At 44.6% G+C, this 288,358-nt stretch overlaps 1 protein-coding gene across 1 annotated transcript; it reads left to right on the top strand.

Moving 5' to 3' along the window:
- Window positions 1-130,422: 130,422 nt before the first annotated feature.
- On the top strand, window positions 130,423-262,040 carry LOC311136435 (protocadherin-1-like; the record flags this gene model as incomplete). Its single annotated transcript, XM_084170563.1, has 4 exons — window positions 130,423-131,229; window positions 131,755-133,941; window positions 218,120-218,339; window positions 261,670-262,040. The coding sequence occupies 4 exons, from the start codon at window positions 130,423-130,425 to the stop codon at window positions 262,038-262,040; spliced, it is 3,585 nt and encodes a 1,194-aa protein (XP_084026689.1).
- Between the last annotated feature and the right edge of the window lie 26,318 nt (window positions 262,041-288,358).

Genomic DNA, 288,358 nt, shown 5'->3' with positions numbered 1-288,358 from the left:
TCAAGTTTTGAAATCAGCAGAATTAGAGTATGATAGCTAACGAGATGGAGAAAACACCTGTCTCCGGATTACATCTTCAAACTAAGGGCAACCATGGCATCCGTGACAGGGAGACGCGTCCATCATGCATGATGTATACGGGTAATATAGTCTAGCTAGCTACATTTTCAGATATTACACGTTTCTAATTTTGACAGAAAGTGGTTTCATTTCAAGTTAAAGTGTACTGTTAGCTAGCTAGCTAACGTTAGCTGGCTTGCTCACTAGCTAACGTTACATGTATGCTCTTATTATTGGTATCTCAGAGCCATTTGCTTGCTAACATTGAACCTGGTTGGTTAGCTACCTGCAGATTCATGCAGGGTAGTAACGTCATGAGTTGGGATTATGTTTCATTGTTTAGCTAGCTTGTTAATGTTAGCTGCCTGGCTCGCTAGCTAACGTTACGTGTGTAAATTGACACGTTGTTTACCTAGCTATGTTCATTGTTTACCTAGCAAGCTAGCTACATGTCTTAACAAAAGACTCCAATATGCAAGTAACCATTTCGGGTGCATTCGTAAATTCAGTCTAAGTATGCCAGAGCGCAGAACAACTGATGAATTTACGAACGCACAACACCCGTTGAATATGGCCGGTTTCAGTAAACGTCGGCCAAAAAACGTAATTAAATTGTTGCCAGCAGCACAGTTACAGTCACCAACGCTCTGGATAACATGAAAACAGGCTAACCAGCTCTGCTAGGGTGAGTAAAATGGTCAGTGGGGTGCTGGTTAGGCTGTTTTCATGTTATCCAGAGGTAAATAATGAACCATAATCCCAATTTTATGTCTGGAAGTAGCTAGCAAACTAGCCAATGTTAGCCAGTTAGCTTGGGTGCTTGACTGCCGTTGTTAGGTCAGAACGCTCGGATCAACCCTACTCATCGGCCAGAGCGTCAAGTGTGCGAAACGAGATGGGTGGGGCTAAAGCTTAAGAGGGTGTGAACGATGCTGAATGGGTGTAGACAAAGAAGAGCTCTTCAGTAGGTACCAAAACATTCAAAGGCCATTTTCTCAAAAGTGAGATTACAAGTTTATCAACTTTCAAAGCAGAACTACTTTCCCATTGTTCTCTTAAATGCAGTGTATGATATACCATGTTGTAGCTCTGTGTCTCTGCTTTTATCCAATGTAAAAAACACAATTTGAAATGTTGCTACATAAGACCGTATCAAGGCGGTCGGTCACATATCCAGTGCGCCCAGCTGGGCCTTGGGGACAGTGTGTGTGGTAAACACCTAACCACCATCTAGGGGCGGACTTAGTGAATTTGGAGGCTTCAGGCAGAGGCCAGTCTGAGCCCCCCTCTCCTCCTCAAAAAGTTGAATGGGATTTATAGTAAAGACATATAATTGAACTGTAAAAATGTATTACTTTTTAACCCACAAGAGTCGAAGCCCTGTCTTTTCGGGATGTCTCATAGTCTGATAAACATCGCCCTAGCTCTGTCACCTTTCACCGCCGATGCGGAAGTGCAACTGGATTGAGAAGCATCCAATGCAAAAAAATACAGATATCTCTAGCTTACACTGACAGATTTTTATGGGGATTTTTGTATTATGCTAATAAGATTTCCACAGGGGCGCAGACATCAACTCTAGGGTGTTAAATGAATGTGCCATGAACACAACCAGTCATGTTTTCATCTGATTGTCAAACAAATCACATCAAAAAGTAGGTTCCCTTTGCACATTCATCCAAAATAATTCCAGCATCCAAACAGTGCACTGTGCACCCGCTTACTTCCTTCAATTTGGGCTTTGTGTAGCCCAAACCTTTCAGACGCTACAGACATTTTTGTGAGAAGACCGATTTTCGGGATGTCTCCTGATCTGACAAACACCACAGTAGCTCTGCCACCTACACCGCAGATGTGGATGGCCTACATCGGCAGGTGTGGTGGATTGAGACGCAGCCCAAACAGATATCTCTAGCTTAAACAGACAGATTTTTATGGATTTTTTTTGGGGGGGATTTCTTATGCCTCAACAGAGCATGCTTAATTTTTTATGCCCAGCTCATGAGGCCCATTCATGAAGTGAGGCTGTGTTTATACAGGACCTACCGCCCCCACCTAGGATCAACCAATCATGTCAATGCTGAGCTATACCGAGCCCTCCGCATTTTTAAAAAATTTGGGAGGCACACGCCGATGCGATACGGAGCTCGATTTGGCCTGCTCAAGCCTCCGGAGGCTCCGCAATTGTGTCAAACCCTCCGTACGGCGCCTCCGGATCGCATTCCCAGAGCAAGCATAAATTGGCTTTAATGGTAAGTCTGCCAGTGCCACCATCGCAGAGGATTCCATTTGAGGCGACGCTGCAGATAGGCCGCACGCGACTCTGTGGAGATGGTGGCGAGCAGAGTAGACTACAGTGCCTTGCAAAAGTATTCATCCCCCTTGGCGTTTTTCCTATTTGGTTGCATTTCAACCTGTAATTTAAATTGATTTTTATTTGGATTTCATGTAATGGACATACACAAAATAGTACAAATTGGTGAAGTGAAATGAAAAAAATAGTTATGCACGCTCAAGTTTTCTGTTTTTTTGTCTTAGTTCTTGTTAGTTTCACATTTTATTTTTATTTTGCATCTTCAAAGTGGTAGGCATGTTGTGTAAATCAAATGATACAAACCCCCCAAAAATCCATTTAAATTCCAGGTTGTAAGGCAACAAAATAGGAAAAATGCCAATGGGGGTGAATACTTTTGCAAGGCGCTGTATGAGATAGCAATATAAGCCCTGCCAGCTGAGAGCAGAGGGGAGTATGAGTCGCACAGATAGGGGAGTTTCAGGCACCCCTCCTCGTCCAATCAGATTAGGCTGGCCTGCAGAGCGATGATGTATTGAGTGTGTGGCAGGCCCTGACAGGCACGGCTCTCATCAGACAGACTGAGACGTAATTAGCGGGAGCACGGCGGTGATGCAGCTGTTTGTATGGGGAGGAGAAAGCTATACCGGGAGCACAGGGGCCCACACAGCCTTCTCAGAAACGGAGCGCGAAGAGCGAGCTGCTCCCACTACCTCAGAGCGTGTGTAGTAAATAGCCTTACTGAATCCAGAAAAAGGCAGACCACACACTTGCTTCAATGAAGGGTCTCCAACAGCAGCTCACATATGAGTAGCTCGCCAAGCATTTTTTTATTTAAACATAAAGCTCCCGGCTACTATCCAAACAAATCCACATTGACATTATCCCACCCCTGGTTAGCCACTATTGGCTTAAAAAGCCAAACATAACACAATATCTGCCAATTAATTTCCAGCAATGTTGCCCGTCTGTCTGTTTGGTGTGCATGTTTGTTTATCACTCCGTATGTAGCCAGTTAACTATGCTAATGTTAACCATCTTGTGGGTAGACAGAAAAAACCTTCTCAATTACCGTAAATGTTAACTGCAGAGTAGGCTTACCTGACAGAACTATACAGTATCATGATGATTTTATATCAATTTGGTGGTAATTGTTTTACAAACTCTGCCATGACGTGCTGCAGTAGTAGGCAACAGAACAGAAACATGCTAGACATACACATTCCTCTCTTGCTAGATGTGCAATTAAAGGGGAATTACACCAAAAAATGCACATTTGTTAGTTGTTTTTTTCAGACCTCAAAAATACACTGCTCAAAAAAATAAAGGGAACACTAAAATAACACATCCTATATCTTAATGAATGAAATAATCTTATTCAATACTTTTTTCTTTACATAGTTGAATATGCTGACAACAAAATCACACAAAAATGATCAATGGAAATCAAATTTATCAACCCATGGAGGTCTGGACGCGGTGTGAGGCATTTGTGTAGCCTGTGCGGAGAGGAGAGAACAGGGATAGGCAGAGGCATAGTTGACAGGCTGCAGCAAATGGCTACAATAATGCAGAGGAGATCGGAATGAAATGAACTAATCATCTGGGAAAGGAGAGAGCGGGGCCTCCCTCAGCACAACTCCCAAATATAACTCTCCCAACTTCCACCTCATAAACTATAATTGTTGTAAACTACAGCGGTTCAATGTTTCTAGGAATAGACTAACTCAGTTTATTCAGCTAGCTAACTAGGTACAGTATTCTTCCGTGAAAATCGTCCAGGGCACCTAGTCATAAGACGCCACAGCCAGCTAGCATGCCGGACTCCAACAACATGGTTTAGCACCAATACTCGGCCACAACAAACCACCAGTGTGTCAACACGCCAAGCAGATCGTTTGTGTCCGTGTCTAACGTTGTGGGTTAGTCCCGACAGCTTGAGCGAGTCCGTCGTCAACTTATTCAGCCAGTTAGTTAGCTAGAATAGTTAGCATACTAGCTAGCCATTGCTTTCAGACAAAGAAGAAACCCCTCCTTTCACGGCACGAACACACAGAGAGAGCAAAACTAAACTTAACTAGTCACCCATGTCCCGAATTCCTTGAACTACTCTAGCTACCAATATGTCAAAATAAAACACAAATGTAGGTTATGACTTACCCCTAGCAGCTACTGTTAGCTAGCCAAGTGCAAAGCTAGCCACTGAATTGACTCAGTCAGTTCGCGTCTGTTCGCTAGGTCGTTCCAGCTATTGTTTACTAGTTGCTATCCAGGTAGCAACAAGCTAGCTAAATTTCAAGCACAGTAGCCACTTACTACCTAACGTTAACGGTTCAGACAATGAGGTTAGAAAACAGCTGAATGGTAGGCAATTATTGTATGTAATTATTGTAGGCAGCCAGCTGGCGTAATTACAGGCACTCTTAGGCGTGAAACAACTATACCGTTGCTAATAGTTGCCAGTAGCTACCCGCAAGGTAGTGGGTTAGCCAGCTAGCTTCGTGCTTCACCAGGCTCAGCCCAATACAATACAATACTAACCTACAATAATTACATACAACGACCCACGATAACTACCTACAATACCTAACTACAATACCTAACTACAATCTAAATACATACTTTAAGCCTTACTCAACAAAGCCCAAACTATGTATAAAGCCAAGCTTACCCGACGCCAAGCCAAGCTTACCCGACGACCTCACCCGACAACCTCCTCCTAAATTAAAGGGAATAAATCATCTCAAACTGCAGCGTCAACAAGCTTCTCAATGTGCACTGAGCGTGGGAAATGCATTCTACAAATTATTATTATTGTTATTATTATTACTATAAAGACAGAAAAATTTAAAATCTTAATTACATAAAGGAATATTAGTGGGAATATAGCCATATTATAAACAAGAGAAAGGAGAATGTAGTATATATGAAAAGCCTAAAATTGAAAAATACATTGAGATGCAGCCACCCTTTTGTGGATGCTATTTCAAAAAAAGTATGTTATTTGTTAGTTTCTATTGTGCAATTATATATATTTTTGATTGGAGACAGAAAACATACCATAGTCCTCTATTACAAAAAGATAGAGGAAGATGTGTTTCCAATGACATCATTGGTGTGCATCATGTGATTTTGTCATTTAGCAGACGCTCTTATCCAGAGCGACTTACAGGAGCAATTGGGGTTAAGTGCCTTGCTCAAGGGCACATTGACAGATTTTTAACCTAGTCGGCTCGGGGATTAGAAACAGCGACCTTTCGGTTACTGGCACAACGCTCTTAACCACTAAGCTACCTGCCGCCCCAGGTTGATCAATTGTGAGTAGGCATTGCCTACTAATGGTCTACTAATTGGTTGCTGATGTCTTTGGAAACACTTATCTTTCTTATTCTTTATCTTTCTTTAGCATAGAAACACGCCATATTCACATATGCTGATGTTGGGGTGGTGCTGGAGATTCACAACGCTACATAGTCATAGGCCTACACTTCACTGCTGGAGGGAATACACAGCCGTCCTTGATTGTGTAAAATATTGAATTAAATGTGTGCGACCCTAGATATACAATGGTTTTCCATCAATATAATCAATGTAGGGAGGTAACGTGATATTATAAGGGAATCGCTTAAACCACACTTACCGGTAGGACTAGTTATCTCACGATCTAGCAGAGAAGTAGCCTATGCTTTAATAGTTGCCTAAACGTACAGTTAAAATATCCATCACCAATAAATGAATGAACTTCAGAGATAATAGGCTGTTTTTTTCTATGGATTTTGCTGCAAACAACATGCTTTTGTTAGCCTAACAAAAAGAGGTTTGGGATAGGCCTTCAATTCAAAGGTTTAACTTGTTATAGCCTACAGTTCACATTAACAGGAACAACCACATTTATTCAGCTTTGCACACTCTTGGCATTCTCTCAACCAGCTTCATGAGGAATGCTTTTACAACAGTCTTGAAGGAGTTCCCACATATGCTGAGCACTTATTGGCTGCTTTTCCTTCACTCTGCGGTCCGAATCATCCCGAACCATCTCAATTGGGTTGAGGTCGGGGGATTGTGGAAGCCAGGTCATCTGATGCGGCACTCCATCACTCTCCTTATCGGTAAAATAGCCCTTACACAGCCTGGAGGTGTGTTGGGTCATTGTCATGTTGAAAAACAAATGATAGTACCACTAAGCCCAAACCAGATGGTATGGCGTATTGCTGCAGAATGCTGTGGTACCCATGCTGGTAAAGTGTGCCTTGAATTCTAAATAAATCACTGACAGTGTCACCAGCAAAGCACCCCCACACCATAACACCTCCTCCTCCATGCTTTACGGTGGGAAATACACATGCGGAGATCATCCGTTCACCCACACCGTGTCTAACAAAGACACGGCGGTTAGAACCAAAAATCTCAAATTTGCTTGTGTTTCTTGGCCCAAGCAAGTATTTTCTTCGTATTGGTGACCTTTAGTAGTGGTTTATTTGCAGCAATTCGACCATGAAAGCCTGATTCACATAGTCTCCTCTGAACAGTTGATGTTGAGAGGTGTCTCTAACTTGAACTCTGTGAAGCAGTTACAGTGGGGAAAAAAAGTATTTAGTCAGCCACCAATTGTGCAAGTTCTCCCACTTAAAAAGATGAGAGAGGCCTGTCATTTTCATCATAGGTACATGTCAACTATGACAGACAAATTGAGGAAAAAAAATCCAGAAATCACATTGTAGGATTTTTTATGAATTTATTTGCAAATGATGGTGGAAAATAAGTATTTGGTCACCTACAAACAAGCAAGATTTCTGGCTTTCACAGACCTGTAACTTCTTTTTTAAGAGGCTCCTCTGTCCTCCAATCGTTACCTGTGTTAATGGCACCTGTTTGAACTTGTTATCAGTATAAAATACACCTGTCCACAACCTCAAACAGTCACACTCCAAACTCCACTATGGCCAAGACGAAAGAGCTGTCAAAGGACACCAGAAACTAAATTGTAGATCTGCACCAGGCTGGGAAGACTGAATCTGCAATAGGTAAGCAGCTTGGTTTGAAGAAATCAACTGTGGGAGCAATTATTAGGAAATGGAAGACATACAAGACCACTGATAATCTCCCTCGATCTGGGGCTCCACGCAAGATCTCACCCCGTGGGGTCAAAATGATCACAAGAACGGTGAGCAAAAATCCCAGAACCACACGGGGGGACCTAGTGAATGACCTGCAGAGAGCTGGGACCAAAGTAACAAAGCCTACCATCAGTAACACACTACGCCGCCAGGGACTCAAATCATGCAGTGCCAGACGTGTTCCCCTGCTTAAGCCAGTACATGTCCAGGCCCGTCTGAAGTTTGCTAGAGTGCATTTGGATGATCCAGAAGAGGATTGGGAGAATGTCATATGGTCAGATGAAACCAAAATATAACTTTTTGGTAAAAACTCAACTCGTCGTGTTTGGAGGACAAAGAATGCTGAGTTGCATCCAAAGAACACCATACCTACTGTGAAGCATGGGGGTGGAAACATCATGCTTTGGGACTGTTTTTCTGCAAAGGGACCAGGACGACTGATCCGTGTAAAGGAAAGAATGAATGGGGCCATGTATCGTGAGATTTTGAGTGAAAACCTCCTTCCATCAGCAAGGGCATTGAAGGTGAAATGTGGCTGGGTCTTTCAGCATGACAATGATCCCAAACACACCGCCCGGGCAACGAAGGAGTGGCTTCGTAAGAAGCATTTCAAGGTGCTGGAGTGGCCTAGCCAGTCTCCAGATCTCAACCCCATAGAAAATCATTGGAGGGAGTTGAAAGTCCGTGTTGCCCAGCGACAGCCCCAAAACATCACTGCTCCAGAGGAGATCTGCATGGAGGAATGGGCCAAAATACCAGCAACAGTGTGTGACAACCTTGTGAAGACTTACAGAAAACGTTTGACCTGTGTCATTGCCAACAAAGGGTATATAACAAAGTATTGAAAAACTTTCGTTATTGACCAAATACTTATTTTCCACCATAATTTGCAAATAAATTAATAAAAAATCCTACAATGTGATTTTCTGGATTTTTTTTCCTCATTTTGTCTGTCATAGTTGACGTGTACCTATGATGAAAATTACAGGCCTCTCTCATCTTTTTAAGTGGGAGAACTTGCAGAATTGGTGGCTGACTAAATACTTTTTTTCCCCACTGTATTTGGGCAGCAATTTCTGAGGCTGGTAACTCTAGTGAACGTATCCTCTGCAGCAGAGGTAACTCTGGGTCTTCCATTCCTGTGGCGGTCCTCATGAGAGCCAGTTTCATCACAGCGCTTGATGGTTTTTGCGACTGCACTTGAAGAAACTTTCAAAGTTCTTGAAATGTTCCGTATTGACTGACCTCCATTTCTTAAAGTAATGATGGACAGTCGTTTCTCTTTGCTTATTTGAGCTGTTCTTGCCATTATATGGACTTGGTCTTTTACCAAATAGGGCTATCTTCTGTATACCCCCCCTACCTTGTCACAACACAACTGATTTGTTCAAATGCATTAAGAAGGAAATAAATTCGTCAAATTAACTTTTAGGAAGGTACACCTGTTAATTGAAATGCATTGCAGGTGACTAGCTCTTGAAGCTGGTTGAGAGAATGCCAAGAGTGTGCAAAGCTGTCATCAAGGCAAAAGGTGGCTATTTGAAAAATCTCAAATCTCAAATATATTCTGATTTGTATAACACTTTTTTGGTTACTACATAATTCCATATGTGTTATTTCATAGTTTTGATGTCTTCACTATTATTGTACAATGTAAAAAATAGTAAAAATAAAGAAAAACCCTTGAATGAGTAGGTGTGTCCAAACTTTTGACTGGTAGTGTATATTACTTTAAATATATATATATATATATTTTTAAATATATTTTCCTTCTTTATTATTTTCCCCTAGCCCTACCACCAGTAAGAAGTTTAACTAATATCTAATGGTGGGGTCTTTGGTAAACAAAAGTGTTCTACTAAATATACTTTCCTGCAACCTGCCTCACCCAATGTGGAACGGATTCTATTATTTACTTACCTTTTATCTAGAATCTCCAGTTGAAACTAGCTAGCCAGCTAACTAGCTACCTGCTATTAGCCACCGTTATCAGTTTTCACCCAGAACATCGGATTTTCTGCCGGAATAACTGAATCATTGGACCTTAACACCGGAACGCAACCAGCTAGCCTCAACCGAATGGATGTTGCTGTTGGCTAATCACCACTGCCCCTGAAGCAAGCACCAGTTAGCCTTGAGCTAGCCTTGAGCCAGGCCCATATCCCGGCTATCTACCTCTCTGTCTACCGGACGGGAGTAGCCAGCTAACTAGCTACTTGCTATTAGCCACCGTTAGCGGGGTTTTTTCACCATTGTCCATGGCCTGCACTTCCTACCAGCCAGCTCTAGCCTGGACTATTATCGGCCAGTCTGCACAGCGCGTTATCGACCCAGAACATATAGGATTTTCTGCTGGAATCACTGAATCACTGGACCTTTAACACCGGATCATCGCAACTAGCTAGCTGCAACCGAATGGATGTTGTGGTTGGTTAAACGGCCTTGAGCTAGCCTCGAGTCAGGCCCATCTCCCGGCTATTTACCTCTCTATCAACCGGACGGGACCTCCTAGTGTCGACACGGAGCCCCGCCGATCCATCACGACTGGTCTGCCGACTTAATCGTCTGTGGTTTCAACAGGCTTCCCGTTGCGACGACCATGTAGATCCATCTGCTAGCCCCAGCCTGCTAGCACAAGCAATTCAACAGCCGTGCTTCGATCGCCTGTGCTGTAGCACCAATTCGAACTGCTCTCGGACTCACATTACTGTTCACTGGACCTTATGATCACTCAGCTGCACAGCTGATGCCTGCTGGACTGTTCCTTTACACAGTACCTTGTCCTGTTTTATCTGTTTAGCCTCAGCCAAAACTTTCATCGCCATTACCAGTTGTTGTCTTAGCTCTCTCGAATAACACCTGTGATTTCTTTATGCCTCTCTCCCATGTCAATATGCCTTGCCTATTGCTGTTCCAGTTAGTTATACAAGTATTATACAAGTTCACTGTAGAGCCCCAAGTCCCTCTCAAACTGCCTCAAATAGCTCCTTTATTCCACCCCCCATACACGCGGAGACCGGCTCAATCGGTGCCTCCAGTGATGCTGTCTCTTTCATTGTTACCCAACGCTTAGGTTTACCTCCACTGTACTCATATCCTTCCATATCCTTGTCTGTACATAATGCCCTGAATCTATTCTACAATGCCCGGAAATCTGCCCCCTTTATTCTCTGTACCCAACGCACTAGAAGACCAGTTCTTAAAGCCTTTAGCCGTATCCTTATTCTAGTCCTCCTCTGTTCCTCTGGTGATGTAAAGGTTAACCAAGGCCCTACAGCCCCCAGTATCACTTCTACTCCCCAGGCGCTATCATTTGTTGACTTCTGTAACCGTAAAAGCCTTGGCTTTTTGCATGTTAACATCAGAAGCCTCCTTCCTAAGTTTGAGTTATTCACTGCATTAGCACACTCCGCCAACCCTGATGTTCTAGCAGTGTCTGAATCCTGACTTAGGAAGGCCACCAAAAATTCAGAAATGTCCAACCCCAACAACAACATTTTCCGTCTAGATAGAACTGCCAAAGGGGGTGGAGTTGCAATCTACTGTAGAGATAGCCTGCAGAGCTCTATCATACTATCCAGGTCTGTGCCCAAACAGTTTGAGCTTCTACTTCTAAAAATCCACCTTTCCAGAAATAAGTCTCTCACTGTTGCCGCTTGCTAAATACCCCCCTCAGCCCCCAGCTGTGCCCTGGACACCTTATATGAATTGATTGCCCCCCATCTATCCTCAGAGTTCGTACTGCTTGATGACCTAAACTGGGATATGCTTAACACCCTGGCCATCCTACAATCCAAACTAGATGCCCTCAATCTCACACAAATTATCAAGGAACCTACCAGGTAGAACCCTAAATCCGCAAACATGGGCACCCTCATAGATATCATCCTGACTAACTTACCCTCAAAATACACCTCCGCTGTCTTCAACCAGGATCTCAGCGATCACTGCCTTATTGCCTGCGTCTCTAACGGGTCCGCGGTCAAACAACCACCCCTCATCACTGTCAACGCTCCCTAAAACACTTTAGCGAGCAGGACTTCCTAATTGACCTGGCCCAGGTATCCTGGATGGATATCGATCTCATTCCGTCAGTAGAGGATGCCTGGTTGTTCTTTAAAAGTGCTTTCCTCTCAATCTTAAATAAGCATGCCCCATTCAAAAAATGCAGAACTAAGAACAGATATAGCCCCTGGTTCTCCTCAGACTTGACTGCCCTTGACCAGCACAAAAACATCCTGTGGCGTACTGCATTAGCATCGAATAACCCCCGCGATATGCAAACAGAAATTTCCATCCTGTGGCACTAACTCCAAAAAGTTTTGGGACACTGTAAAGTCCATGGAGAATAAGAGCACCTCCTCCCAGCTGCCCACTGCACTGAGGCTAGGAAACACTATCACCACCGATAAATCTACAATAATAGAGAATTTCAACAAGCATTTTGCTACGGCTGGCCATGCTTTCCACCTGGCTACCACTACCCCGGCCACCAGCCCTGCACCCTCCGCTGCAACTTGCCCATGCCCGCCCCCGCTTCTCCTTCACACAAATTCAGACAGCTGATGTTCTGAAAGAGCTGCAAAATCTGGACCCCTACAAATCATCTGGGCTAGACAATCTGGACCCTTTCTTTCTAAAATTAACAGCCGAAATTGTCGCAACCCCCATTACTAGCCTGTTCAACCTCTCTTTCATAATGTCTGAGGTCCCCAGAGATTGGAAAGCTGCCGCGGTCATCCCCCTCTTCAACGGAGGTGACACTCTAGATCCAAACTGTTACAGACCTATATCCATCCTGCCCTGCCTTTCGAAAGTTTTTGAAAGCCAAGTTAACAAACAGATCACCGACCATTTCGAACCCCACCGTACCTTCTCCGCTATGCAATCCGGTTTCCGAGCTGGTCATGGGTGCACCTCAGCCACGCTCAAGGTCCTAAACAATATTATAACCGCGATCGATAATAGACAGTACTGTGCAGCTGACTTCATCGACCTGGCCAAGGCTTTTGACTCTGTCAACCACCGCATTGTTATTGGCAGACTAAATAGCCTGGTTCACCAACTACTTCTCAGATAGAGTTCAATGTGTCAAAGCAGAGGGCCTGTTGTCTGGACCTATGGCAGTCTCTATGGGGGTGCCACAGGGTTCAATTCTCGATCCAACTCTTTTCTCTGTGTATATCAATGATGTCGCTCTTGCTGCTGGTGACTCTCAGATCCACCTCTACGCAGACAACACCATTTTGTATACATCTGGCCCTTCATTGGACACAAACCTCCAAACGAGCTTCAATGCCATACAACACTCCTTCCGTAGCCTCCAACTGCTCTTAAACACTAGTAAAACTAAATGCATGCTCTTCAATCGAACGCTGCTGACACCCGCCCACCCGACTAGAATCACTACTCTCGGTGGGTCTGACCTAGAGTATGTGGACTACTACAAATACCTAGGTGTCTGGTTAGACTGTAAACTATCCTTCCAGACTCACATTAAGCATCTCCAATCCAAAGTTAAATCTAGAATCGGCTTCCTATTTCGCAACAAAGCCTCCTTCACTCATGCTGCCAAACATGCCCTCGTTAAACTGACTATCCTACCGATCCTTGATTTCGGCGCTGTCATTTACAAAATAGCCTCCAACACTCTACTCAGCAAATTGGATGTAGTCTATCACAGTGCCATCCGTTTTGTCACCAAAGCCCCATATACTACACACCACTGTGACCTGTACGCTCTTGTTGGCTGGTCCTCACTACATATTCGTTGCCAAACCCACTGGCTCCAGGTCACCTATAAATCACTACGAGGATAAATCCCTGCCTTATCTTAGCTCATTGGTCACCATAGCAACACCCACCCCTAGTATGCGCTCCAGCAGGTATATCTCACTGGTCATCCCCAAAGCCAACACATCCTTTGGCCGCCATTCCTTCCAGTTCTCTGCTGCCAATGACTGGAACAAACTGCAAAAATCTCTGAAGCTGGAGACTCTTATCTCCCTCACTAACTTGTCAAAGCACCTTACCGATCACTGCACCTGTACACAGCCCATCTGAAATTAGCCCACCCAACTACCTCATCCCCATATTGTTATTTATTTTGCTCATTTGCACCCCAGTAACTCTATTTGCACATCTATCATTCCAGTGTTAATACTAAATTGTAATTATTTTGCACTATGGCCTATTTATTGCCTTACCTCCATAACTTGCTACATTTGCACACACTCTCTTTATATTTTCTGTTGTATTTTTGACTTTATGTTTTGTTTACCCCATATGTAACTCTGTGTTGTTGTTGTTTTTATCGCACTGCTTTGCTTTATCTTGGCCAGGTCGCAGTTGTAAATGAGAACTTGTTCTCACCTGGGTTACCTGGTTAGATAAAGGTGAAATAAAAAATAAAAAACAATACATAGGGGCGTATTTATCAATAAGGGCATTGAAGCTGAGCAGAGATCTTCATGCCTTCTGCCAAACCTGGTCTAATATCGCAAAGAAGATTTGTACTGTCCCTTTGGGGATTTAGATAATGAAACAGTATTTTAGAGACAGCAGATTACTGGCGTGGAGCTGTTTTTACGCACCAATAATTTGTGTAATCTTTTGGTGATATCACCATTGCGCATGCCCTTGGTGACAGTCTGTTCATTAAAGCAAAAAGCTGTTTTGTGTGGTTCGTAGTGAGTCTCTCATAGAACGTCTGATCATTCAGTTGCCTGAGTACTTCAGTTTTATAGACAGTGTAGTCTTGTACAGCAACAGCGCCTCCCTTGTCCGCTGGGCGGATAACTATAGAGGTGTCATTCTGGAGAGTGAAGGTCTTGTTTCTCAGAGCGGGTAAAGTTATTCCTGACATAGGCATCAGTTGTCAGAGCACCTTACCGATCATTGCACCTGTACACAGCCCATCTGAAATTAGCCCACCCAACTACCTCATCACCATATTGTTATTTATTTTGCTCATTTGCACCCCAGTATCTCTGTTAATACTAAATTGTAATTATTTTGCACTATGGCCTATTTATTGCCTTACCTCCATAACTTGCTACATTTGCACACACTGTATATATATTTTCTGTTGTATTTTTGACTTTATGTTTTGTTTATGTGACGAGGTGTGAAAGAAGGAGTCAAGCGCAGGAGGTAAAATACCGAAGGGGGGGGGGGGGGGGATTGCCTCGGCGGAAGTCCTGACAGTTTACCCCATATGTAACTCTGTGTTGTTGGTTTTTATCGCACTGCTTTGCTTTATCTTGGCCAGGTCGCAGTTGTAAATGAGAACTTGCTCTCAACTGGCTTACCTGGTGAAATAAAGGTGAAATAAAAAAATAAAAAATAGAGGCCTTGGATATGTCTTTACGCACCAGTTTGTCGTATGTATCCACAGCTGGGTCAATAGGCCCAGGTGGAATGAAGGTAGATGGAGCCCTAAACACACTTTTTATGGGGACAGAAAAGTTTCATATGCAATGTGCAATGTGCCTTGGAGGTAGTTGTGTGTGCTGATATTCAGGCTGATTCAGTCCTATATGTATTCTTTTGTATATATTTTCTGTAAATAGTTCACTAAAGTTTATTGCACTGTACTGGCTGCCTACTTGTTTTCTTTCTCCAATCAAATCCCCAAAATGTGCACAATAGAGATAGTTAGAAGGGAAAGGTGTGTGAATTTCTCTTCTGCATGGCTGTCTCTGTTTATTGTCACACACCACTCAGGGTGGTGTTGCTGTGTGGCTGCATGGCTACTGACAGCTTTGATGTGAAGATGAATGGGTGACTGTGTGCAGGATGTTGAGTGATGTCGATCCCCAGTTAGGTGAGATACACAGTATCCATGGGAGAAGTGGCACATTAATCTGAGTGGTCAGAGACTACATCTGTTAACTGGACTGTTTGGGAGCCATTTTCTATTTACTAGTCACTTGAGGAGTCCAGGACAGCCCCACCTCTAAAGTATCTTTGGTTTGAACTTTGAGGTGTATCTTTTTGGCATTGTCTCTATGTCTATCTCATTACTTGGTACTAGTAAAATATCACAGCCCCTGCATCTCAAAAGTGAACATGTGGCCTTTACAGCGACACAATAACACTTGAGATGAGAGGATTTGGGTGTACAGGGATATACATCTATCAGTCAATCGATCATATAAACACAATAATATCTGAACGCAATAAAAAATGTGTATCTGTACGAGAGAAAAATGGAGACATGCCCACGTCTCTGTACTCAGTATGTGTCTCTTACTATGCAGCATTAAGGGCCAGCATTAGCTGCATCATCCAGCACTGAGGAGGCTGAGAGCAGCTCCTAATGAACATTTTGGGGATTAATAATGACTAGGTTATTAGTCTGCTGCTGTATTACTCATGCCTCTCTCATTAACAAGCCAGTCTTACACAATGAAGATCACAAGTTTAAACATACTGACTAGGGAGGGAGGGACAGAGGGAGGACAGCCATATCTGTCAGCCTGACACACAATCCACTTTTTATAAATGTTGCATGTGATGCTTTTTGGATGGAAAAAAGAGACCGTAATCAAGAAAATTGTCCTGGAGGCATTAAAACCACAAGGTAGACAACCATGTTAGTCTTCTTCTCAATGTGCCAACTGTAATATGGGATAGGATTGACATGCTGATGATTCTGACAGTGACAATTCCAATACTAATTCAATCCTTTATGGATCCCTGCTGCAAGCTTAGTCTGCAACACTGGCCTTCTCACTGGGCACACAGATCTCAACCCCATCATAGAAATTCACTAATGATTCCGGAAAACCAATCTTCCCAACGCCAGATTGGCTTATTAGCCTTATAAAATAATGGATCACAATTCTGATTCAAACTTATACACTGCACTACTGACATATAATAACCTGCATTGTCATCATACATAAATCATAATATATATATATATATACAGTGGGGAAAAAAAGTATTTAGTCAGCCACCAATTGTGAAGTTCTCCCACTTAAAAAGATGAGAGAGGCCTGTAATTTTCATCATAGGTACACGTCAACTATGACAGACAAAATGAGAAAAAAGAATCCTGAAAATCACATTGTAGGATTTTTAATGAATTTATTTGCAAATTATGGTGGAAAATAAGTATTTGGTCAATAACAAAAGTTTCTCAATACTTTGTTATATACCCTTTGTTGGCAATGACACAGGTCAAACGTTTTCTGTAAGTCTTCACAAGGTTTTCACACACTGTTGCTGGTATTTTGGCCCATTCCTCCATGCAGATCTCCTCTAGAGCAGTGATGTTTTGGGGCTGTCGCTGGGCAACACGGACTTTCAACTCCCTCCAAAGATTTTCTAGGGGTTGAGATCTGGAGACTGGCTAGGCCACTCCAGGACCTTGAAATGCTTCTTACAAAGCCACTCCTTCGTTGCCCGGGCGGCGTGTTTGGGATCATTGTCATGCTGAAAGACCCAGCCACGTTTCATCTTCAATGCCCTTGCTGATGGAAGGAGGTTTTCACTCAAAATCTCACGATACATGGCCCCATTCATTCTTTCCTTTACACGGATCAGTCGTCCTGGTCCCTTTGCAGAAAAACAGCCCCAAAGCATGATGTTTCCACCCCCATGCTTCACAGTAGGTATAGTGTTCTTTGGATGCAACTCAGCATTCTTTGTCCTCCAAACACGACGAGTTGAGTTTTTACCAAAAAGTTCTATTTTGGTTTCATCTGACCATATGACATTCTCCCAATCCTCTTCTGGATCATCCAAATGCACTCTAGCAAACTTCAGACGGGCCTGGACATGTACTGGCTTAAGCAGGGGGACACGTCACTGCAGCATTTGAGTCCCTGGCGGCGTAGTGTGTTACTGATGGTAGGCTTTGTTACTTTGGTCCCAGCTCTCTGCAGGTCATTCACTAGGTCCCCCCGTGTGGTTCTGGGATTTTTGCTCACCGTTTTTGTGATCATTTTGACCCCACGGGGTGAGATCTTGCGTGGAGCCCCAGATCGAGGGAGATTATCAGTGGTCTTGTATGTCTTCCATTTCCTAATAATTGCTCCCACAGTTGATTTCTTCAAACCAAGCTGCTTACCTATTGCAGATTCAGTCTTCCCAGCCTGGTGCAGGTCTACAATTTTGTTTCTGGTGTCCTTTGACAGCTCTTTGGTCTTGGCCATAGTGGAGTTTGGAGTGTGACTGTTTGAGGTTGTGGACAGGTGTCTTTTATACTGATAACAAGTTCAAACAGGTGCCATTAATACAGGTAACGAGTGGAGGACAGAGGAGCCTCTTAAAGAAGAAGTTACAGGTCTGTGAGAGCCAGAAATCTTGCTTGTTTGTAGGTGACCAAATACTTATTTTCCACCATAATTTGCAAATAAATTCATTAAAAATCCTACAATGTGATTTTCTGGATTTCTTTTTCTCAATTTGTCTGTCATAGTTGACGTGTACCTATGATGAAAATTACAGGCCTCTCTCATCTTTTTAAGTGGGAGAACTTGCACAATTGGTGGCTGACTAAATACTTTTTTTTCCCCACTGTATATATATATATATATATATATATATATATATATATATATATATATATATATATACAGTACCAGTCAAAGGTTTGGACACACCTACTCATTCAAAGGTTTCACCCCGATCCATCACTACCATTCGTAGTGGAGGTGGATGTGTCCGAGGTAGGGATAGGCGCTGTCCTATCTCAACGCTCGGGCACGCCACCCAAGCTCAGCCCCTGTGCCTTCTTCTCTAAGAAGCTCAGCCCGGCGGAGCAGAACTACGACGTTGGTGATCAGGAGCTGTTGGCTGTTGTCTGAGCCCTGACCGTGTGGAGGCATTGGCTCGAAGGGGCGAAACACCCTTTCCTCGTCTGGACGGACCACCGTAACCTAGAGTTTATCCGGGCAGCGAGGAGGCTGAATCCTTGCTAGGCCAGGTGGGCCCTATTCTTCACCTGGTTTGATTTCATGCCATCATACATCCCGGGTACGAAGAACGTGAAGGCAGACGCATTGTCACGGCTGTATGACACATAGGAGAGGCCCAGAGACAACACCCCCATACTCCCGGCCTCCTGCATTGTGGCGCCGGTAGTATGGGCGATGGACGCGGATATAGAGCAGGCGTTACGCAGAGAGCCATCTCCACCTCAGTGTCCAGCTGGGCTGCAGTACGTGTCTGCTCTTATCCGTGACCGTCTGATCTTCTGGGCACACATGTCACCCTTCTCTGGTCACTCAGGTATCGGTCGTACAGTGCGCTGCCTGACCGGAAAGTACTGGTGGCCTACCTTGGCTAAGGACATGAGGGTGTATGTCACCTCCTGCTCGGTGTGCGCCCAGAGTAAGGCATCTAGGCACCTCCCAGCGGGTAAGTTACAACCTTTCCAAGTTCCACAATGACCATGGTCTCACCTGAGTGTTGATTTCCTTACCAATCTTCCCCTCTCCCAAGGTAACACCACCATCCTGGTCATTGTGGACCGCTTTTCCAAGGCCTGCCGCCTCCTTCCTCTGCCCGGTCTCCCCACCCCTGTTTACACACGTCTTCCGGCACTACGGGGTACCAGAGGGTATAGTGTCTGACCGGGGTCCCCAGTTCACATCCAAGGCCTGGAAGGTGTTCATGGAACGTCTGGGGTTCTCGGTCAGCCTGACCTCTGGTTTCCACCCCGAGTCTAATGGGCAGGTGGAATGGGTGAATCAGGATGTGGGTAGGTTCGTGCTGTCCTACTGCCAGGACCGGCCGGGGGAGTGGTCGGTGTTCTTGCCATGGGCCGAATATGCCCAGAACTCTCTCCGTCACTCCTCCACTAAGCTAACACCATTCCAATGTGTTTTAGGTTACCAACCAGTTCCGGCACCGTGGCACCAGAGCCAGACCGAGGCTCCTGCGGTGGATGATTGGTTTCGGCGTGCGGAGGAGATATGGGACGCTGCCCACGTCCACCTCCAACGCGCCGTGCGTCGTCAGAAGGCCAACGCTGACCGCCACCGCAGTGAGGCCCCGGTCTTCGTACCGGGTGATCGGGTCTGGCTCTCGACCTGGAATCTGCCCCTCCGCCTGCCCTGCCGGAAGCTGAGCCCGCGGTTTGTGGGGCCGTTCAAAGTCCTGAGGAGAATCAACGAGGTTACCTATAGGTTATTACTCCCCCATGATTACCGTATTAACCCCTCGTTTTATGTGTCTCTCCTCAGGCCGGTGGTGGCTGGTCCGCTCCAGGAGTCTGAGGTGCGGGAGGTCCTTCCGCCTCCTCTGGACATCGAGGGGGCCCAGGCGTACTCCGTCCGTTCCATCCTGGATTTGAGGCGTCGGGTGGGGGGCCTTCAGTACCTCGTGGAGTGGGAGGGGTACGGTCCGGAGGAACGGTGCTGGGTCCCGGTGAAGGATATCCTCGATCCCTCCCTGTTGCGGGATTTCCACCGTCGCCATCCGGCTCGCCCTGCTCCGCGTCCTCCTGGCCATCCCCGGGGTTGGCGCGCTGCTGGTACTGCGCGTCAAGGGGGGGGGGGGGTACTGTCACGACTTCCTCCGAAGCTGCCTCTCCTCCTTGTTCGGGCAGGCTCGTCGTCACCGGCCTTCTAGCCACTGCTGCTCCATTTCTCATCATTCCATTTGTCTTGACTTGTCAATTACACACACCTGGTTCATATTCCCCTCATTAGTATGTGTTTAAGTGTTCCCTCTGCCCCCTTGTCCTTGTAGGTGATTGTTCATTGTGAGGAGTAGTAGCTCGGTTGAGCTCAGTATTTTGTATTGCCGGGGTATTTTCCCCGTGTGCATGTTTGTTCCAGTGTGCCTGTTTTGCGCACTGGACTGGTTACACTGTATTACAGAATAAACTCTGTATACTGTGATTTACCCTCCTGCGCCTGACTCCTTCAAATCACGCATCACACATGATGCTTGAGGAGTCATATGTTTGACATCACATGCAGTTGTCATGGTGGAGCAGCACATGGATGTGTGTCAGAATGCTACATGGCTGGTAAATACAACTTCAATAGGAAATATGGTCGCTAACTACCGAGATGAAACTCACACCCTGGAAATCACACTCAGCGTACATACATTTTACCCTGGTGTTACTCTACATTAACCCAGTTGGGTGACACTATTAGCATACCACATCAGCAGGTCCGCCTCCTCAGTCTAAGGTTGAGGTGCTCTCTGAGAGAGAGACAGCTGAGAGGGAGTAGGGAGGGGCTGGGTCACACTGATCACAGCGTTGCGTCGAGCAGAACCACGCTGGAAATCAGCCTGTCACAGATTAATGGGACTGTGGCAATGCAGTTTACATTTCCATTTAATCTGTTGTCCTTTGTGACACGCGCCTGATATTCTGTCGTCTGTGATTTCTGCCAAGGCTGGGTAGAACCAGACCAAGTGCACAGTGCTGATTGTCAGCTCCACCGATGTTCCTCTAGTGGCCATATTTCACGTCCCTCAGGTTTGGGCCCGCCTCCTGCTACTCCCCTGCTGGGGAGATGTGCTGAGTCAGGATAGGGCCTGATGGATCATAGCAGCAGTTCCCAGGATTCCCAAAGTCGGAGGCGGATCATAAACAGGGCTTTGGAGGTATGTGTTACATCACATTCCAAGTCATCAGTGCTGGTCCATGGCGGGAGCTAACCCTCCCCAATAACCCAGCGGTGAATCTCTGTGATCTATAGAGAGGAATTCACTGGATAATAAATCAAAGCCAATGGCTGGATGTAAAATCAGAGTATTGTGATTTGTTTGCCAGTAAATTTGGGCTGACAGTAAACACTTAGCACCTACATAAAAGTGCATGGAAGTTCAAACTATATTACTGTCCTCATAACCCATGGGATAACAACAGATGCTGGGAAATATCCAACATCCTACAGTATGGGTCATAGATACAATTAGCAGCATCAACAACCTGGTTATTAACATACCCCAAAAAACAGGCAAACATACAGTCAATGATGAGTATAATTTATTTAGTAATCTCATTCAATTAATACATTAACAGTAGAGATCATACCTAAAAATGACAAACAATACTCTTCCATACTGTTTTTGTGTTGTCTGTTTCTGTGAAACTGAATGGAAGATATTGCACCATGCAGTATGTGTTGCTGCCGCCTTGCAGAGGTCACACCTTGCAGAGCTTTAGGTGACATTGGGTTACAGACGCCATTACAGTCAATGGCAATTGGAGACAGACATGTGTCCTTGTCCCTAAGTGGATCAATGGTCCTGGAAAGGACTGGCCCGACCACCCACAATGGGACAGGTGTCTGGATTTTCAACTCTTTGCCAGAGACACACTTTATCGAGAGTATACCCACGGGGCTCTGTTATCTGATGGAAGCATTCCAACAGCTTTGCACAAGCTAAAAGGCTTGGAGAAGTCAACCGTTTACCTCCGCCCAGAGGCTTGGGACGGCCGTTTTGTTTACTAAGGCTCAAAGGCTTGGAAAGGCCACATGTTTATGGACCAGAAAGGGCTTAAAGGTCACTGGCCCACAAAGCAAACTAACATCTGCAAAGTGACAGCGCTGCCGCTGATAGCTGCTTGGGGATTGGGCAAAAGGAAGGCTGCCATCAAATCAGTCCAGTCTGAGTCTGGATGGTGATATATTCCTGCATGGTTACCATGGAGATATACATTGACGTATCATTAGAACCCCAACCTGGAGCTACTCACAGATCATTCATTTGATTTGATATGACTATGCCGCAGCCCTCTCATTGCTCTACAATGATTTGATTACGTCTCTGCAAGGCAATACTATTAGGGTGTTATTAACCATAGCGGCAGGGAACAGTGACTATGATTAGGTACCTTAATATGAGCACAGTGCACATTCATGAAGAACAGCTATCGCATGTGTGCATCCCCACCGTGGTTTGAGACTCTCTCATTGAAATGTGTGGTTTCCCCCGATCAAAGAGACATCCAGACTGCCCTCTAAACCTGGTTGTTATGGCAACAGGTGTCACATGACCCAAAGTGAGACAAACTTAGGATGAGAGAGGATTGGCCCTCTGGAGGGAGTCAGTCCCCCTCTCATCATCTGACACGGTTACCTAGGAAACAAGGCAGTGAGACAGGAAGCGATGTAAGCACTTGTTTGTTTGGATAACAGCAACAAAGCTGCTTGGACTTCAGACATCTTGCTCTGTACTTGGGGGTGCTATTAAAGTGGTGGGTGTTGGTGTGTTGTGTGGCGGGCAAGATCAGGCTGATATCCCTCTACATTTACATTTTAGTCATTTAGCAGACGCTCTTATCCAGAGCGACTTACAGTTAAGTGAGTGCATATATTTTTCATGCTGGCCCCCTGTGGGAATCGAACCCACAACCCTGGCGTTGCAAGCACCATGCTCTACCAACTGAGCTACACGGATTTGTTTCTACATCCCAGCTGGATGAAGAAACAATAACCAACATCATAAATTATTCAGCTGTGCTTGTGAATACAGCTGGGTGTCCCACTCGCCCACTGCCTTCCTGTTATTCCACCTCCCAGTGCAAGGTCCCTATTGACATCCTCAACAATAAGTAATGTTGAACACACTCAGCACCATTATCTATGCATTTTTTAAAACATTTTAGTCATTTAGCAGACACTCTTATCCAGAGCGACTTACAGTTAGTGAGTGCACACATTTTTCATACTATGCATCATACAGTACATGCAATGAACGTGTAAACCCCCCAGCGTAAAACCCTCTGACTAATCGTAATTAAAAAGCGTCTAAGCCCACGTCATTTGGCCTTAGTTATATTTCTGTCTATGTTTGAGAGGGCTGTCATGTGGGCGTCAGTGTCTGTGAGGACTGAAGCCTGGGAGCAGGGCTGTGAACAGGGGCTGCTCTGTGTTTCCCCTGAGAGCCAAAGTGGAATTATTTAATATCAAACAGCGGGGTTAGGAGGTTAATAAGAGGGGATGTTAGATGCTCCCAGCGGCCCTACAGGACTAATATTTACTATTGATTTGGACGGCACCGAGAATGAGCCTGACAGCCTCTCAATATCATTGACAGGTTTTAGACTGATGGGGGTGGGAGTGGGCTTGCCCTGGGATATTTTACAGGTCCTGCTGCTTGTCAATCATTCAGACAGCCAGTCACTGTTGGAAGTCTGTGTCTTATTTAGCTCTTTTTGTGTGCAGTGTCTATGGATGTGATTAAACTGATGATTTGGGTTAATTGGGATGTTCTGGAGGATGATGTCTTTGCTCTCTGATTGGTGTCTTGGGTGTCATTATTTGGGATGTCTGTCTACTAGCAAATGCGGCTCCTTTGGTGAATGAGAATTTACATTGTGACTATACTGTCAGAATTATAAGAATATATTTACACTGCTTGACACCAGGCAGCGAGCTGGGTGCATGTAAACAAATCACGTCTTGCTGAGGAGCCCACCTGCTGATACTTTGTTAGGGGGCGGAGGGCTTCCAATATGCAGACGACACAATTTCATCTGATTGTTTGTGAGGATTAGCCCAACAGTAAATAGAGGACCTCATGCTGTCATCACCTCATTAGGCTTTATTTCCTCTTCAGTGGGATCAGGAGACCTGGGGAGATGCAGCCACCTCAAGGCATCAGGTAGAGATCAGATAGCGTACTAGCTCCATAACCAGTGACCCACTTATTTTAATTGCTTACCCACAAACACAAAGGAAAACATGATAAATAGTACGTAGCCTTGTTCCTGCACCCTGGTCTTAAGACCTAAATAAGAAGCATCTCTCCATTAACAAAAACTATGTGATCAAGGCATTTTCTCACATCAAAGCATGAAAGAGAATACATTAAGAGTATTAAACTACACTGTAAGTAAAAGTACAAAAGGCCAAAATCCAAGGAATAAATCAAACACTGCATGATACTTGACTAGGGTTGCAAAGCTACCGGTAATGTACCAAAGTTACTGGAATCTTCTGTAATTTGGGTAATTAACAGGTAATATATGTCAATCTATGGTAAAATTGGTAATTTATATTTGAATAACTTTTTAAAAAAAATTATTCATACTGTACATGTTTATACAGTAGTATTCATGTTTACTATCTGTGTCCATATTGTCCATGAGTTTCTAGTGAAGTAGCCTCGTACGAACCATCCTGATCTCGCAAGCTTACATTCTACACGGAGCGAAGCAGAATGTAAGCTAGCGAGATAAATATGGTTTGTACGAGGCTACGGGATAGACCATATGGTTCAAGAGAAAATAGCCTAACTAATGAAAAAGCATCTAATCAACAATTTCCAACTAACTCTGAAACTCTTCCAACTATTGACTTTTCTTTACAACTACCACCAGTTTGGTGCCACAACATTTACAACAAAGACATAATTGGACATAATAAAAATAAATAAAAGTGTAGGATATTTCATGCTGAAACCCTCATATTAAACAACAATGGTATTCACTAAGTTGATGGTTATATTTATGATTTACAACTTTTTCATTCTACTGTTATTTTATAATCAGCTTATTTGTTTATTTTATATTTTGTACATGTGATAAGGCCAAACAGAGGACCAGAGAAAATTACAGACCCCTGTGATAATCTGATGTACCCAAAAGGGCCAATAGATGTCTTGTGATAAATTACATAAAACCCTTAAGTTACCAAAAGTCTTGTTGTTTCCAGTAATATACCCTCCCTTTGCGATCCTATACTTGACCCATTATTCTTGTGATGGAACTCTGTCGTCAATGTACAGGTACAGTATGTTGTAATTCACTGATGCTGTATTCAGCCTAGTTGGGATCTGTGTGCGATGACATTTTTAAATTTCTGACATATTTCAGTAGTCTTGTACGCAAATCATAAATACAGAAATATGTAAACGATGGTCCAATGAAATAAACTAACCAACAGTGTTAAAATACCACACAACATGAAATATGTGTGCAAGATCCATCAAAGACAGTTAGGACATTTCTGTGAGAGATTGACATTCTCAACTTCCTGATGCTGTCCCTGTAGGCTCTACAGAGCAGGTTTTGGAAAGTGGCCTGTGACATTTAGACAGCTGGCCTGTTGGAGCCTTTTCTATGGTCCTTTAAGCATTTTTCATTAGTCTAATTTCCTTTTCATCTGACAGATTCTGAGAATGTTGTCAATAAAATGTTGAATATAAATTCCTCAAAATAACATTGCAAAAACTTGCGTCAAAAAGTAAATAACTGTCGGATAAATCTCTCTCCTAATGGTAAATAAAAAGCCCTCCATTACAACATATCCCTCATATGATTAAGGAACGCTATGACCGAGACTACTTGTAGGAAGTTGTGGTCCTCTGTAGCTCAGCTGGTAGAGCACGGCGCTTGTAACGCCAAGGTAGTGGGTTCGATCCCCGGGACCACCCATACACAAAAATGTATGCATGCATGACTGTAAGTCGCTTTGGATAAAAGCGTCTGCTAAATGGCATATTATTATTATTATTAAACATACAGTGGGGAAAAAAAGTATTTAGTCAGCCACCAATTGTGCATGTTCTCCCACTTAAAAAGATGAGAGAGGCCTGTAATTTTCATCATAGGTACACGTCAACTATGACAGACAAATTGAGAAAAAAAAATCCAGAAAATCACATTGTAGGATTTTTAATGAATTTATTTGCAAATTATGGTGGAAAATAAGTATTTGGTCACCTACAAACAAGCAAGATTTCTGGCTCTCACAGACCTGTAACTTCTTCTTTAAGAGGCTCCTCTGTCCTCCACTCATTGCCTGTATTAATGGCACCTGTTTGAACTTGTTATCAGTATAAAAGACACCTGTCCACAACCTCAAACAGTCACACTCCAAACTCCACTATGGCCAAGACCAAAGAGCTGTCAAAGGACACCAGAAACAAAATTGTAGACCTGCACCAGGCTGGGAAGACTGAATCTGCAATAGGTAAGCAGCTTGGTTTGAAGAAATCAACTGTGGGAGCAATTTTTAGGAAATGGAAGACATACAAGACCACTGATAATCTCCCTTGATCTGGGGCTCCACGCAAGATCTCACCCCGTGGGGTCAAAATGATCACAATAACGGTGAGCAAAAATCCCAGAACCACACGGGGGGACCTAGTGAATGACCTGCAGAGAGCTGGGACCAAAGTAACAAAGCCTACCATCAGTAACACACTACGCCGCCAGGGACTCAAATCCTGCAGTGCCAGACGTGTCCCCCTACTTAAGCCAGTACATGTCCAGGCCCGTCTGAAGTTTGCTAGAGTGCATTTGGATGATCCAGAAGAGGATTGGGAGAATGTCATATGGTCAGATGAAACCAAAATAGAACTTTTTGGTAAAAACTCTACTCGTCGTGTTTGGAGGACAAAGAATGCTGAGTTGCATCCAAAGAACACCATACCTACTGTGAAGCATGGGGGTGGAAACATCATGCTTTGGGGCTGTTTTTCTGCAAAGGGACCAGGACGACTGATCCGTGTAAAGGAAAGAATGAATGGGGCCATGTATCGTGAGATTTTGAGTGAAAACCTCCTTCCATCAGCAAGGGCATTGAAGATGAAACGTGGCTGGGTCTTTCAGCATGACAATGATCCCAAACACACCGCCTGGGCAACGAAGGAGTGGCTTCGTAAGAAGCATTTCAAGGTCCTGGAGTGGCCTAGCCAGTCTCCAGATCTCAACCCCATAGAAAATCTTTGGATGGAGTTGAAAGTCTGTGTTGCCCAGCGACAACCCCAAAACATCATTGCTCTAGAGGAGATCTGCATGGAGGAATGGGCCAAAATACCAGCAACAGTGTGTGAAAACCTTGTTAAGACTTACAGAAAACGTTTGACCTGTGTCATTGCCAACAAAGGGTATATAACAAAGTATTGAGAAACTTTTGTTATTGACCAAATACTTATTTTCCACCATAATTTGCAAATAAATTCATTAAAAATCCTACAATGTGATTTTCTGGAATTTTTTTCTCATTTTGTCTGTCATAGTTGACGTGTACCTATGACGAAAATTACAGGCCTCTCTCATCTTTTTAAGTGGGAGAACTTGCACAATTGGTGGCTGACTAAATACTTTTTTTCCCCACTGTATGCTCAGTGCTTACTGCCTACCACAGGTGGCTGGTGGCACCTTAATTGGGGAGAACGGGCTCACTGTAATGGCTGGAACAGAATTAATTGAATGGTATCAAACACATCAAATACATGTTTTCCATATGTTTTAATAGCATTCCATTCACTTCATTCCAGCCATTATTATGAGCTGTCCTCCCCTCATAATTGTCATGCTGTACATGTCGGCTACGATCACAAGGTTTTCCTGACAATGTAGCCATTCACGGCAGATCTGATGGAATTTATTTGAAGTACAGTTTTTAAATGAACTTCTGAAAGAATGCAATGGAACATCATCTTTATAATATATGTACTTTATCACCTGGTTTTATTGAACACTTTTCTTTGAGACTACAGAAGACTGTGGGAGGAAAATTATGATTTATTATTTGACATTTCCCCACATCTCCACTATAAACAAACAGCTACTGTAAAAGTGGGCGTTCTATCAAGCTTTGAGACCTTGATTCTTTTTAGAAAGACAGAAATTAATTCTGTCAACAAAAGACATTCAATACGTTGTATAATAGTTTTTCTTTGACTCAACTGTAAGTCCGTCTATTATAAAATCCCTATTGTGAAAATCTTTAGATGCCTTTTTAAGTATTGGAAAATAAACACCTTTTGAAAGATCTAAGGGAGTGATAGCAAAGAGGACAGATTAATATTTATTTGGGGTAATATCTGCATCTGATATATACATCATGAATGTTTCTAGCCTTAAAGGAAAACTCCACCCAAAAACTATATTTTGTTATTTGTTATAGTCCCAATATGTTTAGCTAAATGTTTTACATGTCAGCAATCAAGCAATCACGTTTTCAAGATATATAACTTGAAAAATACAGTATGATGCATTTTGCATCATATGATGCTGCGTTTTGCATTATACCGGCTGTATTTCTGTATTTTGAAAGTTAGATATCTAGAAATCGTGATTGCAAAAGAATGTGGGACTATAGTTTTTGGGTGGAATTTTCCTTTAAGGGTTAGGCAGGATGCAGCATGATTAATGAGTTGTATATTGGCATGTCTAGTGAAAGGTAGGACAAAAAGAGAGAATGGGAGGGAGTTAGAGAAAGCGCGAGAGAGAGAGCAAGAATGAGAGTGAGAGAGATTGAGAGCAGGAGAGAAGATGAGAGAGAGAGAGAGAGGGAGAGAGAGAGAGGGGGAGGGAGAGACTGAGAGAAAGACTCAGGAAGTTGTGTTCGTTCTGATTTATGAGCCACTGTGAGCACTACAATTCTGTTATGTCGTAGGCTGAGGCTATTCTATTCCATATAGTCCCATTTATCTATAGTGACACAAGGACAATGGCTCAGAGAAATCAGCTTCTTCTCAACAAGTTCAAAAATTAACAATCCTTCAGCATTCTGCTACATTTTCAAAGCAGGAACCTTCACGATTTGTAATACAGTATGTTTTAGCAGTATGAAGGTCCTGTCTTTGGAGAGCTGTGGAATGGAGGACACTGTATGGTATAGGATATGTCTTAAGAGTGCAGGTTTAAGTAGAAGATTATAATATAATAATATTTGATATCCATGACATCTAATGACCAGGTGAATCAAGATTATGAACTGTAGAAGATTCATCCCTCTTTCAGTGACGGTTCATTCTGATCTACTGTAGATCTTTAGGTCTATTTGTCAATGGTCAAATTTAAAATGTTATAATTGATAGTCTAGTCACTGTTGTATTTTTATCTGTATTATATCAAATCAAATCAAATCACATTTTATTGGTCGCATACACATGTTTAGCAGATGTTATTGCGAGTGTAGCGAAATGCTTGTGTTCCTAGCTCCAACAGGGTAGTAATATCTAACAATTCACAACAATACACACAAATCTAAAAGTAAAACAATGGAATTAAAAAATATGTAAATATTAGGACGAGCAATATCGGAGTCCAGAGTGTATACAGTATATGTATATATATATATGTGATGGAATGTATCGACATTATGGACTATACAGTATGTGTATAGAATATTTAGTATATCTGTAGAATATGTAGGATTGAATAGTATATATACAGCAATAGTTGAATAGGATGGCACTGACCAGAATACAATAATAGATATATATGAGTCAGTCATACTCTCTTACCACCAGGTCTATCATCATAACATCTAATATAAGAGTACAACGGGCCAGGCATCTCAAATATAATGACTTAAGACAGTGCATGTTTACAATGAATAGCCAATATCTTCGCTGATATGTAATGCTGTCTGAACAGATAATTGAAGCTGACACTTACACAGGCCTGCATGATAGCCTATAGATGTTTTCTGACATGTGTATGGAAAATAGGGCCAGTAAGTCCATTCCACCAGTACTTGCCACAGCAATGAAAACATCATCAGGAGCATGGTGATTACAGCTGTAGGCACATCATTTATCTCCAGGAGAGGAGGGCCATCCCCTCACTGCAGAGGAATAATGGCCAAACTTGTATCCTGGGCTGTAATCGATAAGACTGGAGGAGCCCCCCTTCCACCGTGGCCCAGGCACAGCACTGAACTCCCATTAGGGTCGTTCCATGTCATTTCAGCAAGGCATGACACCCCCATCACAGATTGTTCTGAAATAATTTCTGTAGTTAGAAACAGATACGATTAGCATTCCTTTAACATTATTTTGTTGAAACATAATTTGATCACTGAGAAATTAAGCTAATTCATTGCACCCAAATTGGCCATTTTAATTTATAGGATGCATATAATATCCAGTAAATATAGTACCTAACATCCGATTTGGACCAAACTTTTTTCGAACAATAAGTAATACGAGGAATCCAAAGAAATAGTCAAAAGCCACCCACGGACCCCCCACACCACACACCAATCCCACCCCAACAACGAGTATACAGTATCAGTTCTCTATGTCTGACAAGTAGTTGCGACTTGAAGTATTGTTTTCTCAGTGAATTTGGTGATATTTTTTCCCCCTGTTCAGATAAATAAGTAATTGACGTTTTTAGGTTCATGTCCTATCCTACATCTTGATATTACAAGGTTCTGACCACTAGATGGTGCTGCTCCTGCTAGTAGGTGTTAAAGGGATAGTTCACCAAAATTATAGAATTATATATTGGTTTCCTTACCCTGTAAGAAGTTTATGGACAAGGAATGACAGCAACCCATGCTTTTATTTTGTTTACCTGGCCATTGTTTCAAATTCTTTTGAGAATTTGTGCCATGAATCCAATGCAAGTCAATGGTACCTATATTCACATTTTCACGCTTCATATCCAATTAATCTACACTGAGTGAACAAAACATTAGGAACACCTGCTCTATCCATGACATCAAATGACCAGGTGAATCAAATCAAATCAAATTTGGTATGCCGAATACAACAGGTGTAGACCTTACAGTGAAATGCTTACTTACAAGCCCTTAACCAACAATGCAGTTTTCAGAAAAAAAGTGTTAAGTAAAAAATAAAAAATAAAAATAATTAAAAAGCAGCAGTAGGGAGAACATATACAAGGGGGCACCGGTACAGAGTAAATGTGCGGGGGCACCGGTTAGTCGAGGTAATTGAGGTAATATGTACATGTGGTTAGAGTTAAAGTCACTATGCATAGATAATAATTAGAGTAGCAGCAGCAAAATGCAAATAGTCCGGGTAGCCATAATTAGCTGTTCATTAGTCATATGGCTTGGGGGTAGAAGCTGTTAAGAAGCCTTTTGGACCTAGACTTGGCGCTCCGACCCCGCCTGCCGTTTATGACTAGGGTGGCTGGAGTCTTTGACAATTTTTAGGGATAATATCTGACATCGCCTGGTACTTCCCTCTGTAGTGCCTTGCGGTCGGAGGCTGAGCAGTTGCCATACCAGGCTCTCGAAGGTGCAGCTGTCTAACTTTTTGAGGATCTGAGGACCCATGCCAAATCTTTTCAGTCTCCTGAGGGGGAATAGGCTTTGTCATGCCCTCTTCACGACTGTCTTGGTGTGTTTGGACCATGATAGTTTGTTGGTATGTGGACAGGCCTCTTTTTTTTCCTGTAGTCCACAATCATCTCCTTTGTCTTGATCACGTTGAGGGAGAGGTTGTTATCCTGGTACCACACGGCCAGGTCTCTGACCTCCTCCCTACAGGCTGTCTCATCTTTGTCTGTGATCAGGCCTACCACCGTTGTGTCGTCGGCAAACTTAATAATGGTGTTGGAGTCGTGCCTGGCCATGCAGTCATGGGTGAACAGGGAGTACAGGAGGGGACTGAGCACGCACCCCTGAGGGGCCCCCGTGTTGAGGATCAGCGTGGCAGATGTGTTGTTACATACCCTTACCACTTGGGTGCGGCCTGTCAGGAAGTCCAGGATCCAGTTGAAGAGGGAGGTGTTTAGTCCCAGGGTCCTTAGCTTAGTGATGAGCTTTGAGGGCACTATGGTGTTGAACGCTGAGCTGTAGTCAATGAACAGCATTCTCATGTAGGTGTTCCTCTTGTCCAGGTGGGAAAGGGCAGTGTGGAGTGCAATAGAGATTGCATCATCTGTTGCGGCGGTATGCAAATTGAGTGGGTCTAGGATTTCTGGGATAATGGTTTTGATGTGAGCCATGACAAGCCTTTCAAAGCACTTCATGCCTACAGACGTGAGTGCTACTGGTCAGTAGTCATTTAGGGAGGTTATCTTAGTGTTCTTGGGCACAGGGACTATGGTGGTCTGCTTGAAACATGTTGGTGTTACAGACTCAGTCAGGGACATGTTGAAATTGTCAGTGAAGACACTTGCCAGTTGGTCAGCGCATGCTCGGAGTACACGTGCTGGTAATCCGTCTGGCCCTGGAGGGCGAGGGAGAGCTTTGTATGCATCTCTGTGTGTGGAGTAAAGGTGGTCTAGAGGTTCTACTGGTTGCACATTTAACATGCTGGTAGAAATAAGGTAGAATTGATTTAAGTTTCCTTGCATTAAAGTCCCCGGCCACTAGGAGCGCTGCCTCTGAATGAGCGTTTTCCTGTTTGCTTATGGCCTTATACAGCTCATTGACTGCAATCTTAGTGCCAGCATCAGTTTGTGTTGGTAAATAGACAGCTACGAAAAATATAGAAAAAAAAACTATCTTGGTAAATAGTGTGGTCAACAGCTTATCATGAGATACTCTATCTCAGGTGAGCAAAACCTCAAGACTTCCTTAGTATTAGATTTTATGCACCAACTGTTGCTTACAAATATACACAGACCGCCACCCCTTGTCATACAAGAGTCAGCCGTTCTATCCTGCCGATGTAGCGTATATCCCACCAGCTGTATGTTATCCATGTCGTCGTTCAGCCACGACTCGGTGAAACATAAGATATTACAGTTTTACATGTCCCGTTGGTAGGATATTCTTGATCTTAGGTCGCTCATTTTGTTTTCAAATAATTGTATGTTGGCTGATAGGATTGATGGAAGAGGCAGCTTACACGCTCGCCGTCGGATCCTTACAAGGCATCCCGACCTACGTCCACAATATCTCCATCTCTTTGGGCCTTGAAGGGTGTCTGTAGAATATCTTTCTCGTCCTAAAAAAATATTTGTCCAATACGAGGTGAGTAATCGCTGTCCTGATATCCAGAAGCTCTTTTTGGTCATAAGGACGGCGGCAGAAACATTATGTACAGAATAAATTACAAATAACGCGAAAAAACACACATAATAGCACAACTGGTTAGAGGGCCGTAAAACGGCAGCCATCTCCTCCGGCGCCATCTTGAATCCAAGTGAAAGCTACAGTTGAAGTCAGAAGTTTACATACACCTTAGCCAAATACATTTAAACTCAGTTTTTCACAATTCCTGACATTTCATCCAAGTAAAAATTCCCCGTCTTAGGTCAGTTAGGATCACACACTTTATTTTAAGAATGTGAAATGTCAGAAAAATTGTAGAGAGAATGATTTTTTTCAGCTTTTATCTATTTCATCACATTCCCAGTGGGTCAGAAGTTGTTCTATAGGATTGAGGTCACGGCTTTGTGATGGCCTCTCCAATACCTTGACTTTGTTGTCCTTAAGCCATTTTGCCACAACTTTAGAAGTATGCTTGGGGTCATTGTCCATTTGGAAGACCCATTTGCGATCAAGCTTTAACTTCCTGACTGATGTCGTGAGATGTTGCTTCAACATATCCACATAATTTTCCTTCCTCATGATGCCATCTATTTTGTGAATTGCACCAGTCCCTCCTGCAGCAAAGCACCCCCACAGCATGATGCTGCCACCCCTGTGCTAAACGGTTGGGATGGTGTTCTTCGGCTTGCAAGACTTCCCCTTTTTCCTCCAAACATAATGATGGTCATTATGGCCAAACAGTTCTATTTTTGTTTCATCAGACCAGAGGACATTTCTCCAAAAAGTACGATCTTTGTCCCCATGTGCAGTTGCAAACCGTAGTCTGGCTTTTTTATGGCAGTTTTGAAGCAGTGGCTTCTTCCTTGCTGAGCTGACTTTTAAGTTATGTCGATATAGGACTCGTTTTGCTGTGGATATAGATATTTTTGTACCTGTTTCCTCCAGCATCTTCACAAGGTCCTTTGCTCTTGTTCTGGGATTGATTTGCATTTTTCGCACCAAAGTACATTAATCTCTAGGAGACAGAACACGTCTCCTTGCTGAGCGGTATGACGGCTGCGTGGTCCCATGGTGTTTATACTTGCGTACTATTGTTTGTACAGATGAACGTGGTACCTTCAGGCGTTTGGAAATTGCTCCCAAGGATGAACCAGACTTGTGGAGGTCTACAATTTTTTTTCTGAGGTCTTGGCTGATTTCTTTTCATTTTCCCATGATGTCAAGCAAAGAGGCCCTGAGTTTGAAGGTCGGCCTTGAAATACATCCGCAGGTACACCTCCAATTGACTCAAATGATGTCAATTAGCCTATCAGAAGCTTCTAAAGCCATGACATAATTTTCTGGAATTTTCCAAGCTCTTTAAAGGCACAGTCAACTTAGTGTATGTAAACTTCTGACCCACTGGAATTGTGATGCAGTGAATTATAAGTGAAATAATCTGTCTGTAAACAATTGTTGGAAAAATTACTTGTGTCATGCACCAAGTAGATGTCCTAACCGACTTGCCAAAACTATAGTTTGTTATCAAGACATTTGTGGAGTGGTTGAAAAACACATTTCAATGACTCCAACCCAAGTGTATGTAAACTTCCGACTTCAATTGTATGATCCCTTATTGATGTCACTTGTTAAATCCACTTCAATCAGTGTAGATGAAAGGGAGGAGACAGGTTAAAGAAGGATTTTTCAGCCTTGAGACAATTGAGACATGGATTGTGTATGTGTGCCATTCAGAGGGTGAATGACGAAAGATTTAAGTGCCTTTGAACGGGGTATGGTAGTAGGCACTAACTCTCTTGCACCCACTCACACTGTCACGCCCTGGCTCTGGGGACTCTTATATGTTGAGCCAGGGTGTTAGTTTATATGTGTAGTGTCTATGTTTTGTTTACTATGTGTTCTTTTCTAGATCGTGTGTTTCTGTGTTGGCTGGGGTGGTTCCCAATCGGAGGCAGCTGTGTCTTGTTGTCTCTGATTGGGAACCATACTTAGGCAGCCTGTTGTGCACTTGTCATTTGTGGGATCTTGTTCCGTGTAGGTTTGCGTTTATGACCGAGGACTTCACGTTTCGTTTTGTTGTTTTGTTATTGTTAATAGTACTCAATAAAAGATGTACGCATTTCACGCTGCGCCTTGGTCCACTCATTATGACGATCGTGACAGAAGATCCCACCATAACAGGACCAAGCAGCGTGTCCAGGAGCAGACAGCCTGGACTTGGGAGGAGATATTGGACGGGCAGGGATCCTGGACTTGGGAGGAAATCCAGGCCGGAATGGATCGCCGTCCGTGGGAGGAGACGGTGGAGGCGCGCCATAGAGAGGAGCAGTGGCGCCAATCGTGCCGACGTCGGACACGCAAGAGGCAACCCCAATAAAAAAATTTGGGGGGGCACACGGCATGGACGACGGGGCTGCTGGAGGCAGCTACAGGGCGAGTTTGTGGATTAGGAGAGGAGGCCACCGGGTTTGGGGGGCTGGAAGGGAGGTTGGCGGAGCCTAGAGGTAGAGCAGAGCCAACTCCCCGTACTCAGGCTAGGCAGCGTGCGACTGGGCAGGTTCCGAGGTATGCGGAGCTGCGTACTGTGCCGCGAGTGGTCCGGCACAGTCCTGTACGTCCTGTGCTAGCACCACGCACGTGTCGTGCTAAGGTGGGCATGCAGCCAGGACGGAGTGTGCCGGCTCAACGCTCGTGGCCTCCAGTACCCCTCCTCGGTCCCGGATATCCTGCGCCACTGCCACGTGCTGTAGTGCCAGTACGAGTACACAGCCCTGTACGTCCTGTGCTGATGCCTCACACAGAGTGTGTAAAAATAGGCATTCAGCCAGGACGGGTTGTGTCAGCTTTTCGCTCCAGACCTCCAGTCCGTCTCCACAGCCCGGTCCGGTCTGTTCCTGTTTCCCGCACCAAGCCTGTGGTGCGCGTCGCCAGCCCGGCCCGGCCTGTTCCTGCTTCCCGCACCAAGCCTGTGGTGCGCGTCGCCAGCCCGGCCCGGCCTGTTCCTGCCCCTCGCTCCAAGCCTGTGGTGCGCGTCGCCAGCCCGACCCGGCCTGTTCCTGCCCCTCGCACCAAGCCTGTGGTGCGCGTCGCCAGCCCGGCCCGGCCTGTTCCTTACCCTCGCACCAAGCCTGTGGTGCGAGTCGCCAGCCCGGCCCGGCCTGTTCCTGCTCCCCGCACCAAGCCTGTGGTGCGCGTCGCCAGCCCGGCCCGGCCTGTTCCTGCCCCTCGCACCAAGCCTGTGGTGCGTGTCGCCAGCCCGGCCCGGCCTGTTCCAGCCCCTCGCACCAAGCCTGTGATGCGCGTCGCCAGCCCGGCCCGGCCTGTTCCTGCTCCCTGCACCAAGCCTGTGGTGCGCGTCGCCAGCCCGGTCCGGCCTGTTCCTGCTCCCCGCACCAAGCCTGTGGTGCGCGTCGCCAGCCCGGCCCGGCCTGTTCCTGCCCCTCGCACCAAGCCTGTGGTGCGCAACGCCAGCCCGGCCCGGCCTGTTCCTGCTCCCCGCACCAAGCCAGTGGTGCGCGTCGCCAGCCCGGTCCGGCCGGTCCCTGCTCCCCGCACCAAGCCTGTGGTGCGCGTCGTCAGTCCGGCACAGCCCGTGCCTGTTTCACCGGTGCCTGGTCAGGTACCGGTCAGCTGCTCCACACCGGAGCCTAAGCAATCCGCTCCACCGATGTCCAGTCCAGCTCCAGCCAGCGGGGCCAGACCACACCAGGGGCGCTACGGGGGGGTAGTTAGAGGGTGGTGGTCACGCCCGGAGCCGGATCCGCCTCCGAGGCGGAATGCCCACCCGGCCCCTCCCCTGTTGGGTTTAGTTGGCACGGTCACAGTCCGCGCCTTTGGGGGGGGGGGGTACTGTCACGCCCTGGCTCTGGGGACTCTTATATGTTGAGCCAGGGTGTTAGTTTATATGTGTAGTGTCTATGTTTTGTTTTCTATGTGTTCTTTTCTAGATCGTGTGTTTCTGTGTTGGCCGGGGTGGTTCCCAATCGGAGGCAGCTGTGTCTTGTTGTCTCTGATTGGGAACCATACTTAGGCAGTCTGTTGTGCACTTGTCATTTGTGGGATTTTGTTCCATGTAGGTTTGCGTTTATGACCGAGGACTTCACGTTTCGTTTTGTTGTTTTGTTATTGTTAATAGTACTCAATAAAAGATGTACGCATTTCACGCTGCGCCTTGGTCCACTCATTACGACGATCGTGACACACACATACTTACACTGACACCCCAACACACACACACAAACACACACAAACACACAAACACACACTTTCACACTCCCCACATACGCTGCTGCTAGTCACTTTACCCCTACCTATATGTACAGTACATACAGTGCTGTGAAAAAGTATTTGCCACCTTTCTAATTTTCTCTAACTTTTCATATTTTCTATACTGAATGTTATCAGATCTTCAACCAAAACCTAATATTAGATCAAGGGAACGTGAATTTACAGCAAAAACTTATTTTATTTATTTAGTTAACAAAGTTATGAAACACCCAATTCCCCTGTGTGAAAGAGTAATTGCCCCCTTACACTCAATAACTGGTTTTGCCGCCTTTAGCTGCAATGTCTCCAACCAAACGCTTCCTGTAGTTGTTGATCAGTCGCTGTGGAGGAATTTTGGCCCACTCTTCCATACAGAACTGCTTTAACTCAATGACATTTCAAATCAAATCAAACCAAATTGTATTGATCACATACATATATTTAGCAGATGTTAATGTGAGCAAAATGCATTTGTGGGTCCTGCCATATCTCAATTGGGATTAGGTCTGGACTTTGACTAGGCCATTACAAAACTTCAAAATTGTTGCTTTTGAACCATTTTTATGTAGACTTGATTGTGTGTTTTGGATCATTGTCTCGCTGCATGACCCAGCTGCGCTTCAGCTTCAGCTCACAGATGGATAGCCTGACATTATCCTGTAGAATTCTCTGATACAGAGCAGAATTCTTGGTTCCTTCTATTAAGGCAAGTCGACCAGGTCCTGAGGCAGCAAAGCATCCCCAAACCATCACACTACCACCACCATGCTTAACAGTTGGTAGAAGGTTCTTACACTGGAATGCAGTGTTTTCGCCAGGCATTATGGGACCCATGTCGTCCAAAAAGATCTGTCCATAGAACATTCTTTCAAGAGTCTTGATTATCATCCAGGTGCTTTCAGGTGCTTTTGGCAAACTTGAGTCAACTTTTTGGATAAGATGGGTACCATTATGTCTGTTTTTCTGGTGCATGAATGATTGTAGAGGATGTCTTCATTGATCACACTTTTGATTACACATGGGTTAGATATTATGGAAATTATAGATTTTCTGTCAATTTTGTTGGGAAATGTATTGCCTCAAGTGAAAACTGTGTAATCTACTGTAATTTACAGTACTGTAGCATATTTCTTTCAGCACTCCCAGGGGCGATTTGAAGCACGTACAGTATCTTGCATTGTTTGCTGTTGGATTAACTGGTAGTTAAAACGACTAAATTGAAAATATATTATTATGTTGTGTTTTGGTGATTAAACCAATGTTCTCATTACATTTCACAATAAACTTATATTTTGAATCAATGGTTGTGTGGTGAGAGATGTTTACAGTACAAATGAATGCACAATGACAGGTTTTGAATCAAAGACTTGCTGTGTGACCCATTTGGAGTTTTGTACTAAGAGTTGTGAAAATGTACCACATACTTGTGAAAATAGTAACAAAGCGATAAAAGAAAACCTGTATTTTATTTAACTCATTGTTAGAAATAAAATTTGGTCCAAATCAAATGTTAGGTACTATATTTATTTCATATTATATGAATACTATAAATTAAAATGGCCAATTAGGGTGCAATAAATTAGCTTCATTTCTCAGAGATCAAAATATATTTAAACAAAATAATGCGGAAAGAATACTAATCTTATCTGTTTCTAACAACAATTTGACCACAATCTGAGATGGTGGGTGTCGAAATCCTCTTTCTTGTGCTTTTTGAGGTGGAACGACCCATTAGCTTTGACCTGGATGGAGAGGGTCTCCCTGCTGTCCTCATCCTAACAGCCTTTATTAACCCTCAAATAGGCAAGCCACTGACTCGCCTTGTAAATATTGATTTACTGTGTTTGATTAGTAATGTACCAATTGTTCATACACAGTATATAAAATAAACACATTTCTTTGAGAAAATCAAGAAAGCGGTCTGGGAACAGATGCATAATTCATGTTTGTTTTGAATTGGCCTCAAGAAACTGGCACACCCTAAATAATGCATGACTTTGCGTCTTTGCTAATCGGGTTTGCACTCAAAGTTATGTGCTTTCATCCATTCCAAAAGGTAGATTCTAGCCAGGCATGGTTATTGTGCAGTATTGATTTCCCGAAAACCCCCATGTGCCAGAAAACATTAGTCAGCTCTGGCCAGGAGCCAATTGCTCTTCATAACTGAGGGCCCAGCGTGGTGCCGTTGGAGGGGGAAGGATATTTTAAATCTCATATATGCAGACTTTTTAAATTGGATTATTCCCATAATGAAGAGTAATAGCTGGACCAGAGAGATCAATAATGTTGAAGATATACAACCATTGCCAATAATGAGAAATCTGCATTTGGAATTACAATTAGACTTCTCCATGCCAAAAGAGATGGGTAAAACCCCAATTAGATTTCTACAATCCTGAATGGCATGAACCATTCACCTCAAACTATCCGTATTTAGAATATCCCCTGGTTACTGGACCTTGAAGGTAAATTGCAAAGAACAAATAATATCATTAATTCCATGCGTGCAATGTAAATGATGGAGCTGAAATAAATTGCTTTAATGGATACTTAAACAAACCCGGGAATTAAGATGATGTGTTAGTTTTAAAACATGTTGTCAAGATAAACATAGTACAATTCTCTGATATTGACACCATATAGCTAAAGCTATAATTATTTGAATACATACAGGATTACACATAAGTAAAATGCATCCTAATCAATATTGTAGTAATGATGTGGAAAGAGCAACCTTAAACGAAAGAGGTAGAATGGGATTTTCCCAAGTAATGCTTTATCAACTCAAGACCCATATTTAGCTGTCTATCATTTCCTCATGTTTACTGTGTGTTCAAACAGTCAACATTGAATTTGTGTTATTCAATTTCAGTTTATTAAACCATTTCCAGGAGTCAGGTGCATTTTTGAAAGCCATGACACACAAACACAGGATTTATTTTGTTTTTATGTCAAAGCAGTGATCATTGTGTCTGTCATATTCACAAACAGAGACAGATAAGTCAGTGGAGCACATTTCCAAGGGCTCATAACCACAATTATAAACACATTGGAGCAGAGTTGGTTCATTTTCTATTTTCATCATTTCAGAGCTGAGTTTAATCATATACAAGGAAATAATGAGTCTACCTAATCAAGGACTTCCGCTACTCGCTCAACAATGATCATACAGTCAGACCCACTGCCATGTTGTATGATTTATGACAAGACATGATGGATATTAATGGATTTGGTAATTGGTGCATATGTATATGAAATTGGCTGTCTGGCTCTGACAAACCTTCTCCAGAGACTGCCCAACAGAGTAGAGCATAAATAGAATGGATGTTTTTAATGTTTGGTTCAAAAGACACGCAGTGGATCCTGGGCATCAAAAAAAGAAAGGTAATGTCATGGCCACTCTCAAAGGAGTTTAGCTCTTGAGAAAGAAATGGGTTTTCTGGTCAGTAGTTATTGGGAACTATGTTTAGTAACTTGAGAAGAACATTGTATTTACAGGGCTACTCTAAGGTGAATAAACCTGCAAACTTGGCATATGAGAAAGTGCTAACCTTGAAGAGACTTTGTGTTAATATTGGACTCTAGCCTGGTCTCAGATCGGTATGTACTTAAGCCAACTCCTCTGGCTAATGCCAAAGAAGATAGTTGGCTAGTCGTAGTCAGAAGTTGGTTAAAGCACTTACAGGTTCTATTCTACTAGTAAATATTAACTCTTTACTCCACAATGATATGCTTTTATGAGCTTACATTTTTCTTGAATATTGTGGCCAGATAACAGGACTGTTGGGATAAATTCCCACCAATGCTGGCTTCTTCATTCTGTGTTCGCTTCATGGCTTTTCAATCATTTCAATTGCACAATGCTATTCTGCAACATTTGGAAAATAATGTAGCAGTTGAGAATACAGAACTGTGCAACAAAGGAAAAGGTAATTGTATGCACAGCAACCCTTCCATAGCTTTAATGCTCTTAGTACACCAACATCAATGAAGAAGTGCATTTCTGAGCCAAATACTGCTAATATCCCCTAGATGCATAGGCTTGAGCTAAGGTGCTGTTGGGCAGGCAGTGTCTTCCTTGGGCTCCACACAGACAGTCACAGGAAGATAAAGGCTCAGTGTTCTGCCTGAGTGGACTCCTCTCCTCTAGGCCTCCACATCTGCCCCTAGGCTCACAGTTTCTCATTAAAGGCAGACAAAGAGGACATGTTTTTCAGTGTTTGATGGGTGCCAGACGGCCGACATGAGAGCAGAAACATACTGTCATCAGCAGCCTTCACACAAAAGGCAATGGGGCTGAACGAGAGAGAGAGAGAGAGAGAGAGAGAGAGAGAGAGAGAGAGAGAGAGAGAGAGAGAGAGAGAGAGAGAGAGGAGAGAGAGAGAGAGAGAGAGAGAGGAGAGAGAGAGAGAGAGAGAGAGAGAGAGAGAGAGAGAGAGAGAGAGAGAGAGAGAGGCATGAAAGCAAAAATAATGTGTGGCTTATCACAGCTCTGAATGTAAGGACCAAAAGGCTCCTTCACAGCTTCTACCCCCAAGCATTAGACTGCTGAACAGTTACTCAAATGGCTACCCGGACTATTTGACTCTTTTGCACAGGCTCGATGTACACTATCTGGACTCCAACCACACACTCACACATACTACACTGACACTCCAGCACACGCACACACACATGGACACACAAAACATACCCACACACACATGCATATTGACCACACACACACACATACATTCACACACGCTGCTGCTACTCTATGTTTACTATCTATGCATAGTCACTTTACCCCTACCTACAGTGGCTTGCGAAAGTATTCACCCCCCTTGGCATTTTTTCTTTTTTTTTGCCTTACAACCTGGAATTAAAATGGATTTTTTGGGGGTTTGTATCATTTGATTTACACAACATGCCCACCACTTTGAAGATGCAAAATATTTTTTATGATGAAACAAACAAGATATAAGACAAAAAAACAGAAAACTTGAGTGTGCATAACTATTCACACACCCCAAAGTCAATACTTTGTAGAGCCACCTTTTGCAACAATTACAGCTACAAGTCTCTTGGGGTATGTCTCTATAAGCTTGGCACATCTACCCACTGGGATTTTTGCCCATTCTTCAAGGCAAAACTGCTCCAGCTCCATCAAGTTGGATGGGTTCCGCTGGTGTACAGCAATCTTTAAGTCATACCACAGATTCTCAATTGGATTGAGGTCTGGGCTTTGACTAGGCCATTCCAAGACTTTTAAATGTTTCCCCACTCGAGTGTTACTTTAGCAGTATGCTTAGGGTCATTGTCCTGCTGGAAGGTAAACCTCCGTCTCAATCTCAAATCTCTGGAAGACTGAAACAGGTTTCCCTCAAGAATTTCCCTGTATTTAGCACCATCCATCATTCCTTCAATTCTGGCCAGTTTCCCAGTCCCTGCCGATGAAAACATCCCCACAGCATGATGTTGCCACCACCATGCTTCACTGTGGGGATGGTGTTCTCGGGGTGATGAGAGGTGTTGGGTTTGCGCCAGACATAGCGTTTTCCTTGATGGCCAAAAAGCTCAGATTTAGTCTCATCTGACCAGAGTTCCTTCTTCCATATGTTTGGGGAGTCTTATTTTATTCTTTAAGCAATGGCTTTTTACTGGCCACTCTTCCGTAAAGCCCAGCTCTGTGGAGTGTACGGCTTAAAGTGATCCTATGGACAGATAATCCAATCTCCGTGAGTATTGGTGGGCGGCCCTCTCTTGGCAGGTTTGTTGTGGTGCCATATTCTTTCCATTTTTTAATAATGGATTTAATGGTGCTCCGTGGGATGTTCAAAGTTTCTTATATTTTTTTATAACCCAAGTCTGATCTGTACTTCTCCACAACTTTGTCCCTGACCTGTTTGGAGAGCTCCTTTGTCTTCATGGTGCCACTTGCTTGGTGGTGCCCCTTGCTTAGTGGTGTTGCAGACACTGGGGCCTTTCAGAACAGGTGTACAGTGTGGAAAAAAAGTATTTAGTCAGCCACCAATTGTGCAAGTTCTCCCACTTAAAAAGATGAGAGAGGCCTGTAATTTTCATCATAGGTACACGTCAACTATGACAGACAAAATGAGGAAAAAAAATACAGAAAATCTAATTGTAGGATTTTTTATGAATTTATTTGCAAATTATGGTGGAAAATAAGTATTTGGTCAATAACAAAAGTTTCTCAATACTTTGTTATATACCCTTTGTTGGCAATGACACAGGTCAAATGTTTTCTGTAAGTCTTCACAAGGTTTTCACACACTGTTGCTGGTATTTTGGCCCATTCCTCCATGCAGATCTCCTCTAGAGCAATGATGTTTTGGGGCTGTCGCTGGGCAACACAGACTTTCAACTCCCTCCAAAGATGTTCTATGGGGTTGAGATCTGGAGACTGGCTAGGCCACTCCAGGACCTTGAAATGCTTCTTACGAAGCCACTCCTTCGTTGCCCGGGCGGTGTGTTTGGGATCATTGTCATGCTGAAAGACCCAGCCACGTTTCATCTTCAATGCCCTTGCTGATGGAAGGAGGTTTTCACTCAAAATCTCACGATACATGGCCCCATTCATTCTTTCCTTTACACGGATCAGTCGTCCTGGTCCCTTTGCAGAAAAACAGCCCCAAAGCATGATGTTTCCACCCCCATGCTTCACAGTAGGTATGGTGTTCTTTGGATGCAACTCAGCATTCTTTGTCCTCCAAACACGACGAGTTGAGTTTTTACCAAAAAGTTCTATTTTGGTTTCATCTGACCATATGACATTCTCCCAATCCTCTTCTGGATGATCATCTGGATCATCAGCATTCCTCCTCCTCCTTCAAGGGAGATTGACAGTTATTTTGTGTTTCTTCCATTTGCGAATAATCGCACCAACTGTTGTCACCTTCTCACCAAGCTGCTTGGCGATGGTCTTGTAGCCCATTCCAGCCTTGTGTAGGTCTACAATCTTGTCCCCCCCCACCCTTTACTCCACCCCCCCCCAAAAAAATTACATTGTAAAGTGGTTATCCCACTGGCTATAAGGTGAATGCACCTATTTGTAAGTCGCTCTGGATAAGAGCGTCTGCTAAATGACGTAAATGTAAAATGTAAATGTCTTCCATTTCCTAATAATTGCTCCCAAAGTTGATTTCTTCAAACCAAGCTGCTTACCTATTGCAGATTCAGTCTTCCCAGCCTGGTGCATGTCTACAATTTTGTTTCTGGTGTCCTTTGACAGCTCTTTGGTCTTGGCCATAGTTGAGTTTGGAGTGTGACTGTTTGAGGTTGTGGACAGGTGTCTTTTATACTGATAACAAGTTCAAACAGGTGCCATTAATACAGGTAACGAGTGGAGGACAGAGGAGGCTCTTAAAGAATAAGTTACAGGTCTGTGAGAGCCAGAAATCTTGCTTGTTTGTAGGTGACCAAATACTTATTTTCCACCATAATTTGCAAATAAATTCATAAAAAATCCTACAATGTGATTTTCTGGATTTTTTTTTCTCAATTTGTCTGTCATAGTTGACGTGTACCTATGATGGAAATTACAGGCCATTCGCTTCTTTTTAAGTGGGAGAACTTGCACAATTGATGGCTGACAAAATACTTTTTTCCCCCACTGTATATATACTGAGATCATGTGACAGATCATGTGACACTTAGATTGCACACAGGTGGACTTTATTTAACTGATTATGTGACTTCTGAATGTAATTGGTTGCACCAGATCTTATTTAGGGGATTCAGTGAGGGAAAAAAGTATTTGATCCCCTGCTGATTTTGTACGTTTGCCCACTGACAAAGACATGATCAGTCTATAATTATAATGGTAGTTTTATTTGAACAGTGAGAGACAGAATAACAACAACAAAATCCAGAAAAACACATGTCAAAAATTTTATAAATTGATTTGTATTTTAATGAGGGACATAAGTCTTTGACCCCTCTGCAAAACATGACTTAGTACTTTGTGGCAAAACCCTTGTTGGCAATCACAGAGGTCAGACGTTTCTTGTAGTTGGCCACCAAGTTTGCACACATCTCAGGAAGGATTTTGTCCCACTCCTCTTTGCAGATCTTCTCCAAGTCATTAAGGTTTCGAGCCTGACGTTTGGCAACACGAACCTTCAGCTCCCTCCACAGATTTTCTATGTGATTAAGGTCTGGAGACTGGCTAGGCCACTCCAGGACCTTAATGTGCTTCTTCTTGAGCCACTCCTTTGTTGCCTTGGCCGTGTGTTTTGGGTCATTGTGATGCTGTAATACCCATCCACGACCCATTTTCAATGCCCTGGCTAAGGGAAGGAGGTTCTCACCCAAGATTTGATGGTACATGGCCCCGTCCATCGTCCCTTTGATGCTATAAAGTTGTCCTGTCCCCTTAGCAGAAAAACACCCCCAAAGCATAATGTTTCCACCTCCATGTTTGATGGTGGGGATGGTGTTCTTGGGGTCATAGGCAGCATTCCTCCTCCTCCAAACACGGCGAGTTGAGTTGATGCCAAAGAGCTCGATTTTGGTCTCATCTGACCACAACACTTTCACCCAGTTCTCCTCTGAATCATTCAGATGTTCATTGGCAAACTTCAGACGGGCCTGTATATGTGCTTTCTTGAGGAGGAGGACCTTGCGGGCGCTGCAGGATTTCAGTCCTTCACGGCGTAGTGTGTTACCAATTGTTTTCTTGCTGACTATGGTCCCAGCTGCCTTGAGATCATTGACAAGATCCTCCCGTGTAGTTCTGGGCTGATTCCTCACCGTTGTCATGATCATTGCAACTCCACGAGGTGAGATCTTGCATGGAGCCCCAGTTCAAGGGAGATTGACAGTTATTTTGTGTTTCTTCCATTTGCGAATAATCGCACCAACTGTTGTCACCTTCTCACCAAGCTGCTTGGCGATGGTCTTGTAGCCCATTCCAGCCTTGTGTAGGTCTACAATCTTGTCCCTGACATCCTTGGATAGCTCTTTGGTCTTGGCCATGGTGGAGAGTTTGGAATCAGATCGATTGATTGCTTCTGTGGACAGGTGTCTTTTATACAGGTAACAAACTGAGATTAGGAGCACTCCCTTTAAGAGTGTGCTCCTAATCTCAGCTCGTTACCTGTATAAAAGACACCTGGGAGCCAGAAATGTTTCTGATAGAGATGGGGTCAAATACTTCTTCCCCTCATTAAAATGCAAATGAATTTATAACATTTTTGACATGCGTTTTTCTGGATTTTTTTGTTGTTATTCTGTCTCTCACTGTTCAAATAAACCTACCATTAAAAATTATAGACTCATCATTTCTTTGTCAGTGGGCAAACGTACAAAATCAGCAGGGGATCAAATACTTTTTTCCCTCACTGTACCTCGACTAACCCATACCCCTGCACATTGACTCAGTACCGGTAACCCTTGTATATAGCATCATTATTGTTATTTTATTGTGTTACTATTTTTCCCTGAGTTTATTTAGCACATTTTTCTTACTTCCTTTTTTAAAACTCTGCATTGGTGGTTAAGGGATCATAAGTAAGCATTTCACGGTAAGGTCTACACCTGCTGTATTCGGCGCATGTGACAAATAAAATGTGATTCGATTCGAAAACTGAAATCAAACACTAATATACGTAGGCTACGGCACACACGCTGCACACACAAATCAAATCACACACAGACACACCCACAATGCCAATTAATCAAAGGAATGTCAATTAATCATGCACACCTTTGTTGTGAAAAACAGCAAGATTTAAAGTGTTCCTACTGGTTTCCTCACATTTTCAAGTCTTTTTTCCCTGGTGTTGTTTCAGAGTCACACAGAGAGAGACTGAACCAACATGAGGGGCAATGCTCCATTGGAGTTTATGGACCATGGCATAGAATATTACCCTTTTATAGTTACTACCAACCCAACTGTGCAGTGCTGGCTCAGATATTTAATTTCCACATTGCCCTTTTTAGCAAGGTTCCAGCAACTACGGTGGACTCGTAACCAGCTCAACACAGTTTAGCTTGGCTCGGCTCGGGTTAGTGGTGTGAACAGAGTATATCTCCATCTTAAAATTACAATGAATTGATTGTAATGGTTTACAAATACACATGGATAGGAAGTGACCCTAATCTGTGTGTGTATTGATTCTGTCTTCTTCAGTCCCACTGACTACTGAATCACTATCAGACACTGAGTTTGTTCTTGGATGGAATGAGTTTTGCCTCGGGCTAAACTAAAGCTAAAATCAGTTAGACACTTCTTTCGTCTTTGTAAGATTTAGAATGTGTCGTTTCCTCTTCTCTGGGTACTTTCAGGAATTATATTCTTATTCTCGTATGATCAAGTCTTTAAGTTGAAAAAGAAAAAAGGAAGCATTTAGAGCACTTGAGTGAATTAATTCTCCATATTATCTACATACAGTGGGGAGAACAAGTATTTGATACACTGCCGATTTTGCAGGTTTTCCTACTTACAAAGCATGTAGAGGTCTGTAATTTTTATAATAGGTACACTTCAACTGTGAGGGACGGAATCTAATACAAAAATCCAGAAAATCACATTGTATGATTTTTAAGTAATTAATTTGCATTTTATTGCATGACATAAGTATTTGATCACCTACCAACCAGTAAGAATTCCGGCTCTCACAGACCTGTTAGTTTTTCTTTAAGAAGCCCTGTTCTCCACTCATTACCTGTATTAACTGCACCTGTTTGAACTCATTACCTGTATAAAAGACACCTGTCCACACACTCAATCAAACAGACTCCAACCTCTCCACAATGGCCAAGACCAGAGAGCTGTGTAAGGACATCAGGGATAAAATTGAAGACCTGCACAAGGCTGGGATGGGCTACAGGACAATAGGCAAGCAGCTTTGTGAGAAGGCAACAACTGTTGGCGCAATTATTAGAAAATGGAAGAAGTTCAAGATGATGGTCAATCACCCTTGGTCTGGGGCTCCATGCAAGATCTCACCTCATGGGGCATCAATGATCATGAGGAAGGTGAGGGATCAGCCCAGAACTACACGGCAGGACCTGGTCAATGACCTGAAGAGAGCTGGGACCACAGTCTCAAAGAAAACCATTAGTAACACACTACGCCGTCATGGATTAAAATCCTGCAGCGCACGCAAGGTCCCCCTTCTCAAGCCAGCGCATGTCCAGGCCCGTCTGAAGTTTGCCAATGACCATCTGGATGATCCAGAGGAGGAATGGGAGAAGGTCATGTGGACTGATGAGACAAAAATAGAGCTTTTTGGTCTAAACTCCACTCGCCGTGTTTGGAGGAAGAAGAAGGATGAGTACAACCCCAAGAACACCATCCCAACCGTGAAGCATGGAGGTGGAAACATCATTCTTTGGGGATGCTTTTCTGCAAAGGGGACAGGACGACTGCAATGTATTGAGGGGAGGATGGATGGGGCCATGTATCGCAAGATCTTGGCCAACAACCTCCTTCCCTCAGTAAGAGCATTGAAGATGGGTCGTGGCTGGGTCTTCCAGCATGACAACGACCCGAAACCCACAGCCAGGGCAACTAAGGAGTGGCTCCGTAAGAAGCATCTCAAGGTCCTGGAGTGGCCTAGCCAGTCTCCATACCTGAACCCAATAGAAAATCTTTGGAGGGAGCTGAAAGTCCGTTTTGCTCAGCGACAGCCCCGAAACCTGAAGGATCTGGAGGTCTGTATGGAGGAGTGGGCCAAAATCCCTGCTGCAGTGTGTGCAAACCTGGTCAAGACCTACAGGAAACGTATGATCTCTGTAATTGCAAACGAAGGTTTCTGTACCAAATATTAAGTTCTGCTTTTCTGATGTATCAAATACTTATGTCATGCAATAAAATGCAAATGAATTACTTAAAAATCATACAATGTAATTTTCTGGATTTTTGTTTTAGGTTCTGTCTCTCACAGTTGAAGTGTACCTATGATAAAAAATTACAGACCTCTATATGCTATGTAAGTAGGAAAACCTGCAAAATCGGCAGTGTATCAAATACTGGTTATCCCCACTGTATATATTCAAATGTTATTTGTCAAAAACACAGTTTACAGCAGGTATAAATGGTGTTGCAAAGTGCTTACTTGCACACAGCATGTGTCCCTATCTGAGTCCACTGTATAAGTTCAAAACAGAGAACATACCCATGTATCTAACTAACACTTGATGTGTTATTATAATGTAAAATACCTAGGTTTAGTACCCATCTACAGTATGTATTCTAGGCAGTCTCCATCATAGGGATTTAAACTAATGTGAAAGCATGCCGACACACGATGGGCCTTGATCTCAGCTCCTCCTGGGACCCTCTCATCTGGAGCCAGTCAGGATAGTATCAGGTGGTTATCAAGGCCAAGAAGTCCCACACTAACAGAATAAGCAAAACCCGCCTGTGAGCCAAGTCTAATTAAAAACAGGAGGCCAGATGTTTTGCCTCCACTGTGTCTTTTCCCAAATGCATCCCTTTGGCAGCTGAAGCTTCCCTGCCAAGCTGAGACACATTTTGAAGTTCATTAAAGCAATATTAAATGCTTTTACTCTCGGCAAACATATATTTGGACGCTTCCAATTTTGTCTAGGACATAGTGCTCATGTTTCAAATAGAGCAGGTAATAAAACAGGTCTAGACCGTATCCCTTGACGAGATGGGATGATAATTATTCACCATGGGAAAAAATGTCATGCCTAGTGTCAACCAACAGGTGTGTTTTTCAAAGGATATTGATTGCGTGGGTTGGCTGACAAAATTGGGAGAAAAGCTTAATATTATTAAACATAATTCTAGGTTAGATATCAATTTCACAAATGTCCTTTCATTCAGGCAATGAATAAATAGCAGCATAGTTGGAGAGTTATGATCGGAAATTGCAAGTGATGGTTGAACCCATTACCAGAAATCCAACTCTCAAACTAAGTTCCAAAACATTTCAGTTTCAGAACAATACGAATCCACTAATCCTAGGATCAAGGTGAAGAAGTGTGGGATCCCATTTCTTCTGCCCAATGTGACAGATGAGCATATTTGAGGTTGTGTAATACATGCCACCTGCCATCCCCCACCCTCCTGTGAAAAGATCATTCATTACCCCATCCTCTCGCTAGGGACGTGGAAGGTAAACACTTACTTAAAGAGCATAAATGTTTGCCAAGATATCCAGAGTTATTTCATTCATTCATTCACTCATTAATCCGGTATTATCAAAAGTACCATTACGGTATTGCATTAAGTTCACTTCCAAAGCAAGACTCCATACTTAAATGTGTCATTTAAATACTGTATGAGACATTTACAATATCTTATGTTCTTTCATAATGCATTATAACTATTATATTATTAAGCACTATCTGTCTCGCCCAACAAAAATGCCATTATAGTGCACACAGGGTAAAACCGCCATGCCATCCTGTCTGGCGGATCCTCTGTGACCATGTCCTCCTCAGTGATACAGTATATATCCTATTGACTAGTTCCTGTTGAACTAGTTTTTGACAGTTATTAGTCTCTGGCAGAGTTCTAGTGTCCTTCCTGCTCTCAGTTTCATGAACATATTGCCATCTTTGTGCCTGGAACCCTGGCTGAGGCTGGTGGGAGTGTAATACATTGGAGACCTCCGCACTCTGCAGTTTACTGTCTTAATTAGAGGCAGAGTTAGTGTCTCTATAACACAGCTCTTCTTTCTTAAAAAATATATTTTTCATCTCTTTCTCGCTATCTCTCTCCCAGAGGCGGAGGCCGGGCAGTGATGTTAGGGCAGGGCTGTTTCCGTGCTAATGAGCTGTCAGAGATATGAAGCTGGGGGCTCTATTTTCCTTCCACATATCTCTCCTTTCCAAATAAGGGCTAGAGGTCCAGAGAGAGCTTCTCTGGCAGCAGCGTCTGTGTAGCCAGTGCTCCCTGGGGACTCTGGTGTCACAGATGCAGTGTAAAACTCAGCGAGTGGAGAGGCTCTACCTGACTGCAGGCTGGGGGACTGGCGTAATTAGGGTCTTGGGGGCTCTGAGGCGCTCAGATGGCACTGGTCTGAAGGATTGATTTAATTCACCAGGCACTAATGAGAAAAATAAATGCTCAACTCTCTACTGTTTTGGGTGTGTGCTCTGTTTGTTTCCCTCTGATTGCTGTGTGACGTTAATACCCTCTTTCATCATGCATTTCAACTGGCCACAAAGCAGCTCGCTGTCTTTGACCAGTAATGTGCCCCACTATTGAGCTTCTTCTCCATTGTTTTCCCTCTAGTCAAATACATTTTCTAAAAGCAGCAGTAGATGTAAGTTATAATTCGCCTTCGGAGGCTTTTATTTCTCACGCACTCCACTCACTAACACACTCACTCACTCACACTCACACTCACACACACACACACAAACACACACACACACACACACACACACACACACACACACACACACACACACACACACACACACACACACACACATTTTAATATTGCTTTATTGATCTGTAAAGCACTATGTGTCCCAGAATACATGTCTGATATGCATTTAAGATGTCTGATCCTCTGGCACTGGTCTTTGGTTGTGAGAGACTAATGCATAGTTGCAATGTTATTGGATCATTGTTTTTCTATTTAAATGTGTCTCATTTAGACAACGTATGGTGTTTCTATCTTTGTCACCTTTTATTTGTTTATTTGTTAAGTACTTTGGATGCATCCTCTGTAAGAAATGTGCTATATAAGTAAAGTTTGATTTGATTACTCTCTCTCTCTCTCTCTCTCTCTCTCTCTCTCTCTCTCTCTCTCTCTCTCTCTCTCTCTCTCTCTCTCTCTCTCTCTCTCTCTCTCTCTCTCTCTCTCTCTCTCTCTCTCTCTCTCTCTCTCTCTCTCTCTCTCTCTCTCTCTCTCTCTCTCTCTCTCTCTCTCTCACACACACACACACACACACACACACACACACACACACACACACACACACACACACACACACACACACACACCTCATTGCTGCCTGTGCCGTATTACATGTTGTTGTATGAGGTTTATCTGCTGTCCTTGGTGCTGAATGAAGAGTAGTGAAGAGTAGCTGTCCATGGTGCTGAACTAACTGCTTGTACTGACCAAGGGGTGTTCATTATGTTCTGTTTGCTTCTTGCAATCCATAATGCTCACAGTAATGTTACAGCCATAGTGGTGCACTACAGAAACATATCAATGCATCCATTGTGCATCGACATAGCATAGTACAATCTCTCTCGGATGCGCAGGAGAATATGGCTGCCGTTTTACAGCCCTCTAACCAATTGTACTATTGTGTGTTTTTTCGCGTTATTTGTAATTTATTATGAACATAATGTTTATGCCAACGTCTCTTATGACCAAAAAGAGCTTCTGGATATCAGGACAGCGTTAACTCACCTTGTATTGGACAAAGATTTTTTCTTCAACGAGTCGGACGCGAAGGACATTCTACAGACACCCGACAAGGCCCAAATCCCTGTCATTCGCATGAGAAAGAGACAGAGATATCATGGACGTAGGTCGGGGTGCCTTGTAAGGATCCAACGGCGAGCGAGTAAGCTGCCGCTCCCATCAATCCTATCAGCCAATGTTCAATCATTTGAAAAAACTAATTGAACGACCTAAGATTAAGGTTATCCTACCAACGGGACATTAAAAACTGTAATATTTTATGTTTCAAAACATACAGCTGGCGGGATATACGCTACATCGGCAGGATAGAACGGCTGACACCGATAAGACAAGGGGTGGCGGTCTATGTATATTTGTAAACAACAGCTGTTGCATAAAATCTAATACTAAGGAAGTCTCAAGGTTTTGCTTGCCTGAGGTAGAGTATCTCATGCTGTAGACCACACTATTTACCAAGAGTTTTCATCTATATTTTTCGTAGCTGTCTTTTTACCACCACAAACTGATGCTGGCACTAAGATTGCACTTAATGAGCTGTATAAGGCCATAAATAAACAGGAAAACGCTCATCCAGAGGCAGCGCTCCTAGTGGCAGGGGACTTTAATGCAGGGAAACTTAAATCCGTTCTACCTAATTTCTACCAGCATGTTAAACTTGGAACCAGAGGGAAAAAAACTCTAGACCACCTTTACTCCACACACAAAGATGCATACAAAGCTCTCCCTGTCACGGTTTCGGCCGAGGCTGCCTCTCTTCCTTGCTCGGGCAGGCTTCGGCGTTCGTCGTCTCCGGAATACTAGCTGCCACCGTTGCATGTTTCTATGTTCGTTTGCTTTTGTCTGATTGTTGTTACACCTGTTATCGTTTAGTGTAATTAGTGTCCTATAAGTTCTCGTTGTGTTTGTCTAGTGTTGTGTGTGATTGTTTTCACTGTCGTGCGCTTAGCTTTTGTATGTACAGTTTGCTCGGTTCAGCTGCTCTCCATTCTGTGTTTTTGGAGTATTTTGTCGCACGTATTTTGTGCGCCTGCTTTATTTCGCCTGTGTGCGGAGTTTCTCGCCTCAGGGCGTTTGTTTTCGTGCTGTGTTTTGTTGCCAACCAACTAAAGTCTTTTGGACTTACTTTGTGCGTCCTGCGCCTGATTCCACCACCACACCCACCTACAGCTACACTGACAGAATAACACCATACTCGATGGAGTCAGCAGGAGCCGCAGCAGCACAGGCGACGTTGGAGGACAGGATCCGCGAACAAAATGACCAGATCCTGCGGATGGGGTCCGCACTGCAGGAGGTGATCACCACCATCCGAGGCTGGGAGACCCGAGGGACTCCTCCACCGCCATCCTCCCTGCCCGCACCATCGGCGGGCTCTCATTGATCACTACAGATGTCTTTTGGACTTACTTTGTGCGTCCTGCACCTGATTCCACCACCACACCCACCTACAGCTACACTGACACTCCCTCGCCCTCCATTTGGCAAATTTGGCAAATCTGACCATAATTCTATCCTCCTGATTCCTGCTTATAAGCAAAAACTAAAGCAGGAAGCACCAGTGACTCGGTTCATAAGGAAGTGGTCAGATGACGCAGATGCTAAGCTACAAGACTGTTTTGCTAGCACAGACTGGAATATGTTCCGGGATTCTTCCAATAGCAATGAGGAGTACACCACATCAGTCACTGGCTTCATCAATAAGTACATTGATGACGTCGTCCCCACAGTGACCGTACGTACATACCCCAACCAGAAGCCATGGATTACAGGCAACATCCGCACTGAGCTAAAGGGTAGAGCTGTCGCTTTCAAGGAGCGGGACTCTAACCCGGACGCTTATAAGAAATCCCGCTATGCCCTCCGATTAACCATCAAGCAGGCAAAGAGTCAATACAGGACTAAGATTGAATCATTCTACACTATTACAGACTACAAAGGGAAGCACAGCCGCGAGCTGCCCAGTGACACGAGCCTACCAGATGAGCTAAATCACTTATATGCTCTCTTCGAGGCAAGCAACACTGAAGCATGCATGAGAGCATCAGCTGTTCCAGATGACTATTTGATCACGCTCTCCGTAGCCGATGTGAGTAAGACTTTTAAGCAGGTCAACATTCACAAGGCCGAGGGCCAGACAGTTTTCACTGACATTTTCAACATGTCCCTGACTGAGTCTGTAATACCAACATGTTTCAAGCAGACCACCATAGTCCCTGTGCCTAAGAACACTAAGATAACCTGCCTAAATGACTACCAACCCGTAGCACTCACGTCTGTAGCCATGAAGTGCTTTGAAAGGCTGGTCATGGCTCACATCAACACCATTATCCCAGAAACCCTACACCTACTCCAATTTGCATACCGCCCCAACAGATCCACAGATGATGCAATCTCTATTGCACTCCACACTGCCCTTTCCCACCTGGACAAGAGGAACACCTACGTGAGAATGCTATTAATTGACTACAGCTCAGCGTTCAACACCATAGTGCCCTCAAAACTCATCACAAAGCTAAGGATACTGGGACTAAACAACTCCCTCTGCAACTGGATCCTGGACTTCCTGAAGGGCCGCCCCCAGGTGGTAAGGGTAGGTAACAACACGTCCGCCACGCTGATCCTCAACATGGGGGCCCCTCAGGGGTGCGTGCTCAGTCCCCTCCTGTACTCCCTGTTCACCCATGACTGCATGGCCAGGCACGACTCCAACACCATCATTAAGTTTGCCAACGGCACAACAGTGGTAGGCCTGATCACCGACAACGATGAGACAGCCTATAGGGAGGAGGTCAGAGACCTGGCCATGTGGTGCCAGGATAACAACCTCTGCCTCAACGTGATCAAGACAAAGGAGATGATTGTGGACTACAGGGAAAAAAAGAGGACTGAGCACGGCCCCATTCTCATCGACGGGGCAGTAGTGGAACAGGTTGAGAGCTTCAAGTTCCTTGGTGTCCACATCACCAAGGAAACTGTCATGGTCCAAACACACCAAGACTGTGAAGAGGGCACGACAAAGCCTATTCCCCCTCAGGAGGCATGGGTTCTCAGATCCTCAAACAGTTCTACAGCTGCACCATCGAGAGCATCCTGACTGGTTGCATCACCGCCTGGTATGGCAACTGCTCGGCCTCCGACCGCAAGTCACTACAGAGGGTAGTGCATATGGCCCAGTACATCACTGGGGCCAAGCTTCCTGCCATCCAGGACCTCTATACCAGGCGGTGTCAGGCCCTATAAATTATCAACGACTCCAGCCACCCAAGTCATAGACTGTTCTCTCTGCTACCGCACGGCAAGCGGTACCGGAGAGCCAAGTCTAGGTCCAAAAGGTTTCTTAACAGCTTCTATCCCCAAGCCATAAGACTCCTGAACAGCTAATCATAGCTACCCGGACTATTTGCATTGCCCCCCCACCACATCCCACCCCCACCCTCTCTTTTACGCTGCTGCTACTATGTTTATTATCTATGCATTGTCACTTTAACTCTACCCATATGTACATATTACCTCAATTACCTCGACTAACCGGTGCCCTCGCACATTGACTCTGTACCGGTACCCCCTGTATATAGCCTCCCTACTGTTATTTTATTTTACTGCTGCTCTTTAATAATTTGCTTCTTTTTTTTTTTTTTACTTATCCATTTTTTACTTAACACTTTTTTCTTTTCTTAAAACTTGCATTGTTGGTTAAGGGCTTGTAAGTAAGCATTTCACTGTAAGGGCTACACCTGTTGTATTCAGCGCATGTGGCAAATAACATTTGATTGGATTTGATTTAATCTAACTTCGGTGAAAGAGACTTCAACTTCTGTATTTTTTCATGAACTACAGTGAAGCCAACTGAGTTAATTTAAATAGCTAATATTGTCTATTGTCCCTGAATTTGTTAAGATCACAACGCTAAGACATTTGTCATTTTGTTCCCCTGCTCTTACTTATGAACTGAAAATGGCAACTGTAATTAAAGGTCCCGAACAGTGAAAATCATGTTTTTCATCAAATTGGATGATATTTGGATGAAACTAGGTCATAGTAGGTTGACCCAAGTATGATAAATGACTGTAGCTGGTGAATTGACAAAGTTGAACATAAAATTACTGGTCCCCTCCCCCATGTCAAACGGAGGCAGGCATTACTTCTGGCTTTATGCAATGTCACGTAAAGCCAAACATTTTATACACCAATGATAGCGTCTTATAATCTTAACTAATTTAAATATGAAACGCCTTAAAACCGTCATCAAATGAGCGCATCATACGGCTTTGTTTACGAACCGTAAGACAGTTCAAGCAGAACGATACTGGTAAATAACCCTTTTTCATCTGTTGTGACTTTAGCTATCAAGTTACACTGAACACAAATATAAACGCATCATGTAAAGTGTTCGTCCCATGTTTCATGAGCTGAAATAAAAGATCCCCGAAACTTTACATACGCACAAAAAGCTTATTTCTCTCATATTTTGTGCACAAATTTGTTTACATCCTTGTTAGTGAGAATTTCTCCTTTGCCAAGATAATCCATCCACCTGACAGGTGTGGCATATCAAGAAGCTGATTAAACACCATGATCATTACACAGGTGCACCTTGTACTGGTGACAATAAAAGGCCACTCTAAAATGTGCAGTTTTGTCACACAACACAATGCCACAGATGTCTCAGTGAGCGTGCAATTGGTATGCTGACTGTAGGAATGTCGACCAGAGCTGTTGCCATGAAATGGAATGTTAATTTCTCTACCATAAGCTACCTCCAACGTTGTTTTAGAGAATTTGGCAGTACGTCCAACCGGCCTCACAACCGCACACCACGTATAACCACGCCAGCCCAGGACCACATCTGGCTTCTTCATCTGAGGGATGGTCTGAGACCAGCCACTTGACAGCTGATGAAATTGTGGGTTTGCACAACCAAAACTGTCAGAAACGGTCTCAGGGAAGCTCATCTGAGTGCTCGTCGTCCTCACCAGGGTTTTGACCTGACTGCAGTTCGACGTCGTAACCGACTTCAGTGGCCAAATGCTCAACTCGATGGCCACTGGCATGCTGAAGAAGTGTGCTCTTCACGGATGAATCCCGGTTTCAACTGTACCGGGCAGATAGCAGACAGCAGTATGGCGTCGCGTGGGCTAGCGGTTTGCTGATGTCAACATTGTGAACAGAGTGCCCCATGGTGGTGGTGTGGTTATGGTATGGGCAGGCATAAGTTACGGACAACAAACACAATTACCTTTTATCGATGGCAATTTGAATGCACAGAGATACCGTGACGAGATCCTGAGGCCCATTGCCGTGCCATTGATCCGCCGCCATCACCTCATATTTCAGCATGATAATGCACTGCCCCATTTCGCAAGGATCTATACACAATTCCTGGAAGCTGAAAATGTCCCTGTACTTCCATGGCCTGTATACTCACCAGACATGTCACCCATTGAGCATGTTTGGGATGCTCTGGATCGATGTGTACTACAGTGTGTTCCAGTTCCTGACAATATCCAGCAACTTTGCACAGCAATTGAAGAGGAGTGGGACAACACTCAACAGGCCTTAATCAACAGCCTGATCAACTCTATACTAAGGAGATGTGTTGCACTGCATGAGGTAAATGGTGGTCACACCAGATACTGACTGGTTTACTTTTTTTTAAAGGTATCTGTGACCAACAGATGCATATCTCTATTCCCAGTCATGTGAAATCCATAGATTAGGGCCTAATTAATTTATTTCAATTGACTGGTTTCCTTATATGATCTGTAACTCAGTAAAATCGTTGAAATTGTTGTGACAGGATGCCATAGTGTCAATTTGACATTACACTATTTTCTGAAGAGTGAAGATATCGACAGCAGTGGTTGCTTTTCATTTCGGATGGACAGGCTGCACCGGAAATGTTGATCATGTCACGCGTGTTCAGTGCACATTTCGAGCGAAGTTGCTTTATCAATTCGGGGACATCATTTGATGGGTCTTTCCAGGAAGCTAAACCTGAAGACGGATGCTGTACTATCATTATCAGTGGATCTTGCAAGCACTGACCATAATGTAAGTTTTAGTTTGAGTCTGACATGGTGGTTGTGGCTGCTTCGACTTGTGAAAAGTATATTTTCTGTAACACACCTGATAGTCACTATGGTTTTTGTTCTTCATCCATAAGCTCCTACCATGAGTCTGAGAACTGCCAGCACACAGCAGACATGAAGGAATACTGTCCACAAAAGGAGTTGCAGTGAGTATAGTATTTGTAATTTACCCCTGAAAATCATATTTTGCTATTCCATTGTGTGGGTAATTGTTTTACAGTTGATGTAGCTTGTGTCATTGTGTCATTGTCTTTCCATTATCATCAAGCTGTAATGATAGACATTTTCCAAAATTCAACATCTACTTTCCAGGCAACAACCGCAGCAGGAATGCTGTGATATAAAATGAACTTTCCCAAGGCAAAGAAGGGGGGATATGCTGTGAAAACAGATCCAACAGTGGTCTGTATTCATGAATGCCAAGGGAAGCCAGGCTTCCCAAAAAAAATCTAAGAAGAAAATAAAACTAAAATAATGTATCTTTCGTCTCTGTGTTTCATAATTTTCCTTCAATTCGCAAGAGGCTGAATGTATATCACAGGAGAAAGCATCCGAGCGAGCGCAACAGCGCCCCTCTGTCTCTCTGTGTTTAGGCCATCAATCTGATGATCTCTAGTCCAAACGAGCATGACATTGTCGCCGCCCGTAGCATTGAAGGCAAGGGAAGCCAGCGAGCATTTGGCCTCCCTTGATAAAAAAAGTATAATAAATAAGCCAATCAGCGTTGAGCTAAACTGAGCGAACTCAAATGTGAATGGTCCTGGCGCACCAAAAAAAAAGTGTCAAGGGAAGCCAGCTTGGATTTGGCGTCACTCCTATCAAATCCTATTGAGAGCATACAGTGGGGGAAAAATGTATTTAGTCAGCCACCAATTGTGCAAGTTCTCCCACTTAAAAAGATGAGAGAGGCCTGTAATTTTCATCATAGGTACACGTCAACTATGACAGACAAAATGAGGAAAAAAATTCCAGAAAATCACATTGTAGGATTTTTTATGAATTTATTTGCAAATTATGGTGGAAAATAAGTATTTGGTCAATAACAAAAGTTTCTCAATACTTTGTTATATACCCTTTGTTGGCAATGACACAGGTCAAACGTTTTCTGTAAGTCGTCACAAGCTTTTCACACACTGTTGCTGGTATTTTGGCCCATTCCTCCATGCAGATCTCCTCTAGAGCAGTGATGTTTTAGGGCTGTCGCTGGGCAACACGGACTTTCAACTCCCTCCAAAGATTTTCTATGGGGTTGAGATCTGGAGACTGGCTAGGCCACTCCAGGACCTTGAAATGCTTCTTACGAAGCCACTCCTTCGTTGCCCGGGCGGTGTGTTTGGGATCATTGTCATGCTGAAAGACCCAGCCACGTTTCATCTTCAATGCCCTTGCTGATGGAAGGAGGTTTTCACTCAAAATCTCACGATACATGGCCCCATTCATTCTTTCCTTTACACGGATCAGTCGTCCTGGTCCCTTTGCAGAAAAACAGCCCCAAAGCATGATGTTTCCACCCCCATGCTTCACAGTAGGTATGGTGTTCTTTGGATGCAACTCAGCATTCTTTGTCCTCCAAACACGACGAGTAGAGTTTTTACCAAAAAGTTCTATTTTGGTTTCATCTGACCATATGACATTCTCCCAATCCTCTTCTGAATCATCCAAATGCACTCTAGCAAACTTCAGACGGGCCTGGACATGTACTGGCTTAAGCAGGGGGACACGTCTGGCACTGCAGGATTTAAGTCCCTGGCGGCGTAGTGTGTTACTGATGGTAGGCTTTGTTACTTTGGTCCCAACTCTCTGCTGGTCATTCACTAGGTCCCCCCCGTGTGGTTCTGGGATTTTTGCTCACCGTTCTTGTGATCATTTTGACCCCACGGGGTGAGATCTTGCGTGGAGCCCCAGATCGAGGGAGATTATCAGTGGTCTTGTATGTCTTCCATTTCCTAATAATTGCTCCCACAGTTGATTTCTTTAAACCAAGCTGCTTACCTATTGCAGATTCAGTCTTCCCAGCCTGGTGCAGGTCTACAATTTTGTTTCTGGTGTCCTTTGACAGCTCTTTGGTCTTGGCCATAGTGGAGTTTGGAGTGTGACTGTTTGAGGTTGTGGACAGGTGTCTTTTATACTGATAACAAGTTCAAACAGGTGCCATTAATACAGGTAACGAGTGGAGGACAGAGGAGCCTCTTAAAGAAGAAGTTACAGGTCTGTGAGAGCCAGAAATCTTGCTTGTTTGTAGGTGACCAAATACTTATTTTCCACCATAATTTGCAAATAAATTCATTAAAAATCCTACAATGTGATTTTCTGGAATTTTATTCCTCAATTTGTCTGTCATAGTTGACGTGTACCTATGATGAAAATTACAGGCCTCTCTCATCTTTTTAAGTGGGAGAACTTGCACAATTGGTGGCTGACTACATACTTTTTTCCCCCACTGTATGTCATTGACATAAAAACTTGAATTGTTGCATCTCGTTGTGTTGTTGTCCTCCGGTGGCTAGCTAGCCAGCTAGATAAAATTGTCCCTTTCCTAAATTAGACATGGATGGTGATAGGGATTGGGACTTGTGGTTTTACTTAATTCTTCACACTGGCCAATGATTATAACGGCGATTCTTGAAATGTTGAAGTTGAAATGATGCTGGACCATGCTGTAGGTCATGTAACTGACTGTTACTGTACATGCAATATGCTTTGTGGACTTCACTGGACAGAGGTTGCTATCCGGTTTTGGGATAAAACAAAGGTGTGGTTGAATTTATTCTGCCACTGTGTCTTCTTATTGTCTCGGCCTTTAGGCCTATATATCACGGTCACAAGGCATATGATTTAACAGGTTATAGAGCAAACAATGCAATTATCACACCACATAGGTTATAATATGGCTTCCCCAGTGATTTTATCCACGCACCGCTATTGAGATTTAACACAAATCATAGTTATTCATTTCAAATCAATTGAGAATTCACTAATCACTACCCATTTGACAAATATTTGCCTTTACAAAAACATCACAGGCTACGTAGACAGGCTCCTGGATCTCCTCTTCAACGAGGTCACCCTTGATCCAACGACGTATGTGGGGAAGCTGTGCCAGCTGTCCATCCCAGGACCCCTGTCTACCCTGAAAAGGAGGAGGCCATAGCTGGATCAGTCTCCCACTTCAATTTTAGGTATGACTGAAGCCAAGTGGGTGACTGAAGCGGGGTACATGGGTCCCCCTCATCTCCCGCTCCCCTCCCCATCGATCTCTGTAGTTGGTTGCTTTTCCTAAAGCACAAGTAATTCACTTTTACGTGATATTATATCACATTTTGTTACTTTGTATAGTTTTTTTCAAGCATTCGGACAGGAGATGAGTGTAACAAATTGTACTTATCAATGGGGTCCTGCACTCTGTAGGGCGGCCAGGTTGCCTATATTAGGCTTATGGCTCTAATTAATATTTCTTATGTCTCACATTTATTTCTCATGAGTGCTCACGTTGATCAATATTTGGCTATGCTGGCCTATTGTAAATAATCAAATAAATGTCTGATCAACACATACAATTCTGAACATATTGTCATTTATAATGCTAACGCAGAGGCACCAATAAATTGTCCAGTACACTTATTGTATGCTGTTTTTATGTACTGTACATTCCCTTATGTCTAAGCTTATAACGTGACTCAGGCTTTACTAATTCTTGTGAAGAAGTGTATCAGTGAACTGTATTCGGTAATTAGTTACAAAACAATAGAATGCAATTGTGTATTGCTGCTGTTTGTCTGATATCCAACATTCCATGATTGGCTCTGTTGACCATGAGAGCATTTTGCAGAGAAAATGGGGTGAGGCATACTATTTAGGCTCGGAATGACATGTGGCCAATTGTTTACCTTGTTACCTGGCAACAACCACAAGGGTGTTTTAAAGAGCCGTCAGTCAAGGCGAGCCTGTTCTTCCAGGCTTCCTGATAGAGATGAGAGAAAAGGTACAATTTCTTCAATTCTGAACATTTTAATAGCGTAAAAATATTATGGGTGATTTTGGTCATTCAAAGGCTATTGTTACTTGGAAAATAGGATGACTGTGAGGGACCTTTAAGAGTTTAATTGGTTTCTGTTCTAATTATCTGGTGCGTTCCATGTTGTTATTTCAATAGCTAATTTACAGATAATCCTGGGTTTGGTTGGGGAAAAGAGAGGGTAGCTGACTTAAGGAAAGAGAAGCTAATTACCAGTATTGTGGTGCTAGAGTCTAACCCCCATCCCACACATCATTCCTCCTAGCCCCCCTATCGGCCTGTCTCACAGCCCTCTCTCAGTACGCTTAACCCCCCTTTTCCCACCCCTACCTCCACCCCATTTCACTGCATTGTTTTCCCAGCTAGGCACTGAATGTGACTCATCAGACAGGCTTTTACTGCTCAGTGCTGTGGTCCAGAGTCAGGACCTCACATCAGCTCTTCACAAAGGAACCCAACACACTCTGTTTGAGCTCTCTATCGCTCTCAGAAACAGAAAGTAAAACAGCAATACAATTATTTGAGGGGGGAAAAGATAGGTATCTTTGTTGCCTCTCCTAGTATTTCTGCAGAAGCCGAGCGAGGTGCTGACTGTGGTGTCTTCGCACTTTAATTAGACTGTGTGATTTCCCTGTCAGGGCTATAAAGTCCCAGACCACTGTTATTCTACCCACAAGCAAGCATACAATTCCATCTCTCATCCGCCATTCAGCAAATCAGATCATGACTCCGTACTCCTGCTTCCTGTTTACAAGCAGAAGCTCAAACAGGAAGTAACCGTGACTCGCTCCGTTGAGAAATGGTCATCAGAATCAGAGATTATGCTACAGGACTGCTTTGCCTGTGCTGATTGGAATATGTTTAGAGACTCTGCCTATAACCACCTCCGTCACCGGCTTTATTAGGAAATGCATCGGCGACGTCATCCCCACAGTGAAGTCCCGCTATGACCTCCGCAGAGTCATCAAACGAACAAAAGGACAATATAGGACTAAGGTGGAATCATATTACACAGCATTCGACTCCCGCCGCATGTGGCAGAGGCTACAGTCCATTACGGATTACAAAGGAAGCCATGACCTGCCCAACAATGCTTCTCTACCAGACGAACTCAATGCATTTTATGCACGCTTCGACTATAACAACATCGTGCCGGGTGTGAGGGCCGCCACCGAACCAGAGGACTGGGTGATCTCGCTCTCCGAGGCCGACGTGAGTAAGGTCATTAATTAGGTCAACACCCGCAAGGCGGGAATATGCCCAACAGTATTCCAGTGCGCATTCTCAGAGAATGTGCAGAACAGCTGGCAGGCATATTCACTATAATTTTCAACCTCTCTGTGTCCCAACCTGTAATCCCCACATGTTTAAAGATGACCACCATCATTCCTGTTCCCAAGAACTCTAAGGCTTCCTGCCACAGTGACTACAGCCCTGTAGCACTCACAGCTGTAATCATGAAGTGCTTTGAGAGGCTGGTTATGGCACACATTAACTCCACCATCCCAAACACTCTAGACCCACTCCAATTTGCATACCGCCCCAACAGATCCATAGATAACACAATCTCAATTGCACTCCAAACTGCCCTCACCGACCTAGATAAGAGGAATACCTATGTGAGAAGGCTGTTTACAGACTACAGCTCAGCATTCAACACCATTGTCCCCTCCAAGCTCATCACCAAGCTTAGGACCCTGGGACTGAACACCTCCCTCTGCAAATGGATCCTGGACTTCCTGACGGGCAGGGTAGGCAACATCACCTCCGCAACGCTGACCCTCAACATGGGGGCCCCACAGGGGTGTGTGCTTATGTTACGCCCCTGAAAAAGGGGAGAAATAATCACGAAAGTGACGCAGTTGTTTCCTCACTGAAAACTTTAGTGTAATCTTTTTACAAAAATACCACATTTTACAGAACAACAGATCTACAGGAACCAGAGTTTTGTAGGGTACAAAGCTTATTCAAGTCACAACAGCATAAACTGTAATTCACTAAAACATATACAAATGTTTCAATATAACTGTCAAACACAAAGTAGCTTTAGCTCAGTAACCCATAACTACATTTATCAACCATGTCAACAAAGTATTCGAAACACATTATACAAATAACCCCAAAATATATAATTAACAACGCACATGTTCATTCACAATTAGCATAAAATGGCAGCTACTCTCAGTACGAAGCTATTTCGCTGCAACCAAGCAGGTTTCACTCACACACGCACCTAGTACTCCCTTCAACTTAACTCTAACTTACTCAAGATGTTACTAACACATACCTTAAACTCTCTTGACATGTTAGCAAGTTATTACATTCAAATTAACTCATTTTATATCAATAACGTACCTGAAAAAGGGGAGAAATAATCACGAAAGTGACGCAGTTATATTTCCTCACTGAAAACTTTAGTGTAATGAGAAAAAGACCGCGATTTCCCCAGAAAGTTGGGTGGAGACCAGAGCAATCGATCTCAGGCTCATAGATTAAAAGCATTTAGTAGATCACAGATTAACACTTTTACCCTTAAATTAGGCACCACAAAATAAAGTAGTCAATATAACGTTTACACATTCCTCTTACAATATTTACCCTTTTACACTTGACGGATTTTAACACATTTATGAATTTTATCAATCTCTATGAACTAGTACTGGATGCATGATCTTTTTAACCTTAGATATTTTAAGATCCTTACATACCATGAACTTACTAATACTTTTTAGTATATAACAGGCTATGAATATGTCCTTTAACCTGTCACACTCTCCCCGACAAAATAAATGTTGTCCCAACATTACCAACATTGTCTTCTTAAACAGTCTATAAGCACTGGACGTAGAAAATCCTCTTCTGTAAGCTAGTACTTGAGCAGAGGTCAAAGTTCACAGTTCAAATAGAACCAAGAAGTTATATTCACAGTCCATATCTGTTGACCAGCTGTATAAACAGTCCATAAGCAGTCTTTTCTCATACCATTGTCAACAGTCCATCAGTTTTAATGATCTAAATGCATAGTCTGCTAATTGTCTCGTGACAGTCTGTGAAATCAGTCAGTAGTCCATGGTCAAACATGTCAACTCTGTCTGTGGCCTCAAGTTTGCTGAAGTCCATACATGTAGGGTGGCTGAAGGTAATATCCCTGTAGTGATGGCAGCCATGGAACCAGTCCTGGTGCAGGGTAGACAGGGAACAACTGTGGCTGTGGCTGGATACTGTAGCAGGAAGGGATACCAAGCTGATCATAGGTGATACGTCTTGGAGGGTGTCTCTTTCTTTGTGGCAGCTGGTAGGCTGGTTCCTCAGGTTCAGCAGCAGCAGTTAATGAAGGAAAGGCACTTAGTGGACGATCATCAGGCACATTTTCAGCAGGCAAGTTCATCTCCTCAGCAGGCAGTTCTTTAACTGTTGTTTTCTCCTCCAGCTGATTTTCAACAAGAGGCTGTGCTGGTAGCGTATCAGGAACTGGCACCGCAACTGTCTGTTTCACTGGTGGGGGCCTGTTTTCCGACTCTCTCGCTGGTTCAGCATACCTCTCAGGTACTGTAGGAGATGTGGGGACCTGTAGCGGCTCATGATGAAGGTCATATTCATCCCCGCTGTCTTCATCAGAATCTAGAGGCTGTGATCCAGGCTGATGTCTCTTTTTCTTACTTTTGTCATCTTTAGTCATTTCTGGTTGTCTCTCAAAAGGTAAGTAGTCACAGGACATGAGCAGGTTTCTGTGCAGGACCCTGGAGCGTCCCCTACCCTTTTCTGGTCTCAACTCATAAATCGGCAGGTCTGAACCCATTTGTCTCACTACTGTGTGAATTTGATCTTCCCAATAGTTACGGAGTTTGCCTGGTCCTCCTCTTGGTGTCAGGTTTTTAATCAGAACTCGCTCGCCAGGCTGTAGCACTGAACTCCTAACTTTAGTGTCATAGTACTTCTTACTTCTTTCAGCAGCTTTCTGAGCATTTTCATTTGCAATGGCGTATGCTTCTTCCATTCCTCGTTTCCAGTTCTCCACGTAGTCTCGCTGGTTACTGGAACCTGCCTCTGTGCACAATCCAAAGAACATATCAACTGGAAGCCTGGGTGATCTCCCAAACAGAAGATAAAATGGTGAATAGCCAGTCACTTCGCAACGGGTGCAGTTATAGGCATAAACCAGTTTGTTTAGAGACTCCTTCCAGTTTGACTTTTGTGTCTCAGTTAGTGTCTTTAGCATTTGCAACAATGTTCTGTTCATTCGTTCCACTTGACCGTTCCCCATCGGGTGGTAGGGTGTTGTTCTGGACCCCGCCATGCCACTGAGTTTCTTTAACTGATGGAACAACTGATTTTCGAATTCTCCCCCTTGGTCATGGTGGATGCGGGAGGGGAACCCAAACTTCAGGGCAAAGTCATTGAAGATGAGATTTGCAGCAGTTTTTCCTGACTTTGATGTGGTGGCGTAGGCTTGAGTGAAACGTGTAAAATGATCAACAATATCGAGGATGTACTCATATCCCCCTTTGCATCTGTCGAGATGGAGGAAATCTATACATACCAGTTCAAATGGCTGTGTTGTCACAATGTTTGTCAGAGGAGCTCTTGTTTCATGGCCTGGCTTTTTCTGCTTGACACAGCTACAAGTTTTAGTCACATAGTGCTCGATGTCAGATTGCATATAAGGCCAGAAGAAGCGGTCACGTACTAGTGATACAGTGCGGTCAGTACCTTGGTGTCCCATGTTATTGTGCAACTCTTCCATCACTTTACCTTTGTACTGCTCTGGTAGAACTAACTGCTTGCGGGCTGTAGTGATTCTGTAAAGAATACCATCATTGTCGATTGTCAATTTGTCCCATTCTCTGAATAGGCATTTTGTCTTTGGACTGAATTCCTTTTGCTCTTTAACTGGCGGTTTGGAACCAGACAGCTTGAAATCGAGCACAGGACGGATGACCGGATCAGACTCTTGTGCCTCTCTTATCCCCTCTTTTGGGATCGAGCTGATTGTTGCTGTAGTTGTCTCACCTTCAGCTGATACTGACATAGATGCAGCTGAAATTGACCAAGGCACAAAAGGCTCTTTCTGTACCTCTACTGCTTGTATCGTGGCGGCAATGGTGTCTGGTGGAAGCTCCTCAGAACATTCTCTCATCAGTGACTCTACATCCAGTGGCATCCTCGACAAAACATCTGCATCACTGTTCTCTCTGCCTGGCCTGTACTTTATTGTAAAGTGGAAATCAGCCAATTCTGCAACCCACCTGGAAGTGGTTGCGTTCAGTTTTGCAGTAGACAGAATGTAGCTGAGCGGGTTGTTATCACTGTATACAGTGAAGGTCGGAGCATAGTACAAATAATCATGGAACTTATCAGTGATTGCCCATTTTAGAGCTAGAAATTCTAGCTTGCCAGAGTGGTAGTGATAGTTCTTCTCAGCTGCTGTTAAGGTTCGAGAGCCATAAGCAATGACCCTAAGCTTCCCATCTTGCTCTTGATAAAGAACTGCTCCCAAGCCTTGGTGTGACGCATCAGTGTGTACAACAAATGGCTGAGTGAAGTCAGGGAAACCTAAGACTGGTGGGTGAAGCAGACACTCAATCAGCTGTTCAAGTGCCTGTTGATGCTGGTCAGTCCACAGGATTGGCTTGTTTGAGGGCACCACATGACTTACTTTCTTTGTTTTTGCTTTCCGTGGGTGGTCAGGTAATTTCTCTGAATCTGCTTTCAGGAGGTCATACAGACAGCTGGCCCTCCTAGAAAAGTCTTTGATGTACTGTCTGTAGTAAGTGAGTAAACCAAGCATTTTTCTGAGCTGGCCCACAGTCTGTGGTCTGATCTCTTTCAATGCTCTTACTGCTTCAAAATCGGCTGGGTCAACTTTGCTGCCGTCTGCAGACACTATTCTGCCCAAATAACGGACCTGGGGTTTAAAGAGATCACACTTACTTGGCTTGAGTTTGATGCCATACTCTCTGAGACGCTGCAAAACCTTTTGCACATCATTCACATGGCTGTCGAAAGTTTTACTGAAAACTAGCGTGTCGTCCAGATAAGGAATGCAGATGTTGTCCCGGAGCCCTTCCAAACATTCCTCCATACAACGCTGAAAAGCTGCAGGAGCGTTCATGAGGCCGAATGGCATACGTATCCACTCATAGAGTCCCCATGGGGTCACAAATGCTGTCAGTGATCTGCTTTCTTCAGAGATGAACCCTTGGTGATATGCTTTTCCCTGATCTAAAAGAGAGAACCAGGAATTACCACCTAAACTGTCCATGATGTCCTGGACCCGAGGGATGGGCTGGCGGTCGGGATGTGTCTTTCTGTTCAGGTCTCTGTAATCTATACACAACCGGAGGGTCCCGTCCTTCTTCCTAACGCAAACGACAGGTGAAGAATATGAAGAGTTTGACTTCCTAGCCCAACCCTGGGCTATGAGGTCATGAAGGTAACCCTTCATCTCCTGATACATTGGCCTGGGCACTGACATGTATGTGCGCTTGACTGGTTCAGAGTCCTTTAGAGAAATAGTCATTTTCAATCGTTCAATGCAGCCAATGTCATTGTCTGATCTGGAGAAGGAGTGACACTCCTCTCTAAGCATTTTCCTAACAACCTCTCTCTGTTCTTCGGTTAGGTGACTTAAACCTACTGGTGGATCCCACTGTTCAGTAGCAGTACATGGGGTTTGAACACTGGTGTGATTCACTGTGGCTGGGGTGACAGCTTTTTCAAAGACTTGGGCAGGTAACACAGTCATAATGGTTTGTACTGTACCGATTATGGTGCGTCCTAGCAGGGCAATGTCGTGGTCAGTGGGGTTAGAGACATCAAGCATGACAACTGGAAAAACACCTTTCTTAACTCTGACTAGTGTGTCAAAGAACTCAAGTTCATCTGGCCACTGCGGGTTCAGGTCTGGCTGGAAAAGCATTGTCATGTCGTCTTTGAAAGGCTGGGAAGCTACACGGCACTCAATCTGAATGCTACTGTGTTTTGGTACAGCAACCTTCTCTTTCTTGGTTTTCACTGCGTATTCATCTGTCTGTTCTGCGCTAACAGCCTGTATAAAAGCCCTCACCTTATTTCTTTTGAGGCTTGGGAAAGCTTTTTTCACTGTACTGTACCGTTTAGTCTTTTCGGTCATTGTCAGGATGTGCTCAATAACATTGAAACCTATGATGGGATGAGATAGGTGACAGCCTTTCATTACCAGCACTGGGATGATCAGTTCCTTCGTTTGGTCAGTTTCAGAGGCTAGCCGAAAAGTTGTTTCAATCCATCCCAGGTAGGGCATTTCAGTCCCATTTGCTGCCGTCAATCTTAGATCATCAGGTGAGTCCAGAATTTCTGAAACATCCCTCAGCCTTGCGTTTGGGAGAGATTCCGCTTTCCATCGTTCATCAATGACCGATACCTGAGAGCCTGTGTCCCATAGAGCTTGGAGGTGGTGGCGATTCAGGTGACACTCAACAAGGCACTGTCTACCGACTAGCGAGGTGACCTTATGGGGGTGGCAACCTTGAGCTAGGGATGGTAAAGAGTGGGCATTTTCTTCTGTACAGGAAAGCTTTTCACAGGTAGAGTCAATTTTCAGGTGAGTGCATTTTTCCTTATGTTTAGTCCAATGTTGGTTTTGACATCCTTTGGAACAGTACAGTGTCTCTTTACATGATGAACATTGTTTCAGGTTCTCAAATGAATCTTCTCTGGCACAATTTGCACATTTCTGGGACTTTTTGGTAGCTACGGTTAACACTTGTCCCTCAGCGGTAACCCTTCCCCGTTTAAAGGGGCCTCTTTGGATGGTCTGACTCCCCGGATTTTACATCCAGCTTGGAAATGTTCTCCACTCCCACATCGGAAGCAGTGTGTGCAGCGTGCATCTGTTCTGGCCTGCTGGCAGACAAAACACCTCCTTGGAGCTTGAGCAGAGCGGTTGGTATACAGGTTAGGTGCATATTGATACTGCGCAGGGTCAGGTGCTTGGGGCTGACTGTAGTTGCTGTAATACTGCTGCTGGGAAACAGGTGGCTGGGGGTCCCTATCTGGCCTCCTAACTGGAAGCGGGGCATGGGCATAAGGCGATGACTGAAACATAGGCTGCTGTAATGTCTCCTTAATCTGAGCAATCTCTGCACTGAGACCTTTTAGGGAAGCTACACCTGTCTTAAGTTCAGCTAACTCTGTTAACAGTTCTGCGGGTATCTTAGCCTTTGCTTCCTTCACAGGACACTTTGCAGATGGCGTATCTTCTAACTGGACTACACTTACAGTTGTAGCAGGCTGTGGGGCATTAAAACGCTTTTTGTTTCGTCTTTCTATCTCATTAGCACAAGCAATGTTAAGCTTCTCTAGCAAAACCTCATCTGATGTTTCGCTATCAAGCAGGAGAGGCTGCATGTCTATCCTGATACTGTCACTCTGGAGACCTGTAAGGACTGTGTGTAAACACATGCGCTGGACTAGAGCAGGGTCATACTTAAGCCCTGATTCTGACTCCTGGGACGCAAATAGTACTTTCTGCCTCAAATCTAAGACGCGCATCAGGAAGCTTTGAGGGGTCTCCTTGCTATGCTGTGCTTCTGAAGCTAGCTGTTTGTAAAGCTCTGTTGCACTCTTCTCTTGGAAGTGGGAACGCAGGATGCATCTAAGTGTGGGAAGAGTTAGCTGGGGTTTACCTTCCAAGTAGCTGCGTAGCTGTGAGCCTGGAGAAATAGCCCTGATTACTGCGTCTACTATTTCTACCTCAGGATAGCCTCTGTTAAGTCCATTCTCAATCTGATGGGCAAGGCTGGAAAAAGTCAGTTTATCTTTCTGGCCCGGTTCACCTATCTGCCCAGAAATGTTTAACTCTTTGCGCCAGTATGAGCCGGGCTGTGCACTGGGTGAGAGCTGCATGCTCCTCTGAAGATGGGCAGGGGGTTGGGGCTGGCGCAGAGAATCACTGGCTTTGTCTGCAGTACTCTGCTCAGTTCCCACCCCTTGTTGTGGGGTTACAGTTCTCAGTCCCTCTATTCTGTGATGTGTTCTGGCTGTTTCAATATCATGGTCAGTTTGCCCTGTCTTGCTATCTATGCCACTGATCATCTCCGTCATTTTGTCTTTAAGTAACAATAATTCCGACATGCCGCCATCTTCTAACTCTGCAACTTCCTCTCTTTCAAGGAACATCATAATGTGAGTCATCAGTGATATGCGGGATTTGTCTTGAACAACTCTTCTCTGTTCGCCTGATATGTCAAGGAAATCACATACGTCTAGTAACTTGTCTTTAGTCAGGGTGTGCAATTCTCCTACTACCTCTTCCTGTAGTTCTTCCAAGGCGGTTGTCATGTTGACAGGACAGGAGGAACCTTTACTGTGCAGGAGTTGACTCTGAATTAGATGGTCCTTACTGTCTCTGATGGTCTCTCAACGGCCTCAGTTGACACGTACTTAACCCCCAACTTCCAGCTCCCCTCGAACAGCAACACTTTCCTCACTGCAGCCTGCCTGGGTTGTTATGTAGGGATTTAGCTGGCTCGGAATTCAGCGACCAGGATGTGGAAGCCGGACATCTGAGCAGCAATCTCAGCGGAGCCTCCAAAATGTTACGCCCCTGAAAAAGGGGAGAAATAATCACGAAAGTGACGCAGTTGTTTCCTCACTGAAAACTTTAGTGTAATCTTTTTACAAAAATACCACATTTTACAGAACAACAGATCTACAGGAACCAGAGTTTTGTAGGGTACAAAGCTTATTCAAGTCACAACAGCATAAACTGTAATTCACTAAAACATATACAAATGTTTCAATATAACTGTCAAACACAAAGTAGCTTTAGCTCAGTAACCCATAACTACATTTATCAACCATGTCAACAAAGTATTCGAAACACATTATACAAATAACCCCAAAATATATTATTAACAACGCACATGTTCATTCACAATTAGCATAAAATGGCAGCTACTCTCAGTACGAAGCTATTTCGCTGCAACCAAGCAGGTTTCACTCACACACGCACCTAGTACTCCCTTCAACTTAACTCTAACTTACTCAAGATGTTACTAACACATACCTTAAACTCTCTTGACATGTTAGCAAGTTATTACATTCAAATTAACTCGTTTTATATCAATAACGTACCTGAAAAAGGGGAGAAATAATCACGAAAGTGACGCAGTTATATTTCCTCACTGAAAACTTTAGTGTAATGAGAAAAAGACCGTGATTTCCCCAGAAAGTTGGGTGGAGACCAGAGCAATCGATCTCAGGCTCATAGATTAAGAGCATTTAGTAGATCACAGATTGACACTTTTACCCTTAAATTAGGCACCACAAAATAAAGTAGTCAATATAACGTTTACACATTCCTCTTACAATATTTACCCTTTTACACTTGACGGATTTTAACACATTTATGAATTTTATCAATCTCTATGAACTAGTACTGGATGCATGATCTTTTTAACCTTAGATATTTTAAGATCCTTACATACCATGAACTTACTAATACTTTTTAGTATATAACAGGCTATGAATATGTCCTTTAACCTGTCACACTTAGTCCCCTCCTGGACTCCCTGTTCACCCATGACTGCGTGGCCAAGCACGACTCCAACACCATCATCAAGTTTGCTGACGACACGACGGTGGTAGGCCTGATTACCGGCAACGATGAGACAGCCTACAGGGAAGAGGTCAGTGACCTGGCAGAGTGATGCTGGAACAACAACCTCTCCCTCAACGTCAGTAAGACCAAGTAGCTGATCGTGCACTACATGAAACGTGGGGGGGAGCATGCCCCCATCCACATCGACAGGGCTGCAGTGGAGCTGGTCAAGAGCTTCCTTGGTGTCCAAATCACTAAGAACTTAAAATGGTCCACACACACAAACACACAGTCGTGAAGAAGGCACGACAGTGCCTCTTCCCCCTCAGAAGGTTGAAAAGATTTAACATGGGCACTCAAATCCTCAAAAGGTTCTACAGCTGTATCATTGAGAGCATCATGACTGGCTGCATCCCTGCTTGGTATGGCAATAGCACCGTCATCGATCGCATGGCGCAACAGAGGGTGGTGCGGACAGCCCAGTACGTCACCGGGACAGAGCTCCCTGCCGTACAGGACCTCTATACAGTGAGGGAAAAAAGTATTTGATCCCCTGCTGATTTTGTATATTTGCCCACTGACAAAGAAATGATATGTCTATAATTTTAATGGTAGGTTTATTTGAACAGTGAGAGACAGAATAACAACAACAAAATCCAGAAAAACGCATGTCAAAAATGTTATAAATTGATATGCATTTTAATGAGGGAAATAAGTATTTGACCCCCTCTCAATCAGAAAGATTTCTGGCTCCCAGGTGTCTTTTATACAGGTAACGAGCTGAGATTAGGAGCACACTCTTAAAGGGAGTCCTCCTAATCTCAGCTTGTTACCTGTATAAAAGACAACTGTCCACAGAAGCAATCAATCAATCAGATTCCAAACTCTCCACCATGGCCAAGACCAAAGAGCTCTCCAAGGATGTCAGGGACATGATTGTAGACCTACACAAGGCTGGAATGGGCTACAAGACCATCGCCAGGCAGCTTGGTGAGAAGGTGACAACAGTTGGTGTGATTATTCGCAAATGGAAGAAACACAAAATAACTGTCAATCTCCCTCGGCCTGGAGCTCCATGCAAGATCTCACCTCATGGAGTTGCAATGATCATGAGAACGGTGAGGAATCAGCCCAGAACTACACGGGAGGATCTTGTCAATGATCTCAAGGCAGCTGGGACCATAGTCACCAAGAAAACAATTGGTAACACACTACGCCGTGAAGGACTGAAATCCTGCAGCGCCCGCCAGGTCCCCCTGCTCAAGAAAGCACATATACAGGCCTGTCTGAAGTTTGCCAATGAACATCTGAATGATTCAGAGGAGAACTGGGTGAAGATAGCCCTATTATGGCAAGAACAGCTCAAATAAGCAAAGAGAAACGACTGTCCATCATTACTTTAAGACATGAAGGTCAGTCAAACCGGGAAATTCAAGAACTTTTAAAGTTTCTTCAAGTGCCCAATTGAGATGGTTTGGGATGAGTTGGACCGCAGAGTGAAAGAAAAGCAGCCAACAAGTGCTCAGCATATGTGGGAACTCCTTCAAGACCATTGGAAAAGCATTCCAGGTGAAGCTGGTTGAGAGAATGCCTAGAGTGTGCATAGCTGTCATCAAGGCAAAGGGTGGCTACTTTGAAGAATCTCAAATATAAAATATATTTTGATTTGTTTAACATTTTTTGGATACTACATGATTCCATATGTGACCAACCACCTTGATTCGGCCTTATGTAGCAAAATTTGAAATTGTGTTTTTTACATTGGATAAAAGCAGAGACACAGAGCTACAACATGGTATATCATACTCTGCATTTGAGGAACAATGGGATAGTAATTCTGCTTTGAAAGTTGATAAACTTGTAACCCCACTTTTGAGAAAATGGCCTTTGATTGTTTTGGTACCTACTGGAGAGCTCATCTTTGTCTACACCCATTCCCCATCGTTCACACCCTCATAAGCTTTAGCCCCACCCATCTCTTTAAGGGTTAATTCGAGCATTCTGTCCTAACAATAGCAGTCAAGCACCCAAGCTAACTGGCTAATGTTGGCTAGCTTGCTAGCTACTTCCAGATACAAATGAGAGAACAGCTCACTGACCATTTTACTCGCCCTAGTAGAACTGGTTAGGCTGTTTTTATGTCATTCAGTGTGTTGGTGACTGCAACTGTGCTGCTGGCAACAATTTACGTTTTTTTTTGCCAACGTTCACTGACACCGGCCATATTCAACGTGTGTTGAGCGTTCGTAAATTCGTTGGTTATTCTGCGCTTTGACACACTCAGATGAGAGTGCTCTGAAATCGGAGTAGATAGCCAGAGCGAATTTACCAGCTATGTCTATCAACAGTTGTCGGACTGACATTCTATTGAAAGGGATACTTAAGTTAAGACATGTTGCTCGCTAGCTAGTTAAACAATGAACCATAATCCCAACTCATTATGTTACTACCCTGCATGAATCTGCAGGTAGCTAACCATCCAGGTTCAATGTTAGCTAGCTAACATTAGGCTATAACTAGCAAAGCAAATGGCTCTGAGATACGAATAATAAATTCATACACGTAATGTTAGCTAGCGAGCCAGTCAGCTAATGTTAGCTAGCTATCTATCAGTACACTTTAACTTGAAATGAAAACAACTTTCAGTCAAAATTAGAAACATGTAATATTTGAAAATGTAGCTAGCTAGATTATCTTACCCGTATACATCATGGTTGGACGCTTCTCCCTGTCACGGATGCCATTGTTGCCCTTAGTTTGAAGATGTAATCCGGAGACAGGTGTTTTCTCGATCTCTTTAGCTATCATACTTTATTTCCACTGAATTTAAAACTCTGTCCTCCAGAAAGTGGAGAGCAACACTTATGCAGTTCTACTAAGCAATATATATATATATTTTAAAGCATTGTTAGAAAGGATTACCTACACATACTGACCAACTCAAATTGACAGAAGCGTGCTATATGGCAGACCAATCCGAACTCATCTCTCTGCATGTCCAGCCCACTCATTATCTCAGCCAATCATGGCTAGCGGGAAGGTTGCTGTCTTTTTCTGTGGCTAAACCAACTAGGCTCATAATTTAACCATTTTATTCGTATTTACAGATGGCATACACATGTATCTGAAGATATTTCTGCTCAAAAATATAATTTTGATTTTTTTTTAAGGTTTACGTTCAAATGGCTCTCCTGTGAAGTAGTGAACCGCGACATATACCTAGTTACCTGAAACGAGTCACATATGAGTTTTTTCATAGTTTTGATGTCTTCACTATTATTCTACAATGTAGAAAATAGTAAAAATAAATAAAAAGCCTTGAATGAGTAGGTGTGTCCAAACTTTTGACTGATACTGTACATTCATACTGACTCTACACACACGCACGCCCACTCACATACAATCATCATATACGCTGCTGCTGCTCTGTTTATCATATAACCTGATGCCTAGTCACCCTACCCTTATACATATCTACCTTTATCACTCCAGTATCCCTGCACATTGTAAATATGGTACTGGAACTGACTGACCCTGTTTATAGTATGCTTACTTACTTTGTCATGTTTTTCTTAATTCTTATTTTTATTTCTACCTTATGTTATTTTTAGTAATGGCTTTTTAAAAATCCAAATGCAACTTAAACAACGAATACTGTAATTCGGTCCTGATTTGATGCCTTCTCTGATAGAAGAAATGGCTCTTTGATAGTCTGTGCTCTCATGTGAGTATGATTGTTGGGATTATAGAGGCCTATACTGTATATGTCATATGCAAAGTACACTTTGTAGCCTGGGAGACATGCAGTCTTTTTTCATTGTGCCAGATATCTTGGTAAATAAAATAATGTTCAACCCACCTATTAATCATGTAAGGAACTTTGATGATAAACATATTTGTCGTTTTCTGATGAAAACCTTGTAACTCCATTTTTTATTATTTTTATTTACATTTATTGAAAGCAGTAACTCCCCTCAATGTACTCAACATTATTTCAAAATAGCTTCTGAAGTTTCATAAGTGTATGTTCGTTAATGGGAAAATATGATCTTTCTTTCTGTTTTGGAGATTTTCATCAGACAGCGATGATATATGCGTTTCTCTCTCTCTTTCATGCACATGCATGCATGCAGGCACACACAACTAACACAAACTAACACATACTGTATGTGCACACACATGCATACATGATACACCAACTCACACACCCACACATTGTCATACATTTAATTAAATGGCTCTTTTGCAGCAGAGATTAATTTAATGATGTGTTCTTGTTTATTATAGGCGACTAATGGGCTCTCATCCCACACACTTTAAATTAGATTAAACTGTTGGTTATACTTTCAAATGGATTCCGTGGTCAGTGTGGCTCTAATGATGTGTTTTACAGCTCTCCAGAGTGCCACAATATTTTGACAAAAGGCTGCATCCTTCCTCACCTCTAAGTTAGACTATTCATTCCCATGGATACAGTCAGTCTTTCACATATTGGTTAACAGTGAGTGTTGGCCAACAACCTAAAAAGAGCCAAACCCCAAAAAGGGCAGTCCTACATCAAACCTTACACAGGCAGCCTAGTCACCCTACCCTTATACATATCTACCTTTATCACTCCAGTATCCCTGCACATTGTAAATATGGTACTGGAACTGACTGACCCTGTTTATAGTATGCTTACTTACTTTGTCATGTTTTTCTTGATTCTTATTTTTATTTCTACCTTATGTTATTTTTAGTAATGGCTTTTTAAAAATCCAAATGCAACTTAAACAATGAATACTGTAATTCGGTCCTGATTTGATGCCTTCTCTGATAGAAGAAATGGCTCTTTGATAGTCTGTGCTCTCATGTGAGTATGATTGTTGGGATTATAGAGGCCTATACTGTATATGTCATATGCAAAGTACACTTTGTAGCCTGGGAGACATGCAGTCTTTTTTCATTGTGCCAGATATCTTGGTAAAGAAAATAATGTTCAACCCACCTATTAATCATGTAAGGAACTTTGATGATAAACATATTTGTCGTTTTCTGATGAAAACCTTGTAACTCCATTTTTTATTATTTTTATTTACATTTATTGAAAGCAGTAACTCCCCTCAATGTACTCAACATTATTTCAAAATAGCTTCTGAAGTTTCATAAGTGTATGTTCGTTAATGGGAAAATATGATATTTCTTTCTGTTTTGGAGATTTTCATCAGACAGCGATGATATATGCGTTTCTCTCTCTCTTTCATGCACATGCATGCATGCAGGCACACACAACTAACACAAACTAACACATACTGTATGTGCACACACATGCACACATGATACACCAACTCACACACCCACACATTGTCATACATTTAATTAAATGGCTCTTTTGCAGCAGAGATTAATTTAATGATGTGTTCTTGTTTATTATAGGCGACTAATGGGCTCTCATCCCACACACTTTAAATTAGATTAAACTGTTGGTTATACTTTCAAATGGATTCCGTGGTCAGTGTGGCTCTAATGATGTGTTTTACAGCTCTCCAGAGTGCCACAGTATTTTGACAAAAGGCTGCGTCCTTCCTCACCTCTAAGTGAGACTATTCATTCCCATGGATACAGTCAGTCTTTCACATATTGGTTAACAGTGAGTGTTGGCCAACAACCTAAAAAGAGCCAAACCCCAAAAAGGGCAGTCCTACATCAAACCTTACACAGGCAGCACAAACATACAGATAAGGAAAGGTACACCTTTTCATCACGGAAATTGGGGAGTCCTGACATTGCGATCACGAAAATGGACAGAAAATACATAACATTTTCCTGCTGCTCAGGCTGCATTGGAAATCTAATTCATTTCTCCACCCTGTCCCTGGATGACCAGCTCACCAGCCTGACAAGAGTGATGGATGGCACTTGATATTTATTTTCCCTCATGTTATGCAATCTTATACTCCTTTGAATTATTTATATTTTTTTGCCTATGCACATTCTGTAAACCTAATAGTTGCACCACAAGAACAGAAACATAGTTATCATTACAGTCAGTATAACCAATCTAAACAGAGACTAGCTAGGTAGATGTTGTACGTAACTTGATTAATGGCTGGGAACCAAACTCATATATTTTTTGTGGTCAGGTGAGTGACGATAAATGGCTCTACATATTTCATTGACATTGATTTTGGTTGGAAAGAGAGACAGAGAGAGGGAAGCAAACAGACAGGCAGACAAACAGACAGACACACATGGGCAGGCAGACAGACAGATAGACAGACACACCCACCCACCCACATACTCCTAGTGGGAGACAGGTCATATTTTTCTGCTGGTGGAGTTTAACAGCAACCCCTGGCTGGCTGTTGGTGGGTGCTGTGTTTATGCTGACCAAACACATTTCACCCTAGCCTGGAGAGGCAATCAGCAGCGAGGTTGACAGCGTCGATTGATTACTAGACCTGGGTGGTACTTGGGTGTATATCATTTGTGTGTATTGTGTTTACTTACTTAAGTGTGTGAGACTCTAATCAAAGCCATTCTACTGCGACACAATGCAGATGCTGCTCAACTGAATGTCCTGCCTGATTTTATGCTCAGAGATAACACATGATCATTATTCTGACAAAACATTGACAGAACTGAAATGACTGGAGTGGAAACTTGATTGAATCTTGATATCAGTTACTTGTCATATCAATATAATTATTTCATTCATTGTGCTCAGCTAACAAACATAAACCTTATGACTTCTGAGGGAAACAAAAGCAAATTAATTTCAGTTTAACGCAAAGCAGAATCCAATTCCAAACAATACAACTTTTGATTTATTTATTAAAAATGTGATACTGTAAAATCAAATCAAATCAAATCGTATTTGTCACATACACATGTTTAGCAGATGTTGTAGCGGCTGTAGCGAAATGCTTGTGCTTCTAACTCCGACAGTGCAGTAATATCTAACAAGTAATATCTAACAATTTCACAACATATACCTAATACACACAAAACTAGTAATGAATGGAATTTAAGAAAATATACATATATGGACAAACAATGACAGAGCGGCATGGACTAAGATACAGTAGAATATTATAGAATAGAATGCAGTATATACATATGAGATGAGTAGTGCAAGATATGTAAACATTATTAAAGTGACTAGTGTTCCATTTCTTAAAGTGGCCAGTGATTTCAATAGGCAGCAGCAGCCTATAATGTGCTAGTGATGGCTATTTAACAGTCTGATGGCATTGAGATAAAAGCTGTTTTTCATTCTCTCGGTCCCAGCTTTGATGCACCTGTACTGACCTTGCCTTCTGGATGATAGCGGGGTGTACAGGCAGTGGCTCGGATGGTTGATGTCCTTGATGATCTTTTTGGCCTTGCTGCGACATCGGGTGCTGTATGTGTCTTGGAGGGCGGGTAGTTTGCCCCCGATAATGCGTTCGGCAGACCGCACCACCCTCTGGAGAGCCATGCGGTTGCGGGCGGTGCAGTTGCTGTACCAGGTGGTGATACAGCCCGACAGGATGCTCTCAATTGTGCATCTGTAAAAGTTTGTGAGGGTTTTCTTCAGCCTCCTGAGGTTGAAGAGGCTCTGTTGCGCCTTCTTCACCACACTGTCTGCGTGGGTGGACCATTTCAGTTTGTCGGTGATGTGTACGCCAAGGAACTCCACTGTGGTCCCATCGATGTGGATAGGGGGGTGCACCCTCTGCTGTTTCCTGAAGTCCACGATCATCTCCTTTGTTTTGTTGACGTTGAGTGAGAGGTTATTTTCCTGGCACCACACTCCCAGAGCCCTCACCCTGTAGGCGGTAATCAAGTTGTTAATCAAGCCTATTACTGTTGTGTCGTTTGCAAACTTGATGATTGAGTTGGGGGGGTGCTTGGCCAAGCAGTCATGGGTGAACAGGGAGTACAGGAGGGGGCTGAGCATGCACCCTTGTGGGGCCCCAGTGTTGAGGATCAGCGAATGAGAGAATGAAAGGCCCGCCCATGTGTCCAGGCTCTGTAGAGGCTCTGGAAAGAGCTGCCTGTGTGTGAATGTTGGGGTCTGGGGTGTATCTGCATGTGGGTGAGGGTGTGTGAGAGCATGGTGAAAGGATATGTTGGGATAGTGTTAAACATACTGTATATACACATTCACACTTGTCTAGCACTGTGTTTGAGTGTGTGAAGGATTAGTGCTACTAGCGTACTAACTCAGAATTCTAAGTAGATTGTATTCCAAGGATCTAAATGTCATTACTTGGCTTTGCTGCTGTATAGGTCCACTCTTGCTTGGTTAGATGTGTACCAGCCATTGATTCAACCTTTAAGTCTTGTGATATTCAAATACATATAGGCCTAGTTATGAAATGCAAGCATGAGATTATGCATAGTGCAGGCGTATGTATAGAAATGAGGTACACTGAGTGTCATGAGTGTTAACAAGGATGTTACTGGAAACTCATTTCTGTGAATTTTACGTAGCATTGTTCCTGTGTCTTCATGCAGATTGATGTTATGGTGAAATTAAAGTTTAAAAAATAGCAGATATCAGTGGGGCCATGGCTGGGCGGTGGGAGACTGGGGCTGTTTGGACTGGTGTTGCTGTGAGGGATGTGGATGTGAAGTGGGCAAGCAGAGATGTCAGGGCAGCTGAGGTGTTAGGCATGTACTGGGTGGATGAAATGTCAGGGAAGTGGCATCTAATGGGTCTTTTGACCTTAAGGTTGTGACATTTTCTCATGATGTTTGGGTGTGGAGGTGTTGTAAAGGTTTCGGATGACGTTAGTGTGTGTAGAAGTGTTGATGAAGGTCCATTATTAAGGGGTGGATGGTGGCTGGTTGAGGCTGTTCCAATTATTGGTATTCTTCACAGGGAGGATTTGCTCAGAAATCCTGTAAATAACAACAACAGCAACACAGAACCTCTACGGGATCGGTGTCCCCTATACGGGACGGTTGAGCTAACATGCGCTAATGTGATTAGCATGACTATTGTAAGTAACAGCAAACTTTCCAGGACATAGACATGTCTTATATGGGCAGAAAGCTTACATTCTTGTTAATCTAACTGCACTGTCCAATTTACAGTAGCTATTACAGTGAAAAAATACCATGCTATTGTTTGAGGAGAGTGCACAACAACAAAAAACGTATCACGGCAACTGGTTTGATACATTCACCTCTGAAGGTAAATAATGTACTTACATTCAGTAATCTTGCTCTGATTTGTCATCCTAAGGGTCCCAGAGATAAAATGTAGCATAGTTTTGTTTGATAAAATCCATTTTTATATTAAAATGTAGGAACTGGGTTCTACAGTTTGAACCCCTGGTGTCTCTGGCTCCACAAAAGTTAGTGTATAAGCTAATGATCCATCATGTATGACATTCCTGGGCGTGTGTAAACTTACATTTTGTATTACCATATCATTTTTGTATGTTCTCTATAGTTATGTACTTGAAAATGTATCAATTGACCAACTCAGCACATTTGGGCAGACTTGATACAAAATAGTCCAGTACTGCAACACTTCACTGGATCAATCTGAAACTTTGCACACATGCTGCTGTCATCTAGTGGCCAAAATCTAAATTGCGAAAATTGAAAAAAATGGTCCAATCCTTAATTAGGCTAGCATGGACACAAATATGTGGCAAAACTATGGTCGAAGGCACAACATATCATCACGCTATTGTGATAATCGGATGCAAAGCATTTGCTGGTATCCCAATAATTTTTAGGCTACTGCGAATGTAGTCCATGCATAAATAAGTCTATGCATAAAATGGAAAAATAGCCTTGCTTTTAAGCCAAATCCTGTCTTAATTAGCTGTAGCTCGCTACTGTTTCTCTGCTTGAGGGTGTCCTGTTGTTATCAAAGCATGGAATTATTTATTCACACAAAACTAACACCTCTGTTTATTTTTAAGCTCCTCACTGAGAGACGCTAATTATCAAAGGATAAACTCTCCTTGCCTCAAAATGGGGATAAACAGTGAACCTATTATTTAGTGATGGATGGAATTAATTATTTTCTGGTAAGGTCATTAGACCTTGTAAACAAGTGAGAACAGGCTTTGATGTGCTACACTTCATGAAATATATTTTGTTTAAAAAGGTAATGCAGTTACACAATCTTTGGTTATAAATGTTGAATGAGTTTTATATATTTAGTTTTAAAAGATGGGCCTAATGTAGCTCCCCTGTTATTCTGTTTCTCCATAGAAAACATTTAATTTCTCTGTCTTTTTTTTCTCCAAAACTTTAAAGTTGTCGTAATGATTCCTGATCCTTCCTTAATGATTTAGTCATGATCTGATCATATGTTGTACAATAATCTGGCTTTGAAGAGATCACAGCGTCAGCAGCAAACTGTTACTGTCACATGAACTGTCTGCTGGCTGTGACGATGTTTGATGGGAGATACATTATTACACAATTATTCACATTTCTGAGCGACAAAGACAGCTCACTTCACTTGCATGTGAGGTGTAATTTTGTGCCTGCTTTACATTATCCGAGATGGAGCCATAAATCTCTTGTCAATGAATATGGGAATTATAAATGCTGTGTTACACTTCATGGGTATGAGAGTAAGTTAGGGAGAGGCTGGTGGAGAGGATGATTGATATGTCTTTGAGAGTGAGAGCGAGTTAGGGAGACACCGGCAGAGAAAGACAGTGATTAAGATACTCTTTGAGTGTGAGAGCAAGTGGTTGAAAGTGACACAGAGTGAAAGTTATTGAAATAGAGTTAGAGTGTTGTTCCTAATGACTGAAAGAAAAGTCACGTGAGAGAGACAGTGTGCAAGAATGAGAGAGAGAGTATAGCTGCACCCCAAACCTAATCCCCACAATTGGCCCTATCACCAGACCCAGTACAGGTAGCACACTACCTCTTCTAGCCGCTCTGACTGTAAACCACGGGTAGCTAATCCTTAAAGGAGAGATACGATATAATTAATGCTGTTTAATTACACATGCTAATCATTTTATTGGATGGATTCATGGACCTGAGCACATTTGAAAGCTGTGTGCCCTGCACATTAATGATCCATGCTTCATAAAAGTGCATTTGAGAGTAAAATAACTGTGCTGTTGAATTTCTGCCTGAATATTCATTCTCCTCGTGCAGTACTGAACCAAACATAGAAATACATGTACTGTATGATGATCTAAATAGCACTGCACTGCCTATTCAGATTAGAAATGATGCAAGAAGAGTGCACTCATCTGAATGAAAATGGTTTACAATTTACTTTGTAGAAGAAGGTGGTTCCATTTGACAGTGGTTAATGGTCTTTAATATGATAAGACACTGGCATAGTTATGTCAGATCACTTGTGAATCGATAATCTGTCTTTACCTCTTGTGCATCACGAGAAGAATGTTCTGTCATTTAGCCAGGCAACACCAATCAACCATGTGCTTGACAATAAACAGGGAGTCCAAGTGGAAAATATGAATGTGGTTGTTGATGCGATACAGCCCATTGATTAAGACAGAGACATACATCTCAGCAGTCAGACAGCTCAATCTAGAACTCTCTTCTCACCTCCCTCGCATTTCCCCAATGGCACCCTCTCAGAACCACATCAAAAATAAGCCATCAACAACACACAATTCATTACAGGCCTAGAAACTACATGCACCCTTAGTCTAGAGTAGACCGCAACACAGCAACAGATATGTGATCTACAGTACCATAACATCGAAATGCATTTGCTTATGAACTCAATCTTTAATTTCCAATGTTCTTCAATTACTAGTAATGGAAGTATGCCCTGTATGATGAAATGAGAGCAGTTCTGTTTGCAGCATGTGTCTCTACAGGCTGGTGCTTATTGTGGAGTCTGAGAAGTAAATAGCACGGAGAGGATAAATAGGCCTATATGTTGACATATCTTATGCAGAAACGTGGTCTTTTTCCCCAAATAGACCATATCAGAATATCTGTTGGCTGAAAATGAAAGCAGGTTATGTTGCTTTATTGTGCATCCAAAAACATCTCTCACTGACAGAGAAGCTTTAGGCTGCCAAGAGGAGGCATTTGGGAAATGACACAGAGAAGGCAAAACATCTGGCCTCTAAATTTGTATTAGAGCTGGCTCACATATGGGATTTTTTTTCTCCCATTCAGGTACTCTGGGATTTCTTGTCCTTGAGGACCACCTGACAACAATGCATTAAAGTACCTGTTAATGTGTGCTTGTGTGTTTGAATATTTTGTGTAAAACTGCTTGACTCCTTTGCAAGAGTATCATTATGAAACATTAATAAACTGTAATACCTGACATATTTGTGTTAAGTCATAAAAAATGCAATTCCCATCCAGCAAAAGCCTGTCAACATTTTTCTCACCGACAGTAGTTTACTGATCAATTCTAAGCCTTCTTTGCAATTTCAACCAACTAATATGGTGTGAGTAGTCATTTCCAATTTCCTCAGACACAACAAATGTCTCAAGGACGCTGCATAGGGCTCATCGGATGATAAGATCACAACAGCAAGCTGGTTTGGTAGAAGACAGGGCTGGGAAACGCCAACACATAGCCCAAGCACGGAGAACAAGTATATGGCAAAGATGCACAATTGATTTTGTTTCACTTAGCCCTGTCTTGTAAGAGACTATGACTGGTGTGTCTGTATCAGCACTGACATCATCTGGACCCAAGTCAAGCTAACTTGCAACTTCCAAAAGTCTAATCAAATCCAAGTGCCAGGATATACTGCCAAGTGCCATGATACAGGGTTCTCCCTCACTGTGTGCAATTGGTTCAACACCTATTGTAACTATATGCTTCACAAGTGACAGAGAAGTGGAATTAGGCTTTTGAAAGGGCTTTGTTGAGATTGGGTGAGGATGATGGCACTAATTGTGGGTTTCAGAGCTCTCCTCAGTAAACCCTTGGACTGCAAACAAATCAGCACTCCTTTGTTACAGGTGTTTTAGTTTTTTTTTTTTTGTCATTTAGCAGACACTCTTATCCAGAGCAACTTACAGTTAGTGAGTGCATACATTATTGTTTTTATTTTTCATACTGCCCCCCCGTGGGAATTGAACCCACAACCCTGGCATTGCAAATGCCATGCTCTACCAACTGAGCTACATCCCTGCCGGCCATTCCCTCCCCTACCCTGGACGAATTGTGCGCCGCCCCATGGGTCTCCCGGTCGCGGCCGGCTACGACAGAGCCTAGATTCGAACCAAGATCTCTAGTGGCACAGCTAGCACTGCGATGCAGTGCCTTAGACCACTGCGCCACTCTGCGTTTAGAGGTTGAACTTTTATCACATTGTGCTGGTTTGTCATCTTATTAGTGGGACGGTATTTCACCTGCGCTGTCCCAGGTGCTATTTAAGAGTGGCTGGCCCAGTGCTCCAGTTGTCTTGAGCGATGTGGAGGGTCAACACATTGAGTTGGCTCTCCCTATTTGAGTTCTAAAAAAACGTTCCTTTGTCTGATCTTCCCTGTTTTCGTTTTTGCTAAACTTTTTGGTTTGCTTCCTGTCTTTAAGTTTGGTGTGGGTTATTATTTTGTTTGCCTCTTAGTGAACAAATTTAGTGGGTGCTCATGGTGGGTGTCTTTTAGGTCCCAATTGTTGCTAGTCAACTTTCAGTGGACATCCCCATGAGTGTCTTTCAGAACCCCTCCTAAAACCCCACCTGTTTTGTTTTGGTTGTTGTCAGTGACTCTTTGTTAGTTCCCACTTCTGTTTGAGAGACATTTATGGTTTTCTTGCTGGGGAATGTAACACCTTTGACTGACAGTCTTTTGTAATCCACTGCTGGGGTCCCAGACCACCTATTGGGATATTTTGCAGGTGTATGTTGTACAGTTAGAGTTTCAAATGGCCGCTCCCAAGGTCATGTTGCTTTGGTAATACTGGCAATTGGAATCACCCTTAGCAGGTGTTGTTGTTACTGTCTCCAACGTACAGTGCATTCAGAAAGTATTCACACCCCTTGACCTTTTCCACATTTTGTCACGTTACAGCCTTATTCTAAAATTGATTTAAAAAATCAAAAATCCCCTCATCAATCTACACACAATACCTCATAATGACAAAGCAAAAACAAGTTTTAGAATTTTTTGCAAATGTATTAAATATAAAAAACTGAAATATCACATTTACATAAGTATTCAGACCCTTTACTCAGTACTTTGTTGTTGAAGCACCTTTGGCAGCAATTACAGCCTCGAGTCTTCTTGGGTATGACGCTACAAGCTTGGCACACCTGTATTTGGGGAGTTTCTCCCATTCTTCTCTGCAGATCCTCTCAAGCTCTGTCAGATTGGATGGGGAGCGTCGCTGCACAGCTATTTTTCAAGTCTGTCCAGAGATGTTTGATAGGGTTCAAGTCCGGGCTCTGTCTGGGCCACTCAAGGACATTCAGAGACTTGTCCCGAAGCCACTCCTGCATTGTCTTGGCTGTGTGCTTAGGGTCGTTGTCCTGTTGGAAGGTGAACCTTCGCTCCAGTCTGAAGTCCTGAGCACTCTGGAGCAGGTTTTCATCAAGGATCTCTCTGTACTTTGCTCCGTTCATCTTTCCATCGATCCTGCTGCTGAAAAACATCTCCACAGCATGATGCTGCCACCACCATGCTTCACCGTAGGGATGGTGCCAGGTTTCCTCCAGACCTGACGCTTGGCATTCAGGCCAAAGGGTTCAATCCTGGTTTCATCAGACCAGAGAATCTTGTTTCTTTTGGCAAACTCCAAGCGGGCTGTCATGTGCCATTTACTGAGGAGTGGCTTCCGTCTGGCCACTCTACCATAAAGGCCTGATTGGTGGAGTGCTGCAGAGATGGTTGTCCTTCTGGAAGGTTCTCCCATCTCCACAGAGGAACTCTGGAGCTCTGACAGAGTGACCATCGGGTTCTTGGTCAACTCCCTTACCAAGGCTCTTCTCCCCCGATTGCTCAGTTTGGTCGGGCGGCCAGCTCTACAAAGAGTCTTGGTGGTTCCAAACTTCTTCCATTTAAGAATGGATGAGGCCACTGTGTTCTTGGGGACCTTCAATGCTGCAGACATTTGTGGTACCCTTCCCCAGATCTGTGCCTTGACACAATCCTGTCTCGGAGCTCTACGGACAATTCCTTCGACCTCATGGCTTGGTTTTTGCTCTGACATGCACTGTCAACTGTGGGACCTTCTATAGATAGGTGTGTGCCTTTCCAAATCATGTTCACAGGTGGACTCCAATCAAGTTGGAAACAGGATGCACCTGAGCTCAATTTCAAGTCTCATAGCAAAGGGTCTGAATACTTATGTAAATAAGGTATTCTTTATTTATTCTTTCTTTACATTTGCAAAAAAATATGTAGAAACCTGTTTTCACTTTGTCATTATGGGGTATTGTGTGTAGATAGATTTTTATTTATTTAATCAATTTCAAAATAAGGCTGTAACGTAACAAAATGTCGAAAAAGGGAAGGGGTCTGAATACTTTCCGAATGCACTGTAACTGTTCGATAGTTATAGCTCAATTAGTTTTGATCCATTCCAGTGTCCATTTAGTCGTTGAGGCATGATAACGTGTTTTGTTTTAAGGTGATTTTCAACGGTGCTGCAGCGAGAGGTGTCACTCAGTGCCGTTCTGAAGCAAACACCTACATAGAGGGGGAATGAGGAACTTTTCATGTTTAATTAATAATGCTAATGAAACTTAATTAGCGCAGCTTATGAACCATGCATTCAGATGAGAGATGAGCTTTATCCTTAAATAACAAGCCTCCTGTGCTGGATTTTGTGTCCTATTACATTCTAATTAGACTGCATTAGGGATGTTACTTTAACAAGTGAAGATCATTTAAATCTTCTGCACATTGGAGGGGCCTAAGACCTGTGTTTGTGCATGCATGTGTACAGTATTTCTCTGTGCATGTGTGTGTAGATGTGTGTGTGTGGTCGTGTTTATGTATTACGTGTCAGTAGTGTTTCAGGGAGCTGATTCACGCTACCTCTCACAATTTTGACACTAACTTGGCAAAATATAGGCTATTGTTATATGCATAGAATATTTTCAATGACTTCCCATGTCTTTAGACCAGTTTACAATGTACGGCAGCCTATTGATGAAGTCAACAAAAACAACAATAGAAGCATATACAGTGTGGAGAACAAGTATTTGATACACTGCCGATTTTGCAGGTTTTCCTACTTACAAAGCATGTAGAGGTCTGTAATTTTTTATCATAGGTACACTTCAACTGTGAGAGACGGAATCTAAAACAAAAATCCAGAAAATCACATTGTATGATTTTTAAGTAATTCATTTGCATTTTATTGCATGACATAAGTATTTGATCACCTACCAACCAGTAAGAATTCCGACTCTCACAGACTTGTTAGTTTTTCTTTAAAAAGCCCTCCTGTTCTCCACTCATTACCTGTATTAACTGCACCTGTTTGAACTCGTTACCTGTATAAAAGACACCTGTCCACACACTCAATCAAACAGACTCCAACCTCTCCACAATGGCCAAGACCAAAGAGCTGTGTAAGGACATCAGGGATAAAATTGTAGACCTGCACAAGGCTGGGATGGGCTACAGGACAATAGGCAAGCAGTTTGGTGAGAAGGCAACAACTGTTGGCGCAATTATTAGAAAATGGAAGAAGTTCAAGATGACGGTCAATCCCCCTCGGTCTGGGGCTCCATGCAAGATCTCACCTCGTGGGGCATCAATGATCATGAGGAAGGTGAGGGATCAGCCCAGAACTACACGGCAGGACCTGGTCAATGTCCTGAAGAGAGCTGGGATCACAGTCTCAAAGAAAACCATTAGTAACACACTACGCCGTCATGGATCAAAATCCTGCAGCTCACGCAAGGTCCCCCTGCTCAAGCCAGCGCATGTCCAGGCCCGTCTGAAGTTTGCCAATGACCATCTGGATGATCCAGAGGAGGAATGGGAGAAGGTCATGTGGTCTGATGAGACAAAAATATAGCTTTTTGGTCTAAACTCCACTCGCCGTGTTTGGAGGAAGAAGAAGGATGAGTACAACCCCAAGAACACCATCCCTACCATGAAGCATGGAGGTGGAAACATCATTCTTTGGGGATGCTTTTCTGCAAAGGGGACAGGACGACTGCACCGTATTGAGGGGAGGATGGATAGGGCCATGTATCGCGAGATCTTGGCCAACAACCTCCTTCCCTCAGTAAGAGCATTGAAGATGGGTCGTGGCTGGGTCTTCCAGCAGGACAACGACCCGAAAACACACAGCCAGGGCAACTAAGGAGTGGCTCCGTAAGAAGCATCTCAAGGTCCTGGAGTGGCCTAGCCAGTCTCCAGACCTGAACCCAATAGAACATCTTTGGAGGGAGCTGAAAGTCCGTATTGCTCAGCGACAGCCCCGAAACCTGAAGGATCTGGAGAAGGTCTGTATGGAGGAGTGGGCCAAAATCCCTGCTGCAGTGTGTGCAAACCTGGTCAAGACCTACAGGAAACGTATGATCTCTGTAATTGCAAACAAAGGTTTCTGTACCAAATATTAAGTTCTGCTTTTCTGATGTATGAAATACTTATGTCATGCAATAAAATGCAAATTAATTACTTAAAAATCATACAATGTGATTTTCTGGATTTTTGAAATTACAGACTTCTACATGCTTTGTAAGTAGGAAAACCTGCAAAATCGGCAGTGTATCAAATACTTGTTCTCCCCACTGTATAGTCGTGGTCAAAAGTTTTGAGAATGACACAAGTATTAGTCTTCACAAAGTTCGCTGCTTCAGTGTTATGAGATATTTTTGTCAGATGTTACTATGGAATAGTATGAAGTATAATGACAAGCATTCCATAAGTGTCAAAGGCTTTTATTGATAATTACATTAAGTTTATGCAAAGAGTCAATATTTACAGTGTTGACCCTTCTTTTCAAGACCTCTGCAATCCGCCCTGGTATGCTGTCAATTAACTTCTGGGCCACATCGTGACTGATGGCAGCCCATTATTGCATAATCAATGCTTGGAGTTTGTCCGAAATTGTGGGTTTTTGTTTGTCCACCCGCCTCTTGAGGATCGACCACAAGTTCTCAATGGGATTAAGATCTGGGGAGTATCCTGCCCATGGACCCTAAAATGTCTATGTTTTGTTTCCCGAGCCACTTAGTTATCACTTTTACCTTATGGCAAGGTGCTCCATCATGCTGGAAAAGGCATTGGTCGTCACCAAACTGTTCTTGGATGGTTAGGAGAAGTTGCTCTTGGAGGATGTGTTGGTACCATTCTTTATTCATGGCTGTGTTCTTAGGCAAAATTGTGAGTGAGCCCACTCCCTTGGCTGAGAAGCAACCTACACATGAATGGTCTCAGGATGCTTTACTGTTGGCATGACACAGGACTGATGGTAGCTTTCATCTGGTCTTCTCCGGACAAGGTGTTTTCCAGATGCCCCAAACAATCGGAAAGGGGATTCATCAGAGAAAATGACTTTACCCCAGTCCTCAGCAGTCCAATCCCTGTACCTTTTGCAGAATATCAGTCTGTCCCTGATGTTTTTCCTGGAGAGAAGTGGCTTCTTTGCTGCCCTTCTTGACACCAGGCCATCCTCCAAAAGTCTTCGCCTCACTGTGCGTGCAGATGCACTCACACCTGCCTGCTGCCATTCCTGAGCAAGCTCTGCACTGGTGGTGCCCCAATCCCGCAGCTGAATCAACTTTAGGAGATGGTCCTGGCGCTTGCTGGACTTTCTTGGGCGCCCTGACGCCTTCTTCACAACAATTGAACCTCTCTCCTTGAAGTTCTTGATGATCCGATAAATGGTTGATTTAGGTGCAATCTTACTAGCAGCAATATCCTTGCCTGTGAAGCCCTTTTTGTGCAAAGCAATGATGACGGCACCTGTTTCCTTGCAGGTAACCATGGTTAACAGAGGAAGAACAATGATTGCAAGTACCACCCTCCTTTTTAAGCTTCCAGTCTGTTATTCTAACTCAATCAGCATGACAGCGTGATCTCCAGCCTTGTCCATTGGCAACACTCTCACCTGTGTTAACGAGATAATCACTGACATGATGGCAGCTGGTCCTTTTGTGGCAGGGCTGAAATGCAGTGGAAATGTTTTTTGGGGATTAAGTTCATTTTCATGGCAAAGAGGGACTTTGCAATTAATTGCAATTAATCTTATCACCCTTCATGACATTCTGGAGTATATGCAAATTGCCATCATCAAAACTGAGGCAGCAGACTTTGTGAAAATTAGTATTTGTGTCATTCTCAAAACTTTTGACCACGACTGTGTACTGTATGAGAATCATTACCAACCAGCATAAATTGCATTTGCTTAGCCTTTTTTTACTCACCTAAGCTTGTGCAAGTGGAATCATCTGCAAAATTATTTTAAAAAGATGGTTTTGTTTCACACTCCAATTAGTATTTTCATTAGCGAGCTAGGTCATGAGAGAGCTCTTTCAATGTGTGAATAAGAGAAAAGCTGTCTTGAACTCAAGTGAATTGGAAAACTGCTAAAACTGACCCGGAGGGCATTTTATGCCATTTGTGCTCCAACACTGCATAAATACTGTGTCTATAGTGTACTCTACTGTTGATATAGTTTATCTTTCTAGATGCAACTGCTACTAATGCCATCATCAGTGTAATTATGGCACATTGTCACACATGAGAAACTTTCTTTCTTAATCTACCTAGAAATTATCATTGATAGTCACTGACATTTTCTAAGCATCACTTCCTAAGCATCTGTTGTACATAATATTTATCTTTATAGAACCTTTATCAAATGCTATTATTTATGCTTTGAGATTCTATGAACAGCACTATAGAAATGTAATTCATTATTATTATGATGATGATGATGATGATTATTATCATTATGTATTATACTTATTTAAAATGTGCATTCTATTTTACTGAGCCATTTAATTTATATTCATATTCTTATATTATATTATTTCTCATTGCTGTTGCATTGTCGAGAAGGAACCTGCAAGCAAGCATTTTGTTGGACGGTGTATACCATGTGTATCCTGTACATACAACAAATAAAATGAGACATTTTATAATCTGTTTGTAGACCTACTGCAGAAGGTGGTAGACTGTCATATTGAGTGTGTCATTGTCTCTAGGTTCCTAAAAGCGCAGCGACAGCCCAGCTCATCCGTGGAAAATGCCATTACGCCCCGCAGGGAAGGTCTTGTGATCGGCTTCCACTCTGTGATCCTGCCCCCAAGGCCTGATTCTATCTCAACATAAAGCCATTAGCCAGATCTGCATCACAAGATGTTCATTGCCAGAGGCCATTTACTTCTCTAAAATGATTGCAAATTAGCCCTGGTTTAAGAAGATAGGAAATACTGGCTTTATTACAAATATATGACAAACTCCATAGCTGATGTGCTATCAATAAGAGGACTTTACATAATATTAGTGTATAAGTGTGTGTGGGTCATTGAGTGTGTACGTGTGTGCATGTGTTTGTGAGTGTGTGTGTGCATACGTGTGTGCGTTCGTGTGTGTGTGTGTGTGTGTGTGTGTGTGTGTGTGTGTGTGTGTTTCTGTGTGTGGGTGGATGGGTCGGTGGGTGAATTGGTGTATGTGTGCGCTCTCTGTTACATGGACTGTCAGTTTGGCAGACGCCTGCAGGGGTTGGTGTGTTGCCATGGTGACATGAGGAAGGCATGAAAGAGCATCAATGTTTGCCCAACAGGACCCGTTTCAATTGGACTGAAGTAATGAGAGCCTTCTCATCACAACTTCTTTGTTAATAATAATCCTCAGCTCAGAGAAACTGCAAGCTTGAAAAACAAGAGGTGGGCACAATAAAGTACAATGGAATGTACCTTTGCTGAAGAAGTAATACTAATTGGTTTGGTTTCCCAAAAGCATAATCGTTAGAACTATGGGATCATATGGACCAGGATAACACATTGGTATTCTGTTGCTGAACTATTCAATACATCTTTATATTACTGGTGGACTTGTATATTTGGAAAAGAAAAGGAAAGCCGCACACTCTAGGAGCTCAGATGCAATAATTTAAGATCCTAATAACCAACATTTCGACAGACAAGCTGTCTTCATCAGGGTATATCAGGGACTTGTATATTTGCCTGTAATTATACCCTGAAATATATCCGCTCTTTGACATTTATTTTGATCATAATGTAATTTCAATGTTTAACATTCAACATTTACAGGGAGAAGCTATCATGTATGACAAATTCAATGTGGTTTACCGATACTCTAACAGTGATAATATGAGTGAAAGGTTACGAGTGATTGTGACCTTTTCTGATTTGCATTTAATCAATATCGCAAATCAACAGTGGTGATTTGTTAACCATTTCCAGACAATCTTTTTAATCAAATCTGCATCAAAGGGTAACTAGGCAACAGCCACAGCATGATATGACCACTTGGGTAGGAGTCTGCAAGTGAGCTTCATATTCAGGTTTGATTAGGATGACAGGATAAAAGCGACACTTTCTTTTCTACCCTGTCTTATTTTTTCTCTGACAGGTCTCAGCTCTCTTTTCACAGCTTGCACTTTTCTTTCTCAACCTAACACTTACCCAGCATGGCACTGTAAATGGGTAACCATGGCACTCGGTCTGGGGGCCGCAATTCCACATACTTTTTCATAGGTGTTTTAACTATGGAAAAGGTACGTTATCACAATGGAGCTTCACTTAAGATTACTCTGAAGTCCTACCAAAGCATTATTCTTCAAATTTTTAGTTGTGTATTCATAAAGATGGTGATGAGAACATTTTCTAGAGTTTATCATATGGCTCCTCTGTACCTCCTAATCAAGATGATATCTAGGCGTTAAACATGGCTTTTCAGGACCTGATAAGAATGCCCATCGTCTACAGGGCTTGGGTAAGGAGCAGGCACAGAGGCAGAAGATTAGTCAGGGTTATTTCTATCAAGTCTTCCAAGATGATATATGAGTAAAGGCTTTATGGTCTGGTATAGATAAGATATGAATACTTCCAAAATCTTTTTGGCTGTCTTGTGGATGTCTCTTAGTGGATGTGACATCTTCGTCAAGGAAGCATTTATACTTTATAACGCTTATATGGACATTTACATTTAGCCAAAATGTGATTGGCGGCTAAAACTCGTTTTTAGAAAGCCAGTAGCCAGGTGCAGATCTGTGAGGATAGTGCTTCGGCAAAGATCCTTGTGTGAGCAGCTGGAGTTGCATCATTTCCTCAGCGCGAACCCTTGTGGCTACGCAGATGCACACACAGCACCCCTCCTTTCCCCACCTCCATCCCCAAGCCATGTGTGTCTGGACTGGGGGTAGCGAGGGAAGCCATGTGTGTCTGGACTGGGGGTAGCGAGGGAAGCCATGTGTGTCTGGACTGGGGGTAGCGAGGGAAGCCATGTGTGTCTGGACTGGGGGTAGCGAGGGAAGCCATGTGTGTCTGGACTGGGGGTAGCGAGGGAAGCCATGTGTGTCTGGACTGGGGGTAGCAAGGGAAGGCATGTGTGTCTGGACTGGGCGTAGCGAGGGAAGCCATGTGTGTCTGGACTGGGGGTAGCGAGGGCCTAGCACATCTGGCCTTCATCTCCATCAGCTGCCATGTTTATGGGAAGGTGAGAATAAGGACATTATCTCATATGATGTGACTACATTCATCAGAACTACTGGAGTGGAATTTCATAGCATGCCTTTAACGCTATACAGTGGAAATAAAGGTATGTGCTCTGGCATTGACCTGTAAGTGTAAGGATGACTTAAATTTTTCTGACAGGTGATTTGTGAGGTAAATAGTCGTTTTAAAATAGGAGTGATCTTGTTCAGATTGATATTAATACCCACACCCCCTCTCCTTCCAGTTGGTGAAAGGTGGGTGTATGGGGTACAGACTTTAGCAGTAGGTAATACACTGACATCCCACTCCAGACTGTTCGCATTATGAGATCAAAGGGGTATTGCTCATATAAACACAGAGCAAACAACATCAAAGCAGTAGCTTCCATGTACTTTACCCCGTTATCGCCAAGCATGCATTACCCCTCTTTGCTGTGTTTACCACCTCTATTTCACACACAAATATCTGGGTCTGCTATCCCAATCTTTCCAACAACACAATGAGTGTAATGTAAGTGAAAGGTAATTGGTCTGAAATTAGACATAGCAACAACAACAAAAAATCCTCATAGGCAGAATCAACATACATACTGGTGTACAAGCTATAGTATGAACATACTGGGATATTCACCTACATTACAATTTAAGGTAATCCAGGCATGTTATTGTGTATTTTGTTGCAGTAATATGGCATTTGGATTTTGTTCTCCCTCCTGAGATTAAAAGTGAAACATAGCAATTCATAATTCATAGTGGTATTGTCACGGTCGTCGAGGAGTGAAGGAGACCAAGGCGCAGCGAGTGAAAAGAACATGTTGACTTTATTTACTTAAAGCAACCAAAAACAACAAATCAAAGCGACGAATGTGAAGTCCAATAGTGACAAAGACTAAACAGGAACAATAACCCACAATGCCCACAAGAAAACATACAGAATAAATATGGCTCCCAATCAGAGATAACGAGCCGACAGCTGACACTCGTTACCTCCGATTGGGAGTCAATGACCAAACCTAGAAATACACACAACAGAACTACCAACATAGAAATACACCCAAAACACAACCAACCGAATACACCCTTACAACCAACCCCACAACAAATACCCAACAAAACAAAATACACCCTGGCTCAAATCCAAAAGTCCCGGAGCCAGAGTGTTACAGTACCCCCCCCTAAAGGTGCGCACTCCGGGCGCACCAGCATACAGTCTCAGGGAGGGTCTGGGTGGGCGTCTGTCCACGGTGGCGGTTCTGGCCCTGGTCGTGGTCCCCACCCCACCTTAGTCACCACCCGCTTCCCTAGCCTCCTCCACATGACCACCCCCCAATTAAACCCCACTGGATTAAGGGGCGGCACCGGACTAAGGGGCAGCACCGGACTAAGGGACAGTACCTGACTAAGGGACAGTACCTGACTAGCGGGTTCTGGCGGATCCTGGCTGGACGGCTCTGGCGGATCCTGGCTGGACGGCTCTGGCGGATCCTGGCTGGCGGAAGGCTCTGGCTGATCCCGGCTGGAAGGCTCTGGCGGATCCCGGCTGGACGGCTCTGGCGGATCCCGGCTGGACGGCTCTGGCGGATCCTGGCTGGCGGAAGGCTCTGGCTGATCCTGTCTGGCGGAAGGCTCTGGCTGATCCTGTCTGGCGGAAGGCTCTGGCTGATCCTGTCTGGCGGAAGGCTCTGGCTGATCCTGTCTGGCGGAAGGCTCTGGCTGATCCTGTCTGGCGGAAGGCTCTGGCTGATCCTGTCTGGCGGAAGGCTCTGGCTGATCCTGTCTGGCGGAAGGCTCTGGCTGCTCCTGTCTGGCGGAGAGCTCTAGCGGCTCCGGTCTGGCGGACGGCTCTGAAGGCTCATGGCAGACGGGCGGCTTTGCAGGCTCAGTACAGACGGGCAGTTCCTGCGGCGCTTGGCAGACGGACAGTTCAGACGGCGTTGGGCAGACGGGCAGTTCAGACGGCGTTGGGCAGACGGACAGTTCAGGCCCCGTTGGGCAGACGGGCAGTTCAGACGGCGTTGGGCAGACGGACAGTTCAGGCCCCGTTGGGCAGACGGCAGACTCTGGCTGTCTGAGGCGCATCGTAGGCCTGGTGCGTGGTGCCGGAACAGGAGGTACCGGGCTGAGGACACGCATCTCAGGGCTAGTGCGGGGAGAAGCAACAGGGCATGCTGGACCCTGGGGACGCACCGTAGGCCTGATGCGTGGTGCCGGAACTGGAGGTACCGGGCTGAGGACACGCATCTCAGGGCTAGTGCGGAGAGAAGCAACAGGGCATGCTGGACCCTGGGGACGCACCGTAGGCCTGATGCGTGGTGCCGGAACTGGAGGTACCGGGCTGAGGACACGCCTCTCAGGGCTAGTGCGGGGAGCAGGAACAGGGCATGCTGGACCCTGGGGACGCACCGTAGGCCTGATGTGTGGTGCCGGAACTGGAGGTACCGGGCTGAGGACACGCATCTCAGGGCTAGTGCGGGAAGCAGGAACAGGGCATACTGGACCCTGGGGACGCACCGTAGGCCTGATGCGTGGTGCCGGAACTGGAGGTACCGGGCTGAGGACACGCATCTCAGGGCTAGTGCGGGAAGCAGGAACAGGACGCACAGGACTCGGGGAACACACAGGAGGCTTAGTGCGTGGTGTAGGCACTGGTGGTACTGGACTGGAGACAGGAGGTGGTGCCGGAAATACCGGACCGTGCAGGCGTACTGGCTCCCTTGAGCACTGAGCCTGACCAACCTTACCTGGTTGTATGCTCCCCGTCGCCTGACCAGTACAGGGAGGTGGAATAACCCGCACCGGGCTATGTAGGCGAACCGGGGACACCATGCGTAAGGCTGGTGCCATGTAAGCCGGCCCGAGGAGACGCACTGGTGACCGGATGCGTGGGGCCGGCCTCATGACATCTGGCTCAATGCTCAGTCTAGCCCGGCCGATACGTGAAGCCGGAATGTACCGAACCGGGCTATGCCTGCGTACAGGAGACACCATGCGCTCTACTGCGTAACACGGTGTCTGCCCGTACTCTCGCTCTCCACGGTCAGTCCAGGGAGTAGGCGCAGGTCTCCTACCTGACTTCGCCACACTCCCTTCTAGCCCCCCCCCAAGAAATTTTTGGGTAGTACTCTCGGGCTTCCAGCCTTGCCTCCGTGCTGCCTCCTCATATCGCCGCCTCTCGGCTTTAGCTGCCTCCCGCTCTTCACGAGGACGGCGATATTCTCCCGGTTGATCCCAAGGCCCCTCACCATCCAGAATCTCCTCCCATGTCCATGAATCCTTTATGGGAGTCCATAAATCCTGTGTAGGTAGGTCCTGTTGCCGCTTGACACGCTGCTTGGTCTTTTTGTGGTGGGTTTTTCTGTCACGGTCGTCGAGGAGTGAAGGAGACCAAGGCGCAGCGAGTGAAAAGAACATGTTGACTTTATTTACTTAAAGCAACCAAAAACAACAAATCAAAGCGACGAATGTGAAGTCCAATAGTGACAAAGACTAAACAGGAACAATAACCCACAATGCCCACAAGAAAACATACAGAATAAATATGGCTCCCAATCAGAGATAACGAGCCGACAGCTGACACTCGTTACCTCCGATTGGGAGTCAATGACCAAACCTAGAAATACACACAACAGAACTACCAACATAGAAATACACCCAAAACACAACCAACCGAATACACCCTTACAACCAACCCCACAACAAATACCCAACAAAACAAAATACACCCTGGCTCAAATCCAAAAGTCCCGGAGCCAGAGTGTTACAGGTATGTGGTAGCTGAAAAGCGCTCTGCCGGCCTAGGGGTGATAATACAGGAGCAGGCTGACATTATGCTATTTTGGAATCTGTCAGTCATAAGGTGTGGTATATGTCAGAGACAGGGATGTGTGTGAAGATGATAGACCCCTGCTGATACTGAAATACACATACAGTGGGGAAAAAAATAATTTAGTCAGCCACCAATTGTGCAAGTTCTCCTACTTAAAAAGATGAGAGAGGCCTGTAATTTTCATCATAGGTACACGTCAACTATGACAGACAAAATGAGAAAAAAAAATCCAGAAAATCACATTGTTGGAATTTTTATGAATTTATTTGCAAATTATGGTGGAAAATAAGTATTTGGTCAATAACAAAAGTTTCTCAATACTTTGTTACATTTTACATTTACGTCATTTAGCAGACGCTCTTATCCAGAGCGACTTACAAATTGGTGCATTCACCCTATAGCCCTTTACAAATATTTTTTATTTTTTATTTCTTTTAACATAAAAAAAATAAAAAATAAAAATTTTTATTTTTTATTTTTTAGTGGGGGGGGGGGGGGGGGGCGTGGTAGAAGGATTACTTTATCCTATCCCAGGTATTCCTTAAAGAGGTGGGGTTTCAAATGTCTCCGGAAGGTGGTGAGTGACTCCGCTGTCCTGGCGTCGTGAGGGAGCTTGTTCCACCATTGGGGTGCCAGAGCAGCGAACAGTTTTGACTGGGCTGAGCGGGAACTATGCTTCCGCAGAGGAAGGGGAGCCAGCAGGCCAGAGGTGGATGAACGCAGTGCCCTCGTTTGGGTGTAGGGACTGATCAGAGCCTGAAGGTACGGAGGTGCCGTTCCCCTCACAGCTCCATAGGCAAGCACCATGGTCTTGTAACAGATGCGAGCTTCAACTGGAAGCCAGTGGAGTGTGCGGAGGAGCGGGGTGACGTGAGAGAACTTGGGAAGGTTGAACACCAGACGGGATGAGTTGTAGGGGTTTAATGGCACAGGCAAGGAGCCCAGCCAACAGCGAGTTGCAGTAATCCAGACGGGAGATGACAAGTGCCTGGATTAGGACCTGTGCCGCCTCCTGTGTAAGGCAGGGTCGTACTCTCCGAATGTTGTAGAGCATGAACCTGCAGGATCGGGTCACCGCCTTGATGTTAGCGGAGAACGACAGGGTGTTGTCCAGGGTCACACCAAGGCTCTTCGCACTCTGGGAGGAGGACACAACGGAGTTGTCAACCGTGATGGCGAGATCATGGAACGGGCAGTCCTTCCCCGGGAGGAAGAGCAGCTCCGTCTTGCCAAGGTTCAGCTTGAGGTGGTGATCCGTCATCCATACTGATATGTCTGCCAGACATGCAGAGATGCGATTCGCCACCTGGTTATCAGAAGGGGGAAAGGAGAAGATTAGTTGTGTATCGTCAGCGTAGCAATGATAGGAGAGGCCATGTGAGGATATGACAGAGCCAAGTGACTTGGTGTATTGCGAGAATAGGAGAGGGCCTAGAACTGAGCCCTGGGGGACACCAGTGGTGAGAGCACGTGGTGCGGAGACAGCTTCTCGCCACGCCACTTGGTAGGAGCGACCGGTCAGGTAAGACGCAATCCAAGAGTGAGCCGCGCCGGAGATGCCCAGCTCGGATAAGGGTGGAGAGGAGGATCTGATGGTTCACAGTATCAAAGGCAGCAGACAGGTCTAGAAGGACAAGAGCAGAGGAGAGAGAGTTAGCTTTAGCAGTGCGGAGAGCCTCCGTGACACAGAGAAGAGCAGTCTCAGTTGAATGACCAGTCCTGAAACCTGACTGGTTTGGATCAAGAAGGTCATTCTGAGAGAGATAGCAAGAGAGTTGGCTAAAGACGGCACGCTCAATAGTTTTGGAAAGAAAAGAAAGAAGGGATACTGGTCTGTAGTTGTTGACATCAGAGGGATCGAGTGTTGGTTTTTTGAGAAGGGGTGCAACTCTCGCTCTCTTGAAGACGGAAGGGACATAGCCAGCGGTCAAGGATGAGTTGATCAGCGAGGTGAGGTAGGGGAGAAGGTCACCGGAGATGGTCTGGAGAAGAGAGGAGGGGATGGGGTCAAGCGGGCAGGTTGTTGGGCGGCCTGCAGTCACAAGTCGCGAGATTTTATCTGGAGAGAGAGGGGAGAAAGAAGTCAAAGCATAGGGTAGGGCAGTGTGAGCAGGACCAGCAGTGTCATTAGACTTAACAAACGAGGATCGGATGTTGTCAACCTTCTTTTCAAAGTGGTTGACGAAGTCATCCACAGAGAGGGAGGGGGGGGGGGGGGGGGGGGATTCAGCAGGGAGGAGAATGTGGCAAAGAGCTTCCTAGGGTTAGAGGCAGATGCTTGGAATTTAGAGTGGTAGAAAGTGGCCTTAGCAGCAGAAACAGATGAAGAAAATGTAGAAAGGAGGGAGTGAAAAGATGCCAGGTCCGCAGGGAGTCTAGTTTTCTTCCATATCCGCTCAGCTGCCCGGAGCTCTGTTCTGTGAGCTCGCAATGAGTCATCAAGCCACGGAGCTGGAGGGGAGGACCGAGCCGGCCGGGAGGATAGGGGACACAGAGAGTCAAAGGATGCAGAAAGGGAGGAGAGGAGGGTTGAGGAGGCAGAATCAAAGAGATAGGATGGAAGAGGAGAGAGTAGTGGGAGAGAGAGAGCGAAGGTTGCGGCGGCGCATTACCATCTGTGTAGGGGCAGAGTGAGTAGTGTTGGAGGAGAGCGAGAGAGAAAAGGATACAAAGTAGTGGTCGGAGACATGGAGGGGAGTTGCAGTGAGATTAGTAGAAGAGCAGCATCTAGTAAAGATGAGGTCAAGCGTATTGCCTGCCTTGTGAGTAGGGGGGGACGATGAGAGGGTGAGGTCAAAAGAGGAGAGGAGTGGAAAGAAGGAGGCAAGGAGAAATGAGTCAAATGTAGACGTAGGGAGGTTGAAATCCCCCAAAACTGTGAGGGGTGAGCCATCCTCAGGAAAGGAGCTTATCAAGGCGTCAAGCTCATTGATGAACTCTCCAAGGGAACCTGGAGGGCGATAGATGACAAGGATATTAAGCTTAAATGGGCTAGTGACTGTGACAGCATGGAATTCAAATGAGGAGATAGACAGATGGGTTAGGGGAAATTTGAGAATGTCCACTTGGGAGAGATGAGGATTCCTGTGCCACCACCCCTCTGACCAGATGCTCTCGGGTTACATACCCTTTGTTGGCAATGACACAGGTCAAACGTTTTCTGTAAGTCTTCACAAGGTTTTCACACACTGTTGCTGGTATTTTGGCACATTCCTCCATGCAGATCTCCTCTAGAGCAGTGATGTTTTAGGGCTGTCGCTGGGCAACACGGACTTTCAACTCCCTCCAAATATTTTCTATGGGGTTGAGATCTGGAGACTGGCTAGGCCACTCCAGGACCTTGAAATGCTTCTTACGAAGCCACTCCTTCGTTGCCCGGGCAGTGTGTTTGGGATCATTGTCATGCTGAAAGACCCAGCCACGTTTCATCTTCAATGCCCTTGCTGATGGAAGGAGGTTTTCACTCAAAATCTCATGATACATGGCCCCATTCATTCTTTCCTTTACACGGATCAGTTGTCCTGGTCCCTTTGCAGAAAAACAGCCCCAAAGCATGATGTTTCCACCCCCATGCTTCACAGTAGGTATGGTGTTCTTTGGATGCAACTCAGCATTCTTTGTCCTCCAAACACGACGAGTTGAGTTTTTACCAAAAAGTTCTATTTTGGTTTCATCTGACCATATGACATTCTCCCAATCCTCTTCTGGATCATCCAAATGCACTACTTCAGATGGGCCTGGACATGTACTGGCTTAAGCAGGGGGACACGTCTGGCACTGCAGGATTTGAGTCCCTGGCGGCGTAGTGTGTTACTGATGGTAGGCTTTGTTACTTTGGTCCCAGCTCTCTGCAGGTCATTCACTAGGTCCCCCCGTGTGGTTCTGGGATTTTTGCTCACCGTTCTTGTGATAATTTTGACCCCACGGGGTGAGATCTTGCGTGGAGCCCCAGATCGAGGGAGATTATCAGTGGTCTTGTATGTCTTCCATTTCCTAATAATTGCTCCCACAGTTGATCTCTTCAAACCAAGCTGCTTACCTATTGCAGATTCAGTCTTCCCAGCCTGGTGCAGGTCTACAATTTTGTTTCTGGTGTCCTTTGACAGCTCTTTGGTCTTGGCCATAGTGGAGTTTGGAGTGTGACTGTTTGAGGTTGTGGACAGGTGTATTTTATACTGATAACAAGTTCAAACAGGTGCCATTAATACAGGTAACGAGTGGAGGACAGAGGAGCCTCTTAAAGAAGAAGTTACAGGTCTGTGAGAGCCAGAAATCTTGCTTGTTTGTAGGTGACCACGCCGTGCTCAGCTGGTAGAGCACGGCGCTTGTAACGCCAAGGTAGTGGGTTTGATCCCCGGGACCACCCATACACAAAAAAAAATTTATGCACGCATGACTGTAAGTCGCTTTGGATAAGAGCGTCTGCTAATTGGCATATTATATTATTATTATTATTATAATTTGCTAATAAATTCATAAAAAATCCTACAATGTGATTTTCTGGATTTTTTTTCCTCAATTTGTCTGTCATAGTTGACGTGTACCTATGATGGAAATTACAGGCCTCTCTCATCTTTTTAAGTGGGTGAACTTGCACAATTGGTGGCTGACTAAATACTTTTTTTCCCCACTGTGGGTAAGATATTCATTGTTAAGAGTTTCATCTGTGCCTAGCGTATGGTATTTTTGTAGTGCATGGAGCCTAATAGTTGTTACAGTAACTTACTTGTAAAACACAACAAGAGGAAATAATACAGTTATCTGTTTCTCTGCAGTTAGCCTGTTATTTATCATTAAAAACAGGGTGAGCCTTGAATGCTGATTGGCTGAAAGCCGTGGTACATCAGACCATATACCATGTGTATGACAAAACATTCCTTTTTAGTGTTTGAATTACGTTGTAAACCAATTTATAATAGCAATAAGGCACCTCTGGGGTTTGTGGTATATGGCCAATATACCACGGCTAAGAGCTGTATCCAGGCACACCGCAATGCGTCGTGCATAAGAATAGCCCTTAGCCGTGGTATATTGGCCATATACCACACCTCCTCAGGCATTATTTCTTAAATATATAATTACCAACCAGCACCCGAGGATGATACATGCTGCATAAATGAATGGGGTGTCCAAGGGTCAGGATTAATCCAAGGCAAAAAATAAGCTTAGTAAAACTGATATCCAGAATTAGAAGACTGTTATGAAATACACTGTATTTAGTCATCCATTCAAATCTGTGCTATTGATTTAAGGTTTCTGCTGGCAAACCATTTTAAAAGGAGGACCAAAACATAATTTGCTGTTTCTTTTTTCTGTGTTTGTGCAGTGTTTGGTATATGAGAGTAAACTACTGCGGACAATACAGCCCCACTTGTTCACTATCAGTCATGTTCCTCTTTCCGCTGCGCATCCATTGCTGTGGGGATCATAGAGATCTAATCCCTCTTAATAGCCTAGTGGCAGATAGCCTGAGAGCTAAAAAACTAACGTATGTGAGACGAATAAACAAAGAGCTCAACATGGAAGGGGAGAACTACAATTACAATACATTATTGCTCAACGCTAACCCCAAGAGGCAGTTATGCATGAATTATGTAGGCTATAGTGTGCAACACAGAGGCTACCTTTATTACTAAGAACTACAGACATAATGAAAGTTGGTGAGACCTGAGAAGAATAGCAAGAGATGAGAGAGGGAGAGAGAAAGGTGGAGAGGGGAATCTGTGAAGGGGTTATGTTTAATGCAGGGTCTCTGAAAACCCACTGATCACAATGTGGCTGTTGCTTTTTGTGTCTCTGAATACCTTGTGTTATGTCATACTGTATGTACATGTTGATGTTTTGACCATTCTTTTTGATCCAAAAGGCTTCAGAGACAACTCCTTCTCAGAAGCCTCAGGACTTCCTTTTCTCTCTCTACCTCTCCCCCCTCTCTCTCTCTCTCTCTCTCTCTTTCTCTCTCTTTCAATTTCTAATCAACATTTAACTCTGTTTAGTAAAAAGTGGTCTAATGGTCTTAAATGGTCTAATGCCCCTCCCATAGCCTTTTCATGTCCCATTTATCTGACTATCGAAAGTGGAATTTCACTCAGTCTTTATAGGTGTCTTCGATTGGTCAAAGATCTCCTCCTACTCTCCATCAACACAGTCCTATTAACAAGCCCCCCCCCCCCATTCATGTTCAAACTCCTTCCAACAGCAAGTGTACCTTACCTAGGCTATTATTCATCAATTCTGATGTTCATCCCACATTCTCCACATTGTCCTGTTCTTGGCTGAGGAAATGCCCAGTGCTCATTAAAGCTTAATACAATTTTAATTACTAAATCAGAGGTGGCGTAGAGGAGTGGCACATGATTTGACCCATTCCACCTTTCTATTGCCTATTTAGTGTTTGTTCCACAGCCCTACACCACACTGGTCCCACCGCGACAAGGCCAAATCCTGTTTCAGATATTACAGGAAAAAGCCCATACACATCTGTCTCCCTGCTAGACTAACACACTCTCATTGAGTCTGTTGGTGCCTCCTTCTCTACTCTTGCTTCCCACCCCTGTCTTCTCCCATCCTTCCTCCATTCTTCATCCCATTGTCTTTTATTCACTGCCAAGCTTCTCTCACCAAGGCTCTGTGGTTGTCTTTAGAAAAGGGAGGCATGTGTTTGTATGCGCGCAAGAGCATGTGAGGTAATTAGTGGGTAAATCATTCAAGCTGTCAATCAGGTATTTCCCTGCCAAGACCCCCCCCCCCCCCACCCCACCCCCGGCCTAAGCGTGATGTCACGGCCTAAGCGTGATATGACCACAGAATCTCTAGTACTAAACAGATAATGAATGTGTCATATGAGGAAAGGAAATCAATAGAACATTCACACATTCCATTTGTTTTCTCACGACAACACAGGAGTATGATTACTAGGAGTAACTCTTACATTGATAATTAACCTGATATTGTCTTGCATGTCCATAAGCATGATTGGCATGCAATACATTTAATCAGTGTGCTTGGTGCTGACAGCATGCTCATGTAATGATGCTATTGATTTTGACAGACCTGTGGTTGGCTGCTTCAGATCTAACGAAATCTCTTGTAAATCAACTCGTACATTTGCACAAAAATGAAAGACAAGAACTTCAATAAATAATGATTTAATACCTCATTTATAAATAGGCAACATCCAACTGATTGTTGAGTCAATAAGATAGTTATGGAGGATAGCTACGTTAATGTTACTTCTCCTTTGCCAAACACACAATCATATCAAGCAGCTGAAAAGACAGCAAACTATGTGCATTTTCATTTGTTTTACCTTTGTTTCTATTGCCAATCTTTGGATATATGCATTATAATGATCCTGATAAATGAATTTGCCTGGATAAGAGAAATGATCCTGATAAATGTAAAATAAATGAATTTGCCTAGACGCATTTTTCAGGGGGAGATTAAGTTTATAAATGCCTGGCTGGGCTGCGGGACAGTGGATGCCCATTGAGACTTGAAATGTAATTATGGGCATTATGGTGTCATGCGTTAATTATCATGAATAAATAATGGCTATCAACCAATCAGCATCCAGGATCCAAACGTACCATTTTATAATCATTCTAAGAAACATCCACTGTTTGTGTTGCCTATTCTTATTCAGTTGGATTACAATAATATTTTTTTTTTCTAATTGATCTGCCTCATTGATAGAGTGCTGAAACACACTATACACTGTAGTATCTGAACATTTATAACTTTGGCTGAGGTTTTCATATTGTTGGTTAAATGGACTTTACTCTGCTTTGCTGAAACATCTGGAAAGTAGAGTAACAGAGTGGACATTGGGATATGTGGAGGCCAGGGATTGGTCTATTCAAAACACGGCATTTTATGTTACATAGGATATATACCATGTTTGAACAAAGGGACGAGGAGAATAATCATTTTGAGATTGGGTTAGTTGTTCTCCAGATTCTGCAGAAATCTGTAAATTGATGCTGAAATCCTTTGATATAATAAACCTTTATAATCAAAGTACAGTGTCAGCGGATTCCTTATCAACACAGCATTACAGCATCGTTGTTCGGCCACCACAACACAATAAAGCTTGTCGTAATCCAAACACAATGAGAGCACATTGAAAAATAGTTTGTGTCGGATGTCTGTCTCTCTGCCAAAATAAATGAGCATTACAGACTGGCATGTGTGCTATGTGTGATAAAGTGTATCATTTTCAGTGATAATCAACTAATGCCCTCTCCCTCTTCCTTTTCAACCTTGTTTGCTTACCCAAGCTGTTCGACACACTGCTTGGAGCATAACTACACGCCTGTTTGGACATGACACAACCTTATGACACTAGTCCCGAGATAAGCAGAAACACCAATAACACCCGCCTCTACCAGCTCCTAACATTCATTCTGTACCTTGACACAACACAACCCCTGCATGCCATCTGCAGAGCCTGTATAGATTATCTCCCTATAACCATTTAGCAAGAATCAAGGATAGTCTTTCTTCACATTTGAACTGAACAGGCATTAAAGCACAGATTTGTGAAGGCTATTCATTGGCTCACATAGCGCTGGAGAATGTGCTGGTGGAATGCTGAGGGCAAACTCATTTGGAGAATCACCATTTATGTCATTTACGTGCGGTGAGACCTTCAAGGCATGTCAAAGACATGTTTCTTAGATCCCAGGCCTCCACACAGACAAGGTTATGAATGTTTAAAAATATCTTGAATTAAACAACAATCTTGGGTTCACACCATTCACACACGCATTCACACCAATCATACGTTCAGTCCCAGAGATATAGTCCATGTTGATGGAGGTCCTTAAGATGGCCACCACTGCCACTCGTCGGTCGTGCATCTACTTTTGCTTTGTTCATTCGCCGGTAGTTGTTTGGCAGTCGTTCCTCGTCGTTCCATTGTCATCAAGCGTCTGTGGAACCCAGTCCATGATCCGGTAAAATACAGGCGACAGAGAGGGGAGAGGAAAACATGCATGAGCAGAGAGACATTCTGAACAGACGTATTCAACCAAACTCATACATGTATGGACCCCCTCTGGTTGCAGAGTCATCGGCGGTTGAGTGGGACGTGGTCCCGGTGACGGTACCGGTTTCCCAAAAGCATCGTAAGGCAAAGTTCATTGTTAGAACCTTTGTAGGAGCATTGTTAAATCTCTGAGCTGTTTCCCTAAATCATTATTATTAACATTGCACTTGAAAACACTCGTAATCTAACGCCTGCCTCAGATCACTTGTAGAACAGCTAAGTGCGTCATTAGATGCTTTTTTGCCCTCCCACATCACTTTCTACACAGAAGATCTCTGCTAAACATAGAATCACATGGTTTGTCCGTCTCTCTGTGACGCCATAACTTCAGCAAGAAGTTGATCACAATACAAAGTTGCCAATGTCTTTGCAATTGATACAAACAAGCAACGTATAAAAATATGCTTCAAATGAAAACCGAGATGACTGCATTAAAACATAAACCGTAGGCTATAGGCCTAGCTATTTCAATCATACTGAAATATGTTTCATGTTCAATCAATTGAATTCTATTTTGCTACTTGTAAGCTACTGTCTGTAATGTGTCTCAATATATTTCATGATGTGTAGTCTAATGTGCACAATGATCTGCCAAATTGGTTATTTTGTGCATTTTTATTGGGTAAGTATTAGAATAAGCCGCCTCAATATTTGTAGCCGTAGGTGGTAATGTCTCTCTAGGAGCTGAATTGTCATCAGTATTGTGAAATAATTGTAATGTTAGGTAAGATTTGAATGGAGAAAGCTGTTACATCTTCTGCCGTTGTAGGAAAGATGCATCGTTAAAACACTCGTAAGCCTACATTTAATCGCTATCGGGAAACCAGGCCCTGGTCTCCAATTGGGGGAAAAACAAGGGAGGGCAACACGTGACACATGCTCTCTGTTTCTGTTCTAATGTGTTGCTCTCTTCCCTTCCTTTGGGCCTTCTCTCATAATATGCAGATATGGGGACATCAGGAGAGCCGTGTGGAGAATCAAACATCACTGTAGTATTTCAAGTGGCTAATCAAGAGATCAAACCAGTCACTGTCTCATCCGTCATCCTGTCAGACCCAATTCTGCCTGGACCGTCAGCTATGGTTTCTATTTCTGCACTCATCTCTCTCCCTCTCCTTTTGTCAGTCCAAAACAATATCTTCATTTCAGTTGTGATCACTAATGCCAAGAAAGATTGCACAAATTGATGTTGACTGACTAGAATGAGCAAAAAGTGCACTTTCAAATGGTACCCTGTCCCACAGTCAGTGGTGTAAAGTACTTAAGTAAAAATACTTAAGTACTACTTACGTAGTTTTTTGGGGTATCTGTACTATACTTTACTATTTATATTTATATTTACTTTTACCTCACTACATTCCTAAAGAAAATTATATACTTTCTACTCCATACATTTTCCCAGACACCCAAAAGTACTCGTTACATTTTGAATGCTTAGCAGGACAGGAAAACATTCTAATTCACACACTTATCAAGAGAACATCCCTGGTCATCCCTACTGCCTCTGATCTGGCAGACTCACTAAACACATGCTTCGTTTGTAAATTATGACTGAGTGCTGGAACGTGCCCCTGGCTACCCATACATAAATAAAAAACAAGAAAATGGTGCGTCTGGTTTGCTTAATATAAGGAATTTGAAATTATGTATACTTTTACTTTTACTTTTGATACTTAAGTATATTTTAGCAATTACATTTACTTTTGATACTTAAGTATATTTAAAAACAAATACTTTTAGACTTTTACTCAAGTAGACTTTTACTGGGTGACTTTCACATTTACTTGAGTCATTTTCTATTAAGGTATCTTTACTTTTACTCAAGTATGACAATTGGGTACTTTTTTCCACCACTGCCCACAGTCTAGGTTTGAGAGAGAGGAAACAAATAAACATTATTAGGTAACTATGATGTTCAAGTTCAGATTGTATTTGTCACATGCACAAGTACAGTGAAATGCTTAACTTGTAAGCAAGCCCTACCCAACACTGCAGTATTCAATATCAACTAATAAGAAGAAACAACAACAACAAAGAGGAAGCTATATGCAGGGTCAGTGCCAGTACCAAATGTATAATGTGCAAGGATACTGGAGTAGTGAGGTAGATATGTACATGTAGGCAGGGATTGGGAGAAAGTGACTTGTAACAGGATAAATAATAATACTAATAGTAAACAGTATGGCAGTAGCATAAGTGGTGGGTGGGTGTTTGCGTGGTGGTGAGTGTGTGTGTGTGTGTGTGTTTGCGTGTGTGCGTGCATGTGTGTATGTGTGTGTGTGTGTGTAAGAGTGTCAGTGTAGGTGTGATAGGCGCATATACGGTACAGGTAAACAGGGCTGAAAAGTGACTCATAGCAGGAATATCTCCCGAGTGGCGCAGTGGTCTAAGGCTGTGCCACTAGAGATCCTGGTTCGAATCCAGGCTCTGTTGTAGCCGGCCGCGATCGAGAGACCCATGGGGTGGCGCACAATTGGCCCAGCGTCGTCCAGGGTAGGGGAGGGAATGGCCGGCAGGGATGTAGCTCAGTTGGTAGAGCATGGTGTTTGCAACGCCAGGGTTGTGGGTTCGATTCCCACGGGGGGCCAGTATGAAAAAAATAATGTATGTACTCACTAACTGTAAGTCGCTCTGGATAAGAGCGTCTACTAAATGACTAAAATGTAATATAGACATGTAAACAGGAGTAATAGTGACCAGTAGCAGGATAAATAGATAGATACTAATGGCAATCAATGAACAGCAGTGTAGTGGTAGTAATAAATCTAATCAATAATCATTTTAGCAGCAGTGTAGGTGTTAGCCATTTAACAGTCTTATGGCCAGGGATTGAAACTTTTTAGGACTCTGTTGGTCTGAGCCTTGATTCACTGGTACCGCCTTCCGGACGGGAGTATAGAGAACAGTCCATCTCTCGGGTGGCTGGAGTCTTTGTCAATTTTCTGGCCTTTCTTAGACACAGCCTGGCATGTACATCCTGGATGGTTGGGAGCTCACCCCCAGTGATGTGCTGGGCCGTCCAACCCACCCTCTGTAGGGCCTTCCGGTCGAGGGCGGTGCAGTTGCCATACCAGACGGTAATACAACCAGTCAAGATGCTCTCAATGGTGCAGCTGCAAATGTTCTTAAGGATCTGATGGGCCATACCAAATCGTTTCCTGAGGGAGAAGAGGCACTGTCGTACTTTCTTCACGACTGTTTTGGTGTGAGAGGACCATGTTAAGTCCTCAGTGATGTGGACACTGAGGAACTTCATGCTCTTGATCATCTCCACTGGAGCCCTGTTGATGTTGATGGGGGTGTAGTTACCATTTTACAATGTAATGTCTGAATCAATAGCAGAAAGTTGTAGCAAACTGTACAATGAAACACAAACACAAACTATTGAATTCCCTTCAAATTGTTAGTGAATTATACATTTTAAACAAATTGACCAAGCTCTTTTGCATGAAATAGCCCTTTGTGAAAAATTGCAAGAGACCATCAAACATTTTTCATGAAGAAATCAATTCTCCTGTTCGAGTGCAAAGGTAGATTGTGTGCTGAAATGTCAAACACATCTCCTCTCTCTGAACAAAGGCATAATCAAACAGCTTTGTTTGTGATTCACAAAATACTACAACGTCTTCCCTCCTCTCTTCCTCATGCACACGTGTACTTGCACGCACACGCAAGCATATAAAGTATTTTTCCCTTAAAAGCTGAACTCCAGGTGATTGACAGCAAGGTCGGCTGCCATTACCACAACTTGTACTGCGAATTAGTCACCAGCGTCACACAATCAGGAAACAAAAGCTTCCTGATTCTAAGAAAGTGTCTTGCGGTGGAGTAGGTCATTTGTACTCAGACATTATCACTACCCACAATGAATCTGTTCAGTTGCTGCTCTAACCCAAAGAGATCGCCACGTCTTGAAAAATGAACACCTGGCCGATGTGTGGGAATCATACATGGGGATGGTATATTTTACGGTAACTCTAGGAGCTCAAAATCTTGTGAACGTCTTGGGGCTTGTAATCATTGAGCATTGTCACCAAATGATTGTAAATAAATGTCCACCTACTTTGAGAGGTCTTTGGAAGAAGAATGTCCAAGGAAGTGTATGTGAAATGTTGCTGCTGTGTTGGAAACACACTTAAACTTAGCCCTTATTCATCACTCCAATTCCATTGCATTACATTTAGCCATTGCCATTGGACGTCCCCTTTAGCCTTATGGGGAAAATGCACCCAAAGCTCCAACACTGTCCAAATGCACATATGCCTGGAACACGTTACAGTTTTGGAAACATTTGGAACTTAAATTTCATATATAATAATAATAGTTTAGGAAAGTTGCACCCGGCTGTATTTTCAAGAACCCGGCCTCCAACCTGGTCTACTCTTCCTCCCCTCCATTTTCCACTTCAAACGTCTCCAATGGAGCGTAACTGCGGATAAAGTTTTGTACCTCAGCTGGGGGCTGTGTTTTTTTTTATTCTGACAGGTGCAACCAGGATGCAACTTTTCTAAACTGCGTACAGTAAGTGTTTAATTTGTGTTTGAAAAATTATTTCTCCCTGATGTGAAAGGTTTCCAAAACTGTATCGCAAGTGAGGATTATTAACGTTTCTAAATGTTAAAACAGAGCGTTGGGATTGTAGTGGTCCATACGTTCAATTGAGAACTCAAGGGCTGGGTATACCTAGCCTGACAACTCCCACCAAATTCTTCCGCTGCTCTGTCTTTCGCTACATACTTTAGTCTGAGACTGCCATGAAGTCGTTTGTGGTGATGATGGGCACGAGGGGCATTGTACGAAACAAAGTAATCAGCGATTGGATCATCTGTAATCAATCAGTGTATCAAAGCCAATGACACATTTTCAAACCACCACTTTACCCATGTGTGTTCTGGCTCTGGCCCAACGCATCGGTTTCTGGACCAATCAGACGGCCCCGAATGTGTTCACATTCGGTGACGGATCGGGGAGGTACTTAGATCCAGACTCATTGCGGAGAAGAAACTAATGTCCATGGGTGAGGCGTAGCGTTTGGCCGAAGCAAAGAGTCTGGGTAGCCAAGCAAGGGTATACCCCCCCTTGGGTTCTCAAGCGCTAACTTAAACTCAGAGGTGCAGAAGAGGTGGGTTGTTGTATTTTCTAAATGAAATGATTATTATGACTAACTGGACACAACAGTGGTCATCATAAACACCTTCATTAGGAATACAAAACACCCTCATAAACAGGTGGACACACATGACTGCATGGCAACTATTTTACATTGGGAAAGTGAGAGATCACCAGGCAGGACCTATCATGTCCACCCACAGGTGTTCCTGCTCATTAACATAACCTATATGTGCCTTCCTTCTTCACCACAAGCCAAAGTTTGGAGGCTTGGAGTCAGACATGCAAATGTTTTAAGAATAAGAGTCAGAGACATTGTTTAAGACCTGCATTTTGGCAACATGTCACTTCTGACCCCTCCGCTGTGTGTGGGTGGAAGCTCCACCGTGATTGGCTGCGGGCCGCTATGCGTTTGAGTGGCAGCCCCTAATGAGTACCCTGGAGAGGTAACCCAACAGCGGTTTGTTTGCAGCTAATGAGAGACTGGAGTAGGAGTGTCGATCAGAGATGTGAACTCTGTTAAAGGCTGCTTTTACCAGGGGTGGAAAGATGGGAAATAATGTTTCCTCAGAGTAAGATGTTCGGGACTCTCCTTTGTGTCAGAGCATTGTGTTTGACTCATTGTTCCTGGGCCCCTGCTTATGCTCAGCAGCTATGATCACTGGTGTCAGTGGGAAGGAAGGAGTGCTGGGGGAGGACAGGGAGGCTGGGCCGTGGAGAGGGACATGGTGTTCCCAATTGAGTAATGATATAACTAAACCCACCTGCATCTTCTAATTGATAACTCACAGTATTAGGAGTTTGTGAGGTGCAGCACTGCAATGCCTTGGTGAAGAACCTGTTGCAAATTCTCTGTTCACAGAGGCCACTAATGTGCTACCCCCTTCTTCATCAAATTGGGACTAAGAGACACATGACTGGGCTATAGATATACGGCCCCAACTAATCATCACATCAAATAAAGATTGCATGTATAGGGTAGCCTGCCTATTTACTATTATTTTAGACAAGATGACAGCATGGCATATTAATTCAGTTTCTCCCTATAAACTAGTCACCTGAGGGTGGCGCCAAAAGAGCAAAAAGCGCCCCTCACGCTTTTCTCTGTTGAATTGGATTCCATTACACTCAAACTAATGCCAAAAGCTGATAAATTGAATATATCAACAAGTAAATAATCACATATCAACAAGTAAATAATCACATATGTGAGTAGATGTTTTTAGAAGTTTGTGAAAAACATTTATCATGAGGTTATTGACGCATAAAATCACACCTGGAAACTATCCATCTAGAAACGCCATTCTGGAGATGGAATATAACAAATAACGTATGAGCTTAAGTAGCCTAAAATAATTATTAATTTCAGCCACCCTCTGTTTTAACATATAGCGTATTGTGGAAGTTCCAACATTGTGCTTTCGGTAGTTGATCAAATCCCAGTGTAAGTCTCAAGTCATTGTCCAGTGTTCAGCCTGTAGCATAAAGTGATGTGGATGAGAAGGTGCTGAGGCTGAGACAGAGAGCAGAGTTCCGTGGCTGGAGCCCCACCTCCTCCCACGCTCTGGTGTGCGGTCTAGAGAGCAGAGCAAGTACTGAAAAATTACCCTAACTTGCTTTCTCATAGCAAACGTGCTTCGTTTAGGCTACTCTGCGCTGCGACATATTCCGTTTTGAGATTAAGACAAATTAGTGACATTTTAACCCGTTTTAAAATAACGTTGAATCTGTATTTCGCAATGATTGAGAAACTTGCACCATATGGATACATCAAAGATGAGCGCATATCTTCGTTAAGGTGCAGTTGCAACATTATTTTAGAGTACAGAAAAGCAATTGAACGTCGAGGCCAGAATCCTACAGAGTTAATTACTATTGATTATTATCTGTAAAAACGAAATAAATATCTTATAGCTTGATTTGTGGTATTTTTCTCGGTCAGAAAAATAGCGTTTTTTTTTTTACCAGCGGTTACATTGATGGCTGCAGAATGACATGGGAATGGATTCCTCGAATTTAAGTGGAAAGTTATCTATGGTCCTAATGGATTTTCTCTCAACTGGGGATTTTTTCGTCTTTGTGATACAGTATTTGAAATCATTCATTGAGACTGAGGTTTGAGGGTTAGATACCTGCCTCTGGGACGACAGAAGGAAAAACATAAACGCTAAACCCAGGCAAGATTTGTGTTACGGGCGAAAGACCACAGGGCAAGCGCATCATAAGAAGTCTTTGGCAAAGGTAAATATATTGGCATAAAACCGGAATGTCTTTCAAGAGAAATGCATGTGCAGTATGTCATGTTTAGGCTGAAAGTCAGCCCGTTTCTCAGCCGTTCTTTCTCTATTTCTAAATGGGAAATTATGTCTGACGATATGATCCTTAATTGTTGTAGGCATAATTGCTAATAAATTTGATTTTAGGTCAGCATCTCATGATTTTGCAATAACGATTTTGTGTGACGGTGTTATATCCAAGTACCAAATAACCAGATGCTGTTAATCCACCTAGTTCAATACAGTATAGGCTACAGTCAGTAACTAAATACCCTAGTGTACATTTTTACACATTAAAATATTGATTATGCAAACCACTCCCCATTAGTTCGTTTTCCGAGAATCCGATTAAGCAGGTGCAAGAGCTTGAATCAGACACTTGTTTGACTAAATGCCCTTAAACGTATGGAGTCGTCACTCTATCCCCCCCCCCCTCACTTCCCGCAGAGATGCTCCTATCGACCAGCTCTCTGCAAACACTGACCAGACATACAGACTATATTCGTTTAGCATCGCCTATCAAGATTACGCTCCCACATATTAAGTCATTTTGACAATGAATGATTTGTTATACATGACTCAAGACGCAGCTCTTCAGTGCGTCATTACATTTTTCAGAGACTGGAAGCATTTAATTAGTGATCCATATCTATGCTCTGTCCATACTGTACCTTCATAGGGGCTACCCCTCCCACAAATATTGACCAACAATACAGAGTATGGGTTGCTTCTCTTGGTGATTAGCTAATACATTATTGTTGTCTTGTCAGTAGGCATATGTTATGCAGTCTATAGGCTGGCTACTCAAATCAATATGAAGTGTATAGACCAGCTCTTCTGGAGTTAGTTTTTAGTCTGAGAATCTAAGGCTGCATTTACACAGGCAGCCCAATTCTGATCTTCCACTAATTGGTCTTAGATCTTTTCACATCAATATCTTTTTCAGATCTGACTGGTCAAAAAAACAGTTAGTGAGAAAATAAACATCAGAATTGGGCTGCCTGTCAGCTGCATTTAGACAGGCAGCCCAATTCTGATATTTATTTTCACTAATTGGTCTTTCGACCAATCAGATCAGCTCTGAAAAAGATCAATCAAACTTTATTGGTCGTGTACACAGATTTGCAGATGTTACCGCAGGTGCAGCGAAATGCTTGTGTTTCTAGCTCCAACAGTGCAGTAATACCTAGCAATATAGAACAACATCAAATCAAATCAAATGTTATTTGCCACATGCGCCGAATACAACATTTACATTTACATTTACGTCATTTAGCAGACGCTCTTATCCAGAGCGACTTACAAATTGGTGCATTCACCTTATAGCCAGTGGGATTTTTTTTTTTTTTTGTGTGTCTATTTTATTATTTATTTTATTTTATATTTTTTATTATTATTATTATTTTTATTTTTTATTATTATTTTTTTTGGGGGAGGGGGGTGGGTTGGGGTAAGGGGGGGATAGAAGGATTACTTTATCCTATCCCAGGTATTCCTTAAAGAGGTGGGGTTTCAAATGTCTCCGGAAGGTGGTGAGTGACTCCGCTGTCCTGGCGTCGTGAGGGAGCTTGTTCCACCATTGGGGTGCCAGATAGGCGAACAGTTTTGACTGGGCTGAGCGGGAACTATGCTTCCGCAGAGGTAGGGGAGCCAGCAGGCCAGAGGTGGATGAACGCAATGCCCTCGTTTGGGTGTAGGGACTGATCAGAGCCTGAAGGTACGGAGGTGCCGTTCCCCTCACAGCTCCGTAGGCAAGCAACATGGTCTTGTATTAGATGCGAGCTTCAACTGGAAGCCAGTGGAGTGTGTGGAGGAGCGGGGTGACGTGAGAGAACTTGAAGGTTGAACACCAGACGGGCTGCGGCATTCTGGATGAGTTGTAGGGGTTTAATGGCACAGGCAGGGAGCCCAGCCAACAGCGAGTTGCAGTAATCCAGACGGGAGATGACAAGTGCCTGGATTAGGACCTGTGCCGGTTCCTGTGTAAGGCAGGGTCGTACTCTCCGAATGTTGTAGAGCATGAACCTACAGGATCGGGTCACCGCCTTGATGTTAGCGGAGAACGACAGGGTGTTGTCCAGGGTCACGCCAAGGCTCTTCGCACTCTGGGAGGAGGACACAACGGAGTTGTCAACCGTGATGGCGAGATCATGGAACAGGCAGTCCTTCCCCGGGAGGAAGAGCAGCTCCGTCTTGCCAAGGTTCAGCTTGAGGTGGTGATCCGTCATCCATACTGATATGTCTGCCAGACATGCAGAGATGCGATTCGCCACCTGGTTATCAGAAGGGGGAAAGGAGAAGATTAGTTGTGTGCCGTCAGCGTAGCAATGATAGGAGAGGCCATGTGAGGATATGACAGAGCCAAGTGACTTGGTGTATAGCGAGAATAGGAGAGGGCCTAGAACTGAGCCCTGGGGGACACCAGTGGTGAGAACACGTGGTGCGGAGACAGCTTCTCGCCACGCCACTTGGTAGGAGCGACCGGTCAGGTAGGACGCAATCCAAGAGTGAGCCGCGCCGGAGATGCCCAGCTCGGAGAGGGTGGAGAGGAGGATCTGATGGTTCACAGTATCAAAGGCAGCAGACAGGTCTAGAAGGACAAGAGCAGAGGAGAGAGAGTTAGCTTTAGCAGTGCGGAGAGCCTCCGTGACACAGAGAAGAGCAGTCTCAGTTGAATGACCAGTCTTGAAACCTGACTGGTTTGGATCAAGAAGGTCATTCTGAGAGAGATAGCAAGAGAGTTGGCTAAAGACGGCACGCTCAATAGTTTTGGAGAGAAAAGAAAGAAGGGATACTGGTCTGTAGTTGTTGACATCAGAGGGATCGAGTGTTGGTTTTTTGAGAAGGGGTGCAACTCTCGCTCTCTTGAAGACGGAAGGGACATAGCCAGCGGTCAAGGAGTAGACAATACCGTGAAATGCTTACTTACAGCCCTTAACCAACAATGCATTTATTTCTTAATAAAAAAGTAAAATGAAACAACAACAACAAAAAAGTGTTGAGAAAAAAAGAGCAGAAGTAAAATAACATAAAAGTAGGGAGGCTATATACGGGGGGTACCGGTGCAGGGGGGTACCGGTGCAGAGTCAATGTGCGGGGGCACCGGCTAGTTGAGGTAGTTGAGGTAATATGTACATGTGGGTAGAGTTAAAGTGACTATGCATTAATAATTAATAGAGTAGCAGCAGCGTAAAAAGATGGGGTGGGGGTGCAAATAGTCCGGGTAGCCATGATTAACTGTTCAGGAGTCTTATGGCTTGGGGGTAGAAGCTGTTGAGAAGCCTTTTGGACCTAGATGTACCGCTTGCCGTGCGGTAGCAGAGAGAACAGTCTATGACTAGGGTGGCTGGAGTCTTTGACAATTTTTAGGGCCTTCCTCTGACACCGCCTGGTATAGAGGTCCTGGATGGCAGGAAGCTTGGCCCCAGTGATGTACTGGGCCATACGCACTACCCTCTGTAGTGCCTTGCGGTCGGAGGCCGAGCAGTTGGTTAGTCAGGATGCTCTCGATGGTGCAGCTGTAGAACTTTGAGGATCTGAAGACCCATGCCAAATCTTTTCAGTCTCCTGAGGGGGAATAGGCTTTGTTGTGCCCTCTTCACGACTGTCTTGGTGTGTTTGGACCGTGATAGTTCATTGGTGATGTGGACACCAAGGAACTTGAAGCTCTCAACCTGTTCCACTACAGCCCCGTCGATGAGAATGGGGGCGTGTTCAGTCCTCTTTTTGTTCCTGTAGTCCACAATCATCTACTTTGTCTTGGTCACGTTGAGGGGGAGGTTGTTATCCTGGCACCACATGGCCAGGTCTCTGACCTCCTCCCTATAGGCTGTCTCATCGTTGTCGGTGATCAGGCCTACCACTGTTGAGTCGTTAGCAAACTTAATGATGGTGTTGGAGTCGTGCCTGGCCATGCAGTCATGGGTGAACAGGGAGTACAGGAGGGGACTGAGCACGCACCCCTGAGGGGCCCCCGTGTTGAGGATCAGTGTGGCGGACGTGTTGTTACCTACCCTTACCATCTGGGGGCGGCCCGTCAGTTGCAGAGGGAGGTGTTTAGTCCCAGGATCCTTAGCTTAGTGATGAGCTTTGAGGGCACTATGGTGTTGAACGCTGAGCTGTAGTCAATGAATAGCATTCTCACGTAGGTGTTCCACTTGTCCAGGTGGGAAAGGGCAGTGTGGAGTGCAATAGAGATTGCATCATCTGTGGATCTGTTGGGGCGGTATGCAAATTGGAGTGGGTGTAGGGTTTCTGGGATAATGGTGTTGATGTGAGCCATGGTGTTGATGTGAGCCAATATGCTTAACACCCCGGCCATCCTACAATCCAAACTAGATGCCCTCAATCTCACACAAATTATCAAAGAACGTACCAGGTACAACCATAAATCCGTAAACATGGGTACCCTCATAGATATCATCCTGACTAACTTACCCTCTAAATACACCTCCGCTGTCTTCAACCAGGATCTCAGCGATCACTGCCTTATTGCCTGCGTCCGTAACGGGTCCGCGGTCAAACGACCACCCCTCATCACTATCAAACGCTCCCTAAAACACTTTAGCGAGCAGGCCTTCCTAATTGACCTGGCCCAGGTATCCTGGATGGATATAGATCTCATTCCGTAAGTAGAGGATGCCTGGTTGTTCTTTAAAAGTAATTTCCTCTCTATCTTAAATAAACATGCCCCATTCAAAAAATACAGAACTAAGAACAGATATAGCCCCTGGTTCTCCTCAGACTTGACTGCCCTTGACCAGCACAAAAACATCCTGTGGCGTACTGCATTAGCATCAAATAGCCCCCGCGATATGCAACTTTTCAGGGAAGTTAGGAACCAATATACACAAGCAGTTAGGAAAGCAAAGGCTAACTTTTTCAAACAGAAATGTAGCACTAACTTGAAGTTAGTGCTACACATCCTGTAGCACTAACTTCAAAAAGTTTTGGGACACTGTAAAGTCCATGGAGAATAAGAGCACTTCCTCCCAGCTGCCCACTGCATTGAGGCTAGGAAACACTATCACCACCGATAAATCTACAATAATCGAGAATTTCAACAAGCATTTTGCTACGGCTGGCCATGCGTTCCACCTGGCTAACACTACCCCGGCCACCAGCTCTGCACCCTCCGCTGCAACAATCAGACAGCTGATGTTCTGAAAAAGCTGCACAATCTGGACCCTTACTAGCCTGATCAACCTCTCTTTCGTAACGTCTGAGATCCCCAGAGATTGGAAAGCTGCCGCGGTCATCCCCCTCTTCAAAGGGGGTGACACTCTAGATCCAAACTGTTACAGACCTATATCCATCCTGCCCTGCCTTTCGAAAGATTTTGAAAGCCAAGTTAACAAACAGATCACCGACCATTTCGAATCTCACCGTACCTTTTCCGCTATGCAATCCGGTTTCCGAGCTGGTCATGGGTGCACTTCAGCCACGCTCAAGGTCCTAAATGATATTATAACCGCAATCGATAATAGACAGTACTGTGCAGCCGTCTTCATCAACCTGGGCAAGGCTTTCGACTCTGTCAACCACCGCATTCTTATTGGCAGACTAAATAGCCTTGGTTTCTCAAATGACTGCCTCTCCTGGTTCACCAACTACTTCTCAGATAGAGTTAAATGTGTCAAAACGGAGGGCCTGTTGTCTGGACCTATGGCAGTCTCTATGGGGGTGCCACAGGGTTCAATTCTTGGGCCGACTCTTTTCTCTGTGTATATCAATGATGTCGCTCTTGCTGCTGGTGACTCTCAGAGCCACCTCTACGCAGACGACACCATTTTGTATACATCTGGCCCTTCATTGGACACTGTGTTAACAAACCTCCAAACGACCTTCAATGCCATACAACACTCCTTCAGTAGCCTCCAACTGCTCTTAAACACTAGTAAAACTAAATGCATGCTCTTCAATCGAACGCTGCTGGCACCCGCCCACCCGACTAGAATCACTACTCTCGACGGGTCTGACCTAGAGTATGTGGACAACTACAAATACCTAGGTGTCTGGTTAGACTGTAAACTCTCCTTCCAGACTCACATTAAGAATCTCCAATCCAAAGTTAAATCCAGAATCCGCTTCCTATTTTGCAACAAAGCCTCCTTCACTCATGCTGCCAAACATGCCCTCGTAAAACTGACTATCCTACCGATCCTTGACTTCGGCGATGTCATTTACAAAATAGCCTCCAACACTCTACTCAGCAAATTGGATGTAGTCTATCACAGTGACATCCGTTTTGTCTCCAAAGCCCCATACACTACCCACCACTGTGACCTGTACGCTCTTGTTGGCTGGTCCTCATTACATGTTCGTCGTCAAACCCACTGGCTCCAGGCCATCTATAAATCACTGCTAGGCAAATCCCCGCCTTATCTTAGCTCATTGGTCACCATAGCAACACCCACCCGTAGTATGCGCTCCAGCAGGTATATCTCACTGGTCATCCCCAAAGCCAACACCTCCTTTGGCCGCCATTCCTTCCAGTTCTCTACTGCCAATGACTGGAACGAATTGCAAAAATCTCTGAAGCTGGAGACTATTATCTCCCTCACTAACTTTAAGCATCAGTTGTCAGAGCACCTTACCAATCACTGCACCTGTACACAGCCCATCTGAAATTAGCCCACCCAACTACCTCATCCCTATATTGTTATTTATTTTGCTCATTTGCACCCCAGTATCTCTATTTGCACATAATCTCTTGCACATCTATCAATCCAGTGTTAATACTAATTGTAATTATTTTGCACTATAGCCTATTTATTGCCTTACCTCCATAACTTGCTACATTTGCACACACTGTATATATATTTTCTGTTGTATTTTTTTACTTTATGTTTTGTTTTACCCCATATGTAACTCTGTGTTGTTGTTTTTATTGCACTGCTTTGCTTTATCTTGGCCAGCTCGCAGTTGTAAATGAGAACTTGTTCTCAACTGGCTTACCTGGTTAAATAAAGGTTAAAACATTTTTTTATAAAAAATGACCAGCCTTTCAAAGCACTACATGGCTACAGACGTCAGTGCTATGGGTCGGTAGTCATTTAGGCAGGTTATCTTAGTGTTCTTAGGCACGGGGACTATGGTGGTCTGCTTGAAACATGTTGGTATTACAGACTCAGTTAGGGACATGTTGAAAATGTCGGTGAAGACACTTGCCAGTTGGTCAGAACATGCTCGGAGTACACGTCCTGGTAATCCGTCCGGCCCTGCGGCCTTGTGAATGTTGACCTGCTTAAAAGTCTTACTCATATCGGCTACGGAGAGTGTGATCACATAGTCATCCGGAACAGCTGGTGCTCTCATGCATGCTTCAGTGTTGCTTGCCTCGAAGCGAGCATAGAAGTGGTTTAGCTCGTCTGTTACACTTGTGTCACTGGGCAGCTCGCGGCTGTGCTTCCCTTTGTAGTCTTTAATAATTTTCAAGCCCTGCCACATCCGAAGAGCGTCAGAGCCGGTGTAGTAGGATTCAATCTTAGTCCTGTATTGACTCTTTGCCTGTTTGATGGTTCGTCGGAGGGCATAGCAGGATTTCTTATAAGCGTCCGGGTTAGAGTCCCGCTCCTTGAAGGCGGCAGCTCTACCCTTTAGCTCAGTGTGGATGTTGCCTGTAATCCATGGCTTCTGGTTGGGGTATGTACGTACGGTCATTGTGAGGACGACGTCATCGATGCACTTATTGATGAAGCCAGTGACTGATGTGGTGTACTCCTCAATGATATCTGAATAATCCCGGAACATGTTCCAGTCTGTGCTAGCAAAACAGTCCTGTAGCTTAGCATCTGCGTCATCTGACCACTTTTTTATTAACCGAGTCACTTTTGCTTCCTGCTTTAGTTTTTCCTTATAAGAAGGAATCAGGAGGATAGAGTTATGGTCAGATTTTCCAAATGGAGGTCCGGAATATAAAAATGTGAGTGGAATATATATATATATATATATATATATATATATACAGTTGAAGTCTGAAGTTTACATACACCTTAGCCAAATAGAGTTAAACTCAGTTTTTCACAATTCCTGACATTTAATCCTAGTAAAAAAATCCCTGTTTTAGGTCAGTTAGGATCACCACTTTATTTTAAGAATGTGAAATGTCAGAATAATAGTAGAGATAATGATTTTTTTCAGCTTTTATTTATGTCATCACATTCCCAGTGGGTCAGAAGTTTACATACACTCAATTAGTATTTGGTAGCATTGCCTTTAAATTGTTTAACTTGGGTCAAACATTTTGGGTAGCCTTCCACAAGCTTCCCACAATAAGTTGGGTGCATTTTGGCCCATTCCTCCTGACAGAGCTGGTGTAACTGAGTCAGGTTTGTAGGCCTCCTTGCTCGCACACGCTTTTTCAGTTCTGCCCACAAATTTCCTATAGGATTGAGGTCAGGGCTTTGTGATGGCCACTCCAATACCTTGACTTTGTTGTCCTTAAGCCATTTTGCCACAACTTTGGAAGTATGCTTGGGGTCATTGTCCATTTGGAAGACCCATTTGCGACCAAGCTTTAACTTCCTGACTGATGTCTTGAGATGTTTCTTCAATATTGCCACATAATTTTCCTTCCTCATGATGCCATCTATTTTGTGAAGTGCACCTGTCCCTCCTGCAGCAAAGCACCCCCACAGCATGATGCTGCCACCCCCGTGCTTCACGGTTGGGATGGTGTTCTTCGGCTTGCAAGTGTCCCCCTTTTTCCTCCAAACATAATGATGGTCATTATGGCCAAACAGTTCTATTTTTGTTTCATCAGACCAGAGAACATTTCTCCAAAAACTACGATTTTTGTCCCCATGTGCAGTTGCAAAGCATTGTCTGGCTTTTTTATGGCGGTTTTGGAGCAGTGGCTTCTTCCTTGCTAGCGGCCTTTCAGGTTATGTCAATATAGGACTCCTTTTACTGTGGATATAGATACTTTGGTACCTGTTTCCTCCAGCATCTTCACAAGGTCCTTTGCTGTTGTTCTGGGATTGATTTGCACTTTTCGCACCAAAGTACGTTCATCTCTAGGATACAGAACGCGTCTCCTTCCTGAGCGGTATGACAGCTGCATGGTCCGATGGTATTTATACTTGCTTACTATTGTTTGTACAGATGAACGTGGTACCTTCAGGCATTTGGAAATTGCTCCCAAGGATGAACCAGACTTGTGGAGGTCTGCAATTTCTCTTCTGAGGTCTTTGCTTATTTATTTTGATTTTCCCATGATGTTAAGCAAAGAGGCACTGAGTTTGAAGGTAGGCCTTGAAACACATCCACAGGTACACCTCCAATTGACTCAAATGATGTCAAATAGCCTATCAGAAGCTTCTAAAGCCATGACATCATTTTCTGGAATTTTCCAAGATGTTTAAAGGCACAGTCAACTTAGTGTATGTAAACTTCTGACCCACTGGAATTGTGATACAGTGAATTATAAGTGAAATAATCTGTCTGTAAACAATTGTTGGAAAAATTACTTGTGTCATGCAAAAAGTAGATGTCTTAACCGACTTGCCAAAACTGTAGTTTGTTAACAAGAAATTTGTGGAGTGTTTTAATGACTCCAACCTAAGTGTATGTAAACTTCCGACTTCAACTGTATATTTATATACATTCAGGCCAAAGAGTTCAATCTTTGTTTCATCAGACCAGAGAATCTTGTTTCTCATGGTCTGAGAGTCTTTAGGTGCCTTTTGACAAACTCCAAGCGGGCTGTCATGTGCCTTTTACTAAGGAGTTGCTTCTGTCTGGCCACTCTACCATAAAGGCCTGATTGGTTGAGTGCTGCAGAGATGATTGTCCTTCTGGAAGTTTTTCCCATCTCCACAGACGAACTCTAGAGATATGTCAGAGTGACCATCGGGTTATTGGTCACCTCCCTGACCAAGACCCTTCTCCCCCGATTGCTCAGTTTGGTGGTTCCAAACTTCTTCCATTTAAGAATGATGGAGGCCACTGTGTTCTTGGGGACCTTCAATGCTGCAGACATTTTTTGGTAACCTTCCCCAGATCTGTGCCTCAACACAATCCTGTCTCGCAGCTCTACGGACAATTCCTTCAACCTCCTGGCTTGGTTTTTGCTCTGACATGCACTGTCAACTGTCGGACCATATATAGACAGGTGTGTGCCTTTCCAAATCCTGTCCAATCAATGGAATTGACCACTGGTGGACTCCAATCAAGTTGTAGAAACATCTCAAGGATGATCAATGAAAACAGAATGCACCTGAGCTCAATTTCGAGTCTCATAGCAAGGGATCTGGATACTTATGTAAATAAGGTATTTCTGTTTTATAAAATTTGATACATTTGCAAACATTTCCAAAAAACTGTTTTCGCTTTGTCATTATGGGGTATTGTGTTTAGATTGCTGAGGATTTTTCTTTATTTAATGCATTTTAGAATAAGGCTGTAACGTAACAAAATGTGGAAAAAGTCGAGGGGTCTGAATACTTTCTGAAGGCACTGTATTTATATGTCATACAGTATGTCTTAAAACGCTTTGCGGGACGAAGGCCTACCATATGTAAACAAACTAAATTTGACATGCTTATTCATGATTTAACTCAATCTTTTAATGATTGATTTCCTAAAATCTTTGAGCTACACATTCCTCAAATTCAGCACTGTGTGTTTGTGGTAGTAATTTAAACCCTACTATTTCTAAGGTAACAGGGTGGTTTAAAGAGAAATGTGTTGCCATATGGCATAAAGCCAAAGAATGAAAACCATTAGTTCCATAGCAATATTGTCTTACTGTACTGTATATTTGGAATGGAATCATTGTGAAGCAGAGGAATGATGCGTCAGTTAATGATGCATAGCTGGTGAGGCTCATCCCATAACCTGTTGATGATCATGATCTGTCAGTGAACAGGCTGTGGGGGAAGAGAAAAGGTCACCGCCACACGGAAGACAGATATCACCAGAATGGCTTGTACAAGCTGTTGATAAAAAATGCTCATGCTGCAGCTGATAATGAAAATAGCTGACAAACATCAGGACTTGATTATTTGTATTTCTATAATTTTTCATTGCCTGCCAAAGGTTATGGCATTTTGATGAATGGAGAGACATGATTTCAGGACACAACTCAACACACAGAATCCCTGGGCTGCAATTCTTACCCAGTAATGGCTATTGCTATGGTTGAAATTATTTAATTCAAATATTTTGTCTCACTCAATATGATAGAAATCCACTTTGATACAGTTTCTGAACTCTGGGATTATATTTTATTAATGTTTACTTTTAAAACAGCTGGAACTGCATGAGTAATTTAATATCACAATTGCATGATCATTTTTTATTTATTTTCTTTGGTGAATATAGCACAAGCCATTGCCCTCATTACCCGCTCTGGCTTTTCCAAAATTCCAGTGCTGTTGAACTCACCCTCTGTTGAGGAGATGCTCCCAATTTGCAGTGCTGCGGCCCTCAAAAGCACACTTTATTGCAGTCCAGGTTGAGTTGTAATTGTGTTTCTGCTCTTATCTGTTATATGAAAGCGTATAGATTCTTATCTGAAATGGAAACTAGGCTTAGACTATTCAGTGGAGTAGAGTCCACTCATAGGTATGAGCAAACTATGTTTGTTACTTGGTGTAGCCTATAGCCTCTCATCTGGAATTGAGGCTTCCATAGACTCTTATCTGACAATGAATGTGTGTAATCCAAGTTGCTACTGTCCACACACTCATACAGAATGCAATGTGTCTGTACCTGATCTGGAGTAGAGACTGTTGAAAGACTATTGTTGTAATTATCTCCTTGTAAGTGATGATGTGATCACTTCTAATGAGTGTTTGGAGAGTCTCTTATTTAAAGGTAAGTGTGGTTGGTGCTTTATTAAGGAGACATTAATTCACTGTATGGAGACTCCTGACACTTATTGGGAGTGGGTATTATAGGATTTAGCTTAATTTAGTGGGTGGTATTATTTATTTATTAGGATATATTTTAGCTTCTAGTATTTGGGATCTCTTGGGATCTGTTCTAGACAAGTCATCTGAGAAGCTTTTGAATTATTGTCACGTTAGTCAGTACAGTACTGTCATTCTGGATATTAGGCCTATTGTTGTTAGCAAATGGATGGCTGACTTTAGATGGAGGAAGATGAGGCTTGTTTATGATTAGCATTAGGTCTATCTACAAAAGGCATAGAGGCCATCTCATTTAGATCTTTCTAATACAGTAGCTCAGTTCACTGCAGCTCTCATCATGCTCCTTTGTAAAGTAAATGGACTGTGGGACGAACAGAGACAGATCCACAGTCCCCTCCCTGATTTAATCGTGGGGGACAACCATTTTTAAGGAGATATGGTAATGGTTCATAACTGTTGAACTTGATTAATGTCTTTCTCAGCGAGGGTGAGGGTGATAATGCACTTTAGATTGCCTAGCTGTCTTTGTGTCTTTAAATTTGTCTCCACATTGTCACCACATGGTCTATATCAGGCTTGAAAAGTAATATCTTCTCTGATCACCGCCGATTTCATTTATATGTTACATCTCAATAGACAACATGTTTAGTTTGTACATAGCTGTAGTCTAAGGTTTCAAAAACGGTGCTTTACATTGTACTTTCTATTCATGCTTTTACCTCACAAGCTATCATTCAATCCACATCGACTGGAGGCTGCCCTGCAAATGTAAAAAGGGACACATCAATAACTAAGCAATTAGCGCATCAATAACCTGCACTTCCAATCTTATTGGATTCAGAGGAATAGGATTTCTAATTGTATTTCTATACATGCTTGTGTTTTTCTGTTTAGTTTGAACACGTATTTGCTTTGCTCTGCTTTGGAACATTGTTACATGCAAGGAGGGGCAGAAAAATATTGACGTACAACCCAAAATATAATGTGCACACATGCTCTCTGACACACAGCTAAAACTGTCACGCAGAAAATAATTAGTCTAAAATCATTTGCAGCCCCAAAAAATAGTGAATTCTTTAGCTTGGGGAATATGCATCAAAGCAGAAGCTAAACTAGCGGGTAGTGATTAATGAGGAGGCATAGCAGGTTAGAAATAAAACATGAACATTACAGTGTGTAAATTAACCCATAACAGCAGAGTAGGATGGAGATCTCATCAGCTCTAAAGCAAAGCTGTACGTTGTGATAAGGTGTAGGCCAGGCCTGCAGATCTGCAACATGTTCCACATGAAGCCAAACAATGGTGTGCTGCAAACAATGGTGTGCTGCTGCCTCTGGGATACTCTGGGTGCTGCAGCTGGAGCTTTGGGTGGAAAACACCTCTCTAGTAACTCTCTAGTATTAGATCAGTCAGATTCTGAAGATTTCAGTCTCGTCTTTACATCATATCTTCAAGGTTTAGAAACATAATGTGTGGTTTGTTCAACGGTGTTGGATCTTTTCTGTGGTGTTGGGTTCACACGCTGCTTCTATACACATTTAATTATGTCTAGGTGGCTCTCTAACCTTGAACCATGGCACTCTACTATCTCTTTGAGGCTTGCGCATTGGATCTGCATTGTATTGTACAGCTGCCGTAATGCACACCGGGCCTCTTTAATTTTACTAACTTTCACTTCTGTCTAAGCTCTGGAAATCAAATATGTATTAAATATGTATTACACAAGTTTTCAATACTGGCGTTTGTCGTTTTTGATATCCTCAGCACTGTGCTGAAGATCTGTGTTAGTGAATGAAAACAGTATCAAACTGCTGCAAAAGCTACATTTTCAATTGGGTTTAATTCATGTGGCAAAAATGAAGGAGGGGAAATCATCCACAATGCTGAGCTGCTGTTACATGATTCCACATTTAGATGACTGACATTATCATCCCTAATGGTTAAATGGTTGCTTTGAAAATATGAGCTTGGGTGCTCATTGCTCTCAATATGTTCCCTGCACGGCACTAAGATGAGGAGAAAAGCTCCAACATCTGAACCATTGTGTTTCAAGAACTGAAAAAATAGGCATTTTAGAAAAGGTCCTGTTATATAAAAACTTTTGAGAGTCACACATTTTTACAGTGACAATGGTGCTTGGGAGAAAACATGTTGTACTGCATGTGTAACTATGGCTGTTGAATAACTATGTTGTTTCAGAGCACATTAAATATACCTGATAAACCTTAAGCCCAAGTCAAATTTTTCATTGCATCTTTAATGTTGTTGTTTTTTCTCTTTCTTTGCAGGCAAGTAATCTGGTGATGGACTTCATGGAACTGCACTTGGGAGCGGTTTTGTTGTGCGTCCTGGTGTTGGATTGCTGTGGTTGGGCTGAGGCTAGTATCCTGTACCGTGTCCAGGAGGAGCAGCCCCCCAGCACGCTGATAGGCAGCCTGGCATCAGACCAGGGCCTGCCAGACTCTGGTCACCTGTACAAGCTAGAGGTGGGTGCTCCATACCTGCGTGTGGATGGGAAGACAGGGGACATCTTCACCACAGAGATTCCCATAGACAGGGAGACACTGAGGGCCTGCCGCAGCATGGTCAGGGGCAAGCCCTGCTTCCTGGAGTTTGAAGTGTCCGTCACAGACCTGATCCACAACCAGAGCCCCAGGCTCATCGAGGGCCGCATCGAGGTCCAGGACATCAACGACAACACTCCGCAGTTCCCCTCCCCCGTGCTCACCATCTCTGTCCCAGAAAATACCCATATGGGGGCGCTGTTCTCCATCCCCCTGGCAACAGACAGGGACTCGGAGAGGAACAGGGTGGCCGACTACGCCCTCACCGCGGGGCCAGATGCAGCGACGCTCTTCGGCCTGCAAGTGGCGGAGGACAGGGGGGAGAAGATACCCCAACTCATCGTCCTGGGCAGTCTGGACCGGGAGCTCAAGGACTCGTACGACCTGAACATTAAGGCTGTGGACGGAGGTAACCCCCAGCGCTATAGCAGTGCCTTGCTGAGAGTGGTGGTCGCTGACGCTAACGACAATGCTCCGAAGTTTGACAAGGCCACGTATGAGGCTGAGGTGTCAGAAAACAGCCCTGTGGGACACTCTGTGTTGCAGGTAAAACATTTTAATCTTGCAGAGTGATCCATGTGTTTTGTACACTACTGTATATATTTTATACAACTCTTTCTATGAGAAAACATAGTGGTTTGTATATCCACAACTTTTAGGGTCCGACATGCAGTGCTGGGTTTCAAGGCTTTACCATGATGAAATGCCTGAATTTACAAGTTCTCAGAATGTCATCTTATTAAACTGTTGCCAAAAGCAGCAAAGCTTAGCCAATGTATTGAACGTTTTTTTAACAAGTACATTTTGGTCTTGAGTGGGTGTTTTGGTTTACAGTTTACATTTACATTCATTACAAGCATGTGTGTCTGAAGCTGGCACGGTGTGTTTTCATATTATGGCAAAATATTTTTAATATGCACATTTAGACTCTCTTGCTTATCTCCTGCCTGCTGTAATATAACTTAAATGACAAACCTAAAACCCCTTACCCATACCTCCATTTGCTAACATAATCCCTGAATTCTTACCCTGATCCCAACATCTAACCTAATCCCTTGTCTCTGATTGCAGGTGAAAGCCAATGACTCTGACATGGGCCCCAACGGAGAGATAGAATATACACTACACCAGGCATTAGACCCAGTGCCAAAACTCCTGCGAATTGATCATTCCACTGGCATCATCTATGTCAAAGGGCCCTTGGATCGGGAAGAAATCAGCGATTTGACATTCTACGTTGTTGCCAGGGACAAAGGTCCCCAACCCAAAAGCGCCAAGACCTTTGTGACCATCGAGGTGACTGACCAGAACGACAATTCCCCTGCTGTGGAGATCCGTGGGATCGGCCTGGTGACCCACAGTGACGGTGTGGCCAACATATCAGAGGACATGCCCGTGGGCACGGCGGTGGCCCTGGTCCAGGTGTCTGACAGGGACGAGGGAGAGAATGCAGTGGTCACCTGTGTGGTGGCGGGGGACGTGCCTTTCCAGCTGCGCCCGGCCAGTGACTCGTCCACTGACAACAAGAGAAAATACTTCCTGCAGACCACCACCCCACTGGACTATGAGAAGGTGAGGGAATACCGTGTGGAGATTGTGGCTGTTGACTCTGGCAATCCAGCACTCTCCAGTACTAACTCATTAAAGGTGCAGGTGACTGATGTTAATGACAACTTTCCAGTGTTTTCCCCGACCCTGTTTGAGGTTAACTTTGCAGAGGAGAACCAGCCAGGGGACAAGGTTGTGGATGTGGTTGCCATGGACCCTGACAGCGGCACTAATGCAGAGCTTGTTTATAGCATCGTAGCAGACACATCTACTAGAGGCCTGTTTGAGATTGACCCTGACTCAGGGGAGGTGAGGGCACGAAGCCCTCTGGACAGAGAACATAGAGCACGTTATGAGTTCAGGGTCACCGCGGCCGATAAAGGCTCCCCCAGTCACAGAGGAACAGCCACGGTCGTGGTCAAGGTGCTGGACCGCAATGACAACGACCCTAAGTTCATGCTGAGTAGCTACAGCTTCTCTGTTCTGGAGAACATGCCCCCACTCAGCGCTGTTGGTATGGTGACGGTGCTGGACATGGATCAGGGAGAGAATGCAAGAGTGCAGCTCTCTGTGGAGCCAGACGGAGGGAGGTTTGTGGTTCAGAACGGAACAGGAACCATCCTGTCCAGCATCTCCTTTGACCGGGAAAAGGAGAGCAGCTTCACCTTCCGTCTGAAGGCCGTGGATGGGGGAGAGCCTCCCAGGTCCTCCTATGTAGGCGTTACCATCAATGTCCTGGATGAAAACGACAATTATCCTGTTGTCACCAAGCCCTCCAACTCCTCCTTCAGACACCTGTCCCCTCTAGGTGCCCCAGACAGTCGTGTGGAGCTAGTGGAGGCTGAAGACCTGGACACTGGGCCCAATGCAGAGCTGGTCTTCAGCATTACTGGAGGAAACCCTTATGAACTCTTCAGCATATCCTCCACTACTGGGGAGATCACCCTGGCCAAGGAGCTTACCCAGAAACATGGTGGGCTCCATCGCCTGGTGGTGAGGGTGAGTGACAGAGGAAAGCCTGCACGCCACACTACTGCCCTGGTGCACATCTACGTCAACGAGACCATCACTAATGTCAGCCTGGTGGAGGCGCTGGTGGGACACAGTCTCTACACGCCTCTGGAGACAGACATCGCTGGTGACCCTGACTACGGCCTGGCCGCCCAGCGCAGTAACATCCTGTACGGCAGCCTGGCTGGAGTGGCGGGCGTTGTCATGGTGATTGTGGTGGTGGTGTTTATCCGCCACCGCATTCAGAGGGAGACGAAGAGTGGCTACCAGGCTGGCAAGAAGGAGACCAAGGACCTTTACACCCCCAAGCAGGGGCCCAAGAACAGCAAAGGCAAGAAGGGCAGGAAAGGAAAGCCCTCTAAGTCCACAAAGCCCTTGGGAGAGGAGGAAGAGGTCAGCCTCCAGAAGAGTATCAAGTTCAACCTGGATGAGGTCAACGACAGCCCCAGGATCCACCTGCCCCTGACATATCCCCCAGGCAGCCCTGACCTGGGCAGACACTACCGCTCCAACTCTCCCCTGCCCTCCATCCAGCTGCTGGCCCAGTCCCCCTCTGCCTCCCAGAAGCATCAGGCGGTACAGGACCTCCCTGCCACTAACACCTTCGTAGGGACCGGAGGAGACGACAACTCAACAGGCTCAGACCAGTACTCGGATTATAGCTACAAGGCCAGCCAGCCAAAGTACAACAGCAAACAGGTAAGAGTCAGAATTTCAAAAGCTAAAATAAATATCTTTTTTCATTGTCTCTGACAGTGGTAGGAGGTGGTGTGTTGTTAGTGGAACGGCTGTGATATTTAAGGCTATGGATGGGGGTCATTAAGCTTGGAAATGCCACCAGAAAAATTGACACACATAATCAATAATTCAAAAAGGATTTAGTAATTAGGATAACATACATTCACTTTGAGGGAGAAAGGGCACATGAGAGTAATAAGAAATAGCTTTTGGTCTCCTCTTTTAGGGAGGTGGAGACGAGTCTGCCTCTCCTGCCCCTTCTACCCCCTCTTCCCCTGGGTTCATTAAGCTAGCTGGTGAACAGAGGAGGTGAGGAAGAGGGTGAGGTCCATGACTGAGTGACTTACTCTTACACTTCTGCCTGACCTCGTGCCCTGCAGTCCATACAGGTCACATGTTCTTATCTTCACACTGCTCTCCACTCCGCCTGGCTTGGCTCTGACCCTTCTACCATTGCCATGGAAACATAAATATTAATTGGCTCAGAGAGGATTCGAATGCAAAAATAAATGAGGGACAGTATGTCTGTATGTCTATGTGCATACTGTATGTGTATGTGCTTGCGTGACTGATTGTGTGCCCATCCATGTGTCTGTGTGTGTGTCTCTACAAGTCTGTTAGCTTAACCTGCGTGGTACAGTATGTTCAAGAATTGATCCTATTCTTCAGGGGAAATGGGTGACTGGGTTCTTTATATGTGTGTGACACACTAGAGCCCAGTCAGTCACCACTGGTTGGCTAGTGGCTGGTGGGTAGTTTCAGCAGATGTTGTCTGACAGCTTGGCCGATTGCAAGCCCCTGTGGGTTAAGAGAGTCAGCAGAGAGACCAGCCACCCACAGTCACTACTGTGTCCGTGATGGACAGCATATGGGAGCAAAGTGACAATGGACTGCAGCCCGGCAGTGGGTTTGTTTGTTTGGGTCTATGTGTGTAAGTCTGTGTGTCGAGGTGGGTTTTGTGTTTGGGGTGTATTTGAGGATATAAATGTCTAGTCCAGCTACGCGCTACTGCTAGTCTCTGTGCTGTGTGCACCTGTGCATCAAGCTAGCCTCACAATCTCTGTGTTTGTGTTTCTCTGCCTGACTGTGTAGTGTTTTGAGACGTGTGTGAGTTGATTGACAGGTGGTGCAAAAACACGGACAGATGTTGAAACTCATGTGACATACCTCAGCAGATGTTACCTCATGTATGGCATCCCCATTCACATCAGGAAGAACAGATTTACCCAAATAAAGAATAAAGTCGCTGCCTAGTGGAGTGACAGATGTGGAGTTGAGAGCTTACTCTAGTCAACCAGGCTGCTCTCAACAGTGACTCACATTTTCAGAGGAGATGTACTCAGGCGTCTGAGCCGCTCAAAGATTTTGGCAGTGTTGAATGTAAACACACTGGTGCTGCCATTCTCTGTCAGCACATATTTATATCTCTGCCGGTTTCACCTCTTCTCTCTTTAACTCCTATAACTGAATGTAGGGAAAGCATGTTTGACATATAGGATGATATCTAAGAGTAAACAACCACTTAATTTTCCAGTGACGTGATCTGAAGCCTGGACAGAGCTGTGTGAGTGTAACCTATGTGTGTTTGTGTGAGTGATTTAGCAAGATGTTAAGGCGAGGTGGGATCTTACGGTTGGGTTGAGGGATACGCATCTATGGGTTTTCCCAACCCGCTCTCCCTCGCTCCGAATGTGTGAAATTACGTGATGGTTACCGGGGAGACCACTAGCTCACATTGAGCCCAGAGTGTTGATAATTAGCCCGGTCGGGCCAAAGATCTGACACCTTTTTTTCACATAACATTTTAATGATGTGTCCCTCCTCCTTAGGAGAGAATGAACCAGTGTGAGAGATACCAATTTGTAAGTCGCTCTGGATAAGAGCGTCTGCTAAATGACTTAAATGTAAATGTAAATATTAGCACACAGAGAAAGATCAAGGGAAAGGCCTTCCCAGTTCATTTGTAAGTGGGCGTGAGGAGCACTTGTGAAGCCATAAATCTGTACTTAAATTAAATCCACGCAATTAAAATGCCTTATTAGCCAGAGATAGCTAAATGTTGTCCCCCTGTGGGGCTCCGCCTTCATCTCAGCACTGCAGCGGGCAGCTCCCTAACTCCATCTCCAGCCAACCTGAAGGATTCTCACAGAGGATTCAGGGCTATCCTTAATTAACCCCACTTCATTATTCAACTGGCCATACACTGGGTGAACTCTAGGCATCCCTGTGAGCTAGGATTACCCCAGTTTGAGTTCGCTATATAAGAGGTGCATAGATGCATTTCAGGGGGCGAGGCCAGAAGCAGAATCTTCTTCTCTGCGGATGGTTTACAACGCCATCACACCTAATACTCTGTTTCTCACTTTCTCGCTTTCTGAGACCACAGAAACCCTCAGTTCAGAGCAAATCCATGCCATCTATGATGCAGTCTCTCACTCTCTCTTCTGCTCTCTCTCTCTCTCTGTTCCCCCTCTCCCTCCCTCCCTCCCTCCCTCCCTCCCTCCTCTCTCTCTCTCGATATATCCATCTGGATGGCACCCTTATCAGACAGTCACACACCCACACACAGACACACACAGTGCAGAGACATCTTCTACTATCTGATTCAAAACACTACCAGACATTTCCCACTAACATCCTCTGAAGCAGGAAACAATGTAGAATTAGGAGGAAGTATTTGGTAGCAGACCAAGACCCTCATTTACCCTGAGGGGAAAGACAGATCAATTGTCAGCAAATATTTTTTTAGTATAGACTGGAGAGAAATATCCCAGTGAGGGAAATTCACCCGCTAATGAGTAATTGTAATACACCTGGAGCAACAGCAAGCCTCCCACTGGGGTGATCGAGTCAACACAGTAAGGACAAGGAAGACAGCAGAGAAGCAAACAACTTCAATTAGCACACTGACTCTAATGAAATTGGGGGTCTTTGAACCGGGACACAGGGATTGATTTAATTGACATAGCATTCTTAGACAGAGTAGTCTAGGTTTGCCATCTGAGATTGGCTGGCCTGGCCTTGCATAAATGTGGATGACCTCTCGGAGATTGACTTGCCGGGGCTGGTTGGTCTCTGAGACCCTATGTTGGGTGTGAACGGTAAGAATGTAAAGTGAAATCACAGTGCACTCTGCACTGCCGCTGTGTTGAAGTGGGCAATTTACAGCTAACTTTCCCTGATTACCTTTTACGGGAGATTAAAGCTGGAGACTAAGTGAGGCTCCCAGGGCACATTCAAACCCACAGGCTAGCCAGAGCAAATGTACAGACAGATTGTCATGGTAACTAATATGTGGCACCTGTACACAGGAAAATGAAGATGATTATGATCTTGCTTATCTTCAAGCCCAATGTGCTCCCCTATAATATGACTCCCTTTTCCCCCTATCGATTTGATCAAATTACCTGGCAATGCTGACTTGCTGGTTGATGCAGTCGGAAAAATATTATAAACTGACACTCTCCCAGCATCTATCTGAACCTAATGGAAAGCTGAGCCTTTGGTTACCTATGTTCCATTCTCATTTCTCTGCAGACAGATGCTTTCTGTGGGCTGCCATGGTCAGATTCCTACTTTTATGTAAATATAAAAAGAGAAGCTCCTTTAGGTAAAACTCTGTGGAGGCTCAGCTCCCTGATGGCATTGCCTTTAGCTCAGATATTTTATCACCACACATTCCAGCCTCCTTACCTTCTGCCAGGCGGATTAGTGCTTTTATCAATAAGCAGCTTAGCGCCAAAGTGTCCCTCAATAATGTGCCACGGTATTTTCTCTGCTGCTGCTTTAACTTAGACTCCTCTCTCTTCCCCATATCCCTCTATCTTCCTCCCTCTCTCTCTCTCTCTCTCTCTCTCTCTCTCTCTCTCTCTCTCTCTCTCTCTCTCTCTCTCTCTCTCTCTCTCTCTCTCTCTCTCTCTCTCTCTCTCTCTCTCTCTCTCTCTCTCTCTCTCTCTCTCTCTCTCTCTCTCTCTCTCTCTCTCTCTCTCTCTCTCTCTCTCTCTCTCTCTCTCTCTCTCTCTCTCTTGCACTCTTTCTCCTCTCTCTTCCTCACTTTTTCTAACTCTATTGTTAACTCTCCTCTCGTCTGTAACTTGGAGCAGTATGAAATATGTGTGTATTGTGTAACTAAGCTAATTGTCAAAAGATAACTGTTTTCTTAAGGCCAGATAGCTATCATGTTTATTTAGTCAGAGAACGCGCTCCCATCTCTCCAGTGAGGGAATTGAAAAAGATAAAAACGCAGACTAGACTGTCTCTAACCAAGCATCGGGATGGTGCATGCTAATGGAAACGTACAGAACCTCCAGAATGTTTAACATTGCAGAGGTGTTTTATCCCCCGTATACATAGAGAGTGATGGAGAGGGAGAGAGGGAGAGAGGGGGGGGGGGGGGGGGGGTGAGACGAGGAGTGAATGAGTGAGAGGTGAAAAAAGGAAGTGAGTGGAGGGAAGGGTGTGTGTTTGTCTACAGGTCATATTAGGAACCCAGACAGAGCCCAGAAAAGTGGGGAGGAGAACAACAGACCCGTCAGACATGTAACCCCATTAGAGGTCCTGTATAGAGCACCATAAAATCCATTAAGACCCATTAGGAAAGTATACAGTCACACATACACCTTCAAGGCCACTCAGCCACAGAGGTGCCCAGTTACACAGATTCAATCAAGCTTATTTATTTAATTGTAGATTTAAATGTCATATTTTGCATAATACCCAAGTCAGCATAAGGCTATATATAATTGGAAATCTTTGCACCCAATATATTTGTATTCGCTCTGCTGTGGTACCTGATTACATGAGGCTCATTTTAATACATCATTATTAATATGATAATACCAATTTCTACAATGTTTCTATAAATTAGCTACGACATGGATTGTTGGCAGTAATTGTTGTGAAGTAGATTTTATTGGTAACCGTTATGCACATGACCGACTAGTTTTCTCATGTGTTTACAGTGTTTTTATCTCTGAAATTGATGACATATTCTTCATTAAGGCTGATTGGCTTTCCTGATGTCTGGGCTTGGCAGCAAGTTCTATTATATAAGGTTACTGTAGTAAAACGTCATGTAACCAAGAAAAAAAAGCCCAACATTAAAGATGAATGACATGAATAATGTAATATACTCTGACTTAAAAACAGAACAGAATGCATCAGAAATAGTGTATTGTGTGCTTGTCCTGAAGTTTACCCCACTAAACTGCACTCCACTAGCACCTCCACTAGCACCTCCTCTAGCACCTCCTCTCTGTACTCATTTCTGGGGGAACACTGTATGCAGCTGTGAGGGTTCTTGCCACTGCCTCTCGTGTGATTAGTGCAATGCTAATTAAGTTTGATGAGTTTGACCCAAATCTTTGAGAAGCAGACGTATTTAAGGCAGAGATTGGGAATTTCTAAATCCAAAATAGCTGATTCCCTGACTTGGCCGTAAATGATTGTTTCCTGGTGCATCGCTGTGGATAATGATCCACTTTTCAAAATCACCCAAAAGCCCAGCAAAAAAACACTCTGAAATAAGTTATTGCATAATTCCGTTTCCCCTGCTGACCAATGCTGGCAGACATGAGAAGTGATCATTATTTCTTTCTGTGTCTTCGCCAAACTAGGGACCAAAGATACTAGAACATTTCATAAATATTGAACCCTGCTGGCTCTTGGGTTGCTGCAAAAAATATGTTCACTGCTGTTTCATGTTGGCACTGAAAAAGAACATGACTTAATTGCATAAATCTTTGGATGACAGGGAAGAACTTAGCATCTATGACAATGGGAATTGTTCCGATGGCTCTGCCTGTTTGTATCAGAGTCATACACAACTTTGTTGAACTCAATATGTTCCAGCATGACAGATGAAAAGAAGCCTTGGGATAGATGAAGACAAAACCTTGCATTCTCAGCTTTAATGGCCTATGTGACCGAGCTTTTAATTGTGTTTCTTAGTCAAAAGTACAGTTTACTGTGCATGCTGAATAGTGCTCTGAGACATGTTAATGTACTTCAATCTCTTTAGGTTTGCAATGCATGATTGTGGCTCCGAATGTATTGGTTTAGCCTACGGTGAAAAATAATGATCAGCGCATGTTTTCTAAAGGTGTAGGCCAATTTTCCTCAGGCTAGGGCCTGTAGGGCATGCAGGTGCAATCAGGGTGCTCCAACTCAGTCTTGATTAACCTTCTGAAGATAACTGTCCGTTGCATAATTGGTATGCAGCAGAATTATGATTATATTGGGGAATGCTGATTTACTGTAGGTATGATAGATAGCTAGTGCCTGAAGTCTTTAACATTTCTCAATGTTAACAATTTTTCTCAATATTATGGTTTCATCTCAATATCATGTTTGGAAATCATTTTAATACTGTATGAAGTACTTTTTTGTGTTGTTAATGCATTTCTTCTCTCTACCAAATGGAGCTCCTTTCCAAACAATTACCTACTTGGAAGTTTGTGCTTTTGATTTTTCTCTGAAGAGATTCATGGGTCAGTGGGCCAAGGCCTACTGAGAGATGATAATGTTCACAGTGGTTTTACACTGTTATCTCCACAAAGGGCAAATGGAGAGGGAGAAAAACAGAGATGGAGTGGGGTTTGTGTGTGTGAGAGAGAGATGGATGAAGCACCAGTGATAATTATCTATCTAAAAACACTTGTCTGGATGACAAAGTGCTTTAAAAAAAGCAAGAAAATTTGATAAATAGTATGTGAGGCGATAAGGAGATAGGAGTGAATGGGAGAGAGAGGCATGAGATGGGTAATTTGCCTCAGTGTCTCTGTCTGTTGGTGGTAAAATACTCCTCCTCTCCCACTCTCTCACCGTAGGACCAGCTCTCCCACTCTCCCACTATTGGACCAGATCTTGGCTGCAGGAGACCACTATAGAGAACCAAACACATAACCTCTAATAATACACATACTATAAATCATAATACAAATATTACCCTAGTTGTTTAATTACTCAGCAGACATCATTATCCAGCGTGGCTGAATAACATATCTGCGTTTTACATATTACACAGTTGAGTGCACACCACAGACAATTCAGGTTAATTACCCTCGCGCAAGGATACACAGCGGTGTCCCCAACTGGGGACTGAACCTGCAGCCTCCAGGTCATAAGTCTGGTTGCCACATACACCATGCCAAATAGGTTTATTCTCTGCGTCGACAGAGAGGTTTTCACCGAGGACGCAGAATACACCATTCATTTCATGGAGGTGGTCGCAGTGGACTCACAGCCAATAAATTAGTTTGTCCAATTCTGCCTGCGATGCATCAGGAGTGCTATGTCAGCATCCACTCTGCTCCTGGACCAGGGATACATACAGGGAGGAGGGAAGGGGGGTCAGGGATGCACTGGGCAAACATAACCGCTGTATTTTTCCAGCATATTAGCTACTGCTTCACCAAAGCAAAACGTCCACTCATCCTCTCCACCCTCCGTCTTCTTTTCATTAGGGAGTGCAGGCTTTGTAAGAATGAATGAGATTACATGGACATACTTTTTACCTAACACTTAATATGATAATTTTGTAAATTACGTCTTCATATTTGTGTTCTAAATGAGATTTCAATAGCATTGACACCCATGCATTGCTTAGCGGTAAAGTATTTTATCCATGGAACGAGGCTAAACATACTTTCCATTCTGGATACATGCCTATATATTGAGTGTCGTTACAATACTGTGTCCATGCAAGCAGACAGAATACTGTGCTTACAAAATGCATTGTAGCTCAGGGTGGATCCTCATCTTCAGTTCTGGAATGAGGGGGCAAGTGTGGGGTGGAAGGGGGTTGGTTGGATGGATGGGGGGTGGAGGGTGGATGGAGTGTGGGGGGGGGGGGGTCCTGTCCTCGCTTTCATGAAGGAGAAGGAAACTGATCTGACAGTGACAAATGAACCATTTCCTATCCCCCAACTGCCAGCCTCATCCTTCTCAACCTCCTCCATCACCCTTATACTCTCTTTCCTCCCTCCCTCCCTGCCTCTTATATCCACCTGTCCTACATTTACTCCTTTCTTTCCACTTCTCTCTTGCTTTTACTCTCTTGCGTTTACTCTCTCGCTCCTGATTCTGCTCTTACTCTCTCTCTTTTGCTTTTAGCCTCCCTCTCTCTTCTAGCGTGCTCTCATTCTCCCTTCTCCTTCCTTGCTGTCTAAGCACAGGAAGCTTTTGCCATGGAAAAGGTATTTGTGCATGATATCATTTTGTATCAGCCATCCTGTAGCTCAGTTGGTGGAGCATGGCGCTTGCAACACCAGGGTTGTGGGTTCGATTCCCACGGGGGGCCAGTATGAAAAATGTATGCACTCACTAACGGTAAGTCGCTCACGATAAGAGCGTCTGCTAAATGACTAAAAATGTTTTAAAAAAATTAGACGTTTATTTCTGCACACAAAAAAAAACAAATTATTCCTGCGTGCTCTGCCTAATATTCAAGCTACTAATACAACATTTAAATCCCATAGATTGCCTAGGGCTGTATCAAAACTTGTATTGCATTTCAATAGTATGGTCACAGTCTAATGCTATTTAACTAAAGGCAGGATGAAGGTATATTTCATCTGTGATTATTGTTGAGCTTTAATCATCGTCCTGCTTCTCTAATAGACTTTCTTTGCTTGAGTGTTGAAATGGGATGCCAGGCAGAGAAGACAATTAATTGCTTGACTTCCTTTGCTGTTGTTGTTCTTTCAGCCCTGTTATTCTGTGTATTGGGCTGGGGCCTGGTAAGGGAGAGAGGAGCAGGGCCACCGTGATATGCTGTGGAGCTGTCTGTCTTAATCTTCCCAGATCCACCATGCCCATGCTAATACAGCAGCCCCAGTCTGCTGAAGACTACCCGTTGTTATGCAATTGTAAGAGGACTATAAAATCCAATACTTAATACTATCAACACAATAGAGTAGAGCAGTTATAGTACAGCCTGCACAAAGCCTACGCATTCTTGTTCATAAGTGGAATACAGCGCACAGGCAACTGATAGTTTATTATAATGCAAATTGTAGGGCCTGTACTGCAATAGTATGCACTTGTCACGGTTTCGGCCGAGGCTGCCTCTCTTCCTTGCTCGGGCAGGCTTCGGCATTCGTCGTCTCCGGAATACTAGCTGCCACCGTTGCATGTTTCTATGTTCGTTTGCTTTTGTCTGATTGTTGTTACACCTGTTATCGTTTAGTGTAATTAGTGTCCTATAAGTTCTCGTTGTGTTTGCCTAGTGTTGTGTGTTATTGTTTTACTGTCGTGCCGGTAGGCTGTATTTCTACTGTTTGCTCGGTTGAGCTATTTCTCCATATTGTTTGGAGTGTTTTGTCGCACCTGTTAGTGCGCCCGTTATTTTCGCCTACGTGCGGAGTTTTCGCCTCAGGGCATTTATTCGTGATTGTTTTTGTGTGCATCTACTAAAGTCTGTTGGACTAACGTTCTGCGTCCTGCGCCTGATTCCACCACCACACCCACCTACATCTACCTTGACAGAATAACACACCACAAGAATGGAATCAGCAGGAGCCGCAGCAGCACAGGCGACGCTGGAGGACCGGGTCCGCGAGCAGAATGACCAGATCCTGCGGATGGGGTCCGCACTGCAGGAGGTGATCACCACTATCCGAGGCTGGGAGACCCGAGGGACACCTCCACCACCATCCTCCCTGCCCGCACCATCGGCAAGTCAGCCCATTCCCGCTCCGGAACCCAGAGGAGTTCGACTCTCGCTCCCGAGGGCCTACGATGGGACCGCTGCCGGGTGTCAGGGATTCCTTCTCCAGGTGGAGCTTTACCTGGCCACCGTGCACCCGGCGCCCTCGGGACACGAGAGCGTGTCCGCCCTGATCTCCTGCCTTTCCGGTAAGGCGTTGGAATGTGCCAACGCAGAGTGGAGGAGAATCGACGCTACCACCATCACCTACGACGAGTTCTCCCGCCGCTTCAGGGCGGTGTTTGACCATCCCCCGGAGGGGAAAGCGGCGGGGGAGCGTCTGTTCTGCCTCCGGCAGGGGAAGAGGAGTGCCCAGGAGTTCGCCTTAGAATTCCGTACTCTAGCGGCGGATGCAGGGTGGAATGAGCGGGCCCTCATAGATCACTACCGATGTAGTCTACGTGAGGACGTCCGTAGGGAGCTGGCCTGTAGGGACACCAGCCTCTCGTTCGACCAGTTGGTCGACATGTCCATCAGGCTGGATACCCTGCTAGCTACCCGCGGACGTCCCGAGGGGGGTCCGTCCATTTTACCCTCCAGCGCCTCCGAGCCGTGCCCCATGGAGCTCGGGGGCGCTGGCGCTAGAGAGAGGAGGGGTCGGATGACGAGGGGGTCCATCTCCTGCACCAACTGTGGTTGGGGAGGACACACCGCGGCTAGGTGCTGGGGATGGCCTCCTAGGGGAGAAGACGACGGGTCCCGCACTGGGGAGTCCTTCCAGGTGAGTAGGCGCCCCACTCACCCAGAGCTCTCTGTTGCACACTTCTGTATGCCTGTGCGTTTTCCACAGGTAGCACCTCATTCCCAGCATAAGGCGCTGGTAGATTCAGGCGCGGCTGGGAATTTTGTTGATAAGAGATTTTGTTTAGCCTTAGGGATTCCCCTTCTCCCTGTTGACGTTCCCTTCCCCGTTCATGCCCTAGATAGCCGTCCGTTGGGTGCGGGCTTGATCAGGGAGGTCACGGCGCCACTTAGGATGTGTGCGCAGGGGGGTCATCAGGAGATGATCCAGCTATTTCTGATCGACTCGCCTGCGTATCCGGTGGTGCTGGGCATGCCCTGGTTGAGTACCCATAACCCATCTATTTCGTGGCAGGAGAGGGCTCTGATGGAGTGGTCTGCCCAGTGTGTGGGTCGATGTTTAGGCGTTTCCGTAGGGGCTACCTCGGTGGAGAGTCCAAACCAGGTGCCCGCATTGCACGTTCCCCCTGAGTATGGGGATTTGGCTATTGTGTTCAGTAAGTCGAGGGCGACGCAGTTGCCTCCCCATAGGCAGGGAGATTGTGCGATAGACCTCCAGGCAGGAGTTGCGCTCCCACTGAGCCATGTGTATCCTCTGTCTCAGGAGGAGAAGTGAGCTATGGAGACTTACATAGACGAATCTCTGAGACAAGGATACATACGGCCCTCCACTTCCCCTGCGTCCTCGAGTTTCTTTTTTGTGAAGAAAAAGGATGGGGGGTTACGCCCGTGCATTGACTACCGTGGACTCAATCAGATCACAGTGAAGTACAGTTATCCACTCCCGCTGATTGCGACCATGACGGAGTCATTGCACGGGGCGCGTACCATTCCCGCTCCGGAACCCAGAGGAGTTCGACTCTCGCTCCCGAGGGCCTACGATGGGACCGCTGCCGGGTGTCAGGGATTCCTTCTCCAGGTGGAGCTTTACCTGGCCACCGTGCACCCGGCGCCCTCGGGACACGAGAGCGTGTCCGCCCTGATCTCCTGCCTTTCCGGTAAGGCGTTGGAATGTGCCAACGCAGAGTGGAGGAGAATCGACGCTACCACCATCACCTACGACGAGTTCTCCCGCCTCTTCAGGGCGGTGTTTGACCATCCCCCGGAGGGGAAAGCGGCGGGGGAGCGTCTGTTCTGCCTCCGGCAGGGGAAGAGGAGTGCCCAGGAGTTCGCCTTAGAATTCCGTACTCTAGCGGCGGATGCAGGGTGGAATGAGCGGGCCCTCATAGATCACTACCGATGTAGTCTACGTGAGGACGTCCGTAGGGAGCTGGCCTGTAGGGACACCAGCCTCTCGTTCGACCAGTTGGTCGACATGTCCATCAGGCTGGATACCCTGCTAGCTACCCGCGGACGTCCCGAGGGGGGTCCGTCCATTTTACCCTCCAGCGCCTCCGAGCCGTGCCCCATGGAGCTCGGGGGCGCTGGCGCTAGAGAGAGGAGGGGTCGGATGACGAGGGGGTCCATCTCCTGCACCAACTGTGGTTGGGGAGGACACACCGCGGCTAGGTGCTGGGGATGGCCTCCTAGGGGAGAAGACGACGGGTCCTGCACTGGGGAGTCCTTCCAGGTGAGTAGGCGCCCCACTCACCCAGAGCTCTCTGTTGCACACTTCTGTATGCCTGTGCGTTTTCCACAGGTAGCACCTCATTCCCAGCATAAGGCGCTGGTAGATTCAGGCGCGGCTGGGAATTTTGTTGATAAGAGATTTTGTTTAGCCTTAGGGATTCCCCTTCTCCCTGTTGACGTTCCCTTCCCCGTTCATGCCCTAGATAGCCGTCCGTTGGGTGCGGGCTTGATCAGGGAGGTCACGGCGCCACTTAGGATGTGTGCGCAGGGGGGTCATCAGGAGATGATCCAGCTATTTCTGATCGACTCGCCTGCGTATCCGGTGGTGCTGGGCATGCCCTGGTTGAGTACCCATAACCCATCTATTTCGTGGCAGGAGAGGGCTCTGATGGAGTGGTCTGCCCAGTGTGTGGGTCGATGTTTAGGCGTTTCCGTAGGGGCTACCTCGGTGGAGAGTCCAAACCAGGTGCCCGCATTGCACGTTCCCCCTGAGTATGGGGATTTGGCTATTGTGTTCAGTAAGTCGAGGGCGACGCAGTTGCCTCCCCATAGGCAGGGAGATTGTGCGATAGACCTCCAGGCAGGAGTTGCGCTCCCACTGAGCCATGTGTATCCTCTGTCTCAGGAGGAGAAGTGAGCTATGGAGACTTACATAGACGAATCTCTGAGACAAGGATACATACGGCCCTCCACTTCCCCTGCGTCCTCGAGTTTCTTTTTTGTGAAGAAAAAGGATGGGGGGTTACGCCCGTGCATTGACTACCGTGGACTCAATCAGATCACAGTGAAGTACAGTTATCCACTCCCGCTGATTGCGACCATGACGGAGTCATTGCACGGGGCGCGTTTCTTCACTAAATTAGATCTCAGGAGCGCGTACAACTTGGTGTGCATTAGGGGGGGCGATGAATGGAAGACAGCCTTTAGTACCACCTCGGGCCATTACGAGTATCTTGTCATGCCATACGGGTTGATGAACGCTCCTTCAGTTTTCCAATCATTCGTGGATGAGATCTTCAGGGACATGCAGGGGCAGGGGGTGGTCGTGTACATAGATGACATTCTCGTGTACTCGCCTACCCGAGTCGAGCATGTGGCCCTGGTGCGCCGAGTGTTGCGGAGGCTGTTGGAGCACGACCTGTATGTCAAGGCAGAGAAGTGTCTGTTCTTCCAGGAGTCGGTCTCCTTTTTGGGTTATCAGTTGTCTGCGTCAGGGGTGAAGATGGAGGTAGACCGGGTGTCAGCCGTGCGTAATTGGCAAACGCCAACCACTGTGAAGGAGGTGCAGCAGTTTTTGGGGTTTGCGAATTACTACCGGAGGTTTATCCGGGGTTTTGGACAGGTGGCAGCTCCCATAACGTCTCTTTTGAAGGGGGGTCCGGTGCGTCTGCAGTGGTCAGCCGAGGCGGACAGGGCGTTTGGGAGGCTGAAGGACCTGTTTACCTCGGCCCCGGTGCTGGCGCATCCGGATCCCTCTTTGCCATTTCAGGTAGAGGTGGACGCGTCAGAGGCCGGTGTAGGAGCCGTGCTTTCGCAACGGTCCGGCGCGCCACCTAAACTCCGCCCCTGTGCTTTTTATTCCAAGAAGCTCAGTCCGGTGGAGCGAAACTATGACGTAGGGGACAGGGAGCTGTTAGCCGTGGTACAGGCCCTAAAGGTGTGGAGGCACTGGCTTGAGGGGGCTCAACACCCTTTCCTCATTTTGACGGACCACCGTAACCTGGAGTACATCAGGGCAGCGAGGAGGCTGAACCCTCGCCAGGCGAGGTGGAATATGTTTTTGACCCGGTTCACGTTTAAGATCACGTACATCCCTGGGTCACAGAACGGTAAGGCAGACGCACTGTCTCGGCGGTATGACACGGAGGAGAGGTCCGTGGAGCCCACTCCCATACTGCCGGAGTCTTGTCTGGTGGCACCGGTAGTGTGGGAGGTCGATGCTGAACTCGAGCGGGCGTTACGCACCGACCCTAGTCCACCTCAATGCCCGGAGGGTCGGAAGTACGTTCTGCTCGAGGTTCGGGATCGATTGATCTATTGGGCTCACACGTCACCCTCCTCTGGACACCCTGGTATCGGCCGGACAGTGCACTGTCTTAGTGCCAAGTACTGGTGGCCCACGTTGGCGAGGGATGTGAGGGTTTATGTTTCCTCCTGCTCGGTGTGCGCCCAGTGTAAGGCGCCTAGACATCTGCCTAGGGGTAAGTTACTACCCCTGCCCGTTCCACAATGACCATGGTCTCACCTCTCGGTGGATTTCTTCACTGACCTTCCTCCTTCACAGGGGAATACCACTATACTGGTCGTTGTGGACCGGTTTTCTAAGGCCTGTCGTTTGCTCCCTATGCCGGGCCTTCCTACTGCCCTGCAAACCGCCGAAGCACTATTCACCCATGTGTTCCGGCACTACGGGGTACCCGAGGATATTGTGTCTGATCGAGGTCCCCAATTTACCTCCAGAGTCTGGAGAGCTTTTATGGAGCGGTTGGGGGTCTCGGTGAGCCTCACCTCGGGTTATCACCCGGAGAGTAATGGGCAGGTGGAACGTGTGAACCAGGATGTGGGTAGGTTTCTTAGAACATACTGCCAGGACCGGCCGGAGGAGTGGGCCAGGTACGTTCCCTGGGCCGAAATGGCCCAGAATTCCCTACGCCATTCCTCCACTAACCTCTTTCCAATGTGTGTTGGGTTACCAGCCGGTTCTGGCACCTTGGCAGCAGAGCCAGATCGAGGCTCCTGCGGTGGATGAGTGGGTGCGGCGCTCGGAGGAGACATGGAACGCTGCACACGTCCACCTGCAGCGGGCCCTCCGTCGTCATAAGGCGAGCGCCGATCTCCACCGCAGTGAGGGACCGGTGTACGCACCTGGTGATCGAGTCTGGCTCTCTACCAGAAACCTGCCCCTCAGCCTGCCCTGTCGGAAACTGGGTCGGCGGTTTGTAGGGCCATTTAAAGTCCTGAGAAGGTTGAACGAGGTGTGTTACAAATTACAACTACCTGTTGAGTATAAAAGTATTAACCCCTCGTTCCATGTGTCTCTTCTCAGGCCGGTGGTAGCTGGCCCACTCCAAGAAATTGAGATCAGGGAGACTCCTCCGCCCCCTTTGGACATCGAGGGGGCACCGGCGTACTCCGTGCGGTCCATCTTGGATTCGAGACGTCGGATGGGGGGTCTCCAATATCTAGTGGAGTGGGAGGGGTACGGCCCGGAGGAACGGTGCTGGGTGCCGAGGAGAGACATTTTGGACCCGTCTCTCCTGACGGAATTCCATCGTGGGCACCCGACGCACCCTGCTCCGCGTCCTGCCGATCGTCCCCGAGGCCGGAGTCGGCGCACATCTGGAGCCGCGCATCAAGGGGGGGGTACTGTCACGGTTTCGGCCGAGGCTGCCTCTCTTCCTTGCTCGGGCAGGCTTCGGCGTTCGTCGTCTCCGGAATACTAGCTGCCACCGTTGCATGTTTCTATGTTCGTTTGCTTTTGTCTGATTGTTGTTACACCTGTTATCGTTTAGTGTAATTAGTGTCCTATAAGTTCTCGTTGTGTTTGTCTAGTGTTGTGTGTTATTGTTTTACTGTCGTGCCGGTAGGCTGTATTTCTACTGTTTGCTCGGTTGAGCTATTTCTCCATATTGTTTGGAGTGTTTTGTCGCACCTGTTAGTGTGCCCGTTATTTTCGCCTACGTGCGGAGTTTTCGCCTCAGGGCATTTATTCGTGATTGTTTTTGTGTGCATCTACTAAAGTCTGTTGGACTAACGTTCTGCGTCCTGCGCCTGATTCCACCACCACACCCACCTACATCTACCTTGACAGCACTGAAGTGTGAATATGAATGCAAATCTATCAGAATTGCCATAGAAAATATTACATATACAGTATAATGAAATCGGAAAAACAAAGTGTATATTTATAAATCAACATATGTGACCGACCGGCTCGATTCGGTCTTATGTACCAAAATTTGAAATTGTGTTTTTTACATTGGATAAAAGTAGAGACTCAGAGCTAGAAAATTGTATATCATAACACTACAGTTGAGGAACAATGGGAAAGTAATTCTGCTTTGAAAGTTGATAAACTTGGAACCTTACTTTTGAGAAAATGTCCCTTGAATGTTTCGGTACACCTACTGGAGAGCTCTTCTTTGTCTGCACCCATTCAGCATCATTCACACCTAAAGCCTTAGCCGCACCCTTCTCTTTAAGGATTCACATGTGAGGCCATGTACTAAACAACCAAAGATTTCAAGACTAAAGATTGGTTTATACTTTTCGCACCAAAGTACGTTCATCTCTAGGAGACGCGTTCTGTCTCCTAGAGATGAATGTACTTTGGTGCGAAAAGTGCAAATCAATCCCAGAACAACAGCAAAGGACCTTGTGAAGATGCTGAAGAAAACAGGTACAAAAATATATATATCCACAGTAAAACGAGTCCTGTATCGACATAACCTGAAAGGCCGCTCAGCAAGGAAGAAGCCACTGCTCCAAAACCGCCACAAAAAAGCCAGACTACGGTTTGCAACTGCACATGGGGACAAAGATCATACTTTTTGGAGAAATGTCCTCTGGTCTGATGAAACAAAAATAGAACTGTTTGGCCATAATGACCATCGTTATGTTTGGAGGAAAAAGGGGAAGTCTTGCAAGCCGAAGAACACCATCCCAACCGTGAAGCATAGGGGGTGGCATCATCATGCTGTGGGGGTGCTTTGCTGCAGGAGGGACTGGTGCACTTCACAAAATAGATGGCATCATGAGGAAGGAAAATTTTGTGGATATATTGAAGCAACATCTCAAGAGATCAGTCAGGAAGTTAAAGCTTGGTCGCAAATGTGTATTCCAAATGGACAATGACCCCAAGCATACTTCCAAAGTTGTGGCAAAATGGCTAAAGGACAACAAAGTCAAGGTATTGGAGTGGCCATCACAAAGTCCTGACCTCAATCCTATAGAAAATGTGTGGGCAGAACTGAACAAGCGTGTGCGAGCAAGGAGGCCTACAAACCTGACTCAGTTACACCAGCTAAAAATGAAGTGGTGATCCTAACTGACTTAAGACAGGGAATGTTTACTAGGATTAAATGTCAGGAATTGTGAAAAACTGAGTTTAAATGTATTTGGCTAAGGTGTAAGTAAAATTTTGACTTCAACTGTATATACAGTGGCTTGCGAAAGTATTCACCCTCATTGACATTTTTCCTATTTTGTTGCCTTACATCCTGTTGCCTTACAATTCTTTTTTTGGGGGGTTTGTATCATTTGATTTACACAACATGCCCAACACTTTGTATATGCAAAATATTATTTATTGTGAAACAAACAAGAAATTAGACAAATAAACAGAAAACTTGAGCGTGTATAACTATTCACCCCCCCAAAGTCAATACTTTGTAGAGCCACCGTTGCTAAATGCTATTTGTTCAGTATAAAAACACAATTTCTACCATATCAACCTCACTCAAACATTGTGGTGGTGTTATGGGGTATCCAGGGTACATTCAAGTGTCCTTTCAACCTCTCCAAAGTGTCAGAATGTGGTAATTGCACTGTTTTTGCACACTGGATGTGCCTAAAAGTTATTGTTCACTACAAAAACTACATTTCTACAACACCAACCTCTCTCAAATATTATGGTGGTGTCAGGGGACATACAAAACAATATAAAAAGCCACAGATATACATAAAACATATATAAAAATATCTTATCAAACACAAACTTGGTTATACACGTGTCCTTCATTAAAAAAAGGTGCAAAAATTGAAATAAGCTGAACTATTTACAAATGGCATGTGTTCGATTTACATCCCAGGTGTAGATGATTAGATTTCACTTTCACCGTAGCTTGTGCATGTCGTGATAGTCTTTGAAGCAGTCCCTCTCTGCCAGGAAACAAAAACGAACTGGCATTTCGACAGAAGATCTGGCATTTCCCCCTTTTTCCCCCCTGTGTTTTGTGCAATGCTTGCAGTTCTATCTTTTGTCTTTTGGCATGTGTGTTGGATAGTGACGCTTACCTTGAGTGGGGGTTCTTGTGATGGTTGTGAGGTTGCTTTAGGCCCCCAATTCAGCCATTTCCAACACCAGCTGCTCTCGGAAGGCCAACTGCGAGAGAGTGGTTTGACCTTTTGCTTTGGCCATCTGCTTGTGGAGAATGAAAGCATTTACTGTAGCAATGTCCACAAAGTGGTAAAAAAAGTATTATAACACTTCCTGGTCTTGTGGAGGACCTGCTAGTAGCCTATCAGAGCATCAAATAGGTCGACCCCCCCCCCCCCCCACACCCCATACTGGCATTGTAGTTCTTCACAGAAACAGGAATGGGGACATCCTTCCTTTTTCACCCTCATTGAGACATGGTTGTTATTGAATGCCTTATGCTGTGTGGTGAGCATGGTTGCTTCCCTAGTGTCCTTCCATTTCACAAAAAGCAGCTTGTTAGTCCTGATCCAACGTATGGTCCCCATCTCCATTGTCTTTGTCATGTGGTTTACCTTGGTCTTGGGGAAACCGATTCTGTTAGGATGGATGGTGCCACAAGCCCCTATTTTCTTTTTCAAGAGGTCTATGAAAAGTGGATGTACAACCATCAGATGGGGTGATTGACATAGCAGTGGGGGTTGAAGCCCTTGACCTGCGGGGGACCAGCTTCCTGTTCGATATTCTTTGTTTTTACCCCCCTTGAGAAGCCATCTTTTATGATAAAGCGAGGAAATTAAAGCAATGAAATCTGTTTACAATGTAATGTAGTGTGCTCAGTGCGTCTCGTCTCTGAGCCAGGTAGCAATAGTTCGCATTACGCATAAAAGGTTCTAGGCCTTGCTTTATCCCACCCAGGTCAACTGCATATCTCTGGAAATCTTATCTCATTGGTTACAAGACTGTCAAGGTGCCATAGTAGCCAATCCCCTGTGTAATGGATGCCTTCATCGCGTAAGCAGGCCATGCCATATTTTTGATGCGCAAGGATATAGTCACTTGGTGGACATTCAATGTTGCCATTCAGTCATACATTATCCGATAACATTGGCAATAGGCTAGATTTGTTCCTACCAACCTAATAATTAATTTCATGCCCCCCATGTAGCTATAGCTCAAACACAGACCAAATCGAAGCTTACCTTGTAAAATGTAGTCTCCTGTAGCTCAGTTGGTAGAGCATGGCATTTTGCAACGCCAGGGTTGTGGGATCGTTTCCCACGGGGGACCAGTATGAAAAAAATGTATGCACTCACCAACTGTAAATCGCTCTGGATAAGAGCGTCTGCTAAATGACTAAAATGTAATGTTTGCTGTTGGGTGAAAACGTTGTGTAAAACAAACATTTTTACTCTCGGGGCTGGTAATCAATAACGGTAGGTCACAGGCAGACTAATAAGACATCCTCATGATCTGTGGAATCCCGGCTTTAGGTGTGTATATACATATTCTGTGTTTAGTTTGTTTATGCTTCACAATGCTAACCAGAACGTAGGTAGAAGCCATCTTGAAATGAGGTCCTTATACATTTGTATGCCCATATATGGTAGTAAGTCACACCAAAGATCATGTCAATAGCCAAGATACTCAGCTTTCCGCAGACACCCTGCTTTTGCAGATAGGGGCTACCATTCTCATACCAGACTGAATTGAATAAAACACATCTGGGGACCTTACATTTAAGAGGCTAATTACGTTGGTGACCAGTTTATAATAGCAATAAGGCACCTCGGGGGTTTGTGGTATATGGCCAATATACCACGGCTAAGGGCTGTATCCATGCACTCTGCGTTGCGCCGTGTGTAAGAACAGCCCTTAGCCGTGGTATATTGGCCATATACCACACCCCCTCAGGCCTTATTGCTTAAATATCTTTATATATTTATAGTATTTAAAAAAAGTATATATATTTATATATATATATATACACAGTGGGGAAAAACAAGTATTTAGTCAGCCACCAATTGTGCAAGTTCTCCCACTTAAAAAGATGAGAGAGGCCTGTAATTTTCATCATACTCAACTATGACAGACAAAATGAGAAAAAAAATTCCAGAAAATCACATTGTAGGATTTTTAATGAATTTATTTGCAAATTATGGTGGAAAATAAGTATTTGGTCAATAACAAAAGTTTCTCAATACTTTGTTATATACCCTTTGTTGGCAATGACACAGGTCAAACGTTTTCTGTAAGTCTTCACAATGTTTTCACACACTGTTGCTGGTATTTTGGCCCATTCCTCCATGCAGATCTCCTCTAAAGCAGTGATGTTTTGGGGCTGTCGATGGGCAACACAGACTTTCAACTCCCTCCAAAGATTTTCTATGGGGTTGAGATCTGGAGACTGGCTAGGCCACTCCAGGACCTTGAAATGCTTCTTACGAAGCCACTCCTTCGTTGCCCGGGCGGTGTGTTTGGGATCATTGTCATGCTGAAAGACCCAGCCACGTTTAATCTTCAATGCCCTTGCTGATGGAAGGAGGTTTTCACTCAAAATCTCACGATACATGGCCCCATTCATTCTTTCCTTTACACGGATCAGTCGTCCTGGTCCCTTTGCAGAAAAACAGCCCCAAAGCATGATGTTTCCACCCCCATGCTTCACAGTAGGTATGGTGTTCTTTGAATGCAACTCAGCATTCTTTGTCCTCCAAACACGACGAGTTGAGTTTTTACCAAAAAGTTCTATTTTGGTTTCATCTGACCATATGACATTTTACCAATCCTCTTCTGGATCATCCAAATGCACTCTAGCAAACTTCAGACGGGCCTGGACATGTACTGGCTTAAGCAGTGGGACACGTTTGCCACTGCAGGATTTGAGTCCCTGACGGCGTAGTGTGTTACTGATGGTAGGCTTTGTTACTTTGGTCCCAGCTCTCTGCAGGTCATTCACTAGGTCCCCCCGTGTGGTTCTGGGATTTTTGCTCACCGTTCTTGTGATCATTTTGACCCCACGGCGTGAGATCTTGCGTGGAGCCCCAGATCGAGGGAGATTATCAGTGGTCTTGTATGTCTTCCATTTCCTAATAATTGCTCCCACAGTTGATTTCTTCAAACCAAGCTGCTTACCTATTGCAGATTCAGTCTTCCCAGCCTGGTGCAGGTCTACAATTTTGTTTCTGATGTCCTTTGACAGCTCTTTGGTCTTGGCCATAGTGGAGTTTGGAGTGTGACTGTTTGAGGTTGTGGACAGGTGTCTTTTATACTGATAACAAGTTCAAACAGGTGCCATTAATACAGGTAACGAGTGGAGGACAGAGGAGCCTCTTAAAGAAGAAGTTACAGGTCTGTGAGAGCCAGAAATCGTGCTTGTTTGTAGGTGACCAAATACTTATTTTCCACCATAATTTGCAAATAAATTCATAAAAAATCCTACAATGTGATTTTCTGGAATTTTTTGTCTCAATTTGTCTGTCATAGTTGACGTGTACCTATGATGAAAATTACAGGCCTCTCTCATCTTTTTAAGTGCCCCCCCCCACTGTAATAGTGAAGACATCACAACTATGAAATAACACATATGGAATCATGTAGTTACCAAAAAAGTGTTAAACAAATGAAAATATATTTAATATTTGAGATTCTTCAAATAGCCACCCTTTGCCTTGATGACAGCTTCGCACACTCTTGGCATTCTCTCAACCAGCTTCACCTGGAATGCTTTTCCAACAGTCTTGAAGGAGTTCCCACATATGCTTTTCCTTCACTCTGCGGTCCAACTCATCCCAAACCATCTCAATTTGGTTGAGGTTGGGGGATTGTGGAGGCCAGGTCATCTGATGCAGCACTCCAGCACTCTCCTTTTTGGTAAATTAGCCCTTAAACAGCCTGGAGGTGTGGTGGGTCATTGTCCTGTTGAAAAGCAAATGTAGTCCCACTAAGCCCAAACCAGATGGGATGGCGTATCGCTGCAGAATGCTGTGGTAGCCATGCTGGTTAAGTGTGCCTTGAATTCTAAATCAATCACAGACAGTGTCACCAGCAAAGCACCCCCACACCATAACACCTCCTCTTCCATGTTTTATGGTGGGAAATACACATGCGGAGATCAGCTGTTCACCCACACCGCGTCTCACAAAGACACGGCAGTTGGAACCAAAAATCTCAAATTTGGACTCCAGACCAAAGGACAAATTTCCACCGGTCTAATGTCCATTGCTCGTGTTTCTTGGCCCAAGCAAGTCTCTTCTTCTTATTGGTGTCCTTTAGTAGTGGTTTCTTTGCAGCAATTCGACCACGAAGGCCTGATTTACACAGTCTCCTTTGAACAGTTGATTTTGAGATGTGTCTGTTACTTTAACTCTGTGAAGCATTTATTTGGGCCGCAATTTCATAGGCTGGTAACTCTAATGAACTTATCCTCTGCAGAGGTAACTCTGTGTCTTCCATTCCTGTGGTGGTCCTCATGAGAGTCAGTTTCATCATAGCGCTTGATGGTTTTTGCAACTGCACTTGAAGAAACTTTAAAAGTTCTTGAAATTGTCAGTATTGACTGACCTTCATGTCTTAAAGTATTGATGGACTGTCGTTTCTCTTTGCTTATTTGAGCTGTTCTTCCCATAATATGGATTTGGTCTTTTACCAAATAGGGCTATCTTCTGTGTACCCCCCTACCTTGTCACAACACAACTGATTGGCTGAAATGCATTAAGAAGAAAAACATTTCCACAAATTAACTTTTAACAAGGCACACCTGTTGATTGAAATGCATTCCAGGTTTTTACTACCTCATGAAGCTGGTTGAGAGAATGCCAAGAATGTCAAATCTGTCATCAAGGCAAAGTGTGGCTATTTGAAGAATCTCAAATCTCAAATATATTTTGATTTGTTTAACACTTTTTTGGTTAGTACATAATTCCATATGTGTTATTTCATAGTTTTGATGACTTCACTATTATTCTACAATGTAGAAAATAGTAAAAAATAAAGAAAACCCCTTGAATGAGTAGGTGTTCTAAAATACTTGACTAGTAGTGTATATATTTTTAAAGAAGCGTGGATCATCATTATTTGGACCGTATATATATTCATGAGCCAAATATTTTTATGGTCCAATAACATATTTAAAAAATCAATCTACCTTGCGGATCTGTTTGGACAATTTGCACATTCGGATCAAATTTAAAGTTAATTAATATCATCACCCCTTTTGACTTTCTTTGCCCATGGGAGAAGTATATTTCATTTTATTTGCCCCCTCTCTGATTGTCCAAGTGTGACCCCCTCCCCATGGGTTACCGCAGCTAGTGTTGCCAGCACTGCCGCTACCTGGGTGGGGGTCTCCACCGGAATTCCCACAGGCTTGGTACAAGGTTGTCAAGCTTAGAGAAATGCATTGTATATTATGCTCACCCACCCGGTGGCTTTGGCTTTGTTGGACCAACCCTGCCAGGCAGGCTCAGACTCTTCAGGGAGTGGTGCTGCTTTAGTGGGTCTTTGACCACGTTTATCGTTCTGTCTTGGCTGCGTATAGGCTACTTGCAGTAGGCCTATAATACAGATAAGGACTTCTCCTTAGTGTGTGGGTCGCTCAGGTGGGTGTCTAGGGTATAGAGTTGGGGACCGTTCCATCATGATAGGACAATAAATAAATAGACTATATTTGTAGTTTATTTTAAAATGTATATCCCATATCTGCACATAATTGAAAGTTCTCTCTGTCACAACTCCAGCTCGAAGACACACATGGGCTCTGGTATTTGCAACCATTTTCCTTTTTCACTCACTTAACTCACCACACTTTTCCAATAACAAAAAACAAACCCCATCTTCCATCACAATACTCCCGCACATACCCACATACTGTGCCTTCTATGTCCTCTGTCTGCTGTGTTTTTAACTCTAGCTAATTTTCCCCTGACATCGGACATCCCCTAAATTCGGACACTCTCTAGCGGTTGGAGGACTAAATCACCTCGATGGACTGGAAAATAATGGACTGGAAAATAACGGTGAGTTTTGTGACTAAATACACCCTTCTAGCTAGCTGAACGCCGATTTCGATTGCAAGTTAAGTTAGGTTATGAGAGTTTTCAAAAAAGTAATTATATACACATTTTGTGGGACACGCTGTATATTGTAAAATTCGACAGACCACACATTCTTTAATATTTAACTTTTTACCTATGAAATATAGCTAACGGATTCGCTAATGTTGCAAGCTTAGTGGCTAAATGTTGATAGAACTGCTTAGTAACCAAAAGTTTTAGATAATACATAGCACGAAAACAGCTGAATGTTGTCAAGCTTTACAGTATCAAAATCGGGCGTTTTGTACAATCTGCAAAAATTAATTTTGAACCATGAACTTTTTGACACCTATCACTGTTTGGCTATGTTTCATCTTACAACAGCTACATCAAGGCAGAATTTAGTCAAATGTTACAATGTATCCATCAATATTAAACTACAGTGCCTTGCAAAGTATTCATTCCCCTTGGCGTTCTTCCTATTTTTTTGCATTATAACCTGTAATTTAAATATATTTTTATTTGGATTTCATTTAATGGACATACAAAAAATTTAACAAATTGGTGAAGTGAAATGAAAAAAATAACTTGTTAAAAGGAAATCGAATAAAAAAATAACGGAAAAGTGGTGCGTGCATATGTATTCACCCCCTTTGCTATGAAGCCCCTAAATAAGATCTGGTGCAACCAATTACCTTCAGAAGTCACATGATCTGTCACATGATCTCAGTATATATACACCTGTTCTGAAAGGCCCCAGAGTCTGCAACACCACTAAGCAAGGGGCACCACCAAACAAGCGGCACCATGAATACCAAGGAGCTCTCCAAACAGGTCAGGGACAAAGTTGTGGAGAAGTACAGCTCTGGGTTGGGTTATAAACAATTATCCGAAACTTTGAACATCCCACAGAGCACCATTAAATCCATTATTAAAAAATTGAAAGAAAATGGCACCATAACAAACCTGGCAAGAGAGGGCCGCCCACCAAAACACACGGACCAGGCAAGGAGATCATTAATCAGAGAGGCAACAAAGACACCAAAGATAACCCTGAAGGAACTGCAAAGCTCCACAGCAGAGATTGGAGTATCTGTCCATAGGACCACTTTAAGCTTTACGGAAGAGTGGCCAGAAAAAAGCCATTGCTTAAAGAAAAAATAAGCAAACACGTTTGGTGTTTGCCAAAAGGCATGTGGGAGAATCCCCAAACATATGGAATAAGGTACTCTGGTCAGATCAGACTAAAATTGAGCTTTTTGGCCATCAAGTAAAACGTAATGTCTGGCGCAAACCCACACCTCTCATCACCCCGAGAACACCATCCCCACAGTGAAGCATGGTGGTGGCAGCATCATGCTGTGGGGATGTTTTTCATCAGCAGGGACTGGGAAAATGGTCAGAATTGAAGGAATGATGGATGGCGCTAAATATAGGGACTGGGACGGAGGTTCACCTTCCAGCAGGACAATGACCCTAAGCATACTGCTAAAGCAACACTTGAGTGGTTTAAGGGGAAACATTTAAATGTCTTGGAATGGCCTAGTCAAAGCCCAGACCTAAATCCAATTGAGAATCTGTGGTATGACTTAAAGATTGCTGTACACCAGCGGAACCCATCCAACTTGAAGGAGCTGGAGCAGTTTTGCCTTGAAGAATGGGCAAAAATCCCAGTGGCTAGATGTGCCAAGTTTATAGAGACATACCCCAAGAGACTTGCAGCTATAATTGCTGCAAAAGTTGGCTCAAGTTTTCTGTCTTTTTGTCTTATTTCTTGTTTGTTTCACAAGAAAAAATATTTTCCATCTTCAAAGTGGGAGGCATGTTGTGTAAATCAAATGATACAAACCCCCAGAAAATCCATTTTAATTTCAAGTTGTAAGGCAACAAAATAGGAAAAATTCCAAGCGGAATGAATACTTTCGCAAGCCATTGTTATTGGGACACAAATTTTCATTTCAGATAACATCAAACAGAAAATGTGTGTACACTTTCAGTTATTATTAAACCTTTCATTACATTTCAATGCCTTAGCTTTGAATTGTAAATGTTTATACATATTCAGATGGAGTTATCTTTCTAAAATGTGTATAGTATGCCACGTTATTTAGCTACATGTATTTCCCACCACAGCATGGAGAAATTCAAGAGGAAGCAGTGGAGTGAGGTGGACATGTTTCATGCCATGGAGGACTGCGTGGCAGGGATGGCTATCCGCCAGGCTGCCAAGGTTAGGCATCTTTTGTTTTTAAGAGATTGCCACATGTATGTGAATTTTATCTGGCGGACAGGCTGAGCGGCAGGGTGACCCATGGTTGTCGCAGTGGACCAACCACATTGCTTGTACCAGAGGATGAAGATTCTCTGGTGCAGTACTGTATCTACTGTGACAGCAATGGGTTCCCCTTCACCAGACAGAGGCTGATGAAATATGCCTACAAAATACGCAGGTATTTGGTGTTCTATGTGTATATGTATGTAGAATGCTGGACTGAGTGTTCTCAATGTGTGTGATGTGTATGGTGATACCAAAATAAACATTTTCATCCTGGATGGACAATTTTATATTCTATTCTATTCTAGGTTTCGGCACCCAGGGGAGACAATCCCACCACTGGGGAAGAGGTGGTGGGAAATGTTCAGGAGAAGGCACAAGAACCTGAGCATGAGCAGGCCGGACACCCTGGACAGGGGGAGAGCTGAGTGTGCTACACATCCGATGATGGACACCTTCTTCACATCTTATGAGATGCACTTGGAGGAGAGTGGGTTGAGTGAGAAACCCAGACAAATCTATAACTGCGATGAGTCTGGGTCTTGTAGCGACCAGAGCAGGCACAAAGTGCTGGCTCCTGGGGGCGCAAAACACATGTACCAGCAGGCTCCGGGGACCAAGGAGCACATCCCCGTGCTGACCTGCTTCAACACAGCTGGGGAGGACGTCCTATCATCTACCCCAAGTGTTTACCCGGAAGCCACTACACACTGGGAGGCCCCCCCAAGCCTTGTATGGATTGTCTAACAGTGGCTACATTGACGATGACCTGTTCAGGAAGTGGTTTCAGCTCTTCATTAAGCATGCAGTGAAGGAGAGCCCTCTCCTTCTCCTCTTTGATGGGCCGAAGAGCCACATGGACTCGGAGGTGCTGGAGACCTCAGCCATTTTGACCACTCCTACATGGTAAACAAATCAGAATTTGCCAGAGTATTCCGCTACCCGTACCAGCACTGCAAGGACATGTGCTATGTGGTGGAAGGGTTTAAGAAGTGTGGCCTCTTCCCTTTTGACCCTTCAGCCATTGAAGGGGCCGATTTAATGCCATCTCATTCCCTACCGGGTCCCACCACCGCCTCCCCTGGAACCAGCAGCACTGTGCCTTCCACCAGCACCTCCTCCCCAGCGACAACAGGAGGACCCTCAGCCCCTGCTCCAGTCCCAGCCCCTGCGCCTGTCCAAGCCCTAGAAGAGCACCCCCTAATAGAGGGGGGGCTAACAGCGAAGGACCTAGGGCACATCCTTACTGTCCTGAAGTATCGGCTAGACAGATACAGAAGACTCCCTGTGGTCGCCACATGGACTCACCGGGGAGGAATACAAGCGCCAGTGGCAGGAGAGGGGTGAGAAGGAGAGGGCTGAGACAGAGGCGAAAGTGCGTCGGGTAGCCCTCAGAACACAGAGGGCACAGGAGAGGGCTGCCATGGATGAGACCATCGACACTATCGCCTCTGCTGAACCCACCGCTGGAACCACTCCTCACAGCTGCATCACCACCGCCAGTGCCACCCAGTGTGCAACACCTGTAGGAGCCGCCGGAGTTGGCCACGCGGCTGCTCTCCCGCCACACCATCATCGGCCCCTCAACCCCACCATTACAAACACCAGCTCCTCCAAGCCATCGTCAGTGGTTTCATCCACCACCACCACAATGCACACCAGCCCCCCTGTCTGTCACCACCAACGCGGCCTCCTCAGGACCAACTGCCTCCTCCATCTCCCCTGGTCACACCACCACAGCAGCCTCGTCTGGTGTCCCTGCCCCCTGCAATTCGAATACAGCCACCTCCATAGGTAAACACATGTTAAAGTATGAAAAAAATTACTGTTATGTGTTTTATAAAACTGCAACGTTTAAAAAATGTTTTCTCTCTTTACATATCTACAGTCCATAGCACCAGCCCTCAATGCATGTCCACCTCCTCCAGAACTTCTGCAGCTTCCTCCAGATGTAAAAAAAGTTGAAAATGGTTTTCATGAAACATGCTCTGTCTAACACTACTTTTTCTCTGAATTGCAGCACAGAAAAGGAAGAGAAAAGCTCCACCTGCCACCTCTGTCACGCCACCCATGGCACCCCCCTCAGGTACTTCATAATCTGTTTGTTTTTCGCTCTCTACAGTTGTATCAACTACTATTGTTGCTGAGTACTTCTACATTTGCAAACCATGTTAATCAATTTGATTTGTTTTTTGTTTGTTTTTCAAATAAAAGAAGACACCACCTGCTGTGCTCGCCGTGGGGAGTGTGATCCGCCTGCAAGATCCCCGCAGGAGTGTGAGTCCGAGGTGCCATGGGTGTGCTATGACTTCTACCAGTACTGGTTCCACTGCAGGTGTGTGCAGTGGGATCCAGAGGTGGCGGTGGAGCTGGATTTTTATTGGGATTTTTGTAAAAATAGGGATGGAGGTTGAGATTTAGTTGTTTGTTTTGTTTGTTTGTTTTCAAATGAAATGATTTATTGAATGTCTAAAATATAATATATATATTTATTCAACCCATCTTGTGTATTTCTTCCTTTACTTTCCAAGTGCATCTCTGCAACACAAACTCCAACAGTGTTTTCGTGGTCCTCTGTAGCTCAGCTGGTAGAGCACAGCGCCTGTAACGCCAAGGTAGTGGGTTCGATCCCCGGGACCACCCATACACAAAAATGTATGCACACATGACTGTAAGTCGCTTTGGATAAAAGCGTCTGCTAAATGGCATATTATTATTTATTTTATTTTCATTTTTATGTCAAACGTTAATCACTGAAATTAACGTTTTATTTGATGTAAATTATTCATACTCATTTATATTTTAGTATTAAACTTATCTACTTTCTTAAAACACAAGATTCATCTGTAAAACAAATTATGAGTCATTATTTGGTTACAATACTGAAAAAGATGTTGGTGCAGAACCATTTTTAAGAGTACACAGGAGGGCGCACCGGGATACGCAATGAAAAGTTGACGGGCAAGTAAAATAAAATTTAACTGGAAGGCTAGCCAACTAGTCAACTATCTAGTAAACACTTTGGAGACGAGGTTGGTGTCTCTTTTGTGAACAAAACTAAACGGATATATCTTGTAATTGAACAATAGTAAGGTGGCCAATAACTGGGGACCGTATGCCGATAATACGGGATATAATTTTTAGCTAAACAGCTTATCAAAAAGCTTATAATAGTAGTATGTCCACTGAAATATCATGCTAATTGCTAACCCATTAGCTAACATTATCACGACACCAATAATCACAAAACATTGATGGCTTGATCACAGGATAACACTGTTGAAGGTAATATATTTCTTAAACGCTGTTGAATATGCCGATAATACGGGGTTCCACGCTACCATGTTGATTCCTACCTAATTTCGGGCTTTTGAGTACTTTTGTGTTCCAGTTCCTTATATTTGAAGATGTATTATTTCAATAATTGTCCTTTCTTCAAATGCAATCATTTATCTATTTATAAATACTATAAATAGAAAGATGAATACTAATTATTTTACAACATTCCATATCTTGAATGGTATAGTGTATTTGTAGTTTATTTCTTTATGAATTGTTGTATTTGATTGTTTTCCTGTTGTTTAGTACAAGCCCTACCATGGATTGTATTGGGTGTTCCATTATTCGACTAGTCTTGGTGTCTCAGAACAGTTGGTTATCAATGGACATTTATCATAGCTACAGTTGTAAATGTGTATATACAGGTATTATTATTATTGTTGACTCATTCACATCTTTTTTTTACCTGCACTGTTGGAGCTCAGAGCATAAGAATTTCACTCTACCCTGCGATTACATCTGCGACCGTGTGCATCTAATTTAATTTAATCATACAATCTAATCATACAACAGCATCATTGTCAAGTATGAGACATTTTAAAAACCATCTGATAAATGTACTGTCTGTCCATATACTCAGTCTAGGTTCTGTTCCTCATCCGTGTGTATCTGAGGCGATAACTAGATTCACTTACCATACACCTGACCCACTGACCCAGAAGATTCCGGAAAGGATGTGTGAACAAACCAACAGCAACTTATTTCCAGAAACAAGGCAGCATTATGAGAAAACTTCTCCCACTAAACACCAGATAATGGATACGGCTTCAATTAGCTTCAACCTATTGTATCAGTGGTGGCCCACATTCAGTTGATTCTGTCAATAAAGCCCAACAGCTACTCTGATAAAACCAGAAATCAGTAGAGCAGGGAGAAGGTTGTTATCTGTGTGTTATCAGAAATCATGTCCCCCTGATATCAATCAATCAGCTTAATCAAATGTTTGTCTAGAGATCTTTAACACACTCATTTGGCACAGAGAATAAGCGTTAATAGAAATATGCAGAGCAATGATCCCCCACATGGCAGCCTGTGGTTCCTTTGACGGGTTCTGAAGCATTTTATCTTATTGTTTGCCTCGCTTCTCCCTGTGATGAAAATGACTGTGCTGACAATGACTGTTAACATACAGTAGGTGATTTAATATTGATGTTGACCTTTATCCATGAAGGCAAATAGGAGATAAATTGACCAGGGTTATACACTAGCCCATTTGACTGCTTTTCTGACTGATATTGCCGTCATACTGTATCTGCTCAAAAAACAATTCTTGAGTAAAATAATATTTTTTTCTAGACTGTTTATTCTGTGCTCGTTGTATAACGCAAACTGTGTGTCGAAACCCAAATCTGACATATTAGCATGGCACACACAGATTTGGGTGTGTTTGAGGGAGCCTATGTATTTGACAGGGTGGGTCCCATAGTGTGGTTGACAAAGTGTGTGCATTTGATGAGGTTTCTGTGTGTGTTTGGGCACACAAAAACCTCATCAAATGGACTCACTCTGTCAACTACACTCTGGGATCCACCCTGTCAAACACATTCAAATCTGTGTGTGCCATGCTAATATGTCAGATTTGGGTTTTGACATTATATGTATGAGTGTGATAAGCCAGTGTGTTTGATTATTGCTCTTCATAAAGCCAGGTGTCTTTGATCAAAGTTCTCAATGAATTTGTCTAAGCTCTGTGTATTTAATCCTCACTCTGTATAAATGTCTTTAAGCTTATGTATAGGTCACATTACATTTTAGTCATCCTTATCCATAGCGACATACAGGAGCAATTAGGGTTAAGTGCCTTGCTCAAGGGCACATCAACTGATTTTTCACCATGTCGGCTCAGGGATTCAAACCAGCAACCTTTCGGTTACTGGCCCAACGGTCTTAACCGCTAGGCTACTTGCTGTCCCATCTCTGCCTATAGTGTATCTGTTATCATGACACTGTATGCGTAAGTTTTGGGTCAGCCTGTTAATTTTGTTCAGATTCTTTGTGTGTTTTTATTTGACAAAGCCCAATTTCCGACTGCCTGTGTGAGCACACAAACCAGTGAATCTGATAATGACTTTTGGTTTATTTCATTAACTTTGTTTTTTGATACAATATCTGCATCTGATAACAGCTCAGTGTGTGTCTAGGGCTCTGTGCGCATTTTATACAGCCTGCATATTTGACTATAGCTATTTGTGCACTGCTTGATTACGGTTCTGTGACTGTGCAATTTATTATTTCCAGCTGAGGGCTTGTTTGTGTCTCTCAGCCTTTGTGCTCTGCTGTTGGCCACAGTCACTGGCTCAGGAACAATTACCTATGGGGGACCCTGATGACATGAACATAATTCAATTAATTCTCCTTGATTTCACTGGTGATAACGCTTACCAGAAAGTAGTGTGGTTATATCTGCTTGGAAAGATACCTCCAGAGAGCCCCAGTGAATGCTATAACCTTTCCCTTTAAAGGGGAACTTCACCTCTAGCTCACCTGGGGCAGGGATAGCACAGAGCACTCAGAGACAGATAGGGGTATGTGTGGTATTACTTGATCAATAGAGAAGGAGAGTTTATATTTTGTTTGAGGGCATGTGTGTGTGAAAGGATTGACAAGAACCACCATGGAGAGTGGGAGGAAGGTGAAGAGAGACAAGCACAGACGTGGCCATGTGGAACTACTGTAGCTTTTCACCTGAGGGTTGGGGTCAGATAAAGGTAGAAGGATGGAAGTCAGAGGACAAGGAGAGGAGGCGAGAAAGCATTGTGAGTTGGAAGATGCAGAGGTGAATCCCTCGTGTCTGAAATGGAGAGAGTTGCTAGGATACAGGTGAAAAAGAGAGGGCGTGGTTTCTCAGTGCATTACAGAGATACTGTGTGAATGTAATGTCATGAAGACCAGGGTAAATGATTGCAGAGTACTTCAGCCTAAGATTGTATGGTAAATATGCCCAGAGTAAAGCAAGGGGTGTTTGGGGGATATAGCCTAGTGCTGTTGCATCATGGGAACTGAAACAGACAGCAGGTATCCAGGAGCTTTCCCTCTCTCACAGGTGAATTGAACCGGACACAGTAGAACACACTGGGATGGTGTCAAAAGGAAATGATCATTACACACAACCTTAGAAGCTCTGTGTATGCATCATTTAAAGGGAAGATGTATCAGTAATTGGCAGGGTTTAAACATCTTGAGCTGAGCTAATAGAACAGTCTCCTCTCTAATGGAAGTGTGTCAGACATGGTCTTCCACCCAGCAGGCAGTGAGTGACAGAGAGCCAGGGAGAGAGGAAGAGAGGGGGGGAAGGCTGTGAGGAGAGGGCGGAGAGAGAAACAGTGGAGAGAGAAAGGAGAATAAAGAAAATGCACTCTTATTATCCTCTTGTCTGGGCGGCAGGTAACCTAGTGATTAAGCGGGTCAGGCCAGTTATCGAAGGGGTGCTGGTTCGAATCCCTGAGCCGACTAGGTGAAGCATCTGTTGATGCGCAAGGTGCTTAATTGCTCCTGTAAGTCGCTGTGGATAAGAGCATCTGCTAAATGACTAAAATGTCTGTGTAGCTGAAGATGTCGTGATGAGCAGGACCTGGGTCATGTTGCTCTGCTGTTTAGCTACAGTGGTTTATTCCACTCCTTTCTTCAATATTCATCTTAAGGATAAACCCGTTGTTAAAAGCTCCAGAGCAGCCCAGAGTATTATTGGCTTTTCTGCTCTGATCTTAACCCCCTAAACTATTTCAGCAGTACCATTGGGTCTAGTATTTCATGCATCCTCCCATCTTCTATTCTGGTTCAGCAGTGTAACCTTACCTGCTTGCCTGCCTCACCCGAGCAGTCAAGTAATAACACTAGATGGGTACTGTGCATTTCCTGTGAGGATTAATTAACAAAGAATTGCTTTCAAGATACACCAAGCAGCGGGCTAGTGTCTCAAAGAAAATGTTATAGCGTAGCTACCCTGCAGTGCTTGACTTGGACTGAAATAGGTGTGGGTACTAATTTTGGGTGCTGGTACTGTTTATATTTAGGTGCAGGAGCTCAAGCAGTAGAAAATCTGAGGTACCGGTACTCAGCTCCGTTGAGCTCCAGCCCAAGTCAAGCACTGCCTATATGCATTTACTGTAGCAGCGGCGCACCGCCACTGCTATATTGTGGCCGCCCCCTCAAAAAATAATAAAACATAACCTGCCGCCCCAGCTGAAAAAAATCCTAGGGGAAACACTGACCCTTTTAGAGCATGGTGAGTTCAACCACTCAGCAACTTGGGAAGGCTGTTGATTGGAGTCACATGGAGAGTTAAAGGGAGATAGGAGTCGTTGTTGGACCCTTATTGAGGACGCTCCCATTACACCTCTAATGCAGGCTGGGACTGTCCAGTCCATTCATGAATCACTGGGGTGAGGAGGGAGGCGCAGGAGAAAATCACCAGCTTTCATAAATAAAGCAGGAAGCTGCTAGCTCTGCCACTGAGTCACCCAGCCCAGCACTACTCTGTCTCCCAGTTACCTGCTCTATATCCGCCAAATGCTGCTCAATGAAAAGAAATGCTCCCTTTATTTATGAAAGGATGGGGGAGTTAGTATAAGACAACGTTAAAGTACATACATTTAATTTCTTCCTATTGATTCGAGATGGTCACCTGGATTTGGGTTTAGATTATGATCAGAGATGTTAGGAATGGGATGGTTAGCTGGTGCAGGGAAATCTTTATTCGTAATGTCTATATTGGATTTTAGCACACCCTCCTGGGACACTCCAGACACCCTCACATCAAAATGCCACTAAAATGCCAGCAGCGAAATAGAGGCATTTTTCACAGACTCTACTAACGTTTGGAAAAAAAAGAATTGGCAGGATTCCTCGAGTGGTTCTTCATTATCTCCAGCAAATATCACAATTCTCTGCTGAGCCATTCTCTTCTCATCACATCAGTAGATCTGAGTAGGAATGTAAGCTAGCATTACAATGGCATCAAATCAAATTTAGATTAAATATAAATTATTTAAAACAAGCCGATTGTCTGTGCAGTTTTTTCCAGTATTGTCATCAATATAATGGATGTTGGAGCTGAAACTTTATTTCAAAACATGCTTTATATTTGATGAAGTGGTTCAAAGCAGAGCCACACTAGCTGACTTGAAATGTGTTCCTGTCTGTCTTTTCATTATTTATTTCCATCCTGACAAGTTAATGTCGGGTCCTTTGAAATGAACTCTTGCAGTGTGTCTTCTCTTATGTCTTTCTATGTGTTAATGGTGAAGGCATATGTCAGGCTCATACACAGAACACACTTCTAGAAATGTCACACTGACTGGTTTAATCCTTAAGTAGGATGCTTTTGGAAGAGTAGATTGTGGTCTATGAAAAAGTTTTGTAGATTTAATGAAAACAGGAGAAGCTAGTCAGTAAACTCAACCAACCTTTTCCTAGTGGATGTCTTCGCCCACACATTTATTGTGGGTGGTGAAGCACACCCTGCTGTGTAATAATTGAGGTTGGGAATTTCCAGGGATGTCATGGTACGCTATCATCACGACACTATATCATCACAATACTTAGGTGCCAATACGATATGTATTGCGATATGTATTGCAATTATCACGATTCTAGATGTATTGCGATTTGATACTGTGATTCTATTGCGATTTGATATTCCAAACATATTGCTTTGATGTTCCAAACATATTGCTCACCATATGGCTGCTGCAGAGACACAAGAGAGGGCATGAGTTTTGATCAGTTTTTGAAAAAAAATAGCTGAAAACATGTTGCTCACTATTTAAAAAGAAGATGGAGAACAAGCTATAGGATGAAAAATACCAGAGTTCTGGCGCAGGTACAGCCGACTAGCGTTACCGAACGCTACATATTTGAATACATTTTTTACAAATCGATATAGTATTGATATAATATTGTCTAAAATAATAGTGATTTTTCCCCCCCCATCACTAATAAGAATGTTCAATTTGTTGTGTTTCTCTACCAATAAAAGTGGGGTAAAGTCACATTTAATACCACTGATGTGGATTTTTCACATGATACTGGTATTGTATTGTACATGCACATCCTACTTCCCTATGTCATCACTAATTGGAGCCTAACTCGTTAGCTAAATGATACCTCTATAAAGAGCAGTAATAGATAATATAATAATAATAATATGCCATTTAGCAGACGCTTTTATCCAAAGCAACTTACAGTCATGCGTGCATACATATTTTTTTGTGTATGGGTAGCCCCGGGGATCGAACCCACTACCTTGGCATTACAAGCGCCGTGCTCTACCAGCTGAGCTACAGAGGACCACATAGATACAGAGGACCACATAGATAGTGTAATATTTTTTAATATGGCAACAATCCATACAATTAATACAGGACTGATATCACACATGGACCTTTGCACTAACTCACTCACACACACACACACACACACACACACACACACACACACACACACACACACACACACACACACACACACACACACACACACACACACACACACTTCCAGAAATCCATATCATCCGCACATATTGAGGCGACTTTGTGTCAGTTGAGTGGATTCCAAAGAGTCCCAGTGGGATATCCTAGCCTCTATTTCCATCCCCATAAAGATACAATGGCAGCCTAAATGACTGAGGATATTTATCAAGAATCCAAGCAGCCGTAGTTCACTTAAATTGGCCCTCGTTGTTCTATGGGTCTCAAAATGGTCCTGTTATTGAGAGTGAGTCCAGTGCAGGCCTATGTGAATCAGGCCCTATTAGTTTGCACTGACACCCTGCAGTCTGTGACTGACTGACATATAAAACACATCTATCTACATGGATGCAGTGGACAGTTTAGAAATCAGGTCCTGTCAATGTGCTGATGGACAGGGTCTAACACTATGGTCTTTATTTACGTGCTGCCTCTGCTCTGCAGTGGTGGGCATGATGCTCCTGGAAATGTGATTTTAAAGCCTTGTCTATCCGCTTTTTAGGATTTGCAGTATAGCGGATCACATCCATTTGAGTCTTGCCACGCTTAAGCTATCAGCAGCCCAATAACACCGAGAGCCCTCCCCTTCTCTCACTGACATCATTTAGAGCTGTGTAATACTCATTGGATACTTTTCAAACACCTAAATCCATCTGTTAAGTGTCTTACCGTCAAAACTTATGAACTGCTGGTTTAAGTTAATGAAATGTCCTCAGTGTAAAAAAAGATGAGACAGACGTTGCAACTCTGTCCTTGCAGCCTAACAGGCTATTTCACGGATTACCTGCTCACTCTGAAAATGATCAGGTAATTGAAGATAACACCAGTCCAGTCTCCACATAGTAGTGTGTCAATGCTAATATTAAGTTGCCATAATAATTGGGCTTCAGATTGTCAAGGCGCATTTAGGACTTCATAGAATCCCAGTAGTCTTTTCTAATGCACATGGGGAAATGGAGCCAAATGGACACTTGGGAGAATAGAGCTTTTATTCATCCATTATAATGTGGAAAACAGTTCATAGACACTGATGATGTTTGAATGGTGTGACACAGGGCCAAGATTATAGTTTCTGTGTTGTTGATATTGAAATGAAGGCTAAAGACACAGTCTTTTTGTTGCCTAATTCATGCGGCGACAGCAAGCATACAACACCCTGTTCAAAATTCAATAGCATAATGAAAGCATTGTAAATTTGAATAGAAGAGAACTTAGGCCCAGTATTTATAGGGAAACCAGGCTGTGGAGTACCCTTGGTAATTATAAAGCATTTCAATGCTGTTGATATACTAATAGGTGTCCATTTTATTAGGCTTTGATCCCATGGGCCACCTGCTCTCTCCATTCACTAGCCTGTGGTCAAAAGAGGCCTTATTTACTGCTGCTTTACAAATGGTTAAAAAAAAAGCAGCCTAATTGCCCAGGGCATAACTTAACATATGTATATGTGGCCGTTTTGATGGTGTCACGATCGTCGTAGTAATGAGTAGACCAAGGCGCAGCGTGAGAAACAAACATGACTTTAATTAGTTTAAGTTTCTAAACAAAACAAAACACGACTCGTGAAGTCCACGGTGACAATGACCGAACACGGAACAAAAACCCACAAACACAAAGTGAAACACAGACAGTTAAATATGGCTCCCAATCAGAGACAACCAGCCGACAGCTGACACTCGTTGCCTCTGATTGGGAGTCACACAGGCAAACATAGAAACAGACAACCTAGAACCCCCAACATAGACATATAACACATAGAATAAACACACCCTGGCTCAACAAATAGAGTCCCAGAGCCAGGGTGTGACAGTACCCCCCCCTAAAGGCGCGGACTGCGACCGCGCCTAAATACGAGCAAAACAGGGGAGGGCTGGGCGGGCATACCTCCTCGGCGGCGGTTCTGGCTCCGGCCTTGACCACCACCCTCCAGTACACCCCCATAGTGCCCCTGGTCCAGTCTGTCGACTTGCACCCCTGGCTTGGTGCGTGGAGGAGGAACGGGCCTTACCAGGCTGACTTCTCGCACCCCTGGCTTAGTGCGAGTGGCAGGAACAGGCCGGACCGGGCTGGCGACGCGCACCGTAGGTTTGGTGCGAGTGGCAGGAACAGGCCGGGTCGGGCTGGCGACGCGCACCGTAGACTTGGTGCGGGTGGCAGGAACAGGCCGGACCGGGCTGGCGACGCGCACCGTAGGTTTAGTGCGTGGAGCAGGGACAGGCCGGGCTGGGCTGTCGACGCACACCGTAGGCTTGGTGCGTGGAGCAGGGACAGGCCGGGCTGGGCTGTCGACGCACACCGTAGGCTTGGTGCGGGTGGCAGGAACAGGCCGGGCTGGGCTGTCGACGCACACCGTAGGCTTTGTGCGTGGAGCAGGGACAGGCCGGACCGGGCTGGCGACGCACACCATAGGCTTGGTGCGTGGAGCAGGGACAGGCCGGGCTGGGCTGTCGACGCACACCGTAGGCTTGGTGCGTGGAGCAGGGACAGGCCGGACCGGGCTGGCGACGCACACCGTAGGCTTGGTGCGTGGAGCAGGGACAGGCCGGACTGGGCTGGCGACGCACACCGTAGGCTTGGTGCGGGTGGCAGGACCAGGCCGGGCTGGGCTGTCGACGCACACCGTAGGCTTGGTGCGTGGAGCAGGGACAGGCCGGACCGGGCTGGCGACGCACACCGTAGGCTTGGTGCGTGGAGCAGGGACAGGCCGGGCTGGGCTGTCGACGCACACCGTAGGCTTGGTGCGTGGAGCAGGGACAGGCCGGACCGGGCTGGCGACGCACACCGTAGGCTTGGTGCGTGGAGCAGGGACAGGCCGAACCGGGCTGTGGAGACGGATAGGAGGCCTGGAGTGAATAGCGGCCACCACCCGTCCTGGCTGAATGCCTACCCTCACACACTCTGTGTGAGGCATCCGCACAGGACGTACAGGGCGGTGTACCCCTGGCATGGTGGCCTTCTGGATCCGCCCCCTTTTCTCCTCCGTCAGCCCCGTCGTCCATGCCGTGTGCCCCCCCCTAAAAATGTTCTGGGGTTGCCTCACGACCGTCCGACGACGACCCTGATCACGCCGTAGCTCCTCTCTACGGCGCGCCTCCACCGTCTCACTCCATGGCCGGCGATCCATCCCGGCCAGGATTTCCTCCCAGGTCCAGGACCCCTGCCCGTCCAAGATCTGCTCCCACGTCCAGGCTGCCTGCTCCTGGACACGCTGCTTGGTCTTGGTATGGTGGGTTTTTCTGTCACGATCGTCGTAGTAATGAGTAGACCAAGGCGCAGCGTGAGAAACAAACATGACTTTAATTAGTTAAAGTTTCTAAACAAAACAAAACACTCGTGAAGTCCACGGTGACAATGACCGAACACGGAACAAAAACCCACAAACACAAAGTGAAACACAGACAGTTAAATATGGCTCCCAATCAGAGACAACCAGCCGACAGCTGACACTCGTTGCCTCTGATTGGGAGTCACACAGGCAAACATAGAAACAGACAACCTAGAACCCCCAACATAGACATATAACACATAGAATAAACACACCCTGGCTCAACAAATAGAGTCCCAGAGCCAGGGTGTGACAGATGGATAGTGAAATTCCCTTTTGTCACGCCCTGACTCTGGGGACTCTTATTTGTTGAGTCAGGGTGTGATTTTCTATGTGGTGTATATCTATGTTTATGTTCTAGTATGTGTAGTTCTATGTTGGCCGGTGTGGTTCTCAATCAGAGGCAGCTGTCACTCGTTGTCTCTGATTGGGGTTCATACTTAGGCAGCCTATTGGCACTCGTTAAGTTGTGGGATCTTGTTCCGTGAGAGGTTTGTTTGTGTGTTACCTTTGGACGTCACGTTTCGTTGGTTTATTGTTTTGTCATTGTTTATTAATTTTAGAATAAACATGTATGCATATCACGCTGCGCCTTGGTCTGACCCGTCTATGAACGAACGTGACAGATCCCACCAAACGAGGACCAAGCAGCGTGTCCAGGAGCAGACAGCCTGGACATGGGAGGAGATCCTGGAAGGAAAGGGATCCTGGACATGGGAGGAGATTCAGGCCGGGATGGATCGCCGTCCTTGGGAGGAGACAGTGGAGGCCCGGTATAGAGAGGAGCAGCGGCAACGCAGAAGGCGCCGGCCGAGGAAGAAGCCCGAGAGACAGCCCCAAGAAAATGTTGGGGGGGGGGCTAAAAGGGTGGTTGGCGGAGCCTAGTGTTAGAGCAGAGCCAACTCCCCGTACTCACGCGAGGAGGCGTGTGACTGGGCAGGCTCCGTGTTATGCGGAGCTACGTACCAGTGTGCCGGCACAGTCCTGTACGTCCTGTGCTAGCACCACACATGTGCCGTGCGAAGATGGGCATCCAGCCAGGACGGAGTGTGCCGGCTCAATGCTCCTGGTCTCCAGTACGCCTCCTCGGTCCCGCATATCCTGCGCCAGTTCTACGTCCTGTATCGCCAGTGCGCGTGCACAGCCCTGTACGTCCTGTGCTAATGCCTCACACATACTGTGCGGAAGTAGGCATCCAGCCAGGACGGGTTGTGCCAGTTCTTCGCTTCAGACCTCCAGTCCGCCTCCACAGTCCGGTACGGCCCGTTTCTGCACCTCGCACCAAGCCAGTGGTGCGCGTCGCCAGCCCGGTCCGGCCTGTTCCTGCTCCTCGCACCATACCAGTGGTGCGTGTTCCCAGCCCGGCCCGGCCTGTTCCTGCTCCTCGCACCAAGCCAGTGGTGCGCGTTGCCAGCCCGGCCCGGCCTGTTCCTGCTCCTCGCACCAAGCCAGTGGTGCGCGTCGCCAGCCCGGCCCGGCCTGTTCCAGCTCCTCGCACCAGACCAGTGGTGAGTGTGTCCAGTACGGCACGGCCCGTGCCCGTTCCACCGGTGCCTGGTCCGGCACCAGTCAGCAGCTCCAGTCCGGAGCCAGAGCAGTCCGCTCCACCGGTGCCTGATCCAGCTCCGGTCAGCTGCTCCACTCCGGAGCCAGAGCAGTCCACTCCACCGGGGTCCAGTCCAGCTCCGGTCAGCGGATCCACTCCGGAGCCAGAGCAGTCCGCTTCACCGGGGTCCAGTCCAGATCCGGTCAGCTGCTCCACTCCGGAGCCAGAGCAGTCCACTCCACCGGGGTCTAGTCCAGCTCCGGTCAGCGGCTCCACTCCGGAGCCAGAGCAGTCCGCTCCACCGGTGCCTAATCCAGCTCCGGTCAGCGGCTCCAGTCCATACCCAGACGTCAGCCCCTCTCCAGATTCCTGGTCTCCCACACCAGGGTCCAGACAGGGCTTGGAGTATAGTGGGAGGAAGGAGAGGGGAAGCAGCGCGCCGAGGTCCAGACCAGACCAGGGGCGCAACAGGGAGGCGGAGAAAAGGTGGTTGTCACGCCCGGAGCCGGAATGCCCACCCGGCCCCTACCCTGTTAAGTAAAGGTTGTGCGGTCGGAGTCCACACCTTTGGGGGGGGGGGGGGGTACTGTCACGCCCTGACTCTGGGGACTCTTATTTGTTGAGTCAGGGTGTGATTTTCTATGTGGTGTACATCTATGTTTATGTTCTAGTATGTGTAGTTCTATGTTGGCCGATGTGGTTCCCAATCAGAGGTAGCTGTCACTCGTTGTCTCTGATTGGGGATCATACATAGGCAGCCTATTGGCACTCGTTAAGTTGTGGGATCTTTTTCCGTGAGAGGTTTGTTTGTGTGTTACCTTTGGACGTCACGTTTCGTTGGTTTATTGTTTTGTCATTGTTTATTAAGTTTAGAATAAACATGTATGCATATCACGCTGCGGCTTGGTCTGACCCGTCTATGAACGAACGTGACACCTTTCCAAGAACTGATTACAGATATACCGCTAGCGCAGGGTAGGCTATTCATAAAGGACATAGCTATAAATAACCACCATGCAGATAGGTTGTAGTATTACTACAATAAGGAGGTGTTGATCAATGCATGTGTTTATTGATTGTTATGTCTCTGGAGTCTACAAAGCCCTTCGCCACTGTCATACTGTTGTAAGGTTTGCTTTTCTAGCATGATATTATACAAGCTTACAAAAGCAAAGGTAATACATAAGTGAATCTAGTTTGGCATCGTGTTCTGTAACCACCCATACAGACTTCATAGATAATAAAGAAGCTGGTGAGGCTGGAGGGGGAGGCAGCAGCGACTGAGGAATCATGGGCTGTCAGAACCATGTCTGTCTAAGCTTTCGGAATCCAGGAAGCTAATGCTGTTTGATGTATTAACCATGAGGGAGGGGACAGTGTGTGTGTATGTGTGTCCATGTTCATACGTGTGTGTGTGTATGTGTGGGTGTGTGTGTGTGTGTGTGTGTGTGTGTGTGTGTGTGTGTATGTGTGTGCAGGTAAGGGGAGGGGAGCTGATACTGTTTGTAATACTGATGTATTAATCATGCATATGTGTGATTGAGAGGCTCAGTGTTGGGTTGGTTGGGCACTGCATCCATCTTCAATCAATGTCTCATTAGTCTCTTTGAGTAAACACTTACCATTGTTCAGGGTGAAATAAACAGGGCTTATTTGTGAGCAGCATAGAATGAGAGGTGTGGATGTGCGTGAGTGGGTACACACGTGCATGTGTGTGCACGTGGGTCCAGCACTTATCAGCTCGTCAGTTCTGTATTCATTTTATGGTTGAGTCACGGTAATCTCCTCTTATGCACTCTGGACATGCATTGGTAGTACCCAGCTCACTAATAACCATCAAGTCGCTAATGGCCTGGTACTCGAGGCTCTATTGTCCCTCCAACCACTCTGACATCAATGCAAATGCGATCGAAAATCACATCAAACACTTATCATCAAAACCGTATTGTGCTTTTAAAACTCACCTCACTGTAATTGATCAATTTGAAGAAAGAAGTTCAACAACAGGTTGAAACTGAATGGAAAGCATTGTCATTGTGGATGTTGTTTCAAAGCCTAACACAATGAAATGGACAGCACTTTCTAAGATGATGATTAATTCAAAATATCAATACGCATATTAGAGCTCATGCATAGACATAGGCTTATACAGTGGGGGAAAAAAGTATTTAGTCAGCCACCAATTGTGCAAGTTCTCCCACTTAAAAAGATGAGAGAGGCCTGTAATTTCCATCATAGGTACACGTCAACTATGACAGACAAATTGAGGAAAGAAAATCCAGAAAATCACATTGTAGGATTTTTAATGAATTTATTTGCAAATTATGGTGGAAAATAAGTATTTGGTCACCTACAAACAAGCAAGATTTCTGGCTCTCACAGACCTGTAACTTCTTCTTTAAGAGGCTCCTCTGTCCTCCACTCGTTACCTGTATTAATGGCACCTGTTTGAACTTGTTATCAGTATAAAAGACACCTGTCCACAACCTCAAACAGTCACACTCCAAACTCCACTATGGCCAAGACCAAAGAGCTGTCAAAGGACACCAGAAACAAAATTGTAGACCTGCACCAGGCTGGGAAGACTGAATCTGCAATAGGTAAGCAGCTTGGTTTGAAGAAATCAACTGTAGGAGCAATTATTAGGAAATGGAAGACATACAAGACCACTGATAATCTCCCTCGATCTGGGGCTCCACGCAAGATCTCACCCCGAGGGGTCCAAATGATCACAAGAACGGTGAGCAAAAATCCCAGAACCACACGGGGGGACCTAGTGAATGACCTGCAGAGAGCTGGGACCAAAGTAACAAAGCCTACCATCAGTAACACACTACGCCGCCAGGGACTCAAATCCTGCAGTGCCAGACGTGTCCCCCTGCTTAAGCCAGTACATGTCCAGGCCCGTCTGAAGTTTGCTAGAGTGCATTTGGATGATCCAGAAGAGGATTGGGAGAATGTCATATGGTCAGATGAAACCAAAATAGAACTTTTTGGTAAAAACTCAACTCGTCATGTTTGGAGGACAAAGAATGCTGAGTTGCATCCAAAGAACACATTACATTTACATTTTAGTAATTTAGCAGACGCTCTTATCCAGAGTGACTTACAGGAGCAATTAGGGTTAAGTGCCTTGCTCAAGGGCACATTAACGTCATTTAGCAGACGCTCTTAGCCAGAGCGACTCGCAAATTGGTGCGTTCACCCTATAGCCAGTGGGATAACCACTTTACAATTTGGGGGGGGGGGGTTAGAAGGAACACTTTATCCTATCCCAGGTAGTCCTTAAAGAGGTGGGGTTTCAAATGTCTCCGGAAGGTGGTGAGTGACTCCGCTGTCCTGGCGTCGTGAGGGAGCTTGTTCCACCATTGGGGTGCCAGAGCAGCGAACAGTTTTGACTGGGCTGAGCGGGAACTATGCTTCCGCAGAGGAAGGGGAGCCAGCAGGCCAGAGGTGGATGAACGCAATGCCCTCGTTTGGGTGTAGGGACTGATCAGAGCCTGAAGGTACAGAGGTGCCGTTCCCCTCACTGCTCCATAGGCAAGCACCATGGTCTTGTAGCGGATGCGAGCTTCAACTGGAAGCCAGTGGAGTGTGCGGAGGAGGGGGGTGACGTGAGAGAACTTGGGAAGGTTGAACACCAGACGGGCTGCGGCATTCTGGATGAGTTGTAGGGGTTTAATGGCACAGGCAGGGAGGCCAGCCAACAGCGAGTTGCAGTAGTCCAGACGGGAGATGACAAGTGCCTGGATTAGGACCTGTGCCGCTTCCTGTGTAAGGCAGGGTCGTACTCTCCGAATGTTGTAGAGCATGAACCTGCAAGAGCGGGTCACCGCCTTGATGTTGGCGGAGAACGACAGGGTGTTGTCCAGGGTCACGCCTAGGCTCTTCGCACTCTGGGAGGAGGACACAGCGGAGTTGTCAACCGTGATGGCGAGATCATGGAACGGGCAGTCCTTCCCCGGGAGGAAGAGCAGCTCCGTCTTGCCAGGGTTCAGCTTGAGGTGGTGATCCGTCATCCATACTGATATGTCTGCCAGACATGCAGAGATGCGATTCGCCACCTGGTTATCAGAAGGGGGAAAGGAGAAGATTAGTTGTGTATCGTCAGCGTAGCAATGATAGGAAAGGCCATGTGAGGATATGACAGAGCCAAGTGACTTGGTGTATAGGGAGAAAAGGAGAGGGCCTAGAACTGAGCCCTGGGGGACACCAGTGGTGAGAGCACGTGGTGCGGAGACAGCTTCTCGCCACGCCACTTGGTAGGAGCGACCGGTCAGGTAGGACGCAATCCAGGAGTGAGCCGCGCCGGAGATGCCCAGCTCGGAGAGGGTGGAGAGGATGATCTGATGGTTCACAGTATCAAAGGCAGCAGACAGGTCTAGAAGGACAAGAGCAGAGGAGAGAGAGTTAGCTTTAGCAGTGCGGAGAGTCTCAGTGACACAGAGAAGAGCAGTCTCAGTTGAATGACCAGTCCTGAAACCTGATTGGTTTGGATCAAGAAGGTCATTCTGAGAGAGATAGCAAGAGAGTTGGCTAAAGACGGCACGCTCAATAGTTTTGGAAAGAAAAGAAAGAAGGGATACTGGTCTGTAGTTGTTGACATCAGTGGGGTCGAGTGTTGGTTTTTTGAGAAGGGGAGCAACTCTCGCTCTCTTGAAGACGGAAGGGACATGGCCAGCGGTCAAGGATGAGTTGATCAGCGAGGTGAGGTAGGGGAGAAGGTCACCGGAGATGGTCTGGAGAAGGGAGGAGGGGATGGGGTCAAGCGGGCAGGTTGTTGGGCGGCCTGCAGTCACAAGTCGCAGGATTTTATCTGGAGAGAGAGGGGAGAAAGAAGTCAAAGCATAGGGTAGGGCAGTGTGAGCAGGACCAGCAGTGTCATTAGACTTAACAAACGAGGATCGGATGTCGTCAACCTTCTTTTCAAAGTGGTTGACGAAGTCATCTACAGAGAGAGAGGGGGGGGGGGGGGGGGGGAGGATTCAGGAGGGAGGAAAATGTGGCAAAGAGCTTCCTAGGGTTAGAGGCAGATGCTTGGAATTTAGAGTGGTAGAAGGTGGCCTTAGCAGCAGAAACAGATGAAGAAAATGTAGAGAGGAGGGAGTGAAAAGATGCCAGGTCGGCAGGGAGTTTAGTTTTCTTCCATTTCCGCTCCGCTGCCCGGAGCTCTGTTCTGTGAGCTCGCAATGAGTCATCAAGCCACGGAGCTGGAGGGGAGGACCGAGCCGGCCGGGAGGATAGGGGACACAGAGAGTCAAAGGATGCAGAAAGGGAGGAAAGGAGGGTTGAGGAGGCAGAATCAGGAGATTGGAGGGAGAAGGATTGAGCAGAGGGAAGAGATGATAGGATGGAAGAGGAGAGAGTAGTGGGAGAGAGAGAGCGAAGGTTGCGGCGGCGCATTACCATCTGTGTAGGGGCAGAGTGAGTAGTGTGGGAGGAGAGCGAGAGAGAAAAGGAAACAAAGTAGTGGTCAGAGACATGGAGGGGAGTTGCAGTGAGATTAGTAGAGGAGCAGCATCTAGTGAAGATGAGGTCAAGCGTATTGCCTGCCTTGTGAGTAGGGGGGGACGGTGAGAGGGTGAGGTCAAAAGAGGAGAGGAGTGGAAAGAAGGAGGCAGAGAGAAATGAGTCAAATGTGGACATAGGGAGGTTGAAATCCCCCAAAACTGTGAGGGGTGAGCCATCCTCAGGGAAGGAACTTATCAAGGCGTCAAGCTCATTGATGAACTCTCCAAGGGAACCTGGAGGGCGATAGATGACAAGGATATTAAGCTTAAATGGGCTAGTGACTGTGACAGCATGGAATTCAAATGAGGAGATAGACAGATGGGTTAGGGGAAAAATTGAGAATGTCCACTTGGGAGAGATGAGGATTCCTGTACCACCACCCCTCTGACCAGATGCTCTCGGGGTATGCGAGAACACATGGTCAGACGAGGAGAGAGCAGTAGGAGTAGCAGTGTTTTCAGTGGTGATCCATGTTTCCGTCAGCGCCAGGAAGTCGAGGGACTGGAGGTTGGCATAGGCTGGGATGAAGTCAGCTTTGTTGGCAGCAGAACGGCAGTTCCAGAGGCTGCCTGCGACCTGGAACTCCACGTGGGTGGTGCGTGCAGGGACCACCAGGTTAGAGAGGCAGCAGCCACGCGGTGTGGTGCGTTTGTGTAGCCTGTGCAGAGAGGAGAGAACAGGGATAGGCAGAGACATAGTTGACAGGCTGTAGCAAATGGCTACAAAAATGCAGAGGAGATCGGAATGAAATGAGCTAAGCATCTGGGAGCGGAGAGAGCAGGGCCTCCCTCACCAAAAACGTCTACCTCAGAAACTAAAATTGTTTCACTGAACCACCCGAACAAAAACTCTCCCAACTTCCGCCTTTAGAAATCAGAATTGTTGTGAACCACAGCGGTTCAATGTTTAAAGGAATAGACTCAACCCACTTTATTCAGCTAGCCAACTATGACACCATAGCTAACTAGCAAGCTAGCATCCAATAACAATAACACACCGTTTAGCACCAACACTTGGTCACAACAAACCACCAATAGTGTGATAACACACTAAACAGATCATTCGTATCTGTGTCAAGTTCCTTTCATGACGCAGCAATGATTAGACGTTGGCTAGCTAGGACAAGTATATTGTATTTAGCTACTACCGTACAGTTAGCTGGTCGTGTTGGGTAGCTAGCAATGGCAACTGTGTTGACTTTGTTTGAAGAACGGCTAGCTAGCTAGCTTCGTGCTACACCCGGCACACAATGGCTATTGTGTTGACTCTGACTCTGTTCGAAAAAACGGCTAGGTAGCTCGCTTCGTGCTACAGCCGGCACTGCCAAGACACAGTAACTACACACAACAACCCACGATGCCTAGCTATGACGCCGTAGCTAACTTGCAAGCTAGCATCCATTAACACACAATTTAGCATCAATACTTGGTTACAACAAACTGCCAAGAGTGTGTTAGCACACTAAACAGATAATTCAAGTCCGTGTCTAGTTCCTTTCATAACGCATAACGCAGCAAAAAATTAAACGTTGGCTAGCAGTACATTAACATTGGAACCAGCTCTCCAGCGTTGCTAATCGTTACCAGTAGCTACCCGCTAGCTAGCTAGCCTCGTGCTTCGATACTAACCTACAATTACCTACGGAAACCTACAATAACAACAATACTAACCTATAATAAATACAATACCTAACTACGGCTAACTACCTACCTACGATCTAATACATGGTTAAGCAAAAATTAAACGTTGGCTAGCACTACATTAACATTGGGACCAGCTCTCTAGCGTTGCTAATCGTTACCAGTAGCTACCCGCTAGCTAGCTAGCCTCGTGCTTCGATACTAACCTACAATTACCTACGGAAACCTACAAAAACAACAATACTAACCTATGATAAATACAATACCTAGCTACAGCTAACTACCTACCTACGATCTAATACATGGTTAAGCTTTACTCAACACCAAATGAGAAGATTACCTCCTGCTTACCTCCAGCTAGAGAAAAACACGACCTCTCCCGACAACGACCAGCTCCAGACACAGGACACCATACCTACTGTGAAGCATGGGAGTGGAAACATCATGCTTTGGGGCTGTTTTTCTGCAAAGGGACCAGGACGACTGATCAGTGTAAAGGAAAGAATGAATGGGGCCATGTATCGTGAGATTTGGAGTGAAAACCTCCTTCCATCTGCAAGGGCATTGAAGATGAAACGTGGCTGGGTCTTTCAGCATGACAATGATCCCAAACACACCGCCCAGGCAACGAAGGAGTAAGAAGTATTTCAAGGTCCTGGAGTGGCCTAGCCAGTCTCCAGATCTCAACCCCATAGAACATCTTTGGAGGGAGTTGAAAGTCCGTGTTGCCCAGCGACAGCCCCAAAACATCACTGCTCTAGAGGAGATCTGCATGGAGGAATGGGCCAAAATACCAGCAACAGTGTGTGAAAACATTGTGAAGACTTACAGAAAACGTTTGACCTGTGTCATTGCCAACAAAGGGTATATAACAAAGTATTGAGAAACGTTTGTTATTGAACAAATACTTATTTTCCACCATAATTTGAAAATAAATTCATTAAAAATCCTACAATGTGATTTTCTGGATTTTTTTTTCTCATTTTGTCTGTCATAGTTGACGTGTACCTATGATGAAAATTACAGGCCTCTCTCATCTTTTTAAGTGGGAGATCTTGCACAATTGTTGGCTGACTAAATACTTTTTTTCCCCACTGTATATGAGCCCGAAAAAAACCCTGAATTAAAATAATGATTGTGCCATTATACAATACATAGTCTACCGCATATTACGCACGGCAGAAAAACGAGTTACAAATCATTTAAGCTGTCTTTGGTACATAATTGGTCTAGTATACTCAAAAATTTAACATACGCCTTTGAGTGTGGACTGTATTATTATGCAGACTGGATGGACTGGTTATCTTATACGTACTATCCATGAGTCTGGGAGAGAAGTATAGGCCTAGGTGATGCTGTTGGTTCATTGATTGTGCAGGGTGGCTTATGGAGTTAGCCTACAATTACAGTGAATTTGTATTTGATTTTGAATAGTTTTTTATATTTTTATAATTAATAGGCTGACACATTACCTTTAGCTACAGAATTGTCACGACTTCCGTCGAGGCTGCCTCCCCTCCTTGTTCGGGCAGGCTTCGGCGTTCGTCATCACCGGCTTACTAGCCACTGCCCGCTCCATATATCATCATTCCATTTGTCTTGTCTTGTTAATTACACACACCTGGTTCTTATCCCCTCATTAGTCCGTGTATAAGTGTTCCCTCTACCCCCCTTGTCCGTGTGGGTGATTGTTATTTGTGAGAGTAGTGTAGCTCGGTGGAGCTACTCGCACTTTGTATTGCCGGGGTAGATATGTCCCCTGTGCCTGTATATTATTGGAGTATCCCGTACCGTGTATTGCCAGGGTAGATAGTTTCCCCTGTGCCTGTTTTCGTGTGTCGCTATACAGCGCTATTTGTGTACGACGGAATAAACTCTGATTTCGGTGATTACCCTCCTGCGCCTGACTCCTTCTATCACACTCATCACAAGAATATCTCACCACCGTGCGTTTCCATCTTCTCCTCTCTCTCCTTCATTCCTTTCTCGATTCGCAGAGAGAGGGGCTGTCAACAGTTTAATTAAATATGTTTTGTTTTGAAACAAAAAGGGAAAGGGGGATACTAGTCAGATGTACAACTGAATGCATTCAACTGAAATGTGTCTTCCGCATTTAACCCCTCTGAATCAGAGAGGTGCAGGGGGCTGCCTTTATCGACATCCACGTCATCGGCGCCCAGGGAACATTGGGTTAACTGCCTTGCTCAGGTTCAGAACGACAGATTTTTACCTTGTCAGCTCGGGGATTCGATCAAACATGTTCTATTGATGGACCCAAACAGATTTCACTTGGTTTCCCAAATTAAGCACTGGGTAGCTGCAGGAACAGGGTTGGAGAGCCCATGGCATACAGAGTTTGGGCGGAATATCACCTGTCGCGAAACGAGAGGCTGCATGCTCCTCAAGAGAGGCTGCATGCGCCCTGTTCCTGCCCATTTGATGATGGCCATTCTAAATCAAAACTCATTTTACTTATTAGTAAAGACAAGATTCAATTGAGAATAGTCTAATGGGTGAAAATATGATCACTTGATGAGAGAACAGTGTGTGCAGCCTGAGGCAAGGCACAGAGCACACACTTTTTTTTGCGACATTCCTTAAATCATCAACAGCCTATAGTTGCATCATGCAACCCATATATGTTTGGTTTCTTAAACTTTCTAAGGTTTGTATCATTCACAACTAAAGTTGCCAAATAACTCTAAATCTACCGTATAGTACTTGTTTCAAGTGATCACTTTTACGCTCAATACAGCCACTTCGAATGCGCACTCGTTCCGGAATGGGAAAAATATCCTCTCTATTTCATCAGCTAAGTTCAACTATATTCTTCTTACTATAAAATCATATAACAAAAAAATAATGGCATGGGGCTTATAAGCATATCTTGTCTGCTAAATGAACAATCCTACAGCCTATGGCATGGCGCATAGCCAGATAACAAAGACCAAACCCGGCGGGAGTACCGTTGAGGACAGTGGTGTCTCTCTATCACAGGTGAAGGATCTTTTAAATGAACAAAAAAAGTTCTGCAAGCAGTTGTTACAACAACAAGAACATAGATTCAAGTGTTGTGTCCAAATACTGGTGGAGTCAACTAAAGAACAATGGACAACCTGACCAGAGAGGTCCAGGACCTGAATAACAGTTTGCAGTTCTCCCAGGGTCAGCTTGATGAGTTTAAACAGGAGAACAGCAAGATGACAGCAATCTGTAAGTCATTGAGAGAGGACATCAGTTCTGTATGTGAATCTATGATAACAATGACGGAGAAATCAGATTATCTTAAGGGACAATCGAGGAACAACATTGTTGTGGACGGAATTGCAGAATCTCCACATGAGACCTGGATGGAATCTGAGGACAAAGTCAGGGAAATGATCTCGGAGGAACTGAAGATGGACCACAGGAAGATTGAGGTGGACCGCACGCACAGGACTGGAAAACCCACCACCTGCCCAGGTGACAGGCCCAGGCCGATAGTGGTCAAGTTCATGAGGTTCAAGGACAAGGTAGCTGTTATGGAAAGAGCCAAGAACTTGAGAGGAAAGTACATCTTCCTCAACGAGGACTATCCTGAAGCTGTGTGCCAGAAGAGGAAAGAACTTATCCAAGCCATGAAAGCTGCCAGAGCGTGTGGGGACATTGCTTACATCCGCTATGACAGGCTCATTGTCCACCCTCCCTCCCAAAGGTCTGGAAGGGATGAGAGAGCCAAGCCTATGGGTTCGTAGCTTCAACCCCGCAGTACACACACACACCAACTGATTAATGCTGAATGCATATTTTTTTATCTTGCTTTGTTTGCTGTTTTCCATATTATGTCTATGTCAGATAAGCTACCCAGGAAAGGATTGAAAATAGCCCATATTAATATATGTAGCCTTAGAAATAAGGTTCATGAAATCAATAACTTGCTAACATCAGATAACATTAATATATTTGCCATTTCTGAGACTCACTTAGATAATTAATTTGATGATACAGCAGTAGAAATACAAGGATATAACAATGCTTATGGGGGAGGTGTTGCTGTATATATTCAGAGCAATAATCATATGTCAAGTTTGATTGAAGTGTTGTGGTTGCAGGTTCACCTGGCACATCCAAAGCCTTTTAATTTGGGGTGTTGCTGTAGGCCACCAAGTGCTAACAGTCAGTATCTAAATAATATGTGTGAAATGCTTGATAGTGTTTGTGATGTAAACGGAGAGGTCTACTTCTTGGGGACCTGAATATTGACTGTTTTTCATCAAACTGTCTGCTCAAGAGGAAGCTTCTCACTGTAACTAGTGCTTGTCATCTGGTTCAGGTTATTAATCAACCTACCAGGGTGTTTACAAATACTACAGGAACAAGATCATCCACATGTATTGATCATATTTTTACTAATACTGTAGAACTTTGTTCTAAAGTTGTATCTGTACCTATTGGATGCAGTGACCACAATATATTATATTATTCCAGGAAAGCCAGAGTTCCAAAAGCTGGGCCTAAAATAGTGTATAAGAGATCATACAAAATATTTTGCTGTGACTCTTATGTGGATGATGTTAAAAATATTAGTTGGTCTGATGTGATTAATAAGGAGCATCCAGACACTGCACTTGATGAATTTATGAAATTGCTTCTTCCAATTATTGAGAAACATGCACCTGACTGTTAGAACTGTTAAGGCTCCATGGATTGATGGGTAAATGAAAAACTGTATGGTTGAAAGAGATGGGCAAAAGGAGTGGCTAATAGGTCTGGCTGCACATCCGACTGACTGATTTACTGCAAATTGAGATATTATGTGACTAAACACAACAAAACTAAGAAGAAACTGTATTATGAAGCCAAGATCAATGAATAAAGAATGATGGAAAAAACTTTGGAGTACTTTAAATGACATTTTGGGCAGAAAGACAACTTCAACTCCATCTTTCATCGAATCAGATGGTTTATTCATCACAAAACCATTTGATGTTGCCAATTATTTGAATGATTACTTAATTGGCAAAGTGGTTCTAACAGCAGACTTATCAGCTTGCTGCCAGCTCTTAGCAAACTGTTGGAAATATTGGTGTTTGACCAAAAACTATGCTGTTTCTCTGTAAACAAATTAACAACAGACTTTCAGCATGGGCACTCAACATGTACTGCACTGACACAAATTACTGATGATTGGTTGAAAGAAATTGATAAAAATAAGATTGTGGGAGCTGTACTGTTAGATTTCAGTGCAGCCTTTGATATTAATGACCATAACCTGTTGTTGAGAAAACATATGTGTTATGGCTTTTCAAGCCATATTGTGGTTTCAGAGCTATCTATCGAATATAACTCAGAGGGTTTTCTTTCATGGAAGCTTCTCTAATGTCAAACATGTAAAGTGTGGTGTACCGCAGGGCAGCTCTCTAGGTCCTCAATTTTTGCCAATGACCTGCCACTGGCATTAAACAAAGCATGTGTGTCCATGTATGCTGATGATTCAACCATATACGCATCAGCAACCACAGCTAATTAAGTCACTGAAACCCTTAACAAAGAGTTGCAGTCTGTTTTGAAATGGGTGGCCAGTAATAAACTGGTCCTGAACATCTCTAAAACTAAGATCATTGTATTTGGTACAAATCATTCCCTAAGTTCTAGACCTCAGCTGAATCTGGTAATGAATGGTGTGGCTGTTGAACAAGTTGAGGAGACTAAATTACTTGGTCTTACCTTAGATTGTAAACTGTCATGGTCAAAACATATAGATTCAATGGTTGTAAAGATGGGGAGAGGTCTGTCTGTAATAAAGAGATGCTCTGTTTTTTTGACACCACACTCCACAAAGCAAGTCCTGCTGGATCTAGTTTTATCTTGTCTTGATTAGTGTCCAGTCATATGGTCAAGTGCTGCAAAGAAAGACAAAGTCAAGCTGCAACTGGCCCAGAACAGAGAGGCTCATCTTGCTCTTCATTGTAATCCTAGGGCTAATATTAATACTATGCATGCCAGTCTTTCTTGGCTGAGAGTTGAGGAAAGACTGAGTCTGTGTTTATAAGAAACATTAATGTGTTGGAAATTACAAATTGTTTGTATAGTCAACTTACACACAGCACTGACACAAACACTTACCCCACTAAACATGCCACCAGGGGTCTTTTCACAGTCCTCAGGTCCACAACAAATTCAAGGAAACATACAGTATTATACAGAGCCATGAGTGAATGGAACTCCCTTCCATCTTATATAGCGCAAGTGAACAGCAAACCTGGTTTCAAAAAACAAATAAAGCAACACCTCACTGCACAACCTCCCCATTAGCTGCTGCCAAGGCAGCAGGTACTCTTCCTGGTGTCCAGCAAAATTAAGGCAGCTATAAAAAAATTACAACAGTACAATACATTCACAGTTTTCACAACATACTGTGTGCCCTCAGGCCCCTACTCCACCACTACCACATATCTACAATACGAAATCCATGTGTACGTGTGTGTATAGTGCATATGTTATCGTGTGTGTGTATGCATGTGTCTGTGCCTATGTTTATGTTGCTTCACAGTCCCGCTGTTCCATAAGGTGTATTTATATCTGTTTTTGAAATCTAATTTAACTGCTTGCATCAGTTACTTGAAGTGGAATAGAGTTCCATGTAGTCATGGCTCTATATAGTACTGTGCCAATCCCATAGTCTGTTCTGGACTTGGGGACTGTGAAGAGACCTCTTGTGGGGTATGCATGGGGTGTCCGAGCTGTGCGCCAGTAGTTCAAACAGACAGCTCGTGCATTCAACATGTCAATACCTCTCATAAATACAAGTAGTGATTAAGTCAATCTCTCCTCCACTTTGAGCCAGGAGAGATTGACATGAATATTATTAATGTTAGCTCTCTGTGTACATCCAAGGGCCAGCTGTGCTGCTCTGTTCTGAGCCAATTGCAATTTCCTAAGTCCCTTTTTGTGGCACCAGACCACACAACTGAACATTAGTCTAGGTGCGACAAAACTAGGGCCTGTAGGACCTGCCTTGTTGATAGTGCTGTTAAGAAGGTAGAGTTGCGCTTTATTATGGACAGACTTCTCCCCATCTTAGCTACTGTTGTATAAATATGTTTTGACCATGACAGTTTACAATCCAGGGTTACTCCAAGCAGTTTAGTCACCTCAACTTGCTCAATTTCCACATTATTTATTACAAGATTTAGTTGAGGTTTAGGGTTTAGTGAATGATTTGTCCCAAATAAAATGCTTTTCGTTTTAGAAATATTTAGGACTAACTTATTCCTTGCCACCCACTCTGAAACTAACTCCAGCTCTTTGTTAAATGTTGCAGTCATTTCAGTCGCTGTAGTAGCTGACGTGTATCGTGTTGAGTCATCCACATACATAGACACATTGGCTTTACTCAAAGCCAGTGGCATGTCGTTAGTAAAGATGGCAAAAATAAAGGGGCCTGGACAGCTGCCCTGGGGAATTCCTGATTCTACATAGATTATGTTGGAGAGGCTTCAATTAAAGAACACCCACTGTGTTCTGTTAGACAGTTAACTCTTTATCCACAAAATAGCAGAGGGTGTAAAGCCATAACACATACGTTTTTATAGCGGCAGACTATGATCGATAATGTCAAACGCTTCACTGAAATTTAACAAAACAGCCCCCACAATCTTTTTATTATCAATTTCTCTCAGCCAATCATCAATATTTTGTGTAAGTGCTGTGCTTGTTGAATGTCCTTCCCTATAAGCGTGCTGAAAGTCTTCTATCAATTTGTTTACTCTAAAATATCATTCTATCTGGTCAAACACAATTTTTTCCAAAAATTTACTAAGTGTTGGTAACAGGCTGATTGGTCGGCTATTTGAGCCAGTAAAGGGGGTTTTACTATTCTTAGGTAGCGGAATGAGTTTTGCTTCCCTCCAGGCCTGAGGTCACACGCTTTCTAGTAGGCTTAAATTGAAAACATGGCACATAGGAGTGGCAATATCGTCCAGTATTTTCCTCAGCAAATTTCCATCCAAGTTGTCAGACCCCGGTGGCTTGTCATTGTTGATAGCTGACACTCACTTTACAGAATTCAAAATTACAATGCTTGTCTTTCATAATTTGGTCAGATATACTTGGATGTCAGCGTTTGTTGCTGGCATGTCATGCATAAGTTAGCTAATCTTGCCAATGAAAAATCATTAAAGTAGTTGGCAATGTCCGTCGGTTTTGTGTTGAATGAGCCATCTGATTCTGATGGAGCTGAGTTTGCCTTTATTCCCAACATTTCATTTAAGGTGCTCTTTTTACTATTATTGTTTATGTCATTTATCTTTGTTTCATAGTGTAGTTTCTTCTTCTTTTTATTCAGTTTAGTCACATGATTTCTCAATTTGCAATACATTTGCCAATCAGTTGTGCAGCCAGACTTATTTGCCATTCATTTTGACTCATCCCTCTCAACCATACAATTTTTCAATTCCTCATATTCCCTCTGGGATTTAACAATTTTTACAGTCATTTTCATAATGGGTGCATGCTTATTAGTAACTGGAATACGCAATTTGATAAATGTGTCAAGTGCAGTGTCTGTTTGCTCCTCATTACACACCACGGACCAACAAATATTATTTACATCAACAACATAGGAATCACTACAAAACGTATTGTATGACATCATATACAATATATTAGGCCCAGCCTTTGGAACTTTGGTTTTCCTAAATATGGCTACTATATTGTGATCACTACATCCGATGGATCTGGATACTGTTTTCAAGCAAATTTCTGCGTCATTAGTAAAGATGTGATTAATACATGTTGATGATTTAATTCCTGTGCTTTTTGTAACTGCCCTGGTAGGTTGAATGATAACCTGAGCCAGGTTGCAGGCACTGGTTACAGTTTGAAGCTTTTTCTTGAGTGGGCTGCTTGATGAAGGCCAGTCAATAGTTAAATCACCCAGAAAATATACCTCTCTGTTGATATCACATACATTATCAAGCATTTCACACATGTTATCCAGATACTGACTGTTAGCACTTGGTGGTCTATAGCAGCTTCCCACAATAATGGGCTTTAGGTGAGGCAGATGAACCTGTAGCGATATTAACTCAACAGTATTTAACATGAGATCCTCTCTAATGTGGTTCTGAATGTGGTTCTGAATATAAACAGCAACACCTCCACCATTGGCATTTCTGTACTTTCTGTAAATGTTATAACCTTGTATTGCTACCACTGTATCATCAAAGGTATTATCTAAGTGAGTTTCAGAGATAGCCAGAATATGAATGTCATCTGTTACTAGCAAATTATTGATTTCATGAACCTTGTTTCTTAAGCTACATATGTTAACATGGGCTATTTTGAACACTTTTCTTCTGGGATGCTTACTTATTTTCATTGCTTTACTGGGAAGCTTAGCAGAGGTAGATATGCTCATATTATTTAGGTTAGTGCAGGGTGAGCTGTACACAGTGGACTTCCTCCTAGGGCCCACCACCTCAGTGCTAACAGTATAATTATGGGTCATAGGCACATTATTACTGCATACAATAGCTGTAGGATCAGCAGAGGTAGTCAGGGCAGTTAGAGGGACATAAATTAGGTTACTTAAATTGTGTCTACCAATGCCCCTGGTATAATGTACATTTGCTGAAGCGTTATGACAACTCAGCGTCACAATGGTAGGGATTAACTGAGCTGGGCTTGTATCATTCATAAGTCATTGTCTCAACGCAGCCTTATAATGCTGTGAAAGGATCCAGGAACCCAAATGATTTGGGTGGATCCCATCGTCCTTATAAAACTGGCTTCATCAAAAGTTAGGTATTTATATTTAATGAATATTGGTTATGTTTTAGTCAAACATAACAAACCGAGTGTTTCAAGCATACAGTGTTCAGCTGCTACTTGTTGTGTGTATGTACTGACATGTATGTGTAACTGATAGATGCACACACACACACACACACACACACACACACACACACACACACACACACACACACACACACAACACACACACACACACACACACACACACACACACACACACACACACACACACACACACACCACATAATGTTTTAAAATGTATGTAAATTGTAAAGTATTTTGTCTGTAATGTCTTTTTCGAAATGTGTCGGACCCCAGTAAGACTAGCTGTCACCATTGGCTTCGGCTAATGAGGATCCTATTAAATCAAATCAAATGATCCTCAAATAAAATAAAATTGTATTTGTCACATACAAGTGTTTAGCAGATGTTATTGCTGGTGTAGCGAAATGCTTGTGCTTCTAGCTCCGACAGTGCAGTAATATCTAACAGGTAATATCTTTCAATTTCACAACATATACCCAATACACACAAATCTAAGTAATGATCATTATATATTGGCGCCGGAGAAGATGGCTGCCGTTTTACAGCCCTCTAACCAATTGTACTATTATGTGTGTTTTTTCGCGTTATTTGTAATTTATTCTGTACATAATGTTTCTACCATAGTCTCTTATAACAAACAAGAGCTTCTGGATATCAGGACAGTGATTACTCACCTCGTATTGGACAAAGATTTTTGCTTCAACGAGTCGGACACGAAGGATATCCTACAGACACCCGACAAGGCCTAAATCCCCGTCATTCGCAGGAGAAAGAGACTGAGATATCGTGGACGTAGGTCGGGGTGCCTTGTAAGGATCCGACGGCGAGTGAGTAAACTGCCTCTTCCATCAATCCTATTAGCCAATGTTCAATCATTTGAAAATAAATTAGATTACCTAATATTACGGTTATCCTACCAATGGGACATTAAAAACTGTAATATCTTATGTTTCACTGAGTCGTTGCATTGCAGTGCTAGCTGTGCCACTAGAGATCCTGGTTCAAATCCAGGCTCTGTCATAGCCGGCCGCGACCGGGAGACCCATGGGGTGGCGCACAATTGGCCCAGTGTTGTCCAGGGTAAGGGAAGGAAATGGCCGGCAGGGATGTAGCTCAGTTGGTAGAGCATGGTGTTTGCAATGCCAGGGTTGTGGGTTCAATTCCCACGGGGGGCCATTGTGAAAAATAAAAAAATTATGTCTACAATCACTAACTGTAAGTCGCTCTGGATAAGAGCGTCTGCTAAATGACGTAAATGTAAAGCAGGAAGCACCAGTGACTCGGTTAATAAAAAAGTGGTCAGATGATGCTAAGCTACAGGACTGTTTTGCTAGCACAGACTGGAACATGTTCCGGGATTCTTCAGATAGCATTGAGGAGTACACCACATCAGTCACTGGCTTCATCAATAAGTGCATCGATGACGTCGTCCCCACAGTGACCGTACGTACATACCCCAACCAGAAGCCATGGATTACAGGCAACATCCACACTGAGCTAAAGGGTAGAGCTACCGCTTTCAAGGAGCGAGACTCTAACCCGGACGCTTATAAGAAATCCCGCTATGCCCTCCGACGAACCATCAAACAGGCAAAGAGTCAATACAGGACTAAGATTGAATCGTATTACACCGGCTCTGACGCTCATCAGATGTGGCAGGGCTTGAAAACTATTACAGACTACAAAGGGAAGCCGCGAGCTGCCCAGTGACACAAGCCTACCAGACGAGCTAAACCACTTCTATGCTCGCTTCGAGGCAAGCAATACTGAAGCATGCATGAGAGCACCAGCTGTTCCGGATGACTATCTGATCACGCTCTCGTAGCCGATGTGAGTAAGACTTTTAAGCAGGTCAACATTCACTAGGCCGCAGGGACAGACGGATTACCAGGACGTGTACTCCGAGCATGTGCTGACCAACGGGCAAGTGTCTTCACTGACATTTTCAACATGTCCCTGACTGAGTCTGTAATACCAACATGTTTCAAGCAGACCACCATAGTCCCCGTGCCCAAGGACACTAAGATAACCTGCCTAAATGACTACCGACCCGTAGCACTGACGTCTGTAGCCATGAAGTGCTTTGAAAGGCTGATCATGGCTCACATCAACACCATTATCCCAGAAACCCTAGACCCCACTCCAATTTGCATACTGCCCCAACAGATCCACAGATGATGCAATCTCTATTGCACTCCACACTGCCCTTTCCCACCTGAGCCTACGTGAGAATGCTATTCATTGACTACAGCTCAGCGTTCAACACCATAGTGCCCTTACACCTCATCACTAAGCTAAGGATTCTGGGACTAAACACCTCCCTCTGCAACTGGATCCTGGACTTCCTGACAGGCCGCCCCCAGGTGGTAAGGGTAGGTAACAACACATCTGCCATGCTGATCCTCAACAAGGGGGCCCCTCAGGGGTGCGTGCTCAGTCCCCTCCTGTACTCCCTGTTCACCCATGACTGCATGGCCAGGCACGACTCCAACACCATCATTAAGTTTGCCGACGACACAACAGTGGTAGGCCTGATCACCCACAATGATGAGACAGCCTATAGGGAGGAGGTCAGAGACCTGGCCGTGTGGTGACAGGATAACAACCTCTCCCTCAATGTGACCAAGACAAAGGAGATGATTTTGGACTACAGGAAAAAAAAGAGGACTGAGCACCCCCCATTCTCATCGACGGGGCTGTAGTGGAACAGGTTGAGAGCTTCAAGTTCCTTGGTGTCCACATAACCAACAAACTATCATGGTCCAAACACACCAAGACAGTCGTGAAGAGGGCACGATAAAGCCTATTCCCCCTCAGGAGACTGAAAATATTTGGCAAGGGTCTTCAGAATGTTCTACAGCTGCACCATCGAGAGCATCTTACTGGTTGCATCACCGCTTGGTATGGCATCTGCTCGGCCTCCGACCGCAAGACACTACAGAGGGTAGTGCGTACGGCCCAGTACATCACTGGGGCCAAGCTTCCTGCCATCCAGGACCTCTATACCAGGCGGTGTCAGAGGAAGGCCCTCAAAATTGTCAAAGACTCCAGCCACCCTAGTCATAGACTGTTCTCTCTGCTACTGCACAACAAACAGTACCGGAGCGCCATGTCTAGGTCCAAAAGGCTTCTCAACAGCTTCTACCCCCAAGCCATAAGACTCCTGAACAGTTAATCATGGCTACCCGGACTACTTGCACTGCCCCCCCACCCCCACCCCATCTTTTTACACTGCTGCTACTCTGTTAATTATTTATACGTAGTCACTTTAACTCTACATATTACCTCAACTACCTCAACTTTCCGGTGCCCCCGCACATTGACTCTGCACCGGTACCCCCCTTGTATATAGCCTCCCTACTGTGGTTTTATTTTACTTCTGCTCTTTTTTTCTCAACACTTTTTTGATGTTGTTGTTTTATTTTACTTTTTTATTTAAAAATAAATTCATTGTTGGTTAAGGGCTGTAAGTAAGCATTTCACGGTAATGTCTACACCTGTTGTATTCGGCGCATGTGGCAAATAAAAATGTATTTGATTTTATTTGAATGAATTAATAATATATACATATATGGACGGGCGATGTCAGAGCAGCATGGACTAAGATACAGTAGAATAGTATAGAATACAGTATATAAATGTACATATGAGATGAGTAATACAAGATATGTAAACATTATTAAAGTGGCTAGTGTTCCATTTCTTAAAGTGGCCAGTGATTTCTAGTCTATGTCTATAGGCAGCAGCCTCTAATGTGCTAGTAATGGCTGTTTAACAGTCTGATGGCCTTGAGATGGAAGCTGTTTTTCAGTCTCTCGGTCCTAGCTTTGATGCACCTGTACTGACCTCACCTTCTGGATGATAGCGGGGTGAACAGGCAGTGGCTCGGGTGGTTGATGTCATTGATTATCTTTTTGGCCTTCCTGTGACATCGGGTGCTCTAGGTGTTCTAGTTTGCCCCCGGTAATGCGTTCAGCAGACTGCACCACCCTCTGGAGAGCCTTGCAATTGCGGGCGGTGCAGTTGCTGTACCAGGCGGTAATACAGCCCGACAGGATGCTCTCAATTTTGCATCTGTAAAAGTTTGTGAGGGTTGTAGGTGCCAAGCCAAATGTCTTTAGCCTCCTGAGGTTGAAGAGGTTCTGTTGCGCCTTCTTCACCACACTGTCTGCGTGGGTGATCCAGTTTGTCAGTGATGTGTACACCAAGGAACTTGAAGCTTTTCACCTCAATCAAGTTTACTACTGTTGTGTCGTCTGCAAACTTGATGATTGAGTTGGAGGCGTGCTTGGCCACACAGTCATGGGTGAACAGGGAGTACAGGAGGGGGCTGAGCACACACCCTTGTGGGGCCCCAGTGTTGAGGATCAGCGAAGTGGAGGTGTTGTTCCGTCAGGAAGTCCAGGACCCAGTTGCACAGGGCGGGGTTCAGACCCAGGGCCTTGAGCTTATGGAGGGTACTATGGTGTTCAATGCTGAGTTATAGTCAATGAACAGCATTCTTACATTGGTTTTCCTCTTGTCCAGATGGGATAGGGCAGTGTGCAGAGTGATGGCGATTGCATCGTCTGTGGATCTATTGGGGCGGTAAGCAAATTGAAGTGGGTCTAGGGTGGCAGGTAAGGTAGAGGTGATATGATCCTTGACTAGTCTCTCAAAGCACTTCATGATGACAGAGGTGAGTGCTACGGGCGATAGTCGTTTAGTTCAGTTACCTTTGCTTTCTTAGTTACAGGAACAATGGTGGCCATCTTGAAGTATGACTGGGATAGGGAGAGATTGAATATGCTCGTAAACACGCCAGCCAGTCGGTCTGCGCATGCTCTGAGGACACGGCTAGGGATGCCAACTGGGCGGGAAGCCTTGCAAGTGTTAATACGTTTAAATGTTTTACTCACGTCGGCCATGGAGAAGGAGAGCCCACAGTCCTTGGTAGCGGGCCGCATCAGTGGCACTGTGTTATCCTCAAAGCGGGCGAAGAAGTTGTTTAGCTTGTCTGGAAGCAAGACATCGGTCTCTGCGACGTGGCTGGTTTTCCTTTTGTAGTCTGTGATTGTCTGTAGACCCTGCCACATACGTCTCGTGTCTGAGCCGTTGAATTGCGACTCCACTTCGTCTCTATACTGATGTTTTGCTTGTTTGATTTCCTTGCGGAGTGAATAACTACACTGTTTGTATTGTGCCATATTCCTAGTCAACTTGCCATGGTTAAATTTACATTACGTCATTTAGCAGACGCTCTTATCCAGAGCGACTTACATTATTATATATATATATATAATTTTTTTTTTTCATACCCCCTGTGGGAATCGAACCCACAACCCTGGCGTTGCAAACGCCATGCTCTATCAACTGAGCTACATCCCTGCCGGCTATTCCCTCCCCTACCCTGGACGACGCTGGTCCAATTGCGCGCCGCCCCATGGGTCTCCCGGTCACGGCCAGCTACGACAGAGCCTGGATTCGAACCAGGATCTCTAGTGGCACAGCTAGCACTGCGATGCAGTGCCTTAGACCACTGCGCCACTCAGGAGACAGATGCAGTGGTTCGCGCGAACGCTGCCATCTATCCACGGTTTCTGTTTAGGGTAGGTTTTAATAGTCACAGTGGGTACGAGATCTCCTATACACTTCCTGATAAACTCAGTTACCGTATCAGTGTGTCCTCTAAATTATTTTCGCAAGCTACCCGGAACATATCCTTGTCCGTGTGATCAAAACAATCGTGAAGTGTGGATTCCGATTGGTCAGACCAGTGTTGGGATAGTCCTTAGCACGGGCACTTCCTGTTTGAGTTTCTGCCTATAGGAAGGGAGAAGCAAAATGTAGTTGTGGTCAGATTTGCCGAAAGGAGGGCGGGGGAGGTTCTTGTAAGCATCCCGGAAATTCGAATAACAGTGGTGTTTTAGCAGCGCGAGTACTACAGTCGATATATTGATAGAACTTCGGCGGCCTAGTCCTCAAATTTGCTTTGTTAAAATACCCAGCTACAATAAATGCAGCCTTAGGATATGTGGTTTCCAGTTTGCATAAAGTCCAGTGAAGTTCTTTGAGGGCCGTCATGGTATCGGCTTGAGGGGGGATATAAACGGCCGTGGCTATAATGGAGGAAAATTCTTTTGGGAGATAATATGGTCGGCATTTGATTGTGAGGTATTCGAGGTCGGGGGAAAAAAAGGATTTGAGTTCCTGTATGTTGCTACAATTACATCATGAGTCGTTAATCATGAAACGCACACCTCCGCCCTTCTGCTTCCCGGAGAGGTATTTATTCCTGTATGCGAGATGAACTGAGAACCCCTCTGGCTGGACCGATTTCTACAGAGTATCTCTGGAAAGAAATCCTTGCCCTGAGCTCGTCAACTTTGTTATCCAAAGACTGAACATTAGCGAGTAATATACTCAGAAGCGGTGGGTGGTGTGCGCACGTCGAAACAGCAGGCCGCCTCGAGTGCCTCTCCTCCACCGGCGATGTTTTGGGTCAGCCTCTGGAATCAGTTCAATTGCTCTGGGTTGAGCGAACAAAGGATCTGCTTCGGGGAAGTCGTATTCCTGGTCGTAATGCTGGTAGTTCTGGTGACTTACCGCCGCTCTGATATCCAATAGTTATTCCCGGCTGTATGTAATGACACAAAAGATTTCCTGAGCTAATAATGTAAAAAATAATACATAAAAAAACTAAATACCGCAAAGGCCGCCATCTCCGTTGGCTCCGTCATACCGTCTGAGATCTCAAAACGGTATTTTATATACCGTGTCCATAGAAGGTCTACACCCCCCTTGGATTTCTTCACATTTTATTGTGTTACAAAGTGTGATTAAAATGGATTGAATTGTAATTTTTTGTTAACGAGCTACACAAAATAATCAAATGTCAAAGTGGAAGACAAATTCTAACATTTTTAAAAGATTTACGAAAAATAAAACACTAATATACCTTCATTAGATAAGTATTCAACCCTCTGAGTCAATACATGTTAGAAACACCTTTGGTAGCGATTACAGCTTTGAGTCTTCTTGGGTAAGTCTCATAAGAGCTTTGCACACCTGTATTGTGCAATATTTGCCCTTTATTCTTTTGAAAATGTTTCAAGCTCTGTCAATGTTTTTGGGATCATGGCTTGCCAGAAATGTTCAAGTCTTGCCATAGACTATAAAGCAGATTTAAGTCAAAACTCAGGAACAGTCACTCTCTTCTTGGTAAACAACTCCACAGTCTTTGCTGATGATGATGCAGCCACCACCAGGCTTGAAAATAAGGAGGAAGTGTGTTCCTTTGCCGTGTTTTTTTGTAGTATTACCTTGGTGCCTTGTTGCATACATATGCATGTTTTGGAATATGTTTATTCTGTATATTTGTATTATTATTTTCACTCTGTCATTTATGTCATTATTGTGGGGTGACTACGATGTTGTTGATCCATCCTCAATTTTCTGTTGGCTCATGTAGCTGTTTTAAAATCACCATTGGCCTCATGGTGACATCCCTAAGCAGTTTCCTTCCATTCCTGCAGCTCAGTTCAGACGGATTTCATCTTTGATGTGTCTGGGTGGTTTAATACATCATCCATAGCATAATTATTAACTTGACCATTCTTAAAGATATATTATATGTCTGATTTGTTATTGTTACCCATCTACCTATCACTGCCCTTAGTTATGAGGCTTTCGAAAAGCTCCTTGGACTTTATAGTTGAATCTGTGCTTGAAATGCAATACTTGACAGAGGGATCGTACAGGTGTTGTATGTATGAGGGACAGAGGAAAGGGTAGTCATTGTCAACCCCTATTATTTCAGGCAGAGTGAGTCCATGTCACCTATTATGTGATTTTCTTAAGCCAAATTGTACTAATTGTACAAATGTGTAGAATTTTCTTTTCACTTTGACATTATGGAGTATTACAATTAAATCTATTTCAATCCCACTTTGTAACGCAACTAAATGTGAAAAAACACATGACCACCATCATTCCTGTTCCCAAGAACTCTAAGGCTTCATGCCACAATGACTACCGCCCTGTAGCACTCATATCTATAATCATGAAGTGCTTTGAGAGGCTGGTTATGGCACACATCAACTCCATCATCCCAGACATCCTAGATCCACTCCAATTTGCACACCGCCCCAACAGATCCATAGACGACGCAATCTCAATTGCACTCCACACTGCCCTCACTCACCTAGATAAGAAGAATACCTATGTGAGAATGCTGTTCATTAACTACATCTCAACGTTCAACATCATTGTCTCCTCCAAGCTCCTCACCAAGCTTAGGACCCTGGGACTGAACACCTCCCTCTGCAACTGGATCCTGGACTTCCTGATGGGCTGACCCCAGGTGGTGAGGGTAGGCAACATCACCTTCACAACGCTGACCCTCAACACGGGGGGCCCCACAGTGGTGTGTGCTTAGTCCCCTCCTGTACTCCCTGTTCACCAACGACTGCGTGGCCACGCACGACTCCAACACCATCATCAAGTTTGCTGACGACACGACGATGGTAAGCCTGACCTACAGGGAGGATGTCAGTGACCTGGCAGTGTGGCGCTGGAACAACAACCTCTCCCTCAATGTCAGTAAGACCAAGGAGGTGACCATGGACTACAGGAAACGTGGGGGCGAGCACGCCCCCATCCACATTGACGGGGCTGCAGTGGAGCGGGTCGAGAGCTTCAAGTTCCTTGGTGTCCAAATCACTAAGAACTTAAAATGGTCCATACACTCGCACACAGTCATGAAGAATGCACGACAGCGCCTCTTTCCCCTCAGGAGGTTAAAAAGGTTTGGCATGGGCCTTCACATCCTCGAAAAGTTATACAGCTGTTCCATTGAGAGCGTCTTGACTGGCTGCATCCCTTCTTGGTATGGCAATAGCACCACCCTCGATCGCATGGTGCTACTGAGGGTGGTGTGGACAGCCCAGTATATCACTGGGGCCGAGCTCCCTGCCATCCAGAAACTCTATATCAGGCGGTGTGAAAGAAAGGCCCGGAAAATCCTTAAAGACTCCAACCACCCAAGCCATAGACTGTTCTCTCTGCTTCCACATGGCAAAAGTGTGGTCCTCTGTAGCTCAGCTGGTAGAGCACGGCGCTTGTAACGCCAAGGTAGTGGGTTCGATCCCCGGGACCACCCATACACAAAAATGTATGCACGCATGACTGTAAGTCTCTTTGGATAAAAGTGTCTGCTAAATGGCATATTATTATTATTATAAAAGGTACCGGTGCATCAAGTCTGACACCAACAGGCTCCTGAACAGCTTCTATCCCCATGCCATAAGACTTCTAAATAGCTAACTAAACAAAATGGTTACACGGACTATCTGAGTTAACATCTGTATTTTATTCTTGCACACTCACAGAGCCCTATTCACTACACACACTGATACTCCAACACACATACAAACAGTCACTCCATCATTTGCTCACACACACATAATATGCACATACATTTATACTAACTCTACAGACACCCACTCACATACAATCATCAAATACGCTACTGCTACTCTGTTTATCATACACTATATATACAAAAGTATGTGGACACCCTTTCAAATTAGTGAATTTGGCTATTTCAGTAACACCTGTTGCTGACAGGTGTATAAAATCGAGCACACAGCCATGCGATCTCCATAGACAAACATTGGCAGTAGAATGGCCTTATTGAAGAGCTCAGTGACCTTCAACGTAGCACCGTCATAGGATGCCACCTTTCCAACAAGTCAGTTTGTCAAATTTCTGTCCTGCTAGACCTTCACCGGTCAACTGTAAGTGCTGTTATTGTGAAGTGGAAATGTCTAGGACAGGGGTGTCAAACGTCCGGCCCGCGGGCCGGATCAGGCCCGCAAACGGGTTTAATCCGGCCCGCGAGATGATTTTGTAAAGTATAAAAATGAGCTGCAATTTTTCAATAAAAGAAACTGCTGTTCCAATTGTGTCCACTGGATGGCGCAATAGCAATTGTGTTAAGCAAGCAAACTGTTTATACCGGGGCAGAGCAAATAGGTCAAGCAAGTGCAGCCAGTCCGGATGAGCTACTTTGTTTTGCCCGCGATATTTATTACGGCTTCTACTTTTAACATTATGTGCTTTGGCACCCTCATTGCCCCATTATGTCTCTGTCAAAAAGAGAAAAGTGGACGCAGAGTGCAGAGTGTTCCAAGAAAAATTGTCATCCTTCTATTTATTCACGGAATTGAATGGGAAAGCTGTATGTTTGGTGTGTTCACAGCATGTTGCAGTGCTGAAAGAATATAACCTTCGTCGCCACTATGTGAGTCTTCATGCCGACAAATATGACAACTTTCAAGGACAGCGGAGAAGAGAGAAGGTGAATGAACTGTTGGTGGGTCTGAAGAAACAGCAGTCTGTGTTTACTCACAGCCGAGACATCAGTGACGCTGCAGTGAAAGCTAGCTACCTCATTGCTAATGAAATCGCAGTGGCTTCAAAACCATTTAGTGAGGGTGAATTTGTAAAAAGATGCATGATGAAGGCAGCAGAGATTGTGTGCCCTGAAAAGCACCAGGCTTTTGCAAATATCAGCCTGACAAGAAACACAGTTGCAGACAGGATTTCCGATCTTTCAGTGGATTTGGACAGCCAGTTGAAGCAAAAAGTAAAGTCATTTATTGCGTTTTCGGTTGCAATTGATGAAAGCATGGACATTACAGATGTTGCACAACTGGCCATTTTCATCCGCGGAGTTGATGACACATTGACCGTCACCGAGGAGTTCGTGGAGTTGGTGCCGATGACAGATACAAAGACAGCAGCTGATATTTTCACTGCACTCGTCGGCGCGCTGGACAGGGTCGGAGTGGACTGGTCCCGCGCTGTCAGCCTGGCTACAGATGATGCGCCCTCAATTATCGGGAAAAAAGCAGGCGTTATGACAAAGTTCAGAGAGAAAGTGCAATCTGCAAATGGAGGACGTGATTTTTGGACTTTTCACTGTATTTTGCACCAGGAGGCTTTGTGTTGCAAGTCATTAAAGATGGATAACGTCATGAATAAAACAAAGCTGCGCTCAAGGCTCACGCACAAGCACTTGAATCACATCCTGAAGTTGGCTGCCACTCAGGATGTGACGCCTGATATTGATGCGCTGGTGAAAGCTAAAAGATGCCAGGTATCAGGAGTCAAATAAACTATGCAACCCCACTTAAAGTGCTGCATGAGACACCCTGATATAGTTCTGTGATCTGTGATATACTTCTGTGAATCACTGAGGCATTGTGTGTTTGTGTGTTGTTTGTCCTCAGAATTTCAAATAACTTGAGGTGTTTTATGATTAATAGTGATGTTGTGCTTTTGGACACACTGTCCTCAGTCTCCAGCTTTATGTTTATATGTTTTTATGTTGATGTGCTATTGTTTTTAATTGATTTTATTTTATTTGTATATTTAACCTATTCTTGACTCTGTGGTTCTTGCACTTGTTTGGGGAACAGGATTTCATTATTTGTATCTACATTTCTGCCTGAGAAATGACACCCTGATATAGTTCTGTGATCTGTGAAACAGTTATGTGAATCACTGAGGCATTGTGTGTTTGTGTGTTCTTTTTCTTTAGAATTTTCAAATAAACTTTAGGTGTTTTATGATTAATAGTGATGTTGTGCTTGTACTATTTTGGACACACTGTCCTCAGGCTCCAGCTTTATGTTTTATGTTGATAGTATTAAAACAAAGAAAACAATCTGAAGTTGTTGTTTTTAAGTTATATATACCATGATTTTACCGGTCCGGCCCACTTGGGAATAGATTTTCCTCCATGTGGCCCCTGTGCTAAAATGAGTTTGACACCCCTGGTCTAGGAGAAACAACGGCTCAGCTGCGAAGTGGTAGGCCACACAAGCTCACAGAAGGGATCGCTGAGTGCTGAAGCGCATAGCGCGTTCAAATCGCCTGTCCTCGGCTGTAACACGCACTACCGAGTTCCAAACTGCCTCTGGAAGCAATGTCAGCACAATAACTGTTCGTCGAGAGCTTCATGAAATGGGTTTCCATGGCCGAACAGCTGCACACAAGCCTAAGATCACCATGCGCAAAGCCAAGCGTCGGCTGGAGTGGTGTAAAGCTCGCCGCCATTGGACTCTGGAGCAGTGGAAACTCGTTCTCTGGAGTGATGAATCACGCTTCACCACCTGGCAGTCCGACGGATGAAATGGGTTTGGCGGATGCCAGGAGAACGTTACCTGCCCAAATGCATAGTGCCAACGGTAAAGTTTGGTTGAGGAGGAATAATGGTCTGGGGCTGTTTTTTATGGTTCGGGCTAGGCCTGTTAGTTCCAGGAAAGGGATATCTTAACGCTACAGCATACAATGACATTCTAGACGATTTTGTGCTTCCAACTTTGTGGCAACAGTTTGGGGAATGCCCTTTCCTGTTTCCGCATGACAATGCCCCCGTGCACAAAGCGAGGTCCATACAGAAATGGTTTGTCGAGATCGGTGTGGAAGAACTTGACTGGCCTGAACAGAGCCCTTACCTCATCCCCATCGAACACTTTTGGAATTAATTGGAACGCCGACTGTGAGCCAGCCCTAATCGCCCAACATCAGTGCCCGACCTCACTAAATCTCTTGTGGCTGAATTGAAGCAATAGTATAGTATGCTTACTTACTTTATCGTGTTCTTCTTATTTCTTATGTTTATATCTTGTGTGTTGTTGTTCTACCTTGTTATTTTTAGTATTACATTGTTATTGATTACTGCATTGTTGGGGTTAAAGCTCGCAAGAAAGGCATTTCACTGTACATATGACATTAAATCTTGGAACTTGAAACTATAGGCACTGTAATGTCCCCAGCGCAAGAACTGAGTCTGCTAAGAGTGTGTTAGCTTACCTGCCCCATCATCTTTGAACACTTTTCTGAAGGACCTGAAACTTTTTATTCCGATTGATGATTTTAAATCCCAGATTGGAGGGCTGCTGACCATGAATTGTACATATTTTTAAACCTGCTCTTTGGAGATCTCTTATGCGCTTTGCACTGTTTTAACTTCCATGCATTGTTATGTTTTATGTTGTTTTGTATCTCATATGTTTTTATATGTGTGCTGCTTTCTTGGCCTGTGCTCTCTTGTAAAAGAGATGTAAATCTCAATGTGACTTCTGTGGTTAAAAAACGGATTACAAAATATACACTGCTCAAAAAAATAAAGGGAACACTTAAACAACACAATGTAACTCCAAGTCAATCACACTTCTGTGAAATCAAACTGTCCACTTAGGAAGCAACACTGATTGACAATAAATTTCACATGCTGTTGTGCAAATGGAATAGACAACAGGTGGAAATTGTAGGCAATTAGCAAGACACCCCCAATAAAGAACTGGTTTTGCAGTTGGTGACCACAGACCACTTCTCAGTTCCTATGCTTCCTGGCTGATGTTTTGGTCACTTTTGAATGCTGGTGGTGCTTTCACTCTAGTGGTAGCATGAGACGGAGTCTACAACCCACACAAGTGGCTCAGATAGTGCAGCTCATCCAGGATGGCACATCAATGCGAGCTGTGGCAAGAAGGTTTGCTGTGTCTGTCAGTGTAGTGTCCAGAGCATGGAGGCGCTACCAGGAGACAGGCCAGTACATCAGGAGACGTGGAGGAGGCCATAGGAGGGCAACAACCCAGCAGCAGGACTGCTACCTCCGCCTTTGTGCAAGGAGGAGCAGGAGGAGCACTGCCAGAGCCCTGCAAAATGACCTCCAGCAGGCCACAAATGTGCATGTGTCTGCTCAAACGGTCAGAAACAGACTCCATGAGGGCCCGACGTCCACAGGTGGGGGTTGTGCTTACAGCCCAACACTGTGCAGGACGTTTGGCATTTGCCAGAGAACACCAAGATTGGCAAATTCGCCACTGGCGCCCTGTGCTCTTCACAGATGAAAGCAGGTTCACACTGAGCACATGTGACAGACGTGACAGAGTCTGGAGACGCCGTGGAGAACGTTCTGCTGCCTGCAACATCCTCCAGCATGACCGGTTTGGCGGTGGGTCAGTCATGGTGTGGGGTGGCATTTCTTTGGGGGGCTGCACAGCCCTCCATGTGCTCGCCAGAGGTAGCCTGACTGCCATTAGGTACCGAGATGAGATCCTCAGACCCCTTGTGAGACCATATGCTGGTGCGGTTGGCCCTGGGTTCCTCCTAATGCAAGACAATGCTAGACCTCATGTGGCTGGAGTGTGTCAGCAGTTCCTGCAAGAGGAAGGCATTGATGCTATGGACTGGCCCGCCCGTTCCCCAGACCTGAATCCAATTGTGCACATCTGGGACATCATGTCTCGCGCCATCCACCAACGCCACGTTGCACCACAGACTGTCCAGGAGTTGGCGGATGCTTTAGTCCAGGTCTGGGAGGAGATCCCTCAGGAGACCATCCGCCACCTCATCAGGAGCATGCCCAGGCATGGGGGGGGGGGGGGGGGTCACGTGGAAGCCACACACACTACTGAGCCTCATTTTGACTTGTTTTAAGGACATTACATTAAAGTTGGATCAGCCTGTAGTGTGGTTTTCCACTTTAATTTTGAGGGTGACTCCAAATCCAGACCTTCATGGGTTGATGGTCCTCTGTAGCTCAGCTGGTAGAGCACGGCGCTTGTAACGCCAAGGTAGTGTTTTCGATCCCCGGGACCACCCATACACAAAAATGTATGCACGCATGACTGTAAGTCGCTTTGGATAAAAGCGTCTGCTAAATGGCATATTATTATTATTGATACATTTGATTTCCATTGATCATTTTTGTGTGATTTTGTTGTCAGCACATTCAACTATGTAAAGAAAAAAGTATTTAATAATATTATTTCATTCATTCAGATCTAGGATGTGTTATTTTAGTGTTCCCTTTATTTTTTTGAGCAGTGTATAAATATAAATGACAAAAAGGGTAACCCTGCAGCTGGTGCACAGCAGTAGAAATTGAATTTTTTTTCTCCAAAACGCTATATCCACCAATTTTTCACATTTGTGTATTTTCATCAGAAAGGAATGCTGATGGCTAACTTTGTGTGTGAAAAATATGACTGTTCTCAGATTTTTACTTCATAGATGTATTAAAATGGCTTTTGATGCAAAACGCTATATATCCATTGTTTAGCTGGAGTGGAATGTTTGAATCATGTATTTAACATAGGAATTCAACTCATCATGAATCGAGTCTCATGCTATAGTGTTCAGTTAGAGTAAGGCCCTGTCCCAAATGACATGCTATTACTTACAGTTGAAGTCGGAGGTTTACATACACTTAGGTTGGAGTCATTAAAACTAGTTTTTCAACCACTCCACAAATTTCTTGTTAACAAACTATAGTTTTGTCAAGTCAGTTAGGATATCTACTTTGTGCATGACACAAGTAATTTTTCCAACAATTGTTTACAGACAGAATATTTCACTTATAGTTCACTGTATCACAATTCCAGTGCGTCAGAAAAAAAATTGTAGACCTCCACAAGTCTGGTTCATCCTTGGGAGCAATTTCCAAACGCCTGAAGGTACCACGTTCATCTGTACAAACAATAGTACGCAAGTATAAACACCATGGGATCAAGCAGCCATCATACCGCTCAGGAAGGAGACGCGTTCAGTCTCCTAGAGATTAATGTACTTTGGTGCAGAAAGTGCTAATCAATCCCAGAACAACAGCAAAGGACCTTGCGAAGATGCTGGAGGAAACAGGTACAAAAGTAACTGCACATGGGGACAAAGATCATAGTTTTTGGAGAAATGTCCTCTGGTCTAATGAAACAAAAATATAACTGTTTGGCCATAATGACCATCATTATGTTTGGAGGAAAAAGGGGTCCTTGCAAGCCGAAGAACACCATCCCAACCGTGTAGCACGGGGGTGGCAGCATCATGCTGTGGGGGTGCTTTGCTGCAGGAGGGACTTGGGCACTTCACAAAATAGATGGCATCATGAGGAAGGAAAATTATGTGGCTATATTGAAGCAACATCTCAAGACATCAGTCAGGAAGTTAAAGCTTGGTCGCAAATGGGTCTTCCAAATGGACAATGACCCCAAGCATACTTCCAAAGTTGTGGCAAAATGGCTTAAGGACAACAAAGTCAAGGTATTGGAGTGGCCATCACAAAGCCCTGACTTCAATCCTTTAGCAAACTTGTGGGCAGAACTGAAAAAGCGTGTGCGAGCAAGGAGGCCTACAAACCTGATTCAGTTACACGAGCTCTGTCCGGAGGAATGGGCCGAAATTCACCCAACTTATTGTGGGAAGCTTGTGGAAGGCTACCCGAAATGTTTGACCCAAGATCAACAATTTAAAGGCAATGCTACCGAATACTAATTGAGTGTATGTCAACTTCTGGGAATGTGATGAAAGAAATAAAAGCTGAAATAAATCATTCTTTCTACTATTATTCTGACATTTCACATTCTTAAAATAAAGTGGTGATCCTAACTGTCCTAAAACAGGGAATCTTTACTAGGATTAAATGTCAGGAATTGTGAAAAACTGAGTTTAAATGTATTTGGCTAAGGTGTATGTAAACTTCCGACTTCAACTGTATATAGTGCACTACTTTTGACCAGAGCCCCGATCTCATATTACTGTATTGATAAATGTTGTAATATATTTTTTAATGCTGACGTCACAAATATATCATTTGTACAATTCTTTAGAAAAATGTAATTATTTGTCACTTTTGACTGTGTAAAACCCTACCTGCAGTGCAAGTTTTTTCTTAGAGAGTGAGTTGGAAATATCTTGTTTTGGAACACAATGTGATTGTTTGTCTCTCTGAAATCAATCTAGTGATATGTTTCAAACAAATAGATGTCTGTCATTTAACAACCCCATGGCATGATCAGATGGTGAAAAAACACACCAATCTCTTTAATATGTTATTTAAACAAATAAAGCTAATTTACCAAACATTTCAGAAAATGGATATGAAACATTTTAGAATTAAACTCTTCAATTACAGTCAGCTATTGACAGCCAATTACTTGTGTTGTTTCTTTACCACCTACATCAGTAAAGGCAATGTTGCTCCCATTGTAATTACCATACATAACATAGAGGATGCTCTTTCTTCAAGTCTTAGCTAATTGTTTAAAGGCTTCAGTGTAAGGCACTCCCACGGTGTAACAGTACATCCATGTTGTAGCCTGTGGGTAACAGGGACATGTTTATAGTTTGACAATTTAATTCATTGTAGAGGAATTCTGTTAATGAGTGCAGTGATAACTTGTACCTCTAGAGTCCCTAATGCATCCAACTGTGTTCATTAAAAGTTAAAGAAAAACTTGACATGCTGGTTATATCAACTGCAACATGATACTGTATATGCATTGAACTTAAGTGGATAACAGTCTTTCCCCCATATAAAACATTATGCTTTGTCATGTGATGACTCCTGTACCCTACAGCCCTTACGGTGCCTTGCGAAAGTATTCACCCCCCTTGGCATTTTTCTGATTTTGTTGCCTTACAAACTGGAATTAAAATAGATTTTTTGGGGGGATTGTATCATTTGATTTACACAACATGCCTACCACTTTGAAGATGCAAAATATGTTTTATTGTAAAACAAACAAGAAATAATAAAAAAAAAAACGGAAAACTTGAGCGTGCATAACTATTCACCTCCCCCAAAGACAATACTTTGTAGAGCCACCTTTTGCAGCAATTACAATTGGGGTATGTCTCTATAAGCTTGGCACATCTAGCCACTGTGAGTTTTGCCCATTCTTCAAGGCAAAACTGCTCCAGCTCCTTCAAGTTGGATGGGTTCCGCTGGTGTACAGCAATCTTTAAGTCATACCACAGATTCTCAATTGGATTGAGGTCTGGGCTTTGACTAGGCCATTCCAAGACATTAAAATGTTTCCCCTTAAACCACTCGAGTGTTGCTTTAGCAGTATGCTTAGGGTCATTGTCCTGCTGGAAGGTGAACCTCCGTCCTAGTCTCAAATCTCTGGAAGACTGAAACAGATTTCCCTCAAGATTTTCCCTGTATATAGCGGCAAGCATCATTCCTTCAATTCTGACCAGTTTCCCAGTCCCTGCCAATGAAAAACATCCCCACAGCATGATGCTGCCACCACCATGCTTCACTGTGGGGATGGTGTTCTCTGAGTGATGAGAGGTGTTGGGTTTGCGCCGGACATAGCATTTTCCTTGATGGCCAAAAAGCTCAATTTTAGTTTAATCTGACCAGAGTACCTCCTTCCATATGTTTGGGGAGTCTCCCACATGCCTTTTGGCGAACACCAAATGCATTTGCTTATTTTTTTCTTTAAGCATTGGCTTTTTCTGGCCACTCTTCCATAAAGCCCAGCTCTGTGGAGTGTACGGCTTAAAGTGGTCCTATGGACAGATACTCCAATCTCCGCTGTGGAGCTCCTTCAGGGTTATCTTTGGTCTCTTTGTTGCCTCTCTGATTAATGCCCTCCTTGCCTGGTCCGTGAGTTTTGGTGGGCAGCCCTCTCTTGGCAGGTTTGTTGTGGGGCCATATTCTTTAAATTTTTTATTAATGGATTTAGTGGTGCTCCGTGGGATGTTCAAAGTTTCTGATATTTATAACCCAACCTTGATCTGTACTTCTCCACAACTTTGTCCCTGACCTGTTTGGAGAGCTCCTTGGTCTTCATGGTGCCGCTTGCTTGGTGGTGCCCCTTGCTTAGTGGTGTTGCAGACTTTGGGGCCTTTCAGAACAGGTGTATATATACTGAGATCATGTGACAGATCATGTGACACAGATTGCACACAGGTGGAATTTATTTAACTATTTATGTGACTTCTGAAGGTAATTGGTTGCACCAGATCTTATTTAGGGGCTTCAAAGCAAAAGGGGTGAATACATATGCACACACCACTTTTCCGTTATTTATTCTTTCAAATTTTCTGAAACAAGTTATTTTTTTCATTTCACTTCACCAATTTGGACTATTTTGTTTATGTCCATTACATGAAATCCAAATAAAAATCCATTTAAATAACAGGTTGTAATGCAACAAAATAGGAAAAACGCCAAGGGGGATGAACACTGTATACACCATAGACAGTATAACATGTGTTAACGTCTCAGAACCACTCTCATTCCCCACCCTGTCCTACTTGACCATACTTAACCACTCACTAAATCCACAGAGTGATGAAACTAACTTCTCAAGCATGCATCAGTCTGAACATCAAAGACTCAAGTCATTTCTGAAGCATCAGCAGTGTTTTTCTAACAGGAGATGACAGAATGGCCCACAGTACTTATAGGGTTCATCGTTCTTGTCCTCTGATGACCAACTTTGACATGATGAGCCATGAATATGTCAGATATGACTCAAATGAGCTGTGAAGGGACATTGGGATAGAATATGTATGCCAGATATTGTGTTTAAGGAATTCCACCATGGCCCAGTGTCATTAGTTCAGACATAATTTAATCAGATCTATCATCAATCTCATGCTGGATCTATTTCAACACTATCACATTTTTATCCTACAGCCTAGCCTGCACACTCTTATTAGTTATTGTGACCAACTCAAAACTACTCACTTTAACTTTTAAAACCCATAGCAATGCTCTCAGCAATCTTAAAAAAAAAAGACAATATAGGCTATTACTACATGGCTGTCCATTTAGTTTGCTTTTGTGGCTTCATGGCCAGACGATGTAAGTCTAGGCCTACAGTTGACATGTTTGTGTGGGTTTATTTAACTTTGTGCACATCTCTAGAGAAAAAAGCTTATGTAATTTATGTTTTAGAGAGATAGTAAAAATCATTTTTTAATTGCAAAGCCCTCATCAGAGCTTTACTGCACCCTGCAAACGCATGCACATGAGTGAGCACTTGTCCAAACTTTTCACCCCTACATGCATTCCCACTTAATTGGAAATACTGGATCAATGCATTCTGATTACAAGGCTTCACTGGATAGTTTGTTTCTCGCTTACAACAGTGCTTTTCAGCCTTAACCTGTGTTTTCCCTCACTGAACCTCTTCACCTCCTACCCCCCGCAGCCAGCCATGTCCCTATCGATCATTAATCAGCTTTTCATTCATCAAAGGAATACTGCGATATTCTGGCAATGCTATGCTACCGTACCTGTAGACTTCCATTCATTGTGCTAATGCTAGTTAGCATTGGCTCGTGAAACTACCACTAACTTCCTTTACAGTGCACGCAGAGACATAATTTATTTAAATCCATGAGGTCATCTGACTCTGGGTAAGTAAATTCCAGAGTCTTGCAGTATCCGTTTAAGTAGAGAAAGTTGCAGATTCATCAGGCTGGCATCTATCTGAGCCTGGCCTCTGTGCAGCATGCTGGATAAACACTGCTACAATATACTGTATGTACCACTGGATCATCTGGTCTTTTTGGTTTCTAGGCTTTGATACTTCTCAGGCTTTGATATCTTTGCTTTTTCACGACTACATTCTATCTAGCCTGCCCAGTCATGTGATTGAGTGGCCATAGAGAGACACAGCACATCTCGCTAGCTCAGAAATAATAATCTCTTGATCTGATGATTTTTGGTATGTCATTTTTCTGCCTCGTTGCACAGAGTTAGGGCACTGCTGAATCCCCTGGTCTGCTGAAATAGATCAATGGAGGGAACATGTCCCACTGCTTTGGCAGTGGCATGGTGCTTGTAGCCGGAGATGAAAAAGGCAGCTCCGGATCTAATTAAGCATGATTTTTTAATGTCATCAGTTCCTTGATTTGATAAGATGAAGGGACACGCGGAATGCCCGTCAAGTTGTTTCTAACGGATTACTTAGAGCGCAGGAATGAGATGCAGATGCATTTCCAAGATTCCCTGTCTTATTAAATGACTTGTCAATCAGAACTTCACATCTCCTATGCAGGCTAACAAATGAAGACGAGCGCCAAGGCTATGAGAAGCTATTAATAGAGTTACCGGAAAAAATACAAAGAAAAAAAAGACAATACCCGAGGAAGCCCAGAAGAAAAGTCTTAAGCATGCTTGAAGGCTTTGTCATCTCACTTCACAATCGCATTATGTTCCACTTTTAAGCAATTGGAGTCTCCATGCATGCCTCCCAGCCAGATGCTGCAGGAATAGAGATATTCACTCTGAAAAAGGGAACTTTGAGAGGGAATAAGGTACCCACTAGGGAGTGGATATTGAGGATTAATTTATCTGCTGTCTGGCTCTCTTATTCCCTGCCCTCTCTCTCTTTTTTTCCTCTCTCACTCGCTCTTTCTCCCTCTCCAACTCACTCTCCCCTCTCATCCCAACCCTTGCTCGTTCCCTATCTGGCTTGATATTTAGGCTGCCTCCCCTGATCTGTCACTCAGCAGATCAGGGGAGGCAGCCTGATCTGGGGGGGGGGGGGGGGGGGGGGGGTGTTCATGTTCTACATGGCGGTTTTCTACATTTCTCGTAACTTGAAATGGCTAAGGTATTGTAAATGATGACAATTACTGTCATTTTCTCATTATGTAGATTTCTGGAGCATTTTCTCTTCTTCTGTAAAAGCCTCCCTTGTTTGTCAATTCAGCCCTAAGTCTCTTAAAACAAAAGGATTGGAGATTGAATGAGACCCACTGCCTCTTTATTTGTACACGGTACAGTTTAATACAAAGACACGGAATGCCTCATATGCCCCAGGGATAGGCAGAGACAACAGGAGTGGGAGAGAGAGAGAGGAGTGAGCTCAGGAATAAGACACTCATTTCCACTAAGGTTGGAATGGAGTGTTCCAAATGGGTTGTGAAAGCAAACATATACAGTGCATAGTACTAGTATGTTTTCACCTTTTCAAGTTGCAGAGACCAATGCTGCCCTCTTTTATCATTCAGTGTTGAGGAATACATACGCTGATGATGGAAGTCTGACTTTTCCCATTGAATCACAGTTTGTGCCTTTCGGATGTTATGAAATGGGTTTTCTGCCCATCTTAAAGGAAACGGCAGATGTCTCAGTGGACTTGTGATATGAAAAATTCAATTTAAAAGGATGAGAGAAAGAATGGGGCACGGCCTATTTTCATTCCCCCACAACAAGATATATGAGAATGATGTTCTATTGTGAGGGGGAAATGATGCCAATCGTACTGTAGAGAAATTCTTTCATAATTAAATTCAATTTCCTCTAAATCCCAATAGCAAGCTACTCTGCCAAAGAGAGCATGAGTGACAGAGAGACGGAAACAGAAAGGGAGGGATACAGAGGAAGATGGAGGGAGAGAGAGCAGTGTGGAAAGAGATTGAGACTGAGACAAAGGAGAGACAGAGGGAGAGAGAGCGGTGTGGAAAGAGATTGAGACTGAGACAAAGGGGAGATGGAGGGAGGGAGAGCGGTGTGGAAAGAGATTGAGACTGAGACAAAGGGGAGATGGAGGGAAGGAGAGCGGTGTGGAAAGAGATTGAGACTGAGACAAAGGGGAGATGGAGGGAAGGAGAGCGGTGTGGAAAGAGATTGAGACTGAGACAAAGGGGAGATAGAGGGAGAGAGGCACATAGAGATGGAGGGAGGGTAGGATTTTTGCAGAGAAGCAGAGCGAATGGCATGGAGCATTGAAAAGATAGAAGAGAGAGAGAAAGAGGGGTCGATAGGGGTAATGGTCTAACTAGGGCAATCAGAGCAAAAGTACACATTTTAGAGTGAAGTGGCAGTAAATGGTATTGTAACGACTATCAATTAATGTAAGTAGAGCTTTTTTAGAGACAGGTGGTTTACCGATTTACCCTTTTTCTAACTGATCAAAGTCAGATGATTCACTGTAAAGCCAGTTCTAGCATGGGGGATGCCGCTTGGGATCTATTTTGGTTCACAGTATGCGTGTTAGAGGGTCAAAGATTTTTCTTGAAAGTTCATCTGGAGATTCATTATACTCATTTGACATAGATTTGCCAAGATCAATTAAATCATATTATAACAAGATTTAACACCTGTGTGTAACTATCCACATATTTGTAAAGTAAAACGTGTATCTTATATAATACTCATATAGGTTTATAGAAGTATATACAGTACCTTGTTCAACACAAACTCTGGCTCTGTATGTATTGTTAACTCTGACAGTTTGTTAGTGGCCCTGCATGTAAATCCTAGCAGCATTACCAGTTAGTTGCAGAGTGTTGTGAGTGCGCTGTGGCTCTGGCACTCTGGGCGTGTATGCGGGGATCAATGAGCCGCTTCCTCTGAATTCATGGAGAGCACAGGAAAAATGAGCTACACTAACAAATTTGACAATGAAGGAGTGCACCTCTGAAGAGATGCAGCAAGCATAAAATCATAGAAAGCGAAGCAGAAGCGAAAGAATTGCGTACGGATCTGTTTTTATTTTCGATTTCACTCCCGTCTCCTCTGTTACCACCCCAACCCCCTCTCGTTTTTTCTCTTTCTCTATCATATAGTGGTTTTTGTACTGTAGGTGCAATAGCTTGGAGGCAAGCAGTGTGGAACTGGAGTCTTCAAGTCCAGGCTTATCAATGAGACACAGCTACCAGAAAACTTGAGGACAAGAGGCAGAGGGAGAGGGGGAGGGAGGGGGACAAGGGCAGGAGGCAGGAACAAGAAGCACAGGGAGGAGGGAGGGGACAGGGGCAGGAGGCGTGGACAAGAGGGAGAGGAGGAGGGAGGGGGACAGGGGCAGGAGGCGGGGACAAGAGGGAGAGGGGGAGGGAGGAGGACGGCAGGAGTCGGGGACAAGAGGGAGAGGGGGAGGGAGGGGGACAGGGGCAGGAGGCGGGGGAAAAGAGGGAGAGGGGGAGGGAAGGGGACAGGGGCAGGAAGCGGGGACAAGAGGGAGAGGGGGGAGGGAGTGAGGGGACATGGGAAGGAGATGGGGACAAGAGGGAGATAGTATAATGGGTCCAACATGAGTTAGGATGGAGAACAGAGGATAAGGACAAAGGAAGGAAAAACATTTGTTTATGTAAAGGATGTATGGAAAGAGAGGGAGCAAGTAGATGGCTAGATTAACAAACTGTTACATATTGCCATTCGGTGAGATATCGTGTATTCATGCTCTGCACTGTCCCTGAGAATACCTTCCTCTCCATGGAAAACCCTTTCTATGCCCAGGAAATGCACTTAACAACGAGTGCAGCAGCCTTGAAATGTCATACTGTTGTCACAGTGCTGCCATGCATTACTGCAGCCAGCCTCAGCGAGTGTGAATGTAGCTGCCACATCTAGTGACGAATCTCACTGTTCATACCGTTTCATATGACAGGATGCAGGAGTAATGGTGTGAATGAACTCGCATACAAAAAAGCTCTCCCACCAGCCTCCCTGGCCCATGCTGAGCTGAGAATGTCTCTCCTTCCATTAGAGCAGCACTTCTTATCAGACCACACCTAATGTGAGAAGAACATACTGATCCCAGGCTGTTCCATCAGCCAGCTACTGGCTACAGGGCATCATTTACACTCTACTGGGCCAGGTCAAGCAACACCTCAGTCTGGGCCTCAAACTCTCTGATTCTGACAAATCCCATCTGTATGTTCTCTTGCACTCCTATCATGATCATTTCATGTGACAATGATCAGGTCCTGATCATTCTGACATCAATCAGATTTATCAGATATTCACATTTACATACAGTCCTCTCTGATTTTGCTTTAGCCCCACCCCCAGATCCAATTCTTTCAGAGTTTCCAGCCTCTAGTAATCTAGAATCTCCTCCAAGTCGCCTCTAGCCCTCAGCTTTGACCCCGACTGCCAGCCCAATGTCCCCTCTCCTGCTCAACCCCCCCTCTGTCTCCTCTCTGTACCCCTTCCAGCCCTCGTGGAGTAGTTGTGTTCTGACTAAAAAGGAATCTTATTTCCCATCTGCGTATCTCCAGCCACCCAGCCTACCATACATAGCCTACTCGGGGAAAATGCTGACTCTGGATCAATGCCTAGAGGAGCAGTTTAAGCAAGAATCCATATTTAAACAACTAAATGCACCCTTACATTTAAATAGTAATGTGTCTGCTTAGGATTCCCTTAATCACAGTTTGAGTTACCATTACCTCAGTCCGTTCTAGTAAAGCAATAACCGGCTTGAATGAAATATCACAATAAGAATGATAACCCACGTCCCAATAAAAGTCTGTATGCTAAGTACATTATATCCGAGTTGCAGGGTACGTGTAGGCCTTAACACAGATCAAACAATGCAATTTGCATTCTTCATGAGGCATGGTATTCTTTCTTACAGTAGATCAAGCAATTCCATTTGCAATTCTCCACAAAGGGTGATGTGCACATTTTTCACAGTAGATAAAATAATGTCACTTACATTTAGGTTGCACCAGAAGTGTGGTGTGCATGTTCTTATTACAGATCAAATAATGTAATTAAGGGAGGAAACACATGTTATGCCCTACGACACACACATTCAAACACACTCTCACAAACACATACTATACACATACACACACATACATAGAAAGATAGTTTTTATAAAGTGTCTGAGTATGTAGAAAGCATCTCGTTCAGTTAGGTTTAAATTGATGGCTAAGGCTAACTTAATTGTCCCGGGCAAATGTTTTCCGTGGACTTTTTGTATGGTCATGACCATTTGCACTGGGCCATGTGGGAGGAGGAAGTGTACATGCAGCATACGTGGGGCTGCACTTCAGAAGTACTGATTGTGAGTGAAAGAAAGACAGAATGAATGAAACAGAGGAGAGGAAGAGCAAATTAAGGGTTGATAGATAATAAATGATTGATAATAACAAAACCATCCTGACAGCATTAGTGGTCCGGTAGGCCTGATTAACAACCCAGTGTTGATAGCTCTAATGAACACTCTAAAAGCAGTCCTGAATGGTTCCTGTATATGTACTAAAAGGACTGGCCTATTGCTTCCAATCCCTGCTAAAATGGATCTGTTCTGCCTAAGAGAAGAGGGGAGGATGGAGAAGGGGAGAGTGGAGTACAGACCTGGGTTATTGATCTCCACCACTGACTCTCAGCAGCACAAAACAGGCAATAAGGCCTTTTCTGCTATATCAGTGGTTTCCTCAGTCTTACGAGGGGTGTTTGTGTGCCTGGGCGGGGTAGTGTGCTTGTGTGTGGGCAATGAGTAGTCATCTTTCCATTGTTGAATATGGCGACTGGCCATTTAGTAAACTGATCTTTGCAAGGGGGAAATTCCCCCTGCTCTCAACTTCAATACAGCTAATACAGTTGACGCTTTATTCAGGGTGTGGTCTTCTGTCCTCTATTAAGAAGGTTTCTGTTAGACTTTTATGTTGATGGAGATCTTTTCTGATTTCAGCTCCCCCATCGCAGAGTGACATTCTCCACAGCCAATCCGGTGCAGGATCTGCAGGATGCATCTCAGCACAGTTACTATGACAGCGGCCTGGAGGAGTCAGAGACGCCCAGTAGTAAGTCATCGTGTGGCCCCCGTATCGGGCCCCTGACCCTGCCTGAGGACCACTATGAGAGGACCACCCCAGATGGCAGCATCGGGGAAATGGAGCACCCTGAAAATGGTACGATCCTGTATTCTCTGTGAGTTTCAGTGTGTGTTGCATGTAATAGTAGTTGGTAGTCTGGTGTTTGTAAAGTGTTTCGTGTTTGTAAAGTGTTTTGTGTTTGTAAAGTGAGCGGTTTAGGGTTGTGACCTGAGGCAGGGATGTTTTTTGTTTGTGCTGTGCGTGTGTTTTTTTGATTGTTTGTTAGAGGGTGGCGATGTGCAGACAGTGTTAGTGACAATGATGTGTGTTGTGTTTGCAGAGTGTTGTATTGAAATGTTAGCTGTTGTTTTGGCTGCTGGGGCAGATAGACAGATAGATAGATAGATAGATAGATGTGTTGTTGAGTCAGCATTCAGTGTCTCTGTCTTTTCTCTCAGCAGCCCCTCTGCTCTCCTCTCTCAGAGCTCTAAGTCATTCCTAATGACCCTCTCACACAAGTGTGCTAATAAAAAAAAACGGACTAATGGAGCATCTGGGTAGACAACAGTGTTTGCCGTAAACATTTCCCCCTCCTTACGCCAAGCTTTCTCTCTGCAGCCAATTGTGGCTAGGTGTTCCAGATCTAGAGATATGCATTCCCTTTGCCATGTAGACAGTGCTCAAACCACAATCCTACATCCATATAAGCTGTGCACTATGTCTAATACACACAGATGTCTAGGTCCATGGAAAAACCTTTACCCATAGTAAAGAGCAATAACCCTAATAAGATCATCCATGCATGCGTAATAAGAACCGCAGGTCCTTAACCCATTCATGTCCATAACAGGATTAAAAATGCCCTTTGTTACACTTGTTCTCTGACCTTACAAATTGACAAATCTGAATAAATGTTTTAAAACAGCCAAAGCGTTTGTGTACAATGTGAGTTTTTGATATTGTATTATATTTAGTCTTTGGATGAATGGGGTTACTGTTTTTTACACATTTCATGAATCAAGGCATTTAAATACATGTTCAAATGATCAGAGCTTAATCATTTGTTATATATTGCCTAGACCAATATAGACTAAGTGTACAAAACATTAGGAACGCCTTCCTAATATTGAGTTGCACCCCCTTTTGCACTCAGAACAGCCTCAATTCGTCAGGGCATGTAGTCTACAAGGTGTCGAAAACGTTCCACAGGGATGCTGGCCCACATTGACTCCAATTCTTTCCACAGTTGTGTCAAGTTGGCTGGATGTTCTTTGGGTGGTGGACCATTCTTGATACCCACGGGAAACTGTTGAGCATGAAAAACCCAGCAGCATTGCAGTTCTTGACACAAAACAGTGTTTTGTACACTCAGTGTATATATAAAAAACTATATCTAAAGAAATCCACACACACACTCTCTCACACACATGCCTAGATTATACGCAGTATAAGCAAATCCAAGTCAATGTTCAGATCTTAATACTTTCTGGTCAGTGGAGGCTCCTCAAAGGAGGAAGGGGAGGACCATCCTCCTCAGTGAATTTCATAAAAATTGTAAAACATTAAAATGTTATATCCATTTTAGATAAAACTATACTAAATATGTCACCAAATAACTGATTAAAACACACTATTTTGCAAAGAAGGTCTACAGTAGCCTCAACAGCACTCTGTAGGGTAGCACCATGGTGTAGCCGGAGGACAGCTAGCATCCGTCCTCCTCTGGGTGCATTGACTTCAATACAAAACCTAGGAAACTCGTGGTTTTCACCCCCTTCCATAGACTTACACAGTAATTATGACAACTTCCGGAGGACGTCCTCCAGCCTATCAGAGCTCTTGCAGCATGAACTGACATGTTGTCCACCCAATCAAAGGTTCAGAGAATTAATCTAGTACTGAAAGCATAAGCAACAGCTAGATATCATGGCAGTGTATAAAATGTGGTGAGTAGTTGACTAGTTGAGAGAGAAAGACAATAGTTGAACAGTTCTGAACAAATTAATTTCTTCCAAAATGAAGGAGAAGCAAGAGAGAAATTGAGCGAGTGTCACGTACGTTGAGTACAGGATTGGACCAAGGTGCAGCGTGGTATGCGTACATATTCGTTTATTATATAAACACAGACAAAACAACAAAAGCCTCCCCGTTGCACCCCTGGTCCGGTCTGGACCTTGGCGCGATGTGTCCTCTCTCAGTCCTCCCACGATGCACCAAGCCCTGTCTGGACCCTGGTGTGGGAGGCCCCGACCCTGGAGAGGGGCTGACGTCTGGGCCTGGTCCGGCAATCCCCCAGCGATGCACCAAGCCCTGTCTGGACCCTGGTGTGGGAGGCCCCGACCCTGGAGAGGGGTTGACGTCTGGTTCTGGAGTGGAGCCGCTGACCGGAGCTGAACTGGACCCCAGTGGAGCGGACTGCTCTGGCTCTGGACTGGAGCAGCTGACCGGGGCTGGACTAGTCACCGGTAGAGCGGACTGCTCTGGCACTGGAGTGGAGCAGCTGACCGGAACTGGACTAGGCACCGGTGGAGCGGACTGCTCTGGCACCAGCCGTTCCGGGCTGGGGACACGCACCACTGGTCTGGTGCGAGGAACAGGCACGGGCTGCACCGGGCTGGGAACACGCACCACTGGTCTGGTGCGAGGAGCAGGCATGGGCCGCGCCGGACTGGAGACACACACCACTGGTTTGGTGCGAGGAACAGGCACGGGCCGCACCGGGCTGGGAACACGCACCACTGGTCTGGTGCGAGGAGCAGGCACGGGCCGAGCCGGACTGGAGACACGCACCACAGGTTTGGTGCGAGGAGCAGGCACGGGCCGTACCGGACAGGAGACACGCACCACTGGTCTGGTGCGAGGAGCAGGCACGGGTCGCGCCAGACTGGAGACACGCACCACTGGTTTGGTGCGAGGAACAGGCACGGGCCGTGCCGGACTGGAGACACGCACCACAGGTTTTTTGCGAGGAGCAGGCACGGGGCACACCGGGCTGGGGATACGCACCACTGGTTTGGTGCGGGGAGCAGGTACGGGGCATACAGGACTGGATACACGCACCACTGGTTTGGTGCGCGGAGCAGGTACGGGGCGTACCAGGCTGGCGACACACACCACTGGTTTGGTGCAAGGAGCAGGTACGGGCTGTACAGGACTGGAGACACACACCACTGGTTTGGTGCGGGGAGCAGGCACGGGCTTTACCGGTCTGTGAAGGCGCACTGGCGGCACAGTGCGTAAAGCCGGCGCATAGCCTGGTGCCTGCACGGTCACACGCTCCTCAAAGCGAGTGCGGGGAGTTGGATCTGCTAACCTCTGCTCTAAAGACTGAGCTCTCTGCTGCTGGAGGGTTAATTCCCCTATCAGCTTCTCTTGTTGCCTGGCCAGCTCCTCTCTCCGTGCAACCATTGACTCCTTCTCCCTAAGGGCCTCCTGCAGCGCCTCCTTTTGAAGGGAGCTCTCCTGCTCTATCTTCACGATCAGCCCCCGTAAGGTGGTTGTCTCTTCTGTCAGAGTGCTAATCTACAGGTCTCTCCAAGCCTCCTGCTGCTTAGCCAACCACCCCGTGTGCCCCCCAAAAAAATCTTCTTGGGGTTGCCTCTCGGGCTTCCTTAGCGGTCGGCACCGTTGGCGTCGCCATTGATCCTTTCCTACCTGGGCTTCTACCTTCGCCCAGGGTCCTTTACCAGCAAAAATCTCCTCCCAAGAACACAATATCTTCCCCACCTGTGTCCAGGGTGTTTGCTCCTCCTGGGCATGCTGCTTGGTCCATTGGTGGTGGGATCTTCTGTCACGTACGCTGAGTACAGGATTGGACCAAGGTGCAGCGTGGTATGCGTACATGTTCGTTTATTATATAAACACAGACAAAACAACAAAAGCAAGGTAACGTGAAATTATAAAGGCTAAACATCAAACAAGCCAAACACACAGAAACAGAAACAAGATCCCACCACTAAAGGTAGGCAAAGTGGCTGCCTAAGTATGATCCCCAATCAGAGACAACGATCGACAGCTGCCTCTGATTGGGAACCACACCCGGCCAACATAGATATACAAAACATAGAATGTACACCCTGACCAAACCAACAAGAAACAACAGGCATTAAAGGTCAGGGTGTGACAGCGAGAGAGCGATATCGTAATTTTTTTTTTCACTTTCAGTTTCACTTACTTAGCTAGCAAATGCAGCTAGCTAGTTTAGCCTACTGAAACACCCTGCTCAAACAGAGGGATGCTATGTTAGCTAGCTGGCTATGACTTTCCAACACAACACTGGAACTCTTCCAAGTCAAGGTAAACTTTTGGAATTACTCATTTATTGCCACCGGGGCCCGCCGGTGTAACTGGTTACTGACTGTACACTAATGTTACTGTATGATTGTAGAAGTGTACTAATAAGTTAGTTATATTAGCTATGCTGACTTTGACGTTACTTTAGCTAATATGACAACAATGTACAGTGAGGGAAAAAAATATTTGATCCCCTGCTGATTTTGTACGTTTGCCCACTGACAAAGAAATGATCAGTCTATCATTTTAATGGTAAGTTTACTTGAACAGTGAGAGACAGAATAACAACAAAAAAATCCAGAAAAACGCATGTCAAAAATGTTATAAAATGATTTGCATTTTAATGAGGGAAATAAGTATTTGACCCCTCTGCAAAACATGACTTCGTACTTGGTGGCAAAACCCCTTGTTGGAAATCACAGAGGTTTCTTGTAGTTGGCCACCAGGTTTGCACACATCTCAGGAGGGATTTTGTCCCACTCCTCTTTGCAGATCTTCTCCAAGTCATTAAGGTTTCGAGCCTGACGTTTGGCAACTCGAACGTTCAGCTCCCTCCACAGATTTTCTATGGGATTAAGGTCTGGAGACCAGAAAACTACCCCCAAAGCATAATGTTTCCACCTCCATGTTTGACGGTGGGGATGGTGTTCTTGGGGTCATAGGCAGCATTCCCCCCCTTCCAAACACGGCGAGTTGAGTTGATGCCAAAGAGCTCCATTTTGGTCTCATCTGACCACAACACTTTCACCCAGTTCTCCTCTGAATCATTCAAATATTCATTGGCAAACTTCAGACGGGCCAGTATATGTGCTTTCTTGAGCAGGGGGACCTTGCGGGCGCTGCAGGATTTCAGTCCTTCACGGCGTAGTATGTTACCAATTGTTTTCTTGGTGACTATGGTCCCAGCTGCCTTGAGATCATTGACAAGATCCTCCCGTGTAGTTCTGGGCTGATTCCTCACCGTTCTCATGATCATTGCAACTCCACGAGGTGAGATCTTGCATGGAGCCCCAGGCTGAGGGAGATTGACAGTTATTTTGTGTTTCTTCCATTTGCGAATAATCACACCAACTGTTGTCACCTTCTCACCAAGCTGCTTGGCGATGGTCTTGTAGCCCATTCCAGCCTTGTGTAGGTCTACAATCTTGTCCCTGACATCCTTGGAGAGCTCTTTGGTCTTGGCCATGGTGGAGAGTTTGGAATCTGATTGATTCATTCTGTGGACAGGTGTCTTTTATACAGGTAACAAGCTGAGATTAGGAGCACTCCCTTTAAGAGTGTGCTCCTAATCTCAGCTCGTTACCTGTATAAAAGACACCTGGGAGCCAGAAATCTTTCTGATTGAGAGGGGGTCAAATACTTATTTCCCTCATTAAAATGCAAATCAATTTCTAACATTTTTGATATGCGTTTTTCTGGATTTTTCTGTTGTTATTCTGTCTCTCACTGTTCAAATAAACCTACCATTAAAATTAAATACAGATAATTTCTTTGTCAGTGGGCAAACGTACAAAATCAGCAGGGGATCAAATACTTTTTTCCCTCACTGTAGGCTGTGTGCAGCGGTTTGGCTTGGAAAGGTTTTTTACGCCTATATCAGCTAGATGCAGGCAAGAGTGTGCAAGGCTGTATACCCTTCAATGTGTCTCTCGAACTGTGTGCACCTATGTTGTCCAGGTGGGAAAGGGCAGTGTGGAGTGCTATTGAAATGCTTTGAAAGGCTGGTTATGGCTCACGTCAACACCATCATTTCAGACACCCTGGATCCACTCCAATTTGAATACCGCCCCAACAGATCCACAGATGACGCAATCTCTATTGCACTCCACACGGCCCTTTCCCACCTGGATAAAAGGAACACCTATGTGAGAATTCTGTTCATTGACTACAGCTCAGTGTTCAACACCATAGTGCCCTCCAAATTCATCACTAAGCTAAAGACCCTGGGATTAAACACCTCCCTCTGCAACAGGATCCTGGACTTCCTGACGGGGCCCCCCCCAGGTGGTGAGGGTAGACAACAACACATCCGCCACGCTGACCCTCAGCACGGGAGCCCTCAGGGGTGGATGCTTAGTCCCCTCCTGTACTCCCTGTTCACCCATGACTGCGTGGCCGCGAACGACTCCAACACCATCATTAAGGTTGCCGATGACACGACGGTGGTAGGCCTGATCACAGACAACGATAAGACAGTCTAGAGGGAGGAGGTCAGAGACCTGACAGTGTGGTGCCTGGACAAAAACCTCTCCCTCAAGGTCAGCATGACAAAGGAGATGATCGTGGAGTTGATCGTGGACTCAGTCAGATCTCAAACATGTTCAAATCTTAATAATTGTCTGGACAAATATATATAAAAACAATATCTAAGGAAATCCACACACACTCACACACTCCTAGAGCATATTATACAGTATAAACAAATCCAGTGCAAGTCAATGGAGAGTGAGGCATGCTACAGCATTCTCCCTATTTCTCTCCCTCTCTCACAAGCACACGTGTGTACACGCATACCACAAACATACACACACGTGTGTGCATGGATGTCTCTTGGTAGGGTGGGGTGTGTAAAATGGGTCATCTTTGAGCATTGCTGTAGAATGCCTCATTCTCCATTGACTTGCATTGGATTTGCTTGTACTGTATAATATACTGTAGGAGTGTACGTGAGTGTGAGTGTGGGTGGAATTCTTTAGATATTGTTTTTTATATTGGGCCAGACAGTTATTAAGATTGGAACATGTTTCAGATCTGTGAAAGAGAAAGAGAGAAAAAGCTGTAAAATGACTAATTCTTCAGTCTCCATTGAATTTGCTAATACTGCATATACTCTAGGGATGTGTGAGTGAGCACGAGTGTGTGGACTTCTTTAGATATATGTACTGAACAAAAATATAAACGCAACAGGTGCAGTGTTTCATGAGCTGAAATAAAATACACACCAAAAACGTATTTCTCTCAAATTTAGTGCAAAACTTTTTTTACATCCCTGTTAGTGAGCATTTATCCTTTGCCAAGATAATCCATCCACCTGACAGGTGTGGCATATCAAGAAGCTGATTAAACAGCATGATCATTACACAGGTGCACCTTGTGCAGGGGACAATAAAATGCCACTCTAAAATGTGAAGTTTTGTCATACAACACAATTCCACAGATGTCTCAAGTTTTGAGGGAGTGTGCAATTGGCATGCTGACTGCAGGAATGTCCACCAGAGCTGTTGCCAGATAATTTTATGTTAATTTCTCTACCATAAGTATAGTTTTAGAAATTTGGCAGTACGTCCAACCGGCCTCACAACCACAGACCACATGTAACCATGCCAGCCCAGGACCTTCACATCCGGCTTCTTCACCTGCGGGATCGTCTGAAACCAGCCACCCGGACAGCTGATAAAACTGTGGGTTTGCACAACAGAAGAATTCCTGCACAAACTGTCAGAAACCGTCTCAGGGAAGCTCATCTGCATGCTCATCGTCTTACCCAGGGCCTTGACCTACCGGCAGTTAGGCGTCGTAACCAACTTCTGTGGGCAAATGCTCACCTTAGATGGCCACTCGCATGCTGGAGAACTGTGCTCTTCACGGATGAATCCCGGGTTTCAACTGTACCGGGCAGAAATCAGACGGCGTGTATGGCGTCGTGTGGGAGAAACGTGGGTGAATGGTTTGTTGATGTCAACGTTGTGAAGAGAGTGCCCCATGGTGGCTGTGAGGTTATGGTATGGGCAGGCATAAGCTATGGACAACAAACCTTTTTTTGTAGGCAATTTGAATGCAAAGAGATACCGTGACGAGATCCTGGGGCCTGTCGTCGTGCCATTCATCCGTCGCATTCACCTCATGTTTCAGCATGATAATGCACGACCCCATTTCGCAAGGATCTGTACCCAATTCCTGGAAGCTGAAAATATCCCAGTTCTTCCATGGCCTGCATATTCACCAGACATGTCACCCATTGAGCATGTTTGGGATGCTCTGGATCGAGGTGTATGTCAGCGTGTTTCAGTTCCCGCCAATATCCAGCAACTTCGAACAGCCATTGAAGAGGAGTGCGACAACATTCCACAGGCCACAGTCAACAGCCTGATTCACTCTGCGAAGGAGATGTGTCGTGCTGCATGAGGCAAATGGTGGTCACACCAGATACTGACTGGTTTTCTGATCCAAGCCCCTACCTTTTTTTATAAGGTATCTGTGACCAACAGATGCATATCTGTAATCCTAGTCATGTGAAATCCATAGATTAGGGCCTAATGAATATATTTCAGTTTACCAAATTTTTTAAAACTTGATTCAGTAACTCCATGTGTCCAAAGACTAAAATATAGTACTATACAGAAACTGAGGTAGGTCACACACAACAATAGAATAATACATTTGATATATTTGGGCTTTGAACAGTTCAAATAGCAATACTACAGTGATTTCGTATGTTTGCCCACTGACAAAGACATGATCAGTCTATAATTTTAATGGTAGGTTTACTTTCACAGTGAGAGACAGAATAACAACAAAAAAATCCAGAAAAACGCATGTCAGAAATGTTATAAATTGATTTGCATTTTAATGAGGGTAATAAGTATTTGACCCCTCTGCAAAACATGACCTAGTACTTGGTGGCAAAACCCTTGTTGGCAATCACAGAGGTCAGACGTTTCTTGTAGTTGGCCACCAGGTTTGCACACATCTCAGGAGGGATTTTGTCCCACTCCTCTTTGCAGATCTTCTCCAAGTCATTAAGGTTTCGAGGCTGACGTTTGGCAACTCGAACCTTCAGCTCCCTCCACAGATTTTCTATGGGATTAAGGTCTGGAGACTGGCTAGGCCACTCCAGGACCTTAATGTGCTTCTTCTTGAGCCACTCCTTTGTTGCCTTAGCCGTGTGTTTTGGATCATTGTCATGCTGGAATACCCATCCACGACCCATTTTCAATGCCCTGGCTGAGGGAAGGAGGTTCTCACCCAAGATTTGACGGTACATGGCCCCGTCCATCGTCCCTTTGATACGGTAAAGTTGTCCTGTCCCCTTAGCAGAAAACCACCCCCAAAGCATAATGTTTCCACCTCCATGTTTGACGTGGGGATGGTGTTCTTGGGGTCAAAGGCAGCATTCCTCCTCCTCCAAACACGGCGAGTACTTTCATCCAGTTCTCCTCTGAATTCAGATGTTCATTGGCAAACTTCAGACGGGCCTGTATATGTGATTTCTTGAGCAGGGGGACCTTGCGGGCGCTGCAGGATTTCAGTCCTTCACGGCGTAGTATGTTACCAATTGTTTTCTTGGTGACTATGGTCCCAGCTGCCTTGAGATCGTTGACAAGATCATCCCGTGTAGTTCTGGGCTGATTCCTCACCGTTCTCATGATCTTGCATGGAGTCCCAGAACGAGGGAGATTGACAGTTCTTTTGTGTTTCTTCCATTTGCGAATAATCGCACCAACTGTTGTCACCTTCTCACCAAGCTGCTTGGCGATGGTCTTGTACCCCATTCCAGCCTTGTGTAGGTCTACAATCTTGTCCCTGACATCCTTGGAGAGCTCTTTGGTCTTTGCCATGGTGGAGAGTTTGGAATCTGATTGATTGATTGCTTCTGTGGACAGGTGTCTTTTATACACTCCCTTTAAGAGTGTGCGCCTAATCTCAGCTCGTTACCTGTATAAAAGACACCTGGGAGCCAGAAATCTTTCTGATTGAGAGGGGGTCAAATTCTTATTTCCCTCATTAAAATGCAAATCAATTTATAACATTTCTGACATGCGTTTTTCTGGATTTTTTTGTTGTTATTCTGTCTCTCACTGTTCAAATAAACCTACCATTAAAATGATAGCCGGATCATTTCTTTGTCAGTGGGCAAACTTACAAAATCAGCAGGAGATCAAACACTTTTTTCCCCTCACTATATATGCTTTTAATTTTCTCAAAATCCCAACTTTGACACTGCCAGTATTATAAATAATGACAATCTTAAAATGTCAATGTGGCCTGTCTAGACACTTGTATTAACTATGTTGACTCCAAATGTCATGCTTTTACACCAAACAGAATTTGTTCTGTGGCTCGTTTTGATATTGTACTAAATATAGTACATTCCACGGAGGGCCGAGTGTCTGCGGGTTTTCGCTCCTCCCTTGTACTTGATTGATGAATTAAGGTCACTAATTAGTAAGGAACTCCCCTCACCTGGTTGTCTAGGTCTTAATTGAAAGGAAGAAAAAAAACTGCAGACACTATGCCCTCCATGGTATGAGTTTGAGACCCCTGTAGTACAAGTACATGAATGGGTTTTAAGTAACTCAGTGTAATGCATTGTTAGTCCTGTAACACAATACACTAAATCATCCACTGGATGCAAGCCCCAGACAGCAGAGCACTGCTTCAGCTATATTTGTGTTTACTGTTCCACAACATCTTCTCATTGGTTTCATCTCCAATATTTAGCCTTTTTACCCATTCCACTGGTTTTATCTCCAAATCAGTCTTTCTGTTTCCTTTTTTGGGGGGTAAATCATGGCTTCCTGTGGCTTCCTCCCAGAGCTTCAGTCTCCCCAAGTGGGGAGTGGCTGTCAGCCACACAGCAGCAGACAGAGGAGAGAAAGGAAATGTTAGGGAGATAAATATCAGCTCCACCCGGGAATGCTATGTGTTGGGGGAGAGAATGAGTGATGCGCTATCAGGTGGAGCCAGTCTCCTGTTCCGTTTGTGCAGCCACTGCCCTCACATATGATCTATTATGCATGCTTTAGTTTCTGGTTCTGTTGTTGTGTTTTATTCTTTCTCATGCAGCTTATTGGCTGAGCATTAAAACAAAACTCCCTTGTCACGGGTTCAGCCGAGGCTGCCCCTCCTCCTTGCTCGGAGTACTAACTGCTACCGATCCATGTATCTATGTTCGACTTGTTCTGTCTTTATTGGTTACACCTGTTTCCCATTATGTAGTGATGTCTTCCCTATTTATCCCTCTGTCTTACACTGTGTGTTGTGTGTGATTGTTTCATGTTTCGGCAGTCGTTAGTGTGCAGGTTTGTTCCCTCCCCGTGTGGAGGTTGTTGTTATTTATTTTACCTTCGAGTAAAGTACGTCTTCTGATCAGCTCTGTGAACTGCGCTTGACTTCGCCTACCGCATTTCACTGACGCCCTGACAGAATCACACACCCGTCTACATGGAGTCAGCAGGTACAGCGATGCCAGCCGGATCAATGGAGGAACGCGTACAACAACAAGCGGCCATGATCCAGGCTCTCGGCACCGCCATGGAACGTGTGGTTCACACTATGGAGCAATGGGAGAGAGGAGGTCTTCCTATACCACCTCCGATGACACCACCTACACCGATACCCATCGCTTCACCTCCTGGGTCCAGTGGGATTCGGCTCTCGCTCCCGAGGGCTTATGACGGTACAGCTGCCGGGTGTCAGGGTATTCTGCTCCAGGTAGAGATCTACCTGGCAACCATCCACCCGGCTCCCTTGAGATACGAGAGCGTGTCCGCCCTCATCTCCTGTCTGTCCGGTAAAGCGCTGGAGTGGGCCAACAGCGAGTGGGGGGGAATAGACGCCGCAACTGTCAGCTATGCAGAGTTCACCCGCCGCTTTAGGGCGGTATTCATTCATCCACCAGAGGGCAGAGCGGCGGGTGAGCGTCTATTCCACCTCAGACAGGGGAAGAGGAGCGCGCAGGAATTCGCACTGGACTTTCGGACTCGGGATGGAATTAGAGGGCCCTCATCGACCACTACCGCTGTAGCTTGAGGGAGGACGTACATCGGGAATTGGCCTGCAGGGACACCAACCTAAACCTGGACCAAATGGTGGACATGTCGATTCGACTGGATAACCTGTTGGCTACCCGCGGACGTCCGGATCAGGGGCCGTCCATTCCATCCCCCAGCACCTCCGACCCTACCCCTATGGAGCTCGGAGGTGCTGCTATGAGGGAGACCAGTAGAGGGGCCGTCCCCTGCACCAACTGTGGCCGCAGAGGACACACTGCTGGTCGGTGCTGGGGAGGGCCTCCAAGGAGTCGAGGCAGTAGGCAACGCACTGATGAGCCGTTTTAGGTGAGTAGGCACCCAACTCACCCAGAGCTCCCTGTTGCGCATATGTGTATGAATGTTGTGTTTCCCGAGTTTTCTTCTCATTCCCAGCATAAGGCGCTAGTAGATTTAGGCGCAGCTGGGAACTTTATTGATCGTCAGTTTACCCGTAAGTTAGGGATTCCTATTGTGCCAGTCGATGTGCCCTTCCCTATCCATGCCCTAGATAGCCGCCCTTTAGGGTCAGGGCTGATTAGGGAAGTCACAGCGCCTCTCAGGATGAAGACGCAGGAGGGAAATTAGGAAATAATTAGTTTGTATCTGATTGATTCTCCTAAATTTCCCGTGGTGTTGGGGCTTCCCTGGTTAGCTTCTCATGACCCCACTATTTCATGGCAACAGAGGGCTCTCAAGGGATGTTCTAATCAGTGCTTGGGGAGGTGTGTAGGTGTTTCCGTAGGGGCAACTACGGTGGAAAGTCCGAACCAGGTTCCCACCATGCACATTCCGCCTGAATATGCAGATTTGGCTCTCGCCTTCTGTAAGAAGAAGGTGACTCAATTACCACCCCATCGACAGGGGGATTGTGCGATAAACCTCCAGGTAGGCGCTGCGCTTCCCCGGAGTCACGTGTATCCTCTGTCACAGGAGGAGACGGCGGCTATGGAAACATATGTCACCGAATCTCTGAGACAGGGATACATTCGGCCGTCCACTTCCCCTGAGTCATCGAGTTTCTTTTTTACTCCCGTGCATTGACTACCGTGGTCTAAATCAGATCACAATAAAATATAGCTATCCATTACCTCTGATTGCTAGTATGACGGAGTCATTGCACGGGGCACACTTCTTCACTAAATTGGATCTCAGGAGCGCGTACAACCTCGTGCGTATCCGGGAGGGAGATGAGTGGAAGACAGCATTTAGTACCACCTCGGGGCACTATGAGTACCTCGTCATGCCATACAGTCTGATGAATGCTCCTTCAGTCTTCCAATCGCTTGTTGATGAGATTTTCCGGGACCTGCATGGACAGGGTGTAGTGGTGTATATAGATGACATTCTAATATACTCCGCTACACAAGCCGAGTATGTGTCCCTGGTGCGTCGGGTGCTTGGTAGACTGTTGGAGCATGACCTGTATGTGAAGGCGGAAAAATGTCTGTTCTTCCAAGAGTCCATCTCCTTCCTAGGACACCGCTTGTCCGCGTCAGGTGTGGAGATGGAGATTGACCGCGTTTCGGCCGTGCGTAATTGGCAGACTCCAACCACGGTGAAGGAGGTGCAGCGGTTCTTGGGTTTTGCCAATTACTACCGGAGGTTTATGATGTCGGGGACCGGGAGCTGTTAGCTGTGGTTTAAGCCCTGAAGGTGTGGAGGCATTGGCTTGAGGGGGCTAAACACCCTTTTCTCATTTTGACTGACCATCGTAACCTGGAGTACATCCGGGCGGCGAGGAGATTAAACCCTCGTCAGGCAAGATGGGCCATGTTCTTCACTCGATTTGTGTTTACTCTCACTTACAGACCAGGTTCCCAGAACGCTAAGGCAGACGCCCTGTCCCGACTTTATGACACAGAGGAGAGGTACATTGAGCCCACTCCCGTACTCCCGACGTCGTGTCTGGTGGCACCAGTGGTGTGGGAGGTTGATGCGGACATCGAGCGGGCGTTACGGACCGAGCCTACTCCCCCCCCAGTGTCCGGAGGGTTGGATGTACGTGCCGCTCGAGGTTCGTGATCAATTGATTTGTTGGGCTCACACGTCACCCTCCTCTGGTCATCCTGGCATCGGTCGGACAGTGCACTGTCTTAGTGGGAAGTACTGGTGGCCCACTCTAGCCAAGGACGTAAAGGTTTATGTTTCCTCCTGCTCGGTGTGCGCCCAGTGTAAGGCACCTAGACACCTGCCCAGAGGGAAATTACAAACCCTACCCGTTCCACAACGGCCGTGGTCCCACCTATCGGTGGACTTTGTGACGGACCTCCCCCCTCGCAGGGGAACACCACGATCCTGGTCGTTGTGGATCGGTTTTCGAAGGCCTGCCGTCTCATTCCTATGCCAGGTCTCCCTACAGCCCTACAAACTGCTGACGCCCTGTTTACACACGTCTTCTGGCACTACGGGGTACCTGAGGATATTGTGTCAGATCGGGGTCCCCAGTTCACCTCTAGAGTCTGGAGGGCGTTCATGGAACGTCTGGGGGTCTCGATTAGCCTTACCTCAGGTTTTCACCCCGAGAGTAATTGGCGGGCAGGCTTCGGCATTCGTTGTCACCGGAGTACTAGCTGCTACCGATCCATGTATCTATGTTCGACTTGTTCTGTCTTTATTGGTTACACCTGTTTCCCATTATGTAGTGATGTCTTCCCTATTTAACCCTCTGTCTTACACTGTGTGTTGTGTGTGATTGTTTCATGTTTCGGCAGTCGTTAGTGTGCAGGTTTGTTCCCTCCCTGTGTGGAGGTTGTTGTTATTTATTTTACCTTCGAGTAAAGTTCGTCTTCTGATCAGCTCTGTGTCCTGCGCTTGACTTCGCCTACCGCATTTCACTGACTCCCTGACATCCCTTTACAGAAAATAGGACTTTGTTAGGCAGGTCTGCTTTGTTGTTGGTTGCAGGAAGACAAGTTTGTGATCGGAGCTTGAGCGGTTAAAGAATGAAAGACAGAGAGATGAGGGAGATGTTGGATCCTGACAGGGAGCTGGGACTAAGTCATCTTTGATAAGGATGCAAAGTAGCAGCACGTAGGGACTGGGAGAATGGAAGATGAACCACTAACCATAGATAGACCTAATTAAAATGTGATTCTCACTTCAGGGAGATTACAGAGAAGGCCCACAGAAAATGATGGATGAGAAAGGAATGAAAAGAGACAGAGGGATTCCTCTCTCCCCAGCTCCACCTGAATGGTGGTGGGGAGTCTGTCTTTTTTCTCTTCTGTTAGAATGAAATTGAGTGACAGGGTGACAGGCTGTACCGATGCCGGGCTTCATTCGCGGCTCCCAAGATGATTGACAGGTGGAAAGCAGGGAGGTGAGCACTCTACGTGTCATTGCATTTAAAATGGATGAAAACCAATATGTGAATTCGAGACATTCAGCTTGAGCGTCGTTGGCCTGCAGACGACTGACGTGGATGTGGTTTACGATGCTGGGTGGCCTTTTGTTATGGGAAATCTGTGGAACAGCAGAAGGAAACTCTCGTTTATGATCCACTTCATGGCACAATTACATATAATCATGTAAACGATGATTATGGATGAAGACCATCATGAAAATGAAATACATTTGTGCAGCTGACTGAAGACAGGACAGCCAGGCATTCGTGCAGTGGAGTCCATTTCCACGGTAACATGGACTCTTTACAATGTGGTGAAACTTTGTTGTTCCTTGCTGAAACAAGCAAGGTGTTGTAGCAAATTAGTCTTTGGTTGCCTAGACAACACCCCCTCCCTGCAGCATCAGCACATGTAGTCAGGAGCGGAGGAATGATATGTATATACAGTGGGGGGGAAAAGTATTTAGTCAGCCACCAATTGTGCAAGTTCTCCCACTTAAAAAGATGAGAGAGGCCTGTAATTTTCATCATAGGTACACGTCAACTATGACAGACAAATTGAGAAAAAAAATCCAGAAAATCACATTGTAGGATTTTTTATGAATTTATTTGCAAATTATGGTGAAAAATAAGTATTTGGTCACCTACAAACAAGCAAGATTTCTGGCTCTCACAGACCTATAACTTATTCTTTAAGAGGCTCCTCTGTCCTCCACTCGTTACCTGTATTAATGGCACCTGTTTGAACTTGTTATCAGTATAAAAGACACCTGTCCACAACCTCAAACAGTCACACTCCAAACTCCACTATGGCCAAGACCAAAGAGCTTTCAAAGGACACCAAAAACAAAATTGTAGACCTGCACCAGGCTGGGAAGACTGAATCTGCAATAGGTAAGCAGCTTGGTTTGAAGAAATCAACTGTGGGAGCAATTATTAGGAAATGGAAGACATACAAGACCACTGATAATCTCCCTCGATCTGGGGCTCCACGCAAGATCTCACCCTGTGGGGTCAAAATGATCACAAGAACGGTGAGCAAAAATCCCAGAACCACACGGGGGGACCTAGTGAATGACCTGCAGAGAGCTGGGACCAAAGTAACAAAGCCTTTCGTAACATGCCCCCTTTGTTCATGTTGTTAGTATACCGTGAAGGTTGGATGAAGTTAGTCTTTTTGAAAAGAAACTGAAATAGTCCTTGAATTAACTTTTCTACCATACAAATCACAAATCTATTTGAGTGCCAACGTGCATCTCAAACAACTGTGGTAGACCTCTAAAACACCCTTCAATATCATAAAGCTTTCTTACAAATAATATCTCTCCTAATACAAAACATGCTCTCCATATGTGAAACAATTTTTTCCTAGGTTGCCCTGTCTTGTCTAGTCTAATTGACCTAAGGAACTATGTACGCTAGTTTCTTGTAGCTTTTTAATTGGCCACTATATTAATGCTGGTTATGTGAATGCATTGGGGTTGATACTGTGTAATGGAATGTGTTCTCTTACTCCGATGGAATAGGCCTGTGTAGTGTGGTGTGGGTGGGAGTGTGTGGTCTTTGACTCAGGCTCTGGATCACTGATAGAGACGGAAGCATCCACTCTTCTGGTGCTAAGACTCTTGTCTTCAGAGAGCAGGTTCAGACAGCGTTCGCAAGATATGTGATATTTGATTCATGCTACATGATCTGCAGCTATTGATTTCTCTAGTTCCTTTCTTTGTAGGCCTTAGCAGTAAGCCTCTGTATTTCCATGATTGACTCCGGGCTGTGGTGGAGTGCTCTACATTAGGTTTCTTTCTCCCATGTGCATTTTCCACTGTGGTGTATACACGTGCATGAACGCTGCTTTATTCATATGGCTTATTCACCCTCTTCACACTATAGCCAGTGTTTCCCTGGGGGGGGGGGGGGGGGGGTCTTCCTAGGGCATACATCTATTAATAGGGTTGCCTACACTTCCAGGATTACAAGCTATCTAGCTACTTACCTTGGAGCTTTCTCTGACGATCTGATATTGTAACGTGTCACTCTGATCTTGAAAGTGCGTCTCGGCAAAAACGAAATATATATTTTTACCTTTTTATACGGAGACGTGCTTTTAAGATCAGAATGACACGTTACAACATCAGATTGTGAGATCAACATCAGAATATAGGGGAAACACTGCTATAGCACATCTAAAACAAGCGTCTAAAACATTGGGAGTGAGTGTTTGAGTGTGCGTGTGCGAGTGCATACTTAGACTTCTGAATATTCTGACAGGTTTCCTAATCCTAAACAGTTTTCAAAGCCAGAGTTCAGAGAATATCAGAACTGATCTAACATTTTCTGAATGTGACTTTTCTCAGAAATCATTTGGCATATTAGACAGCTTAGACCTGTCAAACAAAATCAGTGATGAAAGTAAAAAAACGGCAACCAGCTAGTGACAGTATTCCATTTTCACTTCCTTCAACACTTAATTGAGTTGTTGAGATTTTGTTTCATATGATTTGTGAAGTGCCTCCAGTCTTTTTATGTCTTGATTATTAGAAGACTTGATCATCACAGCTTTTATTTGCTAATTTCCATCATCTCTAAACCAATGAGGCAGTAACCTAGACCAGTAACGAGCCCCAGCACAGCCTTGCCTCACATTACTAATATCCTCAAGTCTTTGACACTACACTGTCCCAATTACTTCCTCTCTGTCTGGGTCACTGAGGACCCTGAGTGGGCCCATTGTCCTCACTCGTAGATGATACACTCTGGGTCAGCGACTGCAAGAGTATACTCTGTGTAAGTGGTGTCCAGCAATATACTTAGTAAACTCATATACGCTGGGTCAGTGACAACAGTATTCCCAGTATTCCAGTCATGTTCTCCTCTCCCCCGGGTTGGTGATGACTCCCACTGGGATCATTGCTCAGCCTCCTGGCTGTGGTGGCGTGGGCTCTGGCACCGATAGGACCTCTGGTGTACACACACATGTACACACATATACATACACACACACACACACACAGTCACTCTGGGCGCCCCAGATGGAGGTATTTTCCATGTGGCTAGGTGCCCAGCATGGGGCCTCAGTGTGCTGTGTCTGCCTCTGTGCGGACTCACTGCACATATGGGCCAGGGAGAGGGAGAGATAAAATGGAATAAAATCGCATTTGCATAATAATGAGGATCTTTAGCGATGCTGTGTGATTTTCTTCCCTCAGATGTCTCAGATGATGTATGTAGCCTAATATTTATATTATTTTGAACTCCTGTAAGAGATTTTTACCTGTGGTTGTTTCAAAGCACTGAACCTACCTTATGCACAACAGCCTAGATGTACAGTAACTCATTAATAACCCCATGCAGTCTTTTTAATTTAATATTAAAATCAGCACTGTATGTCTAATAACACACTGTGTGTGTTTATTTCATGAAAATAACTCAAAATATACACTACCGGTCAAAAGTTTTAGAAAACCTACTCATTCAAGGGTTTTTCTTTATTTTTACTATTTTCTACATTGTAGAATAAATAACACATATGGAATCATGTAGTAACCAAAAAAAGTGTTAAACACATTTTTTATTTGAGATTCTTCAAATAGCCACCCTTTGCCTTGATGACAGCTTTAAATACTCATGGCATTCTGTTAACCAGCTTCACCTGTAATGTTTTTCCAACAGTCTTGAAGGAGTTCCCACGTATGCTTAGCACTTGTTGGCTGCTTTTCCTTCACTCTGCGGTCCAACTCATCCGAAACCATCTCAATTGGGTTGAAATCGGGGGATTGTGGAGGCCAGGTCATCTGATGCAGCACTCCATCATGCTCCTTCTTGGTAAAATAGCCCTTACACAACCTGGAGGTGTGTTGGGTCATTGTCCTGTTGAAAAACAAATGATAGTCCCACTAAGCGCAAAGCAGATGGGATGGCGTATCACTGCAGAATGCTGTGGTAGCCATGCTGGTTAAGTGTGCCTTGAATTCTAAATAAATAACAGACAGTGTCACCAGCAAAGCACCCCCACACCATAACACCTTCTCCTCCATGCTTTACGGTAGGAAATACACAAGCAGAGATCATACATTCACCCACACCGTGTCTCACAAAGCCATGGCGGATGAAACCAAACATCTCCAATTTGGACTCCAGACCAAAGGACACATTTCCACCAGTCTAATGTCGATTGCTCGTGTTTTTTGGCCCAAGCAAGTCTCTTCTTCTTATTGGTGTCCTTTAGTAGTGGTTTCTTGGCAGCAATTCGACCATGAAGGCCTGAGTCACACAGTCTCCTCTGAACAGTTGATATTGAGATGTGTCTGTTACTTGAACTCTGTGAAGCATTTATTTGGGATGCAATTTCTGAGGCTAGTAACTCTAATGAACTTATCCTCTGCAGCAGAGGTAATTCTGGGTCTTCCATTCCTGTGGCGGTCCTCATGAGAGCCAGTTTCATCACAACTCTTGATGGTTTTTGCGCTTGCACTTGAAGAAACTTTCAAAGTTCTTGAAATATTCCGTATTGACTTACCTTCATGTCTTAAAGTAATGATGGACTGTCATTTCTCTTTGCTTATTTGAGCTGTTCTTGCCATAATATGGACTTGGTCTTTTATCAAATAGGGCTATCTTCTGTATACCCCCCCTACCTTGTCACAACAACTGATTGGCTCAAACGTGTTAAGAAGGAAATAAATTCCACAACTTAACTTTTAAGAAGGTACACCATTATTAAAAAATGGAAAGAATATGGGACCACAACAAACCTGCCAAGAGAGGGCCGCCACCACAAAATTCCACAAATTACAGTGGCTTGAGAAAGTTTTCACCCCCTTTGTCATTTGTCCTATTTTGTTGCCTTACCACCTGGAATTAACATTGATTTTTGGGGGGTTTGTATCATTTGATTTACACAACATGCCTACCACTTTGAAGATGCAAAATATGTTTTATTGTGAAACGTGAGTGTTCATAACCATTCACCCCCTCAAAGAGCCACCTTTTGCAGCAATTACAGCTGCAAGTCTCTTGGGGTATGTCTCTATAAGCTTGACACATCTAGTCACTGGGATTTTTGCCCATTCTTCAAGGCAAAACTGCTCCAGCTCCTTCAAGTTGGATGGGTTCCGCTCGTGTACAGCAATCTTTAAGTCATACCACAGATTCTCAATTGGATTGAGGTCTGGGATTTCACTAGGCCATTCCAATACATTTAAAAGTTTCCCCTTAAACTACTCGAGTGTTGCTTTAGCAGTATGCTTAGGGTCATTGTCCTGCTCTCTGGAAGACTGAAACAGGTTTCCCTCAAGAATTTCCCTGTATTTAGCGCCATCCATCATTCCTTCAATTCTGACCAGTTTCCCAGTCCCTGCCGATGAAAAACATCCCCACAGCATGATGCTGCCACCACCATGCTTCAGGGCTGATGAGAGGTGTTGGGTTTGCGCCAGACATAGCGTTTTCCTTGATGGCAAAAAGCTCATTTTTAGTCTAATCTGACCAGAGTACCTTCTTCCATATGTGTGGGGAGTCTCCCACATGCCTTTTGGCGAACACCAAATGTGTTTGCTTATTTCTTTCTTTAAGCAATGGCTTTTTCTGGCCACTCTTCCGTAAAGCCCAGCTCTGCCCGCTTGACCCCATCCCCTCCTCCCTTCTCCAGACCATCTCCGGTGACCTTCTCCCCTACCTCACCTCGCTGATCAACTCATCCTTGACCGCTGGCCATGTCCCTTCCGTCTTCAAGAGAGCGAGAGTTGCTCCCCTTCTCAAAAAACCAACACTCGACCCCACTGATGTCAACAACTACAGACCAGTATCCCTTCTTTCTTTTCTTTCCAAAACTATTGAGCGTGCCGTCTTTAGCCAACTCTCTTGCTATCTCTCTCAGAATGACCTTCTTGATCCAAACCAATCAGGTTTCAGGACTGGTCATTCAACTGAGACTGCTCTTCTCTGTGTCACTGAGACTCTCCGCACTGCTAAAGCTAACTCTCTCTCCTCTGCTCTTGTCCTTCTAGACCTGTCTGCTGCCTTTGATACTGTGAACCATTAGATCCTCCTCTCCACCCTCTCCGAGCTGGGCATCTCCGGCGCGGCTCACTCCTGGATTGCGTCCTACCTGACCGGTCGCTCCTACCAAGTGGCATGGCGAGAAGCTGTCTCCGCACCACGTGCTCTCACCACTGGTGTCCCCCAGGGCTCAGTTCTAGGCCCTCTCCTTTTCTCCCTATACACCAAGTCACTTGGCTCTGTCATATCCTCACACGGCCTCTCCTATCATTGCTACGCTGACGATACACAACTAATCTTCTCCTTTCCCCCTTCTGATAACCAGGTGGCGAATCGCATCTCTGCATGTCTGGCAGACATATCAGTATGGATGACGGATCACCACCTCAAGCTGAACCCTGGCAAGACGGAGCTGCTCTTCCTCCCGGGGAAGGACTGCCCGTTCCATGATCTCGCCATCACGGTTGACAACTCCGTTGTGTCCTCCTCCCAGAGTGCGAAGAGCCTTGGCGTGACCCTGGACAACACCCTGTCGTTCTCCGCTAACATCAAGGCGGTGACCCGCTCCTGCAGGTTCATGCTCTACAACATTCGGAGAGTACGACCCTGCCTTACACAGGAAGCGGCACAGGTCCTAATCCAGGCACTTGTCATCTCCCGTCTGGATTACTGCAACTCGCTGTTGGCTGGCCTCCCTGCATGTGCCATTAAACCCCTACAACTCATCCAGAATGCCGCAGCCCGTCTGGTGTTCAACCTTCCCAAGTTCTCTCACGTCACCCCCCTCCTCCGCACACTCCACTGGCTTCCAGTTGAAGCTCGCATCCGTTACAAGACCATGGTGCTTGCCTTTGGAGCAGCGAGGGGAATGGCACCTCTGTACCTTCGGGCTCTGATCAGTCCCTACACCCAAACGAGGGCATTGCGTTCATCCACCTCTGGCCTGCTGGCTCCCCTTCCTCTGCGGAAGCATAGTTCCCGCTCAGCCCAGTCAAAACTGTTCGCTGCTCTGGCACCCCAATGGTGGAACAAGCTCCCTCACGACGCCAGGACAGCGGAGTCACTCACCACCTTCCGGAGACATTTGAAACCCCACCTCTTTAAGGAATACCTGGGATAGGATAAAGTAATCCTTCTACCCCCACCCCCACACACAGCGGAGTCGCTCACCACCTTCCGGAGACATTTGAAACCCCACCTCTTTAAGGAATACCTGGGATAGGATAAAGTAATCCTTCTACCCCCACCCCCACACACAGCGGAGTCGCTCACCACCTTCCGGAGACATTTGAAACCCCACCTCTTTAAGGAATACCTGGGATAGGATAAAGTAATCCTTCTACCCCCCCCCCCCCCCCCCCCCCCCAAAAAAAAAAAAATTGTAAAGTGGTTATCCCACTGGCTATAGGGTGAATGCATCAATTTGTGAGTCGCTCTGGACTAGAGCGTCTGCTAAATGACGTAAATTTGCCCTTGAGCAAGGCACTTAACCCTAATTGCTCCTGTAAGTCGCTCTGGATAAGAGCGTCTGCTAAATGACTAAAATGTAAATGTAAATGTAACGGCTTAAAGTGGTCCTATGGACAGATACTCTAATCTCCGCTGTGGAGCTTTGCAGCTCCTTCAGGGTTATCTTTGGTCTCTTTGTTGCCTCTCTGATTAATGCCCTCCTTGCCTGGTCCATGAGTTTTGGTGGGCGGCCCTCTCTTGGCAGGTTTGTTGTGGTGCTATATTCTTTCCATTTTTTAATAATGGATTTAATGGTGCTCCATGGGATGTTCAAAGTTTCAGATATATATTTTTTAACCCAACCCTGATCTGTATTTCTCCACAACTTTGTTCCTGCCTGTTTGGAGAGCTCCTTGGTCTTCATGGTGTTGCTTGCTTGGTGGTGTCCCTTGCTTAGTGGTGTTGCAGACTCTGGGGCCTTTCAGAACAGGTGTATATACAGTGAGGGAAAAAAGTATTTGATCCCCAGCTGATTTTGTACGTTTGCCCACTGACAAAGACATGATCAGTCTATAATTTTAATGTTAGGTTTATTTGAACAGTGAGAGACAGAATAACAACAAAAAAATCCAGAAAAACACATGTCAAAAAGGTTATAAATTGATTTGCATTTTAATGAGGGAAATAAGTATTTGAGCCCCTCTCAATCAGAAAGATTTCTGGCTCCCAGGTGTCTTTTGTACAGGTAACGAGCTGAGATTAGAAGCACACTCTTAAAGGGAGTGCTCCTAATCTCAGTTTGTTACCTGTATAAAAGACACCTGTCCACAGAAGCAATCAATCAATCAGATTCCAAACTCTCCACCATGGCCAAGAACAAAGAGCTCTCCAAGGATGTCAGGGACAAGATTGTAGACCTACACAAGGCTGGAATGGGCTACAAGACCATTGCCAAGCAGCTTGGTGAGAAGGTGACAACAGTTGGTGCGATTATTCGCAAATTGAAGAAACACAAAAGAACTGTCAATCTCCCTCGGCCTGGGGCTCCATGCAAGATCTCACCTCGTGGAGTTGCAATGATCATGAGAACGGTGAGGAATCAGCCCAGAACTACACGGGAGGATCTTGTCAATGATCTCAAAGCAGCTGACCATAGTCACCAAGAAAACAATTGGTAACACACTACACCGTGAAGGACTGAAATCCTGCAGCGCCCGCAAGGTCCCCCTTCTCAAGAAAGCACATATACAGGGCCGTCTGAAGTTTGCCAATGAACATCTGAATGATTCAGAGGAGAACTGGGTGAAAGTGTTGTGGTCAGATGAGACCAAAATGGAGCTCTTTGGCATCAACTCAACTCGCCGTGTTTGGAGGAGGAGGAATGCTGCCTATGACCCCAAGAACACCATCTTCCTCTCGGTTATCAGCGGGCTGGACACAGTCTAGAAACTGTATGAATGTAGGCCCATTATCATTTCTACGCAGTTTCAATTTGGCTTTAGTCATTTTAAAGTATATTGACTTTTTATTTTACTCAAACCACCCGTGGGCCGTATTGGAGAACTTGGGGGGCCAAATAAAACCATCCTCAGGCCAAATCCAGCCCACAGGCCGCCAGTTGGGGAACCCTGCTCTACAGCTTACCCCTTCAAAGTAGAAGCATAAAAATGCAAATTAAAGATGACTGGTCATTGGTCAGAATAATCAGATCAGATTGTGACATGCTGTTGGCCAAATTGTATTTTCAAAAAGCTCTTACACTAAAAGGTGCATTATCCTTTTCACAATTTCAGAGTGTTATTTCTCTGCCTCATAGTGTGGAAATATCATAAGAACAAACAGGAAAATCACATTTTTTACAGTACTGCCACTTTATTGTCACACTATGGTGCCATTCCAGGATGACATTGGCCACCTGTATAAGTGTCTCTGGGTGTGTTCATGTTTTTCTGTCTGCGTGTGTATGTGTATGTGTGTTTCCTTGTGTATGTACTGCACTGATTTGTGTTGTGCGTGAGTATAGTAGAACAGTGAGTGTGAGATGGAAATGGACAGAAGGCGAGAAAAAGAGGGAGAAGTGGGGGACATGGAGAAAGAGAATGAGACAGACTGAGAGACAGAGTGTGAGTCTGAGGGGGCTTGTTTGTCTTGCGAGTGCCAGTTTGGGCTGCTGCCTAGGTGCCAGTGTGACGAGGCGATCCGGGGGAATGGTTTTGCTCAGACAGATGGCACTGGGCCTTGTCAGAGTCCCGGCCTGTTAGTAGAATTGATTGCAGGGGCCTCTGCCAGCCTCTCCTAGGACAGTGGCCTATGCCAGCATATCCTGGGACTGCACCACCCTAGAGGTGGCAGGTCATGTGACTCACAGCTTTTTTGGGGGCCGGGTGAAAATGTTTGAACAATGGGCTTCCATGCAAAGGGTCCCCCGAGGCATGTTGTCATGGGCAATCTGGCCTTAATACAGAGCACATTCTAGCACAGCCATTCTGTTCAGCTCCAATCAGCTGCTGCTGTTTGTTGCCTCTGGTTTAAAAAAAATCTTTACTGCAGAGCAAGCAGGTCGGTGGTAGAAAAGTGCCTTACTGTAGCAGAATTACATTCTCTAAACTGGCAAGCGCTTTGACACTACTGACACTGATTCACCATATCGGTTTTTGGTGAGTTTATGGGGCAATAGAGCTGAATACAAAAGACTCACGTAGGGGCGGCAGGTAGCCTAGCGTTTAAGAGCACTGTGCAAGTAACCGAAAGGTTTCTAGTGTGAATCCCTGAGCCGACTAGGTGAAAGATCTGTCAAAGTGTTCTAGAGCAAGGCACTTAACCATATTGCTCTGGATAAGAGCATCTGTTAAATGACTAAAATGTTGCAATGTGTCATATTTATAGATGTCTCTAGAGGCCCCTCTATGGGTCTGGATAACTCCTATCTGTCTGTGGTCACTGGCAACATGACCCTATCCCACACGCTCAGACAATGCATCGACCCACTCACTGCAATGGCTGTAAAACTATACCCCCTGAAGAGAAGAGAGACCATTAGGATGTACCGTATCATATAGGAAATTGGCTCATTGTCCTTCATGGTGGATTGGCATGAAAGCGCATGACACAGATTGCAGTCACAACATGCAGTAACAACTACATTAGGATGTTGTCCTTATTATTCTAGTACCCACATTATACCCATTGCCAGCAATTCACACTATTTTGTCTTCCACTGAAAACGATTTCCCCAGTTTCATAATTCAGTAAGGCCAGTCCAGTTCGCTGTAAGGCTATGATAACACTGTTTATGATAGCGATATTTTGAACCTTGAATAAATGTTGGCTGCATTCCATGTCACATTTGAAATGGATGTCAGGAAGATGGTTCTGTATTTCCATTTCTTCACTGTTGTGTTCATCAAAGACACTTTTTGGTTTTCATCCACAGTATTACAAGAAGAACACAAATCATAAGGGACATGATTATTAAGAGTGCTTATTAACATGTTCCAGTTCTTGGCATTCTTTCTATCTCTATTGATCCCAATCCTCTCCACTGGAATTTAAAACTGGGTGAAATAATACGCTTCTTTAAAGCCATGCTGTAAAACATAGATGATCACTATAAATTAATGTAGCTATTTGTCAGTCAGAGCACGCAAATATGAATACACATTAGCTCCACTAAATAATATTTCTAACTACGGTCTCCAAGTATTAAATGACTACTCTTAATACCACGCACTCGCTGTAAATGTCCGGTTTTACGGCTAAGCTGGTAAAGTGGACGAGTGTACCAGTATCTCTAAGCTCTATATATTGTACTGCCTGTGTGCATGTATAACTGTCCATAGCAAAAGCTTGGATAGGTTTGCGCCTGCTCACACCATATCAGTAGGGATCGGCGAGCTGAAGCTGCAGATTTGGAAGTGATGAGATGTGTGCGAGCTGGGGACTGAGAGTATGTGGTTATAATGAAAAGGGGAGAGTAATGTCTCTATTAGCCTAACTCTGCTCTCAGCCACTGGAGAGGGCCTATTCGGCTGGGGGTCCCACCGCAGCAACAGGGGGTGCAGAACCAGGGCTGGAATGGGGGGGGGGGGGGGGTGGAGCTCTGTGGATCTCTGTGAGTTTTAGTGGCGGTGACTTTCCCAACCCAGTCTCACCCATCCCTGGGATTATAGAGCGTCTCCTGCCACAGTTGGGCTGCTCAGACGGGCATCAGAGAGAGGCCCCTGGGACCGAAAGCCGCACAATCGCTCTCTAACTAGTGCACTGCCATGCCATGATGGATGGCACTTGAGGGACTGGAACTGTGTGTGTCTGACATGTAGTTCCTTATTTCCAGCGAGTCACAGAGGAATGGAGATGCTCTGGCCTTTAAAATGTTCTCACAGCCAGTGGAGGGTGTCCCACAACTCACTGTGCTTCATGACCCCTGCAAATGTTCCCAAAACACAAAAAACTGTCCAGTTGTGTGGATGATTATACAATGTTTCTTTTAGGGTGCAAAATACATTCACCTGATGTTACAAGAACGTTCCCAGAACACATTTTGTCTATTCTTTGAAGGTTCCCAGAATGTTTCATTAGGCTGTGGGAACAGTCTTGTGGGAACATTATGGGGACATCACAAAAGACAAAAGTTTTCCCAGATTTTTTTTCTTCTGTTCTTTAAAGGTTCCTAGAATGTTTATTTAGGTTGTGTGAACATTGTGGGGATATGACAAGAGATAGGTTCCCAAAGCACTAAAACTGTCCAGTTGTGCTGACATTCAGGTAATGTTTGTATCAGGGTGCACAAAACATTATTTTGATGTTGACATAACAGCCTTTCTGAGTTCTTTACAGGTTCCCAGAATATTTAATTAAACAAAACACAAAATATACTCAGATGTGATGACATTCATACAGTTTAAGTTACGTTGCACAGGACATACCCTTAATGTTGCAAGACTATTCTTGTGATATTCACGAAGGTTGCACAGAACATTCTCACAATGTTGCATAATGTTCCACAATTTCCAAATAAGTCTGTTTTTATGATGTTCATAGAATATTTGTTTTAGATTTTACTTAATATTCCATTGATGTTCACACAATATACATTTTACCTTGTCTTGGAGGGCCTAAGAACATTTCAAGAACATTTAGAAAATGTTATACAGTGGGGAAAAAAAGTATTTAGTCAGCCACCAATTGTGCAAGTTCTCCCACTTAAAAAGATGAGAGAGGCCTGTAATTTTCATCATAGGTACACGTCAACTATGACAGACAAATTGAGGAAAAAAAAATCCAGAAAATCACATTGTAGGATTTTTTATGAATGTATTTGCAAATTATGGTGGAAAATAAGTATTTGGTCACCTACAAACAAGCAAGATTTCTGGCTCTCACAGACCTGTAACTTCTTCTTTAAGAGGCTCCTCTGTCCTCCACTCGTTACCTGTATTAATGGCACCTGTTTGAACTTGTTATCAGTATAAAAGACACCTGTCCACAATCTCAAACAGTCACACTCCAAACTCCACTATGGCCAAGACCAAAGAGCTGTCAAAGGACACCAGAAACAACATTGTAGACCTGCACCAGGCTGGGAAGACTGAATCTGCAATAGGTATGCAGCTTGGTTTGAAGAAATCAACTGTGGGAGCAATTATTAGGAAATGGAAGACATACAAGACCACTGATAATCTCCCTCGATCTGGGGCTCCACACAAGATCTCACCCCGTGGGGTCAAAATGATCACAAGAACGGTGAGCAAAAATCCCAGAACCACACGGGGGGACCTAGTGAATGACCTGCAGAGAGCTGGGACCTAAGTAACAAAGCCTACCATCAGTAACACACTACGCCGCCAGAGACTCAAATCCTGCAGAGCCAGACGTGTCCCCCTGCTTAAGCCAGTACATGTCCAGGCCCGTCTGAAGTTTGCTAGAGTGCATTTGGATGATCCAGAAGACGATTGGGAGAATGTCAGATGAAACCAAAATATAACTTTTTGGTAAAAACTCAACTCGTCGTGTTTGGAGGACAACGAATGCTGAGTTGCATCCAAAGAACACCATACCTACTGTGAAGCATGGGGGTGGAAACATCATGCTTTGGGGCTGTTTTTCTGCAAACGGACCAGGACGACTGATCCGTGTAAAGGAAAGAATGAATGGGGCCATGTATCGTGAGATTTTGAGTTAAAACCTCCTTCCATCAGCAAGGGCATTGAAGGTGAAACATGGCTGGGTCTTTCAGCATGACAATGATCCCAAACACACCGCCCGGGCAACGAAGGAGTGGCTTCGTAAGAAGCATTTCAAGGTCCTGGAGTGGCCTAGCCAGTCTCCAGATCTCAACCCCGTAGAAAATCTTTGGAGGGAGTTGAAAGTCTGTGTTGCCCAGCGACAGCCCCAAAACATCACTGCTCTAGAGGAGATCTGTATGGAGGAATGGGCCAAAATACCAGCAACAGTGTGTGAAAACCTTGTGAAGACTTACAGAAAACGTTTGACCTGTGTCATTGCCAACAAAGGGTATACAACAAAGTATTGAGAAAGTTTTGTTATTGACCAAATACTTATTTTCCACCATAATTTGCAAATAAATTCATAAAAAATCCTACAATGTGATTTTCTGGAATTTTTTTTCTCATTTTGTCTGTCATAGTTGACGTGTACCTATGATGAAAATTACAGGCCTCTCTCATCTTTTTATGTGGGAGAACTTGCACAATTGGTGGCTGACTAAATACTTTTTTTCCCCACTGTATTTAAGCTTTACCTAATATTACCACAACATTCTCAGCATGCAAAATTGTTGCTCCTTAAACCATAAGAAAGCATATTGCAATAAATCCCCATTATATTTATTTCCAGATTTAATAGCAATGTGCATTTCAGGACTGTATTGTAGGCCCACTACAATGTGATACAGACACAAATGGCATTTTAATTTCATTCATCCTGTAAGACAGCATTTAATCATACAAGCACAACCATCCATATTGTTTACACTTCGTATGTTGACAAACTGCACATTATTTAATTAATAGGACATTTGAACAGCATTTAGTCATACAAACACAACCATATTTTTTTACTATTTATACTGTATGTTGACAATCTGCAATGTTTGGTTCCCAAGTGAGGTCTTTTATCCTCTGCGCCACCAGGGATGCTTTCTTACATCTTATTTTTTCAGTATATAGCCATGGCAGTATGGTTGCCATGGCAGTATGGTCAATCAGGAATTCCATGCTTCCTTTTTAGCCTTCTTAGACATAACTAACCCAGGAAAATACTGGTAACTGGGTTATTCACCATCACTTCACCCATCCTCTTTATGTGCTGCATACTTCTGGGCCCATATTTACGAGGTATCCAAGACTATGAGCGCTGATCTAGGATCACGTTTGCTTTTCAGATCATTAAGAATAAGACAGGGGGGACCTGTCAAGCGTCTCAAAGTAGGAATTATATTGGGTGCGTTTTAGTTTAAGTCCATTTTTACACAATGTCTTATTTTTTACAGTTTGTCTAAATTCTGCATTTCTGACTGGATTTATAAATATGGACGAAATAAAGACATCCTCTCTTTTAGTAGAGTGTATCTCAGCCTCAATTTCACAGTTATTTTTCAAAAGAAACATGGATCTGCAACCAGGTCATTAACCCTCTGCTCCACATGGGGATAGTTGTGGCCAATCAGGACACAGAACAATTTCTGTACATCGTCCTCATATGATGTGTACTTGTAACACTGTATTTTATGATTTTCTTCCCCAAACAATTACAGTAAGGTGCTTTACATTTGAGTCATTTAGCAGACTCTTATCCAAAGCGACTTACAGTAGTGAGTGCACACATTTTTATGCTTTTTTTCCCACACTGGTCCCCCATGGGAATCGAACCCACAACTAGGGCTGTTGCGGTGACTGTATTACTGCCACACTGGCGGTCACGAGTCATGGAGGCAGTCAAATTCCACGTGACAGTTTAGTCATGGGTAATTTGGTTTCTCCAAGCTCTGATGCTGTTGATGGTCATTAGTAGCCTACCAAACTTGCTAACTGCCTGGTACTCAGCACTCTATTGTCCCTCCAGTCACTCTGACATCAATGCAAATGTTATCGAAAATCGAATCAAACACTTCATGAGAGCCCATGAGCTCATGTTGCGCAACATTCCTATAGGCTATGCAATTGCGCGAGAAAACAGAGTGATGGCCTCTATTAAAAAGAGGAGGATCCCATCAGCTTTCTATAGGCTAGGCCTACTCTATTTATTTCTCAACTTTCCTAATATGAATCACATTGCTTATCTTTACATTTGGAGTATAGCCTACTTGGCTGTCATGAAAATGAACCAACAGAAAAGCGTCCTCCAATCGCTATTTCACAATTTCACCTGTTTAGAGACAGGTGCATGATAATGGTCCATTCTAAATCCCAAAACTATTCACACATATATTTTTTAGTATATGTAAAGACAAGATTAAATCAAGAATAGTCTGATGGGTGACAATATTAGCCTATCACTTATGAATAATATATTATCACTTGTGAATGTTGCCCAATTTAAGGCAAAAAACAATTGCTTTTTTTAGCGACTTTTTCTAATCATAGTCGCACACCTCATGTAGCCTAGCCCATAGGCCTATATGTTTTGATAAGGTTTGTATCACAACTAAACTGGCCAAATAACTTCTTAAAATGAAGCACATTAATCCGCTTTACAAGGGGTGTAGGGCCTAACTGGCATACATAAGAAGCGCGTGAGTTTGAAGTTTGGGGAAGGTCATTTTCACCATAAAAATGACCTTTTGCGGTCACTTTTGCTAATGGTGTTTTCCCGCTAATGGAACATTTGCGCTTATAGCCTACTGCCGTGTGCACATTGCTGCGCTTACAATGTGAAAAAATAGCCTAACAGTTTATCAACATTTTAAGCTAAGCGTTCTGATCTGTTGCGTCAGCCACATTGCGTAAAAAAGTGGTTTTGATGCTAGTGGTTGTATTAATTTGGGATCTATCGCATCCCACAACTGTCCCAGACTATGTTTGGAATATGTATTTCTCACACAGAATAGGTCAACTTTTGTACTATGGGGGATAGTAGATTGACATAGGCTAGTGCCTTTGCTGTTCGTTAGGATTACTCATCTTGTTGGCTGAAGAAAAGTAAATGTGGACAGTTCTTCCAATTTCAGCAATATGCACCTTGGAATTGAATAAGGACGCTCGCAGTTGCGTCCCCAATGTGTCTGTCTTCAAATGTAGCCTGTGACAAAGACCCGATCATGTGATGGAGAGCCATGTGAGTGAGAGGTGCTTTGGAGCCCGCGCACTCAGGGAGAAGGGCACAACATAGCACTTTGGGCCAAGGGCACAACGGCCAATGGCCGCAAAAGGCATGGATTTTTTTAGGGTGCATTACAGCCACACAAATGGGATGCCGCCGTGAAATTCGAGGCATTATCAAGTGCTTGTCAAATTGTGAATGAGTGACTGATGAAGTGTGTACAGCCTGTGCAAAAAAAACAAAGCAGAGCTCATGCCTTTCAAGCCACTTTTTTCAAATCATCATTAGAGTCGCATCATGCAGCCTTACAATGTATTAAACATCTAAACATATATCCCATCGTTTGTAGAACATCTAAAGTTACATTAATAACTCTAAATTAAGCATATAGGAGTACCTATTTCTTTGTTAACTGCTCAACACAGAATAGCCACATGTGCGCACTCCCTCAAATCGTTTGGAGAAAATATCCTTTCTATTTTATTCAGCTTTGTTCAATTGTATTCTTCATACAATACATTAATATAAAATAATGTCATGGAATTCTAAGTAAATCTTGTCTGCTAAATGAACTAGTGTAGCCCACAGCCATTTGGAATAACCTGGGGCCTCATGTACAAAGACTTGCGTTGAATTCATACTAAAACATTGCGTACGGACAATGCCATAAATGTGCGTACGCACCAAAAAAATCTGATGTATGAATCTCTGCGTACGCAGCATTCCACATACATTCTCTTTGTACATCCCAATCAACGCGAAATTGAGCGCACATGCACGAGCACCACACCACACCCTGTCTCCTCCCTCAATTAAATCAATTTAAATATGGTAATTAGTCCAATTTGGCAAAAGAAACCTGCAAGAACATGGCTAAAGCAAGCAAGAAACGAAATTTCACTGAAAACGAATTAGAGGTGCTACTATCAGAGGTAGAAACAAGAAAAAATATTTTATTTGGAAATCTGTCCTCTGGAATTAATAACAAAAGAAAGAAAAAAGAGTGGGCGAGTTTGTCTGATGCCGTCAACGCGGTGGGATCTGAGAGTCGCACCGTAAATGAACTGAAGAAGAAATGGTCAGACATAAAGGTGGAAGTTAAGCGGAGAACTGCTGCGCACCGACAAAGTGTGGGCAGAACAGGCCGTGGTACAGGGACCGATGAACTTGCACCCTTTGATCAGAGAGTTGCCTCTATTGTAGGAGACACGTTAATCTCTGGAATCGTATCCGCTGATGTAGGAGACTCGGATATACTACAGGACTGCCAGCAAGGTGACTCAGATTTATTTCCTTAACTTTGATATACATAGCCAGCCACCGTTTAATTTTAAAATGCATGCAATATAGCAAAAGGTACACCAGAGATTTCACGTATCCACTGCTTTTATTGCAAATGCGTGTACCCATTAATAAGGAACAGACTCAAATTACTGTTAAGATGTGCCTGTGTTTAATTGGACTTAGGAACCGCAGGAACGTCCACTGGCACGCACTCAGAGTCCGCACCACCTGAGCAGCCAGAGCCCATTCAGTCCAGCGTCTCCCGTGTCTCTAATGTTCCCCCCAGTGCTGAAGCCCGTCCATCTGGCCGTGTCTTGACGCATGCTGTTCTGGAGTCACAACAACAAATTGTTAGGGCCATTGAAGAAATGAACAGTCACCTTAAAAATGTCACTGACGCACTCACAGAAATAAGCCATTCATTAAAAGAATTGGTCAAAAAATGAACTTTGTGTCTGAGTACCATTTATATTGTCGCAATTACACGTTGACGGGCCTGAATGGCTTGTTGATTGTGCTGCACATATACTGGTCCTGGGTCAGGGTCATCTGGCGGTGCCCCCACCTCACCAAGGGGTATGCCATGCCTGTGCGCGACATTGTGCAGCACTCCACAGGCCAGTATGATGCGGCAAACCTTGTCAGGGCGGTATAACAGCATCCCCCCGGTCCTGTCAAGGCAGCGCCACCGACATTTCAGCTGCCCAATCGCCCGCTCCACAACTGACCGAGTGCGGGAATGGGCATCATTGTATCTGCGCTCTCGGTCAGTTTGTGGGTTGGTGAGGGGGGTTAACAGCCACGTCTTTAGTGGATAACCACTGTCTCCTGATGGGCAGTAATAATAATTACAGACACAAACATTTTACTTTTAGATAGAACCATACATTTAAATGCATAACTTACCAAGTAGCCACCCATCGCGCACCCTGCCAGCTTGGAGTCTCATCCCAACCATGCTGTTTGTAAGGATATATGAATCATGGGTTGACCCAGGCCACCTTGCCACAATATTTGTTAGGCGCATTTGTGCATCACATATAATCTGCACATTTATTGAATGGAAATGTTTCCGATTCACATATGCAAATTCGTCTTCAGATGGCGCCTTTATAGCAATATGTGTGCAGTCGATCGCTCCGATTACATTAGGAAAACCGGCTATCGCTGCAAATTGCGCTTTGATGTTTGGCTGGTCACCTGCATCGTATGGGAACGTTATATACCTGGTAGACAAGCGGATGATGCCGTCCCATACAGGTGGCATTGCACGGCTCAAACACGACTGGCTTATTCCTGAGCGGTCTGCCAGTTCTCTTTGGAAAGAACCGGTTGCTAGGAAACCAAGTGTAGTAAGCACCTGTAAAGGAACGGGTAATGCGTGGCTCCTCACTGTCTCTCTTTCCAAATTCGGACCCAACTCAGCGCAGAGCTCCAAGAGTATAGCCCTTGGAAATCTGAAACGGCTGATGAGCCAGTCATCGTCGTGGGCCAGAAAATCACCGTGGTCCCTAAAAACTCGTTCTCTCCGGATTTGTCCATTGAAAATGTCTTCTAATAAAGCCAAAGCTGCCATTGCTAGACGGGTTGTATCAATTTTCACATCCTTTATATATGTTCTTACTTAATTGCATAATTAATAGAATATTCTAATAAGACTCGTGTGACAATAATATGGCAAATCATTTATCAATTACAAATTATAAGCAATATCTGGCAGGTGCGATAGAACAGTTCGTAGTGTAATGTTTGCCACTTCACTTTATTGCCTCTATGAGTCGCCAACGGACAAACATCACAAACATGTACGTACGCCAGGCCTGAAGTTTACGTGGAAGAACGCACATTCTTACTTTAATTTCACTGTTAGTACATCTGACCGTGAACGTGAAAGCTGGCGTACGCCGTGTTTTCGTGCGTACGCAAGATTGATACATGAGGCCCCAGATCAGGACCTACATTTCGTGACCGCCACAGCCCTACCCACAACCCTGGTGTTGCAAGCGCCATGCTCTACCAACTGAGCCACACGGGATACTTAATTGTTACCCAGAAATTATTTGATATTGGAGATAGAAACGGGTGCATTGAACCTTTAAATCAATAAAATATTATTGCATTGAACCTGAATTAGTTTTTTGTATTTATTATGCATCATCATTATTCAGAATGGGCATTGCATATATTTGTATTTGTTTTGATTGAAAATAAGAAAAGGTTAAGTTGTTTTCTTATTTAGTTTGAAGGTTCTGCGCCTGTATTTAAGAAGCATATGAATACTCAAGAAGACAACTTATTTAAAGGAAGCACTAGCCAACAAAAATTACATTTCATAAGACTTTAAACACGTGATGAAGAAAGACAATCATATGATTGCTAAGAATGTTGAGGTAATAAATATAACATTTTATAAATGTTCTTGAAATGTTCTGAGGACCTCCAACACAAGGTAAGATGTATATTGCGTGAACATCAATGGAATATTATGTTAAACCCCCCCAAAAATACTATGAACGTCATAAAACAGACTTATTTGCAACTCAATATTATGTATATATAATGTTTTGTACACTCAGTGTATAGTCCATGATTTCTTGCAGCAGTAGACAGCTGATCCCACAAAACCACCAGTGAAGGGCAGGTGGGAGCTCTGTTATGGCTTTAAAGGTCATTTAAACAAAACATTTGGCCTCACAGAAACACCTGAGCCATTGTGTCTCTCAGTTCTGCCACATCTGAGCCACTCTTAGATGTGCAGTGGTTTTTGTACTTTATGATTATTTCTGTCCCAGGATTCCGAGGCGTTCTCGTAAGGACTTCTGTGCTGACCTCTCTTCCTCATAGCTTAAAGTCGTTCAGAAACACAGGAAGCTGAATGAAAGGGATTAGTCCACAGGTGGGAACAACAGCAGAGGGTGGGAGGGGCGGGCGAGCAGGGGATGACTGGACTTCAGAGGAGCCCTACTGAGGCTCTACTGAGCCCAGAGCTGCTGCTGCATTCCTCAGTTCTCGAAGATCGTTTTGGTGCGAAAGTAAACCAGATACAGGTTCAATAATTCATCAAGTATTATCGTGAAAGTTACCCACTTCTAATTTTTGGGGTGAAAAATTAACTTGCTGAGATTTGCTTCCTTAGCCTGAAGAAAGGCTGCACAGAGCAGCTAAAGACTGGAGGACGGGCAGGAATGATCACTGGGAGGATATGCTGCTTTGCCTCTCCTCTCACTCAGTGTCTCAGGCTCTCAAAGAGCATCCCCAAAATTCCCATGGCAATTGGGACTGATATATAATGAGAGTGTATGCAGAATTTATATGCTGTCCTAAATCCACCCAAACACATCAGAATTATATTTCTAGAAAACAAGGAATTGTCTTGTATGAATTTGATTAGTGAAAAACGTGTATATTTCTTGTGCACGTGTGGTTATTTGTGTGTTGTGATGTACAGATAACTGCTAAAATAAAATAAACTATAACAACACAGGATGAGACCCAGATGCAGACACAGGAGGCAGATGGTTCGAGTCTCTGATATTTATTAAAATACAAGAGGCAGGCAAGAGGCAGGTCGAGGACTGGCAGAAGTGCGTAAACCAGGTCTGAGTCCGAAAGGTACAGGGTGGCAGGCAGGCTCGAGGTCAGGGCAGGCTGAATGGTATGGCAGGCGGGCTAAGTGTCAGGGCAGGCAGAAAAGGTCGGAACCGGGAGGACTGGTAAACAGGGACTAGGAAAAACCAGGAGTACGGAACAACATGCTGGTAGGCTTGACGAGACAAGACAAACTGGCAACAGGCAGACAGGAAACACCAGTATAAAAACACAGGGGATAATGGGAACAAATGGGAGACACCTAGTGGGGGGTGGAGACAAGCACAAGACAGGTGAAACAGATCAGGGTGTAACAGAAACACCAACATAAATAGTCTTAACAGGGTGTTGAGCCACCACGAGCCCCTATATTCTCCTTTGAGACCCCTCTTTCAAAGTCACTGAGATCTCTTCCTCTAGCCATGGTAGCCACAATAATGGGTAACTGGGCATTTTTATGCATGACCCTAAGCATGATGGGATGGTAATCGCTTAATTAACTCAGGAACCACACCTGTGTGGAAGCATTTGATTTCAATGTACTTTGTATCCCTCATTTACTTAGGTGTTTCCTTTATTTTGGCAGTTACCGCAATGTGTTTAGCCACATATTTATTCCCCTCTTTTTTCCTCTCTCTCTTTTTGAGGGAGAAAAAGTGTCAGGTATCTCTGACTACCAAAGGGAACTGTTGTGAATGCTTTAACACGCTCAATGTCACTGAAAAACAAACAAACACAAGACCTAGGAATGTTATTTTTCCCACTATGCACGAACAGATAACTACCTATTCACAGAATGTTTTGATAGCACACTCCATCTCTATATTTAGAATGCCTAGAGTAAAGATATATGCATGAATGGGGTCTTATTTCTACTGTCTGTGGGTTGCCATGAATAAATGTTTAATTCACATATGAAACATTTTGCATTAACCGCAAATATATATATATATATATATATATATATATATATATATATATATATATATATATATATATATATATATATACACTGTATATATATATATATATACTGTATACAGTGGCTTGCGAAAGTATTCACCCTCCTTGGCATCTTTCCTATTTTGTTGCCTTACAACCTGGAATTAAAATGGTATTCACACCCCCCCCACCCCCCCCCCCCCCCCCCACCCCCAAGTCAATACTTTGTAGAGCCACCTTTTGCAGCAATTACAGCTGCAAGTCTCTTGGGGTATGTCTCTATAAGCTTGGAACATATAGCCACTGGGATTTTTGCCCATTCTTCAAGGCAAAACTGCTCCAGCTCCTTCAAGTTGGATGGGTTCCGCTGGTGTACAGCAATCTTTAAGTCATACCACAGATTCTCAATTAGATTGAGGTCTGGGCTTTGACTAGGCCATTCCAAGACATGTAAATGTTTCCCCTTAAACCACTCAAGCGTTGCTTTAGCAGTATGCTTAGGGTCATTGTCCTGCTGGAAGGTGAACCTCCGTCCCAGTCTCAAATCTCTGGAAGACTGAAACAGGTTTCCCTCAAGAATTTCCCTGTATTTAGCGCCATCCATCATTCCTTCAATTCTGACCAGTTTCCCAGTCCCTGCCGATGAAAAACATCCCCACAGCATGATGCTGGCACCACCATGCTTCACTGTGGAGATGGTGTTCTCAGAGTGATGAGAGGTGTTGGGTTTGCGCCAGACATAGCGTTTTCCTTAATGGCCAAAAAGCTCAATTTTAGTCTCATCTGACCAGAGTACCTTCTTCCATATGTTTGGGTCTCCCACATGCCTTGGTGAACACCAAATGTGTTTGCTTATTTTTTTCGTTATGCTATGGCTTTTTTCTGGCCACTCTTCCGTAAAGCCCAGCTCTGTGGGGTATACGACTTAAAGTGGTCGTATGGACTGATACTCCAATCTCCGCTGTGGAGCTTTGCAGCTCCTTCGGGGTTATATTTGATCTCTTTGTTGCCTCTCTGATTAATGCCCTCCATGCCTGGTCCATGAGTTTTTGTGGGTTTGTTGTGGTGCCCTATTCTTTCCATTTGTTAATAATGGATTTAATGGTGCTCCGTGGGATCTTCAAAGTTTCTGATATTTTTTTATAACCCAACCCTGATCTGTACTTCTCCACAACTTTGTTCCTGACCTGTTTGGAGAGCTCCTTGGTCTTCATGGTGCCGCTTGCTTGGTGGTGCCCCTTGCTTAGTGGTGTTGTAGACTCTGGGGCCTTTCAGAACAGGTGTTTATATACTGAGATCATGTGACAGATCATGTGACACTTAGATTGCACACAGTTGGACTTTATTTAACTAATTATGTGACTTCTGAAGGTAATTGGTTGCACCAGATCTTATTTAGGGGCTTCATAGCTAAAGGGGTGAATATATATATGCACGCACCACTTTTCCGTTATTTGTTTTGTATAATTTTTTGAAACAAGTTAATTTTTTCATATCACTTCACCAATTTGGACTATTTTGTGTATGTTCATTACATAAAATCCAAATAGAAATCCATTTAAATTACAGGTTGTAATGCAACAAAATAGGAAAACCGCCAAGGGGGATGAATACTTTTGCAAGGCACTGTATACAGTACCAGACAAAAGTGTGGAAACACCTACTCATTCAAGGGTTTTTCTTTATTTTTACTATTTTCTACATTGTAGAATAATAGTGAAGACATCAAAACTATGAAATAACACCTATGGAATCATGTAGTAACCAAAAAAGTGTTAAACAAATCAAAATATATTTTATATTTGAGATTCTTCAAAGTAGCCACCCTTTGCCTTGATCACAGCTTTGCACACTCTTGGCATTCTCTCAACCAGCTTCATGACAAATGCTTTTCCAACAGTCTTGAAGGAGTTTCTACATATGCTGAGCACTTGTTGGCTGCTTTTACTTCACTCTGCGATCCATCTCATCCCAAACCATCGCAATTGGGTTGAGGTCGGGTGATTGTGGAGGCCAGGTCATCTGATGCAACACTCCATCACTCTCCTTGGTCAAATAGCCCTTACACAGCCTGGAGATTGCGGCCCAAATAAATTCTTCACAGAGTTCAAGTAACAGACACATCTCAACATCAACCGTTCAGAGGGGACTGCATGAATAAGGCCTTAATGGTCGAATTGCTGCAAAGAAACCACTACTAAAGGACACCAATAAGAAGGAGAGACTTGCTTGGGCCAAGAAACACGAGCAATGGACATTAGACTGGTGGACATCTGTCCTTTGGTCTGATGAGTCCAAATTTGAGATTTTTGGTTCCAACCGCCCTGTCTTTGTGAGACGCGGAGTAGGTGAAATGATGATCTCTGTATGTATGGTTCCCACTGTGAAGCACGGAGGAGGAGGTGTGATGGTGTGGGGGTGCTTTGCTGGTGACACTGTCATTGATTTATTTAGAATTCAAGGCACACTTAACCAGCATGGCTACCACAGCATTCTGCAGCGATACGCCATCCCATCTGGTTTGCGCTTAGTGGGACTATCATTTGTTTTCCAACAGGACAATGACCAAAAACACACCTCCAGGCGGTGTAAGGGCTATTTGACCAAGAAGGAGCGTGATGGAGTGCTGCATCAGATGATCTGGCCTCCACAATCACCCGACCTCAACCCAATTGAGATGGTTTGGGATGAGTTGGACCGCAGAGTGAAGGAAAAGCAGCCTACAAGTGCTCAGCATATGTGGGAACTCCTTCAACTGTTGATTTGTTTAACACTTTTTTGGTTACTACATGATTCCATATGTGTTATTTCATAGTTTTGAGTGTGTAGAATATACAGTGTAGAATATAGTAAAAATAAAGAAAAACCCTGGAATGAGTAGGTGTGTCCAAACTTTTGACTGGTACTGTATATATATATATATATATATATATATATATATATATATATATATATATATATATACATACACATACAATTGGAAGACCAAACAGTAAATCCCAAGCCATAATGTCTTTCTTTTGATCTCTTTTATCTCTCTATGAACTGTGGGTCTCTAATGACTGTTCCCCATCGATCACGAGCGTTGTGGCACACACTGGAAAGCAGCCTGTGGGGAGAGGGAGCATTTTCAATCAGACAGTGAGGAGCAGTGTGAAATCTCAGGAAGAGCAGCTTCTCCCCATGCCCGTGGGCAGGGGATCAGACGGAGAGAAAGCCTGCCTCAGACACCCCTCACCTCCCACTGGCACCCTGATGCAAGCAGCATGCAAACCCACCCCTCCCATGTGTCTATCAGCTGTGGGGTTAAGCTCTGCACGCACCCCCTTCCTCTCCTCTCCTCCGTGGTCCTGCATGTTAGAGTGCATGTTACACCGGTGTGAAGCAAGTGCATTTGGAATCAATGATGAATTTCACTGGGAATCAAAGAACGAGAGGTGGATGTGACAGTGAATGTGGCTCGGCAGGGTTTCCTGTTGTTCAAGGCTAAGTGTGTCTGATGTGATAAAAGGAATATATGAAATATAAAAAATTTAACAGACTGTTAGTAAATGAGCGAGAGTGAGAGCTGCATGGGCTGAGACTGGGCTGTCTCCACATTGGGAGAGTCCAGGATTTGCTGTGCAGGGAGAAAAATGGCATTGAGTCACCTCTCTTCAAAACCCAAACACCTGCTCTCTAAATCCAATCACCTCCCTGTTAAAGCCAGTGCCCTGCCAGTGCTGTGGCTCGCCCATTCACTCTCTCTGGGCTGCCCGCTCTCTTCCTGCTCCCGATCTATTGGAGCTGCGCTCTCCATCCGTGACACATGAGACTGTGAACTCTAAAGGGTTTGTTTCAGACCTAGAGCTTGATTTACTCCAGGCTCCACTCCAGGAGAAAACAGGCTTCCAAAAATCCCCTTTTTCCCCCTCGCCTGTCTTTGGCTGCTCCTTTAATCTACTGTGCAACTTCTTTGATGTATCTTCCATGTCCACTGTGTGTTTGGGGTCTGTTTATTTCAGCAGTGTGAGCTGGGCTGAGCTGATGTGCACGGTAGGTAAAAGGGTTAATACTGTGGCTTTGTGTTAAAGGGAACTGGGAGGCTCCCATTCCCTGTGTTGTACAGGTGGAACAGCCCAGAAGTTCTGCCTAATGACTGCATTAGGGCTAGCTGTGTGTACAGACACAGAGAGACTGGTTGGGAACGGGTCCCCGGGGCTTCTCAGCAGGCATACAGGCTTCCATCTGCAGATTCAAGGCAAAAATATCTAAGTGTTGCTCTGCTAGCTCTGCTTGTTTCTGTGTGAATTGCACAGAAAGCTGAACTGACAAAATATTTATGTTGTTTGTGTTTTGGGGCTTCATAGCTAGGTACTTTCAAGTTACAGTACATATTGACTGAGAGGTTGTTCCCTTTGACCCAGTCACCATACCTTGTATTTTCTGTGACTGCCCAACAATGGTGTAGTTATACCGTACAGCTATATCCAGCTATTGATTTGAATCCATGCTGTTTGGAATGAGGTCAGTAGGTCGTGGACCTATTTAATTAATTATGAACGGTAGAATGGAAAATGGATAAGAATCAGGGACATGGACTAATTTCAGACCTGCCAGTCAATAACAGCCATACCACAATGGGTTTACCCTGGGGTCCTGCAGGGATCCCTCTGGAGCCACATGTACCATTGTGTGTGTGGGTGTGTTGTCTGATTATGTACATGTGATTGTGTGTTAAACTTCTTTTTTTTATCCCTGGAAACACATTTGGGGCACCATTTTTACCCAGTACATACTAGATGGCAACCTACATACAGCAGAATACAGCCACAGGGCAGCACAGAACATGGAAACAGACACATACAGACATGTCACATACAAACATATGATCTTAATCTGTTTTGTCACAGCAAAATAATCCTGCAGCAACAGGTTTAGTCCATAATATTGCTTGATCGGTGGTTAGTCTATTAGCTGGCCAAAAGTAGGTTATTGTGTTTTTTGCGGTGCAGGAAAATTCTCGGCAACAAAATAGTGATCAAATTAAGATTCTACATCTGTATCAATCACCACTAGACACACAGTCTTAATCATTGCTCAATACTTATAACAATGATTGCCCAATGCAGTGAAAGGACTTCATAGAACACACTAACTACATCACTGCTCCTCACATATCAACCACTGGACTGCACATACTGTAGCATCCATGGCACGGTGCATAGCAACAGCTACATAGCAACAGCTGTACTGTGCATAGCAACAACTGCAAGTTAAATAGCATACAGAGCAGGAAGGTTTTCTGGGCGTTGCAGATGCAAACACGGGGTTATGAACATAACTTTCTGCTGTCTACTCCTCACTCAATTCTCTGATTAGAAGTCACGGTAACCTCGTTGTTCATTCTCAGTCAACAGTGAGGGGCTATATCTGCAGTTAAACTCCCTCAGTTGTCTTTTTCTGTTAACATTTGAGACTCTCTGAACATGGGTGTTTTTCTCTCCTCTCCCTGCAGATATGCGTTCCATTCCTGATGTGGCCATGACGGGTAATTGTACTCAGGAGTGCAGTGAGCTGGGTCACTCAGACACCTGCTGGATGCCTGGGCAGCCCTCCCCGGTGCGCAAGACCAGGAATCCCCCCAAACTTTCCACCTTTGTGCCTTACCAGGAGAGAGGGAGCCTGGGTCGCCTGGCCAACGGGAGCGCCAGGCTGGGTGGCGAGGAACACCGAGCCCGCCTTCCGCCCTCCCGTAGTACCTATTCCAACAGCGGGCATGCCCCTAGGCAGGACTGCCCCCTGGAGGAGGTGCCACTGAGCGTGGCCTCTGAGTTCCTGCCCACCTCCCCTCCTAGCCACACCGTCAAACAAGAGATCTACCTGTGAGAAGCCCCACCTCCCACATCTGATTGGTGCTCAGATATTGGAGAAGCCACAGAGACACACCCACTTAAGAAAAAGAAACATGCTCTTAAAGGATCTGAAATGTCCATTTATTGAAATAAATACCCATTCTGTAGGAAATATGGGATGTGATTTGTGGAATCATTGGTATGTGCAATAGGAGTTTTTCAATGTATTTATTTTATTTATTTACATATTTATTCGTTCATTCATGTATTAATTAGTTAATGGATTTATTTATCGATGCAGTTTCTTTAAAAGCATTGGTTAAACACTTGTGGTAATAGCACACTAAATCAACATACAATCAATCCCTAAAACACTAGTGATTTTCTTAGCTAAGCCCTAGCCTGTTGTGGTATGTTATGGTATGTTTTCTGGAAAATCCAATGTGTGATCAGTGCTTTAGTGCCATAACCAGATAACATTCATCTGACAGGCAATGAAGCCCTAAGTGTAGACTTAACATTTTTGATTAACAATCAAATGGATTGGTCTTTCTTAATGTACAGTGCTGTAAATACATGTGAATGGTGTACACTGTATATATTTCTGTCTGGCTTAAGCTGATAACAATAGCCTCAGAATCTTTGCATTTGAGCTTTTCTTAGCTGCTGCTGTTTAAAACTTGATTGGAATGTTTTCCAAAAACTTGGACGGACAGTGTGGAAAGGCTCTTGAATGAATTGATCCACTACTCACAATCTCACACACACACACACACACACACACACACACCTGTGACCCCCAATCATGATAGAACCATAGCCTTTTACCTCATGCTCCCTGGATAGCTATTAAGCCAGTGAGAAGAGCTGTGTGGCAGCATTTAATGGGATAATGTGTGTTTCATTGAGCCTCAGCAATGTGCCCCGTCTCTTTTCCTGGAAACAGTACACTTAGAGGTCATCGCTCCTGGTCACACTGATCCTTCCCAAACCTCTAGCACACATTCTGATAGTGTTTGCCCCTCAGAGTAGAGCCTCTGGTTCCCCACCTACTGTAGATGAGAATATATATATATATATATATATATATATATATATATATATATATATATATATATATATATATATTTCTCTGTTCTGTGTGAAAAGCTCCTCTCTAATGCCTCCCTATGCCTGAACAACACTGAGCTAATCAGTTGCTCTCCACGTAGAGGTCACCATTACATTCAACCCTGTGTCTCCATTCTCGTTAGGTTTTCTCCTCACGATCCGCATTAATTTCAATAGTTCTGATGAATGCATAAGGAGTTATTCACACGAGTTTCAGCACAGCACTTTTCAGTCCTGAGAGCCACTGAAGTGACTGAGAGTGCTGTGACTGAACTCTCCTGTCTCACAGAAACAAAGCTTTTTACATTCACAGGCTGACTCCTGAAAGGTTTCCTTCAGTTGTTCTCATGTCTTTAAAAGAAGGCTACAGTAATCATCTGGGACTAAGAGACCTTTCGGCTTGGCAAAGAAGAAAAGTGGTCACTCAGGTCACCATTCTGTTTAAAAATACCTGTTGCACCCATTGGTGCATGTTATAAACAATGATGAAATGGTGCCATTTCAAATCAAGTTAAATATTGGTTGCAGGAGTCCCATATTCCTATAGGCTGCAGCAGGTATCACTGACAAAGACTTATTTTCAAAGTCATTTAAAAGCAGACATCTGGAGGACACAGGAATAGTAGTATGTAATTGGATGATGATAACGCCACCAGCCCGCCTCGCAGCACAGTAGCATTACTCATAGCTTTTGATTTGTACACTGATTCGATTCGATTTGTATCTTAGCCCCTGTTTTGACCACAGTGTATTTCTATGGAGAGAGAGACAGTGGGTCTGGTCTGAGTAATGGGTGGAAGGGCCTGGAAGGGAATGGATGCTGTGCTCCCCTAATTACTTTGTGTAATGAGTCCTTAGCCAGGGCATATGTGAGCAGACAGCCTGAGGACAACACAACAGCCACATAATCCAAATCCATCCGCTAAACTACAATCATTTAAAAAGGGGCATTTTTATCTGAACTTACCTCATCGCACCGCTGTTGGCAGCACATGTAGAATAATTCAATTCAAAACATATGGAAATTACTGGACATGGCCATGAATAAATAAGGCAGGTGATTATCCTAGCCTTGAGGGAAAAAAGCACATTATGCTGTTTTCAAAGCCATTTAGCCACTGAAATAAAATCCAGCAAGAGTCATAATACACTATGATGAAGTCTCTTCGTCCCCCTCGCAGCGGGTGAGTTCACTGATCTGGAATTAATAATAAGTGTGAAAGATTGCGTTGAGTGATAAAGCCAATGTCACACAGCCTCAACACTAGCTTTGTCTCCTATGCTCTGTCTGACTCCTTTCAGATTCACTGACTCATCTGACTCCAGCCTGAATCCCCAGAGTGAATCTGGCATAAATCACAAGGTTTATCTCTTTACTAATCACTTGGTGTGGCTGAATCACTTGGAGTGGCTTCTCTCTGGCATGTCTGAATCACTGATTTTGACTCAAGCCCTTATTCAAATCAAACCACTGGGTTTGAGTGCTTACCAACACCAGTCTTTGCATATATTTTCTTTTTTTTAGCCAGAATAACTGTGTAATACCTTTTCTCTCCAGCCTATATCAATTACAGTAATCCCTCGTTTATCGCGGGGGTTACGTTCCGAAAATGACCCGCGATAAGTGAAATCCGCGAAATAGAAAACTTTTTTTTTTTTACAATTAGCAACTATTACATGTATACAAATACAGTGACTCACGTGTAGGCCGTTTCACTGCTCTTCAGACTGGGCCGCTGCATCCTGACTGCGCTCTGCAGTGTTCTCTTCTTCTGAAGCCCGCGGTAAAGGTGTGTTTGTTCGGGAGAAGAACATAGTGATAGGCAGCTGTTGTCGCTCTTTTTTCTTCTTTGCAAAAAGATCCTTGTACACCGACATGCCACCATCGATTACGTTGGAGAACTGTAATGAACGGCTCATCAAAGGGTCCCATTCCTCAGCTACTCGCTTAAGTTCAGTGGCCATTCGCACCATGGTTGCTAAGCGACCAAGCGTTAGTCCTTCCTCCTCATCTCTCGTGTCCTCTTCTCCCTCTTCTCTTTCATCGTCGCTTTGTGGCTTTGTCATTTCTGCCAGCTCTGCATCGGTCAGCGGCTGTGCGTCTCCATCAATCAGGGCGTTTATGTCATCCGGACTCATGTCATTAAAGCCGTCTCCTCCAATCTGTTTAGCCAGATTCACAGCTGTTTCTACGGCAGAGTGGTGGACCTCGTCAAGCGAGCCTCCGGTTGCGTTTTGCACTGCCTCTGGCCATAGTTTTTTCCAGCAGGCCTTCAGAGTTTCCGTTTTCATTTCCTGAATGGCCCTCTGAATGTTTTGGAGACACGATGCGATAGTGTATCCACGCCAGTAGTCCTTCAGTGAGAAATCTTGATCCGAGTCCATAGCGTCAACAAGATGTTGCAGGGTGTTGCGCGTATAGAGAGCCTTGAAAGCACGGATGACTCCTTGGTCCATGGGCTGAATCAGGGATGTAGTGTTTGGCGGCAGAAATTCGATTTGCACACCATCATATGCCAAATCATTACCGTGACCTCCGGCGTTGTCAAGGAGCAGAAGCACTTTAAAGTCCAGTCCCTTTCCTCTCAAATAACACTTGACCTCCGGGATGAAACAGTTTTTGAACCAATCCAGATTGAGCGCTTTTGTCATCCAAGCCTTTGCATTGTACATCCAGTAAACAGGCAAATCATCCTTATTTTTGTTTTTCAGCGCCCTGGGATTTTTAGACCTGTAAATCAGCCCCGGTTTAATCATGAAACCTGCGGCATTTCCGCACATAGCCAGGGTCAAACGGTCTTTGTGAACTTTAAATCCTGGGGCTTTGGCTTCTTCCTGCATGATGAAGGTGCGGGAGGGCATTCGTTTCCAAAATAAGGCAGTCTCATCCATGTTAAAAACTTGTTCGGGCTTATATCCCCCCTCCTCAATGATCGCCTTGAATTTATTGTTCACGAAGGCTTCTGCCTCAGCGGTATCCGCAGACGCCATCTCACCGTGCAGACAAACATTTTTAAGTCCAAAGCGTTTCTTAAACTTTTCAAACCAGCCCTTGCTTGCATTAAATGCGCTTGGCACTTTGTCAGCAGCATGCCTGCCATCCTCTCCCACTGTGTCAGCAGCACTTGCTGAGGGCCCGGCATCCTCTCCCTCTTCCCCGTCACTGACAGCAAAGTTTTCATACAGCATTCTCGCTTTTGTGCAGATAACGTTTGTATCCAGGGTTATGTTTTTTTTCCTGCAGTCATTAATCCACAGAGCTAATGCCGTCTCCATCCGTACCATGGTCTTGTTGCGGACAGTTACAACCCTTTTTGCATTCGTATTAAAATTGACTGCTGCTGTCGTCCTTATGTTTTTTTCCTCCTTCTTTATGTAACGAACGGAAGATTCATTGATTCCGTAATGGCGAGCAACGGCTGCATAGCTTTTACCTTCCCTTAGCATGTCCAGAAGTTTAACTTTATCTGAGATAGGTAGCATCTTCCGCCGTTTGGGCCCATCCGCAGGTGCTTTTGTCGGTCCAGGCCGTTTCGTCGACATTATGGGTTTAGGAGATGTTCGAAATTACAAGATAATTTGGCCAACTTAATGTAAATTTGCCAAGCTGTTTTATGTACGTACACATAACTGCACGAGACGACAAAATGATAGCACAATTCGTAGCATGTTTTGATACAAGAAGCGGGAGTGAGTTTTTAGCGAATCAGAATGCAGAGCACAATGCACCAAAAAAAAAAAAATGCATTATGAAAATCCGCGAAATAGCGAATCCGCGATAAGTGAACCGCGAAGTGGCGAGGGATCACTGTAGTCTGTTTGAAAATACTGAATCACATGGTTTTACCTGTCTTTTGAACTCATGCTGAATTAATTATTTGTGTTGACTGCTCTCTGGAAAGTAGGATGGTTGTCCAGTCCTGGATCAAAGTATTGATAGCCTGAAAACCGTTGATACACTCCACAGTTTGTCCAATCATGTGTAGTTTGTATTTTGATGTTTTATTTAATGTCAAGTTCACCTGAGTATCCTATGCCTCTCTGTAGTGGTCTTGATAGGTGATTGTGGCTGTGGACTGATGGACATGATGAGATACTGGAGAATAGGCAAAGGAGTTCTCTAAGACTAAGGGCTGGATTCAATCCGTATCGCCGAAGTATCACGGAAGATCCACGTTAATATTTAAAGGTAATGAGCCAACATATATAGCGTTTACTGTGAATGCAGTCTCTGGAACATTGCCTTTAATTGCCAATCATGCTATAAAGCGGGTCTTCAGCGCTACGGATTGAATAGATCCTTAAGCTTCCTTACATAGTAAATCAAAGCGAGCTGTGTATGACAAATCTGTCTTGAAAGTGTACATAGAGCTGCACATCCCCATGTGAGCTGTCAAGCAGGCTATGAGTTTAGCATCAATTCCAAAGATAATAGGTACTGTTTTTGATGAGATGTTAGTGCTGGTTTTAGTTCAAGACCACTCTCCCCAACGAGCTGACATTCACTGCACATTTCATCACCATCAGAGACAGTTCTTCACAGTAAAATAAAGACAAACTGCCTTGAAAGTGTGTTGTTGCAAGAGAGTACCAAGTTGTTATCCTAATTGTTGGTTATATTTATATAGAAAAAAATGTGTGTGATGACATGTTTTTGTACAGTTTTATGTACATGCAAGTGAAGCTTTTTAAAACGTATTACAAAAGCCGATGGCATATAAAAATTGTAACGTGTTTCTTGAGATGTGCACATTTTGCCTTGGTTGGATTGATCTTTGCTGAGTCGGTGTGAATGTGGTCGTTCTATGCCTGCACCGTAGTCATTCACAGGCTCCCTGCTCCCGAGGGCTTTATCAGACTTTATATTTATCGTGAACAGTGGATTGTCGGATCCTACCTGTTTGTTCAATTCCTATGTGTTCCGTTTCGTTCTGTTTTTGGCATGTTGAGAAAATTCCCTTGTAATATGTCCTCAAGAACTTTGTAATAAAATGAGTCCAGGAAAAACAATGCTTTCAGTGACTTATTGATTGTTGAGTATAGTTATTGATAGAATATTGGAATAATTATTTCCACTGGTACATTTATCAACTACTTTAATTGTGTAAATTAACTACAAATCCCATCATGTAGCTTGGTAGTGTTTTGTATTCATATAGCATCCATAGGTCAGGACTCATACCCTCTACTCCTGCAGTTTAACTTTTTGTTATTTTGAAACAGATTTCTGAAAAGCATGTTCTCTCTCTCTCTGCTATTATCTATGGCTTTTTGGACTAGGTAGGTATTACATTTCAGCATTGTGGTGAAAGACGACTTACCAGACACCTCCAGGACCTATCTGGGGCTGCAAATGGCTCCTGTATAAGGACAAGGAATCGGATTTCAGAATTACACTGTAGTGCTGACTGTCTATCAATCAATTATTAATGTGTCTGCACTCTGCAGATATGAAGGAGACTCTCTCAGTTGAGGGATGTGCTGGCTCAGTGTTGAGGATATTATCAGATTTTAGGACTCATGAAAGTATCCACATTGCTATTCAGAGAAGTCACTAAGTGTTTTGTTAGATAACCATATAGAGAAAGACCTAAGACCTCACAATAATCGACCGTACAATAAAGACAAGACCATGAAGATGGCACTGTAAAACATTTTTGGATAACTTCATCCATACAACATGTGCAGTATTTAAAGGCAGCATCCCATACTACATGTTCAACATTTTAAGGCAGTGGTTCCGATACTTTTTAGTATGTAAACAATTACTACCCAGTCTTATGATGTATATTATTAGAGCTATTTACACCAACTCATAGGTAGGGGAGAGTAAACTCAAACTGGTCAGAGATATTAAACAGCACTGGTCAGAAAAGCACAGTGCAACCTCAATGCGGACCATGGAAGTTGAGGCAGACCAAACCGACCTCTTCTGGATGCTGAAGAAACTGCAGTGTGAGATGTTGGACACAAATAATGAGACAATTTGTATTTGTATTTGTATTTATTATGGATTCATAACAGATTTCACAACACACTAAGTGTGTGCCCTCAGGCCACTCCTCCACTACCACATATCTACAACACAGAATTCATGTGTACGTGTGTGTATAGTGCGTATGTTATCGTGTGTGTATGTATGTGTCTGCGCCTATGTTTGTGTTGCTTCAAAGTCCCCGCTGTTACATAATGTGTATTTATATGGTATGATTCTACTGCTTGCATCGGTTACCTGATGTGAATAGAGTTCCATGTAGTCATGGCTCTATGTAGTACTGTGACCCTCCCATAGTCTCTTCTGGACTTGGGGACTGTGGAGAGACCTCTGGGGGCATGTCTTGGGGGGTATGCATGGGTGTCTGAGCTGTGCGCTAGTCATTTAAACAGACAGCTCGTTTCTTTCAACATGTCAATACCTCTCACAAATACAAGTCGTGATGAACTCAATCTCTCCTCCACTGTGTACATCCAAGGGCCAGATGTGCTGCTCTGTTCTGAGCCAATTGCAATTTTCCTAAGTCTCTCTTTGTGGCACCTGACCACACAACTGAACAGTAGTCCAGGTGCGACAAAACTAGAGCCTGTAGGACCTGCCTTGTTGATAGTGCTGTTAAGAAGGCAGAGCAGCGCTTTATTATGGACAAACTTCTCCCCATCTTAGCATTCTGAGGTGGAAGTTGGGAGAGTTATATATTTTTTTTTTGGTGAGGGAGGCCTCCTCTCTCCTTTCCCAGATGTTTAGTTCATCTCATTCCGATCTCCTCTGCATTGTTGTAGCCATCTGCTGCAGCCTGTCAACTATGCCTCTGCCTATCCCTGTTCTCTCCTCTCCGCACAGGCTACACAAACGCCTCACACCGCGTGGCTGCTGCCTCTCTAACCTGGTGGTCCCTGCACGCACCACACACCTGGAGTTCCAGGTCTCAGGCAGCCTCTGGAACTGCCGTTCTGCCGCCAACAAGGCTGACTTCATCCCAGCCTATGCTACCCTCCAGTCCCTCGACTTCTTGGCGCTGACGGAAACATGGATTACCACTGAAAACACTGCTACTCCTACTGCTCTCTCCTCGTCTGACCATGTGTTCTCGCATACCCCGAGAGCATCTGGTCAGAGGGGTGGTGGCACAGGAATCCTCATCTCTCCCAAGTGGTCATTCTCAATTTTTCCCCTAACCCATCTGTCTATCTCCTCATTTGAATTCCACGCTGTCACAGTCACTAGCCCATTTAAGCTTAATATCCTTGTCATCTATCGCCCTCCAGGTTCCCTTGGAGAGTTCATCAATGAGCTTGACGCCTTGATAAGTTCCTTTCCTGAGGATGGCTCACCCTTCACAGTTTTGGGGGATTTCAACCTCCCTACGTCTACATTTGACTCATTTCTCTCTGCCTCCTTCTTTCCACTCCTCTCCTCTTTTGACCTCACCCTCTCACCATCCCCCCCTACTCACAAGGCAGGCAATACGCTTGACTTCATCTTTACTAGATGTTGCTCTTCTACTAATCTCACTGCAACTCCCCTCCATGTCTCCGACCACTACTTTGTATCCTTTTCTCTCTCGCTCTCCTCCAACACTACTCACTCTGCCCCTACACAGATGGTAACACGCCGCCGCAACCTTCGCTCTCTCTCTCCCACTACTCTCTCCTCTTCCATCCTATCATCTCTTCCCTCTGCTCAATCCTTCTCCCTCCAATCTCCTGATTCTGCCTCCTCAATCCTCCTCTCCTCCCTTTCTGCATCCTTTGACTCCCTGTGTCCCCTATCCTCCCGGCCGGCTCGGTCCTCCCCTCCAGCTCCGTGGCTTGATGACTCATTGCGAGCTCACAGAACAGAGCTCCGGGCAGCTGAGCGGAAATGGAAGAAAACTAAACTCCCTGCCGACCTGGCATCTTTTCACTCCCTCCTCTCTACATTTTCTTCATCTGTTTCTGCTGCTAAGGCCACTTTCTACCACTCTAAATTCCAAGCATCTGCCTCTAACCCTAGGAAGCTCTTTGCCACATTCTCCTCACTGCTGAATCCCCCCCCCCCTCCCCCCCCCCTCCTCCCTCTCTGTGGATGACTTCGTCAACCACTTTGAAAAGAAGGTTGACGACATCCGATCCTCGTTTGTTAAGTCTAATGACACTGCTGGTCCTGCTCACACTGCCCTACCCTATGCTTTGACTTCTTTCTCCCCTCTCTCTCCAGATAAAATCTTGCGACTAGTGACTGCAGGCCGCCCAACAACCTGCCCGCTTGACCAAATCCCCTCCTCTCTTCTCCAGACCATCTCCGGTGACCTTCTCCCCTACCTCACCTCGCTGATCAACTCATCCTTGACCGCTGGCCATGTCCCTTCCGTCTTCAAGAGAGCGAGAGTTGCACCCCTTCTCAAAAAACCAACACTCGATCCTACTGATGTCAACAATTACAGACCAGTATCCCTTCTTTCTTTTCTTTCCAAAACTATTGAGCGTGCCGTCTTTAGCCAACTCTCTTGCTATCTCTCTCAGAATGACCTTCTTGATCCAAACCAGTCAGGTTTCAGGACTGGTCATTCAACTGAGACTGCTCTTCTCTGTGTCACGGAGGCTCTCCGCACTGCTAAAGCTCTCTCTCCTCTGCTCTTGTCCTTCTAGACCTGTCTGCTGCCTTTGATACTGTGAACCATCAGATCCTCCTCTCCACCCTCTCCGAGCTGGGCATCTCCGGCGCGGCTCACTCCTGGATTGCGTCCTACCTGACCGGTCGCTCCTACCAAGTGGCGTGGCGAGAAGCTGTCTCCGCACCACGTGCTCTCACCACTGGTGTCCCCCAGGGCTCAGTTCTAGGCCCTCTCCTTTTCTCCCTATACACCAAGTCACTTGGCTCTGTCATATCCTCACATGGCCTCTCCTATCATTGCTACGCTGACGATACACAACTAATCTTCTCCTTCCCCCTTCTGATAACCAGGTGGCGAATCGCATCTCTGCATGTCTGGCCGACATATCAGTATGGATGACGGATCACCACCTCAAGCTGAACCCTGGCAAGACGGAGCTGCTCTTCCTCCCGGGGAAGGACTGCCCGTTCCATGATCTCGCCATCACGGTTGACAACTCCGTTGTGTCCTCCTCCCAGATTGCGAAGAGCCTTGGCGTGACCCTGGACAACACCCTGTCGTTCTCCGCTAACATCAAGGCGGTGACCCGATCCTGCAGGTTCATGCTCTACAACATTCGGAGAGTACGACCCTGCCTTACACAGGAAGCGGCACAGGTCCTAATCCAGGCACTTGTCATCTCCCGTCTGGATTACTGCAACTCGCTGTTGGCTGGGCTCCCTGCCTGTGCCATTAAACCCCTACAACTCATCCAGAATGCCGCAGCCCGTCTGGTGTTCAACCTTCCCAAGTTCTCTCACGTCACCCCCCTCCTCCGCACACTCCACTGGCTTCCAGTTGAAGCTCGCATCCGTTACAAGACCATGGTGCTTGCCTATGGAGCAGTGAGGGGAACGGCACCTCCGTACCTTCAGGCTCTGATCAGTCCCTACACCCAAACGAGGGCATTGCGTTCATCCACCTCTGGCCTGCTGGCTCCCCTTCCTCTGCGGAAGCATAGTTCCCGCTCAGCCCAGTCAAAACTGTTCGCTGCTCTGGCACCCCAATGGTGGAACAAGCTCCCTCACGACGCCAGGACAGCGGAGTCACTCACCACCTTCCGGAGACATTTGAAACCCCACCTCTTTAAGGAACACCTGGGATAGGATAAAGTAATCCTTCTAGTAATCCTTCTTTAAAAAAATAATTTAAAAAAAACAACCAAAAATAAATAAATAACTGTAAAGTGGTTATCCCACTGGCTATAGGGTGAATGCACCAATTTGTAAGTCGCTCTGGATAAGAGCGTCTGCTAAATGACGTAAATGTGCCCTTGAGCAAGGCACTTAACCCTAATTGCTCCTGTAAGTCGCTCTGGATAAGAGCGTCTGCTAAATGACTAAAATGTTAGCTACTGTTGTAACAATATGTTTTGACCATGACAGTTTACAATCCAGGGTTACTCCAAGCAGTTTAATCACCTCAACTTGCTCAATCTCCACATTATTTATTACAAGATTTAGTTGAGGTTTAGGGTTTAGTGAATGATTTGTCCCAAATTCAATGCTTTTAGTTTTCAAAATATTTAGGACTATCTTATTCCTTGCCACCCATTCTGAAACTAACTGCAGCTCTTTGTTAAGTGTTGCAGTCATTTCAGTCGCTGTAGTAGCTGACATTATTAGTGTTGAGTCAGCTGCATACATAGACACACTGGCTTTACTCAAAGCCAGTGGCATGTCATTAGTAGATATTGAAAAAAGTAAGGGGCCTAGACAGCTGCCCTGGGGAATTCCTGATTCTACCTGGATTATGTTGGAGAGGCTTCCATTAAAGAACACCCTCTGTGTTCTGTTAGACAGGTAACTCTTTATCCACAATATAGCAGGGGGTGTAAAGCCATAACACATACAATGATTGTGGACTACAGGAAAAGGAGGAATGAGCACGCCCCCACTCTCATCGACAGGGTTGTAGTGGAGCAGGTTGAGAGCTTCAAGTTCCTTGGTGTCCACATCCCCAACAAAATATCATGGTCCAAACACACCAAGACAGTCGTAAAGAGGGCACGACAAAGCCTATTCCCCCTCGGGAGACTGAAAAGATTTGGCATGGGTCCTCAGATCCTCAAAGAGTTCTACAGCTACACCATCGAGAGCATCCTGACTGGTTGCATCACCACCTGGTATGGCAACTGCTCGGCCTCCGACCGCAAGGCACTACGGAGGGTAGTGCGTACGGCCCAGTACATCACTGGGGCCAAGATTCCTGCCATCCAGGACCTCTATACCAGGCAGTGTCAGAGGAAGGCCCTAGAAATTGCCAAAGAGTCTAGCCACCTTAGTCATGGACTAGGTATAAGAGGCTTCTTAACAATTTCTACCCCCAAGCCATAAGACTCCTGAACAGCTGATCAAATGGCTACCCGGACTATTTACAGTGTCGTCCCCCCCCCCCCCCCCCCCCCCCCCATATCCCATATTCACTTTACCTCTACATACATGTACATATTACCTCAATTACCTCGACTAACCTGTGCCCCTTCACATTGACTCTGTACCGGTACCCCCTGTCTATAGCCTCACTACTGTTATTTTATTGTTGCTCTTAAATTATTAGTTATTTTCTATTTTTTCTTATTTTTTTATATTTAACTTATCTATTTTTTACTTCAGTTTATTTTAGTAAATACTTTCTTAACACTTATTTTTCTTAAAACTGCATTGTAGGTTAAGGGCTTGTAACTAAGCATTTCACTGTAAGGTCTACACCTGTTGTATTCTGCGCAAATACAATTTTATTTGATTTTCCAGCAGCAGACTATGATCAATAATGTCAAAAGCTGCACTGAAGTCTAACAAAACAGCCCCCACAATCTTTTCATCATCAATTTCTCTCAGCCAATCATCATTCATTTGTGTAAGTGCTGTGCTTGTTGACTGTCCTTCCATATAAGTGTGCTAAAAGTCTGTTGTCAATTTGTTTACTGTAAAATAGTATTGTATCTGGTCAAACATTTTTTTTCTCCAAAACTTTACTAAGGGTTGGTAACAGGCTGATTGGTCAGCTATTTGTGCCAGTAAATGGGGCTTTGCTGTTCTTAGGTAGCGGAATGACTTTTGCTTCCCTCCAGGCCCGAGGGCCCACACTTTCTAGTAGGCTTAAATTGAAGATATGGCAAATAGGAGTGGCAATATCGTCCGCTATTATCCTCAGTAATTTTCCATCCAAGTTGTCAGACCCCGGTGGCTTGTCATTGTTGATAGACAACAATAAATGTTCACCTCTTCCACACTCACTTTACGGAATTCAAAACAATTCTTGTCTTTCATAATTTGGTCAGATATACAGTTGAAGTCGAAAGTTTACATACACCTTAGCCAAATACATTTAAACTCAGTTTTTCACAATTCCTGACATTTAATCCTAGTAAAAATTCCCTGTTTTAGGTCAGTTAGGATCACCTCTTTTATTTTAAGAATGTGAAATGTCAGAATAATAGTAGAAAGAATGAGTTATTTCAGCTTTTATTTCTTTCATCACATTCCCAGTGGGTCAGAAGTTTACATACACTCAATTAGTATTTGGTAGTATTGCCTTTAAATTGTTTAACTTGGGTCAAACATTTCGGGTAGCCATCCACAAGCTTCCCACAATAAGTTGGTGAATTTTGGCCCATTCCTCCTGACACAGCTGGTGTAACTGAGTCAGGTTTGTAGGCCTCCTTGCTCGCACACACTTTTTCAGTTCTGCCCACATATTTTCTATAGGATTGAGGTCAGGGCTTTGTGATGGCCACTCCAATACCTTGACTTTGTTGTCCTTAAGCCATTTTGCCACAACTTTGGAAATATGCTTGAGGTCATTATCCATTTGGAAGACCCATTTGTGACCAAGCTTTAACTTCCTGACTGATGTCTTGAAATGTTGCTTCAATATATCCACATAATTTTCCTTCCTCATGATGCCATCTATTTTGTGAAGTGCACCAGTCCCTCCTGCAGCAAAGCATCCCCACAGCATGATGCTGCCACCCCCATGCTTCACAGTTGGGATGGTGTTCTTCGGCTTGCAAGCTACCTCCTTTTTCCTCCAAACATAACGATGGTCATTACGGCCAAACAGTTCTATTTTTGTTTCATCAGACCAGAGGACATTTCTCCAAAAAGTACGATCTTTGTCCCCATGTGCAGTTGCAAACCATAGTCTGACTTTTTTATGGCGGTTTTGGAGCAGTGGCTTCTTCCTTGCTGAGCGGCCTTTCAGGTTATGTTGATATAGGACTCGATTTACTGTGAATATATATACTTTTGTACCTGTTTCCTCCAGCATCTTCACAAAGTCCTTTGCTGTTGTTCTGGGATTGATTAGCAATTTCTGCACCAAAGTACGTTCATCTCTAGGAGACAGAACACGTCTCCTTCCTGAGCGGTATGACGGCTGCGTGGTCCCATGGTGTTTATACTTGCGTACTATTGTTTGTACAGATGAACGTGGTACATTCAGGCATTTGGGAATTGCTCCCAAGGATGAACCAGACTTGTGGAGGTCTACAATTTTTTTCTGAGGTCTTGGCTGATTTCTTTTGATTTTCCCATGATGTCAAGCAAAGCGGCACTGAGTTTGAAGGTAGGCCTTGAAATACATCCACAGGTACACCTCCAATTGACTCAAATTATGTCAATTAGCCTATCAGGAGCTTCTAAAGCCATGACATCATTTTCTGGAATTGTCCAAGCTGTTTTAAGGCACAGTCAACTTAGTGTATGTAAACTTCTGACCCACTGGAATTGTGATACAGTGAATTATAATTGAAATAATCTGTCTGTAAACAATTGTTAGAAAAATTACTTGTGTCATGCACAAAGTAGATGTCCTAACCGACTTGCCAAAACTATAGTTTGTTAACAAGAAATATGTGGCATGGTTGAAAAACAAGTTTTAATGACTCCAACTGTCACGATCGTCTGAAGGAGCGGACCAATGCGCAGCGTTGCGAGTGAACATGATGACTTTATTAATTAAAGCAACCACGAAGAAAACAACAAATGACGATACGTGAAGTTCAAAATACTGAAACACACTAACAGAAACAATAACCCACAAAACAAAGGAGAAAACACACAGAATATATATGGCTCCCAATCAGAGATAACGAGCCGACAGCTGACACTCGTTACCTCCGATTGGGAGTCACAGACCAATCACCATAGACACAAACAAAATGAAACTCACCCATCCCCAACACCACCAAATGAAATACACCCAAACACATGAAAATGAACAACCCTGGCTCAATTCTCAAAGTCCATAGAGCCAGAGTGTCACAGTACCCCCCCCCTAAAGGTGCGAACTCCGGGCGCACCAACATCAGGACTAGGGGAGGGTCTGGGTGGGCGTCTGTCCATGGTGGCGGCTCTGGCCCCGGTCGTGATCCCCACCCCACCACAGTCACAACCTGCTTCGGTAGCCTCCTCCCAATGACCACCCTCCAACTAACCCCACCTGGACTAAGGGGCAACACCGGACTAAGGGGCAGCATCGGCCTAAGGGGCAGCACCGGGATAAGGGGCAGCACCGGGATAAGGGGCAGCACCGGGCTAAGGGACAGCACCGGACTAAGGGGCTGCACCGGACTACGGGGCAGTACCGGACTAAAGGGCAGTACAGGACTAAGGGGCAGCACCGGGCTAAGGGGCGGCACCGGACTCAGGGGCAGCACCGGACTAAGGGGCAGCACCGGGCTAAAGGGCAGCACCGGACTAAGGGGCAGCACCGGGCTAAGGGGCATCACCTGACTAGATGGCGGATCCTGGCTGGCTGGCTCTGGCGGATCCTGGCGGGACGGCTCTGGCGGATCCTGGCGGGACGGCTCTGGCGGATCCTGGCGGGACGGCTCTGGCGGATCCAGGCTGGACGGCTCTGGCGGATCCTGGCTGGACGGCTCTGGCGGATCCTGGCTGGACGGCTCTGGCGGATCCTGGCTGGACGGCTCTGGCGGATCCTGGCTGGACGGCTCTGGCGGATCCTGGCTAGACGGCTCTGGCGGATCCTGGCTGGACGGCTCTGGCGGATCCTGGCTGGACGGCTCTGGCGGATCCTGGCTGGCTGACGGATCTGGCTGCTCATGGCTGGCTGACGGATCTGGCTGCTCATGGCTGGCTAACGGATCTGGCTGCTCATGGCTGGCTGACGGATCTGGCTGCTCATGGCTGGCTGAAGGATCTGGCTGCTCATGGCTGGCTGACGGATCTGGCTGCTCATGGCTGGCTGACGGATCTGGCTGCTCATGGCTGGCTGACGGATCTGGCTGCTCATGGCTGGCTGACGGATCTGGCTGCTCATGGCTGGCTGACGGATCTGGCTGCTCATGGCTGGCTGACGGATCTGGCTGCTCATGGCTGGCTGACGGATCTGGCTGCTCATGGCTGGCTGACGGATCTGGCTGCTCATGGCTGGCTGACGGGTCTGGCTGCTCATGGCTGGCTGACGGATCTGGCTGCTCATGGCTGGCTGACGGATCTGGCTGCCCATGGCTGGCTGATGGTGCTGGCTGGGAGGCTGGCGGTGGAGGCGGACCCCAGCCTCGGATTGCAGTCATCACCTCCAGCAGGGCGGCTCCCATCCGCAGGAGCTGCTCTTTCTGGTCCCGAACCCGAGCTTCCAGTCTAGTATGGGCTGCGTCGGCTCCTGCTGATTCCATAGCAGGTGTATGATTCTGTCTGGCGGAAGGCTCTAGCGGCTCCTGTCTGGCGGAAGGCTCTGAAGGCTCCTGGCAGACGGACGGCTTTGCAGGCTCAGTACAGACGGGCGGCTTATGCAGCGCTTGGCAGACGGGCAGTTCAGACGCCCTAGGGCAGACGGCAGACTCTGGCCGGCTGGCGACGCACATCGTGGACCTGGTGCGTGGAGTAGGAACAGGCCGGTCCATACCGGGAACACACACCAATGGCCTTAACTGCGGATCAGGAACGGGCCGGACCGGACTGGTAACACACTTCAGTCTCTCATGCCGTGCCACAACAACTTCCCTCCTTCCACTCGCCAATGGCTCCCGTACTCCGTTAGCCTTCTCTCCTTTTCTCCCTGTGGCAGCCTCCTGCTGCCCAGCTGCCCAAGCCATGTGCCCCCCCCAAAAAATTTCTTGGGGTTGCCTCTCTTCCACGGGCTTCCAGCCTCGCCTTCGCGCTGCCTCCTCGTACCACCTCCTCTCGGCTTTGGCTGCCTCCAGCTCTTCACGAGGGAGGCGATATTCTCCCGGTTGTGCCCAAGGATCCTTTCCGTCCAATAACTCTTCCCATGTCCCGACCTTAGGAGGCGTCCATAACTCCTGTGTAGGTAGGTCCTGTTGCCGCTTGTTACGCTGCTTGGTCCTTTTGTGGTGGGTTATTCTGTCTCGATCGCCAAAAGGAGCGGACCAATGCGCAGCATTGCGAGTGAACATGATGACTTTATTAATTAAAGCAACCACGAAGAAAACAACAAATGACGATACGTGAAGTTCAAAATACTGAAACACACTAACAGCAACACAGAAACAATAACCCACAAAACAAAGGAGAAAACACACAGAATATATATGGCTCCCAATCAGAGATAACGAGCCGACAGCTGACACTCGTTACCTCCGATTGGGAGTCACAGACCAATCACCATAGACACAAACAAAATGAAACTCACCCATCCCCAACACCACCAAATGAAATACACCCAAACACATGAAAATGAACAACCCTGGCTCAATTCTCAAAGTCCATAGAGCCAGAGTGTCACACCAACCTAAGTGTATGTAAACTTCCGACTTCAACTGTACTTGGATATATAGTGTCAGTGTTTGTTGCTGGCATGTCATGCCTAAATTTGCTAATCTTGCCAATGAAAAAATAATTAAAGTAGTTGGCAATATCAGTCGGTTTTGTGATGAATGAGCCATCTGATTCAGTCAAAGTGGACATGGAGTAAAGATACAGTCATCCAAACGTGGGACTCCCAAACAGTTATATATTGCAATTATTTTTCTCTCTCTTCACATCCCTATCCATTAGGTTTCTCAAAGCGAAAATAGAGTTTATGAATGCCATTAGATGACTACTGTTGGTGATCAAATGTCGGGTCTTTGACACATGCATGGACAGTCATTACATATTGTGTTGCAGGAGCTCCAGCAGGGAAAACACTGTGATCCTGCAGCCTTTTCCTCAAGATTAAACTACCCCTTGGCTACTGCCGCTGTTGATCTGCCGTTGCTGTGGAAACCTGGCCGCTCTCTCTCTCTTTCACCCACGCTCTTTTCTTCTCCCCTCGCTTCGTTAAGCGCCCTGCTGCTGGCAATTAGAAATAAAACCAGCGGCAGGGCTGGCCGCTTTGAAACATACTCTCCAATTAAACCCTGTCGAATAGCAATGTTTTTCAGAGCTACATCCTCTCTCTATATAATACACCATGTGCCCCACAGCCATCTTTCTAAAAGCCTGAACTGTGTGCTGCTTGCTTTGGACGATGAATGTGTCCAAAAGCCATCTTTCTTACAAATATACTAAATACATTTATGAAATGGATCAAGTTCCAAGTTTAGCATGTTATTGTTCCAAATGACATGTTTTCAGAAGGGCGAACCATGCTCTTTTAGGCAGTGACATGTTTCTAACAGCATGTAACACCATCTACATTTATTTGGGGAAAAAACAACAACTCTTCTGGTTGATTAATCCAGATACACATCATTATGTGTGCCCTGGTATTGCAAATGTTTTCCCCTTTGAGGATTCATACAGTAGTTACAGTACATACCACATGCAGATAAACATTCATTGAAATGTACCTTCAATTACATATATTTAATCATGCATGACTGTCCTTGATACTAACAGAGAATATACACTGCTCAAAAAAATAAAGGGAACACTTAAACATCACAATGTAACTCCAAGTCAATCACACTTCTGTGAAATCAAACTGTCCACTTAGGAAGCAACACTGATTGACAATACATTTCACATGCTGTTTTGCAAATGGAATAGACAACAGGTGGAAATTATAGGCAATTAGCAAGACACCCCCAATAAAGGAATGGTTCTGCAGGTGGTGACCACAGACCACTTCTCAGTTCCTATGCTTCCTGGCTGATGTTTTGGTCACTTTTGAATGCTGGCGGTGCTTTCACTCTAGTGGTAGCATGAGACGGAGTCTACAACCCACACAAGTGGCTCAGGTAGTGCAGCTCATCCAGGATGGCACATCAATGCGAGCTGTGGCAAAAATGTTTGCTGTGTCTGTCAGCGTAGTGTCCAGAGCATGGAGGCGCTACCAGGAGACAGGCCAGTACATCAGGAGACATGGAGGAGGCCATAGGAGGGCAACAACCCAGCAGCAGGACCGGTACCTCCGCCTTTGTGCAAGGAGGAGCAGGAGGAGCACTGCCAGAGCCCTGCAAAATGACCTCCAGCAGGCCACAAATGTGCATGTGTCTGCTCAAACGGTCAGAAACAGACTCCATGAGGGTGGTATGAGGGCCCGACGTCCACAGGTGGGGGTTGTGCTTACAGCCCAATACCGTGCAGGACGTTTAGCATTTGCCAGAGAACACCAAGATTGGCAAATTCGCCACTGGCGCCCTGTGCTCTTCACAGATGAAAGCAGGTTCACACTGAGCACATGTGACAGACGTGACAGAGTCTGGAGATGCCGTGGAGAACGTTCTGCTGCCTGCAGGATGCCTGCAACATCCTCCAGCATGACCGGTTTGGCGGTGGGTCAGTCATGGTGTGGGGTGGCATTTCTTTGGGGGGCCGCACAGCCCTCCATGTGCTCACCAGAGGTAGCCTGACTGCCATTAGGTACCGAGATGAGATCCTCAGACCCCTTGTGAGACCATATGCTGGTGCGGTTGGCCCTGGGTTCCTCCTAATGCAAGACAATGCTAGACCTCATGTGGCTGGAGTGTGTCAGCAGTTCCTGCAAGAGGAAGGCATTGATGCTATGGACTGGCCTGCCCGTTCCCCAGACCTGAATCCAATTGAGCACATCTGGGACATCATGTCTCGCTCCATCCACCAACGCCACGTTGCACCACAGACTGTCCAGGAGTTGGCAGATGCTTTAGTCCAGTTCTGGGAGGAGATCCCTCAGGAGACCATCCGCCACCTCATCAGGAGCATGCCCATGCATTGTAGGGAGGTCATACAGGCACATGGAGGCCACACACACTACTGAGCCTCATTTGGACTTGTTTTAAGGACCTTACATCAAAGTATCAGCCTGTAGTGTGGTTTTCCACTTTAATTTTGAGGGTGACTCCAAATCCAGACCTCCATGGGTTGATAAATGTGATTTCCATTGATAATTTTTGTTGTCAGCACATTCAACTATGTAAAGAAAAAAGTATTTAATACGATTATTTCAGTAATACAGATCTAGGATGTGTTATTTTAGTGTTCCCTTAATTATTTTGAGCAGTGTATTTTAGTAAAGGTTTGTGGTTCGTAAACCCTTAAATCCCATAGAAAATCGCTGGTGGATAGTCGTAGCCGGCCATTTGTATTACTGTCTTATGTATTGACTTCCATACACTAAAGATGTAATTGCTGCATAATATCAATGGAGCCATTTAAAGTGCATCATCATTACAGGAGTTCTTGTGTAAAGTCGATAACTACACTTGAGAAGATTCCGCACAGCATGTCCTGCATAAACCAACTTCATTATTTAAAACACACAAACACATGCTACACACACACACACACAGACACATATGCACACACAGAGACAAACATAATAGCACACACACAACCCACTGGGAACAGACTGATTTACATTTGGTTGAGTTTCAACTAACGTGAATTCAACGTGAAATCAACCAAACATTTCACCATGTCATTGAATTTAGGTTACTTTTTGCAAATCCAATCAGTTTTCCATGTTGATTCAACATCATCACATTGATTGTTTTGGTTGAAATGATGTGGAAACAACGTTGATTTAACCAGTTTTTGCCCAGTGGGAAATTGGTTCAGTGAGGGAAAAAAAACACACATTTATCAGGCCTTTTCTAAAACACTAGAAGTTCAACCTCTACTGTGTTGTGTGTATGAACACTCTCTCCTACTCATGTAAGTATATTAGTGCCCACCTGAGCTACAATCTCCCAATCATCTGTGATTCCTGAAATACCTGTGAGCCTTCCATTGGCTGTGACACAGCTCCCCCATTACAGCCACAGACCACTCGGAGAGAGGCCCCAGCTCACATCCAACACTGCCTTATACACAACCATCACCACTAAACATCAAAAAATCAATCACATAATCATTCACATATCCACGTGACCATTATCAACATCACGTGTACAGATGGGATCCAATGGGATCACCCAGACTCAGGTTCAGTCTCTGAGGCACTCAGCCAAGCCTGTTAAATTGTACAACTGAAATATTCACCAGTGAAAATGCACACAGCGATAAATCAGTCATAAATCTCTTATAACATTGGATTGTTAGATTGATGGTTCACAGCTGTATCTGCACTAAGGGACTGCATTGGAATTTTGTTAGCAGTCCGCAATATGTAGGCCTATTGTTTTTCCATGATGATTTTAAACTGTAGTCAATCCGATTACCAGTGGCGCGTATTCATGGAAGCCAAGCTTCACACACATTAAAAATAAAAAATTAAATAGAAAACCATACTAAATAATGTATATTTTGTTTCTTTGTGTTTCATAAATATTCTTCAATTCGCAGGAGGCTGAATTTATCTCACCGGAAAATGCTGTGTAGCCCATCTATGCTGTATGTTCAAAAGGAGTATGACATTTTTGCCGCCCGTTGCATTGAATGCAAGGCAAGCCAGTGAGCATTGATAAAAAAGTATAAGAAAATAGCCAATCAGCGTTGAGCTAAACTGAGTGAGCTCAGCTGTGAATGGTCCTGGTGCACCAAAAAAAAGTGTCATGGGAAGCGAGTTTGGATTTGGCTTCACACCAATCACATCACATTAGAAGCCAAACATCATTGACAGAAAACTTGAATTGTTGCATCTCATTGTGTCGTTGTCCTCCGGCGGCTAGCTAGCTAGCTAAAATTGTCCCTTTCCTAAATTAGCCATGGATGGAGATAGGGACTGTATGTCATAGACCGTTTAGGCAACATGAAAGAGGAGGACGGCATTGGCATTTCTCTATAAGTAGGGTGAGTCAGCATGTTTTTCTACTTGCACACACGCATGCATGCACACACACACGCACACACACACGCACACAGAAATCAGTTCCATCGACAGCCACATCATATTTAGCTTACGTTGAATGGACTAAATCGTTTTTGGTATCTTTTAGTCGTCACTGTATTAGACTAAGCACAGGTGATTAGATGATGTTGAAATGGTGCTGGAACAGTGGAGGCAGCACCTGTTTTCTTTGAGACATGCGGTAACTCTCCGTTGTTCTAAATCAATAGTTGTTTAGTAGTCCGAAAATGTCGGAAACATTAACTTGCTTGACTATGCTGAAGGTCATGTAACTGTTTGTTACATAAAATATGTTTTGTGGACTTCATCGGACAGATGTTGCTCTCCGGTTTTGTGATGAAACAAAGGTGTGGTTGAATTTATTCTGCCACTGTGTCTTCTTATTGTCTCGGCCTTAGGCTTATACATCACGGTCGCAAGGCATATGAACTAACAGGTTATAGGGCAAACAATGCAATTATCACAACACATAGATTGTAATATGGCTTTTTTTTCTGGCTTAGCTTCCCCAGTGATTTTACCCACTCACCGCTACTGCCTATTCCCACTGTGTGCTGTCTCCTATCCGTTCCACTCTGTTCCCCCACTTGTTAGCCCTGTCTGTATTGCTTAATTGTTATAGGATCTGAATACATGGTGCATGAAGGAGGTATGGCTGCAATTCCCAATTTACTTAAAAACAGCTGATGTTAGCATATTGGCCATTGTAATTATATGTCTTGCTGCAGTAATCAAAAGATGAGAAAATCACCTTACAAAAAAAACGATCTATTTTTGTTGCAACATAATCCTATTTTCTCTCGAAAACTGTTACTGAAACAATTAATTTTTTACCAATTCAGAAAACTTCCATTCAAATTTGACATCACATTAAAGTTGATTAAGTATTACAAAGTGACTGTTACTCTCAATTTCCACTCCTATTGCCTCCAATCATAGTAAAGCCCCTTTTACTGGCTCAAACAGCCAACCAATTAGCCTGTTACCAACCCTTAGTAAACTATTGGAAAAAATGGTGTTTGACCAGATACAATGATATTTTACTGTAAACAAATTGACAACAAACTTTCAGCATGCTTATAGAAAAGGACATTCAACAAGCACAGCACTTACACAAATGACTGATGATTGACTGAGAGAAATTGATGATAAAAAGATTGTGGGGGCTGTTTTGTTAGACTTCAGTGCGGCTTTTGACATTATCGATCATAGTCTGCTGCTGGAAAAAACGTATGTGTTATGGCTTTACACCACCTGCTATAATGTGGATAAAAAGTTAGTTGCCTAACAGATCACAGAGGGTGTTCATTAATGGAAGCCTCTCAAACATAATCCAGGTAGAATCAGGAATTCCCCAGGGAAGCCAGTGTGACTAAACTGCTTGGAGTAACCCTGGATTGTAGACTGTCATGGTCAAAGCATATTGATACAACAGTAGCTAAGATGGGGAGTAGTATGTCCATAATTAAGCGCTGCTCTGCCTTCTTAACAACACTATCAACAAGTCATGTCCTAGAGGCCCTAGTTTTGTAGCACCTAGACTACTGTTCAGTAGTGTGGTCAGGTGCCACAAAGAGGGACTTGGGAAAATTGCAGTTGGCTCAGAACAGGGCAGCACGGCTGGCCCTTAAAAGTACAAGGAGAGCTAACATTGATGCCATGCATGTCATTCTCTCCTGGCTCAGAGTGGAAAAGAGATTGACTTCATCAAATCAAATCAGATGTTATTTATCACATACACGTGTTTAGCAGATGTTATTGCAGGTGTAGTGACATGCTTGTGCTTCTAGCTCCGACAGTGCAGTAATATCTAACAATTTCACAACATATACCCAATACACACAAATCTAGTAAGTAATGGAATTTAAGAATATATACAGTGGGGGAAAAAAGTATTTAGTCAGCCACCAATTGTGCAAGTTCTACCACTTAAAAAGATGAGAGAGGCCTGTAATTTTCATCATAGGTACAAGTCAACTATGACAGACAAATTGAGAAAAAAAATCAAGAAAATCACATTGTAGGATTTTTAATGAATTTATTAGCAAATTATGGTGGAAAATAAGTATTTGGTCACCTACAAACAAGCAAGATTTCTGGCTCTAACAGACCTGTAACTTCTTCTTTAAGAGGCTGCTCTGTCCTCCACTCGTTACCTGTATTAATGGCACCTGTTTGAACTTGTTATCAGTATAAAAGACACCTGTCCACAACCTCAAACAGTCACACTCCAAACTCCACTTTGGCCAAGACCAAAGAGCTGTCAAAGGACACCAGAAACAAAATTGTAGACCTGCACCAGGCTGGGAAGACTGAATCTGCAATAGGTAAGCAGCTTGGTTTGAAGAAATCAACTGTTGGAGCAATTATTAGGAAATGGAAGACATACAAGACCACTGATAATCTCCCTCGATCTGGGGCTCCACGCAAGATCTCACCCCGTGGGGTCAAAATGATCACAAGAACGGTGGGCAAAAATCCCAGAACCACACGGGGGGACCTAGTGAATGACCTGCAGAGAGCTGGGACCAAAGTAACAAAGCCTACCATCAGTAACACACTACGCCGCCAGGGACACAAATCCTGCAGTGCCAGACGTGTCCCCCTGCTTAAGCCAGTACATGTCCAGGCCTGTCTGAAGTTTGCTAGAGTGCATTTGGATGATCTAGAAGAGGATTGGGAGAATGTCATATGGTCAGATGAAACCAAAATAGAACATTTTGGTAAAAACTCAACTCGTCGTGTTTGGAGGACAAAGAATGCTGAGTTGCATCCAAAGAACACCATACCTACTGTGAAGCATGGGGGTGGAAACATCATGCTTTGGGGATGTTTTTCTGCAAAGGGACCAGGACGACTGATCCGTGTAAAGGAAAGAATGAATGGGGCCATATATCGTGAGATTTTTAGTGAAAACCTCCTTCCATCAGCAAGGGCATTGAAGATGAAATGTGGCTGGGTCTTTCAGCATGACAATGATCCCAAACACACCGCCCGGGCAACGAAGGAGTGGCTTCGTAAGAAGCATTTCAAGGTCCTGGAGTGGCCTAGCCAGTCTCCAGATCTCAACCCCATAGAAAATCGTTGGAGGGAGTTGAATGTCTGTGTTGCCCAGCGACAGCCCCAAAACATCACTGCTCTAGAGGAGATCTGCATGGAGGAATGGGCCAAAATACCAGCAACAGTGTGTGAAAACCTTGTGAAGACTTACAAGAAACGTTTGACCTGTGTCATTGCCAACAAAGGGTATATAACAAAGTATTGAGAAACTTTTGTTATTGACCAAATACTTATTTTCCACCATAATTTGCAAATAAATTCATTAAAAATCCTACAATGTGATTTTCTGGATTTTTTTTCCTCATTTTGTCTGTCATAGTTGACGTGTACCTATGATGAAAATTACAGGCCTCTCTCATCTTTTTAAGTGGGGGAACTTGCACAATTGGTGGCTGACTAAATACTTTTTTTCCCGACTGTACATATATGGACAAGCAATGACAGAGCAGCATGGACTAAGATAAAGTAGAATATTATAGAATATAATAGAGTATATACATATGAGATGAGTAGTGCAAGACATGTAAACATTATTAAAGTGACTAGTGTTCCATTTCTTAAAGTGGCCAGTGATTTCAATAGGCAGCAGCAGCCTATAATGTGCTAGTGATGGCTATTTAACTGTCTGATGACCTTGAGATAGAAGCTGTTTTTCATTCTCTCAGTCCCATCTTTGGTGCACCTGTACTGACCTCGCCTTCTGGATGATAGCGGGGTGAACAGGCAGTTGATATCCTTGATGATCTTTTTGGCCTTCCTGTGACATCGGGTGCTGTAGGTGTCTTGGAGGGCGGGTAGTTTGGCCCCGGTAATGAGTTTGGCAGACCGCACCACCCTCTGGAGAGCCCTGCGGCTGCGCATCTGTAAAAGTTTGTGAGGGTTTTAGGTGCCAAGCCAAATTTCTTCAGCCTCCTGAGGTTGAAGAGGCTCTGTTGTGCCTTCTTAACCACACTGTTTGCGTCGGTGGTCCATTTCAGTTTGTCAGTGATGTGTATGTCAAGGAACTTGAAGCTTTTCACCTTCTCCACTGCGGTCCCGTCGATGTGGATAGGGGTTGCACCCTCTGCTGTTTCCTGAAGTCCACGATCATCTCCTTTGTTTTGTTGACATTGAGTGAGAGGTTATTTTCCTGGCAACACACTCCCAGAGCCCTCACCTCCTCCCCGTAGGCGGTCTCGTCATTGTTGTTAATCAAGCCTACTACTGTTGTGTCGTCTGCAAATTTGATGATTGAGTTGGAGACAGGCTTGGCCACGCAGTCATGGATGAACAGGGAGTACAGGAGGGTGCTGAGCACGCACCCTTGTGGGGCCCCAGTGTTGAGGATCAGTGAAGTGGAGATGATGTTTCCTACCTTCACCACCTGGGG

This window comes from Coregonus lavaretus, assembly GCF_964263955.1.
Source record: "Coregonus lavaretus genome assembly, chromosome: 10".
NCBI lineage: Eukaryota > Metazoa > Chordata > Actinopteri > Salmoniformes > Salmonidae > Coregonus > Coregonus lavaretus.
This window is presented reverse-complemented; position numbering and strand designations above follow the sequence as displayed.